The 269,517-nt window shown below is 32.7% G+C and overlaps 3 protein-coding genes across 5 annotated transcripts; 2 read left to right on the forward strand and 1 right to left on the reverse strand.

Annotated features, from left to right (window-relative positions):
- The first annotated feature begins 2,751 nt into the window (after positions 1–2,751).
- LOC126890308 (uncharacterized) lies at positions 2,752–3,936 on the forward strand. Its single transcript, XM_050659167.1, has one exon. It carries the CDS (start codon positions 2,752–2,754, stop codon positions 3,934–3,936), a length of 1,185 nt encoding a protein of 394 aa, XP_050515124.1.
- Positions 3,937–5,176: 1,240 nt separating this feature from the next.
- Positions 5,177–199,756, reverse strand: LOC126889739 (uncharacterized). Of its 3 annotated transcripts, XM_050658290.1 has the most exons (24): positions 199,473–199,756; positions 198,975–199,370; positions 182,785–183,108; positions 133,237–133,532; positions 126,022–126,102; positions 114,447–114,775; positions 104,072–104,241; positions 102,010–102,072; positions 97,944–98,105; positions 95,074–95,215; positions 89,972–90,097; positions 89,683–89,851; positions 84,331–84,447; positions 83,804–83,894; positions 81,062–81,240; positions 77,363–77,592; positions 65,085–65,196; positions 64,555–64,973; positions 61,355–61,582; positions 52,406–52,470; positions 47,490–47,724; positions 42,100–42,328; positions 23,744–24,103; positions 5,177–5,976 (listed from the first exon to the last, which is right to left on the reverse strand). In XM_050658290.1, exons 1-24 carry the CDS (start codon positions 199,519–199,521, stop codon positions 5,380–5,382), a joined length of 5,169 nt encoding a protein of 1,722 aa, XP_050514247.1. In that variant the 5' UTR covers positions 199,522–199,756; the 3' UTR covers positions 5,177–5,379. The 3 variants fall into 3 exon arrangements, with proteins under 3 accessions (XP_050514247.1, XP_050514246.1, XP_050514245.1); XM_050658289.1 differs by having other exon boundaries at positions 97,944–98,102; positions 198,975–199,736; XM_050658288.1 differs by having other exon boundaries at positions 198,975–199,736.
- Positions 199,757–224,280: 24,524 nt separating this feature from the next.
- On the forward strand, positions 224,281–257,060 carry LOC114338399 (probable pseudouridine-5'-phosphatase). Its single transcript, XM_028288991.2, has 4 exons — positions 224,281–224,605; positions 233,098–233,325; positions 251,237–251,460; positions 256,708–257,060. Exons 1-4 carry the CDS (start codon positions 224,551–224,553, stop codon positions 256,882–256,884), a joined length of 684 nt encoding a protein of 227 aa, XP_028144792.1. The 5' UTR covers positions 224,281–224,550; the 3' UTR covers positions 256,885–257,060.
- The last annotated feature ends 12,457 nt before the right edge of the window (positions 257,061–269,517 follow it).

Consider the following 269,517-nt stretch of genomic DNA (forward strand, 5'->3'; position numbering starts at 1 on the left):
AAAAAATGATATAACTTGCATTGGGCTTGAACCTACTTCCCGTGTATCTCGCCGTACGAGAGTCGAAGCGATTTCAATCTGCACCGCCTTCGCGTATACGTCATGTGGGAATATACACAAACTGAACAACTTTTTGACATTTTGTTTATATGAATTTTTATTAGTTTGATTTTTGTCGAATTAAAATACAACAATATATAGAGTAAGAAAACGATACAGTAGGTGAAAATTTGTAGAAAGTTTGTTCGTAATCAGATTATGTGAATTAAAGCATTGCCTACTAGGGGTATAGCATAGCAAGTACTAGGTAAGTACATTATTTTTTTACATTTTCCAAATAGGTATGAAGATAATTTTTTATTGGAATACATCTGAAACGTTTAGAATTACGTACCTGTGGCTTTTCAAAACTATTTAAAAAGTCACTATAATTATAAATTTGATTTTATTTCTGTCCTCACAACAATAAGAACTAATATATTATACATTTTTGTTTACCGATAACCTCCATATTGAACAATTATTGACAGATCATTTCAACACCCAATCAGAGCCCGTATAAAGACTAATACCAAACTGTCGGTGTGCACATGCGCGCAGATCAATATAAATTCACCCTCAATCTCAATCGCGCCTAAAGAAGTATAACTTCAAAAAATTATACCTTTTACAAAGGATTTTTTCCAATTTTGATTTTGTGTTTATCGTTTATTTGATATCGTCGTATCCCTGCGAAAAGTCACTAACTGACATTTTGTGTGAAATTTACTTAACTACATCTAGTGGTCTACTGTGGGCAGTTTGTTCATCTGTAGAAGTCACTAACTGCAAAACTGAACGGAACATAGTAATTTAAAATTGGTATTAATCATTATATGACATGTAACAAAAATATAAAACTGGTAAAATTCGCTAACGGAGTTAACGACTTTTTCCAATAAGATCAATGTGTTATAATATATTATAGGGAATATTGTATGTTCAAAAATCACTAATGGCAGTTAGTGACTTTTGCCACAATAGTGTTCTCTACAAAACGATAAAACCAAAGTCTCTGATATTGATTTTGTCAAAGAACATATTAATATGTGTCCTTCAATGGAGTCGCACTACTGTAGGAAAAGTACAAAGAGACACTACTTTGACTCAAAGTTATCTATTCGCAAAATGTACTCACTCTAGACTACATTATGAAGAAAAAAATAAAGTTCCAGTGGGTCATTCAGTATACCGAAAAGTTTTTTGTGAATCGTACAATTTGCCATTTTTTGTACCAAAGAAAGACCAGTGCCCTTTGTGTAATAAAGTTTCTGAGGCAAAATTAGCAGGAGAACTAACAGAAGAGCAGGAACAGCGCTTTAATGAGCATATTCAACGAAAAGAAGCAGCCTATGAGGCAAAAACCAATGACAAAATTAGGTCACAAGAAGATGCTACATTTATGTCAGCAACATTTAATATGCAAGCTGTTCTTCAGATACCCTCAGGAAATGTATCTTTATTATATTACTGCCGTAAACTGTGTATTTATAATTTATGCATTTACACTTTATGCAGTTATAAAGTTTAGATATGGGTACACTGGACCTTACGTCAAACTCAATGTAAGTGGGAAAAGGTCGCCAACCCTATGTTACCGAAATTAAGAAAGCATATCAGCACCCTATTCCGATCAGTTCATTAAAAAAAAAGGATTTGTTACAACTTTGCAAGAAAGAAGTAATACCTCAGGAACTTCATGCCTGGTATGCTTCCTTACCAACAGCGAATGTACCGGATTTAACACAGGAACCAGCCGTTGATGAAGAAGCATTCTCAGAATAACAACTCATTTTAACTTGTTATAACTATAATAAATATAATAATAATATTGTCTTTATTTTTAATAAATCATTACTAGCATATGAGCTCTGTTTAGTATTTGGAAAAAATCACTAACTGCTTTTTTTGCCAAAAATCAGACGTATTACTAACTACTCTCGGATTATACATAACACTCATTATTCACTTATTGCAGTGTCACTAGAAACAATAAATATGGAAAATATTTTGTCAACGGTTAATTTATAAATTTAAATTATTACTTCAAATTAATGTATCTCGAAAACAGTAAAATGTCAGTTATAGGGTATTCCACGAACATACGTCTGTTTTGGATTATTGCGACAACGAATATTTTACTGTGCAACTAGAAGTATGAAAGTAAATTGGTCTAATATGTATTCCAATAAAAAGGATCTATTGTTAGTTAATTATTTCAGTTAATAGATGATACACGCAAAAATTTATTGTGAAATTTAATCCAAAAATAGCAAAAATTTTTACGAAAGCTGATACAAATAAATGTGTATTGATGAACTAAAAAGAGTTGAACCTAGTGGAGGTGTTAAATATAGCGATAGTAACTTATAGATTGACGTTATATTGATTGTTTCCCACCTTTAGACGAATCGGACGAGTTTGAGAAATGCCACTGTCACAGTGACAGTTTTAGTTGACATACTTCTCTGATACGTCTAAAGGTGGGCAACAATCAATATAATGTCAATTTATATGTTACTTTCGCTAAATTTAACAACTCTACTAGTTTTATTTCTTTTGATTCCACAATTTAATGTTTCCATCTTTTGCACTATTTTGCTAGTTATTAGCGCGCTCATCACTGTATATCGCTGACTGATTTTTGTTTTAAGGCTGTTCGTTAAGAGAGAGTTTAGTGTAGTCTAGTGTGTTTGTTTATTGAATCCAAATATGCCGAGACGTGTTTTAGATGTAGATAACTTTATATTTAATGTACATGCTTATTTTACTGCTGAGAAAATTAACGGGGGCCCCTTGCGACCAGTTCAATCCGTACATAAACGTGTTTGTGATGCACTCTGTATTAGTGAAAAAAAACTACAGTCAGTTTTGCAAAAAGAAAAACGTGGACAAAGTGAACAAAATGCCGCACAATGTAAATCTCGCCGGCATCTAAAGACTGTAGATCTTCCCGAAGGTTGCAAATTTGAAATCCGTGAGACAATATATAAAATGCGTGAAAGGAAAGAACATGTCTCTTTAGATTCAGTACTAGAGAAATTAAAAGAAAGAAAAACATTTGAAATTTCCAGAACAAGTCTCTGGAGAGTTTTGAGACAGATTAGCTTTAAGTTCAAAAAGGAAGACAATAGAAAGGCTTTGTGTGAAAGAGCTAGTGTCGTTCACAAAAGAATAGAATTTTTTAGGAATTATAAGAAATTTAAAAAAGAATTTTCTTCCTTTGTTTATTTAGACGAAACATGGATTTTTTCTAAAGGTGGTATCAAACGAATTTGGCAGGACGAGAGTACAAAATCCATAAAACATACCGATACCGAGGGAAAGAGATATATTATAGTTCATGCAGGTGGAAAACATGGTTTTATTGAGGGAGCCGATCTAGTGTTTTCATCAAAATCAAAATCAGCCGATTACCATGACAATATGAATACCGAGATATTTTTGAAATGGTTGAAAGAAAAACTGTTGCCAAGTTTACATGAACCATCCGTTATAGTACTGGATAATGCTTCGTACCATTCGGAAATTTTAAATAAACAACCAACAAACTCCTGGACCGTAGATAAAATAAAAGAATGGTTAACGAATAAAAATATTACATTTCCTCAATATTGCTTTAAGCCTCAACTACTAACGTTAGCTAAAAGTCATGCACAACCAAACATATATATGGTAGACGAAATTATACATAGCTTTGGACATCGTGTGTTAAGACTACCGCCCTATCATTGCCAATTCAATCCCATTGAATATATTTGGGGGATATGCAAAACATATTTTGATAACCATATTGGATACAAGGGTTACAGTGAGGAGGCAGTCTTGGAAACATGGCAAGAAGCATTGGATACTGCCACTCCTGAAATATGGGAAAAAAAGTGTAAAAAAATGTGAAAATTTAATTGAAGAATGGTGGATCCGCGAAGGTCGCATCGAAGCAGTTAATCCTGTTATAATTTACCATCCGAATGAGGATAGCGACGACAGTGATTCTGATTATTGCTGTGAATCTGATGGTTGATGATAGTTTTAGAAGGTTAGGAGAATAAGAGAGTAGTTAAGTCTTTTTGTTTTTATACTACTGATTGAATATTCGATTAAATAAAATAAACCCTTAGAAACCTTGTTACACTTCGTTTAAATCACTTTATTCAAAAACCGATTTGTTTACAAAACTAAACCTAATGATAGTAATTATATACCAGGTGCTCACATATTTTTCCCCCATTTTAACAGCCTATAACTTTTAAACGGCTCAAGATAGAAATATGCGGTTTTCGCTGAAATGTTTTATTTTAGTAAAAGTTTTGTTTAATGTATTGAATCTTTTATATCCCTTTTCAATTACGAAAAGAATAGCGGATTTGAAAAAACGTTAACTTTTTTTAATGGAACACCCAGTATATTTTTTGGAAATTGAAAAAATAACGGTCATTCGCCTATCCAGCGATATAAAGTTTTTTAAAATCGGTTCTCAAATGACTGAGTAATTAATTTTTAAAGATGCAACGTGGAAATCACACTAACCAAATTGATATTCTGTTATGCGATTTCCACATGCGATTTCTCATTATAAAAATTAATTACTCAGTCATTCGACAACCGATTTTAAGAAACAGGATAGGTGAATGACCGTTCTCTTAATTTACAAAAAAAAACCTACTGGGTGTTTCATTAAGAAAAGTCAACAACGTTTTTTTTAAACTCCGCCATTTTTTAAGCGATATAAAAAATTAAATTCTTTCAAACAAAATGTTTACTACAATAAAACATTTCAGTGAAAACCGCATATTTATGTCTTAAGCCGTTTCGAAGTTATAGCCAGTTAAAATGGGAGAAAATATAAGAGAACACCCGGTACATACTTCAAAATCTGAATTACAAGTGTTCTATAAACTATCAACTCCACGTTTATATCATGATTTCGTATTTATGTCAATGGTTTATATCTGTCGTGTTTTAAAAACTGGGAGAATTTACTATTGTACAATTCAGCATATTCGACCATTTAAATTGATACCTTCATAACGAATCCAAGACAGGCGTATGTTCGTGGAATGAACCATAGTGACTTTTCGCAGGGATCCGACGATATGATGTATTTATCATTATAGGTGAAATAAAACACTCAGAATATATTTTAATACGTTTATTAATATTATGAAAAGAACAGTAATGTTTCAAATAAACCTAACACTTTTTTTATAAAAATAAGGAAAAAATAAACAAATTTCGAACGAACATGCCTCTTACATTATATAATTGAGGCACTATAGATAATTAAACATCAGATCCGATACAGATCATGAAAACATAAGAAAATAAAACGGTATAAACTTAAACAATTTCGACCAGTTTTTTCTCTATCAAACTGTCGTAACTGAGAGCTCCATCTTTTTTATGGAGGCTCACGCAAAGAGGATCTTTGGTAATAATTTTAGCAAATTCATCACGGAGAGTTTTCATGACGTTTGTGACGTGTTCAATATGTTTATCCTCGACTATTTTAATGTTTAAACGCGCGATATGGCAAGTGACTGGTGTAGCAAACCATTCTGGGCGCATCATTTTAATTTCATTTGCAGTCACAAGTTGAACGTTACCAAAATCAACGAAGATTACTGAGACATATCCACAATCCAAATCTTCCATATGGTAAACTTCACCTCGATACCAAAGCTTATCTTCAGGGAACTGGCACACGCACGGCATTCCAGTTTCCAGATTTTCTATCACAGGTTGCAAATGTACAGTTTTTTGAATTTCATTGTTCAGAAACTGCAGCTCTTCTGAAAGTGTCGATATTTCTTTTAAAACTACTTTATTGTATTTGAGTACTGACAATATGGAGACTGGTACATTTTCTATACCGTCAGGAAGAGGACGAATAGTGTATTTATACTTCGTTGTATCTACTGATTGATTACCAGCAACCTAAAAAATGAACATCGTTAAAATAAGCAAAAATAGAAAACACAAATATCGACAAGAAAAATATACAAATAAAGTAAACTCTAATAACGAACACGGAAGTAATGCAAGAAATGGGCAGAGAATACGAAGTAATAAACACAATTAACTAGTTTTGATGGGAAATACGCCACAATTTTAATGAAAAATAATTTTATTAACGTTTCGACGTCCAAATCGGATGCCGTTGTCAAAATACAAAAAATATTAATGAATTAAACAAAAAACTTGTTGCTTAGTAAAAAAATCTTCTAATAATTTATTTAATCTGACTCATTTATATCGGCAATTCAGACATATATTATACATTTTATTTAAAGTAGAAGACTTTAAAATGATATTGCCAAATTTTATGAGTTACGTTCCTGGGACGACTTTACTGAAAGATAGTTCATTCGACTACATGAAATCAACCCCAACTCAAGAATATCCGTCACAAAAAAAATCATAACATGTGATCTGTCTTTAAAAAGACAACCACATGCAAAGGTGACAGTAAAATTCTCGCGTTGGAGATTCCATATAAATGACGAGGGAAAATCAGGAAAAAACCTCGTGATACTATCCCGACATCGTAAGTATGTATTAGGTCTTACTTTAGTTTACTCTCAAAACAATAGCCTAATAAAATAAAAAAAAGTCAAAATGTAAATTCGTACAGGTTAAAACAAATTTTATATCAAAGTTTAGGTGGGTACAAAAGATATTTTCAAGAAAGTATCCAAATCATACAAGGGGATCATTGTTTAAATAATTAAAAAGGGGTCATTTTTGCAAAAAAATTACGTTTTTAACAGCTGAGATAATTCACTTATTAATGAAGGCCTATGGGATTTTTTTCTGCAAAGTTGAAGGGTAAATCTTTCACATTGGTGTTACTAATTTAAATTTGACCGACCCCCTATTTATTTAAATAATTGTATATAAAACTTTAAAAACAAATTTGCAAAAAAATATTTTTAGCGTTTTAAATAAGCGCTATAAAATATTTTATTTTACAGACTAAGTTGCGCTATATTACCAGTATTAAGCAAAAAAAATTGGTCGAAAAATATTTAATATTTTTTGAGATGTTGAATTTGTTTATTAAATGTTACTATATTTTCAATTCCAAAAACGCGGTTGTTGCCAAAGAAATATTCACCTGCTTAAGATCTCATTATTTTTATTTTTATGTATATTTTCGATAACTGTATTGATAAATTCAAATTTCAATTAAACTTCCCCCTAAAATGGCATTTGAAAATTATTCAAATTTGTTTATAATTTGTTTTTTTAATAACGTCGCGGGGACTAAGTATTTTGAAATGCCGTTTCGATAATTGGGTTCCTGGGAATTTTTTACTAATTAACAAAATTTTTCTGTCGTTTTTCTTCTTCTTTTTTTTTTCTTGGAGTTATATTACTACGGGCCCTTTTAGGGTTAAATTTTATTAATAATGTCGAATCTCTGTTTTATTTAAAAATTTAAAAATTATTGTTACCAAGTACTTTAAAACTATTTGACGTATCCTTATCATACTTGCCAGAAAGTGTGGCTATTATACACCCTACTAAATTGTGATTAATAAACGTTTCTAGCTAGTGCCAGAGGCGTACGACAGGGGATAGTGAATGATTGACCCTTCCCAAATTCTACGCCACTGAGTGAATTACTATTTTAGCGAAATTTTTCCATTCTCCAATACTTTATATGTAAATAACTTTATTGGTATCGATTAAGTCATCAGTTTGAGAGATATTGGAAGTTTAAAATTAATGAATGAATGAATCAAAATAAATATGCCGTTTCATTTTTAACGTCCAATATCTCGAAAACTAATGACTTAATCGTTACCAGTAAAGAGTATATTATTTACATAGAAAGTATTGGAGAATCTAAAAATTTCGCTAAAATAGTAATTCCCTCAGTGGCGTAGAATTTGGGAAGGGTCAACCATTATCTATCCCCTGTCGTACGCCTCTGGTAGTAGCTAGAAACATTTATTGATCGCAGTTTAGTAGACTGTATAGTACCCATACTTTCTGCCAAGTATGATAAGGATACGTCAAATAGTTTGAAAGTACTTGGTAAAAATAATTTTTAAATTTTTAAATAAAACACCCTGTAACTCAGTAAGTAGCCACATTTTATTTAAGTGATTTTAGTTAAATCTTAATATTTTTAGGTCTAGAATCTACAATTCAACATTCTTAATGAAACTTAACCCTAAAAGGGTCCGTAGTAATATAACTCCAAGAAAAAAAAAGAAGAGGAAAAAAAGAAAAAAAAATTGTTAATTAGTGAAAAATTCCCAGGAACGTAATTAACGAAAATGCATTTCAAAATATTTAATCTCCGCGACGTTATTAAAAAAACAAATTATAAACAAATTTGAATAATTTTTAAATGCTATTTTAGGGGGAAGTTTAATTGAAATTTGAATTTATCAATACATTTATCGAAAACATATATAAAAATAAAAATAATAAGATTTAATACAGGTGAATATTTCTTTGGCAACAACCGCGTTTTTGCAATTGAAAATAGAGTAACATTTAATAAACAAATTCAATATCTCAAAACATATTAAATATTTTTGGACCATTTTTTTTTTTACTTAATACTGATAACATAGCGCAATTTGTCCTGTAAAATAGGATATTTTATAGTGCTTATTTAAAACGCTAAAAATATTTTTTTGCAAATTTGTTTTTAAAGTTTTATGTATAATTATTTAAGTAAATAGGGGGTCAAATTTAATTTAGTAAGTCTTATGTGAAAGATTTATCCTTCAACTTTGCAGAAAACAATCCTATAGACCTTCATTAGTAATTGAACGACCTCAGCCGTTAAAAAAGTAATTTTTTTGCAAAAATGACCCCTTTTTAATTATTTAAACAATGATCCCCTTGTATGATTTGGATACTTTCTTGAAAATACCTTTTGTACCCACCTAAACTTTGATATAAAATTAGTTTCAACCTGTACGAATTTACATTTTGATTTACATGTAGTGTAATTTTATTTTACTACACTATAATACCAAATAGGGAACTCGCATAAAATTTTAAATTCGAAAAAAATGGTATAAATCACAACAGAACATAATTTAGAACCTGTATCTAAGATAAAAAAGTTTTGTTTGTCTTTCGTTTGGCCCCTAAAGACGACTAAAAATTCAACTTATACCAGCCACCCCAAAAAGCGTCGTGACGTCACGGGGTTGTATGTTTACATTCTACACCAATTGTATATATAATTTTAAATTAGACATTATAAATGTCAGTAAAAAATACAGTCATGTGACGTTAAAAGTGTTTTTGATCGTTTGAACTATTCATGGAAAATTTTTACTTTTACAAAATGGTTTTATTTTCAATAGTAAACCTTCTTTCCTTTCCTTCAATAACTGTATCAAACTCCAATCTCAACAAACTGGTATATATTATTACAACGACATACGATAAATGTCATAAAAATATAAATATTTTTCCTTTATTCCCCAACGACGAGCTGGGCAAATACCCAAGTAGGTGGAGGCCAATAAACTAAAGAAGAAGAAGAAGAATATACGTAAATATAACCATAAACGGAACCACATAGTTAAACTCTGTGACGTCACGGGTAGTTTGAACTATTTTAAAATAAAGAAGACTTTAAATTTGTACTTCTAAGTTTTTATGAGTTTTTGAAGCGTGAAATTTTGGAAATCTCATTTTTATACAAAACTGAACATATTATTATGTAATAAAAAAAAATGTGCAAGTTCCCTATTCTGGCCTTAATATGTACATATGTTATAAGGTCGCTAACGACGAATATGACATCAGAAGCGATCTCTAAGTACCTTATGCCCAGGGTACCTACTGTTTACCTCGTCTTGTGGAGTTTTCGGCAAAAAATTGATTAAAAAATTGGTCAAAAATCATTACTCCGGGGGTTTTGGGGTCGCTAACGACGAATATGACATCGGAAGTGATCTCCGGAGTACCTGGTGCCCAGAGTACCTACTGTTTACCTCGTTTTCTGGAGTTTTCGGCAAATTCATTAAAAAATTACTCAAAAATCATTACTCGGGTGGTTTTTGGGGTCGCTGACGACGAATATGACATTGAAAGCGATCTGGAGTACCTGGTACCCAGGGTACCTACTGTTTACCTCTATTTCTGGAGTTTTCGGCATGAATTAGTCAAAATTCATTACTCGGGGTCTCTGACGACGAATATGACATCGGAAGTGATCTCCGGAGTGCCTGGTGCCCAGGGTACCTACTGTTTACCTCGTCTTCTGGAGTTTTCGGTAAATTCATTAAAAAATTAGTCAAAAATCATTAGTCGCGAGATAAACAGTAGGTACCCTGGGCACCAGGTACTCTGAAGATCACTTCCGATATCATATTCGTCGTCAGAGACCCCAAGAACCCAGGAGTAATGAATTTTGACTAACTGTTTAATGAATTTGCCGAAAACTCCAGAAGACGAGGTAAACAGTAGGTACCCTGGGTACCAGGTACTCCGTAGATCACTTCCGATGTACATATTCGTCGTTAGCGACCCCAAAAAACCCCAAGTAATGATTTTTTACTAATTTTTTAATAAATTTTTTGCCGAAAACTCTACAAGACGAGGTAAACACTAGGTACCCTGAGCAGTGGCGTAGCTAGGGTGGGGCGGAGGGGGCGGTACGCCCCGGGTGTCACCCTTTCGGGGGTGACACCCAAGAGACCCGATCACAAAAGAACGAATCGTTAATTTGTAACTTTACTCACTTTACAATCAAAACACAATTGGATATTATTTTATGAACACACGATATCGAGAAAAGTCGAGGTCAAATAGGTATTTCTTGGATTTTTTACGTTAAAAGGAAAAGCAGTTGATCTAAGTAACGAAATTCTCAAGAAGCTTGAAATTGATGGTTTAGATATTATAAAGTGCTATTCACAGAGATACGATAATGCAGCTGTTATGACTATGAGCGGCGTAGGTACATGGGGGACTACAAACTATTATTAAAGCAAAAAACAAAATTGCCATTTTCGTTGGATATATTGATCATTTAATTAATTTATGTTGCCAACACTGTTTTGCACAAAATTCATCTAGGGTAACATTTTTCGGAACCGTAGAGGCAATTTTTAATTTTTTTTCTGCTTCCACTAGCTCCTGGGAAGTGCTTATTAAACACAGCAAAGAATCTGTTAAACAACTTTCCACAACGCGTTGGAGTGCTCACTATGCTGCAGTTAAAGTACTGACAGAATATTTTGATTGTGTTGTTGCTTCAAATTAGAAATTATGTCATCATTTCTTTTGGAATAATGTACTAAGAGAAATACATTTTTGTCAGATTGAATTGCAAAGTAAAGACATAACCTTTGATCAATCAGCGACCAGAATAGGGTCACTTCGTCTTTATAAAGCAATAGATTTGGCCACGAAAACATATGAGGACGACGACATTCCCACGAAAAACTAATTCGACGTAAACAATGAATGGATGGTGAGTTAACTACTGATACAAGACTCACATTTCAAGCCTAACTTCAAAAGGATATGCTAGAATGTTTTGACCTATTCAATGTTCAATGTCCATTCATGGACTTTGATCTTTTCTCTTGCTTTGCTTTTCACGAACAGTTGAATTTAGCTATTTCAACATTTTGTAACTTTTACCATGAAGAAGTATCAGATGCAGACCTCCTGCTATAAATACCAAGGCTCAGAAGACAAGCGGCCAATATTATAATCTCTAAATGGTTAGCTGTAGACTTTATAAAATTCATTGTGGAATGGGATTTCATGGAATCCCTCTCAAACTTATTGGTCGCATTAAAATTGTTTATGACCATTTGTGTATCGGTTGCTTCATATTAGAGAAGTTTTAGTAAGCTAAAATTAATCAAGAAGCGAGCAACAATGAAGCAAACAAGGCTAAATAACCTCGGTTTATTAACTTACTATGGAACATGAAGCAACACAAAACATAAATAATATTTATAGAAAATGTTATTTCAGATTTTGCCGCTAGTAAAGTTGGAAAAATAAAATATTTGAATGTCTTCCCCACCGTACTACATAATATATCTTGTATGTTACAGAGATCTCTTATTCTGTCGTTCGGTATTATGTCTCTCAGTGTTTTCCCAGTTATTGACCTCAACGTTCTCATTTCTGATGTTCTCAGTATCCTCTGGGTTTCTGCTGTGTCACATCTTGTTTCTATCGCGTACGTCATGGTCGGTCTTACACATGATATGTATATGTATGCGTACTTTCCCTTCCAGCCTAATATCTTTGTTTCTCCAGATGACATCCCTTAGACATCCTGACACGTAATTGGCTTTATTTGCTTGCTTTCGGACGCTCTCTTTAACATCTCCATAAACATATGTCGACTCCCAGATATTGGAATCTCGAGACTTGTTGAATTAGTTCGTTGTTAATTACGAATTTGCATCTTATTTATTCCCTTGACACTACCAGGAAGTTTCTCTTAGCTGTCGATATTTTCATGTTGTAGTTCTTCGCCACTATATTGAAAGTTTGTGCCATTCGCTGTAGGTTATCCTCGTTATCGTTATAGCCAATGCTCATAGAACCGATTACCAAGCCTCGGATACCGGACAGAAACATTTTCCAAGACTCTTTACTACAATTTCATTAACTATAATTCTTAATTTTTTCATTATTCAAAACATACGTTTATCGGATTTTCGTCGATTTTAACAATCTTTATTTTTAATATTTGGGGTGACACCATGCATTACCGCCCCGGGTGTCACCCATGCTAGCTACGCCACTGACCCTGAGCACCAGGTACTCCGGAGATCGCTTCGGATGTCATATTCGTCGTTATCGACCCCAAAAACCCCCCGAGTAATGATTATTGACTAATTTTTTAATGAATTTGCCGAAAACTCCACAAGACGCGGTAAACAGTAGGTACCCTGGGCACCAGGTACTCTGGAGAACTTACGACGTCATATTCGTTTACAGCGACCCCAAAAATCCCCGAGTAACAAAATTAAACTCATTTCCGCCGATAATTGACGAGTTATGAATTTTTTTTACTGTCTGTTTGAGATGCACTTAAAGAATGCATTTTTGTATGCAGTTTTTCAATATTATCTCATGGCTAGGGGTCACAAATTTTCCTGGCGCATTCACGAATCGAACGCAAAAAGAATTATTAAGATCCGTCTTGTCGTTTTTTTTTTCGGATGTTCAGTGCTTTATTGCTTCCACTATATGTATGTACTGTGTGTAAAACTAATCACATCAAATTATTTTTATTCATATGAAATAGAGTATAAACTTATACCGTTGACTGATAAATATACTGGAAGATACGAAACTAAATGAGCGTTTATGTACGACACCAGTGGTTTTAGAAATAGATGGCGTTAGCAGCTTTCTAGGTGCGAGATTGAATTTACCTGAGACAACGATGAGACGTATTCAGGTAGCTTTGTTTATCGGAATTTGGGGTCGGTCGGGTCGATCGGATTATAATAAAAATTATTTAATTCTTTTGATGCATTTGAATTTGAGTTTTCATTCAACGATAACAATGGCAATCTTTAAAATAATTATTGGAGTGTACCTATGTATTACTTTCTAAACTCGTTTTTACATTAGCAAGAATAATTTTGTAGTTGTAATTTGTCTTCTAATTTGAATTCTTGAAACAAATCATTAAATATTATAAAGTTTATTTAATAATTTTATATAATATATATAATAATATAATTTATTTAATAAAAAATTTATTTAACGAGAAAAATACTCACTGGGTGATTTTAGATATTGTACGTTTCTTATTTGCCTCATAATCTCGATAAAAAATAGGTAGTTATTTTCGTTAATTTCAGTCTCTTCTGATAATTGTATATTTCGTTTGGAGATATTGCAAACGTATTTACTTAAATGAAATTGACTTAGTAACCCGCTCGGCCACTTTAGTAAGGGCTCATGAATTGTTGCAATCGCGATTTTCAACAATTTCTTCCAAGTTTTTTCGTGCCGTCGATATTTTCCGAGTTAGGGGGAAAATAGTGACTAAGTATTGAATTATTTATTATTAACTTTACTTCTTAAAGGTGCCGTGTATTTCTGCGTAGGCGTCCACTGTGCATTGTATTGTCAGGTGAGATATTAGATAGTCACGATTACATTATTCTATTACGAGTAATTTCATTAATATCATTTGGCGAATATTACCCAGCCATGACATCTTTTTCTAGACCTCTCTTACCCTCTATATTTCCTTCGAGTTCCAGTTGCCGACAACTATATCGTTCTCCTCGCAATATGTCCCTAAGTATGTCCATGATATTTTAAGCATTCGGTGCAGGCACCTTATTTCAAAGACTTCAAGTTTGTTAGTGGAGCTGGTCTTTATTATCCATGCTTTCATTACACACAAGAGAACAAGCCAAACGTAACACTTTAGCGTATTGTACAGTAGAAAAATAAAAGAATACCCATGAACGAACATATAAAACACGCTGTATTTTCCTGTCACCGTGTCACACAAAAAATTGGCCAGCACAGGTACATGTAATAATTATTATTACATGTACTTGCGCTGGGCAATTTTCTTTGCGACATGTTGACAGGAAAATACAGCGTGTTTTATATGTTCGTTCATGGGTATTCTTTGAATTTTCCGACTGTATCTCAGGTTGAAACCCAAATTTCAGTGAACAGTCATAAGAGTCTGGACGTCGACATCCCATTGTTTATGAGAGATATTTTTCATTAAGTTAAGCCCGCTTGAGCTGACAGTCGGAGTGAGTGTATATTGTCTTACCAAGATAGACGATTATCCAGTTTTATTCCCAAGAAGTTAATCAATTCTGAATAATTTATTGTAAACTCTTTAGGAACTACTTATTAACTTTTGCTCTCAGAACGAATTTCGAATAAACAATACGTTCTTCAGACACAAAGATCAAGAAAAATATACATTCAAAAATACAAGAGCACACATATCCGATATTGATTATATGTATATTGACAAACAGAAACATCCATCATTCTCAAGTACTAGACATAAGATGTTTAAGTGCAGCTAATATCGGAAGTGATCACAACCTAGTACTTGGAAAAATCAGAACACATCTACAAAAAACAGGAAAAAAGACCCTATTGAATGTGAGACAAGAATAAAAGTAGAACAGCTACAAGACTTGTCAACACGAGATCTATACCAGACAAGACTGCAAAAAGTACTGAACGAATACTACATAACACCAGATGAAGACATAGAAGAAAGTTGGAGGAAGATTAGAGATAATATCAAAATGGCAGCAACGGACGCACTTGGAGAACTTAAGATAAGTAAACATATACGAAAGAAAAGGAGAACACCCCATGGATCTGTGAAGAAATAAAAATAAAATGCCAAGAAAAAAAGAAAATCTAGCTAGAATACAAATTCAAAAGAACGAGACAAACATATGTGAAGAATCTAAAAGAGTTTGAAATGAGTTAAACTCAATAGTAAGAAGGAAGAAAACAGAACACTGGTAAGCATTTTCAAGAGAGATGGATCACGACTTATACGGGATGCAAAAGGAAATGTGGAAAATGATAAGAGGTCAAACAGCAGAGATGAAGGAATTGATAGAAGTAAAACATATTGATGCAAATACATGGACAACTTACCTAGAAAACCTGTATCAAACAGCTAATCATGAAGAACTGGAAAACCAGGATTAGAATCGGATGAGCAAACAGAAATTAAAGAGGAAGATATAACGAACGCCTTAAAACAGATGAAAAATCGAAAAGCACCAGGAAAAGATGGAATAGCTAATGAACTTTTAAAATACGGAGGAGAGAGACGTCACAAAGAACTGAATATCCTGATAAGTAAAATAATAAATACAGGAAGAATTCCAGAAGAATGGAGTACCACTCAGATGATAGCGTTATTAAGAAAAGTGATAGGGCAGACCCCAGTAATTATAGAGGGATAAAGTTACGGAGCACTATACTGAAACTCCCAACAAAAATACTGATGCAGAAAATAATGGCGTGCATAAATTTATCGGTTAAACAACAAGGATTTAGAAGGGGAAGATCATAACGATGCAGTTTTTGTGATAAGACAAATAGCGGAGAAATCATTAGAGTATAACAAGCGAGGGTTTTTCTGTTTTATATACCTAGAGAAAGCGTTTGATAGAATACAATTAAAAGACGTGATACACCTACTATATGACAAAAATTTACCACTGGATATTATAAAACTGATAGAAAACATTTATGTACGAAATAAAATAGAAATGAAAGTCAACGGAATAATAACAGAACCCATATTATAGAAGCAAACACAGGAATCAAGCAAGGAGATTCACTAAGCCCTCTACTTTTTAACATAACACTGGATGCAATAATAAAACAAGTGAAGAAAAAAAGAGGGTAAAAAATGGGCGATAAAGAGATAAAAATACTCTGTTACGCTGATGACACCGTGTTAGTAGCAGAGTGCGAAGACGACCTACAAAGATTACTGCACGAATTCAACATTAACGCAAAAGAAATGAATATGAAAATATCAGCCCAAAGAAACAAAAAACTTAGTAATATCCAAAGAACCAATAAGATGCAAATTGGACTTAGACAATAAAAGTAAATACCTGGGAATTAATCTATCAGCCGACAATAATATCGAAGAAGAGGTTAAAGACTAATAATTAAAGCCAGTAGAACGGCCGGATGCCTAAACGACACAATTTGGAAAAACAAATACCTTAGAGTGGAAACAAAGGACCGAATATACATATAAGTCATTTGACTGAAGTTATTAGACCAGTTATGACTTACACTGCCTAAACAAGATCAGATGCAATCAAAATACAAAGACGTCTGGATACCAACAAAATGAAGATCTTAAGAAGGATTGCTGGAAAAGGACTACGGGACAGGGTAAGAAGTGAGGAAATCAGATGCATATGTGGGGTAGACAATATAAATACCTGGGTAAAGAATAGAAAAGAAGAGTGGAATCAACATAAGCAGGATGTCTGAATCAAGGATAGTAAGAATAGCCAGGGACAAGTCACCATTAGGCCGAAGAAGTATAGGACACCCAAGGAAAAGATGGAATGACAATTTAGGGACAGAATGAAAGGCACCGTTGAAGAAAAACAGGCAGTACTGCCTATATAAAAGAAAAAGTAGAAGAAGAAATTCTTTAGGTAGATTTTTGGTAGTATGTGCTTCTTTGGAGTTTTACTGAAGATTATTGTTTTCGTTTTAGTGGGAGAAAATTCTAGGCCAGTAGTGTTTGACCAATTCTCTAATTTCTAAATGACTAGTGGGTTAAGTGATTTAGCGATGTCATTGATGGCAATAAGGAAAAGTGCAACGAGTAGAGTGCATGTCGTTTAATTGGATTTTTGAGTCTAACAGAACGTTATTTATTCGAATAAGTTTCGTCTATATAGGAAATTATTAATAAATTTTATATTTCCTGGAATTGACCAACTTAATAGAATTCTTATATCTAATCCCCAAAAACACGCGTTATAAAATATAATAAAAGATAGCCATAAGCCAAACATACTTTATCACATCCAAATGACCCATGAATTACAGATTCAATATCCACTAGGTTGTCTAATGTAGATGTGGACTTTCTAAATCCACTTTGTATAAGGCTAGGTAGCTATAATATCAATAAGTCTAATACTATCTAGTATCTATCAAGTGGATAAACTGATTAATTGTAGCAAGTTTTGTTCCATTGAGTTTTTTCACTAAGCTAATACTTTTTGAGTTATTTGAGAGTGAATATGTTCGTTTTTTAGCAAAACAAAAACACGTTTTTAGACGGTTTTACGCAAATAACACAATAAGTAAGTATTTTATCGAAAAGAGTATTCAATAAAAATATACTTTATAAAAAATTTAAAAAAAATGTCTGTATAGTCTTTATACTCAGTAGAAGCAGAGTTGTAGCTAAAAAAGTAAGTTCTTATTCGTCAAATTTCAAATTGAATATTTCAACGTGAAATAACCAAAAAATAAAGCACATTTCTGGGAAAACTCATCGCAACTTTTTTAAAGTGTTTAAAAAAGCAACTCTTCGCAACTTTTTTAAAGTGTTTAAAAAGCTTTGTTTTTGTTTTTAAAAATGTTTCTAGCATTAAAGTAAGCACGTTACGCTGAAAATAAAGTTGGTCCTTTTTTGTAAAAATAGTTTTAAAAAAGCGTGAAAATCACCCTCTAAAAGGGAACTTGCATAAAATTTTTATTTCGAAAGATATGCTATAAATTTGCTATAAATCACAACAGAACACGATTTAAAAAGAAAAAAAGTAGTTTGTGTTTTTCGTTTGGCCCCTCAAGACGAATAAAATCAAATTATTGTTACCGCTTCACAAGTGACTTTACTTATGTATTGTTTATAATACATATGATCTGTAAGTTTAATCGTAAATTTAGTTTTACAGTATTTTTTTTATTTTGAAAAAATGCCTTTTTTTAAATAATTTTTTAATTATCAGTGATACGAAATATCCCAAAGTGTAAAGGTTTTGGTTTTCTAAATATTTTGTTGTTCTGAAGCTATTTTCTTGTGGCATTTTTACAATTTTAACTATTTAGAATGGGAAATAAGCCACAATATTATTAAAAAATGATTTTTATTAACGTTTCGACGCCCAAATCGGGTGCCGTTGTCAAAATACAAAATACTATTAATATAAACAAAAATGTTGTTGCTTAGTAAAAAAATTCTTGTAATAATTTAATTAATTTGACTCATTTATATCGGCAATTCAGATACATATGATACATTTTAAAGTAGAAGACTTTAAAATGATATTGCCAATATTTATGAGTTGCTTTCCTGGGACGACTTTATTGAAAGATAGTTCATTCGATTACATGAAATCAACCCCAACTCAAGAATATCCGTCACAAAAAAAAAAAAAAAAAAAAATTATAGCATGTGATCTGTCTTTAAAAAGACAACGACATGCAACGGTGACATTAAAATTCTCGCGTTAGAGATCTCATAGTAAATCACGAGGGAAAACTAAACTAAAACTAAACCTAACAATGAACAAGAAAGGACAAAGAATTGTATTTATAAAATACCTTGTGAATGCGAACAGTTTTATATAGGTGAAACATCAAGACCATTAAACGTTAGAATAAGTGAACATCAATCTTATATTAAAAATAGAGAATTTGATAGATCTCAAATATGTCAACACGCATGGGATAATGAACATAGAGTTCAGTGGAGAGATTCAAGTATAGTCCTGAAAGAAACAGATAGTAAAAAGAGAAAAATCAAAGAAGCGGCTCTAATTATGCTAAACGAAACCAATTGTGTCGCAAATTCCTCGGTGGAATGCAGTAGGATGTGGATACCCATACTGAAAGAGGAAGTCAATAGAAAGAAAATACCACAATTAGTAAGTCAATAGTCGAGTTAGTACATATTTTATATTTTAGTATTACTTATATACCCATGTATTATTGATATTATTTATAATTTTAAACAAAATTATAGTAAAATCAGAATTTGGTATTAATTTTGAGAGTAAATTAAATGTAAGACCAAATACTTACGATGTCGGGATAGTATCACGAGGTTTTTCCTGGTTTTCCCTCGTGATTTACTATGAGATCTCTAACGCGAGAATTTTAATGTCACCGTTGCATGTGGTTGTCTTTTTAAAGACAGATCACATGCTATAATTTTTTTTTTGTGACGGATATTCTTGAGTTGGGGTTGATTTCATGTAATCGAATGAACTATCTTTCAGTAAAGTCGTCCCAGGAACGCAACTCATAAATATTGGCAATATCATTTTAAAGTCTTCTACTTTAAAATGTATCATATGTATCTGAATTGCCGATATAAATGAGTCAAATTAAATAAATTATTAGAAGAATTTTTTTACTAAGCAACAACATTTTTGTTTATATTAATAGTATTTTGTATTTTGACAACGGCACCCGATTTGGGCGTCGAAACGTTAATAAAAATCATTTTTTAATAATATTGTGGCTTATTTCCCATTCTAAATAGTTAAAATTCTAAATATTTTGTTTTACTGTAATACAAAAATTGGTTACGATATGGCTGTTCCGAATTTGCATATACTCGTGATTAGTGACTCATTGAAGCCCTTTCAACTACAGCCTTTCAAAAATATGCACTTTGAACCGATGAAACTTACAGATCCTCTATAATAAGCATACATACGTAAAGTAACTTATGAAGCGCTACTGATTAATTTCATTTGAGATGCTAATTAGGAGGTGATTTTTAGATTTTTTTACAAAAAAAGGGATCAACTTTATTTTGTGCGCAACTTGTTTACTTTTGATACTAGAAACTCAAAAAAAATAAAGCTGTTTTTAAACTTTTTAAAAAAGTTATGATGAGTTTTCCCCGAAAAGTTCTTAATTTTTTGGTTATTTCATGTAGAAATATTCAATTTTGAATTTGACAAATAATAAGAACCTACTTTTCATTAGCTACAACTCTGCTTTTACTGGGTCTACGACTTCATAATATTTCATATTTATATAAAACATTTTTTTCACTTTTTGATAAGCTGTATTTTTGCTATGAATGTTTTTTTGGTGAAATACTTCCTTTTTTAGTTATTTGCGAAAATCCGTCTAAAAACGTACTATTTTTTGAGAAATGAATATATTCACTCGCAAATAACTCGAAAAGTATTTACTTGTGAGGTCAAGACTAGTGAAAAATCTCTACAGTCAATTTATATTTCCAACATTTTTGCAGAAACAAAAACAAAAAAAATTAATTCAGATTAATATGATAGTGACTGCTGCGTTAAAATTTTGAATACGGGCCATGTAAAATAACCGCGTGTTCTTGGCTAGTTCCTTGAGTAGGGGGAATTTTACACTTCCCTCTAAGGCTAGTTCCAACAAATTTAAGCTAGGCGCGCCACTATACGGGCAGGTTTTAAAGACAACAAAATAATGCATAGGCTTTCGTATCTTTCCGTATTTATCAATCAACGCTTATACATTATGCTCATACTCATGAGAACATAATCGTAGTTTATAGTCCGTTTTTATTCATACCAACTATAGTGATATTGAGGATACAACTTAGGGAAAGCACAACAAGGGAAGATTCGTATTTTTACTTTATCATACTATATACGTAGTATAGTATAATAGATAAAGTTATAGGATCGTGCAAAAATTTTTTTTTTCAGATTTCACATTTTTTCGACGTTTTGAGTCCCCCTGAGTCTAAAAAGCAAATAAAAAAAACATGTCGGAAGTATGTACGTACGTATGTACGTACGTACGTATGTCACCACTGCCCAGCAAAAACTACCGGACCGATTTCGATGAAATTCGGTATGAATAAGAGAATTTGGTCGAGAAACTAAGCTTTAAAAAAAAACCTCTCAAAGGGGGGCCGAAATAGGGGGGTTATTTAGGGCCCATTTTTGCAAATTTTTACCGAAACGAATGGAATTTAACTCAAGGTTAGCTCATCGATAGGTAAATACAAATACGGAATTTGACATTTCCAAATTCAAAATGGCGGCCAACATGGCCGACCGCCAACCCGACACATTTCCCTACCTATCTAAAAACTTGTTTAAGATAAGTTTAATTTGAAAAAGTCGTTATATAGCCTAAAGATGGGGCTATAAGAAGAATATTATCTTTTTCAGAAAAAGTTATGGGTTGCCTATATTTAAGGGGTCAAAATTTGACATAACTTTGAACCAGATTTTCTCAAAAATGGCTCCAAGGAATTTTTTTATTTTTTGATATATTTTTGATATCCTATCGGTAAATTGAATGACATTAGTCAGATTTCTTAACTCCCCATAGGAGGGTAGGTATGAATTTTCTATTAAAAAATATTGGAGTGCCCGTAACTTCCTTTGTAATAGAAACTAAAATTTGAAATTTTTCAGATATATATATGGTACTTTATTATCTATTATCACAATAAATTTTACCCAAAATGTGGCTTCCGGTTGAACCGGAAATGAAACAAAATCTTTTTACATATTTTGAAAGAATGCAAAATTACCTTTCAAATGATATAAAACTCGTTGCTATAGCTCAAAAACTCGAAAAGGTACAGTAAATAGAAATTTTGCTATAATCTTGTGTGTGTCCTCTCTCACGAGATCATAGCAGAACATTATTATAGGGCAGTCAATGAGGGTATTTGGCTCCGAATTCCATCCTACTACATCGATGTACTTGATATTTTCACAGTAAGTAGGGAATAGCTCAAGAAACAAAATCTACCCTATATACTATGGCGTTTTTATCTTAGGGCGGTTCCCACCCCTTCAAGGGGGTGGAAAATTTGTTGGTCAAAATAAGCACGGAAGTGGCTAGAGAACCTATTTCTAAACAAAAACTGGTCCATACTTTTTTTTGAGAACTCAATACTTTTTGAGTTATGCGTAGTTGAAAATTGGCATTTTCATTGAAAAGTGACACCTCTTCGGACAGTTTTTTGTGAATACCTTAAAAACTATGCATCGAACTAAAAACACTATATAAAACATTTTTTAGATTATAAATAACAAAGAAATTCGTTCCTTCGTAAATGTATTTATAATACTAAAAGAGATATGGTAGGTGAAAAGAGTTTGTTTTTTGGTGCATGTTCAAATTGGTGTATTCAACTTGAAATAACAAAGTATCGGTAGGTTTAGGTGTATAATGCTACCAACGCCTTTTGTAGTGTTTGAAAAGGCCTTTAAAACGAGCACCATTAAATGCCGGTTACATTCAAACTAAGCGAGATATGGTGCAAAAAAATATATGACTAATGTACTTAAAGGAAAAATGATAAGTACATACATTTAACCCCTCATCCACCAGAATTTAAATGCATTGTTTTTCTTCTGCAATACCTTTTAATATAGTGTTATTTCTACTTTCAAAAAGTTGAACGGGTTTAAAATGAATGGTTTTTGTAAAAAATGTGATTAAATTATAGAATGCATTTTTAAATTTTCTTAAAAATCTTCTTTTTCTCCATGTAATTCGAAAATAAAAATGTTCCACCCCCGAGAAGTAGTTGGAACTGCCCCCATGATAAAAGCGCTATAGTATATAGGATAGACTTTGAATCAAGAGATTGGGTTGCTCCCAAAATTTCATTAAAATCCATGCAGTAGGATAGAATTCGGAGGTAATATCTTGTTCTTAATCTCGCGCATTGACTGGCGTAATAGAAATAGAGTGAAATGCAAATATTGTAAACTATTAATTTCTCAGAAAATTAACTAATTCTATTGATTTATGCAATAATCTATACATCTATAGTGTGTCCCCGAAATATGGCATCGAACATTTTCTCAAATGTAGGAATTAATGATGCGTAGAACCATAAAATATTTTCAAGTATACAAGGTGTTTCTAAAATATCAAAATATCGAGTAACTTTGCTATTTTTATAGAATTCCAGTATCTAGTACGATAACGATAATAGATGGGTACGATAAAGTTCTCGGGCGGCCCTTCCGTCCAGCGTTTTTTGATGATGACTAAAGTTCAATCAAGTCCGTTATTTTTGAATAAGACATCCATTACGTTTTTTAAAATGTTTTTAGTGGTCAGACATTTTTTGTAGAAGTTTGCCGTAAGTATTTTAGTACAAAACTCATAAAAATATTGAAGTCTTAGCGAAAATTGTATATAATATTTCGAGAAGAAAATTATTCCCCCTTTATGGATACGTATGACTTACCAGTACATTTTCTGCTCCTTTGTCTAACCCATCTTCATCTTCAATGATAGGTTCATCATCTTCAATCAATATGTCGTCATCCTCGGACTGGTTTTGATTATTCGGGAGTTTTCTAGTCAAATTGGCACAAAGCTGTACCAAAAGTTGATTAAGGTTTATTTCCTTATCAGTAAAAACTTCAGCTGTGGGAATTTCGTCATCCAGAGAACTTTTGATAATGATTTTGCTATATTCTGTCACATTATCCATGAGCGTCTGGTAATCTGAATCGAGCCATTCTCCAGTTTTAGCATATATCTTGTCTAGTTTAATCTTAGAAGCAAAAGCGGGAATCTCGGGATAGAGAATTTCTTGTCTTAGCTAAAATAGCATCAATATTAAAATTGGATTAAAATTTTAGAATGTTTATGATATACAGGGTGTATGGTAATTGCATTAGTAATTGACACTGTACCAGTAGTTGACACTTTCCATTTTAATTATAAATATAGTTGTTCCATTTTATTTTTGCCCATGCGTCATGACTCATTTTCAAGCAAGTTAAATCAAAACATTAAGTGAAAAGTACGTCGATACGTAAATCATTGATACAGTCGGAAAAAAGAAAGATTACCCATGAACGATCACATCAATCACTTATTTTGTATTTGCTGTCTTTTTCTACGCTCACCGGCACAAAATTCCGCCACCCAAAATGTTTGATTAAGTTTGACAATCTATAACTTTATTATTTGTACTCCGATTTTCAAGATTCTTGCATCATTTTGTAGGTACAGTTACGATCACTGAATAGTTTACACCTTAATTTTTATATTGTAATACTGTAAAATTGCAGTGTCGTACGGATCTGATAAATGCCATCAAAAAATTTCAAAAAGTCAATACTTGTCAAAAATTTCGAGTGCTGAAAAATAAAATAAAACGATATCAAACTCCTCCAAAAAAACTTCTTTGTATACCTCCCATTTTGTTAATTTTTTTTTATTTAGCTTAATGCCTCAGCAACTAATGGCCCTTGGCATTTTTGTTAAATTTTGTAAAATATATTTATATTGTTTTGATTTTTTAATTTAAATCAACCTATTCTAGGTACACCACTGGTAACGTCACTTTGGCGTAAAAGGTGCGTTTAAACGAGGTGAAATTTTAAAAAATCGGCTCCTAGATACGTAAGCCTGTAAACTATTCAATGATCATAACTGTACATGTATTGATGTCGTTTGTTATTATTCAGGTAACAAAATTTTTTTGCTTAGATGGCATTATACGGGGATGAATGGAAGCGTTGTTTTTTCTCCTAATTTAAAAAAATCTGTGGAAAAATTGGAGGGCTGATTTTGTTTCACACTTCTTTTGTATTTGGAACAACTGCAACACAGGCACTCACAGTTTTAACTGGAGTAAGGCCAATGCATTTAGAAACACAAAAAAGAGCATGTAATTATTGGCTAAATAAAGAAAAATATGAAAAAATAATACAAATAATAGGATTAGATATAAAAAATAAAAGAGAATTAAAAGAAATAATAAATAGAAAAAGACAAAATGAATGGGAAAATTCAACAAAATCTAGACGTTTATACAATTTTATACCAATATTAGAAAACATTCCATATTATTTTAATCCAAAACAAGGTTTAGTACACTTTTTAACATAGACCGTACCCAACATAGATGATGCATATTGTGAATGTGGAGAACTAGGTACACCAGAACATATAGTGTTACATTGTGAAAATACTATAGAAAATGAAGAACATAGAGAAATGAGAAAAAGATTAGAAAGAATTGAAATAAGAGATATATTACAAAATGAAGAATATTTTGGAATATTAAACAATCTAACAGAAATAATATATAAAAAACAACAAGAAATTTATAATAATAGAAGAAGACAACAAATAATCCAACCCTGATGAAGTTGAGTAAGATAAAGTTAAAATAAATAAAATAAAATATAAATTCAAAAATAGATATTCACAATTATAATACTAATAATTCAATATAAAATAAATAAATAAAAATAATAATTCAATAAATAATTCATTAAATTAAAAAAAAACTACCAACTCTCTTCTGAAAACAGAGGGACTGTCTTTATAACTTAGAAGGGAGTTGATAGTACCAAAAATATTTTAACAAATATATATTGTTTCTTTAAATTTTTTTTTCTTACCGCGTCAACCATGAAAGGTTATTGGCGGGGAAGAGTTGTACATAAAATCAGATGTTTGCTTATAACAACTAATTACAATTGAGAACTTAAGCTTATTTTTATATTAGATTGTACAATTTAGTTAGTTTTAGAAACTTAGTCACTTTATCACATTTACTATAGTTCAGAGCACTTTTCAGATCACTTGGTAAATTACTTTGAAGTCGTTCCAGATGATAGAGTGGGCAACTAACAATAATGTGTTCGATTGTCAGAGGAATATCACAAACATAGCACAGTTTTTGTTGTTCTTTCTTCATTAGGTACTGGTGGGTTAACCTGGTATGTCCTATTCTCAAGCGGTGTTGTATGACTTGATCTCGTCGTTTTTGTGGCATTATCCCTATTGGTGACAAATTTGGGTTGATGCGTTGTAGTTTGTTGTCGTCAAGTTTTTTCCATCTTTCGAGCCATATTCTCATTGAAAATTCTTTGATGGTGATTTTAATGTCGGAATGAGGAATTTCTATGAGCTCTTTATCTGGTCTATTCGTATAGCAGGCTTCTTTAGCTTCCCGATCAGCTTTTTCATTACCTATTATGTCTACATGAGATGGGATCCAAACAAATTCTACCCGTTTATTCCTACTGTAAAGTTCTTCTAGATCAATTTTAATTTGACATAGTATTGGGTGGTTTGGGTAAACCCTTAATATTCCTTGTACTGCGCTTAAAGAATCTGTGAAAATGACTGCTTCCAATTTGGGCTGGTTTGATATATGTTGTAGGGCTTTAGATATGGCATATAATTCGGCGGAATATATGGAGTACTCCTTAGGTAGCTGGAACTGATGTTTAGTTGTTTCGTCAACGAAAGCTGCGCCTACCGTTTCCATTTCAGAAGTTTTTGACGCATCTGTATATATTTGGTAATATCTTTTGTACTTGTCTTTAATCTCTTGAAACCGTTGTAGAATTATATGTGATGAAGTATCAGATTTAGGATACAGTAGAAGATTGGTATTACATTTGGGGAGTTTTATGGTCCAAGGAGGAGGGTAGTTTATTTCATTGGAAATAACTTTCGGAAAATTGAAACCTGTAATTCTTTTACTAAATGATGCAGAAAGAAAGGGTTTTTGTTCAAAAATTAAATGAAAATTGTTAGAAAATGTGTAGGAGTAAGCAGGGTTATTAGAGTTTGCTCCAATTTTCGCTGCATATTGTAGGCTTAACCTGTGTCTTCTAATTGAAAGAGGAGGTTCTTCAGCTTCTACATACAGACTCTCTACTGGACTGGTCCTGTAGGCTCCAAGTGCAAGCCTTAATGCGGTATTTTGTATGATGTCCAATTGCTTTAATAAACTATCTTTAGCTGAACTGTAGACTATTGATCCATAATCTAGCTTGCTACGAATCTGTGTTTTATATATATTTAGTAATTGTGTGGTATCAGATCCCCAATTTTGATTGGCTAATACTTTGAGAATGTTCATATTTTGCATGCAAGATTTTTTAAGTTGTTGAATGTGGGTATTCCAAGTGAGTTTTGTATCTAATATCATTCCCAAAAATCGATGTTCTTCTACATACTGCAAATTTTGATTATATAGTGTTAATTTTGGCCAACTTGTTTGTTTGTTTCTTGAAAAACATATTGCTTTTGTTTTGTTTGTAGAAAAACGAAGACCTGTTCTCTCTGACCACTTTTCTAAAGATTTGATGGACTCTTGCAAAATAGTTGCAGCTATCTGGCTATTTTTATTGCTTACATAAAGAACAAGGTCATCTGCATATAAACCAATTTGGACAGGAGTAATAATGTTATCCACAACTTCATTCATTGCAATCAAGAAAAGTGTTACACTAAGTGTTGATCCTTGGGGAGTTCCGTTATCTTGGGTATACGAACTTGAAAAATGATTAGTGAGTTTAACTCTAAAATTTCTATCATAAACAAAATTTTTGATAAAAGCTAGAAGATTTCCGTCCACACCCCATTGTTTTAATCTTTTTAGGACATCATACTTCCACACAGTATCGTAGGCTTTTACTATATCAAAGAAGACGGCCAGTACTTGACGATTACTTGCAAATGCCTCGTGTATGACCGATTCTAGTTTAATCAAGTTGTCCGTTGTACATCTGTTTTTCCTAAATCCGCTTTGTTGTTTGCATATTAAATTATTGGATTCCAGAAAGTATTGCAGACGTTTGTTAAGTATTTTTTCTATTAGTTTGCACAAGGTGGATGTTAAAGATATAGGTCGATACGAATTTGGATCCGTCTTTATTTTATTAGGTTTTAAAATAGGAATTACAATTGCTGATTTCCAAGATTTTGGGAATTGTTTCGTATAGAATAACAGATTATAGATATCCAAAAGGTATTGTTTAGCATTTGCTGGAAGATTTATAAGGAATGCATAAGGTATTTCGTCAGGTCCTGGGCTAGAATTTTTAACGTCCTGAAGTGCTTCATTTAGTTCATTTATACTTAGTGATGAGTTTAGTGGATGATTGTTATTGGTAATGATTATTTCTTGTTCTGAGTTTCTTTTATGTTCAATAAATATAGGGTCATACATAGAGTCATTGCTGTATGTCTGAAACGAAACTGCTAAGGCATTTGTTATTTGTGCTTCATCAGTTATTTGATTTCCGTTTATATTCAGAGAGTTTATCTTGTAAGTATATGGAATACCTTTAATTCTGCGGATCTTGTTCCACACTTCAGATGTGGGGGTATCTTCGGTAATTGAGGATACATATTGTTTCCATGACTCACGCTTGTTCTTTTTGATTATATATCTCGCCTTAGCTCTATGTTTTTTAAAATTAACTAAGTTCTCTTCTGTATGGTGTTTTTTTAATACGTTGAAGGCATGTTTACTAAGTTTCAGTGCATCTTGACATTCGGCATTCCACCAAGGGACCGTCTGTTTACGTTTTGGCCTGCTTGTTTTACCTATAGTTTCTTCTGCAGCTTTTATAATCATTCTAGTGAATTTTTCAACGATTGAATCAATATCAGTTTCCAATGGTCCTAAGTGGGGTATAGAGTTTATGATAAAATTTTGATAACTTTCCCAATCTGCATTATTGATTTTCCACTTTTCTGGAAAGGATATTTCAGTATTTTGATCTGATGCGTAGTTTGTTATTAATATAGGCCAGTGATCGCTATCATAAGTATGATGTAGTACTTCCCAGTTTAAATTTGGAGCTAGCGAGCTTTCGCATATAGAGAGATCGATAGCGGAATGCTTACCAGTAATTGAGTTAAAGCGAGTTTTTTCCCCTGAGTTAAGCAAGACAAAGTCGGTTAAGCTTAAAAATCTTTCTATAGTATCACCTCTTTTATCTGTAGATAGACATCCCCATGTTGTACTATGTGCATTAAAGTCTCCTACTATTATTCTGGGTTTTGGAATTTGTTCTATTAACATTTCGAGTTGTTTGGCAGTGATTTCGGTATCTGATGGAATATATACATTACATATAGAATATTGTGTTGAAGATTTTATTTTAACTGCTACAACCTCTAATTCTGATTGTATGGGGATTTCCTCTGATTCCAAATGTGAATTAACATAAATGGATACGCCGCCACTAGCTTTACCAGCGTTTGTTCTAATTTTATGGTAGGCCTCATATTGTTTTAATGAGTATTTTTTATTTGTTGTGAAATTTGTCTCTTGTAAGCAGATAACTTGTGGGTGTGTTTCTTTAATTAAAAGCATCTTGGTTTATTTTACTAAGTAGTTTTTTCTTGATTCTTGTAATTCTAGATTTAATTGCTCTTTCGTTCAACATGGGATATATTTCAGTTAGCATATGTCCCAACCCGTTTATATCCTGTGTGTATTCTAGGGCCAGTTCTACTGGGGTGGAAGAACCGTGAACGTCTTCTAAGAATGCTAGTAATTGGGTGTAATTTAGTACATATGGTGGTGATGCATCCTGGATAAATTGTTGGACTGGTTGTAATAATGACTCAATATTGGTAGTTTCTGAAGTGGATTTGTCTAATTTGATAATTTTTTTCTTCTTTTTAATTTGCACTGGTTTTGGTTTCGTGAATTCTGTTGGTATAGTTTCTGTAGGAGTGGAGCAAGTTGGGGATGACACTTCCGAGTGAGATCGTTTATTTTTATTATCGGTATCAGTGCTGACTTGAGCATCCATTTCTTCTCGAGATTCGTCATTTACATGTGTAATTTGATTTTGTTCGGGGCTAGTAGATGGTATTTGTGAAAGAAAATTTTCCTCCGTTTGGGGCTTTTGAGTATTTTGTGGATAAGAATGATTTGAGGTACAGTCCGAGGAAACGTGACCAGTTTGGTGGCATTTGTAACAAGTTAGTTTATCGGAAAGAAAAATTCGGTAAGAAATATTTTCAAAATCAATTAGGACGGAGTCGGGTACAGTAAAATTGTCTGTAGGTGCAAAGTAAACTTGTCTTCGAAAACTAAGAACATGGCTGTATTGCGGGTCTTGTATTCCAGCTCTAAGAAACGAAATCGGAGACATTAATTTAAAACCAAGATTGATTAAAGACTGTTCGATTATGTTATGGGGTATAGATGGACATACTTGGGATAGAACTAGTCTATTAGCGGGTGTAATTAGTTTACGTGCTTTGATTGTATGTTCTCCAATTTTAATTTCACCATGTTGACTTAGAAAATCATCTACGACTTGTATGCTTGAAAGGTAGATGTATATTCTTCCGTTTGACATTTTGGATGAAAACAGTACATTTTTTGGATGGATTATAGTTCCTACTGCAATGGTGTACTCTTCTGTTCTTATTCCATCTACTGCCGGTAAAATTATGGCCTGGTTTTTTGTTGGGAATTTTGTTAATGGTTGTTGTTTAGTAATGGTAGAATAAGTAATTTTTTGCTGATCGGGATTAATTGATGGACCCCTGTAGTCAGAAGTACCACCTTCTTTAAATTTGTTAAATGTAATTAATAGATTATGGCAAATTATTAATTGTAAAAATAGATTTAGTAGTTTAGTAAAAATATAAAAAAAAAATATATATCTGTAATCCCATCAGGAAAATTAGTCACTAGAGGCCAGGTCATATGTATGAACAATAAAAGAAACTTCTTTTGTATCATTCTGAAGGTATTACTAAGGTTTTGTTTTTTGAAGTATCCAAATATCTCTTTTCTTGTAAGAGCTGTAATAAAAACACTGCTTTGAAGGTTTATTTAATAAAAAATATCAAACGCACTAAAATTAACAAAACAAAATGACAACAAAACAAAGCAATTCAACCTCTTGCAGTTCTCAGCGTGATTGCAACCTCAACGTCCACCTCTTGCAGCAAAGACTGCTAGCAATCTGTTTAGCATCGAATAAAGACGTGTTATCCTTGCCTGGGGAATAGCCCGATATTCCTCTACCAGGACCATAACGGTACCAAATTTTCTGGAGGTCTAGGATGACAGCAAATAGCTTTTTTTTAATTCATCCCATAAATGCTCAATAGGATTTGGGCTGCATGCGGGCCATTCTAATCTTATCAATCCAACCTCTATTTTATGAGTCAGTGTTTTTATTTACAAAAAATGGTGCAGCTTTTACAAGAAAAGAGATATTCGGATAATTCAAAAAACAAAATTTTAGTGATGCCTCCGGGATAATATGACAGGACCATGACACCAAATCAGCTATTCCATTTTTCCACAGAATTTTTTAAAGTTAAGAGAAAATACAACGCTTTCATTCACCCCTGTATAATGCCATGCAAGCAAAATTTTTTTGTTACCGGAACAATACCAAATGATATCAATACATGTACCTACAAACTGATGCAAGAATCTTGAAAATCGGAGCACAAATAATAAAGTTATAAATTGTCAAACTTAATCAAAAATTTTGGGTGGCGGAATTTTGTGCCGGTGAGTGTATAACAAACGTTTGTTATTTATAGAAAAAGACAGCAAATATAAAATAAGTGATTGATATGATCGTTCATGGGTAATCTTTCATTTTTCCGACTGTACATACTGTCAATGTAATAATTAGGAACTGGCTATTATCCCGGTGGACGTATTTTATTTTATTGAAATGTTTAATCTTTTTTCACTATTGAGAATATTAATGGACTCAACATTAAATAGCTTGAACATCATACCGACTATTACTAGTATAAAGATAAAAAATAAACAGTAATGCATAAATTAAAAGAAAACAAAAAGTTAAACACTAATCTCGAAAATAAATAAGTTTCGATTCGACAGAACTATAGCCAGACTTATGTAGTACAATGACAATTTGTAGGTAAAAAAAAATTACTTGTCACATTTGAGTAAAAAATAAATAGGTACTTTTTATAAGCAATTCTGCTTGTTCATTGGTGGATTGATACCTCTATGGAAGGTTGTCACTCCATCTTTTGCGCGGTCGGTCGATACTTCTTCTACCGATTGGTGATTTATCTCTTGCCATTTTGACCACACGTGTCTCCTCCATTCTTCTTATGTGGTTATTCCATCCTTTTTTTCTATTTAGTGTCCATTCGTTGTTACATTGTTTTCTAATGTATTCACTTCTTTCGATCTCTCAGCTTATTTCCTGTAATTCTTCTCAGTACTCTCATCTCTGCCGTTTCCAGCAGTCTTTGTGTTGTGGCGGTATCAGGTCTTGTTTTTGATGCATGTCATTATTGGCCTTACACTGGCTTTATAAATTCTTGACCTTATCTCAGTGTTAATATCTCGGTTTCGCCATATAGTGTTATTAAGGCAACTTGCCAGTTGGTTTTTGTACTTGATTTCTCACTCTTTGTCCAGGTCTCCATAACTTGACAGTGTAATTCCACGGTATTTTACTTCCATTACTTGTTCAATACTGATACCATCAATTTCTTTTTTACATCTGATTGGTTCTTTACTGATTACTTTTGTTTTAGTTTTGCGAGATGAAATTGTCATATTGAATTTTTTTGCTGTTATGTTAAATCTGTGGACTAATGTATGCAGACTATCTTCATCTTGAGCTATCAATATTGCGTCGTCTGCGTGGCAGCGTATTTTTACTTCTTTGTTTTCAATTTTATATCCTCTTCCTTATTAAGTACTTACCTAATAGATACTTACCGGAAGTAATCAAATTAAGAAAGCAAGATTTAGTCGTTGTAACAATTATGCTTGAAAATTAAAATTAGAATGACATACACAAAGACTAAAAGTTAAATAATTAGAAAAACGAAATAAACAATAAATTCAAATAAACACAACAAATGCGCTAATCATGCCTATTCTGTAACTCATTTCGATGATAGAAGTCAGTAAAATCGAATAGAAGTGGCCAAGTCGAATAGAAATAGTCTAAATCGGTATTCCATAACTACTCCGGAATCTCTACAATCGTAATAGTGAATAGAAATCACTTCGACAGCATTTACCCTGTCGAGATGAGATTTCGATTATCGGAATTGTGCTTGACGGCTTGACGCAAGCGCATTTTGTTTTGTTTTGACGTTTATATTTTTAATATCTACTAAAAATAGTTGATTACTACTTATTTATAATTATTTATAGTATTTGTACCTTTTTGAAGTTATACTTCTTTAGGCGCGATTGAGAGTAAAATTTCATAATACTGCGCGCATGCGCACACAGACAGTATGACGTTTAGTTGCTAAATCTTTCAAGTTATGTATAAATATATCAGTGCAAGAAAAGGTGCGAAAAGAATATAATTAGTGTTTTTAGTTAATAGTTTTATTATAATTTTTGTGTCTTTGGATTTGTCTTCCTCGGGAGTAAGATGAGTATTATTAAAACATTTTATTGTATATTTATTATACTTCACCTTGTCTGCTTGTTACCGTGAATTGTCATTAGGTACGTCCGAACCGATACAGGCACAGTCCTCGTAGCGTATTTGGTATAGGATTCGGCCAGAGATCGAGAGGTCTTGAGTTCGAATCCGGATCAATCTTATACTTTTTTTTTTTATTTTTTTGAAAGCGGTAAGCACAAAATTAGTTTGGTGTTTAAAAAAAATTAAAACAAACTGTTTAAAGTATGTTTATTTTTAAGAAATGATATAATAGAAGTATAACTTCTTACGTGCGTACAAAGTACACACACATTCTTTTTTTTTTAACTGCTTAGTCTGTGGTGTTATTTGTATAGAGAATTATATATTTAATTTAGACATGTACGAGTATGAATTGAACCTAACCTTATTTATTTGCTATTTTACTTGGCATCCGAAATCTGAATGTTTGCCAGCCACAGTGTTGCCATAATTTTTTCGCTTATTCCTTATACAATTTCAATCAATGGTATAGTACAAGAATATCATACGCATACGATAGACTTCTTAAGCAGGAAACCCATTATGAACGCCCGGCACGGCACAGCACAGGCCGGCACGTCCAAAAACCCATTTGTAACAACGGCCGGCACGGCACGGCACCGGAAAAATGATCATTTGCCATGGAGAAGAGTGGTCAAGAGTGGAATTTGGTCAGAAGAGTAAAGTTAGATTTACAGTTTGACGTAGCATAGACGTAGACGCAACGGAGACGGAAGAAACGGACTGGAGACGTAAGAAAATAATGTGCCAATTTATAAATCGACGTAGCGGAATTTTTGAGCATGAGTAGAAAGAGTAAACAATGGCTTAATTCTAATTCAACAACATAGCCTATAAATTATACGAACAGTAAACAAACTTTGTGTTTATTTATTTATACTTATACTATTATTTATTATATAATTTATCTGTTTTGTGTGTTACATGGATTTGGAAATAAACGAAGGTATGCTCCTTGGTGCCGCATGCCGTGGGATTTCCAACTATTTTGTTTCATTTCCTGGTCTTTAAAATGTTTATTGGATTTACCTATCGTATAATATGTGTGGATAACCCCGAATTAGGCTAATAAACAACTGATATTTATCTGAAATATTAAAATGACTCTATGATATATTTTTATTAAATTAATAACTTAACATCCATTGTAATAACAAATAATTAACAAAATTCGAATAGGTTGATAAACAACTTCTTTACAAAATTGATGAGGGCGTGTCCACTTTGGGTGACAGAATCAAATTTTTCCTTTTAATTGGCCAGACGTAAGAAACGCACTGTAAAAGATAAAAGTTGGTGAACTCTTCCGTTCTGTTACGTTTCTCTTACGTTCCGTCAGGCGCTTGCGTTCATTTATAAACACGAGTACACAAAATTCGGTGTTGATCTTTTCCAGTGCGTCTCCGTTGCGTCTACGTCTACGCTACGTCAAACTATAAATCCAACTTAGTGAAATTTGTGCTGAGATTGAAACAGACGAAAATACAAAATTACGACGGAAACATCGGATTTGGGTTCACGAAATATTAAAAAAAGAAGAGAATATGGCGATTTTCATCATCTTTTCCCGCATAAAGATGATCCAAAATTATTCAAATATTTTCGAACGTCTCAAACCAAATTTTATATTTCCATATTTCAAAAGAAACAACGCGTTTTCAATTAAAAAATCAACAATATATCTGCTTACTACCAACAATTATGACGCACTGGCGCCGACTGGCCGTTCAGGCCGTTCGACTTCAACGGATTTTATTCTCCTCGGAGAATTTTGGCCGTTCCGTTTGCGTGCTGGACTGTGCCGGGTCGAGCTGGCCGCTCATAATGGGTTACGTTGCATTTAAAACTATACAAATGAATTTGAACTGTCCTGTGCCGTGCCGGGCGTTCATAATGGGTTTCCTGCTTTATGCGTTGATTGATAAATATATTATACCAGTATAATACTTGTATGTTTATCAATCAACGCTCATAGTCTGAACAAATTATAGAAAAGAAGCCATTTTTGGGAAAAGTTGTTTAGCAGTTATTTCGGCTGCATTCAAATCTTAAAGATTGCATATTATTAGTAATACATATCGATTTTAAATAATTTATTAATAATAATTAATAACATCAATTTAAATTATCTTTAATTTAAAAGCATTTATACGTCTTATCTTCATTTGGCTTTTTATATTATATCAATTTATCTTCTTTTTTATAACAATTTTAATTAACTTTGATTTAAAACCATTTATCCTCTTTTGAGCTTTTTGTGTCAGTATTTATATTAATATTTTATTATTTTTAAATGTAACTTTATGTAATGTGATAGCATGAAAAAATTGAGGATATGGCAACGGTGTCATATCTCAAAGTTTAGATCCCTGCAACAAGCAGTTCACGGAATACTCATTTCGCTTGTCAATGCGGGGTTGCCACCACCTCCTGACCGTGTGGAATAGAGGTTACCGATTTCGATTACGATGTGAGTTACAGAATGCCAATCCAAACACAAAAATGACGCGATAGATATCAAACATTCCGATTTCGGGTAATTACGATTCGACTTGGTCATTTCTATTCGATTTGTTAAAAGTTGCAGAATAGGGCTGAATGTTACTGTCGCTTGGTAAACTAGGTAACAAAGACCCGTATTGTTTATCCTTGTTTAAGTTATTGTGGTTTCTATAAACAAGCGGCTTAATTTTGCGATACTAGTTTCTGTGAGTAAAAAAGAGATCTAGTATAAAAAGTAATTCGTGAATAATTTTATGCATGGGCAAAGCTAGAGTGGAAGAACTCTAATTGAAATTAGCATTTTTAAGAGGTTACAGTAGCGCGTCATCAAAAACGGAAAACGCAGTCTAAGATTGCGACTTTAATTTTGAATATTTTGTCGAGATATTTGGCACACATATTCATAATACTAATCCGGTCAACTTAGACATCAAAATAGTTGACAAATAACAAAAATTGCCGGAGAGCCAAATTTTGGTGGAGAGCCAGAGTTTACCATAACAAATAAAGTTTTAAAAGTCCCCATCGATCCCATGTGTGCAACAAAAGTTATTCGGGGTCAAAGGTCAAAATTTGAGATTTTTTGGATTTTTCTCGAAAACGGTAAGTTTTATCAAAAAAAAAACATCAAACCAAAGTTGTAGATCTTAACATTCTCTATAAAAATAGTCCTTACAATTCTTTTCTTAAGAGTTACCATTCCTGAGATATCGCGATTTTAAAAGTTACCTTATACATTATATGCACATAATATAAGCCACGTATTGGCGAGGAACCGCAAAGTGGGCGAGGCCTGGTGGCGAATTTGAAACGCATCAACTCAAGGAAAACATTGACTTTGCCATTATTTGTGTACATATTTGCGGTCAGTTTATGTTGTAATTAACAATAATTTCGACTTAAAAAAACTATTGCAGTGTTCATCAGTATTCATTCCTATTATACTCTACGTAATGACCTAAATTAACCAATGCCAAATCACACATTTTGTTAATTTAACGTTTGTATTAAACGTAGTATTTTTTAATGTTTAAGCGACTGCAAAATTAAATAAATAAATAAAATGTAGTATATATTCTGTACATTGAATGTACGTTGTTATGCAAAATATCCCGACCACTTCGTAATTTCCAGAATACAATTATTATAAAATAAATTCACCTATACTTAGTTTCCAGGTTTCCAGTTTTTATTTAATTAAAAATTGTTATCTGTTGGTGTAAAATAAATTGTACTGTGCCTATTAATTAAATTAAAAACAAAATTAGAAATCCTAAGATAGATTAATAATTTTTAGAACGCTGTGTGATTATCGGGGAGCCAGTTATGAAAAAAAGATAAAAACAAATCAGTAGTTAGCATCAAATTTTAATGAATGCATACAGATTAAACATAATTTTGAGTCGTCTTTAACTTATAAGATGTCTTAGTTGCAAAACTTAGTGGTTACTTTGGCAAAACACTCCTGTAAATGATTTTAATTTAACGTTTTAGAACTGTGAATTCAAATGACAAAATTAATTGTTTTCCTAGAGTTGTCGTCCATCTTTGAAATTTTGAGCGCCCTCTGTTGGAATTTAATTTTGCAAATATATATAATGTGGCACTTACGACAAATAAAAATGCCTATTTCTGTCTCTTTTATATAATATATTATACTATTCTGAAAATATTTCTTCAAAAGATAATCAGTGCCAAACTGAATTTCTTCTATCCACGTGGCCTTGAAAAACATTTGGCTATATCATTGTTTAAAAAAGAACAGATTGTCTATTGTAAACAATGGCTACAGTATTGTCCGTAGGTCTTGTTCATATTATCTGTTTCTTTTAGTGCGGAAGGTTCAGTTCAAGTGAATATAAGTACTTATTACAAGCGTCTACCATTTAGCAGACATTACGGGCTTACAGTGACAGTGGTATTTGACGGCTACAGTGACTCTACAAAGAATATTAAAGCTGCAGAACAACGTCGTCGAACTACAAAAACATCATCGGGTTCCGAGATTATCTTTGATGAAAATATAACAGTTCCAGCGAATCAACAACAATAATTTTTCTCTAACATTAATAATAAATCTCGTTTCATTTCCATGTTAACTGACAAATTAACAGCTGCGAATATTGAAGTGAAACAAGCTAAAAATGACGCATATGTCCTTATAATTGAGACAGCTATTGAAACATTTAAGGCAACAAACACAACAATTGTAGTTGGTGAATATGTTGATTTGTTAGTACTGCTTACTGCAAGGACTCCAGTAGATAAAGTTATTTATTTTCTGAAACCTGGAAGGGCTCAACAGCGAACAGAGATATATTCTTTGAAAAGTTTATCGGCTTATCCCAAATGCCAAAAGTACATTTTATTTTTACATGCGATAACCGGCTGCGACACCACGTCAGCAATGTACAGAAGGGGCAAAACGTCAGTACTTATATTATTCGAAAAAAAAAAAGATTTGACTGACTGCTGTAAAGTTTTTATAGAACTTGATTCTACATCGCAAACAATAATTATGGAAGGAATTCGCTTTCTCCTTGCGGTTTATGGAGGTCCAAAAAAATTAGTTGTCTTGATAAATACAGATACTTTACTTTTGTAAAAAATACGCGAAACAAGAAACAAGTACAACTATCATGTCCAACATCAGCATCTGTTTTTCAACATTTGTATCGGGTATATTATCAAGTTCAAACATGGCTAGGCAATGAACTGAATCCAGAAGACTGGGGTTGGAAATTAATAGATAATACTCTGAAACCGATTAAAACCTTACTCCCACCTGCTCCAGAAAAACTCCTGCAACTGCAAAAAAGGTTGTAGTGCCAAATGTGGATGTAAAAAAGTCGGGTTGCTATGTTCTCTAGCGTGTACCAACTGCCAAGGTCAATCTTGCTCAAATGTCCAGTTTAGTACAACAGAGGAAGACTCCTGTGATTTTAATGAAGAGACCAATGACTCAGTCACATTTGAACAATGTTTGACCATCCAGCAAGAGGAAGAAGATGAAATCGAAAGAAGACTTGACTGTTGAAGTAGACTTTCAAGAATATGAATCTGATTAAAATATCTAAAATCAAAACAATAGTTAACCTAATAATCAATAGCAATATCAATAATAAGGTAATATCTAGAACTTGACCGGTATTGTTTCCTTAAATTATCCTAAAATTGTCAAAAAAGTTAGTGGAGTAGGCCTACAGGGGAAACCACGGTAAAAAAAAACGCGCCGAGTACACTACCTCATAGGTGGTGTGGAAACGTGTGCATATCATATGTATAATGTGACTCTTAGAATCTCGATATCTCAGGAATGGCAACTCTTAGGAAAAAAATAGTAAGGACTATTTTTGTAGAGAATTTTAAGATCTACAACTTTGGTTTAAGGTTCTTTTTTGATAAAACTTACCGTTTTCGAAAAAAATTCAAAAAATCTCAAATTTTGACCTTTGACCCCGAATAACTTTTGTTGCACACATGGGATCGATGGGGACTTTTAAAACTTTATTTGTTATGATATACCCTAGCTCTCCACCAAAATTTGGCTCTCCGGCAATTTTTGTTTTTTCAAATGTCTATATAGACCGAGTTATACAGTAAAGAATGGCGGTACAAAGCCCAAATTGAGAAATATGTTAGAATGTGGAAATGACTCTATAATTAAATACAATATTAAAAAACAAGCCTGCACCGCCATTAAGAAGAACAAAAAAATACACTTTCTTCAAATAAACTTTTTTATCTATAACAAGAAATCGAACATATAACTAATAACTGATTAGGCAACATACAGATAACAGTCACTGTCATTTTGACAAACCTGCGTCAGATTTCTTAGTATAATAGCACGATTCTCTTATCTGTTCTGTTGTTTGTATCGATATCTGTTCAGTCCAGAAGTGTATATTTTAAGAATTCGTTAGTGTTTATTTAATGAATTTATTATATTTTTGTGTAATTTGTTGGACTATTTGAAAAAATAGGTTATTGTTAATTGTGAGTATTCCTTATAGGTAAGTATATTTTACGTAAAAATATTTCGAATTCTAATGCGAGTATATAATGTTTTAGGAGGATTTTTTAGTCTAGAAGTATCATCAATAGTTTAAAAGTTAAATTTTAAATTTAAATAAAAAAAAGCCAAAATGCACGGTTTTAATAAATTTTTCACCTATTTTGGTTTATTTGTATAAATATTTATTTACTAATAATAAAATTGTTTTCTATTACTTCCATTTATCATGCCTATGAGTAAATGTCACAATATTCAAGTTATGTCAAATAATCCCGACGCACTGTTGCCAAAGTTTCGCAGAACTTTCGAAAAAAGGTGGGCTACTATCTCCCGAAGTTGTATTGATGACGCACTACTAGACCAGGGTAATAAGACAAAAATATACCCTGTTCGTGACACTTCAGCAGCCAGGGTACTGAAGCGTTTTTTCGACAAGTAATACCTATAGGAACAAATTGTAACTATTTCCTGCGTAGGATCTGGCGGCCATTTTTATTTATAAATAATAACTGTCAAAAAATGGCATTTTCCCCTTTTTTTTCAAATCGATTGAAAACAATGAAACTTATGATTTCTTTAGTACAAATATCTTTGAGATTATGGAAAAAGCTTTAAAATGACATATTGCAAAGTTTGATATACTCATTTATTGTTAATATAATTGAGAAAAAAGGTCGGAATTGCAAAAAAAATTATTTTCGCAATAACTGCTGTAAAAATTACTGTACAGGTTTGAAATTTTTGTCAAGTGAGGGTTCTTTGGTGCTTAATATGTGATAAAAATTTCAAAGCGATTCATTCAATTGTTTAAATTTTATTCGAATTGTTTATCTCAGAGAGCATTTTTTTTGCAATAACATAAGACAGAAAAAAATGACGTTAGGACCATTCCACAGGTGTCAAATGGAAGAGCATGAGCTATATTTTCAACTTGGTTTAGAGAAAGCGAATAAAAAATGCATTTATTAGTAATAAATAATTATGCAAAAGTATGTAAATCTTCCCTTATAAAATTTTTGAATAACTTTTTCCAAAAAAATAACTTTTTTTACCCTGTTTTAAGTGCACAACTACCAAGTAATGTTATTTATATCATACTTGATTAAAAATTGTAATAAATATATATAATTTCTTATATAACAAAATAAAAAGTTTATAAGGAAAGATTTACGATACTTTTGCATAATTATTTATTACTAATAAATGCATTTTTTATTTATTTTTTTAAACCAAGTTGAAAATATAGCTCATGCTCTTTCATTTGACATCTGTGGAATGGTTCTAACTTAATTTTTTTCTGACTTATGTTATTGCAAAAAAATGCTCTCTGGGATAAACAATTTGAATAAAATTTAAACAATTGAATGAATCGCTTTGAAATTTTTATCACATATTAAGCACCGAAGAACCCTTATATGACAAAAATTTCAAAGCTGTACACTAATTTTTATAATAGATATTGCGAAATTAATTTTTTTTGCAATTCCGACCTTTTTTCTCAATTATATTAAGAATAAATGAGTATATCAAACTTTGTAATACGTCATTTTAAAGCTTTTTCCATAATCTCAAAGATATTTGTACTAAAAAAACCATTAGTTTCACCATTTTCCATTGATTTGAAAAAATAGGGGAAAATGCCATTTTTTGACAGTTAATTATTTATAAATAAAAATGGCCGCCAGATCCTACGCAGGAAATAGTTACAATTTGTTCTTATAGGTATTACCTGTCGAAAAAACGCTTCAGTACCTTGGCTGCTCGAGTGTCATGGAAAAAACCTTATTATCCTGGACTATACTATTGGCTCTTAAATTCGAAATATTTACTTACATCTTTTGAAGTAACTGTGTGATCACTTCCAAAATCGATCATCACAACTGAAATATCGTCTTGACTCTTTACTGTCACAATCTTTCCTCTATAATACATATCGTTGTAGTAAATCGTACACAAGTCTCCAGCATCCCAATCGTTATCTGTAGAAGCTGAAGGGGTCTTATCAAAATACTCCTTCATTTTAGTCTCCATTTCTTTGTAAGCCGATTGCAATTTACCTTCCCTGGGAAGAAACACTGGATTAAAATACAGAGCTATTTTTTAAAAATATGAAAAAAAAATTTAAGAAACGCTTTTCTTTAGTTACGAGTGACTAAAATTAAAAACATTATAAAAAAAATCAACTAAAAAGCAAAAAGATAAAAAAAAAATTAAAAAATCTAACTCATTCATCAAAGAAAAGCGTGGCGCGCGTCTTCATCGAATAAACGGTTTTCACCTCACGCTTTTCTTTAACAAATGTGTTAAGTTTTTTTCAATTTTTTTTATGTTTTGCTTTTTAGTTGATTTTTTTATAATATTTTTAATTTTAGTCACTCGTAACTAGAGAAAAGCGTTTCTTAAAAATTTTTTTTTCATATTTTTTTTATTTTTTACTTTTTAGTCTTACACTTTTCAAACATTAAAATATATCGTCATGTTTCTTAAAACATTTATAAAACATATGATGTACTAACATGAAAAGTAGTCGGAATCGGCAAAAAATTTGAAACTTTATTGTTTATTTATGAAGCATAACGTACAGTTCACCAAATATAGCTGAAAGTGTGAAATTCCCATTGCCTGCGCTAACAATGAAGTGAGAACGCACATACAAACGGTCTGGACCGTCAGTGCGAGTGCGAGGTCCGTCGTTTGACGAATGAGCATCATGATCGTCACGCGTTTTCACACTTTCAGCTATATTTGGTGAACTGTAAACAATTAACGTAAAAAGTGAAATTATGTATAGTTCATATCATTAGCTACAATCCGTAAAAGTTTCAAGTTTTTACATTGTAGAAAACAAGAGAATTGAAACATGTTCCATTAAAATCTTTTTTTTTTTTTTCATTTAAACAATTAATAAACATAAAAATTTTTTTATTGATTATTCGTGTATTGTTCCCGCGAATGCATATATCTGCAAATTTTCATTCATTTGCATTGGAGAAAGGGCACTCAAATTAACGTCTAAAAATTTGACGCCAACTATTGAACTAAATAAAAGCGTAATTAAGCAAGCTTTCCATGCTTGATACCACTAGACACATGGCAGCAGACTGGACTGAATACCATGGTGGTTCTAGTAACAATAATATATATATATATATATATATATATATATATATATATATATATATATATATATATATATAAACTGGTCATTTTTGGAACGTGACAAATGCAAAAATCAAGTTGAGTGAATACTCATCACAACATATTTGAAAATATGTTGTGATGAGTATTAAAATATGATTATATTTTAACACTACTTTTCATCTTGATACCTGTTTTGTAATTTGAATATACTGGGTGGTAAAGAATGGGCCATAGCTTAACCTTCGATTCCTGAGCTTAAAATAGGTCGATTTAAGCTAACTTACCTTAGTACGAAAGTTGATAATAACCGAAATACAGAGTGTCAAAGTTAAACTTTTATTTTATATATTCTTCAATATATCCTTACAGACATGGGATAACAACACGAAATTTGGTAAGCGGTCGTTTTTTGGGATGAGAAATCTAAATAAGCCATCAAAAATGTTGTATTGCCCAGAGGGCGCCACATACGTCTTTCAGCGCTGTTTAATAAGTTGTTTTTATCCCCCACTACATACTTTTTGAATCAAAACTTTTATTCTCTTATAATTTTTACTTAAAAAAGGTATACTACATTCATCTCGCTAAACTCAACTGTTTTCGAGATAAACCTGCGATACAACATAATGTTTTGCATATCATTGTAGTTACACCCGAAAAATAAACTTGAAACCATAATAATTGTGCCATTCTCAGATTTATGTCATTGCATCGCAAATTCCACTTGAAGAAATTTGCGATACATTTTTGGAAATTTTTATGATTTTAAGTTATTTTTCGGGTGTAACTACAATGATATTATGCAAAAAATATGTTGCCTCGCAGATTTAGAATGCGTTTATTTGGAAAACGGTTGAGTTTAGCCAGATGAATGTAGTATACCTTTTTTAAGAAAAAATATTAAGAGAATAAAAGTTTTGATTCAAATAGTATGTAGAGTGGGTAATAAAAAAAATGAACCTACTAAATGAGCGCTGAAAGGCGTATGTGGCGCTCTCTGGGTAATACATCATTTTTGGTGGCGAATTTAGATCTCTTGTCCCAAAAAACCCCCGCTTATCAAATTTCATGTTATTATAGTATGCCTGTTAGGAAATATTAAAAAATAAATAAAATAAAGGTTTAACTTTGACACCCTACCCTGTGTACGGTTAAGCTATGGCCCATTCTTTACCAAACACCCTGTACGCAATAAAAATTGTTTTATTTATTAGTTGATGTTAATTTCAAATGTTATAACCCAAAGATAATACGCAAAAGGAGAAACAAATAATTATTTAATAATAAGATTATAATATAATAATCATGTAATGCATATTACGGAAACTGTACATAATGCTACAAAGTTATTGAAATTGTTATCAACTCAAATCTAAATTGAAAGTAAAGGTGACTCAGATTTCGTAGGGCTTTACCGTATTTCATAGGGCTCCTCGGAGCACTTGTATCCGCTCTGAGCTCGTAGGTAGAGGGGATAATTAAAAATTCGCGAGCGCCAGTAGTGACAAGTCAGTGAACTTATATTGGAAATTTGACGTACTGCATTAAGAGTTGCATATAATTTTTACCAAATGTCTCATTTAAAAGACCGAAAGTTCCTTAGAATAAACAAAAAGTTTCTTTTGAACGAGAGATTTAAAATTAAAAATCACACTAAATTTTATCTTTTTTTCACCACTGTAACTGTTTAAATTAAACAGAAATTTTCAGGGACTTTTGACCCTCGATAATAATGTAGTCTTTCTTTCTGCGTTTTAATTTTTCAAATATACTTATTGGTTCTCTCAGGATTCGAAAAAAAGTAATGCATTTAAAAAGAGTTTGCCCGAAGTTTTACGTTTGCGCTCTTAATTAATTATTTAATTGCAATAAATGCATAATTTAATATTTATGAAGTACATATTATACTATAATTATATTAAATTATTATACTTTTTTGCAGGATAAATTGTTGGAATATATTCAACTATAAGATATTATTTTTGTTAGTGTTAGAATGGACACACGCAGTCTTCGTGGGCGTGACAATTCGTAGAACCATTAGGCCGATACACTCATACGTAAAATTGAATAAAAGTATCATGTTACAACACATGTGAATGTGGGAACTGTATTTTGGTTTTGCGTTCGATATTTAGTCTGTAAGAATATTTTGTAGAAGAAACACATATCTTAATTTCTTTGTTTGTATTATTATAGTAATCTAATAATACGGTTCGGTTAAAATAAAAATAGTTTGTTTACTTTTATTTGTACCTTTTATTATCTTATATTTCTAATATAAATTTTTTCTAATATCTGTCAACATAAACTTCAAAACGATAAGCAAAATCTTAAAAATATAATCATAATGAATAATAAATTCTGTACTTCTTCTTCTTCTTCTTTTATATAGGCAGTACTGCCTGTTTTTCTTCAACGGTGCCTTTCATTCTGCCCCTAAGTTGTCATTCCATCTTTTCCTTGGGCGTCCTATACTTCTCCTGCCTAACGGTGACTTGTCCCTGGCTATTCTTACTATCCTTGATTCAGACATCCTGCTTATGTGCTCATTCCACTCTTCTTTTCTGTTCTTTACCCAGGTATTTATATTGTCTACTCCACATATGCGTCTGATTTCCTCACTTCTTACCCTATCCTGTAGTCCTTTTCCAGCAATCCTTCTTAAGATCTTCATTTCGTTGGTTTCCAGATGTCTTCGTGTTTTGCTTGTATCTGGTCTTGTTTCGGCCGTGTAAGTCATAACTGGCCTAATAACTGCCATATATTCGGGCCTTTGTTTCCAATCTTAGGTGTTTGTTTTTCCAAATTGTGTCGTTTAGGCATCCGGCCGTTCTACTGGCTTTAATTATTTGGTCTTTTACCTCTTCTTCGATATTGTTGTCGGCTGATAGATTAATTCCCAGATATTTGAAAGTCATTACTTGTTGTATAATTTGATTGTCTAACTCCAATTTGCATCTTATTGGTTCTTTGGCAATTACTAAGCTTTTTGTTTTTTGGACTGATATTTTCATATTCATTTCTTTTGCGTTAATGTTGAACTCGTGCAATAATCTTTGTAGGTCGTCTTCGCACTCTGCTACTAACACGGTGTCATCAGCGTAACAGAGTACTTACTGATATTAATTATCGATTACAATCCAATTACTTCTTTACGTTGTAAATATTACACGAAAAAAATTAAATAATAAGTTTGAAACAATTATTTTCTCCTTTTCTCTTTAAATTTCCGGCCGAAACAGTAAGTCATCCGCTAGATGGCGATACCAGCCATACCAGCGAAACTCACAGAGGATAGGCAACACTTTTCTCTTTCCAGCGAAATTTCCAACGAAAGTTGTACTAGTAATCCGCTAGGTAGGTGGCGATACCAGCGAAGCTCAGGGCGTATAGAGGCACTGAACTGGAATCAAATATTTTCATCTCTTCGATGTAATTATTAAAATAATTACCAAAGATGCTACGAGCACCATCTATGAATATTAAGTCAAATGAGTCAGGAACTAAAATTCGAATTGTTATCAGGTGATGTCCTTTAAGGTGTAAATATAAAGCAGTACAGTGATGAATTAGTCGACAAGGGGATCTATAATTGCATGCACGACCTGTCGTTCATTGTGATAACATTCTTTAGCTAACTAGTTCATTTTATACTCACAAAGATGGATACAAATAAAATGAAAGTAAGGATAATGCATCTACTATGTGCTTATACGTATTTAGATTTTACCATAGCCTCCTCGGAGCCCCTGTGTAGAGGCACTGAACTGGAAATTAAACATTTTCATCTCTTCGGTGTAATTATTAAAATAATTAATAAAGTAAATAGCAAAGATGCTACTAGCACCATCTATGAATCGTAAGTCAAATGAGTCAGGAACTAAAATTCGAAATGTTATCCTCTGATGCCTTTTAAGATGTAAATATAAAGCAATACAGAGGATGAATTATTTATTGCAATCAATTCTGGGTTTTCTAAAAACGTTTTGTAGTGTTGAAATAACTATTGTGAATTTTAATTACTTTATGTAATATCCCTTGACATATAGATATGAGTGCATATTGTGAAAACACCTTACCTTAAATAAAGAATTCCACCTGGGTCCGCACATGTTACCCAAGCATAGAATTCTTTTTGTTTGATCCGAAAAGCAGGCAACCAATCGTCCATATCTACTTCTTGGGGTGTTTCTAATGAGTCAGAGGCATTTTTGACCGCTTTGAGAGTTTCTTCTTCTTCCTCTACCGCATCACTCCAAGCCTTATTTTTCGGGATAGCGAGGGATTCTACTGACGTAACAGATTCTTTACCAACTGAAAATATAAGTCCGTTATTGCAGAGTAATACATCAAACACATATGAAATTATTTCTATACACACGTAAGTCAAATTATGTAAATATACTTAACCCGCCATTACACGCGCTATGAGGGAATCCCTCACCATATTTGTTTATAACCAATGAAATTGTGTAAACTAATACGATAACCTTAAGCACCCAGGAATGCCTTTAGCATGGTTCATGAGAGGGTATGAAAAAGTTATAGAACATTTCAGGCGGTCAGTGTGCTGTGTGATAGTTGAAAGAAGAGACATCCCTCTTCAAGTGAGGGAATTCCTCACTGCGCGTGCAGTCACGGTGAAATCACGTTTCTGTTATCTCAAAGAAACTTTTAGGTTTTTATTTAATATTTAGGTAGGTTTAATTAAAATATTATTGTTGGGATTAGGTTAGGAACAGTGGCACACCGAGCAGGGAGTTTGGGGGTTAAAATCCCACCCAGAGAATATAGAAATATATATAAAAGAAAGTAGGAAAATGTAACTTGTCTTTCACAAATAATACAAAAAACTTTCGGTGCCCAAGCTAACCCCCCTCCCTCCAGAGGAAAATTCTAGGTGCGCCACTGGTTAAGAACCCATTTTTAAATTTACCTATTCTAATTGGGAAATAAGCCACAATTTAACTTGAAAAATTGATTTTATTGACGTTTCGAATTCCAACTCGGACATCGTTATCAAAATACAAAATATTAATAGTTAATTACATAAATACCACAAAGAAATAGCTTCAGAACAGTTGTTAATTTTAATTTGTATTTTTAGTAAAATGAATTCGCGTAAAGAACGTTAATTTCTTTAGTGGCTTGCTGAAATTGAAAATTAAGAAAACTTGCTTTTGATCTATGTATATTATTTTTACTTTTGTTTTGTTAAATTAATAAAAAAAAAATTGGTTTACGAGACTTTCTATAATATGTGAGTACAACCCATTTTATATTTATACATGTTGACATTCATTCTTCCTCGAAATAAGTCGAACTTATGTAGGTGAGGGCGACGCTCATACGCGTGCAACCACGTCACAATAGAAGACGCGTGTAACGGCGGGTTAAAAAGTATCTATTAGTCACAATATAAATTGTGTTCGCGCATTGTGCGGAGATAAAACTGACTGCTACTTATATAAATACCTTTTTCTTTTTATTGGCTTACATACTTAAATATTTAAAATTCTAGCAACTGTCAGATTTCTGTACAGTTCTGTATAGAACCTTGATTAGTCCCGTAGTAACCCATGGTTGTGAAACCTGGGTAATGACGAAAAAAGATGAAGCACAAGTCAGGGGCCTGATTCTAATTTATTTCGACAGTCGCAATTTCATTTCGACACCGCCATGACAGCCGCAGAGTATAGCGATTCTTATTCATTTCGATATTAGTTACAACTGGGGATATTAACCTTATCATGTTGACACTGCTCAGAATTTGTTTTGGCGCTCCGGTTTATTGGAATTTGTTGATAGTCTGGGAAAATTATCGAAAAAATGCCATTTTTGGGAAAAATTATTTACCAGCTATTTTATTGCTAAAATCGAATCTTAAGATTGCATATATTAGTAATATGGGGTATGACAAGTCCGCAGAAAGTGTGTTATTTTATTTATAAACAAATTAGCACTCCTAAATCTTCTTTTTTTTTCAATTAGTGCATGCTCTGTAACTCCTAAGATTTTTCCTTTGAGCCAAAAACACTCAAATAAAAATTCACCGTAATTTAGTTCTGCACAAAGTTATTTTTTTTCCGATTTCCTTCAACAAAAATTTTACTCAGAAAATCCGAGGTTTCCCAAAAAATCTGCAATTTTCAATTAAAATTTTAGGGAAGTAATTATTTATTTATCAATAATTAAATAATTGATGACATGAAAGATTTATTATAGTAGATTATACAGAGGGGCTAAATTATGGAATAAATTCATTTCTTTAAAACGGACGATTTTGGAGAAAAATCTCGATAGAGGTCGATTTTTATTTTTAAATTACAATTTTTTGGCATATATTTCATACTAGTGACGTCATCCATCTGAGCGTGATGACGTAATCGATAATTTTGTTAATGGGAATAGGGGTCGTGTGGTAGGTCATTTGAAAGGGCGTTCAATTCTCTATTCAGTAATATAAACATTAATATCATTAGGTATTTATACAGGGTTGCCAAAAAATAATTTTTGAATTAAATTAATTGGCGCAAAAAGAAGAATGTATGTAATTTATTTAACTCAAAGTACATTGTACTGCTGTCAGAAAATAGAAAAAAAGGTTTATTTCACAAATAAACATTTCTTTTCGCTTAAATTAAATCACAAACAGCCTCCCTCCTACTTATTGGCAGTTTGAACATTTAATTTAAGCTAAAAGCAATGTTTATTTGCAAAATAAACATTTTTTTCTATTTTCTGACAGCAGTAGAATGTATTTTGAGTTAAATAAATTACATGCATTGTTCTTCTTGCGTCAATTAATTTAATTCAAAAATTTTTTTGGCCTCCCTGTATAAATAATGATATTAATGTTTATAATAGGGCTTTTCATCGATTGTCATTTGTTTCGAGCTCCTGTCATATGTTGAATGATGTGTATATAATATTAATATTTACGGATTATACGAAATATGACAGAAGCTCGAAATAAATGACTGTGAATGAAAAGCCCTATACTGAATAGAGAATTGAACGCCTTTGTAAATGAGCTACAACACGAACCCCTATTCCTATTTAAAAAATAATCGATTACGTCATCACGCTCGGATGGATGACATCACTAGTTTGAAATATATGCCAAAAAAATTTAATTTAAAAATAAAAATCGACCTGTTTTAAAATCGTCCATTTTAGAGAAAATGAATTTATTCCATAATTTAGCCCCTCTCTGTATATCAGGAGACTGGCGACAATCTAACCAATAGTTTCGCAATAATTAAAATGTTAATTAAAAAATTTCGGTCGAAATAATAACCAGAAAGATTATGATACACCAGAATAACTATGATTTTCGTATAAAAAGCACTATACCTATTCAATGTACCTTACAGGATTGAAATTGGATCATTTGAGCGGTCTCAGGAATGTTATAAAGAAACATTTTTTTGGCTTATAAACAAATAGAACCCCTCAGAAAATATTAGATTAAATTAAATTAAGTTAACGCTGTTGAAAAGGGCACGGCTTCTGTGCCCTTTTCGAAAAAAAAAAAATTGAATTGCGAGGAGTGATTCCAGGTATAACCGGTCAAATTTGACCGGCATTTGCGACAGAGTTATAAACAACAGGATTTTAATCTTTGAACCATTAGATACCTTTTAATTCCGGTCCTCTTTGTACATAAAAATTTTCATATCTTCAAGACACTCATAACAAAAAAGATTTATGTCACTGTCACCAAATTATTTAATTATTGATAAATAGTTACTTCTCTCAAATTTTAGTTGAAAATTAAAGATTTTGTTTGGAAAACCCGAATTTTCCGAGGAAAATTTCCGTCGAAGGAAATTGGAATAAATTATCAATGTGCAGAATTAAATTACTGTCAATTTTTATGCGAGTGTTTTGGTTTAAAGTTAAAATTTTCGGAGTTATAGAGCAATAATTAAAAAAAAGATTTCGGAGCGCTAATTTGTTTATAAACAAAATAGCACACTTTCTGTGGACTTTGCACAGCTATATTATTAATATAGGAAATCTTAAGATTTGATTTCAGCATGTCCAGCAATAAAATAGCTGGTAATTAATTTTCCTTGTTTTTTACTAATTTTCCCAGATTATTACCTTACATCTTTCATTGAGTTGATGATTCATGTTGTGGACATTCTCAATTATTTCTAATTTAATACTATTCTATCTAATTCCTCAAAACAAGCAAATTTCAATTAAACCCAGCCATATTAATACCTTTTGCTTTAGTTTTCCTTGCAAGAAATAAACAAAACACATCTAAACTAAACCTAACCTCGCTTTTGGCCATTCATTCATCTCCGTGTCAAATAATTTCGACATCGAAATTATAATATCAACCACTTTTTTGGGAGTCGCTATTAATTTCGATAGTCGCTATTTCGTGACGTCATTTCGTTAGTTCAACTAAAATCCACAAGGCTCGCACAGTCGCATTTCGACGTCGCCATATTGAAAGCGACTTGTTTAGTGTCGAAATTTGATTTAGAATCAGGGCCCAGGACATTCGAGAGAAAGATACTGAGAAAAGTATATGGCCCGTTGCAAGAGGAAGACGGCACATGGAGAATCAGGAGAAACGACGAGGTTAATGAACTCAATGAAGGGTATGATTTGTAAGATTCGTGAAAAGTCAAAGACTGCATGGCTGGGACATGTTCAGCGACAAGAAGATACGAAAACGACAAAGAAGGATATTAAAGTGGAAGCCGGTAGGAAGGCGAAAAAAGGAAGGTCCAGGACGAGATGGTTGGATGACGTGGAAGACGACCTGAAAACCAAGAATATAAGACAATAGAGGAGAAGGGCACAAGAGAGAACTGAATGGAAGGACATAGCCAGACAGGTAAAGACCCATCCAGGGTTATGATGCCAAAAGAAGAAGGAGTTAACAATTTTATGGATTGACCTCATGTAAGTTTTTATTTCTCGTTTTATACATTTTATAATAGTGATTTTAACACAAGGCAAAAAAACTTACCTGGCACTTCATCATTTTCTAAGCCGGATAAATTACCATTTGATATCTTTGAAGAAACTGCTGACCTGGTTGAAAAACAAGAAACTTTTAATAAAAACAAATAATTGTACATATTTATATACAGAGTGTTTGGTAAAGAATGGGCCATAGCTTGACCTCAGATTGCTGAGGTTAAAATAGGTCGATTTAAGCTAACTTACCTTAGTACAAAAGTTGATAATAACCGAAATACAGGGTGTCAAAGTTAAACTTTTATTTTATTTATTTTTGAATATTTCCTGACAAGCATGAGCTAACAAAACGAAATTTGTGGTGCTGGTGCTGTATACTAAATTATGTTAAACAAACGTTTCTGGCTACTACCAGAGGCGTACGACGGAGGAACGTGAATGGTTGACCCTTTCCAAATTCTACGCCACTGGCGGAATTTCTATTTTAGTGCAATTTTTTGATTTTCCAATACTTTCTATGTAAAAAACACTCTTCATTCATAACGATTAAGCCATTAGTTTTCGAGATATTTGAAGCTAAAAACGAAGGAACATAATACATTAATCAAAATAAGTATGCCTTTTCATTTTTAACTTCAAATATCTCGAAAACTAATGAGTTTATCGTTACAAATGAAAGTATTTTAGAATCTAAAACTTATGCTAAAATAGCAGTTTCATCAGTGGCGTAGAATTTGGGAAGGGTCAACCATTCACTTTCCCCTGTCGTACGCCTCTGGTATTAACCACAAACGATTATTTAACATAATTTAGTAGGGTATACAGTAGGGTGCATCGAAAAAATAAAAGTTGGAAATGTTATATCTAATAGCGTGAAAAAGTTGCTATTAGTGTTGTTTTTCAGCATATTAGTATTTTTAATTTTTTTTCTAAGCTAATTTTCTGCTCCCCCAAAGACCTTGAATTTTATTAAATATCTGATTTTTATGGAAATTTCAATTTATATTATTTGGAATAAAATATGTGCTAACTCGATGTAAGATCAATTAAAGAAAACTTAAAATTTTGTCAATTACAAATTTAAACGATATTTAAAGTTTTATTCGTTTTTTTCAGTGTCTCCAACCTCATTGAAATGTCCCGCTTCGTGAGTCCGTGCGTGTAATTTTCACTTATGTTTGGTGGGATGCCTTACGTTGTTATTATTGTTGTTTGTAAATTAAAGATTTTTAAAATAGATAAACCAGGACAATGTGGGAATAAAAGCAAGATGTGCTGTGGATCGCCCCATTTTTTGGGCAACCACCAAATATACCTGAAAATGTTTTGTGGTTGCAAGAGGATAAAAAACTCAGCAAGAAAGCCAGAATTTTCTGGTATTACCGAACAGATTGCAATTAAATTGGAGGAAATATGGAAAAAGGCTTTAATTCCAATAATTTAACATACAAGAATTATTCAGCTTTTAAAAGCCTACCATGACAAATACAGTCGAACCCGCTTATTAGAATATCTGTTAAAAGAATATCGCGCTTTAAGGAATAGAAATTTGAGGTACCGAAAAGTTTCTGCTAGCCACTAATGATCGTTTATTAGAATATCCCGCTTATAGGAATACTTTTGCTTGGCGCGAAGGCTATTCCAATAAGTGGGTTCGACTGTATATGAAACTTATGAATGAATGAATTTTACAAAAATAAAATTCAATGCTTTAAGAACAAAAGTAAAACTACACGTTTCGATCTTGCAGCACGCAAATGTGACACTCTGTTTAATTGTCTTTGTAGCAAATCTCAAAAAGTGCCTCTGGCTGAGCGCGAATTTCTATTAAATCAAAGAGGTCCCAGAAAATGATGATAAGCTCGATTGATAGGAAAAACAAAAACAAATATAATCAGAGAGAACAATGGTAAAAGAAGAAAGTTACCGACGCAAAAACAAAACTTTAGCTTAAGTAAAAAACAGTACCAAGTTTTATGGTGAATCGATCGTGGAAGAACACATAACACTTGTGCATGAGCCAGGGTGCAAATATTTCGGATATGAATATCCGCTGTCTGGTATATCAGAAAGTATCAAATCCAGCTATTGCATGTGACGAAACAGTCGTAAATACTGGCGTTAAGGGTGATGTAATACGGCTGTTAGAAGAACATCTTAAGAAACCGCTTCAGAGGTTTGTATGACTGCGACATTCAAATGATCTATCCCTTGGACATCAAAAGAAGTTTGCCAGTGACCAAATCAAAAAACGTGAGGGTCTTCAAACTTTCTCCTAATAAGAGCCGTTATAGGTGAAATTTCTTAATCATTTTAGGCACGATGGGACCCTGTAACTTAAATAGTAGAACCTAAAAGAAAAGGTTTGAACACTGTGCCGTCACTTTTCAGTGGCACATGCGTCGACAGTGGCACATCAAACTTTCCACTTATGGGCGGGATAAATAAATTAAAAGTTACCCTCCCTTACTAACAGAATTCAATTTTTTTATTTTTTAAGTTCTATGTGATTAACACATAAGATTCAGCGTAATTCTAACCCACCACCCCCTTCCCCCACCATCAAAAATTTAATTTTTCGTTTTTATTTTTTTTTGCTGGGATGCAATCAATTTTAAAATTTCAAAAAATTCACACGCATAGCTGAAGCTTTTATAAAACATGTCTACTTTTTATAGACCCGTAGGTAGAGTGTACATAACCTCAAAAAATTTAATTTTTTTTTTTTTTTTTTTTCAAAAAAGCGTTTAACTTTTTTTGAGGAATAGCTGCAGGCCTAATTTTTTCTTAATCTTGTGTGTTTTATCAAACACTATATTTCTAATTTTTTTCAGATTTTTCCGTAAGGCTCGCCACCTTCAAGAATACCAAAAACCGTTTTTTGGGGATTTTCCCTATTTTATAGACTTCATAATATATCAAATCAATTTCGATTTTATAGGTTATATGTAACTTAAAGTAACCGAGTCCTTTAGAATATTTAAAAATGGGAGAAACGCGTTCAAACCCTCCAAAACCCCCTTAAAAAACAGTTTTTTGGATTTTTGAAGGTGACCGGCGAAAAAATTAGATCTGAAATTCATATTTTTTGACATACCTCGTATAATATTGAGAAAATTTGATATCTGATAATTGAATCTTAGGTTTTGGGGCATGCAGAACTTTTTATAAAGAATAACTTTTTTTCGTAAAATTAATAATAAAAAAGTTTCCCATATGTTTCCAACTCAAGTAGACACGCTGTATACTTTTTTCCAAAATTTTTTTTTTAATTTTATGAGGTTATGTAAAAACCTTAACTATGCGTGTGAATTTTTTGAAATTTTAAAATTGATTGCATCCGACCAAAAAAAAAATAAAATCGAAAAATAAAGTTTTTGAAGGTGGGGGCAGGGAGAAGGGGGTGGTGGGTTAAAATTACGCTGAATCTTATGTGTTAATCACATAGAACTTAAAAATATAAAAAAAATTGAATTGTTAGTAAGGGATGGTAACTTTTAATTTATTTATCCCATCCATAAGTGGAGAGTTTGATGCGCCACTGTCGACGCATGTGCCACTGAAAAGTAACGGCACAGTGTTCAAACCTTTTCTTTTAGGTTCTACTACTTAAGTTATAGGGCCCCATCGTGCTTAAAATGATTAAGAAATTTCACCTATAGCGGCTCTTAGTATATAACAATGTTGATTCAAACGACTACTTTCGAGTTAATTAACTAACAAGAATATCACCTTACAGAAACCTATATTCTCTAGATTGTCGAGTGACAATCTGCGAGATTTTATTAAGAATCCTAACTTGGACCCTTTTAACATTGAGATTGAGAAATATCACTGCCACAAACAATGTGTAGAACGATGTGTCAAGCTTGTGACACAAGCTTCTCTAGCAGTTTGTGGAGCGTATTCTAGGGATGGATTTATAAAATCTCGAACTGATTCCAGAAAAACTATGCCTCACGTTAATGCTAAATCGGAAGACATCTTCGAATATAATGCTTTTACCATATTTTTTTTATAATATTTTTATACCTAATTTTGTACTTTGCTCTATATTTATTTTAGTATTAAAAAACTTGGGTGACGCCAGGGTGACGGATAAGTTAGGCTATTTTGTTATAAAAAGAATGTTTTAGTATATTTTTCTTAGTAAAATTTTTAATTGCCTTGTGAAACCAGAAAATATGTTCCAATTTAAACCGAATTTATTTATTCAAGTTCTATAAGGTATATATTACATTTACCTTACAAAAGAAATTCGCATATTAATGTATTTTTTCTAATTCTTAGTTGCAGTGGGGGGGGGGGCGAGCAGAAAATATTTTTTATTTCAACGCAATTTTACTAAAATAGTAAATAATGTGTTAAGGTAGACTTCCGCACCAAGCGGCCGAGACAGGAGACCGCGACAGGCGACACATAGGTCGCGATAGACGATAGTTGGTCGCTGGTCTCGGTCGCGGGCTGCAGAACTACCCTGATATAATTGCATTGAGAGCAGTCGTGGGGAGACCTTGCCTATCTGTCGCCTGTCGCGGTCTCCTGTCTCGGTCGCTTGGTGCGGAATTCTACCTTTAGGCAACTTTTCTGGGCTATTACATTTTCGTTTCGAAATAAAAATTTTTTTCGTCTGTTAACATTTTTTCAAAATTTTTAATTGTCTTGGGGGGGGGGGGGCAGAAGATATTTTCCAGTTTCGAAAAAATTTTACCAAAATACTTAACAGTTGATTGGGCAACTTTTGTGAGGTATCACTTTTTCATCGCAAAAAAAAATTTTTTTTTCGCTTTTTTCGATGCACCCTAGTGTACAGTACCTAAACTTTCTGCCAAGTACCATAAGGATATGTCAAATAGTTTTATAGTACCGGGCACACATAGTTCTTGAAGTTTTAAATAAAAAATAAATTATTAAAAAAAAAGAATACTTTAAAATAATTTGACATATCCGTGTGATACTTGGCAGAAAGTGTAGGTACTGTACACTCTACTAAATTAAGATAAGTAATCGTTTCATGCTAGTACCAGAGGCGTACGACAGGGGAAAGTGAATGGTTGACCCTTCCCAAATTCTACGCCACTGATGAAATTGCTATTTTAGCATAATTTTTAGATTCTCCAATACTTTCTATGCAAATAATATACTCTTCATTGGTAACGATAAAGTCATTAGTTTTCGAGATATTTGAAGTTAAAAATGAAAAGGCACACTTATTTTGATTAATGTATTATGCTCCTTCGTTTTTAGCTTCAAATATCTCGAAAAAACTAATGGCTTAATCGTTACGAATGAAGAGTACGTTTTTTACATAGAAAGTATTGGATAATCAAAAAATTGCACTAAAATAGTAATTCCGGCAGTGGCGTAGAATTTGGGAAGGGTCAACCGTTCACGTTCCCCCGTCCTACGCCTCTGATAGTAGCCAGAAACGTTTGTTTAACATAATTTAGTAGATTGTATAATATCAGCACCACTTACCAAATTTTGTGTTATTGTTCCAGGCCTGTCAGGAAATACTCAAAATAAAATAAAAGTTTAACTTTGACACCCTGTATTTCGGTTATTATCAACTTTTGTACTAAGGTAAGTTAGCCTAAATCGACCTATTTTAACCTCAGGAATTTAAGGTTAAGCTATGGCCCATTCTTTATCAAACGCCCTGTATAAACATCTAAACAGTCCTATAATACAATAAAATTAGAGAAGAAAAAGACGGTTTATGCTTGCCTTCAATTCAGAGGGATGCACAATCCCTGTACAGCTGTTTCTGTCTTACATACTTCCTCAGCAGAGTCCCAAAGTGGATTTTAAATGATCTTTGAAATTCCACATAAGTAGATGGGTTGGCTTGGTTTTGCTTTAATGAGTGCACGCTAGCTCTGCTGAGGAAGTCTGTAAGACAGAAACAGCTGTACAGGGATTGTGCATCCCTCTGAATCAAACGCAAGCATAAACCGTCTTTTTCTTTTCCATCTTTTAGCCCGATCAAAGAACAATCTGACCCCAAAAAAAAAATAAACGAAAGATGAAAATTTGGGAATAGGTAGTTGAAATTGTCTATTATTATATAAGAAAAAGTTGACAATTCTACACCCCGTCCATTTTACAAAAATGGAGGGGAATAGCCCCCTCTCTAAGGTGAAAAATATACATTCAAAATAAGACCGGAATTAGATAAAATGACTAATTCTAAACAACTTTTGTTCTATAGAGTTTTTTCACAAAGTCAATACTTTTCCAGTTATTTGCGAGTGAATATGTTCAGGTTTAACAAAATAAAACGTATTTTTGGACGGCTTTCGGAGATAACTCAAAAAGTAAGTATTTTAGCGAAAAAACTATTATTAGTAAAAATATAGCTTATAAAAAATTGAAAAAAATGGTGTATACATGAGGTCTGTTGACCCATAAGAAGCAGAGTTGTAGCTAATGAAAAGTAGGTTCTTCTTCGTTAAATTCCAAATCGAATATTTCAATGTGCAATAACCCAAAAACGGAGCAGTTTTCGGGGAAAATGTATTTTAACATTCTTAAAGTGTTTAGAAAAAGGTTTATTTTTGTTTTTTAAAAAAACTTGTAACATTAAAAGTAAGTGAGTCACGCTCAAATTATTGTTGGTCCCTTTTATTTTTTGGTAAAAATATTATTTATATGGTATGTAAGTTTCATCGGTTCAAAGTGCAAAAAGCTGTGGTTAAAATGGCCCGAACGAGTAACTAATCACGAGTTTAGGCAAATTTTGAACAGCCATAGCATAACCAATTTTTGTCTAACAACAAAACAAAAAATCAGAAATATTCAGAAAAGTAAAACGTACATTTTATTACTCTTTTAGATTTTAGGTATTACTAATAATTTTGAAGTTAATTCCACAAACAATTTCATTTTTTTTTTTCAAAATAAAAAAAATGTTTTATTTTAAACCCATTTTTTTTTAAACCTGAGCACTTTGAACCAATGAAACTTTTAGATAATATAAACAATACATAAGTAAAGTAACTTGTGAAGCGATAACGATTAATTTTATTTGAGAAGCTAAAATTACGGGGTGATTTTCGCCATTTTTCTACCAAAAAAAAAAAAAAAAAAAGAATGCGTGTGTACTTTGTACGCACGTAAAAAGTTATACTTCTATTATAATATAATTTCAACGAAATAAATATACCTACTTAACAGTTACAATACAAAAAATTAACAATAATTACCAAAAATGAACCAAAACTTAACAATGCCAAATATTAAAAAAAAGAAAACAGTATGAATCGTCCGGGATTTGAACCCGCAATCTCGCGATTTTTTGATCTCTGGTCCAATGCTCTACCAACAAGGCCATCAAGCCGCATGCTACTTACCTTTCAGATATACATAATTATACATCACGGTGACAAGTGAAATATAAAAATAGATGTTTTATTATTTTACGCCCAAGGAAGACAAATCCAAAGACACAAAATTATAATAAAAAACCTTTTAAACCACCTTTTTCAAATTGAGCAAGTTGTATTATTAATATTGATGTTAATAAATGAAATATAAATATTTTGACGTTTCACAATTTGACAATTCACTTTTAACTGCAGTGCCTTAAAAATTTTAAAGCACTAGTGCCTTAAAGTTGCATTTTTAACGCTCCTATGGAGTCCTAAAAATTGCATTTTTAACACGTTTGTAGAAAAATATATTTAAAAACACTAATATATTCTTTCCACACCTTTTCTGGACTGATACATACATAAATTAAAACATTTGGAAGTATAACTTCTAAAATATAATATGAAAACTATTTAAAAAGGCAGTATAACTATTAACTAACCTTTGTTTGTTGTTTCTCTTCCCACAAATTTTAAAACGCAACAACCATACATAACCAAACCGTCAACCGTCCAAACTACAGCTGCGCTACAGCTGCCATATTGGATCATTTTTGACATGTCATTTGAACATCCAATCAGAACAAAGTTATAATGCGCATGCGCCCGGATCGTAGGTTTTAACATATAAAAATTCACCCTCATATCGCGCGTAAAGAAGTATAACTTCAATAAAAGGCACCAACAATATTTTAAGCGTAACTCACTTACTTTAATCTTAGAAGGGTTTAAAAAAAACAAAAATAAACCTCTATACACTTTAAAAAAAGTTGTAATGAATTTTCCCCGAAAAGTGATCCTTTTTTTGGTTATTTCACATTGAAAAATTCGATTTGGAATTTGAAGAAGAACCTACTTTTCATTAGCTACAACTTTGCTTCTGCTGGGTCAACACACCTGTTGACATGTTTTTTTTTTGTTAAAAATGAACATATTCCCTCTCAAATAACTCGAAAAGTATTGACTTAGTAAAAAACTCTATAGAACAAAATGTGCTTAGAATTGGTCATTTTATCCTATTTCGGACTTATTTTGAACGTATATTTTTTCACCCCCGACAAAATATTTTTCACCCCGTATTTTCCAATTTTTGTAAAATGGAGGGGATGTAGAATTATAAACTTTTTCTTATATAATAATAGACAATATCAACTACCTATTCCCAAATTTTCATCCTTCCTTTATTTTTTTGGAGTTTTTCGTAAAATTTTGTGTTCCCTGATCGGGCTATTTACTCAAATTTGAGTACTAGGAGATTTCTTTCTGTCCTTTTCGATTTCTATATTCGTCTTCTGTTGTCTTATAAATTGTAAAAGTCACAGATTAAGGATGTATCAGAAAGAATTTCCAACAAGAGAAGTTTTCAGATTTAAATAATTATTTACCATTTTAATTTAATTATAATGGTGGATTCTGTATCTGAGACTTTTCAGTTTATATTAACAATAAAATTATTTAAACTTCTAAATATTTTCTTTGATGAAGCTTCGTGCATTGACGATTCACCACCCGGTATATATGTTAGGAAAACCCTTAGTAATTGTAAGGAAAAATTAAATCGTTCAGCCCTAAGCCTTCAGTGCCTGTTGAGCTTAATAAATAAATAAATACAAAAATATATAATTTACCTTTCACTTTTGACGCTACCACTTTCACTTTTTACGGAAGGCGAAGAAATTTTATATGCAACTCCCATTTTAACCAACAAATTACTAAGAGAAATAAATTTCATTATGGAGGGTTCCAAGGCGCCAGCAATTTTGACCTTCGTGTACCACATGTTCATAGGTATGGATTTTCCTGATATATCACCTGGCACTTTGGCACCACAAATCTCCTTGTACTTGGTAAACACACTACAAAATAAAAAAAAAATAGAAGTTTCAATAACATTCATATTCATTCATAATATGATTTTAAAATATACAGGGTAGCGAGAAAGAATGGAAACACGGTAATTTCTCGGAAACCGCTAAAACGATTAACTTTGGTGGGCAAAGATCTTCTAATGCGGCCGATATTATAGTGGTATTTACATTGTTCTCACATTTTCCGTTTTCTGGAAATCGAATGAACTTTTTTATTTCAAATGGAACACCCTGTATATTTTTTGCGTTTTGAAGTCCTTAAGAAATACTGATTATTTTTCATGTTATATTCACTATACCTTAATGCCATAATTTCGGAGTTATTGCTACATTTAAAAAAAAATTTAAACAAATTATAAAAATCAATTAGGCCCGGATAGATATTTTAGGTTCGTAGATCAATGGAAAGAAAAAAGATCTTTTGTAATTTTTCTTTTAAGTTAATCGTTTCCGAGTTATAAACAATTTAAAACTGAAAAAAATCGAAAAATTACGATTTTCAAGGTTCAAAAACACACGAAATAAAAATAATTTTTGAAATTACGAAGTACCTATACAAATTCAAGTTCAAACCTTCTTCTTTACTATAAGAATTTTTGGCACGTTTTATTCTAAAACATTGTTTTTTTTTTCAATTGTTAATGAAGCGCATATGAGACGACGGACGATCGGGCTTAACAATAGGAAACTTGCATAAAATTTTAAATTCGAAAAAAATGTTATAAATCACAACAGAACATAATTTAGAACCTGTATCAAAGATAAAAAAAGTTTTGTTTGTTTTTCGTTTGGCCCCTAAAGACGACTTCAACTTATACCAGCCACCCTAAAACGCGTCGTGACGTCGCAACGTTGTATGTTTACATTCTACACCAATTGTATATATAATTTTAAATTAGATATTATAAACGTCCGTAGAAAATACAGTTGTGACGTTAAAAGTGTTTTTGATCGTTTGAACTATTCATAGAAAATTTGTACTTTTACAAAATGGTTTTATTTTCAATAGTAGACCTTTTTTCCTTTCCTTCAAAAATTGTATCAAACTGTATCTCAACAAAAACGACATACGATAAATGTCATTAGAATATAAATATTTTTCCTTTATTCCCCGATGACGAGCTGGCCAAATACCCAAGTAGGTGGAGGCCAATAAACTAAAGAAGGAGAAGAAGAATATACCTAAATATAACGCTGTGTCTAGGTACACGCTATCGTGTACGCAAATAAAAAAGTTAGAGTGTCAGAGTGTTGGAATTTGTTTAATCGCGTTGTGTTTACACTTTTAATTTTAATATTGATTAGTAAAGAGATTTCTTATTTTTTATTTGTTTAGTGTTTGTCTTTAAATTAACTGTGCAGTGTGGACAATTATTTAGTTGTTTTAATGAGTTTAACAACATTTTAAAACAGTATGAAAAAGTTAAGAGACTATAAATTAATATATATTTTTTTAGTTATAAGTGAAATAGTATTACCGTCCAAAATTAAAATAAAAGGAAGACCTAAAGCTTTCACAATAATAATTAATTTGTTCTGAAGCTATTTCCTTGTGGCATTTTTGTAATCAACTATTCTAAATGGGAACTAAGCCACAATTTACCTAAAAAAATGATTTTATTAACGTTTCGACATCTAAATCGGACGTCGTTGTCAAAATACAAAATATTATTAAATTAAACAAAAATGTTGTTGCTTAGTAAAAAATTTTTTCTAATAATTTATTTAATCTGACTAATTTTTGTATTTTGACAATGACATCCGATTTTACGCCGAAACGTTAATAAAATCATTTTTTTAGTTAAATGGTGGCTTATTTCCCATTTAGAATAGTTGATTATAATAATTAACTTACGTATAAAAATTATTTTAACAATATTTTGTACGTGTCATGTCAACTAAATGCATATATTTATTTTTCTAACCTAAATATATACTTTTATATATACATTGATTTATTACAATTAAGTTTGAAAGACGACGAAGTAGTTTTCAATCCTAATAGTAAATTATTAATATTGAAAATATTAAAAATATTACTAAAAGATTTTTAAATTGAAAACTTATTGGTACACTTTCCTGGTGACACCTCCAAGACTTCTACAATTTGCAAGTCAAATGGATGCTGCAGTGAAGACGAGAGGGAAGGAATTCTACACTATGCAATTCACATCCCCCGTCTGCAGCTGGTAAAGTTCCAACGGAAAAATGCACCTAGTTACTCTACGGAGTAATACGACTATAAAATAAAAATGTATACCATTTTTATTCAGTTGCAATGCGAAGGCAAAACAATCTTACTTTTCAATTAGAATACGGAGTGTAGTCCAGTCCCTTGAATCGCGATTTTCGGCTCTTATTGGAGCCTTCATCGGAAGGAACGTAGGCACTGTTCTCCATATTTTAACTGATTCGTATCGAGAGGTTTTCCCACCCATTGCAACTGAAGTGATGATAGTAGGTGGCTAGCGCCATCTGGCATTGAAAGACGAAGTAGTTTTCAATCCTAATAGTAAATTATTAATATTGAAAATATTAAAAATATTCAGCTAATTCAACCTGGGGCCTACAGACATTTCTAAAAATGTCTAGTAGTTCTTGCCGGCGGTGGGATTTGAACTCCGGCCTACCAGCCCTCGAGCCAAGTATACTACCGCCTGAGCTACGCCGGCCCACGATATGGCATTTAGTTATAGGGAATATAACATGAAAATAATCAGTATTTCTTAAGGAGTTGAAAACGTAAAAAATACACAGTGTGTTCCGTTTGAAATAAGAAAGTTCATAAAATTTCCAGAAAAACGGAAGATTTGTCAACAATGTAATTACCACTATAATATCGGCCGCATTAGAATACCCCTACCCACCAAAATCTATAAAAATCGTTCCAGCGGTTTCCAAGAAATTACCGTGTTTCCATACTTTTTCGCTACCCTGTATACTGTAATGTTATATCATACCATTCTAGTGCTTCAATCGCTGACAAACTCCACTTATCTCCGCCCGCAGGTTTAATATTAGCCAAATGTGATTTGAAGACGACATTGGGAAATTTGGTGAAATATTTATCAAATTCATACATTTTGTCCACGTTTATCACATCTTCAGTAGCTCTGTCAAAAATATTCACTCTATACTTTCTGTCATCAAGTTTTTCTAAAACTTTCGCTCTTGCGAAAGAGAGATTATGAAAAACAACACACTGCTCGTCGGCATTCCACGATGATCTTGTTTTATGTTCCTTGGTGTAATGTATTTGTAATTCCTCATGTAGCTTCATTGCTTGTGATTCGAATGCGGGGAACTTAATATAGATTAAACCGGGATTAACTAATTTAACAACTTCGATTTTCTGTTTTTTGATTTTGTCAGCTTGTTCCTGAAATATTAAATACGGAATAATTATATACATTGGCCAGACGAAACCTTTTCATGTATTTAAAAAAAAAAACAAGTTAAAGTTTTATGAAATTTAAAGCTGCTACATTACCTCATCTGATTCATCATCTGACTCGATTTGTTTCAACCGTTGGGCGAGAATTCCATCGTCTTCTCTAAACCCTCTGACAGCATCATTCTTTGGCCATTCCAATGTTTGGGAACTAAAAAAAGAACGAAAAGTGTAATTAAAATACAGCATATTTAAATACCAGATTTGTAAAAATTTTGTACAAATCTGTATACGTTATCGGATATGCAGATGATATCGACATCATAGCTAGGCCCACAGAGTCTTTGGCATTCCTATCATTCCTATCATTCAGGAAATCTGCACAGAAAATGGTGCTAAACATAAATGCCCAAAAGATCAAATATATGTGATGTACGAAGTCAAACAGCCAGACACTTAGCGCAAGAATATACTGAACATGGACGTATAAGTAAAGATGGACTAGGCATGCTCTACTCTCGGTTCGCCTAAATTTGAAGCCAAACAGTTTATAGGCGCGGGGAAAGAGACGAGATGATAGACTGTTACACTTCCCGTTTAGTCAGCGGCGTACCTTCCAATAATTGAAAAGTATTTGAAATAATTTTTTTAATTTAATCATGATGACTATTGGTATTTTTAGTATCGTAAATATATACAAATATTTGAAAGAAGTGAGAAACAACGAAAGATGAATAATTTTAATTTTCAATGCATAGAATATATTTACAAACATTGATTTAAACGAAAGAATAAAGATGAACGAGTATAAAAAATCACAACTTACTATATTATATATTATTTTATTTAAATTTATACACAAGCAATAAAAAAAACTTAAACAACTCCTCCCTAAACATTAATCTGTTCAGGGTATTCAGTATGTTCTTCTCTTATCTAGTCAAAGATACTTAAAAATATAAAAAATGGGTGCATGATGTTGTGAAACTCCCGCTTAATTGTTAATTGGCAACATTGGCATGTCAGGTTAGACATAACAGTAGACAGAAGAAATATAGAAGTTAAAGGGATAGTCGCAAACTTTCGGCTTCAATGCTGTTTAAATGCATTAATTTTTTTCGAATCCTGTGAAAACTATAAAGTATTTTTGAAAAATTTAAACACAGAATGAAAGATTACATCACTTCCCAGGATAGAAAGTCTCTGACATTTTCTGTAATGTTTATTCTAATAAGTTACAGGGCTGAAGAAGAGAAAATTGAGTGTGATTTTTAATTTCAAACTTCTCATTCAAAAGAAACCTTTCGCTTATTCTAAGGGACCTTATACTCTCTGCAATGATGCAATCTTTCATTCGGCGTTTCAATTTTTCAAAAATTTTATTAGTTTTTCCAGAATTTGAAAAAAATTAACACCATGTCCGTGCTTTCTGAAATGTTCTGAGCAGACCATAGCAGTTTTGGTTATTTGTTCTTTATTTAAGCTAAATATAGACAACCACATATCCAGCTGTTGATTCTTTACTGTGAACCTGCATTTATTTTGTTGAATCAATTTACAGGGTGGGTCAAAGAAAAAAGCCCACCTCGATATTTGGCAGTAGTTATTAAGTGGCTGATACACACGCAATCTTTAAGTACGCGGGTTTAAAGATTGCGGACTTACTCGGCTCGCCGTCGGTGATACACGGCAGACTTAAAGTACGCGGTTTTAAAGATCGCGGTCGCCGACACGGCAGACTAATAATCCATATTGTCGGGATTTTCAGTACCAACGTTTCATAAAAATGAACCTTTAGGTACATTTTCATGTTATATACATTTACATATCATGTTATCAAAATAAATCAATACTTTTTTAGTTATTAAAGATCAAATATTTGTCTGTTTAAGAGCACATGCGTGAAATTACGGATGATAAAAAGAACATGTTAATTAATTGTATGTTACTAAAATATTATTTTTATATTATTTCGATATTATAAATTTAGCAAAAGTGTATTCGAATATGTCAAATGTACCCATTATTGGACACCCCCAGTTTCTGGACATATTCAGTTTATATTGATAGAAAAAATTCAAATAAATATCGAAATAATATAAAAATAATATTTTACTAACATACAATTAATTAATATGTTCTATTTATCATCCGTAACTTCACGCATATGCTCTTAAATAGACAAATCTTTGATCTTTAATAACTCAAAAAGTATTGATTTATTTTAATAACGTGATATAACAAATTTTACTTAAAATTTGTCCCTCTATCGATTTGTGGGGTTATTTTTAATAAAATTGTTTTCACCCGCGGGAAGGGGTGGTATTCACCAAGAGGGTAAAAGTGCAAGTTGGCACCAAATCAGTTTTATTTCTTGAGGTATGCTCTAACTAGTCACCAATTTTCATGCAAATCGATGGAGGTTTAACAAAATAGGAGGTGAAAACCTTTAATGATTGCACTAACTTTCCCCTTTCATCCCTTATTGCTACTTCCTGTATCCACTGAGGTGTCAGCCTGAAAGGGGTCATAATTGTCAATATACAATGGACACATTTCACAGGAAAAACTCCATATTACTTATGACGATGATTTTTCGTCTCTAGCTCTCCGTCTATATCGTAGCCTGCTGTGAGAAGTGTGTTTAGCAAAAAATTTAGAAACTGTCCTCGTGGTTAAATTTTTTATTTTCTGTATACCTAATTTTGCTGAATGATGTTTTTTAGTAGAGTTTGATTATTTTTTTGATCAGGTTTTGTTAAATAGAAGAATAATTTATTTTTTATAAGTGTGGTAAGCTGTCAAAATCATGATGTGAAGTAGTATAGCACTTGTTTTTTATCAATTTTAATTTAATACAAGGTAGGCATAAACAAACAAAATATCATAGATAAGATGGTAATATTTTCATCAGGAGGATAAAACAGCCTATAAATAATTAGGTTTATTCAAAAACAAATAATCAAAAATAATTTAGTATAGCTTAAAATAGTGTTTTACGGTTTTCTCAGAACTTATAAAATGTAACTTGTCTCCTTTCAACAATCAACGATTGCATTTCTAGGCAATTTGCTTAATTAGTGAAAATATAAGTGTAATTTTAAACGCAATAACATGATGGCTCGAGGCTCGTGGCTCGCGGCCGTGATACACGTAGGTACGGGTTACGAGTAAGATTTCAAACTTGTTGGATCGACGACGTACTTACTCGGCGGACTTAAAGTACGCGTACTTGCAGTGATACACGCGCGAAAAAGGTCGCGAGCCATAAGTTCGCGTACTTTATCGCGTGTGTATCACCCACTTTAGACTTTAAGGAAATGCCGAAACAGGTCGATTTCTATTTTGAAATTACAATTTTTTGATATATATTTCATACTATTGACGTCATCCATCTGGGCGTGAAGACGTAATCTATGATTTTTTTAAATAGGAATAGGGGTCGTGTGGTGGCTCATTTGAAAGGGTGTTCAATTCTCTATTCAGTAATATAAACAATAATATCATTATTTATACAGGGTGGCCAAAAAATAATTTTTGAATTAAATTAATTGACGTAAAAAAGAATGTATGTAATAAATTTCACTCAAAATACATTCTATTGCTGTTTATTTTCTGTAAAAAAAATGTTTATTTCGCAAATAAACATTGCGTTTCGCTTAAATTAATTGTTCAAACTGTCAGGAGGTAAGTGGGAGGCTGTTTGTGATTTAATTTAAGCGAAAAAAATGTTTATCTGTGAAATAAACATAAAAGCAGTACAATGTATTTTGAGTTAAATAAATTACATACATTTTTCTTTTTGCGTCAATTAATTTAATTCAAAAACTATTTTTTTGGTCACCCTGTATAAATAATGATATTACTGTTTATATTACTGAATAGAGAATTGAACACCCTTTCAAATGAGCTACCACACGGCCCCTATTCCCATTTAAAAAACTTAACGATTACGTCATCACGCTCTGGTAGACGACGTCACTTGTATGAATTATATGCCAAAACATTGTAATATAAAAATAAAAATCAACCTGTTTCGGCATTTCCTTAAAATCTAATAATTACTCTCGAAGTAAGTAAATAAATTTCGAAGTGGACTCTTTTCTTTGGCTCACCCTGTAATTATAGAAATTATATTGTAGATTAGAAGAATAAATAAATGTATTTATAATACTACAAAATTTACTTTATTTCATAAAATTAAATTTTAATAATTATTTATTTTATTTAATTCATTTCAAGGATTAAGTAATATCACATCCCTGTGATACGTCCCACACAAGAAGACTCTCATTCACACTTACAAGACCTTTATTCGACCCGTCATGGAGTACAAATCATGTATCTACTCTCTTTGCTCAAGACAAAAACAAGAGAGGTTGTTGAGGACGGAGCGTAGAGTCTTGCGTAGATGTAACTATGAGCACTGGCGATATCCCTCAAACGAAATCCATAACATCTCGAACACCCCCAAAATCACCGAGAGAATAAACTCTCTGAACAGGAACTTCACAATCAAAGTAATCAACGGCCCCCCTTCCGACACACAAGAATCTCTCAAATGTTCCTGTTCATCTTCCGGCCACGTACTCCACCGAAAGCCCAAACGCAAAAAGATTCATGTACCGTCCGCTCTAATGCAAACATGCATTGACGAACTCCCGGTGGAGTACGAAAACATCCTTGAGGCTACCCCGTTAGCCTACCGTACCCACCTCTAACATTTCCTCTTCCCTACCCCGAACAGGGAGAAGTTGGTTTTTTGCGGTTTCCCAACTTCATTGCACAATTATACCTGTTCGTCCCAAGAAAATAGCCGCAACTATTTTCTCCACTCGAACTCACACTGTCCACGCTGCGCTCAAAGCCACCTCCTGACCGCCGACGAGGGACGCAGGTTCGCCTGTCGTTGTACAATGGTTTCTAGGGAGACTGGTCGAGAGCAAAGCACGGACAGTACACGTAAATGTCTATGGAACCAACAACAATCCATCAAACTTTCTTCTCTGTTGACTTCTTAGCCTTCTGGACACCACCGTCCGGCATAACCCAGGATCCAAGAACACCAGGACACGGCGCTTGCCCCAGTGTGTTTTTCGGACTGTTTGCTTTTGCTGCCAACACTAAACATTCACCTCAAACCCTGAAGAGGACAAAATCCTAAACGGGGAAGCACATTGTACGCATTTCTTCTAAAGCATTTTCTAGACAAGCAAATCAAACAATGAGATGATGATGATACGTCCATGGACGATGAACGAATGTTTATAATACTTGATAATATATTTACAAATGAAATGATAGTAGTTCTGGATGTAAATAACTGTAAATATGCAGTTTTCCTGCATACAACACAGTTCAGAACCATTAGGACACTTTAACAATTATTACGATTCTTCAATTCAAACTCAAAATATGTTAGCAAATTCACTAAAATATTATACAGTGAGCACGTAAAGGTTGGAATAAATTCATTTTCTCGAAAATGGACGATTTTGGAGAAAAATCCCGAAACAGGTCAATTTTTATTTTTAAATTGCGACTTGCTGGCATATGTATCATACTAGTGACGTCACCCATCTGGGCGTGACGACATCATCTATAATTTTTTTTAAATGAGAATAGGGGTCGTGTGATAGCTCATTTGAAAGGTAATTCAATTCTCTATTCAGTAATATAAACAATAACATATTTATTTATACAGAGTGCCCAAAAAAATTTTTTGAATTAAATTTATTTACATAAAAAGAAGAATGTGTGTAATTTATTTAACTCAAAATACTTTTTTATTGCTATCAGAAAACAGGAAATAATGTTTATTTGACAAATAAATATTGTTTTTGCTTAAATTCAATATTAAAGCCGCCACCCACCTTCCTCTTGACAGTTTCAACATTTAATTTAAGCGAAAAGCAATGATTATTTTTCAAATAAATATTTTTTTTGTTTTCTGAGAGCAGGAAAATGTATTTTGGACTAAATAATTTACATGCATTCTTCTTTTTATTTCAATAAGTTTAATTAAAAAAATGTTTTTTTGTACATCCTGTATAAATAATTATGTAAATGTTGTTCTGAAGCTATTTCCTTGTGGCATTTTTATAATTACGTATTTTTTTTATGGGAAATAAGCCACAATTTTACTAAAAAATGAATTTATTAACTTAGCAACAACATGTTTGTTTTATTTTAATAGTATTTTGTATTTTGACAACGAAACCCGATTTGGGCTTCGAAACGTTAATAAATTCATTTTTTAGTAAAATTGTGGCTTATTTCCCATAAAAAAAATACGTAATTATGTAAATGTTTATATTACTGAATAGACAATTAAATTACCTTGCAAATGAGCTATCACACGATCCCTATTCCCATTTAAAAAAATCATCGATGACGTCATCACGCCTAGATGGGTGACGCCACTAGTATGATATATATGCAAAAAAGTCGTAATTTAAAAATAAAAATTGACCTGTTTCGGGATTTTTTCCAAATTGGTCCTTTCTTGAGAAAATGAATTTATTCCAACCTTTACGTGCTCTCTGTATAAGGAAACCATCAACACAAAATGTAAACAAAACAATACGACGCCATGTTCCTTCTCCTCGAAAGCCCTATGATTGGTTGATATTACCAATGATGCCAAGTTTCACAAAGAGTTAAGATTATCAGAATATATTTTCATTTAAATAATTAAAAAATTAATGTTTTTCTTTTAATTGCTTGGTTGCGGAATGAGTATATTTAGAAATAGTTTATAATAACTAAGTAATATATTTTGATTTATAAATTAAAAATAAATTATACTAATAATTGAAAATTATTTCGAATATCGACTTGAAAACAAAATAATATGACAACGTCAAATTAGGGATTTGTGCCTATGACCAAAGAATACTCCATCCAACCATTCAACCGTTGGATGGAGTATTCTTTGCTATGACTGTGACAATCTCATAACTTCACATAAAGATGTAAATAGCCCGGTCCATCTTTATTTATAGGTCCATGATACTGAAGACTTTCATCTCATCAGGACTCTGTGTATCTGTTCTCAAAACATTCAACCACTAACTGTTTTATAGATGCATATACATACATAATATGATAGAACCTTTTTGGAGAACTATTTTTTTCAGGGGAGACAAAAATAGATTTTTTAGATCTTAATTTAACTGTAAGTTTTAAACAGTAACTGTTCAAATTTATAAATTAAAAACGAAGAATATGGATAAACGAATGTTTCAATATGTGTAAGAGGCAAAACCAAAAAAAATATGGTATCTCATTAAATAACGAAAAAGGATCAAAATGTTGAGTTATTTCACTTTTCTTTTAAAACATTGGCCACTTTTTTTAAATTAATGAAAAATACTTAAGACACTTCTCGAAATACAACGATTTTTCTGATAAATAACGATAAGTTCACATCGGATGTCAGAGCATAACTGAAAATTGTCATTGTTCCGAAATAAAGGTACTTATTTTACCATCAATGGAATAATGACACTACCACCATCTTTCGAAGTTGGAAGTAAACATACATATGAAACATTTTGTCTGATAAAAGCATAGGATATTTGGAGTCAATTTAACAAGATAATTCGATTTATGACTTTTTTTAGTTGTGTCACTTTTCTTCCGGATGAGCGAAATATTTTTGAGATGTGTCATTATATTATATTAATATTGGCTCGTATGAATAAAAATAAGCATGTAGTTTATACTCCAAATGTTGGACTACGTAAGTACTCCACGTGGTATGGTAAGAATAATTGGAAGTAGATACTTGGGTTGAATAGGTACAGTTATATTCAAAAGAAAAGGGTACAAGTATTAGAAAGAGAAGTTAACGTCATCCTATTTGTGTAAAACCGGCTGGGATTTTTGGAGGTTATCAAATGTCACAGGTTATTAAAAATATAAATCATTGGCGTTGAGCATTAATTAGACGAAACCATTTATTCAACAATTATATAAAGAATAATTTTAATGACTGTTACAAATAGAATTTAGTATTTGGTGATAGAACCGTCTGCTTCTATAACTTTATTTAGTCTATTTGGCATACTTTGAATTATATTAGATATCATATTTGGATCAAGATCTTCCCAGCACTCTAAGATTGTATCCCACAATTGATCTGAATTTTGTGGCATAAAATTTCTTTTATATATTTTTTTAACAATTATGCCCCAAATGTTTTCAATTAGATTTATATCTGGACTGTGCACAGGCCATGGCAATACTTCCAGGTTTTGCGTTTGAAACCAATTCCTTACGGCATGGGCAGTGTGGACTGAACAATTATCTTGTTGATATATAAAAGTATTATTAGGATACAATTGCTCAATAGAAGGGAGCATTACGTGTTCCAAAACGTTAATGTAATTGTCGGCAGTAAATCTTCCCTCTAATCGCCAACAAACACCAGGTCCATGTATACTAATCCAACCCCATACATTTACAGAAAAACGTCCAGATTTATTATGAGAGTGAATATATCGTTCTTCAAACCTAGTATTGGCTGGACGATAAACACGGATTTGACCGTTATAGGTCGACTGAAAAGTCTTTTCATCAGTAAAAATGACGTTGTTCCAAAATTGTGGGTTGCGGTAAATATAGTTTAGTGCAAATATTACTCTTGCTTGCCGATGTTCAACAGTTACTAATGGTTTTTTAGCAGCTGGTCGGTTTTTTAATTCAGATTCATTGATCCTTCTGCTTACAGTAGGTTGGGCACCAGGAAATCCCGTATGAATCCTTGAATCCTTCGACGTCGCAAATGGATTATCTCTTAAGAATTGAACTAAAACAGCATCTTGTTGAGGAGTGGATACTTTGGAACGCCCTGAACCAACTTTTCTTTTTAATGATTGTTGTTGGACCCATCGTTGCTTAATTCTGAAGATTGTTTTCAAATTTCTATTATAGAAATTTGCTAGCGCACGAATTGACCATCCTTCTTCCATTTTCGTAATTATTTGAGCCTTTTCAATCTCACTTAAATGACGAGGCATATTAATTTTTTATTGTACGTAACGTTAAACCTTCTATCAAATTAAACGTCTTTGACGTCTATGAGTTGCATTTTTGATCACTTATGACATTTGATAACCTCCAAAAATCCCAGCCGGTTGTACACAAATAGGATGACGTTAACTTCCCTTTCTAATACTTGTACCCTTTTTTTTTAATATAACTGTACCTACTCTTATGTACAAGCCCAGTATCTACTTCTGCACAGTATCTGTAGATATATACTGTTGTTTTATTGACTTCCAAAAAGCATTTGATCGTGTTAAGCACTCAATATTATTCGAAGTTCTAAAAGACATTGGCTTGGAAGGCAGAGACGTTCGCATAATAATTGCAAATTTGTATTGGAATCAAACATCAGTTTTAGTAGACGGTTTGGAATCACAGGCTCTTAATATTAAAAGAGGAGTACGGCAGGGATGCCTCTTATCGCCCCCGCTTTTCAACGTTTACTCCGAAAGAATTTTCAAAAATACACTTTCTGAAAAACAAGGAGTCATTGTTAACGGTGAAGTCATCAATAATTTGCGATATGCGGACGACACAGTACTCCTGGCTTCTACTCAAGAAGATCTGTAAACATTACTTAATAGTGTCGTTGAGAGTTGTGTGGAAGCAGATCTAGATGTGAACATATGGAAAACCAAAATACTCGTAATAAGTAAACAACAGAATATAAAATCGTCTATATATGCAAATAATACCAAACTTGAGCAAGATGAACAAATTGTTTACCTTGGATATCAACTAAATTGTAATGCTGAGACTCACAGCGAAATTAGATCTATGATAGAGCAGACGAGAGCCGTATTTAGAAGCATGTCCAAGGTATTATGTAACAGAGACCTAAAATTGGCATTGAGGATGTGCCTACTTCGCTGCTACGTATTCTCGGTCTTACTTTATGGCGTCGAGTTCTGGACTGTGAATAAAATTAAACTAAATCGCCTTGAAGCTTTCGAAATGTGGTGCTATAGAAGAGTTTTAAAAGTTTCTTGGATGGAGAAGATTCGAAACTCCGCAATACTAGAATGTATCAGCAAAACCACTGAGGTTATAAAAAGCATCAATAAGAGAAAGCTGGAGTATTTAGGACATGTAATGAGAGGTCCCAAACATAGGTTGATACAAAATATTATGCAAGGGAAAATAGCAAGCAAACGCAGTCCAGGACGAAGAAGAATCTCATGGTTGAAGAACTTGCGAGGTTATTATGAGGTTGATACAAGCATGATATTTATGGTGTCAATGAATAAAATTAAGATAGCAATGATGGTAACCAGCGTTCTGAAGGTCATGGTACATGAAGAAAAAGAAGTCCAAGGCGTCCAGCATCCACTATTACGCCAGTCAATGGGAGCAAGAATAGGATATTACCTCCGAATTCTATCCTACTGCATGGATTTTAATGAAATTTTGGGCCTAGCCTCTACTTATCTCCTAATTCAGTCTACCCTATGCCGATGTGTGCTTTTATCTTGGGGGTGGTTCCCACCCCTTCTTAGGGGTGGAAAATTTTTTGGTTAAAATTACCACGGAATTCGCTAGAGAACCTAATTATAAGCAAAAACTGCTCTATAATTTTTTTTGAAAACTCAATACTTTTTGAGATATTCGTGGATGAAAATTGGCCATATTCATTGAAACAAAACTTTTTCGAACGGTTTTTTGCAAATACCTTAAAAACTATGCATCTAACTAAAAAAACTAAATTAAACATTTTTGTAGGTTATAAAAAAACAAAGAGACACATGCCTTCATAAATCTTCTAGTTATAATACAAAACGAGATATGGTAGGTGAAAATAGTTTGTTTTTTGGTACATTCTCAAATTGGTGCATTCAATTTGAAATAACAGAGAAACGGTCGATTTTAGGTGCATAATGCTACTAATACATTTTGTAGTGCTTGAAAATACCTTTAAAATGAGCTATATTAAAGGCCCATTACATTAAAACTAAGCGAGATATGCTGCAAACAAAATTGATAACTAATGTATTTTAAGAAAAAATGAGAAGTAATTTTAACCCCCATCCACCAAAATGTAAATGCATGGTTTTCCTTCTACAATACCTTTTATTATAGTGTTATTTCTATGTTTAAAAAGCTGGACGGGTTTAAAATGAGTGGTTTTTGAAAAAAAAAAAGATCAAATTATAGAGCGCATTTTTAAATTTTCTTAAAAATCTTCCATTTTCTCCATGTAACTTGAATATGATAAGAGATACAGTAATGAAAAATAAAAAGAAAATGTTTATCTGAAAAAGCCATACTTTTTAGTATGGTATCTTTTTTTCGTATCTCTTATCTTTTTCGAGTTATATGGAGGAAAAGGAAGATTTTTAAGAAAATTTAAAAATGCGCTCTATAATTTGATCTTATTTTTTTTTAAAACCATTCATTTTAATCCAGCCCAACTTTTTGAACATAGAAATAACACTATAATAAAAAGTATTGTAGAAGGAAAACGATGTATTTAAATTGTGATGGATGAGGGGTTAAATATACTTCCCATTTCTTCTTAAAATACATTAGTCATTAACTTTTTTGCAGAATATCTCGCTTAGTTTGCATGTAATCGACAATTAGTATTGCTCATTTTAAAGGCCTTTTAAAGCACTACAAAAGTTATTAGAATCATTATACACCTAAAATCGACAGTTTCTCTGTTATTTCAAGTAGAATACATCGATTTGAGCATGCAGCAAAAAAACAAACTTTTCTTACCTACCATATCCCTCTTTGTATTTTAACTAGAAGATTTATTAAGGAACGAATCTCTTTGTTTTTTTAAAACATACAGAAAAATTTTATATAGTTTTTTTGTTAGATGCATAGTTTTTAAGGTATTCGCAAAAATCCGTCTGAAAAGGTGTCATCTTTCAATTGAAAATGGCCAATTTTCAACCACGAATAACTCAAAAAGTATTGAGTTTTCAAAAAATAATCATAGAACAGTTTTTGCTTAAAATTAGGTTCTCTAGCCTTTTCCGTGGCTATTTTAACCAAAACATTTTTCACCCCCGAGAAGGGGTGGGAACCACCCCCAAGATAAAAGCGCACATCGGCATAGGGTAGACTTTGTTTCTTGAGCTATTCCCTACTTACTGTGAAAATATCAAGTAGATCGATGTAGTAGGATGGAATTCGGAGCCAAATACCCTCATTGACTGCCCTATATGTGGAATAAATGTTTAAACATACTCTTCTTTGAATCTTAAAGTGACATTTGAATTTAAGATAACTACAACTAGAAGTTAAGGGTTTTCTCAAGTTTTTACTTCCCAAAATTGCTTATAATTAAACTTTTGAAATAAAAAACATAATATGCTTACATTTTACCAGTTGAATCGGCCAAATTTTGCTTTACTAATTGCGCATTTATGCAAATATCAACATCTCCAACCATTTCGAACATACCAACTTCTAATGGTTCTACGTTATGAACGACTATTTTCAGTGTGTCTTGGGATAGGAAAAAGTTTTCTAGAAATACTGTTGCCGCCTCAGTCCATGTTGTATGTTTACCAAGTGGTTCTACTTGCGCCAGCTTCACAGAAATGCTCTGAAAATTAAATGATGATTTGTATGTGATACAACACAAGTGTCAAGTGGTGTACGGACAAATAATCCCCTCAAGTACTTCCCTGACAGAAAATCCCCACAAGAATTGCGGTCAAATAATTCACACACATGTTTTTGGATAAAAGATCCTCACAAAATATTCCGGACAAAAAATCACTAAGTTTATTGCTAATAAACCTAAGCCACCTAAGTTATTTGCTGTCGAATAGTTCTCCCAAAAAGTAATCGTTTTTCAGCATAGGTGCATGACAGTATAGCAATCGCTCTGAAACCGCTATTCGGCACGAAAATGATGATTAGCAATTAACATTAGGCAAGAATTGTAATTCTAATTCCCTATTTCAACTAGTTTTCACATGCCATAAATTCAAATATATTGCATGACAAAAAAGTGAGTTTTTTCAAAAATCGTGGCAAATATGGAGAATGAACTAATAGTCATTGGGCCAACATATAAAATTATTATATATGAGCACACCGTCGAAACTTTTTGTACTTGTTTTGGCGCATTATGGTAGTGGGGCGTTTGTCTGTCAAGCTGTCACGAAGTTGTCAATTTTATGCAAGAAAATAATTTATAACCACATTGGTCATTTTATTTTAATCAATGATTTTTATCATATAAACAGCGAAAACAATTTTGTCGGACAAAAATATTGGGCAATATGACGCATCGGACACGCCAAATATGTCAAAGTTATGAAAATAATAAATTTATTACCACATGGCTAATTTTAACAGAATCTACCATAAAACATTTTTACACTAATGTGGTAACCTTGTAGGACAATTTTCATGGGGCATATTCGCAATCGGATGCGCCGAAGATGTCAATTTCCTGGAATTTTTGAAGTTATACTTCTTTAGGCCCGATTGAGATTGCGGGTGAATTTATATTGATCTGCGCGCATGCGCATACCGACAGTTTGGTATTAGTCTTTATACGGGCTCTGATTGGGTGTTGAAATGATCTGTCAATAATTGTTCAATATGGAGGTTATCGGTAAACAAAAGTGTTGTATATTAGTTTTTATTGTTGTGAGGACAGAAATAAAATCAAATTTATAATTATAGTGACTTTTTAAATAGTTTTGAAAAGCCACAGGTACGTAATTCTAAATGTTTCAGTTGTATTCCAATAAAAAATTATCTTCATACCTATTTGGAAAATGTAAAAAAATAATGTACTTACCTAGTACTTGCTATGCTATACCCCTAGTAGGCAATGCTTTAATTTACATAATCTGATTACGAACAAACTTTCTACAAATTTTCATCTAATGTATCGTTTTCTTACTCTATATATTGTTGTATTTTAATTCGACAAAAATCAAACTAATAAAAATTCATATAAACAAAATGTCAAAAAGTTGTTCAGTTTGTGTATATTCCCACATGACGTATACGCGAAGGTGGTGCAGTTTGAAATCGCTTCGACTCTCGTACGGCGGGATACACGGGAAGTAGGTTCAAGCCCAATGCAAGTTATATCATTTTTTTTTATAGATTTTATGATTGTAAGTAATTATATAATTTTTTTCAGAAAATACGTATTTAATTAAAATTTTTGGCAACAATTATTGTTCAGAAATCATTTGTGGCATTTTTCAATGTGTTTGTGTGTGTTTTATTCTTTTATTTTTTTAATTTTTGGTATTGTTTTAATAAAAATTTTTGGAAAGTAGTAGAGAAACTGTTTAAAGTACATATATTGATTTCGTTGAAATCATATAATAAAAGTATAACTTCTTACGTGCGTACAAAGTACACACACATTCTTTTTTTATTTACAACCATTTTTCCGACAAAAATAGGAGGTTATAAGTAATTATATTCTAAATCAAAAAATCTAAGTGACAGACAAAAATATTGGGGCAAATCGACAGTCGGACAAAAAATATAATTTTTATTAGTAGGTAAATACTTTTAAACTATACTGGGTTCGTGCATCCCTTATCTTCACAACCATTTTCCGACAAAAATAGTAGGTTACAAGTAATTGTATTCTTAAACAAAACATGTAGGTAATTGCCTGACAAAAATGTTGGGGCAAACGAAGAGAAAACGTAATTCTATTGTCAAAAGGCATTGTCAAAAAAAATTTTAAAACAGTTTTTCTCGGTTACTTTTACATCGATTTAGCTGAAAATTGGTACACACACTCAGTACAACATTTAAAAGGGCGTGACGTAGAGTTGTACCCAAAATTTTCCAAAAAAATTTCCGACAAGAGGAAAAATTTTGGAAAATTTTTGATCTGAAAATTTGTGTACATACTCCTTGAACAATGACAAACATTGTTCTGTAGTTTCTTTTCTCCAATTTTCAAAAAAATTCCAACAAAAGGGAAAATTTTGGAAACATTTTTGAAAATTTTGGACCCATTATTTTTGTCCGACAAGTGATCCAATATGCATTACATATGTAAAAAAACAGTACAAAATAAAAATGACATCTGTGGTACTAGATAAAAAAGATCCAGGAAATTGACATCTTCGGCGCATCTGATTGCGCATATTGCCCGTGAAAATTGGCCGACAAGGTTACCACATTATTATAAAAATGTTTTATGGTAGATTCTGTTAAAATTAGCCATGTGGTAAGAAATTTATTATTTTCATAAATTTGACATATTTAGCGTGTGCGACGCGTCGTATGACCCAATATTTTTGTCCGACAAAATTGTTTTCACTGTTTATATGATAAAAACCATTGATTAAAATAAAATGACCAATATGGTTATAAATTTTTTTCTTGCATAAAATTGACAACTTCGTGACAGCTTGACAGACAAACGCCCCACTACCATAATGTGCCAATCTCCAAATTTGTCCGACTCCACCCAAATAACAAGTACAAAAAGTTTCGAAGGTGTGGTCATAAATAATAATTTTATATGTGGGACCAAGGACTATAAGCTGTGGGAATCATGTTTTAATTATTCGCTTAAATATTTTTCTCGCTCTGCTTTGAATAACTCTGTTCAAAACATTGCTTATTCGTGATGATAACTGCTGGTCCTGAAAACGATAATTTTTTTAATTAATAAATTACAATTCATGCTGAATCTTACTTGGTTGCTAATCATTATTTTCGTGCCAAAAAGCTGTTTCATGACTATTATTGCTATACTCTCGTGCACTGAGGCTGAAAAACATTTGCGTCGATTGCGTTCGCGGGAAAACTTTTGAGGCCTATTCGGCAATAAATATTTCTTGGGGATTTCTTGTCCGGAATTCTTTGTGGGGATATTTTGTAAAAAAAAAATTGTGGGGATTATTTGACCGGAATTTTGTGTACGGAATTTTCGTCGAGGGATTTTTTGTGGGGATTATTTGTAACAATTTTTGTCTGGGGAGTTTTTGTCCAGGAAAAACTAGTGCGCATTTTTTTGTCCGGGATTTTTTTTCCTAGGTTCTGTCAAGTAGCTTATTAAACTAATGTTTTACCTGAATTTCTAATCTTGTAAACTCCTCTTTCAACATTCGTATATCGCGCCAAGGAACAGTCAATTCTAAACCCCAATCAACAAGTAAGACTTGACAGTTATCGGTATTGACTTTCAACACCAATCCTCTATGCCAATTGCCTCTGATTAGATCTTTGTAATTTACTACAACGTAAGTTCCTAAAATGTAAAAATAACATCAGTATTCAGCGGGCGCGCCCTTTAATTTCTGTTTAGCGGCATTTGCCATATACAGGGTGATTCAATAAGAATGTCCAATTTCTGAGTTGTAGATTCTAGACCTCAAAATATTAAGATTGAACAGAAACCACTTACAATAAAATGTGGTTTAATAAAAAATTCAATAACTATTTTTATCCAGTACTTTAAAACTATTTGACATATCCTTATCATACTTGGCAGAAAGTGTAGGTCCTGTATACTTTACTAAATTTTGATAAGTAAACGTTTCTGGCTATTATCAGAGGCGTGCGACAGGGGACAGTGAATGGTTTACCCTTCTCAAATTCTCGGCCACTGGCGGAATTGATATGTTAGCCCAATATTTCGATTCTTCGGTACTTTCTATGTAAATAATATAGTCTTCATTCGTAACGATAGTTATTCGTTTTCGAGATATCGTGAAGTTGAAAATGAAATGACACAGCTATTTTGATTAAAAATCTAATGATTTTATAGTTACGAATGAAGAGCATATTATTAATTACTTCGAAAGTATCGGAGAATCGAAATATTACGCTAAAATAGCAATTCCGTCAGTGGCGTAGGATTTGGGAGGGGTCAACCAATCATTTTATTCTGTCGGACATCTCTCGTAATAGCCAGAAACATTTATTTAGTATAATTGAGTAACGTGTACCGTTTACAGTACCTACACTTTTTGGCAAGTATGATAAGGATATGTCAAATACTTTTTAAGTACTGGGTCCAAATAATTTTTAAATCAAACAATTTGTAACTCATTAAAGAACACATTTTATTTAAATGATTTGGGTTAAATATTAAAAATTTTATCCAGTATTTGACATATCCTTATCATACTTGTCAGAAAGTGGAGGTACTGTACATTCTACTAAATTATGTTAAATAAACGTTTCTGGCTACTACCAGAGGCGTACGACAGGGGAAATTTAGTGGTTGAGCCTTCCCGCATTCTACGACACTGGCAGAATTACTATTTTGGCGCAATTTTTTGATTCTCCAATAAGTAAATAATATACAATTCATTCTTAACGATGAAATCATTAGTTTTCGACATGTTCGAAGTTAAAAATGAAGGGGTACAATTCATTAAAAGCATTGGAGAATCGAAATATTGCGCTAAAATAGCAATTCTGTCAGTAGCGTAGAATTTGGGAAGGGTCAATCATTCACTGTCCCTTGTTGTACGCCTCTGGTAGTAACCAGAACAGTTTGTTTTTCATGTGTACAGTACCTACACTCTCTGCCAAGTATGACAACGATATGTCAAATTGTTTTAAAGTAATAGGTAAAAATAATTATTAAATTGTTATATAAAACACCCTGGAACTCAATAACGAGCTACATTTTATTTCTCATTTGGGTTAAATCTTAATATTTTGAGGTCTAGAATTTACAAATCAGAGATTACGACATTCTTGATGAATCACCCTGTATATGTATAATTGTAAATAAACAATTGGATTATGTTTATTCTCTTTCAAAGATCTAAAACACAATTCAAAATGTTAAACAAAAATCTTAGAAATTTTTATGATATGCAGAATGGACAAAGAAATGCTACAATGCCTACTACTATACCTACAATATGTCCCACTAAGTTGGAACCATTTGGAAAACTTTTTTATTATTAATTTTACGAAAAAAAGTTATTTTTCATGAAATGCTCTGCATGGTCTAAAATCTAAGATGAAACCATCAGATATCAAATTCAATCCATTTTATACGAGGTATGTCAAAAAATATGAATTTTGTCGCAGTAAAGTTCCTTTATTTTTCACAATATTGAAAATTGCTATTATAAGAAGTTGTTCAGAATTAAAAATTATGTTTCGATATGCAATTATATCCTTCTAATTGAAATATTGTGAACTATAAAGGTACTTCACTCTTGAGCGAAATTCATATTTTTACATACCTCGTATACTATTGATAAAATCTGATGATTGTATTCTAGATTCTACAACATGCAGAGCTTCTTATGAAGAATAATTTCTTTTTCTTAAAATTAATAGGTAATAAAAAAGTTTTCCATATGGTTCCAACTTAGTGGGACATATTGTATAATATGATATACAGTGATGAGCGCGCTAATAACCGGCAAAATAGCACAAAAGATGGAAAACGTATTAAGTTGTGAGATAAAAAGAAATGAAACTAGTCGAGCTGGGAAATTTAGCGATATTAACCGATAACTTTACATTATATTGTGTCCCCCTTTACACGTATCAGAGGAGATGTCAACTAAAACTGTCACTGTGACAGTGGTAATTGCCAAACTCGTCCGATACGTCTAAAGGTGGGAAACAATCAATATAATGTAAAGTTATAGGTGTTAATGTCGCTAAATTTCCCAGCTCGACTAGTTTCATTTCTTTTTATCTCACAACTTGATACGTTTTCCATCTTGTGTGCTATTTTGCCGGATATTAGCGCGCTCATCACTGTAGATTGAGTACTAAATACTTTTATTGTTAGTACTTATTATTTTAGAGTTTTATTGGTAGAAAACTAGCATTACCTTCAACGGGCACACATGTGTCTTCTCTTGAATTCTTGTAACTATTCTTCAACGATTCATTCATCTTTTCTAGGAACTTTATATGCGAAGCCTAAGGAATCCAAAAATTAGCAAGTAATAAAATATTTATTTAACTTAACGTGAAGTAAACACTCCCTGGTGTAGTTTGTATAAAAATTTAATCAAGAATTAAAATTCTAAAAATCCAAAAGGATTACACTGATTATTCACAAGGAACGTTTTCGGACTTATCAGTCCATCATCAGTGAACTCAGTGTCCTTGCAAAATAGCCAAAATGCCAAATACTGGTTAAATATACAGTATTACAAAATAAACCGAGTTTACTCGAATGGGAAGTCGATGGCAATGGATTGCCTCCAGGAACATGTGAGTACTCTACTTTTACATAGTTTTTAGATCTGCATAGTTTTTACTTCACGTTAAGTTATTTAACTAGATGGTACATATCCAACTTTCGGGAACTATCCCGTTTTATTTTTAAAAATATTTATTAGTAATTGTTTACCATATGAAGAAAGATATGGTGTGGATCAATAACACTCGCTAGCCTGACATTAGCCTCCTGGGATTTTTTAAACTTGACACTGTTAGGGAAAAGTTTGTATTGTCCGCTAAGGGTTAACTAAAAAATAAAACGAATATTACACTACTCAAAATTATAAAAACGAATAATGATTTTAGTATTTTTATTAGGAATAAGTCACAATCTTACTTTAAAATTACGTTTATTGACGTTTTGATTTCCAAATGGGAAATCGTTCTCAAAATAGAAAATAATAATAAATTAATCAAAGTTTGTTTTTGTTGCTTGGTAAAAAATTCTTCTAATAATTTAGTTGTATTTGACTCATTCATAATAACAATTCGGACATATATTATACATTTTAAAGTAGACGGCTTTAAAATAATATTGAAAATATTTATGAGTGGCATTCCTGGGACGACTTTAATGGAAGGTGGTAGTTCATTCAATTACTTACTTGAAATCAACTTTATATCAAGAATTTCCGTCAGAGAAGATCATAACAAGTGATTGGTCTTCAAAAAGATAACCACATGAAATGATAACATGAATGTAAAATTCTCGTGTTAGTGATTGCATAGTAAATAACTAGGAAAAAAAAGGAAAAAACTCATTATACTATCCCGACATGGTAAGTATTTGATCCTACATTTAGAGTACTCTCAAAATTAATACCAAACTCTGATTTGATATGTACGTAAACCGCAATAAGGACAGAATTATGGCAGAGAGCACTCAGTTTATAGACAACTGCTTAGGTGTAAACGAGGATAGATTAATTATAGTTTAAATAAATACAAAAGTTTTGAACAATTGGAAAAAAAATAATTCGAAGTTGAATCGTTAGTTTTAGTAAATACAATAGAATTGTTGTAAAATTTCACAGAATGGGCTCAGTTGAAATATTCAAATTGAAATAATTTTATTGGCTATTGCAGTAATTGGCAAATACATAGTAAAGACGGGTTATGAGTCAAAAGCAAAACCACCACCAGGTAAAGGCAAAGAACACCGAAAATAGCAAAAAATGTCGGATCTGAAGATATATCAGATATAAAAGAGGACAAAATAAGAAACGCAATTAGTACAATGGGTCATTCCATATCAACTCAACACACCTTATTTCCAGCCCTCTTCAGATTTGGTTATAATTTGCAATGCTCATAGTGGCTAATAAGCGAAACAAAAATACAAAATTTTAAATTTTTATCTCAAGCCGCTTCCATAAATATGGTTATGCAAAGTTTTCCAAAAAAATCTAAAACACTGCAACCATACTTTTTTGAAATGGTTGTAGAAGCTGTCCTAATTGGGCTAGAATGCTGGGAGATGTGTCATTTTGCAGCATTTTTTAAGCTCTTTACAGTGATATATACAGCATGATGCTACGATAAACAAGTTTTTCTCCAAGAAATATAATATATCATACTGGTGACGTCATCCATCTGGGCGTGATGACGTAATCGAATTTTTTAAATAAGACTATAGGTCGTGTGTTAGCTCATTTGAAAGGTTATTTAATTATCTGTTCAGTAATATAAACAATAACATAATTATTTATACAGGGTGGCAAAAAAAGTTTTTTAATTAAATTAATTGACAAAAAAAAAGAATGTATGTAATTTATTTAATTTAAAATAGATTTTACTGTTGATAGAAACAGATAAATTACATACATTCTTCTTTGTTGTCAATTAATTTAATTTAAAAAAACTTTTTTTGCCACCCTGTATAAATAATTATATTATTGTTTATATTACCGAAGAATTGAGTAACTTTTCAAATGAGCTAGCACACGACCCCTAGTCTCATTTGAAAAAATATAGATTACGTCATCACGCCCAGATGGATGACGTCACTAGTATGATATATAGGCCAAAAAATTACAATTTAAAATTAAAAATCGACCTGTTTCGGGATTTTTCCTTAAAGTCGCCAGCTTGCGACATTACGAATTTATTCCTTTCATTTGCACCATACTGTGTGAAATTTATTTTTTTATGTTGAACCCATTACCATACCATGATAAAAATTTTATGTTATTAACAACAGTACTATGTATTTGTAGGGATGTTATGAAAATTTTAAATTATGTACTTTTTGGAAAACAACTTAATCAAAATATTTTTTTGTTGGAGAAAAACTTGTTTATCATGGCATCATGCTGTATATTATATCAGTGTAAAGAGCTTTAAAAATGCTGCAAATTGACACCTCTCCCAGCATTCTAGCTCAATCAGGTCAGCTTCTACAACCATTCCAATAAAGTATGATCGCGGTGTTTTGTATTTTTTTGGAAAACTTTACATAAACATATTTTGGAAACGGCTTGAGATACAAATTAAAAATTTTGTATTTTTCTTCACCTAATCATCCACTATGATTACTCTAAATTTTAACAAAATCTAAATAGGTCAGGAAAAAAATTAATTCAAAGTGTGTTGATTTGACCTGGAATAGCTCCAATGCGAAATAAAAGAGCTCCAGGTGAAGACGGAAGAGTATTGGAAATGATATGTATGGAGGACAACACATCACAAAAATGCTAAAAATTATATTTAACAACTGTATTGAAATATGTGAAGTATCCACAGCATATTTAAAAAGGACAATAAATATAAATTAGAAAACTATAGATCCTCTTATCAGTCTTGTATAAGCTGTTTGTGAAGATAATTATATTGCGACTAACAACAAAACTGGATAGTTATCATCCTCGGGAACAGGCAGGATTTAGGAAAGGGTATAACACCATAGATCATATATTATACAAGTAATTACGAGAAGGCATTTGACTCAATAGAAATTTGGGCAATATTTAATGCCTTAAGCAATAATAGAGTTGATGACCGATTTACAAATATTATTAAGTATGTATATGACATAGTATGTCATATACAAAATTATTAAGCATGTATCAAATCAAATATGGGATCACTAAAACGAGAATTTTAATGTCATAATTAGCTAATTTGACTTTTGTCTTTGAAAAATAAGTAGTATCTTTATTAGATATTACAAGAAGTCCGATAGTTCTTGCTATAACTTGTTTGAACAAATCTTAGTACAGTTGAATGCAGGGTTCTTTACCCGTGCGTCATCATTTAAAGCATACGAAATAAGTCGGAAATTTACGAAACGCAACAGCAAGTGACAGAAAGTGGCTACTGTTCTGATCACGGGTTATATAGTATAAAATTTGACCTTATCAAAGAAATAGAATGTCAAATGTAGGTATTGCTTTAAAATTTTGGTGCATAATTTTACAGCTGCATTTGAAGTAACTTAATAAATTCTTTTAAAAGATAGATAGATAGATAGATAGATAGATAGATAGATAGAATTTATTCATCCACAAAGTTTACACAATTCTTACAAAAAAAAATGTATAAATCTTAACGGGCTAGTCAAAATTTTAGTACAATAGAGTACAATGTGAGGTCTCGTTTTATGCGGTGGATACGTTCTTCAGAAAACCGCATATAAAAAAATCGCATAAAAAAGACTTTACTTGCATTAAAAAAGTAGGGATACGTTCCATGATTTTCTAAAATCACACGTGATTTTCTAAAATCACATAAAATGGTGGAAGTTTGTCCACCAAAAATTGTGTCTTTGATGGTTTTTTTCTTCATTGGGCCAAATAAAATCTTAAAGAAGAAATTAAAAACGCAGACTAACGATATTGAGATTGCAAAAACCTCTTCTAATGGAACATAAAACTTTACGACACTTAATTAAATGTTTCAATCCAGAAATCAAAATGTGCTGTTTATTATACTGCAACTTGAAATCAGTAACATTTAAATTTAATTTCAAAACAATTACAGGTTATATAGGTCTGGATCCCGCGTATGAAAAAAAAGTTGATTAATAGCAAGCTGAAAATTTGTTAATAGCTTAAGGGTGTCTAGTCAAACAAACTTTGATATATGGGAACACTGAAACAGGGGAAGTTTTAATTGTGGAACAGGTTAAGAATTTGGAACGGTCAGACCACGAAAACGTCACATGTATTTTGTCCGACAGAACTTCCAATTGACTTGTTACCCTTTCATTAAACTCTCATGTAAAAATCAGACTGCTATTTATCACCTGTCATAATTCCTGTCATTTGACATGTTCTACGTGTTCCACTCATTAAAATGCCCATTTGGCGATAAATAGCAGTCTGATTTTTGTATTAGAGTTTAATGAAAAGGTAACACATTAATTGGAAGTTCTGTCGACAAAATACATGTGACGTTTTCGTGGTATGACCGTTCCAAATTTTTAACCTGTTCCGCAATTAAAACTTCCCCTGTTCCAGTGTTCCCATATATCAAAGTTTGTCCGACTAGACACCCTTAAGCTATTAACAAATTTTCAGCTTTTACTATTAATCAACTTTTTTTTACACGCGGGATCCAGACCTAATACCTTTCAATACGAAATTCAGATTGATATAATAGCTGCATGATACATCATGTACCAAGGGGAATACCCGAATTGCAAAACTCTCAGACTACTGGATGGGAATAGTTAATATTAATTATACTAATTATTGTTAATAGTAGACATTTTTGAATGAAATACCAACCGCATAACTTCAAAATCGCATAAAAATAATCCGCATAAAAAGAAACCTTACTGTATATAGTAAAAATACACATGATTAAAATAAAACAGTGATTACAATAAAATAAATAAGAAATAAAAGTTGCAAATAAAAATTTTTAGAACTATTGTTGCAAAAATGTTAAAAATTTAATATCACTGATTAATAAATAATGATATATAAATAATGATAAATATCATTGATTAATAAATAAATAAACAATTTATAAAAAAATTCAATAATATATTTTCTTTTTGTCATTTTATTAACTTTGGCGGAAACTTAAACACTTCCTTAACTGAGTGAATGAGGTTATCTTTGTATGTTGTAAAATAAATGTAACAAATGTTGTAAATACACTTACCATAAAATTTCAAACTTCAATATAAAATTAGTTGTGAAAAAAATTCGACAAAATTCAACAGACTGACAGCCACAAACGTCTTTTTTTGTACCTATCTCTTTTGAATGTACTGAGTCTACAGCGTTCATAAAAAATAACATGTGTTTTTACTTAATAACAGGCGGTAGCTGGTTTGTCATTAATTTCATGCGTGGAAGTGAATGATGCTATATAAAACGTATGTGTTTTATCTCGCCAGATATTAACGACGCACGGGTAAAGAATCGTGGACTCAAGTGTATTCTTGTTACAATAAACAGTTTGATAAAAATATATTTTGTCGTAAATTTACCGATTTCGAATTATTATTAATGAAAATGATTAATTTACTTACTTTTTGAGGAGTGACAACTTCAGTGTCTTCGGTTTGATCGAGCGCGTCTGGACATGCATGTATGAGGAGGTCTATTACTGAAGTTTGGCTTCTATCAGATGTTAAAATCATGAGATCCACTTCCTGTACACCATTGTGCTCGTTTCTAACTGTCATCGTAACTTTTCTCCTAAAAAATAGTAAGATATTTAAAAAAACTTTTAATGAAGTATAAAAACTTATCTTTATGTAATTCGTTTATTTAATATGTAATAAAAATGTCCAAAAGGATTATCAAACCCATACTTACCCATTAAGGATTTTTGCCATATGGACATGAGCGTTCTTAGCCCAGGTTCGCATGGATGGGTTGGACAGTTCACACTGAATTGCAAAAGGCTTCTTTAATGCTAAAGAAACATGCATTTGCCTTAACCTAAAAACGACATAATGGGTGATTAAATTACAATTAAATTATAACCTTATAAGTGAAGCGAAGGACTAGTAGATACAAAAAAATGTAAAAACATTGTTTTCATGTTTTCAAACGATATAAATATAGATGGAAGCACCCTTCAGAAGGTAGAGTTACATATCTGGAAAAAGAGATAAAAATACAGTATTAAACGACTGCAAAGAAAATTATTGTCAAAATAGCAAGATCTGGCTGTATAAACATGCGTAAAACGCTCTGTAAAATTCATCAAGCTCAGGACAGATAGAAATTTGCCATATTGATGTCCAACCTTAGCCATGAAGGCACTGGAGGAGGAGATAAAGTGGCACTCTGTATTCTTTCAAACATAGCATATATTATATCAATATTAGCCCAGTAAATGAGCGGGAAATACGGCGATACCGTATAATTTTCAGGGGCAACTCCGAATTGCATGAACATTTGGATATAGGTTCTACTTACCCTCCACTTCAAAGTTGAAATTGTGCCGTTGGTTGCTTTCACTTGGGGGGTGACAGTCACCCCTTCTCGGGGGTGAAAAAACATGCATTCAAGATAAGACCGGAAATGGATAAATTGACTAATTTTAAGCAACTATTGTTCTATAGAGTTTTTTATGTAAGTCAATACTTTTCGAGTTATTTTCGATTGAAAATGTTTATTTTTCGGCAAAAAAAACTACGTTTTCAGACGGTTTTTCGCAAATAACTCAAAAAGTAAATACTTGATCGAAAAAAATATCATTAGCAAAAGTGTAGCTTATAAAAAACTGAAAAAAAATGTGTAGCAGTAAAGTCTATCAATCGAGTAAAAACAAAGTTGTAGCTCATGAAAAATACGTTCTTGTGCGTCTAATTCCAAATCGAATATTTCAAGGTGAAATCACCGAAAAATTAAGCACTTTTCGAAAAAAAACCATTTAAACTTTTTTAAAGTGTTTATAAGAAGCTTAATTAGAATTATTCATAAAAGTTTCTAGCATTAAAAATAAGCGAGTTACGCTCAAAATAAAGTTGGCCCTCTTTTTTTGTAAAAAAATCATGCAAATATGCCCGTGTTTAGCTCCTCAAATGAAATTAATCGCTACCACTTTACAAACAATTTACTTACTTATCTATTTGTTATATATGTCAGTCTTACCGGTTTAAAGTGCTTATTTTTGAAAGGGTTATAGTTAAAAAAGCTTGAACGGGTCACTAATCACGAGTGTATGCAAATTTTGAACAGCCCTATCTTAACCAATTTTTGTCTTGCGGAAAAACAAAATGAAACTAGCATATTTATAATAGCAAAACCTATATTTTTTTACTCTTTAAGATTGTTCTTATCACTAATACTTTTTAAGTTATTTTGAAAAAAGAAATTTTTCAAAAATTTTTAGAAAATTTTGTTTTACTATAAAACCAATTTTTTTCAAAACTAAGCACTTCAAGCCAATCCAACTTACAGATCATATAAACAATATACATACAGTTAAAATAAATGAAAAGCGGTAACGATTAATTTTATTTAGGGTGCTAAATAGAGGGAGGTTTTCACAATTTTTTTAACAAAAAAAGGGGCCAACTTTTTTTTTTTCAGTGTAACTCGTTTATTTTTGGTGCTAGAAACTTTTGTGAAAACAAATATAAATCTTTTTTTAGGTACTTTAAAAATGTTAATAAGCTTTTCCCGAAAAGTGCTTAATTTTTCAGTGATTTCGCATTGACTTATTCGATTTGGAATTAGACGAATAAGAAAGTATTTTTCATGAGCTACAACTTTGTTTTTTCTCAATTTATATACTTTACTGATACACCTTTTTTTTTTTTGTTTTTCTATAAGCTACACTTTGGCTTAAAATATTTTTTTCGATAAAATATTTACTTTTTGAGTTATTTGCGAAAAACGGTATGAAAACGTAGTTTTTTTGTCGAAAAATCAACATTTTCAATTGCGAATAACGCGAAAAGTATTAATTTACTTAAAATATTTTTTTCAATAAAATATTTACTTTTTGAGTTATTTGCGAAAAACGGTATGAAAACGTAGTTTTTTTTGTCGAAAAATCAACATTTTCAATTGCGAATAACGCGAAAAGTATTGACTTAAAAAACTTTATAGAACTAAAGTTGCTTATAATCGGTCAATTTTTCCATTTCCGGGCTTATTTTAAACACGCGTTTTTCACCCCCTGAGAAAGGGTGACTGTCAACCCCAAGTAAAAGCAACCAATGGGACAAATTCAACTTTGAAGTGGAGGGTAAGTAGAACCTAAATCCAAATTTTCATGCAATTCGGAGTTGCCCCTGAAAATTACACTCCAAAACGGTCATTTATTGGGCTATATATCAAGTTGAGCTATATATCAACTTTCAGTAAATTGGAGGTAGAGGCAAAGAAAACTGGTTTAACCAAGTACATGTGCATCAACAGATAGATAGATAGATAGATAGATAGATAGATAGATAGATAGATAGATAGATAGATAGATAGATAGATAGATAGATAGATAGATATGTTTATTGTTTCTAATGAAAAATCATATAACAAGAGGTTTAGTACAAATTATTACACATAAATAGTCGACGCTTAATGGAGATTTAGTTACAATTATTCATTTAATATAAATGAACGCAATCTGAGTGCATTAATAAAAAATGTACACAGTTCCTTAATCTCAGTGGGAGAATGGGTTGTATTTAAAAACAGAAAAAAGCTCTCGGTATACTCTACAAATGATCGAATAAGGGGTGATCTAAAACACAAGTATAATGGACATTCCAACAAAATGTGGGAAAGAGTCTCTAATTTGTGTAAATTACATATTGAACAATTTTCAGTTTGGTCGATGTGATACGAAATCCCTTTATAATAAAATTTTATGTAAAGTTTAGAGCAAAGTCTGATTTGTGAATAAAGTCTTGTAATATATATGGGAGTTTTTATTTGTAAATAGCTTTGCGGTTGCCTATTGTGTGAGAAATGTTTATAGTACAAAGAATAGCGAGAACTTGTTAATGCTGATAAGTCATCTTGGAAGAGTTTTTCTTTCATTTTTAATAACAAACCGTTTCTTTGATGCCTCAGTAACCCCCATGATAAATTTTCCCAAGTTTCTTTTGCATCAATTTCAGAAAAATAATTTTTTAGCTGAACTACCCAGTTATAATGCTCATTATTGTCATTATTGTTACATAGCTGACGAAGACGGTTATAACAACATGTGCATCAACAGACAAAAGGGACGAGATCGAATAGGGCAAAATGTTACAATAGACCCATTAAAGTTTGAAAGAGTGGAGAGTTGTAAATATCTCGGAGCAACAATCACTGCAGATAATGATATTACGGAAGAGATTAAAGGAAAAATTCAGGCAGCAAACAGATATATGTATAGCTTCCACAATACTATTAAATCTAAGAGCCTAACACGAACGTCAAATATCAGAATATATAAAGGTACGTATACATACAAGGGTGAACCGCGCTCCGTGTAGCAGCTCGAATGGATACGGTATGAGCTCCCCTACATAAAAACCCAAACCGGTTCAATCGAAGAGGGTGATCGCCGAACGGGGTTCAACCGACGTATCCACTATGTGGAGCTGCTACACGGAGCGGGGTACACCCTTGTATGGATACGTACCTTAAAACAGTGTTAGACCGTTGCTCATGTATGGGTGTGAGACGTGAACTCTGACCAAAGCAATTAAAAGGAAACTTTTAATTGCTTTGGTCAGAGAGAAACTGTTTTGAGAGAAAAATCTTCAGAAGAATCTTTGGACCTTATTACGACCCTAATAGCAACTAATACCGAATAATAACCAATGCTGAGGTCAAGCAGATGTATAGGACGGGTGACGTAGTCCAAAAAATTTAATCCCAACGTCCAAGATGGGGCTGGCCATATCCCATAAACTCCCTAATAACCGCCTTGCCCAGTTAATCTGGGAGAAAGCCACCAGAGGAAATGACACTTAGGATGCCCACGAATGCCATGGAGAGACAATCAGCCCTGTGATGGATGACCGAAGTTATCTTTAACGTAAAGTTATCCTGTAGTTAAGTTATAACCTTATAATCCTCGAATTGGTGTGATGTATCATATTTAACTTAACTACTTGCGTTATTTCTTGACAGTTCTTAAGTTATCTGATATATCAACTGTCACTTTATAACGCTATAATGTCAAGGATTGTAAGGTTAGGTTTATGTTTTGATTTGTTTTTAGATATTAATCAAATGAATATTTAACATAGACCGCTGCTTCAGATTGTCCCAGGATCTTGTGCGGCATTTTATTAATTTAATAAATCAAATTTAATATCGAATATAAAGCAGAACAAAATTATCAAAAACATAGACCTAAGATCAATTAAAAACACGTAGATAAAATTAAAAGAATAATATAAATGAAAAAGAAAGCTAATAATTTAAAAATATAAGGGTAATGCAATTTTAAAAATTATACAAAAATCAAATCGAGAGATACAAGTTGAAATTTTTATTTATAAACATCCAAGGATTTTAAGTACTGTTCTTTGTTCTTTCTACTTTTACGATTCACCACCGAACGACACCGAACATCGAACAGCTGTTCGGTCATCAGTAGGCGTGGGTAGGTATACCAACTTCTCGTGATTCTCTTTCTCGCTCAAACTTGTACTGATTCTACAAAAGGTTCTCTTTTTAGACAACTTAATATTTTCTTTCGTCTATAACGTCTAATAAATAACTCATCTCATAACGGTGGATGATCCATCACACCGAATTTACGGTTTATAGTTATGAAGATAGTTATATGTTATAGTTATGTTAACTTTAACGCAAACGTTAAAAATAACTTCGGTAATTCATCACACTAGATAATAATTCGGTAATAATAAGACCCACCCCTGGGTTGCAGTGCTATGAGAAGAAGAAGATATATCAAAACTTAAGATAATTTAATCTATGTACTGCTCAAAACTTACTTGGATTTATCTAAAGTATAATGACTGCCATAATCAATGAGGAAAACGTTGTACAAAATTCCATCTTCGCCATTTTCAATATCGGTAATTCTGCCTCGACACCAGATCTTCTCTTTTAAAACTTTAACCAAATACAATTGGTCTAAAATGAATAATAAATAACATTCAACACTATTTTGATCAAAAATATATAAAAAACTATTATTGGTTACAATTATTTTAATTACGTAATTACGTAATTTCACGTAAATTTTGAAGTCAAAAAGTTGTTATTTTTAAGTATAGAATAGAAATATGCTTTGTTGTCATGAAAAATTGTACGATTTTATCGACAAAGCTTACAAAAAGTCAAGAAAACAAAACAATAACAATTCAATTCACTAAAATTACATAAATCGTCAGTATAATTAAAAATAATAATAATAATAATAATGAAGTTAATCAGAAAGAATCAATTGCAAAATTTAAAAATTTAAATAAATTGCAAATTGCATAGTCTACCTAGTGGTACCCCGTCAAAATAGCCCCGTCAAAAAGGCTCCGACAAAATAGCCCCGACATAATATCCCGCACACAAAATAGCTCCGACAAAAAAGCCTGCAGACAAAATAGCCGCGGAATAATAGCCCGCCGACAAAATAGCCCCGACAAAATAGCCCCGAAAAAAAGCTCCCTTCAGAATTCATCATGAAATAATTCCTTAAAAATACATTTTTTCGGAAATGGTAATTATCGTCTATTCAGATGTTTATCTTAACCACTTTAAATAAAAATTGTCTTTTCGGAGAACTCGAGTCCTGTCTTTCCTGCCTCTTGGAAGATTGAACATTTAAGTTAAGCGAAAATCAATGTTAATTTATGATATAAACAATTTTTTCCGTTTTCGGGCAACAGTAAAATGCATTTTAAATTAAATAAATTAAATACATTTTTCCTTTTTGTCAAATAATTTAAATTAAAAAAAGTTTTTGGACACCTTGTATAAATAATTATGTAATTGTTTATAAGAGGCTGTTTTAGCCGGGGCTATTTTAGCCGAGGCTGTTTTGACCGGGGCTATTTTGTGTGCGATCTATTTTGTCGGGGCTATTTTGTTTGCGGGCTATTTTGTCGAGGCTATTTTGTGTTGGGGCTATTTTGACGGGGCTTTTTTGACGGGGCTGTTTTGACCGGGCTATTTTGACGGGTCACGCTACCTAGTAATTAAGTTTAAAAGTTCTGCTACATATGACATCCAAATATAGATAAAAAAATAATAAAAATACTACTAGCAAAGGGTACTGTAATTTCTTAGTTATTGGTTGAGATTAAGAAAATCTTCTACTGCATAATATGGTCTTTCAGATAGGTAGGCTTTTGTCAGTTTACGGAATTTGGGGAAAGATGCTGCAGATTTAAGTTGTAGAGGAAGATGGTTGTAAAGTTTTTTGCGGAATATAATACAGATTTCTTTACTAACTCAGATGACGGGGTCGGTAAATAGACGTCAAAGGCAGAATTTCTCGTGAAGTAGTCATGATTAGGTCTTGGTTGATTAGGTCATGATAAGATCTACTACGCACTAAATAAAACAATATTTGGAAAGGAAGAAATAGATAAAGAAATAAAACTGAAGGTATACAATATAATATCTGTACCAACTTTAATATATGCAAGTGAGACATGAGTAAACAATGCAAAAATAGACAGTACAATAAACGCAGCGGGGATGAAGCAGCTGAGAAAAATAGCAGGAAAAACGAAATTGGACAGAATAAGAAATGAAGATATTAGACAAAGACTGAAACGGGAATCGATAATAACCAAAATCCAAAAAAGAAAATTAAAATGGTATGGACACATTAACATAATGGACCAAGGAAGACTACCAAAGCAGGTGATGGAATCAAAAAGATATGGTAAAAGAAGGAAAGGGAGGCCAAGGAAAAGATGGATCGATCAAATTATAGAAAATGGACAGGAAAAAGGAAAAACACTTCAACAAATGAAAGAGTTAGCAAAGGACCGCAAGAAATGGAAGATATGGATAGAGGATGAATAAAACCTCCGACGCCCCTGAGGGGCTTAAGGAGTTTCGAGAAAGAAGAAGAAGAAGAAGAGAGATAATGGGTGTGTTCGGACGACCATAGCGGCTGACTGTCAGCAGAAATCGGCTGAGTGGTTGTAAGCAGCCGTGATAAGGAAAGCTTAGTAAATATCTCAGCGGCAGACTTCCAGCGGTGACGTCTGACAGCTATTGCTGTCTCAGCTGTCCAGCCGCTGTGGTCGTCCGAACGCACCCAATGTGTGTTTGTGTAATTTGAACTATACGATAGTAAAAATGACTCATGGCACACGCCGCCGGCAGCAGAACGACGTTATTATCGGAAACAACAAGCACCTGTTATTCCTTATTTATTTCAAACTGTCTTAGCATTGTTTAAAAAAGACTAAAAGCCTATTTAAAAAATTGTTTTTTAAACAATGATCTTATGTTTTCACTGTTCTTAAATAACATATCATCGTTCCGATTTTGACTGTATTGTGTGTAGTACAGGCTTGTATTGTTCGCTTCCGTTTGCTTAGGTTTGTGTTTGCGTGTTTTTAGTAATTTAGATGTGTAGGTACTGTGCATATATTTCATGTTATTTCAATTATAACGGAGTTTATCTATAAGTATACCGTATTTTATTAATTTTTACCATATTCTCCGACTAACCCGCATTTTCGATAACCCGGATCGGCCGCGGTCCCGATTAATCCGAGTTATCGAGGTTCCACTTTACTTAAGTAATGATCTAGAGATTAACATTAATTGAGTCAACCAAATGCAATAGTTTTTAAAAAACTACAGTCAAAACAATTACGAGTATTAGTGAAATGAATCTTACTTATTTCTGGTTCGTCCACCACTCCAGGGTTAAGTCTGATAAATTCCTTAATTTCAGCATTCATCTGGGAAAACTGTTTCTGATTCTTTTTTAACTGAACATAGAAACACTCCAAACTTTCTATATGTGTTACTTCCACAGATTCTTGTTCCAACACTCCTACTAAAATATAAAAATATGTATAAAATAGTTAGTAAATAGTATAGGCGTCAAATAGGGCTTTTCATCGATGGTCATTTGTTTCGAGCTTCTGTCATATGTTGTATAATCTGTGTATAATATTAATATACACGGATTATACGACATTTGACAGAAGCTCAAAACAAATGACTGTGAATGAAAAGCCCTATAGAGGTTACCTTTTGAATTCTGATGGGTCCACCAAAATTCTTTTTGAGTATTTTTGGCTGCTTATTAATTTCGAATGTGGATTTCAGAGTGGTCAAAAAATTGTCCCAAACAATTTAAGTGTTTATAAATTGTTTATAATTTTTTCAAATAAAATTTCTTCCGTAATAAAAAACAAATAAAATGACGTTTACTAAACTTAAATCCAATAATTGGAAATCAAGATATTGTAAAATAGATCTTTTCACCGCTTTTCATTTGTTTCAGGCACTTGTCTCAGATCGTGTATTGATATTATACACAGATTATACAACATAATGACAAGTTCCTAAAACAAACGAGAAGCGTTGAAAAGTCCTATCAGTGCATAATGCAAATTGCAGAATATGTATTTTTATCGAAGCCTTTTCAATCGTAACTCGGCTTTTACACATGCAAATGAAAATATGTAATCGGTTTTGATTTGATTCAAATCGAATCTCTTGTCATCCTCCGACACCGTGTTTCGGGGTCTACCCTTTATCAAAGAGGCTTTGCAAGAAGACTGATTTGAATCAAAACGCACCGAGGAGATAAACTGAGGTATAAACGAGGAGCTTGGTATCAAAGACGGACAACTCCATTTTTTTCAAAATTGAGTTAATGGTACAGTCTTATAGGATTTTTCACACTTAATTCAAATCTGAATTGCTTTAGTTTCAAAAGCGGGTAGAACATGAAAGAAATTACATTTTAAAACGAACATCAGTTTCAGAAACGGATAGCTCCAACTTAATTTTGTAGCAGAATCGGACTACTCCGATTCAAATGTATTAAGAGACGTTAAAAGTATATTCATAAAAAAAACACAATTGGATGTAGATAATATAACGCGTTGCAGTTTTCAGCTTTCCTGAAAAAAAGTACAAAATGGAGTAGTTTGTCTTTGATACTCAGCTCCTCAAATATTCGAATATGACGTTGACCGGAGTATGGTTAGACTGACCTCTACGGGGAATGATGAAATCAGTGAAATGAATGTCAACAATGAATCAAGTAATCTGTTAACCCAGGTACTGTTAAATACTAAACGGGCGACGCTAGGAAAATATTCCAACAATGCATCGCAGATTATCCATATGAAACGCTATCATTTTGTGCTCTAATAAATACAGAGTATGGTATAAAACAAAAATGAAAATAATCGGTTTTGTTTTGATTCAAATCGAGTTTGCTCATTTGCATATGTAGAAACCGAGTTACGGTCGAAAAAGCTTCAAAAAGGTCTTATTTTGAAATTTCGCAGTATGGTAGTGATGTTGAAAAAGTAACTATTCGTTACAAAGTACTCGTTACTTACGAATACCGAAAGTAACGATTACTATACAGAGAGGCAAATCATTACTTTAATTACTCTGATTACTTCGTTACTTCGTACCAATCGTATCAGAGCTAATAACGACTATTGTATCTACTTTGATTACTCTGATTACTTCGTACCAATCGTATCAGAGCGAGTAACGACTATTATATCTACTTTCATTACTTTGATTACTCTGATTACTTCGTACCAATCGTAACAGAGCGAGTAAGGACTATTGTATCTACTTTGATTACTCTGATTACTTCGTACTTCCTGAAAGTCGTTATTATATCGGAATAGCTATACAAAATACCTACCTACTGAGAAATACGATTCTAGATATGATTACCGGTACTCAAATGCAAAAGTAACAAAAGTAATCATAGTAATCAAATCATTTTTATCCCTTAAACAGATGGGTGAAGGTCGTTGTTATATCGGAATACCTATACAAAATAGCTACCTACTTAGAAATACGATTCTAGATATGATTACCGGTACTCAAATACAAAAATAACAAAAGTAATCATAGTAATAAAGTAACGAATACTGTAAATGATTATACAAAATAACTACCTACTGAGAAATACGATTCACGATAAATATGATTACCGGTACTCAAATACAAAATTAACAAAAGTAATAATAGTAATCAAAGTAACGAATACTGTAAATGATTACTTTATACAAAATACCTACCTACTGAGAAATATGATTCTAGTATGATTACCGGTACTCAAATACAAAAGTAACAAAAGTAATCATAGTAATCAAAGTAACGAATACTGTAACTGTAAATGATTACTTTATACAAAAGTAACGATTTGTAACGAATACTCAAAAGTAACTATAATCAACATCACTACATTATGAACCAATTTTACAATATCTTGAGTTCTAATTATTGGATTTAAGTTTAGTAAACGCCATTTTATGAACACATTTTATTTGAAAATTTTGTTATATATTACACAGGCCTACAGAAAAAAAAATTTGTTTTGGTGCCGTGAATCTTTAAGCTGATTTTTACTATATTAGTAGCGATAAATGGAAATATGGATTTTGTTTTTTTGTATCAGCTCTAGTTTTATGGATATGGCACATTCCGAAATTAGTAGTTTTAATATTAGAGATAATGAAGAATATGCTATTCAAGGGAATATACATTGTTAATTAAATTTCTTCCTCAGTATATTTGTTGTTATCACTGTATTCTGCCTTATTTATGCAAGAAATGATGTCGTTACATTACTATTTTATAAGGAAATAAAACAGCTTGAGAAGTATTTTTAAACTTTTAAAACTCCTCCGTATTAAGCTAGGTCTAATGAAGCAATTCGTTAAGGCACTTGCTTCTAATGTTTTGCCTACATAGGAAGGAAAGGAAGCCGCCCCAGATAAGTACGGAAAAACTCAAAGCTGGAATCTTTGATATACCACAGATCTGACTTCTTACAGAGGAGCTGGCTTTTGTGTGGTCAATTAATGCGGTAGAGAAAAAAGCTTGGCTTTCATTTGTGGACATTATAAAAAATTTTCTGGGAAAGCTCAAAAGTAAAACTATGCCGAGCTGGTAAACCGTTTGCTGAATAACTTCCAATTACTTGGATGTAATATGAGCATCAAAGTCCAATATCTTCACGGCCACCTGGACCGTTTCCCTGAAAACTCAAGTGACACAAGTGAGGTACAAAATGAGAAATTTCACCAAGACATAAAAACCATGGAGGACCGCTACCAAGGAAGATGGGACACCCATATGATGGCTGATTTTTAAAGAAAGACTGTTTAAAAGTTCACTCCAGGAAATCACGCAAGCGAAGCTTTCGTTACGTCAAGTTTTTTTTCTATTTTGTTAGTTTTTTCTCAAAACTAATTGTATATCTGTTTCATTGTACAAAGAGTTTTATTGTATATAGTTAAATGGCTTAAAATATACGTATTTTCTAATTGTGTGATATTCATTTCAATTTAGTATATCCATATCGGCATATTCGTATTTTAATGCATAAGAGCTGGCATGGCCTACGTTATCTTGAAAACTAGAGCTGATTTGGCAAAACTAAAGCCATATTCGGAATAAGCACCCCAAATATACCTAAAATCAGCTCTAAACACTTTGGCACCAAAAACACTGTAGGCCTGTGTTATAGTTCATGAGCCTTAGCCTTATAAATAGTTATAAACAATTACATTGTTTATAACAATTTTTTGGCCACTAGGATCTAAATCCACCCTCGAAATTCGTAATCAGCAGCCAAAAATACATAAAAATTATTTGAGTTTGCCCATCAGAATTGAAAAGGCTACGGTGGCCTAGCTGTACTAGACTAAAATGAATATTGTGGAAAACAAAGATAGATTAATTATGTTTACCTGTTGAACTTTTTGAAGAACCCTTCTTTGATTTATCCTTGTTGGATGTTATTGTACTTTTACCTAGAATTAAACAAATATTCAGATGAACTAAATGAATTTTGAACTTTTGAAAAAAGCATAAAACGATATAATTGTGATATATTATTTTAATGTTTGTATACAGTGCGCCAATAACCGGCAAAATAATGGAAACGGCGGAAACAAAATACGTTGGGAAATAAAAAAACATGAAACTAGCAGAGGTGGGAAATTATCAATAGAAACCTATAAAGAACCCCGCACAAACCTTATGGAAATTAGGTCCCAGTGGATTTCGTCCATACTTTGGGAAAATATTTTTTGAAGCATCCTGATAAAAAGTTCTCATGGGCACAACTCAATCGTATAAAGAATTTTCAAGATATAGAGGCACAAACTCGGAAAATTATAAGATTTACTGGGTATTCCAATTCCCTAAGTTACTGGTTATCTGGCAACATGTAGAAGTTTTGATCAAGAAAAAGTACTAGTATTCTAGGATTTTTTCCTGGCTATCCAATGGCGACCTTTACCTTGACCTTCAACGGACGTCATCTTCTAGAGTTTCGAGGGTTTTCGGCATTAAATTGATATAAACAGATTACTCATGGGTTTTTGGGATCGCTAAACACGAATATGCCATCAGAATTTACCTCCAGAGGACGTGGTGTCCAGGGCCATTGCAAGGGACGTCATCTTCTAGAGTTTCGATGGTTTTTGGCATTTAATTGATGCAAATGAATTATTGGAGGGTTTTTTGAGGTCACTAAACACGAATATACCACCAGAACCGACTCCCGAAGCACCTGGTTTCCAAGGTCAATGAAAGGCGCTCCTGGAGTTTCGAGGGTCTTTGCTACTACATTAATGCAAACGGATTAGTTATAGGTTTTTGTGATTGCTGAACACAAATACATGATCAATACAGACACAGGAGCACTTGGTGCCTAAGACAGGATATCTTCTGGAGTTTCGGAGGAATCAAATGGATTACTCTTAGGTTTTTAACTCCAGAAGATAACCCGTCTTAGGCACCAGGTGCTCCTGCGTCTGTGCTGATCACGTATTCGTGTTCAGCAACCACAAAACCCTATAACTAATCCGTTTGCATTATTGTAGTACCAAAGACCCTTGAAACTCCAGGAGCCCCTTTTATTGACCTTGGAAACCCGGTGCTCCGGGAGTCGGTTCTGGTGGCATATTCGTGTTTAGCGACCTCAAAAAACCCTCCAGTAATTCATTTCCATAAATTAAATGCCGAAAACCATCGAAACTCTAGAAGATGACGTCCTTTGCAGTAGCCCTGGCCACCACACCTCCGGAGGTCAATTCTGATGGCATATTCGTGTTTGGCGATCCCAAAAACCCATGAGTAATCTGTTTATATCAATTTAATGCAGAAAACCCTCGAAACTCTAGAAGATGACGTCCGTTAAAGGTCAAGGTCAAAGTAAAGGTCGCCATTGGATAGCCAGGAAAAAATCCTAGACTACTAGTACTTTTCCTTGATCCAAACTTTTACATGTTGACAGATAACCAGTAACTCAGGAAATTGGAATACCCAGCAAATCTTATAATTTTCCGAGTTTGTGCCTCTATATCTTTAAAATCCTTCATACGATTTAGTTGTATCCATGAGAACTTTTTATCAGGAAGCTTCAAAGAGTATTTTCCCAAAGTATGAACGAAATCCACCGGGACCTAATTTCCATAAGGTTTGTGCTGGGTACTTTACATTATATTGATAGTTTCCCATCTTTAGACGTATCGGAGTCAAACTGCAACAGGAGAATTTTAGAAATGTTTATAAAATTCTCCGGTCACAGTGACAGTTGCGAAACGCCTTCGATACATCTAAAATTGGGAAACTATCAATATAATGTTTTATAGGTTTCTCTTGATAATTTCCCACCTCTACAAGCTTCATCTCTTTTTATTTAACAAAATATTATATTTCCCGTCTTTTCCGTTATTTTGCCGGTTCTTAGTGCACTCATCACTGTATACTTATGATATCCTATACAAAAATGTATTTGTTTACCTAATGAATCAATGATGTTTTCAATGTCATTTTGGTACAGGCCGTCTGTTTCGTCTTTTTCATAATCTGGTGGAAGATCCTCTTCAGAAACGAGTTTAATTTGGAATGCTTCATTTTTATCTACGGAAAAATAGTTTTCCAATCCATCAACCAAGGGGTTAACAACGAACCTAAAAATTATTAAATAAGTTATGGATACGACCACTGCTTGATAGAAGTTCATTTTATCTAAGAATAAAGCAGTGAAAACTTTCTACATCTACACAAAATTTATTACAACTTATGTTCACACAGCTGTTTCGGCAGAGTGCCTTTCTCAAATCATTCTTTTAGTCCAAGAGGAAGCGCTGAAAAATCTCTTTGAATTTACCAAAGCTAGATTTTTCACAGTTGATTAATGTGATTGTGTAGAGAAACATACTGCGGTCGGTCAAGCGAAACATAGAACAGGGGTTAATGAGAGGGTATCAAAGTTGCTTTCCTACGAAGGTAATTAAATCCATTTACTAAGGCTGAAAATCAGTACACACATTCTAAATTAAATATAAATAAAATTTATTATAGTCGGTCAGCTGTATGACGGGACAGAGCCGGTCGGTCGGCCCCAGTGAATGTACAGGTTTATTCACTATATTTTGACCCCCTTGTAAGCTGCTTTATTTACAGAATTAGAAAAAAATGTAAAATACAAAAGTTATTCGATTTTTAAATTATGATTTTTGACATATATACCGTACTAGTGACGTCATCCATTTGGGCGTGATGACGTAATCGACTATTTTTTTAATGGGAATAGGGGTCGAGTGCCAGCTCATTTGAAATGTTATGCAATTCCCTATTTAGTAATATAAACATTAACATGATTAATTATACAGGGTGTCCAAAAAATTTTTTAAATTCATTATTTAATTATTAATATTCAAAAAAAAAAAATTTGGACACCCTGTATAAATAATGATCTTAATGTTTACAGTACTGTATAGAGAATTGAATAACCTTTCAAATGAGCTAGCACACGACCCCTATTCTCATTTAAAAAAATAGTCGATTACGTCATCACCCCAGATGGATGACGTCACTAGTACGATATATACGTCAAAAAATCATAATTAAAAAATCGAATAACTTTTGTATTTTACATTTTTTTTTTCTAATTCTGTAAATAAAGCAGTTTACAAGGAGGTCAAAACATAGTGAATAAACCTGTACATTCAATGGGGCCGACCGACCGGCTCTGTCCCGTCATACAGCTGACCGACTATAATAACTTTTATTTATATTCAATTTAGAATGTGTGTACTGATTTTCAGCCTTAGTAAATGGATTTAATTACTTTCGTAGGAAAGCAACTTTGATATACTCTCAGTAACACCTGTTCTACGTTTCCGTTTCCCTTGACCGACCGCAGTATGTTTCTCTACACAATCACAGTAATCAACTGTGAAAAATCTAGCTTTAGTAAATTCAAAGAGATTTTTCAGCGCTGCCTCTCCGTCTATTTCGAGAGAATGATTATGATTTAGAAGTGAAGTGCGATGCAGAATCTGTTTTTCTATTATTGGAAGCCCTTTTGTGTTCTGCTATACCTTTGTTAAAGGTTCTATCAGTTTGACTGATGTAAGTTTTTGGGCAGTTACCACATGTAAGTTCCTATACACCACTGTGTAAGTGCTTTTTCTTTTGGCTTTTGGTTGTTATTAATATATTTGCTTCAGTTATTAGTCCATTCTTTCACGGTTTTGCTCTAAATTTTAAATAACCACTTGGATTGACATGCAATTTGGCATACGTATAGCTTACATGTCAAAGAAAAAAAGTGATATTGTGCCGATGTGTGCTTTTACCCTGGGGGTGACTTTCACCCCCTCTTGGGGGTGAAAAAATATATGTCCAAAATAAGTCCGGAAATGGGTAAAATGACTAATTTTAAGTAACTTTTGTTCTATAGAGCTTTTTCGCCAAGTCAACACTTTTCGAGTTATTTGCGAGTGAATATGTTCATTTTTCAACAAACTAACCACATTTTTAGACGGATTTTCGCAAATAACTCAAAAAGTAAGTATTTTGTCGAAAAAACGTTCTTAGCAAAAATATAGCCTATAAAAAAGTAAAAAAAATGGTGTACGCGTTAGGTCTCTGGATCTCGTAGAACCAGAGTTATAGCCAATGAAAAATAGATTCATAATCACCAAATTTCAAATAGAATATTTCGACGTGAAATATCCAAAAAATTTAGCACTTTTTGGGGAAAACCCATAATAACATTTTTAAAGTGTTTAAAAAAAAGCTTTATTTCTGTTTTTACAAAAAGTTTCTAGCATTATTACATTTAAGCACGTTACGCTCAAAATAAAGTTGGTCCCTTTTGTTTTTGAAAAAAAAAATCGGGAAGACCACCCCCTAATTAGCAACTTAAATGAAATTAATCGTTACCGCTCCACAAATTATTTTACTTATGTTGTGTTTATATGATCTGTAAGTTTCATCGATACAAAGTGCTTATTTTTGAAAAAATTTGGTTTCAAAGTAAAATTTTTAAAAATTTAAATTTTGAAAAATATGCTTTTTTTCAAAATAACTTAAAAATTGTTAGAGATATCAAAAATCTCGAAAAACAAAAAAAGTCGGGATTTGCTTTTCTAAATATCATTTATTTTTTTATTTTTCTGTTAGACAAGAACTGATTAAGATTTGGTGTTTCTAAATTTGCATACATTCGTTATCAGTGACTCGTTCAACCCCTTTTAACTACAGCCCTTTCAATAATAAGGACTTTGAACCGATTAAACTTACAGATCATATAAACAATATATACACGAGTCAAGAAACTTGTGAAGTCGTACCACGACTTCAACAAACAAGTGTGAAAACTTGTGAAATGGTAACAATTAAGTTCATTTAAGATACTAATTAGGGGGTGATTTTCTCGATTTTTTTACCAAAACGAAAAGGGACTAACTTTATTTTGAGCGTAACTTGTTTAATTTTGATGCTAGAAATTTTTTTTATAAAACAAAAATGAAGCTTTTTTAAACACTTTAAATAAGTTGTAATGAGTTTTCCCCGAAATGTGCTTCATTTTTGGTTATTTCACGTTAAAGTGTTCCATTTGGAATTTGACGAATATGAACCTATTTTTCGTTAGCTATAACTCTGCTTCTACTAGGTATAGAGACGTGATATATACACCATTTTTTTTTTTAATTTTACAGGCTATATTTTTGCTAAGAATGTTTTTTCGACAAAATACTTACTATTTGAGTTATTTGGGAAAAACCGTCTAAAAGCGTAGTTATTTTGTTGAAAAAATGAACATATTCACTGCCAAATAACTCGAAAAGTATTGACTTAGTGGAAAAACTCTATAGAACAAAAGTTACTTAAAATTAGCCAGTTTATCCATTTCCTGACTTTCTTTGGACGAATATTTTTTCACCCCCAAGAGGGGGTGAAAACCACCCCCAGGGAAAAAGCTCATATCGGCACAATATCACTTTTTTCTTTGACTTGTTAGCTATGTGTATGCCAAATTTCATGTCAATCCAAGCGGTTCTTTAAAATTTAGAGGTTTTGCAATATTTTACCGTTAAAGAACGGACTATATTGCTTGTTCTGAAAGCTGGTGTTATTCCTTTCTTTTGTATGTGTTTGACTATTTTTGTTAATACCTTGCCAGTATATCGAGGGCTGAAAACGTTCCAAGCCACATTCACAATATAAACTTACGTGCATAGAAATCGGCCCACTTAAAAATTTGGTCATTTTTGATGTCTCATATTTCCTAAACCTGTCGGCCGATTTAAGTGATTTTTTGAACATGTTATAGACTGATTCTTAGCAATACCACTGTAATAATATTGTTGCTAAACAGGTAAATTTTCATTGTATACCGGGTGTACCAATCAACCTGTGTTTTTTTCTCAAAGTTCGCATCACCCTGTGGAATTATGTAGCATTTATAAAATACTAAAATTAAAACCAAACTATAGCCTCAGGTTTTCTTAACATTCTGTTTTTTGATTCATTCGTTTATGTTGGATAATAAAAAAAATTGGTACTTTAACAACTAGACATGTTCTTCATCAATACATGGTGTTTCTAAATAAGTGCGACAGGCTTTAAGGAATAAATTCTGCATAAAAAAAATAATGAGTTGGCTTTATAAACTTATGTCCGCAAATGTTTCGTTTCCGATATACGGGATGTTGAATTATTTCTTACAAACTGACGATTTATTTTATTGCTTTAAAACGGGTTGAGATATGCCAATGAAATTTGGTGGGTTTTAATAGTCATTGCACATTTTTTGACATACAATTAAGAATTTAATATTCACCATTAGCGCGCATACGTGTAATATGACCGATCATATTAACCATATGCACGCTAATGGTGAATATAAAATTCTTAATTGTATGTCAAAAAATCCGCTAAATATAACTATCTCTTAAAAACTACCAAATTGCATTTGCATATCTCAACTGGTTTTAAAGCAATAAATAAATCGTCAGTTTGTAAGAAAAAAAATCAACATCCTGTATCTCGGAAACGAAACATTTACGGACATACGTTTATAAAGCCAACTGACATTATTTTTTCATGCAGAATTACCCCTTTAAGTTTGTCGCACTTATTTAAAAACACCGTGTATTGATGAAGAACATGTCTAGTTCTTAAAGTACCTAACTTTTTTATTATCCAACATAAGCGAATGAATAAAAAACAGAATGTTAAGAAAATCTGAGGCTATAGTTAGGTTTTAATTTCAGTATTTTACAAATGGTAGAATATCCCACAGGGTGATGCGAACTTTGAGAAAAAACACAGTTTGATTGGTACGCCTGGTATACAATGAAAATTTACCTGTTTAGAAACAATATTATTACAGTGGTATTGTTAAAAAATCAGGCTATATGTTCAAAAAATCACTTAAATTGGCCAACAGGTTTAGGAAATATGAGACATCAAAAATGACCAAATTTTTAAATGGGCCGATTTCTATGTACGTAAGTTTATTTCAGGAAACGAATTTTAAAGTTTGCTGTCAAATAAAACGGTTCTGACAAAATTATAGTTTTCCATATATTTGTTATATATTATTGTTTAAGGATTTGGTAATACTGTGATTCTTAAATCAATGCTGTCGTTGAGGTATAAAATGCAAATATCGTGGTTTTTTCAAAATTTTACACTTGTACCTGGAACCTTAGGGCACTGTAACCGCTGTATTTGGAACTTTGTGTCCCTAAATAAATTTGGTTTTAAAAATGTCATATTATGACATATTATATCATTATTGAAGACTTTATTGCCTTTGTAGTACTGATAACAATAATAGTCTATAGTTTATAGTCTATACCATGATGTTGGAAGAATTTTTAAAATCAAAGGAAGAAGAGAATTAACGAAGAGTAGAAATTTACTCAAATTAATTATTTTAATTAATTTATTTATTAATTATATTTATTTTCCTAAAATTAATTATTTTCCTAATTTTCCACTGCTATTATCTGATTATACGTGAACAAGAAGTAGAACTAGTGGAAAAGTACATTTACTTGGGTCATGAAATTAGAATTGGCAGAGATAACCAAACATGCGAAATAAAAAGACGATTCACTCTTGCTTTGGGCAGCCTACGGAGCTCTGAGAGACATATTTAGGAGCACTATACCGATCGGTTTAAAAAGACAAATGTTTGATCAATGTGTGCTGCCGGTAATGACATATGGAGCAGAGATACTGACTCTAACCAAGGCAACAGCGTCGAAACTGCGGGTTGCTCAAAGGCGTATGGAAAGATCCATGCTGGGTGTAACCCTACGGGATAAAATAAGAAATGAAGATCTCAGACAAAGAACCGGTATCGCAGATGTTATAGAAGGTATCACCAGGCTCAAATGGAACTGAGCAGGACACGTCGCCAGGCTGAAAGATTCAAGATGAACACGAAAGCTGATGGAATGGATACCGAGGGAAGATAAACGCAGTAGAGGAAGGGCGCCTACACGATGGATAGATGATATCAGGCGGATTAATAAAAACTGGCAACAAATCAGCACAAAACCGTGAAGTGTAGAAACAACTGGGGGAGACCTATGTCCAGCAGTGGACGTGAATTGGTTGGATGATGATGATTTTCTGGTAGATATTCGGAATCGGAGCTAAGATACTCGGAATCTGAGCTACAATAATCCTTCCAAGATTCATTTTCAGACACAGAGGACATTGCAAAACAAGAAAATGGTAATTATAACTGATAAAACTGACATTTAGCTTTCACTAATACTCTCACTGTAGCACATGGAACCATATGGTTCGAAGTTTAAAGCATTTCGTGTGCTGGGAACTAGATTTCACTGTTGACTGTGGCGCTATCTGTCAACGAATGGCAGAACTTTCAATACCATTCGATGCAGAATTCAAAGAACAAAGTTTTGTACAAACTGTCGCTTGAAACCCTATGGTTCTCAGCCCTTGATATGTAATCGAACAAAAGGTATTGGGTTTTATCACTGGTTGTGAAAAGCCTAATTTTTGGACTTTCTTATGCAGTTCTTGGTTTAAAATTTTGTTTATTTAATTTATACAGTGATGAGCGCGCGAATAACCGACAAAATAGCATAAAAGATGGAAATCGTATGAAGTTGTGAGATAAAAAGAAATGAAACTAGCCGAGCTGGGAAATTCAGCGATATTAATCTATAAATTTACATTATATTGATTGTTTCCCACTTTTAGATGTATCGGACGAGTTTGGCAACTACCCCCAGTTTGTCACTGTCACAGTTTTAGTTGACATACTCCTCTGATATGTGTAAAGGTGGGAAACAATCAATATAGTGTAAATTTATAGATTAATATCGCTAAATTTCCCAGCTCAACTAGTTTCATTTCTTTTTATCTCACAACTTAATACGTTTTTCATATTTTGCGCTATTTTGCCGGTTATTAGCGCGCTCATCACTGTCTTATGTACAAAGAACAAACGCCAGCCATAACTTTAACCCTTTCAGACCTGAATTTTTTTGGCTACAAAAAATTATTTTGTAATATATTTGTAGAGGAGGGTCAAATTAAAAGCCAAAAGTGACATGTATGGATAAGTATATTTTTTATGTATGTCTATATGACATTTGTACAGTTGCTTAAATTAGCAAATATGCTGATTTATACAATTTTTAATACACTCCTGGCCAAAAAAATCGGGACACCTTAAAAATGGGTAATTTTTGATGTCTCGAATCTCCTAAACCTGTTGTCCAATTTTAGTGATTTTTTTAATATGTTAGCCTTATTCTCTAAGAATATGGATGTAGTAATAATGTTGCTGAACAGGTAAATGTCATTGTATACCGGGTGTAACAATAATACTGTGTTTTTTCCTAAAAGTTCGTAACACCCTGTGGAATATTCTAGTTTTTAAAAAATATTGAAATTAAAACTTAATTGTAGCCTTAGCCTTTCTTAACATTCTGCTTTTTGGCTCATTCACTTATGTTGGATAATGAAAAAGTTAGGTACTTTGACAACGAGCCATGTTCTTTATCAATACAGGGTGTTTCTAAATAAGTGCGACAAACTGTAAGGGGTAATTCTGCATGAAAAAATAATGACCGTTTGATTTATAAACATATTATGTCTGCAAATACTTCGTTTCCGAGATACCGGATGTTGAATTTTTTCTTACACACTGACGATTTATTTATTGCTCTACACCGGTTGAGATATGCAAATGAAATTTGGTGGGTTTTAAGAGGCAGTTATTGCGCATTTTTTGACATCAATTAGGTATTTTATATTCACCATTGGCGTGCATACGGGTCATATTACCCGGTCATATTACCTGTATGCACGCCAATGGCGAATATAAAATTTTTAGTTGTATGTCAAAACTATAACACCTCTTAAAACCTACCAAATTTCATTTGTATATCTCAACCGGTTTTAAAGTAATAAATAAATCGTCAGTTTGTAAGAAAAAAATCAACATCCCGTATCTCGGAAACAAAGCATTTGCGGAGATATGTTTATAAAGCAAACTGTCATTATTTTTTCATGCAGAATTAACCCTTAAAGTTTGTCGCACTTATTAAGAAACATGGCTATGGTATTGATGGTATTGATGAAGAACATGGCTAGTTGTCAAAGTACCTAATTTTTTCATTATCCAACATAAGTGAATGAGTCAAAAAGCAGAATGTTAAGAAAGACTACAATTGAGTTTTAATTTCAATATTTTTTAAATGCTAGAATATTCCACAGGGCATTATAAACTTTTAGGAAAAAACACAGTATTATTGTTACACCCGGTATACAATGACATTTACCTGTTCAGCAACAATGTTACTACATCCATATTCTCAGAATAACATATTAAAAAAATCACTAAAATCGGACAACAGGTTTAGGAGATTCGAGACATCAAAAATGACCCATTTTTAAGGTGTCCCGATTTTTTTGGCCAGGAGTGTATATATTTTGGTCGATAGGATTACCTAAATTTAATATACATTGCAATGTACACCAGGTCTGAAAGGGTTCAATAAAAAACTGCATAATAAACCCCCAAAATTAGTCTTTCCACCACTAGAGGAAAAATCCAGTAGGTACCTCTTGCTCGATTATACAGATAAGATATCAACAAAAATGTCCAAAGACGTAAGAAAGAAAGTGATAACTAACACCAGCTTTCAGAATAAACATAAGTAAAGCAACTATATTAAGAACAACAACAGCCAAAAGAAAAAGCACTTACATATTGGTGTATACAAAACTTACACGTCTGTCCAAAACTTACATCGGTCAAACTGATAATATGTTTAACAAAGGTATAGAAGAACACAAAAGGGCTTTCAATAATAAAAAAACAAATTATGCGTGAGCACTTTACCTTCTTGATCATAATCATCCTTTTAATGACCAATTTCAAATTCTCCGCATTCAAAATAAAGGCCTTAAGCTCTCTTTATTAAAATCTATGGAAATTAATACAAAAAAATACATATATAGTATTTTTACTACAAAAACGTTATTACGTAGGTCAAAATTTTTGACGTAAGAGAACTGTCAAAACATTAGAATGTGACTCATGTTTTTATAAAAGTCACATTCTAATGTTTTGACAGTTCTCTTACGTCAAAAATTTTGACCTACGTAATAACGTTTTTGTAGTAAAAATACTATATAATGTTGGAAATCCCATAAAATTGATTTGGTTGTCTAAATAGTTCGAAATCATATCCCTTTTTTACCCTTGTCGGCGCCTGTGTTGTTCCTTGTTATCGAAATTCACTTGTGTCGCGAAGAAGAGGACGGGACGCTTACCACTTGATCCAAAAATTCTTCCCCTATAATATAAGGAATGAGATGCCTTCAAAACTCGAATGTGAACAGACATGTAGTAGTTAGCGAATTCGTTCGTTTGTTTTTCAATCGTTGTGCCTCCAGCCAGACGGGGTAAGCTTAACCTAAATTTAATTACAGTAGAGTCTCGGTTATCCGCCATAAACGGGCCGACGGAAGGGCGGATAAGCAAAAAATGGCGGATAATAGGGAGCGTTAAATGAAACACAAGTTGAGGCCTTGATGATTTCCTGTCTCCGATAGGAGTGGCACAAGAAGAAGAGAATCAGTTTAATTTTGACTGACATTGGACATTGTACACAGAATGATTTAGGATGAACGAAAAAAACTAGCGATTTTCATCTGCCTTGCCGATGTATCTCGTTTTGTTGCTGCCAATACTCGCCATCTTGTAGCATCATAATATCGACAGCTCTGGCTTCTTGTTGCTCGGCATATTTTATCTCATCTTGAAAAATTTTTACTCATTCTTTAATATTTTTAAATTTATATAAATTTGAAAAAAAAATTTTGCTTAAATGGTGCGGCGGATAACAGAAGGGCGGATAACCGAGACTCTACTGTACCTGTATTTCCATTGTTTCGTTTTTGAATTATTTAGCAACAAACCAATTTGAATTTGTGTATTATTATTGTATTGCGCTTATGGAGAAATTCCGCTTTCTCTCAATATTAGAGCTATCAGAAGGGATACACTTTATAAGCAGGTGTTGTAATTAGTGTTTATTGCTTATTTTTGATGTTTCGTTCAATACCTGCTAGTAATCACACATATAATTCTGAACAAACTTCTGAACTTGAGACAAACAGCTCTACCCTCCTCAACTTATTCAGCTAAAAGTGTAGATACATAGTAAAAAACATTACTTGGGAAAGGCACTCTACTGAAACAGGTGTAGTGTAAATAAATTGTAATTAAGTTTGAAGTGAAGAAAACCGTCATTTAACTCTCAAAAATATAATAAAAATGTTAAACAACCAGTAATACTACTCTAGTGAAATAACTTACTCAAAAGTATCCAACTTCTTATCCGATAATAAGTAGCAAGGAGTATTCTTTGCTTCCTTTAATTTGTTGTAAATAGCCCTCATGTTCATTTTTCTCATCTCCACTTTATCACAAGCAATAATGATGTCTTTTAAATTTTCTATTGAATGAACAATTTCCGTATAAGTCTCTTTGATATCTTGTTTGACAGATCCAAGTGTAGTAGACCTGATTATATCGTCTTTGAGATTATTCTGAATATACTGTAGCTTGGCGTGTAAGTTCAAAAAGTAACTGGTCACTTCTGCCTCGATAGAAGCAGTGCTAGATGTAGACAGATCTTCAAGTTTCTACAAATTTTATTAATTATTATGGTTATTAAAGTTGCTATAAAATAAATATCGCAAAATGTTATACATCAATTATATTCGCGATGTTAAGTCACAATGACGAGTTCTCATGGATTTCGGTGGAACTAGCTTTAAGGGTAAAGATATAAGCTCATGATTACTGCTCTTCAGGAGACAAGATGGCTGGGGAAAGGTGTCAGGGACACTAAAACGCACACAATTCTATATAGTGGGAAGGAACAAGGAAACAAAGAATGTGGAGTCGCATTTGTGGTGGATAATGATTTTAAGTCAAAAATCATCGACTTCCAGGCAGTCAGTGAAAGGATATGCAAGTTGAGAATTTGCACCCACTTCTTCAACCTAACAATGATAAACATTCACTGTCCAACAGAAGATCAAGAGCAACATACAAAGGAAAGCTTTTACCAACAGCTGGAGATAGTATATGATAATGCGCCAAAAAATGACATCAAGATTATAATGGGTGATATGAATGCTAAAATAGGCAAGGAACCGCAGTTCTATGGCACAATAGGAAAACACTCTCTGCACAATAAAACAAGCGAGAATGGGGAGTTTTTGATAAATAAATTTTGCCACCAGTAAAAACATGGTTATAATTTGACATGGATTTCACCAGATGGAACCACAACCAATCAAATTGACCATGTGCTGATAGACAAAAGGGCAGCCAGTACTATCTCCGATGCGAGAACACGACGAGGAGCATGCTGTGGATCAGACCATTTTTTAGTACAAACCAAATTTAGATGCAGAATTAACAGGGAAAGAAACGAAAGACAACAAAGAACAAACAAACTGGACCTGGAAAAACTGAAGATTCAGGAATGTAAAGAGAAGTTCGAACAAGAAGTCGCAAATGAGTTAAGGACGCTAAAACTGCACTCCATAGAGGGCAAATGGACTAATATCAAAACAGCAGTACTGACAGCAGCAGCGTCCACCCTGGGAAACAAGAAAAAGGAGAGAAGAGCAGCATGGTTTGATGACGAGTGCAGACAAGCAATAGAGGAAAGAAATGAAGCACACAAAATGTACATAACAAGAAGAATACGGGAAAGACGAACATTATTTGAAGTCGCAAGACGGAAAGCAGACAAGACATGTAGAAATAAAAAGAGAGCCTATGAAAATGGACAAATAGAAAAAAATGGAAGAAAATTTCAAAAGCAACGAAATTAGAGGGGCTTACGAATACCTAAAAAAGATAAAAAGTGGGTATAAACCTCAAACAAGTCTATGTAAAGATGAAAGTGGGCAAATAATCAGTGACTAACAGAATGTCACAGAAACCACGAAGCATTATTTTCAGACACTACTTGAAACTCAAGTAGACATGGAAGATGAAATGGGTATGATCTACATAGAAGAGAATGGAGTAGAAGCTCCAACCATAGAGGAAGTTCTCGAAGCCATTAAGGCCCAGAAAAACAATAAAGCTCCGGGAGTTGACGAAATACCAGCAGAACTATATAGGGTGTCAATTTAAAAAGTTGCCACCCTTATAATTTGGTCCCTATAGAAAATCTAAAAATATGCAAAAACACGTCAAATTTATTTGTGAGGGGGACATTTTATAGACCAGTTTTCAACTAAATTACACTAACCCTCTAGCGGGGGCGGACACAACCCCCAAAATCTTTAATGGAAAGGGGGGTTGAGTGATACCTTATTTTAAAGGTCGTTCGATTACCTTTTCAAAAATACCACATACATTATATTTCTTTTCAGTAATTTTAATTTTTTATAATTAATTTTAATAATTAAATATCGAGCTCAGAACTCAAAAAATTTTTTTGGGGTATTGAACTCCAAATTGAATTTTTTTTGTAGTGCAGTCACTGAAGGTTTTCACCTCCGATTTCGTTGAACCTCCATCGATTTTCATGAAAATTGGTGAGTAATTAGAGGATACCTCAAGGAACAAAGGTGACATGATGCCAACTTGCGCTTTTACCCTGGGGATGGATGCCACCCCTTCTCATGGGTGAAAATTATTTTATTAAAAATAATGCCATAAGTCCATAGAGGGACAAATTATAAGCAAAATTTGTTATATAAAGTTATTAAAATAAATCAACAGTTTTTGAGTTATTAAAGACCAAAGATTTTATTTTTTCGTAAAAAAATGCATGTTTTAAATCGGTTTTTCACGTATAAATCAAAAACTATAAGCTTTTATAAAAAAGTTATTATTAATGAAATTGAAGATAATAAAAAATTGAATACATTTCTCACATAAAGAACTAAACTAATGTAAGTTCAAAGTGAGTTATTGGCAATTGAATGTGTATTTTTTCGACGAGTACTCAAATCTACGTATTCAAGCTTAAATAACTGGAAAACCATGCAATGTATAAAATATTCCTGCTAAACATTTGTGAAAGTACTTCGGAATACCTATTAAATGAGCTTCAGAACAAGGTAATCGCGTCAAAATTAATCAAGTTATAATGAAAATAAAAGAACCGTTTCGAATTTTTTAGGAAAAAATGAAAAATAAAACATACGCCATTTCCACAAAAATTAAAATTTATAGTAATCCTTACAAGAGCTTCTTAATATTAGCATAAGTAATGTTTTCGATAATTTTGACCGGTTTAAAATGCATATTTTTGAAAAAAAAGATATTTTAAAAAATCATAATTTTTAAAATAATTGTAATTCTCATATTCTTTTGATAATAACTCCAAAAATACTCAATATACGTAAAAAATTATATATAATCAAATTTAAGTTTTTTCTGTGCCAAATATTTTTTCTGTTTTACTATTTCTATAGGGTAAAAAATAACCTGAGATAAAAACGTTTAAATCTTAAATTTTGATGTGGGAACCATGCAACCGGGGTCATTTAACTTTTTATTTTTTAAAAAAGTAAGGAGTTTAGAAGATCAAGTTTAACGTGCTTAAATAGCACTTGGAATTTGCTTTCAAACAGTTTTTAGATGAACCTGATATCGTAAATACGAACGGAGTTATTAAAAAAAAACAATAACATTTTTTGGAAAAATTTTATAAAAATAAATTTTGAAAAAATTTTGGAGCATAAATTTTAACGCTAGCAACATGTTCGGGGGCTCATTTGATAGATATTTTTAAGTACTTTGACAAAAGTTAAATAAGTTTATGTTATAAAATGCATCAATTTCCCGTTATTTCAGCTTGAATACTTATGAGTTTTTTACTCGCCGAAAAAAATATACATTCAATTACCTATAACTCACTTTTAGTTAACATTAAAAGGTTTTTCTAGTAAGGGATTTATTTCATTTTTTATTAGCTTTAATTTTGATAATTATAACTTTTTTGAAAAAACTTACACTTTTTAAGTTATTGATGAAAAGTTCGTTAAAAACATGCATTTTTCTCAAGAAAAATTAAAATCTTTGATCTTTAATAACTCAAAAAGTTTTGATTTATTTTAATAACTTTATATAACAAATTTTGCTTAAAATTTGTCCCTCTATCGAATTATGGGTTATTTTTAATAAAATAATTTTCACCCCCGAGAAGGGGTGGCATCCACCCCCAGGGTAAAAGCGCAAGTTGTCACCATGTCACCTTTGTTCCTTGAGATATCCTCTAACCATTCACCAATTTTCATGCAAATCGATGGAGGTTCAACGAAATCGGAGTTAATAGCTCATATCCACCTTCAGTGACTCCACTATTGGGGATGTTGAAGTATTTAGAGTATTTTTTTGAAGTATTTTTGGAAAAACCAAGCAAAACCGTAAAGGTATTAAGTATAGAGTTAAGAACTCCAAAATTTTTTAGAGTGGTGAGTCCAAGATTTTTCCAAAACTACTGAAAAGAAATATAAGGCATGTGGTATTTTTGGAAAGGTAATTTAATGACCTTCAAAATGAGGTATCACTCAACCCCCCTTTCCATTAAAGATTTTGGGGGTTGTGTACGCCCCCGCTATAGGGTTGATGTAATTTAGTTGAAAACTAGTCTACAAAATGTCCCCCTCACAAATAAATTTGACGTGTTTTTGCATATTTTTAGATTTTCTATAGGGACCAAATTATAGGGGGTGGCAACTTTTCAAATTGACACACTGTATAAGGTAGGTGGCGACCACCTAGCAAGTCACATCCACGCGCTCATCAAAGATGTATCGCAAGAAGAGAAAATACCCGACGACTGGAAGAAAAGGTATAGTATGCCCGATCTATAAAAAAGGAGACAAACTCCAATGCAAAAACTACCGTGGAATCTCTCTACTATGTACAGCGTATATAAAGTCCTCACGTATATTATAAACCAGCGGCTCCAACCACTAGCAGAAAATATTATTGGAGAGTATCAGACGGGCTTCCGACGGGGAAGATCGACACTGGATCAAATATTTACAGTCAAACAGATCTTGAGCAAAGCATGGGAACACGATGTTGATGTTCACAACGTGTTTGTAGACTTCAAACAGGCATACGACTCAAAAGGAACAAACTATACTATATGTTGGCTGAATTGGCAATACCACACAAGCTAATAAGACTCATTAAAGCCACAATGGATGAAACTCAGGCATGTGTACGAATACAAAACCACCGGACAGATTTTTTCAACATTTCGCATGGACTAAAGCAGGGAGATGGGCTGGCCCCAACTAGTCCAGAGAAATAAGATTTTTCTCGTGACACATCCCCCTCCAGGCCGAAACCAAATTTTTTGAGTAGTATGGACATCTATATTATTAGCCTATATGTTTCCTGCAGCCGATTTTGATGATATACATAGTTATAAACAAATGAAGATCAAAAAACGCTAAATTTTCGCTTTTTTCGTCTATTACCAAAAAGTTAAGCACTTTAAACAAATTTGAGTGTAAGAAACTCATAAATCGTATAAAAAAATTCAATATGGCCTTCGCTGAATATGTCCATCCTTATTGGTTGCTTAGAAAATTGCAAAATAAATCATAAATTTAGAGTTTTTAAAAATATTCATAACTTATGTAAAAATTAACTTAGAACCTTCTTATTACACGGAATGCTGATACTTCTTGTACTTAAATTATATTTTAAATTTCAAAGCAATTGGTCACATAGTTTAAAAGTTATTTAATTTGTTTATCCCAAATTCATTTTTTTGCAACACTACAAGTCAGAAAATTATGAGGCTACAATCATACTTCGGACAGTTTATAAAAGAAGAACATTTATACTATTACCATTATTAAAAATAAATGACAAAAAATAATTTTAAACAGTGTAAAATTATTTTGAAAAAACATGTCGATTTTTTGCTTACTTATAAACAATTGGAATAACTTTTTAACCGTTACCTGTAGAAAAATTATTTTTTCATATTTAGAAAGACTGAATTTTTATACACATTTAGAAAGAAAAACAACTGTCCTAGGACAATTAGGGACAAAGTTAGCCCCCCCCCCCCCCCCCCCATTTATTTAATTCACATGTTTTTGCAAAATAATTTTGCAATATTTAATTATTTTTTGTAATTTTTTTTAATTAAATTAATACTGTAAATTTCCTTCTTCCATAAACTATCCAAAGTATTACTGTAGCTTCTTCATTTGCTGACTTACAGTGTTGCAAAAAAAATAAATTTGGGATAATCAAATTAAATAACTTTTAAACTATTTGACCAATTTCTTCGAAATTTAGGGTATGAATTAAGCACCATAAGTCTCAGCATTCTGTGTAATAAGAAGGTTCTAAGTTAATTTTTACATAAGTTATAAATATTTATAAAAACTCAAAATTTATGATTTATTTTGCAATTTTCTAAGCAACCAATAAGGATAGACATATTAAGCAAACGCCATATTGAAGTTTTTTTATACCGTTTATGAGTTTCTTACTCTCAAATTTGTTTAAAATGACTATTTTCTTAGTAATAGACGAAAAAAGCGAAAATTTACCGTTTTTTGATCTTCATTTTTTTATAACTATGTATATCATCAAAATCGGCTGCAGGAAATATATAGGTTATTATTATAGATGTCCATATTACTCAAAAAATTTGGTTTCGGCCTGGAGGGGGTTGTGTCACCAACAGGCTATTTTTTTTCCTTATTTCTCTGAACTAAACATTGTTTAACCTGGCACTGGAGTATGTGGTTAGGCAAATGCAAACTGGACGAGGAAATCTACTGACCAACCGAACGGTTCAACTGGCCACTTATGCTGATGATATTAATATTATGAGTAAAACATCAACAGGAGCACAGGAAACATATGCAGAATTAAAAACACAAATAAAAATGCTAGGTCTGGAAATTAACACAGAAAAAAACAAAGATAATGACTCAGACGAGAAGAAATATAGTCCCAGAAAACAGTATACATGAAGATGACATTGAAACGGTTGAAAAGTTTACATACCTGGGAGTAGAAATATATGCCGACGGATCAGAAGATGGAGAAATGCGGAAGAGAATAACGCAGGCAAACAGAGCTTATTTTGCCCTCTCCCATATATTTCGGTCTAAAACTGTCCACCGAAATACAAAGATGAGAATCTATAAAACCTTAATTCGACCAATAACATGCTATGGCAGTGAAGCCTGGGTCCTGAAAGAAACATCCAAAAACAAACTCGACACATTCGAAAGGAAAGTACTTAGGAGAATACTAGGACCTGTGAGGGAAAACGGAATCTTCAGAAGTCGATACAACAACGAGCTTTACCAATTTTATAAGGAAACGCCCCTGTCAGACTTCATTAGAATACAAAGATTGCAGTGGGCCGGACATGTGATAAGAATGGGAGAGAAGCTACCAAAACGAGCACTGAATGCTAGAATGCAAGGAAAGAGACCGGTTGGGAAGCCACGAAAGCGCTGGGAAGACACAGTAAACAGCGACGCACGGCTTCAATTATAATATATACAGTAGATCCCCGCAAATCTGAACTAATTGGGGGGACAGCCTGTTCGGATTATCCGAAAGTTAACTTATAATTCAAAGCTTTCGTTGTCATTGATTCTGAGTCGCTGCACCTGTCTTACTCTTTCCCTCTCCCACATATCTCAGATTGATGTCACTGTTAACGGTCATTGGCAAATCTAAAAAAAACCACTAGTAGTCCAGGATCCGAAGCTTTTCACCTCGCAATTTTTACAGAATGGATCGATTTGTCCAAGGATCAAAATCTATATGATGCCGAAAGGCGCTTTCACCATGGGGGTGGTTGCCACCCCATCCCTGGGGTGGAAATTTTTCATTATATTTTGAACGCAAAAGTTGATAAAAACGTTCATTCTAAGCAAAAGTTGTTCTATGCATCTTTTTGATAAAATTAATAGTTTTCAATTTATTCGCTATCGAATGTGTTAGTTTTATATCTAAAAAATTCATGTTTTTCGATGGTATACTCATTTACGATTCACTATAACCTACAATTTCATATTTAAATATTTTTTCGTACAGTTCACCAAATATAGCTGAAAGTGTGAAATTCCCATTGCCTGCGCTAAAAATGAAGTGAGAACGCACATACAAACGGTCTGGACCGTCATTCGAGTGCGAGGTCTGTCGTTTGACGAATGAGCATTATGATCGTCACGCGTTTTCACACTTTCAGCTATATTTGGTGAACTGTGTCTCTGATGCTAATCTTACTATTCTGAAGAGAATGGCATTTTTTACCAAATTACAAAAATTCGTTATTCACTTTAAACTCCAGTTTTTTAAAAACTAATTATTTTAAGCCAGTGAAACTTTTAGAATCTATTAATAATACATAAATAAATAAGAATAAAAAATAAGGCCAATGACTAAAAACACCGCCAACTTACATTAATGTGCTTCCAATTGAATATCTCCTTTTTTTTTAAATATATTGATTTTTTAACCGTAACTTTTTTATTTTTTATCTTAGAAAGTTTGGTAAAAAAAAATTTTGTAGGTTTTTATAAGGTCTATAAGGCTATTAATATTAAATTCTTTTAAAATCCTCAGTCACAAAAACAGATGACATTGAAGGGGTTGGTAAAGGTGGTTTTTGCATGTTATTACAAGTTTTAATTGTCAATAGCTCACTCAATTTTTGCCGTAGAAACAATTTTTGCAAATCAATTTTTTGGGAATTAAATAAGCTACAATTTCATATTAAAATATTTTTTCGTATCTCTGATGCTAATCTTTCTATTCTGAAAAAAGGGCATTTTTTACCAAACTACAAAAACTCGTTATTCTCTTTTAACTCAATGTCTTAAAAAGCTAATCGTTATAAGCCGTTCAAACTTCTAGAACCTATTAATAATACATAAATAAAGAAGACCAAATCAGATCAATGACTAATTTTAATTAGGGTGGTGAATAGGGGGTTGTTTTCCGACCACTTTTTGCTGAAAAAAATAGGGACTGACATTCTTTTCATTATAAGTCACTTAATTTTTGAGTTACAGACTTTTTTTCATTTCTGAAGATAGATATTTTTAAATACTTTAAATTAGTTTAAACAAGTTATCCTCGAAAAATGCATAGTTTTCCCATCTATTGCTTTTGAAACTACAATATTTAGCATTTGATGAAGAAGAGCTAACATATAATAAAGTATAGCTCGATTACTGTTGGTCTTAAAGAAAATTGAAAAAAAAAACGGCTTTGTTTATTTTTTCAAAAGGTACATTTTTGTTAAGTAAAGTTGTTTTGATAAAACGAAAACTTTTTGAGTTATTAGCAGAAAACTTATTAAAAACATTGATTTTTTCGATATAAAACTAACACCTCCGATAACGAATAAATCGAGAACTATTAATTTTATCAAAAAAGTATATAGAATGTTTTTTGCTTATAATGAACGTTTTTACCAACTTTTGCGGTCAAAATGTAATAAAAAATTTTCACCCACGAGATGGGGTGGCAACCACCCCCATGGTAAAAGCGCCTTTTGGCATCATATAGATTTTGATCCTTGGACTATCCACTACTTATTCTCAAATTTTCAAGCAAATCGATTCATTCTGTAAAAATTGGGAGGTTTTGTCCTATTTTAAGCTTCATTACTTGGACTATAGCTTTGAATAACATGAACGCTTTGCCTGTTTATTATAGGGCCCAAAGGAAAGCATGGATGAATACTGCACTTTTTATGGAATTATTTGAAAAACAAGTTGAACCATCCGTTTCGAAATTCAATAAGGAAGTGGGGCTTCCCAAAAGAGCTCTATTTTTCTTAGGCAATACTACTTTACCCCTGAAGTAATGGAGCTTACATGTGATGAAATTAAAGCTGTTTTCCTACCACCAAATGTGACCTCTTTAGTGCAACCCATGGACCAGAGTGTTCTGCAGTTTATAAAACTGTACTATACAAAAAGTTTGGTACAGACTGTATTAGAAGGCGAGGAAAGTTTCATTACTGACAACCTGAAAAAAAAAATCACTATAAAAGATGTCATTTATTGGGTGGCTGAGGCCTGGGACAACTGCTCTGCTAGTTTAATTAGAAAATCGTGAAAGAAGTTGTGGCCAGATTTACAATTGAAAGAAGGTCCCTTTTTCCAAACTCCATTACAAGATGATCTAGAAGTCGTACAACAACTTCCAGGATGTGAAAACGAAGAAGATAGTGCAATTACAGAATGGACTGAAGCTGCCGACAACGGGCACCAAGAATTTACTGATGAAGACATTGTAGACTTGGTTCAACCTCAAGGCGAACCTATTGAAGACGAAGAAAGCGAGGAAGATGTTTCCCTGCCAGGTCGAGTGACACACGCAGATGCCACTAAAGCTCTGGATATGGCTCTACGTTACGTGGAGCAGAACTCTGCTACGTTACCGATCGATGTAATGTTTTAAATGGTTTAACATCACTGCGTCAAGTCGCTAAACCTCCATGCTCATACATCAGAAAAAAGTGACCGACTTCTTTAAGAATGCACCTTAGGGCTGCAAATGTTCTCGTAAGAATGTGGGCAATATTTTTGGACATAAGTTGACTACAAGAGAACCGACGTAAGTTTATGTTTAACCTTTATAAGCACTATGTATAAAGTACACATTTATTTTGAAGACATTTTAAAAGTCAAAGTTCTAGTAATCCTACATTGTTCAATGATCTGGTTTTACTCTGTATAATAAACATGTTGTTTAAGTTTTTGTCTTGAATTTTTCAATTTTTTTAAGTTATACTTCTTTAGGCGCGTTGGGAATAAATTTATATGTCCGCGAATTCATCAAAAGTCTTGTTCCTGAGCGCAGCTCAAACGTTATATGGGCTCTGATTGAGTAACTACAATGACCTGTCAACAATTGTTCAATATGTCGGTTATGGGTAAACAAATGTTGTGTATATTAGTTTTTATTGTTGTGAGGTCAGAAAACAAAGTAAGTTTATAATTGTAGTGACTTTTTAAATAGTTTTTAAAAGCAACAGGTACGTAATTATTGTAAATGTTTCAGTATTGTAATAAAAAATTACATAGGTGTTTACCTATTTGAAAAATTTATGTACCTTTCTAGTAGGTAATGCTTTGATTTACATAAATTGATTACCAACAAAATTTCTACCAATCTTCATCTAATATATTGTTTTCTTACTCTGTTTTGTTGTATTTTAATATTTTAATTCCACAAAAATCAAACTAATTTGATTAAATTCAGAACTGTCAAACAGTAAAACGTTCAGTTGGCCTATCTTCGCACATGACAGGTAACTGTAAGTGGCTATACGAGTAGAGGCTTCGACTTCAAATCCTAAGCACCCGAATAAACGCGCGGGTTCGAATCCCAATGCCAAGTCCCAAGTTTTTATTTTTTTTTTATACATTTTATGATTGTAAGTATATTTGTTATATAATTTTTTTTTTCAGAAAATGCGTATTTAGTTAAAATTTTTGCCAACAATTATTGTTCAGAAATCATTTCTTTGTGGCATTTTTCAATGTGTTTGTGTGTGTTTTATTCTTATTTGTTTAATTTTTGGTATTGTTTTAATAAAAATTTTTGGAAAGTAGTAAGTATTAAAATTAGTTTAATATTTAAATAAAATATAAATAAACTGTTTAAAGTACATATTAATTTCGTTGGAATCATATAAGTATAACTTCTTACGTGCGTACAAAGTACACACACATTCTTTTTTTTTTTTTTTTTTTCACTTTCCGTTGGTTTGAATGTGACGAACGTTCGGATTAGCAGGGTTCTACTCTATTAGTTTATCTTCTAGGTGCCTCCAATTACCACTAAATAAAAGAAAGCTAGAAATAGTTCTAATGTTGAATAATAATTGACTTACCTTCTGAGAGAAAATAAGCTGCTTTAATATTTTTCGTGCACTTTCTTTATTTACTTTAAATTCGTCCATTTCTTCTTCTTCCTAAAATAAAAATAGAAAAGAACTAGAGATTAACAAATCTTGCCACTGTTTCAAGTTCAAGTTTGAAACGTGTTAAAACGTTATATTTTAATTTTTTTGTGAGACATCCGGTATATATGTATTCTTTAAAAAGCAACGCCGGCGCCGACAATACCGTTATGTACCGATGCTTCAGTAATTCGGTCTTTATTGGAAGAAATTTGTTTTCGGTCAACTAAAAAGATATTTGTATCGCACATATAAATAGTCATTTTCCAGTTCAGTCTAAGGTAGGTCAAGTGTTCCCTGTTCCCATTTTTGTTTGCGCAATTTTAACACGTTCGGTGCCCATCTTGACCAAGCGCCTCTTGGCTGGTACCACATACTTAAATGATGCATTTAGTAACGCAGTACTACCGCCGACAGTCGTGCGTTACCTGCACCCTTGATGGAACCCTCGTGTCGACACACTGTCGTCGTGGGCTCGTCGGCACCGACGAGTTAATAATAGGAAACTTGTATAAAATGTTAAATTCGGAAAAAATAAGGCTATAAATCACAACAGAACATAATTTAAAATATATATCAAAGAAAAAAAGTTGTTTTGTCGTTTATTTGGCTCTAAAAACAATTAAAATCGAGAGAAAATTCAAATTATAGCAGTTATGCCCTATTCCACGAATATAAGATTGTGTTGGATTATTTCGACAATGAATATTTTATTGTGCAAAATATGAAGAACAAAATAAATAAATTGAAAATTACATTGCTGTTTATTGGAATAATTATATTAGAGACATTTACTTTCGTACTTCTTATGTTGCACACTGAAATATTCGTTGTCGCGATAATCCAAAACAGTCGTATGTTGGTGGAATGAACCATAGTACAAATCGCGCCCTCATTGGTCGTATCGCAAGAATGTTTAAGGTCCGCGCCATTAATTCATTTCGTTTGGCATTCGGTCTTATAAATCTTTAGATAGTTGCTGTGAACTATATATTTCATATTTGAGTGTTTTTGTTAAGACAATTTCTTACTAATATCTACACTGCGGTGCAAAAAAATCGATCCACTAAAAATTTGGTCATTTTTGATGTTTTGAATTTCCTAAACCTGTTGTCCGATTTAAGTGATTTTTTACCATGTTATAACCTTATCCATTGACAATATCTATATAATAATATTGTTGCTACACAGTTAAACTGTCATTGTATACCGGGTGTACGAATCAAACTGTGTTTTTTTCTCAAAGTTCGCATCACCCTGTGGACTATTCTAGCATTTATAAAATACTGAAATTAAAACCCAACTATAGCCTCAGGTTTTCTTAACATTTTGTCTTTCACTTCATTCGCTTATGTTGGATAATAAAAAAGTTAGGGACTTTAACAACTAGCCATGTTCTTTATCAATACAGGGTGTTTCTAAATAAGTGCGACAAACTTTAAGGGGTAATTTTACATGAGAAAATAATGACAATTTGTTTTATGACCATATGTCCGCAAACGATTCGTTTCCGAGATACGGGATGTTCAATTTTTTTTACAAATTGACGATTTATTTATTGCTTTAAAACCAGTTGAGATATGCAGATCAAATTCGGTGGGTTTTAAAACGTAGTTATTGCACCTTTTTTTGACATACAATCAAGAATTTTATATTCACCATTGGCGTGCGTACGGGTAATATTATCGGTCATAATACCCGTTTGCGCGCCACTGATGAATATTAAATTCTTAATTGTATATCAGAAAATGTGCAATAACTACGTCTTAAACCCCACCAAATTTGATTTGCACATCTCAACTGGTTTTAAAGCAATAAGTAAATCATCAGTTTGTAAAAAAAAATTGAACATCCCGTATCTCGGAGACGAAGCGTTTGCGGACATATGATTATAAAGAAAATTGTCATTATTTTCTCATGTACAATAACCCCTTAAGAGGATCGGTACGTATTTTCGGCTGCAATGCTATCCAAATGGGGATTCATTTTTTTCGAATCCTGAGAAAACTAATAAGTATTTTTGAAAAATTTAAACGCAGAATGAAAGATTACGTTATTGGCGAGGGCCGAAAGTCCCTGAGAACGTCTATAATGTTTATTTTAATAAGTTACAGGGGTGAAAAACTAAGAGAAAATTTAGTGTGATTTTTAATTTCAAATATCTCATTCAAAATAAACTTTTTATTTATTCTAAGGGACTTTCGGCCCTCGGTAATAATTTAGTCTTTCATTTTGCGTTTAAATTTTTCAAAAATATTTATTGGTTTTTTCAGGATTCGAAAAAAATGAACACAATGCCGTGGTAATATTTTCCAAATCTATCTTTGTCTTACAACGCACTCAGCCGAATATAATATTGTCAGCATATATTGTCAGTCAGACACTGACAATCAGTGACAATTTTAAATATTTGACATTGCATCGGGAATATTTTGAGTTATTGATTAAATATTATTGAAATATAGTGTATTTGATAAATAATTGATTTAAGACGTGAACTTAATAAAACGTTATTTATTGTGTATTATTTGTGGAAGATCCAAGCAGAGAATACATCAGGATATTTTATTCTGTGATTCAAGTATTTTGTTGTTAAAGATGTTCAAAGTTGTAAGCGTTCCATAACAATATATTATTAAAAAATCACTTTAACACTTTTCCTCTTTTCTCGATTGAGTATTAGTTTTTGTTGTACAAATAAATTATTACAATCACTGAATACGTAGTTAGTGAAAAAATTATCACATTTATTAACTGAATTAATAATTTGCAATTATAAAAATAACAGTTATCCAAGAACATTCAAAACCCATCTCTTTAAATTAATGATGACATTTTCAAGTAGAATGACATTCTAGTAATGTTTACATATCCATACCAGTGTGAATTTTACTACACGTAATTTGCCGTGTAAAGACAGAAAAAGTAGGAATACACGTAAAATATTTGCGAATTATGTACCCATAGCCTTAAAGTTTTGTGCAAATATTTTAGAAACACCCTCTACTGACGACGAACATGGCCAGTTATTAAAGTACCTAACTTTTTTATTATACAACATAAGCGAATGAATCGAAAGCCAAAATGTTAAGAAAACCTGAGGCTATAGTTGGGTTTTAATTTCAGTATTTTATAAATGCCAGAATAGTCCACAGGGTAATGGGAACTTTGAGAAAAAAACACAGTTTGATTCGTACACAATGACTGTCTAGCAACAATATTATTACAAGGATATTGCCAATGAATAAGGCTATAGCGTGGTAAAAAATCACTTAAATCGGACAACAGGTTTAGGAAATTCAAAACATCAAAAATGACCAAATTTTTAGTGAATCGATTGTTCTGCATCGCAGTGTATTTGAGCGTTTTTATTCAAAAAAATTGTGGTAAGTTTTTCTAAAAAAAGTCTACAACTGGAAAAATATGTAGTTTTATTTTGTTATAAATATTAGTTATTTATGTACCAAGTCAGTAAAGTTACTCTTTATCGAACAAGTCTGATATTATGAGCAGAGCGAGCCTAGCGAGCGAGGCGAATAACAGACGAATTCGATAAAGAGTCTTTACTGACGTGGTGTATACAAAATTTTATTGCCAACACTTCGATATTGGTTTTAACACTTACTTAAAATTTACAATTTAAGAATTTTTTAAATTTTAGACCTAATAAGAATTTCATGACAGTGAAGACAGATGACTTTTGCATGATGGCCGCTTTCGATTTTTAATCGATAGTTATCAATATTGAATAATAATTACTAAATCGGTTTTGATTTATTTTATATGAATATAATTACAAAATACTACAGAATTTCACTTTCTTACATAAATTTAATTAACAATGCAAATTTTGTACAATATTTTTAATAATTAAAATAAATAAATTGTAAGTTAACTCAAATAAATAATCAATTACTGCCATTGACCACTTACATTCAATCTCGATTAATCGCGGCAGGCGGCAGGTAAAGTATAATTCTTTTTTCAGTACAATAAAGTGTTACTTTATAATGTTAATAATCGTACTTATCGTTTTTATTATTATAAACTACTTTATGAGCCTCTTAAAGATATGAAAATTTGAATGGAAAAAGAGGACCGAAATAAAAAAGGTAATGGTTCAAAAATTACCATCCTACTGTTTATAACTTCGTCGCATATGCCGGTCAACTTTGACAAGTTTTATCTCAGGAGCCGCTGATAACAATTAAACATTTTTTAAGAAGCGTCCCCGCGTTCTTTTCAATACCGTCTTGATAATTTAATAGTTGCCGAGATATTATATTTCTCTATAAGCCAAAAAATTGTTTATAATTTTAAAATATTCCTGAGGCCGCTTAAATAGTCCAATTTCAATTCTGTAAAGTATATTAGATAGGTATAGTGTCTTTTTATACAAAAATCATAACTATTCTTATGTATCATAATTATTATGGTTATTATAGCGACCGTAAATTAATAGCGACCGTAAATTATTAATTAACAATTTAATTGTTGCTAAACTGTTCATTCAATTTCCATCTGCTTCTGGAAATATAATCTATACCAAAAGGGCTTTTATGTCACCAAGTTATTTTATTATGGATAAATAACTACTTACCTAAAATTTTAGTTGAAAATTAAAGATTTTGTTGGAAAACCCCGCATTTTCCGGGGAAAATTTTTGTTGAAGTAAATCGGGAAAAACATGTTTCATGCAGAATTTAATTACGGTGAATTTTTATTGGGGTGTTTTTGGTGTAAACTTAAAATTTTTGGAGTTATAGAGCAATAAAGCAAAGTAGCACACTATCTGCGGACTTTGCATACCTATACTATTAATATACAGGGTGTCCCGAAAAGATTGGTCATAAATTATACCACACATTCTGGGGTCAAAAATAGTTCGATTGAACCTAACTTACCTTTGTACAAATGTGCTCATAAAAAAAGTTACAGCCCTTTGAAGTTACAAAATTAAAAACGATTTTTTTAATATATCGAAAACTATTAGAGATTTTTTATTGAAAATGGACACGTATCATTCTTAGACAGGAACATTTTAAAACAAAATTATAGTGAAATTTGTCCACCCCATAAAAATTTTATGGGGGTTTTGTTCCCTTAAACCCCCCAAACTTTTGTGTACGTTCCAATTAATTCATAATTGTGGTTCCATTAGTTAAACACAACGTTTTTAAAACTTTTTTGCCTCTTAGTATTTTTTCGATAAGCCAGTTTTTAATATATTTACATAAAAATTTTAAGTGGGTTTTGTTCCTTTAAACCCCCCAAATGTTTGTGTACGTTACAATTAAACTATCATTGTGGTACCATTAGTTAAACACAGTGTTTTTAAAACTTATTTGCCCCCTAGTCTTTTTTTGGTAAGTCTCCTTTTTCAAAATATACCTAAAAATGTAAATTATAAATAAATTTTCAGATTATTAACAGGTTTCTATAATCGTACTTAAGGGGGGGGGGTATGGTTTGAAATATTAAAATTTTTTTTTGTTATTTCAAATAAAAGTGCATACTTTCAAGAATACTCTCTGAAATTTTCAAAATAATCGGAGTAAAATTACCAGAGATACAGCGTGTTGAATATCCCCTACCTTCGACTCGCTTTGCCGCGACTTCGCGCCAGCACGCTTGAGCGTAGTGAGAAATGTTAAACAACTGTTCGCCTTCTCTTTTGTAGATTACCCCTCGATTCAAAAAACATATTTCAATGTGCATCACTTTACTATTTGGCAGACAAATAAGAAGATGAAGATGCAGTTGTCAAAACTTTAAACGCATTTTTCTCAAAACTACTTCTTCAAATGCGGTGGACATTGTAACTGAAAAACTACTCGGCCGATCTACCTGATATTTTGTACATATTTTCTTGAGACATTTCATGAGGTAACAACGTCGAGATATTTTTCTTTTTTGCTTATTTTTTGTTCAACAATAATAAATCTGTTGATTTTCATAAAATTTTTACCAAAAATTTCAATTTTTTGATTTCTGAGTGATGCCAAAAATTCAAAAATCATTAAAAATAAAAAAACTCAACGTTGTGACCTCGTAAAACTCATAAGCTAATTAAATCTTTTTGAATTTTTTGTTTCGTATGATCTAGTGACGAGTTCTGATGTCCACCGCAAAATCCATTTTTTTGTGAGCTGCCTGTCGAAATTTGTCACCAATGGCTTACTTTTCAATATCTTGGATTGAATTTTTTTCTAAATATTCTTTGAATTGTACTTAATATGTTTATTTAATTTAAAAATAAAATAATTGTACCATAGCTTCGAAAAAAATTCAAAAAAATTTGCTTGATATGTTGATTTCAAACCATACCCCCCTTAACCGCATACAAATATGTGGTGGATTTGACAAATATTCAAAATATCTCGATAAACACGGGCTTATCGAAAAAGTACTAAGAGGCAAAAAAGTTTTAAAAACATTGCGTTTAACTAACGGTGCCACAATAATAATTTAGTTGGAACGTATACAAAAGTTTGGGGGGGTTTAAGGGAACAAAACCCCCATAAAATTTTGATGGGGTTCACAAATTGCACTTTAATTTTTTTTAAGTTGTTGCTGCCATAAGAATGCCACATGTCCATTTTCAATAAAAAATCGTTAAAAGTTTTCGATATATAGATAGGTAAGTGAGGTTCAATCAACCTATTTTTGACCCCACAATCTGTGGTATAATTTATGACCAATCTTTTCGGGACACCCTGTATATAATCGTAAGATTCGATTCCAGCAATAAAGTTGCTGGCTAATAACTTTTTATTGTATTTTGCTAATTTGCCATAGTACTGTTTTGGATTATCGCGACAAAGAATATTATAGTGTGCAACATAAGAATTACGAAAGTAAATGGCTCTAACAATTATTCCAATAAACAACAATCTAATTTGCAATTTACTTTCGTTCTTAATATTTTGCACAGTAAAATATTCGTTGTTGAGATAATCCAAAACAGTCATATATTCGTGGAGTGGGGTATACATATCAATGATATTACATATCGGCATAAGTTTCACTTAATGTTTTGATTTAACTTGCTTGCAAATGAATCATGACATTTGTGCATGGCATCATGGCATTTGTGGAACAACTACTATAGGCACCTTCCAATAATGACTTACATAAAATACTCACCAATCTCAACAAATTATCTTTTTTGTGTCCGTCATGTTGTTCAATATAACAGTAGCAGCATACTTCCATGCTACAGGTAGTGCAGTAAAATTCAAAATGCATGTTGTGATTTTCACATCTTTCTAGCTCCAAAGTTTCTTTCTTTGTCGCACTGCCTTCAAGAGGAACTCGGTTATGTGACCACATGGACTTGGCACTTTTGTGGATAGTATTACAGCATGGTTCGCAGTAGAAATCATTACACTCTGTACATTGTATAGTTGCGTTTTTCTTGCAAGTTAAAAAGCAGCAGGTTTCTGAAATTAAAAAAAAAATGAGAGTGTAAAGCTGAAAGGGTTCAACTAAAAATTAAATGCTTTACAAACTTTTAAAGACAATTTTTTTAGGTTTTTTGGATCATTCTGAACAAAAAAGATTTCTTGTAATTTTTCTCTAATGATCGTTTTCGAGTTATACACAATTTCAAATTGAAAAAAACACGAGATTATTTTTGAATTCACCAGTTTTCTCAAATTTAAGTTCACCTTGTTCTATCAGTTTCCTTGTTCTATCTGTTCTATCAGTTATATCAAGTATTTTGGGCTTATTTGATTTTGGGGCAATTTTTCGATTCTCTTTCTATGTTAATAATATACTCCTCATTCGTAACGATATCATTAGTTTTCGAGATATTTGAAGTTAAAAATGAAAGAGCGCAATACATTAATCAAAATAGCTGTGCCGTTTCATTTTCAACTTCAAATATCTAGAAAACTAATGACTGTATCGTTATGAATAACGAGTATATTTACATGAAAAGAATTGGAGATTCGAAACATTGAGCTAATAAAGCAATTCCGCCAGTAGCGTAGAATTTGGTAAGGGTAAACCATTCACTGTTCCCTGTCATACGTCTCTGGTAGTAGCCAGAAACGTTTGTTTATCATAATTTAGTAGATTTAACAGTAAATACACTTTCTACGAAGTATGACAAGGATATGTCAAATGGTTTTAAAGTACTGGGTAAAAATGGTTATTAGTTTTTTAAATAATACACCCTTCTTCTTCTTCCTCTTCTTCTTTCACAGTTCGAACTTCATTGTACTCACCAGAGGCCTGCGTAGCTGATTCGAACTTGAGGGCCGCAGACAATACATCGATCAGCGTCTTGTGACAAGCTAATCGCAGTGTTCTCTGCATTTTAAAATCACGAAGATCGTCGACAAATGTTTGAACAGCCAACATTTCCATCATGTCTTCGGGAGCTGTTGGATAAGCAAATCGTAATAGCCTGGCAATATCTAGCTCATAGTCTTGAACAGCTTCATCTTTTGTCGTCGGTTTTTAAGCCGCGCCCGATATACATATTCCGAATGTTCGTGCCCATATCGCATGTTTAGTCTCTTCATAAGTTGTTCATTGTTGTTCAGATTGTTTATTCGTCTCCTCTACAGCTATGGTCTGGAGTACATCGAAAGCCTCTCCTCGAAGAGCAATAACCAGATTTACAGATGTCTTTTTCAGACCATCCGTTCGCTCTGGCCGCCGATTCGAACTGTTTCATATAATTGTTCCATGATGACTTTCCGTCGCAATTTGGCACCTTAACACGAGCAGGACTACTCTCTTCAACTATCAGCTATGGCCCATGACTCCAATTTGTATTTGGGTTTATCGTCTTTAATGTCTGTAAATATGGGTTCCATCCCTCTGTCTACTTTTTCCGTTTCCTCCATTTTCTTTACCATTTCTTTGATCTCTTCTTCAAAAGCAGAGACTTGGATTTTTGGAGACGATATCTTGTCCTCAAAATCAGAAGTGACTTTAGAGATACTAGCAGAGATCTCGTTAGTCATCTTGTTTTCAAGGGATGAAATATCACCAGAAACTTTCGAAATCTTGTTCTCTAACGAAGTAATGTCTGTCAAAACTTTCGAAACATCGGTGGAAACTTTCGAAATCTCGCCAGAAATTTGGGAGATTGCACCAGAAACTTTGTTCTCTAGTTTCAAAATTGACGAAATCAAAGTAGCATGCTTGTCCTCAAACAAGTAGGTTTCTGGATCTTGACCCTCTTCTTGCAGAGCGTTCTTTAGACGTTCAACTAGATCAGCCTTTTTCCCAGTAGTGTCCAGGTCTCTCTCTTCTAATTCGTTTCTTAGCTCCTTAACGAGCAGGTCAGTAATTTTCTGCTTATACTGTGAAGACATGGTCACACACTTTATTTATTACGATTTATCTTTATTTATTTTTAAAGATTCCACACTGTATTTAATGCGAATTTATATTCTTTATTATTATCCCACTTCTGAACCAATGTTACAAGGCTTGAATTTATTATTTTTAAATAAAGAGAGACTTACTTTATACTATTTTATTTACACTTATAGTTTATTGTTTAAAACAAACACTACAAAGTCTAATTTATATACTAACATTATAATTATTTATTCACAATTTTAAATACCGCGCGCGAGCTCATAACACAAACCAAAATAAATTGCTTCCTTAAATAATAAAATAATCTTTCTGGAACATTCATGAATAAAAATAATATTGACACACAATAGGAAATGGATCGAACATCATAAATCTTAAAAGCTTTCTTGTAATTGGCTGTAGGTATACCATATATTACAAAAAAAACCCAGGGAATAATACATGTGATATTTTGTGCATCCATGTTTAATTTCATAATAATTATAGTCAATGTTTCCAAGACTGATCAATTTTAAAGGGTTTTTACCCTAAAGCGGACTTTACATCAAGGCGATGCAAGTCCCATGCTATGCAAGTCCGTCTTGATTGGCACATATCTTGCCTAGCCTGGCCTTTTTACAGCGGAGCTATTTCTGTGCAATTTTAGATACGACTTTCATTGTTGCCAACAGAAGAAATATTTCAATATTTGAGGTTATTTTATTGTATATAAATACTGATGTAAACTTAAAAAAAAACAATATAATTATACTATTATACTATTTATAAAAAACAAAGGTAAAATATGTCAACAGAAGTAAAGAAAACATTGTTGTTACTAAATGTTGCTGTTGTAGCCACAACTATGAAAAATAAAAACAACAGAAAACCTCGAAAGTACTGGGTCAAACCTTGGTTGAATGCAGGACTGGGAAATTTGAGGTTACCCCAAGAGTTCTTGGATGCTAGCGACCGGCGACCTGCAAAGTTTTAAAAACTTTCTTAGATAAAGTCTAAGATAAAGTAAAGATGAGGTTGTTTTTCTTTTAGTGTCTGTAACTGTAATAAATTTTATTAGGTTCGCAACATGAATTTTGACAACTGCATCAAAATAGCATGAAAAATAGAACATGTTTTAATTTTTCGTCTAGCACATGAATTGCGTGGAAATAGCGCAAGGGGCATGCGCAGTGGCGTGATCTGTCTTGCGTGGCTCTTGCCTAGCATGAAAATAGCATAATGTAAAACTGCCATAATATTTTTGTATTTTGGCGGTTAGCATGTCAGCATCTTGTCAGCACTGATGATGATCTGTTATCAGATTGAAAACTAGTTCTGCTTGTGATGTAGCCCTTTTTTAGGGAATTTTAATAAATATACCTTTTATAAAGGATTTTACTTGTTTATTGAGAGAAAATTTTTTTTCCAGTGTTTTGTTTTTGTTTGTCTTTCGTTTGGCCCTTAAAGACGACTAAAAATTCAACTTATACCAGCCACCCCAAAACGCGTCGTGACGTCACGGGGTGATATGTTTACACTCTACACCAATTGTATATATAATTTTAAATTAGACATTATAAACGTCAGTAGAAAATACAGTTATATGACGTTAAAAGTGTTTTTGATCGTTTGAACTATTCATAGAAAATTTGTACTTTTACAAAATGGTTTTATTTTCAATAGTAAACCTTCTTTCCTTTCCTTCAAAAACTGTATCAAACTCCAATCTCAACAAACTGGTATATATTATTACAACGACATATATGATAAATGTCATTAGAATATAAATATTTTTCCTTTATTCCCCGATGACGAGCTGGGCAAATACCCAAGTAGGTGGAGGCCAATAAACTAAAGAAGAAGAATATACGTAAATATAACCATACACGGAACCACATAGTTAAACTCTGTGACGTCACGGGTCGTTTGAACTATTTTAAAATAAAGAAGACTTTAAATTTGTACTTCTAAGTTATTATGAGTTTTTGAAGCGTGAAATTTTGGAAATCTCATTTTTATACAAAATTGAACATTATTATGTAATAAAAAAAATGTGCAACTTCCCTATTCACCCCTGTCTCTGGCAACTCTTCTCCATGATCTAATTCCAATAGATTTCAAATCATTTTCTAGGTTGTCTTGGTACCTAAGTCTCGGTCTTCCTCCTGCTCGTTGTCCTATCGACCCTCTTCGGTCAAAAACTTTTCTGACTATTGCATCTTCTTCTCGCCTGATTACATGACCTATCCATCTAAGGCGTGCTACCTTAATGAATTTTACTTCAGGTTCTCCAAAACTTCTATACAACTCCTGTTACAACTCCAAGTTGTAACGCCTGTGCCACAAGCCTTGTTCTTTTATGCCCCCATATATTCGTCTTAGGATTTTTCGCTCAAAACGTTTGAGCAGGTCTTGGTCATTCTATGTGAGTGACCAAGTTTCTGAACCATATGTTAGCACTGGTCTTATTAGTGTTTTGTAGATAGTCAATTTAATTTTTCTAGGTATTTTTGAGACCATCTGTCTTCTTATTAAGCCATAGTAACACCGTTGAAGCATTCAATCTAATTCAAACACCAATGTTGCTTCTATTATAAGCTCAAATATTGCTTTCGCATCAAACAGACATAAATATAATCAACGGATTTATTCAACTTTTGATTTCTCAGCTAGTGGTGATGAAGATTCTTAAGATTCAGTTCTACTTAGAACCAGATTATTCTTAGTTAGTGACTAAAGCTTCGAAAAAAAAATTTTACAAGTTTTTATATTAGGTAGGTACATATTTTTGTATAATTCTTTAATTTTTTTGTTTTAAGACCATCGGTACATAATTCGCAAATAGTTTACGGGTATCCCTACTTTTTCTGTCCTTACACGGCAAATTACGTGTAGTAAAATTCACACTGGTATGGATATGTAAACATTACTAGAATGTCATTTTACTTGAAAATGTCATCATTAATTTAAAGAGATGGCTTTTGAATGTTCTTGGATAACTGTTATTTTTATAATTGCAAATTATTAATTCAGTTAATAAATGTGATAATTTTTTCACTAACTATGTATTCAGTGACTGTAATAATTTATATGTACAACAAAAACTAATACTCAATCGAGAAAAGAGGAAAAGTGTTAAAGTGATTTTTTAATAATATATTGTTATGGAACGCTTACAGTTTTGAACATCTTTAACAACAAAATACTTGGATCACAGAATCTATTATTATCCTGATGTATTCTCTGCTTGGATCTTCCACAAATAATACACAATAAATAACTTTTTATTAAGTTCAATTCGATTAAATATTATTTAATCAACAACTCAAAATATTCCCGATGCCATGTCAAATATTAAAAATTGTCACTGATTGTCACTCCCTGACTGACAGTATGCTGACAATATTCTATTCGACTGAGTGCGTTGTATGACAAAGATAGATTTGGAAATATTACCACGGACATTGTGTTCATTTTTTTCGAATCCTGAAAAAACCAATAAATATTTTTGAGAAATTTAAACGCAGAATGAAAGACTATATTATTACCGAGGGCCGAAGTCCCTTAGAATAAATGGAAAGTTTATTTTGAATGAGATATTTTAAATTAAATACCACACTCAATTTTCTCTTAGTTTTTCACCCCTGTAACTTATTAAAATAAACATTATAGAAGTTCTCAGGGACTTTCGGCCCTCGCCAATAACGTAATCTTTCATTCTGCGTTTAAATTTTTCAAAAATACTTATTAGTTTTTTTAGGATTAAAAAAAAATGAATCCCCATTTGAATAGCATTGCCGCCGAAAATACGTACCCATCCTCTTAAGGGTAAAAATAGATAAGTTCTAGGGTGTAGTTTCAATATTTAATCGATATTCGGTAAAAAAAATAATATTGAAAAAAGTTAACAAAAAACCTGAAATCTCAGCTACCAATGTTACCTGAGTTATTTTAATAATAAGCCTTGGGAATCACAATATTGCAATATTTACTGTTATGTGATATTATTTCTAAATGGTTGTCTAACTGTGTCATGTCAATAAAATTTGAATTATTGCTTACAATAAAATTTTATGATACCTCATTATGAATGTTTTGTTTTGGATACCTACTTTGACATGATTCATACAGTGAATGCAACAGATAAGTTTTTGCTTCTTATCAGATTTTTTTATCAAACATAAAAAATAGACCAGCCTTTATCGTCGCCCCCGTTAGGTAAATTATTCCGATTCGTTTTTTTTTTTGCACAAACTTACTCAAAAAGAGGTCCTGATAACAAATCCATAGGAAGCCGGGAGGTGCCGCGGTCGGAAAATTGTTTAAACAATTTTTTAAACAAATTCAAGAAATCAATTTTTCACTTGGTACAATTTTTTTTAAATTCTTTGGGTCATTATGAGCAAAAAAGGTATCTTATGATTTTTGTCTAAAATTGATTGTTGTCGAGTTATACGCGATTTAAAGTTTGAAGGTTTAATAACTCGGTTAAAAATTATTATTATGAAAGTCAGAAAGTGATTAAATAAAAATTTAAAGTCCCCGCTACAGGATCGTGAAGAAATTTGTGTCATTAATTTATTACTAAGCTGTTATTTTTAATTATCATCAATGAGCGCTATACCCTATTCCACGAACATACGCCTGTTTTGGATTATTTCGACAACGAATATTTTACTGTGCAAAATAAGAAGAACGAAAGTAAATTGCAAATTACATTGTTGTTTATTGGAATAATTATTAGCGCCATTTACTTTCGTACTTCTTATGTTGCACAGTAAAATATTCGTTGTCGAAGTAATCCAAAACAGGCGTATGTTCGTGGAATGGCCCATAACAGCGTATTGAGGCGGCCCACAGTGGTCCAAAATCCATAAAAGCTGGCCAAAAGTAAAAAAAAAATGAACGTTTCGAGAATATTATTACATTTTCTAAAAGAGAATTAAATTTCCTATTCAGTGTTGGCAACCCCAGAGTTATATCTCCTATATCTGAATTTCCAGTTCAGTCAGTGTTCCCAAACCTACCGAAAATTCGGTAAATCTAACGATTTCGACGCATTGCTACCGATCTAACGAAATATACTAAAATTCTACCTAATTTTATATTCAGATAGAAATCTTTACTTATTCCTAAATCTGAGAAGAAATAAGACACAAACAATTTTTACTAGTGTAAAATGAACATGACAAAACGAATCCTGACCATAATATGCACTAAAAGAAAATCTGGCAATAGAGTAATCTTGTATTTTCTCACTTCATTACTGTTACTTGTCAATTTGTCAACAAGCCAGCAATGCCAACTTCTCATTTTCAGCATTACTAATTATAGCTTTGTTCGTGAAGAGAATCCATGATTGGTTTCTGACTGAAGCGCATGCGCATTTCCGTTTTCGAACGCTTGAAAACGGACTGCGCATGCGCACAAGTCGAAAACCTGTCATGGATTGTGCGAACAAAGCTACTACCGATTTGGCTCCACAATCTAACGAATTTTTGACAGCATTTTACCGATTTTATTTTTTTTCGTTTGGGAACACTGAGTTCAGTTCAAAGTTGACCTTCGTACGGAACTGAAGCGCAGTTAAGAATAACGAATATTTTATACGCACAATATTGTGCGTGTATCTCAAAAACGAAGTGCGCAAATTCAATTCTGCAAAATGAAGGATATTCGTGGAGCCATCTTTAATAAAAACCGATAATAAAATATTTGTATGTGTTATATTTAGTAGATTTTAAGTTGAAGTTAAGTAATAAGAAAGTATATATTTTGAAAAAATTAAATTTTCAGATAGCCAAATAGTTATGTATTCCATCGAATCCAAGATGTTACTTCAATCATCTTTTAGCTTATATTTCTCTCTTTAAGATTAAAAAAAATTAGCGGCTACTATCTGCCCCTTTGGTTTTGCGAGAATTTAATACAAGCGCTCTGCGCTGTGAGTTTCAATATGAATCGTTAACAACGCAGAATAAACAGATCATGCCGCAGCATTCAGGTAGTTGTTATGACTGTAGATCTTTAGTTATTTCAGTATCGTAGGATAAAATCGTAGATAAAAGGGTCAGGTACAGTATTGTTGAAAAAGAAAATAAAAATTAGTTTTGACTTTCATATGATTAATAATCGAATTTAACGTTGGAATAAAAAATATCCGCCATTTTGTTTTTTGAAATTTCTATTTCGGATTCGTAATCAACAACCTCAAAAACCCCCGGATATCAAATTTCGACGGTATTACATATATTTAAAATACATAAACCCGCCATATTACATCCGCCATTTTGTTTTTTGCAATTTAGATTTCGGATTCGTAATTAGCGACCTCAAAAACCCCTGGATGCCTAATTTCATGCCAATCAAAAACCGCTTTCATATTTTGGCCATCTTTTCGGGTTTTTGGACAACTGTGCGGCCGTCAATGTGAGTACGAAAGAGATGCATAATTCCGGCAGTCCAATGGCGCATCTTACTAGCACTCACATTGACAGTCGCCTCTATTAACCCTGGAAGATTACACCTACTTTTTTAACATAAACTGCACACATGGGTATCAGATATACAATGATTTTTTGTGAAGAAATAAAAAAAGTAAATATTTTATGATTTCCAGAGACTGTCTACTGACTATTGAATACACAAGAATAATTAAATCAATCATTTTATTTTCTTACTCTTAATTGTAGTAATATAAAAGAAAAAAATATTAAAAATATTTAAAAATAATTACCAACCATTTTCTAAAAAACCAGAAACATAATTCAAAATATTTTACGTTAATTTAACAACAAAATGGTCTTTATAACTAAAACGTAACACCTTTTGATTATAGAACTCATATTATATTCATTTTTAGCCATGTATTTCAATTTCCCTCGTTTTGGTGACTATATTCACAACACAGTTCAACACCGTTTAGCTCTATGTTCCATGCGGTATGCTTTATGGCAAGCCGAATATACATGCTTCGTTTTTTTATATTTTCCTTTGCAGAAATAACACCTAGTTTGCCTTACTAAACTTGTTGGATGTTGTGTTAGTGGTAGGTCTTTAACTTAGTACACAACTGATCACAAACCTCACACATGGCTGCTACATACCCTAGCGTGTATTCAATAAATTTTCGTAATTGGAATTATTGCTCAAGTGAGACCGCAATTACACACCCGTGCTTGACGGACTACAGACTGAAATTACACATTACCATTGAAATGCGGCTCTTCATGTTTACCCCAGGCTGTGGGTGAAAAAACGTGATATAATTCAGGAATTTTTGAAACCCATCAGGTGTTGTAAAGGACGATGCCAGGAATAACATACTAAAATGTAACCAAAAATTTTGTGCGGTTTTTTATTTATGACGATTTTCATTTGTTAAATTTACAATTTTTAAAGATTTTTAATATTGCAGCTTAGGATATTCATTTTAGAGAAAAACTTTTAAATAGAAAATTGTAGTAAATTAAAAAACCTACAATTTGAGCTATGGCAAGTTTAATTTCGTTAATACGTTATTGCAAAACAGCCTGCGAAAGGTCCAAAATGGCCGTTTTTTGCAATCGCTTTATTTATTGTAAAAATAACTTTTATGTATTTTTTAATGCTTTAAAATGAAGATCTTTCAATACTAAACATAAAAAAAAATTCGTAGTGCCCGATTGGTGAACTTATTGTTTAGATATTAAACTTTGTTTATCCCAAGAGGTCAAATGTCCAAGGCTATAACTTTTTGAAAAAAAAATCGTACAGAGTTAATCCAAGATCCACTCTCCTTCTAAAGACTTATATTTTCATATTCTGATGAAAATAAATACGTATAACATTTTTCAACCTATTATTTCGGGTTTGAAAATAAGGGGGCAAATTTCGTTATAAACATTTAGAATTGAAGCCGCCCCTGTACATCCTATGAATTTTTCACTTGCAGGTTATTGTTGCTGAAGACAAAATAAAGATTCAAAACTAAATAAAAATTTTCTACGACCAACTGAAGCCGAGATAATTGTTTTTGTTTTCTTAAATCGTAGTGACTTTATTTATAACAATTAAGAAATTACTTCACAGTCATTGACTAAAGAAAGACTTGTATTATCTTAAAATAAAAATTATTTTAACCGAAAATTACATTTAATTATTAAAAATGATTTTTAAAGTGTAATGGAGATTTATTTTTCGTTACGACGATGATTTATTATGTCGGTTGCCCTTAGCAACGGCTAGCAACTTATAATACATTGTATCACGGTTTTTGCTTTAAATTTTAAAGCACCTCTTGGATTGACATGAAATTTGGCAAACACATAGATAACATGTTAAAGAATAAAAATGATATTGGGCCTCTGTGTGCTTTTGTCCTGGGAGTGAGTTTCACCCCTTATGAGGTGTGAAAACATATATGTTCAAAATAAGTTCGGAAATGGATAAAACGTCTAATTTTAAGCACTTTTCGTTCTATAGCATTTTTTCACAAAGTTAATACCTTTCGAGTTATTTTCGAGTAAATACCTTAATTTTTCAACAACAAAAAAAAACACGTTTTTAGGCGGTTTTTGACAAGTAACTCAAAAAATAAGTGTTTTATTGAAAAAATGGGTTTTAACAAAAATAAAGAAAATTAAAAATTGAAAAAAATGATGTATGCATGAAATCTCTAGACCCAGTATAAACAAAGTTCTAGCTAATCACAAATAGGTTCATATCCGTCAAATTTCAAAGTGAATTATGTCAACGTGAAATAATCAAAAAATCATGCACTTTTTGGAGAAAAATAATTTTTTAAAGTATTTAAAAATTATGTATATCTGTTTTTAAAAAATGTTTATAGCATCAAAAGTAAGCAAGTTACTCTGAAAATAAAGTTGATCTCTTTTTTTTGGTCAAAAAACTCGAAAGTCAACCCCCAATTAGCATCTTAAATCAAATTAATCATTAACGCTTCACAAGTTATTTTGCTCATGTAGTATTTATATGATCTGTAAGTATCATCGATTCAAAGGACTTATTTAAAAAAAAAATGGTTTTTTACTTTTTTGTAAAAAAAAGTAAATCTGTTTTAATTTTTAATTTAAAAAAAATGTTTTTTTTTTTCTAAATAACTTAAAATTTATTAATCTGACCAAAACTCACAGAGTAAAAACATTTAGTTTTTGCTGTTACGAATACTTTTGGATTTTTTGCTTTTTTTGGAAGGCAAAAATTTGTTAAGATATGGCTGTCCTAATTTTGCATACACTCGTGATTATTGACTAGTTCAGGTCCTTTTAACTACTGCTCCTTCAAAAATAAGCACTTTGAACCGATGAAACTTACAGACATAAACGACACATACACGAGTAACACAACATTGAAGTAAAATTGATTAATTTCATTTTTGATCCTAATTAGGGGGTGACTTTCCCCAGTTCTTTGACAAAAAAAAGAGATTAACTTTATTTTCAGCGTAACTTGCTTACTTTTGATGCTATAAACTTTTTTTTAAAACAGATATACATATTTTTTTAAACACTTTAAAAAAGTTGTAATGATTTTTCTCCAAAACGTGCATGATTTTTCGGTTATTTCACGTTGAAATAATTCACTTTGAAATTTGACGGATATGAACCTCTTTTTCATTAGTTAGAACTTTGTTTCTACTGGGTCTAGAGATTTCACGCCTACACCGGTTTTTTCAATTTTTAATTTGCTATATTTTTGTTAAAACTCTTTTTCAATAAAATACTTTTTGAGTTACTTGTCAAAAACCGCTTAAAAACGTGTCTTTTTTGTTGTTGAAAAATGAAGGTATTTACTCGAAAATAACTCGAAAGGTATTAACTTGGTGAAAAAATGTAAAAGAACAAAAGGTGCTTAGAATTAGACGTTTTATCCATTTCCGAACTTATTTAAACATATATTTTTTCACCCCTATAAGGGGTGAAACTCACTCCTAGGACAAAAGCACACAGAGGCCCAATATCATTTTTATTCTTTAACATATTATCTACGTGTTTGCCAAATTTCATGTCAATCCAAGCGGTGCTTTAAAATTTAAAGCGAAAACCGTGATTCAATGTATTATAAGTTGCTAGCCGTTGCTAAGGGCAACCGACACAATAAATCACAGTCGAAACGAAAAATAAACCTCCACTACATTAATGTAACTTTCGGTCAAAATAATTTTTATTTTAAGATAATATCAGTCTTTCTTTAGTCAATGACTGCGAAATAATTTCTTAATTGTTATAAATAAAGTCACTACGATTTAAGAAAACAAAAACAATTATCTCGGCTTCAGTTGGTCGTAGAATATTTTTATTTGGTTTTGAATCTTTATTTTGGCTTCAGCAACAATAATCTTCAAGTTAGAAACTCATAGGATGTACAGGGGCGGCTTCAGTTCTAAATGTTTATAACGAAATTTGCCTCCTTATTTTCAAACCCGAAATAAGAGGTTAAAAAATGTTATTCTCATTTATTTACATCAGAATATGAAAATATAAGTCTTTAGAAGGAGAGTGGATCTTGGATTAACTCTGTACGATTTTTTTTCAAAAAGTTATAGCCTTGGACATTTGACCTCTTGGGATAAACAAATTATAATATCTAAGCAACAAGTTCACAAATCGGGCAATACAATTTTTTTTATGTTAAGTATTGAAAGATCTTCATTTTAAAGCCTTAAGAAATATATAAAAAAAATTTTTACAATAAATAACGCAATTGCAAAAAACGGCCATTTTGCACCTTTCGCAGGCTGTTTTGCAATAACGTATTAACGAAATTAAACTTGCAATAACTCAAATTGAAGGTTTTTTTAATTCACTACAATTTTCTATTTAAAACTTTTTCTCTAAAATGAATATCCTAAGCTGCAAAATGAAAAATCTTTAAAAATTGCCAATTTAACAAATGAAAATCGTCATAAATAAAAAACTGCACAAAATTTTTGGTTATATTTTAGTATAAGTTATTCCGGGCATCGTCCTTTACAACACCTGATAGGTTTCAAAAATTCCTGAATTATATCCTGAAATCGACCTACAGCTTGGACTAGTTACAGTCAGTTAAGTGTCTCGATGGGTATCTCACACTCAAGTGTGAGCTTCCAGGGTTAATAATTAAAAGAACAGCTTATTAGTATTAAATTAATGATACAAATTTCTTTAGGATCATGTAGGGGGGGCTTTTAACTTTAATTTAGTCACTTTCTGACTTTCATAGTCGTCGTTAAAACTTGACCGAGAACATCGTCGTAAAACCGAGTCGTCTGTAAAACATTTATCTGTGCTAAATAATTGCTGCTATCAATTTTCGATTAAAACCTAATTACACCTTAATGGATTTAGAGTGTTAAAAATAAATCTGATTTAGTGATGGGAACAGTTAATTATATTATATTAGATTTCAAATTAAACTGATTAATATTATAAAACAAACAAATTAATTGGGTTGTTAAGAAGTCTCCCTCCGCACGGTTGAAGTGGGGAGACTTCTTAAGCGGAATTTCAAAAATACTGTAGTTTAAGTGCGGTACATTAAAAACTCATTAAGTGATATCAAACATCTGAACACAAACTTCTTTTTGTTAGCTACTCATTTAGGTCGGTAAGTGATAACAATAGTAATTTAAACAATAGGTATAATTTAATTTAATCCTAATATTAAAAATGGAAATACGAGTAGAACCATATACAGGGTGACCTCAGGAACAAAATGAGTAATAATGATAATGGAATACAACCAAACCAAATGGTTTACTATGATCAAAATGAACAAATGATAACAAACCAAGCCATGATGCCGCAACAGCAACAGCTTATGCCCACAAATATTTCACCAAACACAATGATAATGCATGATCAACAACAAACAAATATCGTGCTACCAATGGATCAAACTACATCCCAAATCAATCCGTATCCTTCAATATCATCATCCGCAAGTGGATCCCAACAACAGTCTCATATAAACTACGAATGGCAAACAGTCAGCAGAAAAAGGTTATGCAGCCCTGAAGAAAACCCAAGAGTTAAAAGACAAACCTCTATTAAAGACTACTGGCTGAGCTCGAATAGAAAAGATGGAAATATATTTAATAATCTCGAAAACGAAGATGATGCCCCTCCCACAGAAGGTAATTTAGAAAAAACAAATGAGCCCAAGCCTCCTCCAATATTCATAGATAAGGTAGAAGATATCAATCCATTAACCGATCTATTAACAAAATTATGTCCCAATCAGTATACATTAAAAGCCTTGGGAGAAAAACAAATAAAACTACAACCTAATACAGGAGAAGTGTATAGTAAAATCACAAAAGCACTACAAGAGAAGAAAACAGAATTTCATACATACAAACCAAAACAGGACAAAAGTTTTAGAGTGGTATTAAAGAACCTCCACCATTCAACAAACATTGAGCATATTAAAAACAACGTAGAAGACCTCGGCCATGAAGTTGTCCAGATATGGAATGTGAAACAAATCAAGACAAAAAAACCACTACCAATGTTCTTCGTCGACTTAAAGGTCAAAGAAAATAACAAAGATATATACAACACCAAACTGTTCATGAATACAAGCGTAATATTCGAACCGCCAATCTCTAGAAGAACAATACCACAATGTATGCGATGTCAAAGGTACGGACATACAAAAAACTTCTGTCAAAGAGAATAAAGATGCGTCAAATGTACAGAATTTCACCAAACATCTGAATGTCCTAGAAATATAAAAGACAACACAGTCAAATGCGTAAACTGCCTGGAAAACCATCCAGCAAACTATAGAGGATGCATAATACACAAAGAATTACAACAAAAGTTATACCCCAGACTGCGACAGAAAAACACAGCGACCACAACTAATAGTGCACGCACAGTAACCGCTGATAATACATATGCACAAGTTGTTACAATGCAAAACGTAACAAATAATCCTAACGGAGCAACCAATATCCAACAATCACAATCAAATGATCTCACGGAACTAAAAAATATGATGAGAGATCTAATAACCCAAATGGGAACGATCATGAATCTAATCACAACGCTTGTTTCAAAACTTTCTTAATGGATACTCAATTGTTAAAGATAGTACAGTGGAACGCCAATGGTCTGAGTCTACATGCTCATGAAATTAAAGCTTACATCATCGGCAATAACATTGATGTATTTCTAGTCTCAGAAACACATTTTACCAATAAAAACTATTTCAAAATACCTAAATATAACATCTACCACACAAACCATCCAGATAATAAAGCTCATGGAGGAACAGCAGTTATAATTCGTAGCAGTATACAACATTATGAATTAGAAAGTTATCAAAAAGAATACCTACAAGCAACCAGTGTAGCAATAGAAAGTAGCACTGGTACTCTGGTTCTATCAGCAGCATATTGCCCACCTAAACACAACAACAAAAAAGAACAATATACTAACTACATAGGAACACTCGGAAACAAATTTATAAGTGGAGGTGATTACAATGCCAAGAATACACATTGGGGATCTCGACTTACAAACACTAAGGGCAGAGAATTATTGACCACAATCACAGGTAACAATTTAAGCATCAAAGCAACAGGAGAGCCCACCTACTGGCCGTCCGATACTGCGAAAATACCAGACGCTATCGACTTCTTCATCGTAAAAGGTATTATAGTAGGGGAGCGAAGTATGCTAAATGTGCAGTCACTCGAGCGCTTTGGAGACCCATCGGGTTGTGAAGAGTAGGTCCTAAAACCAAAAAAAGTTAAGTAAAGTTTTCCATTTTAGTGGGCGCTTGCCATTTTTTAATTTAATTTTTCATTTCCAACAATGGTTTTTTCCGATTATAACGCCATCTATCCATAATTCGAAAAACTGTTTCAAATAAAAGTTACTTATTTTTACATAAGGAATCCAAATCTGCACTAAAAAATGGGAGCTCCTATTTAAGATTTTAAAGTAACCCCCCACCCCACCTCCGTGGGGGGTCGTGTTTGGTGCCATTCGATAGATTTTTCAAAAATATTGAATAAGTGTATTTTACAGTTTTTCGATCTGATGTTCATTTCGCGAAATATCGCCGGATTCGTATTTAAAATATTAAATTTACCCCCCACCCCTCTCCGTGGGAAGTCTTGTTTGATATCGTTCGATAGATTTTTAAAAAATATTGAGCACATATTTTTTAGTTTTTCGATCTGTCGTTCATTTCGCGAAATATTCGCTTTTTTCTTGTGAAACTTTGGGACTCACCCATTTCCTTATGCCCGGCTCAAATCATCAGATTTTTGAAATATACACTCTTTTGCATGTACTTAACTTACCTTATCTTAATCTGACAATTTCGAGTTTTTTTAAGGATAGATTTTGTTTTTCGGGCCCCCCTTAACGAACTCCCCTGTGTTAAGAGCCAATATATGGTAGAGGTACATCTACAGGGTACCAGGTTTCTCCCCATATGCTAATCTGACGCGCTCGAGTAACTGCAAAAATCCCCGCTTGGGCTCCCCTACCATTAACCCAAACTACCTAAAAATTGAAAGCAGCTATGATCTTTCATCAGATCATTCTCCTATAATATTGACGTTACATGCAAAAGTAATAAGAAAATACCAAGAACCTCAATTATGCAACCTAAAGACCAACTGGGAGCTATTCCGACAAAAACTTGATGAGAACATTGAACTAAACGTTCCACTCAAGACACCACAGAACATTGATGAAGCCGTCGCAAATCTAACAAAAGGAATTCAAACAGCAGCCTGGCACGCAACTCCCAATGTTGCCGATAATAAATCCAAAGGTGATAATCCAATTATTGTAAAAGAAAAAATCATAGAGAAACGAAGACTTCGTAAAAAGTGGCAAAACAATAGAACTGAAATCAATAAAAGGAATTATAACAGAGCAGCATCTGAATTAAAAAGACTACTACACACAATAAGAAATCAGAACGTGCAATAGTACCTCGAAAAACTAACACCTACGGAAGCAACAGATTCTCTATGGCATGCTACACGAAAAATGAAAAGACCAATACAACAAATACCTCCGCTTAGAGACTCTGCAGGAACATGGGCCAGAAGTAATAATGAAAAAGCAAAGGCCTTTGCTGAACACCTAAGCAACGTCTTTAAACCTTACAACATGGACCAAAACGACGAAGATAATAATGAAATCTTAAATTTTCTTGATATACCTTTTCAAATGGATCTCCCAATAAAAAAATTTAAACCTAAAGAAATCCGAATGGTAATTATGGATGAAATCAATCCAAAAAAGGCTCCTGGATATGACCTCGTCACTGGAAAAATCCTGCAAAACGTAACTAAGAAAACAATCATGGCAATAACACATATATTTAATGCAATACTTACGTATGCACATTTTCCCAATCAGTGGAAAGTAGCAGAGATCATAATGTTACAAAAACCAGGAAAAGACCCCAAAGAACTGAACTCATATAGACCCATTAGTCTCTTACCTATATTATCTAAGCTATTTGAAAAAATGTTTCTACGTCGATTAGAACCAATAATATAGAAGAAATAAGATTAATTCCAAAACACCAATTTGGTTTTCGTAGCAAACATGGAACAATAGAGCAAACACATCGTATAGTCAAACAAATCAGCAATGATCTAGAAAACAAGAGATACTGTATTGCAGCTTTTCTAGATATCAGCCAAGCATTCGACAAAGTGTGGCATACAGGACTCCTCCATAAGCTGAAGAAAAATCTTCCGTATCAATATTATTTAATTATAAAATCGTATCTGACAGATCGCTTTTCATTAGTAAAACAACAAGATGCTCGCTCAGAACTATTTAAAATAAAATCCGGCGTCCCACAAGGTAGTGTACTTGGTCCCTTACTATACCTGTTATTTACTGCTGACCTACCTACAACTAGATTGACAACATTCGCGGATGACACAGGTATTATCGCATCTCACACAGACCCCCAAAGAGCTTCGCATAACTTACAAGCCCACTTAAATAAAATAGAAAAATGGTTAAAAAAATGGAAACTAAGAGCTAATGAAACATAATCGACCCACATGACATTTACCATGCGAAGAGAGAGCTGTCCACCAGTATACATAAACAACAAACAATTATTACAAGTAGATACAACCAAATACCTGGGCATACATCTAGATAAAAGACTAACATGGAGAAAACACATATTCACAAAAAGAAAGCAACTTGGACTCAAACTTCAACAAATGTACTGGATTCTGGGTAGACATTCAAGACTGTCAATTGAAAATAAATTAGTGGTATACAAAGCCATACTTAAACCCATATGGACCTATGGCATACAGCTATGGGGCTCAGCCAGCAACTCTAACTTGGAAATTATACAACGTTTTCAAAATAAGGCATTAAGAACCATAGTAAACGCTCCATGGTGCGTCCCCAACGCAATAATAGAGAGAGACCTGAAAGTTCCCAGCATCAAAGAAGAAATCAGCAAATACAGTGAAAAGTATGAAGAAAGACTTAGTGCGCATCCAAATGATTTCGCGAGTGAATTATTAAACACGGAGGGTGAAGTTCGCAGACTTAAGCGTTATAAACCAACTGACTTACCAAATAGATTTTAGATAAATTAGAACTATTTTAAGTTTTACTTTATTTTACTAGTAGTACTATCTATACATTTGTTGATAATTTAGAAAGGAAAGTTTTCATTGGAATTCTTACCTACATGTCATACCCTAAGAAAGTCATAACTTTAACTGATTGTTCCTAACGGAACAGATTGTTAAATAAATTGGAGTAAAAAAAAAAGTTTCTGACTTTCATAATAATAATTATTAACTGAGTTATTAAGCCAGTTTCGCGTTTTTCAAATTTTAAATCGCGTATAACAATTAATTTTTGAGAAAAATCACAAGAAACCTTTTTTGATCATAATGACCTAAACTTAAGATACTAAAAAAATTTGAACGAAGTAAAAAAGTAATTTTTTGGATTTGTTTAAAGAACATTGTTTAAACAATTTTCCGACCGCGGCACCTCCCGGTACCCTGTGGATTTTTAATAAGGACCTTTTGTTGAGTAAGTTTGTGCAAAAAAATCGAATCGGAATAATTTACCTGACGGGTGCGACGATACAGCCTGGTCTAAAAGAAATTTAGATATTGGTGGAAGCTTTTTATAAATGAAATTAGATATGCTGATGATACAATACTAATAGCAAAAAATATTACAGATCTACAAAGAATTTTAGATAAGCTTGTTGCAAGGAGTGAAGAATGTCGTCTGTCACTAAACATAAAGAAAACAAAATTCATGGTTATATCAAAAAAATATTAGAAACATCAATCTACACGTAAATAATAAGGAGATACGAGTTCAGAATTATAACTATTTAGGGACAAACATTAATGAAACAAACAATTATAGGTACCAAAGAAATCAGAGTTAGAATAGAAAAAGCTAGAAGTGCATTCAATATGAAACAAATATTATGTAGTAGAGATTTCAGCCTAAATCTTAGAAAACGAGTAATAAAGTGTTATGTATTTTCTGTTCTTTTGTAAGGTGTGGAGACGTGGACTTTTAATAAACAATGTCTGAATAAAGACGAAGCAAGTTTTCAATCCTAATAGCAAATAATTAATATTGAAAAATATCAAAAATTACTAAAAGATTTTTAAATTGAAAACTTACTGGTACATCCCCATGTAAACGCCTCCAAGACTTCTACAATTTGCAAGTCATATGGATGCTGCAGTAAAGACGATAGGGAAGGAATTCTAAACTTTGCAATTCAAATCCCCCGTCTGCAGCTGGCTAGGAACTGAAAGATGCACCATAGTTACTCTACTGAGTAATAAGAAAATAAAATAAAAATGTGTGTACCATTTTTATTTATTCGGCTGCAATACGAAGGAAAAACAATCTTACTTTTTAATTAGAATAAGGAGTGCAGCCAGTCCCTTTAACTGCAGTTTTCTGCTCTTATTGGAGCGTCATCAGAAGGAACGTAGGCACTGTTCTCCTTAATCCAATTAAATTGCATCGAAATGTTTTCCCAAATATTGCAGCCAAAATAATGGTATTGGGTGGCTAGCGCCATCTGGCCGTACAAAGACGAAGCAAGTTTTCAATCCTAATAGCAAATAATTAATATTGAAAAATATCAAAAATTACTAAAAGATTTTTAAATTGAAAACTTACTGGTACATCCCCATGTAAACGCCTCCAAGACTTCTACAATTTGCAAGTCATATGGATGCTGCAGTAAAGACGATAGGGAAGGAATTCTAAACTTTGCAATTCAAATCCCCCGTCTGCAGCTGGCTAGGAACTGAAAGATGCACCATAGTTACTCTACTGAGTAATAAGAAAATAAAATAAAAATGTGTGTACCATTTTTATTTATTCGGCTGCAATACGAAGGAAAAACAATCTTACTTTTTAATTAGAATAAGGAGTGCAGCCAGTCCCTTTAACTGCAGTTTTCTGCTCTTATTGGAGCGTCATCAGAAGGAACGTAGGCACTGTTCTCCTTAATCCAATTAAATTGCATCGAAATGTTTTCCCAAATATTGCAGCCAAAATAATGGTATTGGGTGGCTAGCGCCATCTGGCCGTACAAAGACGAAGCAAGTTTTCAATCCTAATAGCAAATAATTAATATTGAAAAATATCAAAAATTACTAAAAGATTTTTAAATTGAAAACTTACTGGTACATCCCCATGTAAACGCCTCCAAGACTTCTACAATTTGCAAGTCATATGGATGCTGCAGTAAAGACGATAGGGAAGGAATTCTAAACTTTGCAATTCAAATCCCCCGTCTGCAGCTGGCTAGGAACTGAAAGATGCACCATAGTTACTCTACTGAGTAATAAGAAAATAAAATAAAAATGTGCGTACCATTTTTATTTATTCGGCTGCAATACGAAGGAAAAACAATCTTACTTTTTAATTAGAATAAGGAGTGCAGCCAGTCCCTTTAACTGCAGTTTTCTGCTCTTATTGGAGCGTCATCAGAAGGAACGTAGGCACTGTTCTCCTTAATCCAATTAAATTGCATCGAAATGTTTTCCCAAATATTGCAGCCAAAATAATGGTATTGGGTGGCTAGCGCCATCTGGCCGTGCAAAGACGAAGCAAGTTTTCAATCCTAATAGCAAATAATTAATATTGAAAAATATCAAAAATTACTAAAAGATTTTTAAATTGAAAACTTACTGGTACATCCCCATGTAAACGCCTCCAAGACTTCTACAATTTGCAAGTCATATGGATGCTGCAGTAAAGACGATAGGGAAGGAATTCTAAACTTTGCAATTCAAATCCCCCGTCTGCAGCTGGCTAGGAACTGAAAGATGCACCATAGTTACTCTACTGAGTAATAAGAAAATAAAATAAAAATGTGTGTACCATTTTTATTTATTCGGCTGCAATACGAAGGAAAAACAATCTTACTTTTTAATTAGAATAAGGAGTGCAGCCAGTCCCTTTAACTGCAGTTTTCTGCTCTTATTGGAGCGTCATCAGAAGGAACGTAGGCACTGTTCTCCTTAATCCAATTAAATTGCATCGAAATGTTTTCCCAAATATTGCAGCCAAAATAATGGTATTGGGTGGCTAGCGCCATCTGGCCGTACAAAGACGAAGCAAGTTTTCAATCCTAATAGCAAATAATTAATATTGAAAAATATCAAAAATTACTAAAAGATTTTTAAATTGAAAACTTACTGGTACATCCCCATGTAAACGCCTCCAAGACTTCTACAATTTGCAAGTCATATGGATGCTGCAGTAAAGACGATAGGGAAGGAATTCTAAACTTTGCAATTCAAATCCCCCGTCTGCAGCTGGCTAGGAACTGAAAGATGCACCATAGTTACTCTACTGAGTAATAAGAAAATAAAATAAAAATGTGTGTACCATTTTTATTTATTCGGCTGCAATACGAAGGAAAAACAATCTTACTTTTTAATTAGAATAAGGAGTGCAGCCAGTCCCTTTAACTGCAGTTTTCTGCTCTTATTGGAGCGTCATCAGAAGGAACGTAGGCACTGTTCTCCTTAATCCAATTAAATTGCATCGAAATGTTTTCCCAAATATTGCAGCCAAAATAATGGTATTGGGTGGCTAGCGCCATCTGGCCGTACAAAGACGAAGCAAGTTTTCAATCCTAATAGCAAATAATTAATATTGAAAAATATCAAAAATTACTAAAAGATTTTTAAATTGAAAACTTACTGGTACATCCCCATGTAAACGCCTCCAAGACTTCTACAATTTGCAAGTCATATGGATGCTGCAGTAAAGACGATAGGGAAGGAATTCTAAACTTTGCAATTCAAATCCCCCGTCTGCAGCTGGCTAGGAACTGAAAGATGCACCATAGTTACTCTACTGAGTAATAAGAAAATAAAATAAAAATGTGTGTACCATTTTTATTTATTCGGCTGCAATACGAAGGAAAAACAATCTTACTTTTTAATTAGAATAAGGAGTGCAGCCAGTCCCTTTAACTGCAGTTTTCTGCTCTTATTGGAGCGTCATCAGAAGGAACGTAGGCACTGTTCTCCTTAATCCAATTAAATTGCATCGAAATGTTTTCCCAAATATTGCAGCCAAAATAATGGTATTGGGTGGCTAGCGCCATCTGGCCGTACAAAGACGAAGCAAGTTTTCAATCCTAATAGCAAATAATTAATATTGAAAAATATCAAAAATTACTAAAAGATTTTTAAATTGAAAACTTACTGGTACATCCCCATGTAAACGCCTCCAAGACTTCTACAATTTGCAAGTCATATGGATGCTGCAGTAAAGACGATAGGGAAGGAATTCTAAACTTTGCAATTCAAATCCCCCGTCTGCAGCTGGCTAGGAACTGAAAGATGCACCATAGTTACTCTACTGAGTAATAAGAAAATAAAATAAAAATGTGTGTACCATTTTTATTTATTCGGCTGCAATACGAAGGAAAAACAATCTTACTTTTTAATTAGAATAAGGAGTGCAGCCAGTCCCTTTAACTGCAGTTTTCTGCTCTTATTGGAGCGTCATCAGAAGGAACGTAGGCACTGTTCTCCTTAATCCAATTAAATTGCATCGAAATGTTTTCCCAAATATTGCAGCCAAAATAATGGTATTGGGTGGCTAGCGCCATCTGGCCGTACAAAGACGAAGCAAGTTTTCAATCCTAATAGCAAATAATTAATATTGAAAAATATCAAAAATTACTAAAAGATTTTTAAATTGAAAACTTACTGGTACATCCCCATGTAAACGCCTCCAAGACTTCTACAATTTGCAAGTCATATGGATGCTGCAGTAAAGACGATAGGGAAGGAATTCTAAACTTTGCAATTCAAATCCCCCGTCTGCAGCTGGCTAGGAACTGAAAGATGCACCATAGTTACTCTTCTGAGTAATAAGAAAATAAAATAAAAATGTGTGTACCATTTTTATTTATTCGGCTGCAATACGAAGGAAAAACAATCTTACTTTTTAATTAGAATAAGGAGTGCAGCCAGTCCCTTTAACTGCAGTTTTCTGCTCTTATTGGAGCGTCATCAGAAGGAACGTAGGCACTGTTCTCCTTAATCCAATTAAATTGCATCGAAATGTTTTCCCAAATATTGCAGCCAAAATAATGGTATTGGGTGGCTAGCGCCATCTGGCCGTACAAAGACGAAGCAAGTTTTCAATCCTAATAGCAAATAATTAATATTGAAAAATATCAAAAATTACTAAAAGATTTTTAAATTGAAAACTTACTGGTACATCCCCATGTAAACGCCTCCAAGACTTCTACAATTTGCAAGTCATATGGATGCTGCAGTAAAGACGATAGGGAAGGAATTCTAAACTTTGCAATTCAAATCCCCCGTCTGCAGCTGGCTAGGAACTGAAAGATGCACCATAGTTACTCTACTGAGTAATAAGAAAATAAAATAAAAATGTGTGTACCATTTTTATTTATTCGGCTGCAATACGAAGGAAAAACAATCTTACTTTTTAATTAGAATAAGGAGTGCAGCCAGTCCCTTTAACTGCAGTTTTCTGCTCTTATTGGAGCGTCATCAGAAGGAACGTAGGCACTGTTCTCCTTAATCCAATTAAATTGCATCGAAATGTTTTCCCAAATATTGCAGCCAAAATAATGGTATTGGGTGGCTAGCGCCATCTGGCCGTACAAAGACGAAGCAAGTTTTCAATCCTAATAGCAAATAATTAATATTGAAAAATATCAAAAATTACTAAAAGATTTTTAAATTGAAAACTTACTGGTACATCCCCATGTAAACGCCTCCAAGACTTCTACAATTTGCAAGTCATATGGATGCTGCAGTAAAGACGATAGGGAAGGAATTCTAAACTTTGCAATTCAAATCCCCCGTCTGCAGCTGGCTAGGAACTGAAAGATGCACCATAGTTACTCTACTGAGTAATAAGAAAATAAAATAAAAATGTGTGTACCATTTTTATTTATTCGGCTGCAATACGAAGGAAAAACAATCTTACTTTTTAATTAGAATAAGGAGTGCAGCCAGTCCCTTTAACTGCAGTTTTCTGCTCTTATTGGAGCGTCATCAGAAGGAACGTAGGCACTGTTCTCCTTAATCCAATTAAATTGCATCGAAATGTTTTCCCAAATATTGCAGCCAAAATAATGGTATTGGGTGGCTAGCGCCATCTGGCCGTACAAAGACGAAGCAAGTTTTCAATCCTAATAGCAAATAATTAATATTGAAAAATATCAAAAATTACTAAAAGATTTTTAAATTGAAAACTTACTGGTACATCCCCATGTAAACGCCTCCAAGACTTCTACAATTTGCAAGTCATATGGATGCTGCAGTAAAGACGATAGGGAAGGAATTCTAAACTTTGCAATTCAAATCCCCCGTCTGCAGCTGGCTAGGAACTGAAAGATGCACCATAGTTACTCTACTGAGTAATAAGAAAATAAAATAAAAATGTGTGTACCATTTTTATTTATTCGGCTGCAATACGAAGGAAAAACAATCTTAAGAGCAGAAAACTGCAGTTAAAGGGACTGGCTGCACTCCTTATTCTAATTAAAAAGTAAGATTGTTTTTCCTTCGTATTGCAGCCGAATAAATAAAAATGGTACACACATTTTTATTTTATTTTCTTATTACTCAGTAGAGTAACTATGGTGCATCTTTCAGTTCCTAGCCAGCTGCAGACGGGGGATTTGAATTGCAAAGTTTAGAATTCCTTCCCTATCGTCTTTACTGCAGCATCCATATGACTTGCAAATTGTAGAAGTCTTGGAGGCGTTTACATGGGGATGTACCAGTAAGTTTTCAATTTAAAAATCTTTTAGTAATTTTTGATATTTTTCAATATTAATTATTTGCTATTAGGATTGAAAACTTGCTTCGTCTTTGTACGGCCAGATGGCGCTAGCCACCCAATACCATTATTTTGGCTGCAATATTTGGGAAAACATTTCGATGCAATTTAATTGGATTAAGGAGAACAGTGCCTACGTTCCTTCTGATGACGCTCCAATAAGAGCAGAAAACTGCAGTTAAAGGGACTGGCTGCACTCCTTATTCTAATTAAAAAGTAAGATTGTTTTTCCTTCGTATTGCAGCCGAATAAATAAAAATGGTACACACATTTTTATTTTATTTTCTTATTACTCAGTAGAGTAACTATGGTGCATCTTTCAGTTCCTAGCCAGCTGCAGACGGGGGATTTGAATTGCAAAGTTTAGAATTCCTTCCCTATCGTCTTTACTGCAGCATCCATATGACTTGCAAATTGTAGAAGTCTTGGAGGCGTTTACATGGGGATGTACCAGTAAGTTTTCAATTTAAAAATCTTTTAGTAATTTTTGATATTTTTCAATATTAATTATTTGCTATTAGGATTGAAAACTTGCTTCGTCTTTGTACGGCCAGATGGCGCTAGCCACCCAATACCATTATTTTGGCTGCAATATTTGGGAAAACATTTCGATGCAATTTAATTGGATTAAGGAGAACAGTGCCTACGTTCCTTCTGATGACGCTCCAATAAGAGCAGAAAACTGCAGTTAAAGGGACTGGCTGCACTCCTTATTCTAATTAAAAAGTAAGATTGTTTTTCCTTCGTATTGCAGCCGAATAAATAAAAATGGTACACACATTTTTATTTTATTTTCTTATTACTCAGTAGAGTAACTATGGTGCATCTTTCAGTTCCTAGCCAGCTGCAGACGGGGGATTTGAATTGCAAAGTTTAGAATTCCTTCCCTATCGTCTTTACTGCAGCATCCATATGACTTGCAAATTGTAGAAGTCTTGGAGGCGTTTACACGGGGATGTACCAGTAAGTTTTCAATTTAAAAATCTTTTAGTAATTTTTGATATTTTTCAATATTAATTATTTGCTATTAGGATTGAAAACTTGCTTCGTCTTTGTACGGCCAGATGGCGCTAGCCACCCAATACCATTATTTTGGCTGCAATATTTGGGAAAACATTTCGATGCAATTTAATTGGATTAAGGAGAACAGTGCCTACGTTCCTTCTGATGACGCTCCAATAAGAGCAGAAAACTGCAGTTAAAGGGACTGGCTGCACTCCTTATTCTAATTAAAAAGTAAGATTGTTTTTCCTTCGTATTGCAGCCGAATAAATAAAAATGGTACACACATTTTTATTTTATTTTCTTATTACTCAGTAGAGTAACTATGGTGCATCTTTCAGTTCCTAGCCAGCTGCAGACGGGGGATTTGAATTGCAAAGTTTAGAATTCCTTCCCTATCGTCTTTACTGCAGCATCCATATGACTTGCAAATTGTAGAAGTCTTGGAGGCGTTTACATGGGGATGTACCAGTAAGTTTTCAATTTAAAAATCTTTTAGTAATTTTTGATATTTTTCAATATTAATTATTTGCTATTAGGATTGAAAACTTGCTTCGTCTTTGTACGGCCAGATGGCGCTAGCCACCCAATACCATTATTTTGGCTGCAATATTTGGGAAAACATTTCGATGCAATTTAATTGGATTAAGGAGAACAGTGCCTACGTTCCTTCTGATGACGCTCCAATAAGAGCAGAAAACTGCAGTTAAAGGGACTGGCTGCACTCCTTATTCTAATTAAAAAGTAAGATTGTTTTTCCTTCGTATTGCAGCCGAATAAATAAAAATGGTACACACATTTTTATTTTATTTTCTTATTACTCAGTAGAGTAACTATGGTGCATCTTTCAGTTCCTAGCCAGCTGCAGACGGGGGATTTGAATTGCAAAGTTTAGAATTCCTTCCCTATCGTCTTTACTGCAGCATCCATATGACTTGCAAATTGTAGAAGTCTTGGAGGCGTTTACATGGGGATGTACCAGTAAGTTTTCAATTTAAAAATCTTTTAGTAATTTTTGATATTTTTCAATATTAATTATTTGCTATTAGGATTGAAAACTTGCTTCGTCTTTGTACGGCCAGATGGCGCTAGCCACCCAATACCATTATTTTGGCTGCAATATTTGGGAAAACATTTCGATGCAATTTAATTGGATTAAGGAGAACAGTGCCTACGTTCCTTCTGATGACGCTCCAATAAGAGCAGAAAACTGCAGTTAAAGGGACTGGCTGCACTCCTTATTCTAATTAAAAAGTAAGATTGTTTTTCCTTCGTATTGCAGCCGAATAAATAAAAATGGTACACACATTTTTATTTTATTTTCTTATTACTCAGTAGAGTAACTATGGTGCATCTTTCAGTTCCTAGCCAGCTGCAGACGGGGGATTTGAATTGCAAAGTTTAGAATTCCTTCCCTATCGTCTTTACTGCAGCATCCATATGACTTGCAAATTGTAGAAGTCTTGGAGGCGTTTACATGGGGATGTACCAGTAAGTTTTCAATTTAAAAATCTTTTAGTAATTTTTGATATTTTTCAATATTAATTATTTGCTATTAGGATTGAAAACTTGCTTCGTCTTTGTACGGCCAGATGGCGCTAGCCACCCAATACCATTATTTTGGCTGCAATATTTGGGAAAACATTTCGATGCAATTTAATTGGATTAAGGAGAACAGTGCCTACGTTCCTTCTGATGACGCTCCAATAAGAGCAGAAAACTGCAGTTAAAGGGACTGGCTGCACTCCTTATTCTAATTAAAAAGTAAGATTGTTTTTCCTTCGTATTGCAGCCGAATAAATAAAAATGGTACACACATTTTTATTTTATTTTCTTATTACTCAGTAGAGTAACTATGGTGCATCTTTCAGTTCCTAGCCAGCTGCAGACGGGGGATTTGAATTGCAAAGTTTAGAATTCCTTCCCTATCGTCTTTACTGCAGCATCCATATGACTTGCAAATTGTAGAAGTCTTGGAGGCGTTTACATGGGGATGTACCAGTAAGTTTTCAATTTAAAAATCTTTTAGTAATTTTTGATATTTTTCAATATTAATTATTTGCTATTAGGATTGAAAACTTGCTTCGTCTTTGTACGGCCAGATGGCGCTAGCCACCCAATACCATTATTTTGGCTGCAATATTTGGGAAAACATTTCGATGCAATTTAATTGGATTAAGGAGAACAGTGCCTACGTTCCTTCTGATGACGCTCCAATAAGAGCAGAAAACTGCAGTTAAAGGGACTGGCTGCACTCCTTATTCTAATTAAAAAGTAAGATTGTTTTTCCTTCGTATTGCAGCCGAATAAATAAAAATGGTACACACATTTTTATTTTATTTTCTTATTACTCAGTAGAGTAACTATGGTGCATCTTTCAGTTCCTAGCCAGCTGCAGACGGGGGATTTGAATTGCAAAGTTTAGAATTCCTTCCCTATCGTCTTTACTGCAGCATCCATATGACTTGCAAATTGTAGAAGTCTTGGAGGCGTTTACATGGGGATGTACCAGTAAGTTTTCAATTTAAAAATCTTTTAGTAATTTTTGATATTTTTCAATATTAATTATTTGCTATTAGGATTGAAAACTTGCTTCGTCTTTGTACGGCCAGATGGCGCTAGCCACCCAATACCATTATTTTGGCTGCAATATTTGGGAAAACATTTCGATGCAATTTAATTGGATTAAGGAGAACAGTGCCTACGTTCCTTCTGATGACGCTCCAATAAGAGCAGAAAACTGCAGTTAAAGGGACTGGCTGCACTCCTTATTCTAATTAAAAAGTAAGATTGTTTTTCCTTCGTATTGCAGCCGAATAAATAAAAATGGTACACACATTTTTATTTTATTTTCTTATTACTCAGTAGAGTAACTATGGTGCATCTTTCAGTTCCTAGCCAGCTGCAGACGGGGGATTTGAATTGCAAAGTTTAGAATTCCTTCCCTATCGTCTTTACTGCAGCATCCATATGACTTGCAAATTGTAGAAGTCTTGGAGGCGTTTACATGGGGATGTACCAGTAAGTTTTCAATTTAAAAATCTTTTAGTAATTTTTGATATTTTTCAATATTAATTATTTGCTATTAGGATTGAAAACTTGCTTCGTCTTTGTACGGCCAGATGGCGCTAGCCACCCAATACCATTATTTTGGCTGCAATATTTGGGAAAACATTTCGATGCAATTTAATTGGATTAAGGAGAACAGTGCCTACGTTCCTTCTGATGACGCTCCAATAAGAGCAGAAAACTGCAGTTAAAGGGACTGGCTGCACTCCTTATTCTAATTAAAAAGTAAGATTGTTTTTCCTTCGTATTGCAGCCGAATAAATAAAAATGGTACACACATTTTTATTTTATTTTCTTATTACTCAGTAGAGTAACTATGGTGCATCTTTCAGTTCCTAGCCAGCTGCAGACGGGGGATTTGAATTGCAAAGTTTAGAATTCCTTCCCTATCGTCTTTACTGCAGCATCCATATGACTTGCAAATTGTAGAAGTCTTGGAGGCGTTTACATGGGGATGTACCAGTAAGTTTTCAATTTAAAAAATCTTTTAGTAATTTTTGATATTTTTCAATATTAATTATTTGCTATTAGGATTGAAAACTTGCTTCGTCTTTGTACGGCCAGATGGCGCTAGCCACCCAATACCATTATTTTGGCTGCAATATTTGGGAAAACATTTCGATGCAATTTAATTGGATTAAGGAGAACAGTGCCTACGTTCCTTCTGATGACGCTCCAATAAGAGCAGAAAACTGCAGTTAAAGGGACTGGCTGCACTCCTTATTCTAATTAAAAAGTAAGATTGTTTTTCCTTCGTATTGCAGCCGAATAAATAAAAATGGTACACACATTTTTATTTTAATGTCTGAATAGATTGGAAGCTTTTTAGTCCAGTCGAGTTAGACGAATAACAGACCTAACCTTGCATTAGGAGCTGCCCCAAATTTTATTTTTCTAATCTTTAGGGAGGGTCAATATTAGTATAAATTTAAAATCTCGACTGAATTCCACTGTTGCGTTAGCCGCCATCTTGATTTTAAACGAGAACCGTTTTTGCTCAATATCTCAGCCATTTTCAATTTTTTGACAAAAAGTGTAGAAACTGAAATTGTTGAAAATGCGATTTTCTATAATTTCATTTATTATCATTTTTTTCGTGCGGTCGATATTTTCCGAGTTATGAGGGGAAAATAGTGAGAGTTGGAGCATAATTATTGAATTATCTCGTTTATTATTAGTTTTACAACAAATATGTACCTATAAAAAAATGAACAGAATTAAATTCTACACAATTTTAATCTCTTTCCTTTTTTTGCTAAAATTAATATTTAAGGTAGTACGTATGCGGTAATGGCGCGAGCGTAAGACCGGATTGATTTTATAGCAATTGTTTTTGTTCAATATCTACGCCATTTTCAACTAAAATTGTTCAAAATAAAATTTCCTACAGTTTCTTTTTAACAATTTTTTTTTCATGCGGTTGATATTTTCCGAGTTACATGGGAAAATAATAAAAAGTGGTGGGGGAAGCATAATTATTGAATTGAATTTTGTTTCCAAGCTGCCCCAAATTTAATAATTCTATCCTTTAGGAGAGATCAATAGTAGTGTAAATTTAAAATCTCGACTGAATTCCGCGGTTGCATTAGCCGGCATATTGATTTTAAATGAGAACTGTTGTTGCTTAATATCTCCGCCATTTTCAACTTTTCAACATAAATGGTGGGAAAGAAAATTGTTGGAAATGCAATTTCCTACAATTTCTTTGGCACAATTTTTTTATACGATGAATATTCTCCGAGTTAAGGGGGAAAATAATGGAAGCGGACGGGAAGCATAATTATTGAATTGTCTCATTTATTATTAATTTTACGACATAATTGTACATAAACAAAAATAAAGAGAATTATATTTTATACAATTTTTGAAACTTCCAATGAAACATCAACCAAACTAAGTATATAAAAGACATAAAAAGACATTATATGCATTAAGTTCACTTAATTTTATTAACTAGCGGGTTTGATTGGTTGAATTTGTCTGCCGATATTTTAAGTTTTATGTCAGCTAATATATCGTGATGTTTCAACAATTTTGTTTTAAATTTTGGACCCTGTTGGGTCCAAAAAATTCCCATTTCCCCCCCTTGTAGACCCGCCACTGGTTCTCTCGAAAAATTGTAGTAAATCGTAATTGCAACAATTTCAGTTCTTACACTTTTTGTCGAAAAGTTGAAAATGGCGGAGATATTGAACAAAAACAATTGCTACAAAATCAATCAGGTCTTACGCTCGCACCTTTACCACATACGTACTACCTTAAATATTGATTTTATCAAAAAAAGTACGGCATCAAAATTGTACAAAATTTAATTCTCTTCATTTTTGTATAGGTATATATTTGTTGTAGAACTAATAATAAACGAGATAATTCAATAATTCAATAATTATGCTACAATTGTCACTATTTTCCCCTCATAACACGGAAAATGTCGACCGCACGAAAAAAATTATAATAAATGAAACTATAGAAAATCGCATTTTAAACAATTTCAGTTTCTACACTTGTTGTCAAAAAATTGAAAATGGCGGAGATATTGAGCAAAAACCGTTCTCGTTTTAAATCAAGATGGCGGATAACGCAACAGCGGAATTCAGTCGAGATTTTAAATTTTTACTAATATTGACCCTCCCTAAAGATTAGAAAAATAAAATTTTCGAAAGGAAATATTATATTTAGTTATGACATTATTTATGAAATATTTAATAATGCTTGTCTATACTTAATGAATTGGAGCATTTTTTAAATTAAATAAACCTTACGAAACAAAAACCGTTATTCCGAACACAGATAGGGATAGAAAAGCACAGTATTCTGAAAAATTTTGTACTTAATCTGCATTTAACAAAATAAGCCTTCCAAAAACACAGGAAAAAGTCTAGTCATATTTATTATTATACTCAAATATACTTATTTACTATAGGTAATTGCACAATAAATCGTGGTAACCTAACAGTTGAATTCAGTTTAACCTTTAACTACACGCGCTGGCGTATTTTGTACGCCAGATATAACAATTCTACTGCAAATATATTTAAAAATTTAATTTTTGACCTTGTTTATGTCTCTAACCTATCACTGGAATGTGCTTTACAATTTGGTTTTAGTTTCGTTATAATCGGCGTTCTGGGAAGATCCTAATTTACAGTTTATTATTTGTCGTTTCGGGTGGTGGACAATATGCGCCACGATTATATTAATATAAGTAGTAATATAAGTACATATTTCAATTGTTTTTTAGTCATTATGACACAAAATATATTTTTCCTTATAAACAATACTTTTTCTCCCGTAAAAAATCTCATTTCAAAAAATTTTTTATTAGCAGTTTTATTTATCATGGAATCCAGTTATTCCATGATTCCAGTTATAAATCCTAATTGGCTTACTGAGAAGGAACTCCAAGTATTCACTGATGCCGAATAAGGTTTATAACAAACAATTAAGTGTATTTTTTCACAAAAAAAATAAACAAATCCGCTGTTATTGTGTATTTTCTTGTGGCGTATAAAGTACGCCACGCGTGTAGTTACGTCATAACTTGATGCGCGGGTAGTTAAAGGTTAAATCAGTCTAAAAATCAAATATACAGATCAAAACAATTAAATAGATTAGAATAAAGATTAGAAAAATAAAATTTGGGGCAGCTCCTAATGCAAGGTCAAATGCTATCCCGACTGGGCTATTTGACATGTGGACTAGAGTGGGCCGTTGAGTAATGTGTTTTTATTTTGTTTTTTTTTTTTTTAATTAAGTTCCCTGACCTCAGAAAAGATGTATGATAAGATAACTTACTTCACAGTGTTTTGTTTTATAATTAATTTTATTTTTTTCCACTGCCACAGAGCTGTATAAGAATGAGATTGTTACGAAAAAATCAAATCATCTAATAAATGTCAAATTCGTTTTTTTTTTTTTTAAATTTATTATGGTCGCCTGAGCCAAAAAACGTGTTTGATAAGATAACTGCCATCATAGTATGTATTTTGGCCGATAAATAATTTTTTTCCACTACCACAGAGCTATATAAAACTAGGGATTTTTCAAAAAAAAACTATATTTTTTTGTATGAATGTTTTTTATGCATACAAAAAAATTAAATTGAGCTAAAGCTGACCTTGGTTTGAACACAAAAAGTAAACGAAAATACGCCCTCTCAACCGCTTGTGTGCTACAAGTGTATGCTGTTACATATGCCAAAAGACTGGTGTCGGGATTTTCAACAACTTCCCTTAATTGGTCTTTGGATAGTTTCATAGCTACACGAGGCTCTATTCAGAAAACTTTCTGACAGTCGATAATCTCAAAGTATTCCTTAGCGCAAAAAAAATAATTCTGTTACTACGAAATATCGCTTATCTTTGTAATTTAATTATTTCCTCTTAAAAATTGTTTAAAATCCCAAATTGTCTTATGTTTTACGTTCACCAATTAGCATAATCAAAATAATATTCTCTGGTTACATATATATTCTCCTTGAATATTTTTGTAGACTAAATCTTTTAATTCTGGTAGTAAGAAGAGGTCTGCTCGCAGAGTCTTATTGTCTTCAATAGATGTCTTGCACCATCAAGTCATGATGGTTGAGTCTTAATGCAAAACCACATGGGCGCATACACTTTTATTATAAAATGGCTTAGTATTTGTAAATTTTCCGAGGGGTTTCCGATTGCTACATATAACCGAAAGATACGGGAAGCAGTGGTAAGCCAGCGAGAATGAACCATTTTCCCAAGCTGTCTCTTAGAAAGTTGTTCTGAACAAACACTACTTTCTGTTTTGACAAATATCGTACAGGAATTCTTGATCTGCACTAAGATCGTCACCAGTGGCGGCTCGTGACCTCAGTATGCGGGTAGGCTACACATATACTTCGGGTAGGCGACAAAAAATATCCTACAGTATGTAATACATTTTGAGCCGTCTTGCAATACTAAATGTAATCTATGAGCGCAACAATGTGTAAAAATTGCTTTTGGAGCATCTACTTTAATTTTTGATTGTAATCCGTTTAAAGAGCCAGCCATTACACTTGCACCATCGTAAAATTGAGCAATTAATTTATTTTTGTAATCATATGGCTCAAGCACGTTTGAAATTAAACTATATAGAGCGTCTGCAGATCTATTATCGCTAACATCAAAAAACCCTAAAAATCTTTCTGTTACCTGACCAACTTTGTTAACAAAACGGATTGTTAAAGTACACTGTGATTTTTCGGTTATATCAGTAGTATCGTCAGCTAGTATAGAAAAAAATTGACTTTCATTAATTTCTGTTGAAATTTCATTTTTTACGTAATCGGCAAGACAATCTATTAAATCATTTTGTATTGTTTTTGACAAACCCGTGAACACCCCTTCTATTTTTTAACATGATCCTGGATTTCCTGATCGCGCTTAACTACTAAATTAAAAATTTCTTTAAAATTACCCATGTTTGAAGAATTATGGCTCTCATCACGACCGCGAAATGTAAGTTCTTGTTTTGCTAAAAGAATTGTAACATCAATGTCTTCAACTTCTTCAATCTTTTTCAACTTCTTCATTATATATCTTATTAGATAGAGAAATATGTCCAGCGAAAGCACTGTCAGTAGTTTGTTTATTTTTTTCTAACCGTTTTAAATCTAAGCAATTGTTTAAACGTTCTTTCGAAGATTCATGTTTTTTTACACTAGCTGATAAATTTTTCAAATCTGAATATCCCTGACTCACCCAAACATTTTGCTTCAAATTTGAGAGCAACAGACAAGGCCAACAGAAAAATGAATTTTTAAAATAACTTCCGCTTAGCCATTTATGATTTTCATACCACATTGTTTTAAACGATCTCGAAAATGGTTGATTGTCTTTTGTCTTATCTGTGGATAAAATTGTTAAATTTTGTAAAGGCCGGCCCATTGAAATAATTACTAATCTTTCTTGATTTTGGCGCCTTGAAAAAGGCATCTCGATCAAACTGCATATTACATCGTTTAAAATATTCATATTCGATGACTAAAGTTTCTCCGCCAATAAAACTAACACACCTACGTTTCAACAACGTCAAATATTACTTATTTTATTTATGTATCAAATAATAATTTACTATTCGAATAAATTGATAAGTTAACAATTAACCTCGCTTTAAATTTTTAATTATCTATATAATCTAATAACACATTATTCAGTTTTCATAAACAAATTTAAATTGTCCTACCTAGTTTTATTCAATACTTAACCTACTAATAACAGCCAAAATCAAAAAACAATTATTTTAAAACAGTTTCACAAGACACAAGAGAAGCAACTGATAAAATTTTGTAGGTCCGGCTATAAGACTCTGTGCCTATCCGCCCGTTCAAAATCGTAGAATACGGTCGCTACGAGCAGACCTGCAGCAGGCCTGCTCGCGTAAACAGAGAGAGATCGCACGTCAATTCGGTGTTGGCGTCGTTCTATTTCAGGCTACGTTCCCGAGTGCCTGACCAAGGAGAATATAGAATCTATACAGTACTACTGATACTACAAGGAGCGTACAATAATTATAACTACGGAGAAAATTTTTTGGATATTTTTAAAAATAATTTGGATAATTTTTGCTATTTTATTGTAGATATTGTGTCAAAATTTATAAATTACAATTTTGACATAAGTAATTTATATTAATAATTTATATTATTGTATTACATTTGAAGAGGGTAGGCGGCGCCTACCTTGCCTACCCCGACGGGCCGCCCCTGATCGTCACTGCGGAAATCGCCAGCTATTCTATTTTTGAAAATGAAGCTAAGATAGAGTTTCCCAAACATGCAGTCGTTCTCCAAAATACCCGAAAATGCACGTGATCCACTGGTAGAATACTGCTATCCAGTTGTTCAAATAGATGAATTATAGGCCACTTGTTGACAGACAAATCACTGCAGGGACCTTTCAATTTTTAGGTAACAATATAACGTCTCCTTTACGCCTGTATTTATGACAGTACCGTTCAGTACAGAAGCGTTGACGTCCAAGGTTACGTTATTTTAGAAGTGAAATAACGATTGGTAATGTTAACTTTTTTACACTATCGTATATTTCATTTAAGTAGTTCATCCCATTTGTTGAAGTAGGTTTCTAAATTAATTTTTGTCTATTTATTATTTAGTGGCGACATACATGAACCAGCCACAACAATACATATTTTATTTCAACTTTTTTTGGGGTACAAAATAAACCCTGATGTTTCAAAAATTAGACAATAAAAAAATATGAAGATCTGTGTTTGAAAGAGTTATTTTTTTAAATTTTCTCCACTGCCACAATGACGTTTTATATTAAAAATATATAGAGCCTTTGTGGCAGTGGAGAAAAATATTTTTAGCTACTCATTTTGGGCTTAAAATTTGTGTTTTAGTACAAAGCAACTTTTTTGACCTCAGGTGTTGTTATTTTACAGAAAAAGTTTTTTCGGCCCACCCTAATGTGGACATACCGAAAAATGCTGAGAATCTCCTGGACAGACAGAATAAGCAATGAAGAAGTACTAAGAAAAATAGAGAACAGCAGGGAGATACTGGATTCCATCAAAATAAGAAAACTACAATATTTGGGTCAAATAACACATGGTGACAGATATGAACTGAACATAAATGATACATTTTCCACGCTACGTCCAATATTTCCACCCATGAATGAACGATATTTACCACCCGAAATTTTTGCTCACTTTCTCAGTAGACGAAAAAAAATGGTTCCTTATTTTTGGCAATATTCTGCACAGATGTTCATGAAGAGAAAACCAGTGAGGTTTGGTTTTAAACCATGGTGTTTGTGCAGTTACGAGGCATCTTTTTCAATTCATACCATATGGTGGCGACAAATTTGAGGGACAGAAAAATGAATTTACCCTAGATATACAAGTACATAATTATAGGCCTACTCTCTGTAGTACCTAGACTTTCAGAACATCGGGTGTCTTTTGATCATATTTCTTCACCACTTATGCTCTGTTTAACATTCTTAAAAAAATCAGTAAGGTAATTGGGAAGAAAAACAGGGGCGAAAAATAACTTTTCAAGTTACACAAAGAAAATGGATGATTTTTAAGAAAATTTAAAAATGCGCTTTATAAATTGATCTTATTATTTATTATTTTCAAAAACCATTCATTCTAAACCCGTCCAACTTTTTGAACTTAAAAATAACACTATAATAAAAGGTATCATAGAAGGAAAACGATGCATTTAAATTCTGGTGGATGAGGGGTTAAATATACTTCTCGTTATTTCAGTACATTAGTCATCAATTTGTTTTGCAGCATATATCGCGCTTAATTTGAATCTAATCGACATTTAATATTGCTCATTTTAAAGGTCTATTAAAGCACTACAAAAGGTTATTTCAAGTTGAATACAGCGATTTGAGCATGCACCAAAAAAACAAACTATTTTCACCTACCACATCTCTTTTTGTATTATAACTAGAAGATTTATTAATGAATGAATCTCTTTGTTTTTTTATAAGCTACAAAAATGTTTTATATAGTTTTTTTAGTTAGATGCATAGTTTTTACGGTATTCGCAAAAAACTTCAAAAAGGTGTTGTTTCAATGAAAATGGCCAAGTTTCAAACCCGAATAACTCAAAAAGAACTGTTTTCAAAAAAAAAATTATAGAACAGTTTTTGCTTAGAATTAGGTTCTCTAGCCACTTCCGTGGTTATTTTAACCAAAAAAATTTCCACCCCCGAGAAGGGGGTGAGAACCGCCGCCAACATAAACGCGCCATAGTATATAGGGTAAGTATCTAGTAAGTAGCAGGTTTGGGCTTGATTTTAACACCAAAAAATCCAAATACATGGTTATAAGCAAAAATAGGATACCACCTGGTCAATTACTACTTAACCAACAACCTATAACACAAATCACCAACTTTTGTTATTTGGGTGCAAACTTAAATAAACAGTGGGACCAATCGACGGAAATTAAGATAAGGATCGAGAAGGCAAGATCAGCTTTCGTCAAAATGAAAAAAATCTTTAACAGCCACGATATAAAATTGGAAATAAAAGTTCGTTTACTAAAATGCTACGTATTCTCCGTTCTTTTATATGGCGTGGAGTCATGGACCTTAACTGAAGCATCACTGAAGAGAGTCAAAGCATTTGAGATGTGGTGCTATAGACGCATGTTGAGGATTTCCTGGATAGACAGAGTTACCAACGAAGAAGTTCTACATAGAATGGGTAAAGAGCGCGAACTAGTCGTAACCATAAAACGTCGCAAACTGGAATACCTGGGCCATATAACGCGCAATGAACAACGATATGACCTACTTCGGACCATACTTCAAGGTAAAGTGCATGGGAAAAGAGGTCCAGGACGAAGAAGAATATCCTGGCTGCATAACCTGCGAAAATGGTTTAACTTAACCACTACCGGACTTTTCAGGGCAGCAGTCAACAAAGTCAGAATAGCCACGTTAGTGTCCAACATCCGTAACGGATAGGCACCATAAGAAGAGTATATAGGGTGGACTTTGAATCAGGAGATAAATAGATTCTATTTCCAAAATTTCATTAAAATCCATGCAGTGGGATAGAATTCGGAAAACATTTGCTTCAAAACTTGCTTTCTTCAAACATAATTATTTAATTATTAACGAAATCTGGATTTCATTCACTATGCGATACCAATTTCTGTTGTTACATTGTATAATATGAAACTTCCTTTCGGCCCCCTCGGGATACATATGTCCCACTAAAGTTTAAAAATATTTACTGGCTCAAATACGTCCCGATTTAAACGTAGTTTTTCTTTAGTGGTATTATTAGTGCAAAAGCAAGAAAATAATACTGAATTGAAATCACTGGGTCTGGGTGACTTCCGGAGTCAGCTACAGATTTATTTTCACAAGTTCTCGACGTTTTAATGCGTTTATATTTCTCTTTTTACCATTTTCATTGAGATTTTTAAACAGTACGTGAATATTTTTCAGCGTTTATATCAGTGATACACCATATTTTAAATATGGTATACGTTGTGAGCTGCTCGTACGTAGAGGGGATATTTATAAATTCGCGAGCGCTAGTAGTGGCAAGTCTGTAAACGTTTACCAGAAATTTGACATAAATGTCAAAGTGATTAATTTAAAATTAAAATTAAAAACATTCATTATAAAAAATATTAGTTGGTCAAAGCTGTGGTATATATTTTAACCTTAAATATACTTACGTTTTAAATACTGAATTTACGTTTTTTTAATGTTCCGGAATATGTAATTATAAATTAATCTATTAATCTTACCGCCATCTACACGATAATTGTGAAAGTATCCGAAGTAAGAAATTAATATTTCATCAATAGAACGTCAAAATGATTAGCAAAATCTTAAAAAATCTATTACAATTTAATTACTTTTTAGCGTTGTAAATATTAAGCGATAACAATTAAATAATAAATTTAAAAATTACCGGTGAAAGTTGAATTAGTAATTCGCCAGGAGCGACACCAGCGAAGCTCAGAGCGTATAGTATTTTGATAGAAATATTCCTGATTTTCTAGGAATAACCCTAGTAGTCGAGGAAATGAGGCATTTTGACTCGCAATTTTTTCGTCCAGCATGGATTTACTTGAAATTTTCACAGAAGGTAGGGAATAGTACAAGGATCATTTTCTATATCATGCCGCTGTACGCTAAAACCTTGGAGGTAGTTGCCACCCCATCTCGGGGATGGGAATTTTTTATTACATTTTAACCATGTAAGTAGATGTAAAAAGCAATTCTAAGAAAAAAATGTTTTTTACATTTTCTTCGCAAAACTGATATTTTTCGAGTTATTCGTGGCTGAAAGTAAGTTTTTCGACGGAAAAATCGCCTTTTTAGATGGTTTTCTTGAGAATAACTCGAAAAATATGCATTTAATCAAAAAAACTGTTGACATCAAAATTGTATGTTTTAGTACTTAACATAAACGTTTTTCTATAATATTTTTACGACCAATATAAACCGAGATACGGCATGTTAAAGGTTAGCTTTTTGCGTCAAATGCATAATTTGAAATAATCAAAGCCAAATAACGGGAAAACTTTGCATTTTTCCAGAAAAACTTAGATGATGTTTTTTCAAGCATACAATAGGATCTTTTAAAAAATAATAATAAAAAGTTTCTAGCATAAAAATTGAGCAGCTTATGACCAAAAAAAAAAGTCGGTACCTGTTTTTCTCTACGAAAAAAACAGTGAAAACAACCCCCTAACTACCCTTGAAATTAAAAATTGGTCTTTGCCTTTCTGTAATTCCTATTATAATTATGTTATCAACACACCCAAGAAATTTGACCTACATAATATTTAAAAGGCCTAATTTTAGAAAAATTGGAGTTTAAAGAAAAAAATTTTTTTGCAATTTCGCATTTTTTATCATTTTCTTCAAAATATCTCAGAAAATCTGGAGATACGAAAAAAATGATAGACTGCTAAATTGTAGCTTTTTTAATAACTAAAATTTTCTTATGCATAGATTTTCATTACAATTAATAGTTAGCGAGATATAGCTGTTTAAAACATCTATTTACGAGCAAACACCCCCTTATTCGAGCTCTTTAAACCCACCTCAATTAAAAATTAAGGGATTTTACGGGATTTAATCTACACAGTTTTATAACTCTTTAAAAATCCTACAAAACCGTTATTGAAAAAACTTTTTATCGACAAAAATGAAGGAGCTATGTTTATAAAACTATTTTTTTTTTCGAAAAATTCGAATAGTCCCCTTATAGAGCATTTGAATGTATAATACCACAGAACCGGTTCGTATACTGGATGATGACTAAAAAACTATTTGTATGTGTATTTTTACATAGGTGTATTTGTAAATTCGTATTTTTGTGTAAATAAATGTTTTTGTAATTCTTTAATTCTACCTTTTTTCTGTGATCTATTAAATTATCTACTTATAAAAATTGCAATGTTATTATAGTTGGTTTTTAAGGGTTGGAATATTATATTATATCCTAAAGCATAAAACAATCATTATTTAACCAGTCAAAACCAAATTTTACCTATATTAAAGTTTACAATATTTTTATATAATTTTTGACAATAATGGGTAGTTTACACCCCTAAAAATAATCAATGCCCTTAAGCATGATATAGAATATGAAGTACAGGGTAAGATGATCCTAACCCCGCATTTTTATGTAAATTGATGCAAGCCGAAATTCTTTTAGGATAAGTAAACTTTTTATATATAGCTCCAAGGGTGGTTTTAATTAAAGATTGAAATATTATGATATTATATCTTAAAGCATAAAATAATCATTATGTAACTAATAAGAAGCAAATTTTGACAATATTAAAGTTTAAAATGTTATAATTTTTTACAATTAGGGGTGGTTTTTACCCTTAAAAAACCAAAAGAGTACAACGGCTCAATATAGAAAATGAACTAGAGGGTGAAATAAGGCTAATCCCAAATTTTTGTACAAATCGATGCTGGACGAAAAAATTGTGAGGTTTTGCCATTTTTCCATCTTCATTTCCTCGACTATAGTGGGACAATGATGTTCCAATGGTATTTTTAAGCGGGGCATATTCAACCCATTGGGTTTTTTGCAGTATGTCGAAACGAGGGTTTTCTGAAAAGGAACTTTAATTTTTAGCCGATAAGCTTTCAGATATTGAAAGTGAACTGGACCGTTTTGAGACTGATGACGACAGCGACAAAAACTATGAAACAGAGACAACACTTGGTCCATTTTTTCATAGGCTACCACTGCGACATATATGTACCAGTTAACAATACCAATGGGACACATATGTCCCAGGGCCGTGTCGTGCTATGATGCGTCAAGGCAGTCGCATCAGGCGGCATCACTAGGGGGGCGGCATAATCAGTAAAATAAAAAATTGTCAGATTGTGTAAAAATGTTGTCAGAGAAACTATAGAAAAGATGAAAAGTTGCAGACAATATGGCTAATGAACTAATGAAAATTTAATGAAATTGCAGAAAATTTTGATGTAAGTTCCGAATTTCCAGCTGAAAATTAAATTTGAGCCAGGAGAAAAAAGCTTTTATTTGATTGCGAAAAATCTGTGGACGAGATAACAGATAAAGCTAAATTTAAAATAAATTTGTTCACCTATATTTGAGACATTGTCTTTAAGTGGGTAGGCGCAAAATAAAAGATTGCATTATTACCGAGGGCCAAAAGTCCCTAAAAACCTCTATAATGTTTATTTGAATAAGTTAGAGGGGTGGTAAAAAAAGAGAAAATTTAGTTTAATTTTTAATTTCAAGTATCTTATTTAAAAGAAACCTTTTATTTATTTTAAGGGACTTTCCGCCCTCGGTATTAATGTAATCTTTTAATCTGCGTTTAAATTTTTCAAAAATATTTATTATTTTTTTCGGGATTCGAAAAAAAATTAATGCATTCAAAACAAATTGTAAGCAAATTTTAATCCTATGCTCTTAATTCTTTGATTGATCGATTTTCGCTTCTAGAAACTCATAATAAAAATTTTAAATTTGTATAGGTATGATACTTTTAAACTGACAGAAATATATGATAAAACACTAGAAAAATATTGTATGAATCTTCATTCAATACTTTCAATAGAAACAGAAAAAGAATCTGATATAGAGGCAAATTCTGGCAAATAATCTTCTAGAAGAATTTATTGTACTTATAAGTACTTATGTATTGTTTTCAAAATCAAATGTTTTGTTAATTTTGTGCAGTTTCATTTAATAAAAATAAAAGTTAAGTTTCAATAATATATTTAAGGGGCGGCATTTCGAAGACTTGCATCATATTGAAAGGATATACCGCACGGCTCTGATATGTCCCATCTGTCAATGTCGAATCTAAGAAAAAAATCTTATGAAAACCTGTTTGCATAACCTAATTACATACAAAAAAGCGCAGAAATTATGATTTCAACTCCGTTTATTTAAGTAAAAAAGTTGGGCTGAAAGGGTTAAACCAGTGTGATAACTGTAATGACTTGTTTTTAACCAGTTTTTCACGTTTTGTGATAAACGACAAGTTTGGAGAAAGCAAATTTTAATTCTGAGTTTTGATTCTCAGAGTCTAAGATGGGTGTCCATAGACTCCTTAATAACCGCCTTATCAAGCTGATCTGGGAGGAAGCTCCCACAGGAAGAAGGTCCTTAAGACGCCCACAAATGCGATGTAGAGACAATACACGGTCAGATCTAAGAATAATGAGGCTACCCACTGACCCAACTATCATGGACAACCGTTCGAGATGGAAGCGAGTTGTGCAGTCAGCCAAGACCCGCCTTGGGTTGTAGTGGTACCAGAAGAAGAAGAAGTAGAAGAAGAATTTTGATTCTACACCCCCTCAATTGTAACAATTAAATGAATTATACATTTATGAAAAAGTAAATGATTTTATAATTAATATAAATGAATAAGTAAAAATAGTCCATTCTTTTACGGTTTTTGCTGTAAATTTTGAAGAACCGCTTGGATTGACATGAAATTTGGCATACGCATAGACAACATGTCATAGAAAAAAAGTGATATGGTGCCGATGTGTGCTTTTGTCCTGGGGGTGACTTTCACCCCATCTTAGGGGTGAAAAAATATATGTTCAAGATAAGTTCCGAAATGGATAAAGTGACTAATTTTAAGCAACTTTTGTTCTATAGAGATTTTTCACCAAATCAATACTTTTCGAGTTATTTGCAAGTGAATACGTTCATTTTTCAACAAAATAACCACGTTCTTAGACGGCTTTTCGCAAATAACTCAAAACGTAAGCATTTTGTCGAAAAAAATATTCTTAGCAAAACTATAGCCTATAAAAAAGTGAAAAAAATGGTGTATATATTAGGTCCCTATACCTAGCAAAAGCAGAGTTATAGCTAATGAAAAATAGGTTCATATTCGAAAAATTCCAAATATAATAATTCAATGTGAAATATCCAAATAATGAAGCATTCTTGGGGAAAACACATGACAACTTTTTTAAAGAGTTTAAAAAAAAATTTATTTCTGTTTTTATAAAAAAAATTTCTAGCATCAAATGTAAGCAAGTTACGCTCAAAATAAAGTTGGTCCCTTTTTTTTTGGCAAAAAAAATCAGCAAGATCACCCCCCAATTAGCAACTTAAATGAAATTAATCGTTACCGCTTCACAAGTTACTTTACTTATGTTGTGTTTATATGATCTGTAAGTTTCATCGATTCAAAGTGTTATTTTAAAAAAAAATTGGTTTTAAAGTAAAATTTTAAAAAATTTTAATTTTGAAAAAAATGCTTTTTCTTCAAAATAGCTTAAAAATTGTTAGAAATACCAAAAGTCTTAAACAATAAAAAAAGGATTTACTTTTCTGAATATTTTGTATTTTTTGTTTTTCTGTAAGACAAAAATTGGTCAAGATTCGGTGTTTCCAAATTTGCATACACTCGTGATAAGTGACTCGTTCAAGCCCTTTTAACTGCAGTTCTTTCAAAAATAAGGACTTTGAACCTATCAAACTTACAGATCGTATGATCAATACATACGCGAGTAAAAAACTTGTGAAGTGATAACAGTTAAGTTCATTTGAAATGCTAATTAGGGGGTGATTTTCCCGATTTATTACCAAAAAAAAAGGGACCAACTTTATTTTGAGCGTAACTTGTTTACTCTTGATGCTAAAAATTTTTTTAAAAAACAAAAATAAGCATTTTTTAAACACTTTAAAAAAGTTAAAATGAGTTTTCCCCAAAAAAGTGCTTCGTTTTTTGGTTATGGCACGTTAAAATATAACCTATTTTTCATTAGCTATAACTCTGCTTCTACTAGGTATAGTGACCTAATATATACACCATGTTTTTCACTTTTTTACGTGCTATATTTGTGATAAGAATTTTTTTTCCACCAAATACTTACTTTTTGAGTTATTTGCGAAAAAACCGTTTGAAAACGTAGTTATTTTGTAGAAAAAATAACATATTCACCCGCAAATAACTCAAAAAGTATTAACTTGGTGAAAAAATTTTATAGAACAAAAGTTGCTTAGAATTAGACATTTTATCCATTTCCGGACTTATTTCGAACATACATTTTTCACCCCCAAAAGGGGGTGAAACTCACCCCTAGGGCAAAAGCACAGATCGGTACAATATCACTTTTTTTCTTTGACTTATTAGCTATGTGTATTCCAAATTTCATGTCAATCCAAGCAGTTCTTTAAAATTTAGAGGTTTTGCAATATTTTACCTTCAAAGAACGAACTAAAAGATTAAAATTAAATTAACCCGTTGTCCTAGGTGAGCGACGGAAAACGACGCGATGCGATGCGACCAGTAATTCACGCGACGTGTGGCTTATGTAGCGTCGCATCGCGTCGCTTTCCATCACTCAAACCAGGACAAACGTGACGATGTCAATTATTCATTCCTATTCTTAAGTGTGGGGAAGTATACGGCAGTGTTACTAGAAAATTCATATTTTAAATACTTAGCTAAAAAATTCCATAAACGAAAAAGAAAAACAACAAATGTCATATATTTAGAACGAGTAAATTTGGAGAGTTTAATCATTTATATCCGAAATTAATGAAATAATCCACGTTGGTTTAAAGAGTATTGTGGCTTATTCACTTTCGATTATATCATTGCAGCTGTTAAACTCAGTATTAATAACTGAGCTATCAATAACTATCAATAAGTAATTTTTAAAAACCAAATTCTATTGAGGAGAGGCGGTTACTGACTTTAAGGTATGTTAATGAAAAAACACTGGTACTATATAGTTATTATTAGTTTTTATTTATTTAATAAACTATTGCGTAGCATAATTTGAATTGAAAAAAGCAATGGGGCGTCACACTGTGTCGTGTCTCGTCGCGAACAAATCAAGTTCGCACTTCGTCGCGTCTTGTCGTAGACTGATTAGCCCGAAAACGTAGGCCATACACAAATACAACCATTACTTGATATTTTCGCGTCGCGTCGTGCCGCGTTTGTCGTTCACCTAGGACAACGGATAGGAGGCAACATCAGCGCGCGGAAAACATGTTCCAAGACTGCAGCTTTAATTTTGAATATTTTGTTGAGATATTTGGCACACATATTCGTAATATAGTAAAGAATGGCGGTACAGAGCCCAATTTGAGAAATATGTTAGTAGGTGGAAATTACTCTATAATTAAATAAAATATTACAAAAACGAGCCTGTACCGCTATTAAGAAGAACAAAAAAATACACTTTCTTCAAATAAACTTTTTTATCCGATGCCTAGATTTTGTGTCACATTGGAATTACTAAAAATCGAGTATCTATAACAAGAAATCGAACTTAACTGACTTAACAACATTTAGCGCGCCTATGAGTATAATAATTATTGGTTTCACAATAGCGTGCCTTTGTTTTTGTGTAGTGTCACTGTCTAACTGCCGACGCACTGTTGAAAGTTCGCAGAACTTTCGAAAAAAAATATTGATGACGCGCTGATGTAGCCTCTTAAAGTATTAAAATAGTAGATATACAGGGTGAGTCACCACCAACGTGACGGAAGATTACAGCGAAATGGTAAAAGATTTGAAAACATTTTTTAATTAGTGGTTTTTAAGTTGATAAAATCTACATTTTAAAATTATTTTGAAATATACTGGGTGTCCCAATAAATGGCGGCGTATCAAAGTTATATTTTTTCTTATGGAACACCCTGTATTTTATTGCATTTTTTAATTGTCCGCAAAAAATAAGGTATAGTTTCATCAGGCTTCCCTATACCTATGTACAGAGTGTTCTGAGTTATGTTGACTTTTCTTAAAATGTAAAGTTTTAAAAGAAGGCTTATTCTCAAGTTATTTAAGAAATTATGAAAAAATACTTTTACATCTAAATAGTTGGATATTGGTTGAACGTATTCCATGATTGATTATTACACATTTATTTACAGGGTGTTCAACATTTACAGTTCCATTATTGGATTATTCAATGTGTCATATGATGCTTATTTTAAATGGAACACCAGGTATATTAATTATTAATTATATTAAACGAAGTCACCTCTTTCGAATGGTATATGGATGTCCTATATCTAGGTCTAATAATTTTTGCGTAATTTACAATTATTTAAATTATTAATCTGTAAATCGATTTTAAAACAAAAGATGTATCTCATTGTATGACATCGTCATTTTATGACAGTACGGTCTGGTAATTATCAAAAATATCAACATCCAAGTATAATATTCAAATTTAATTGTTCCTAAAAATGAATATCCACGTAATCTACGAAAGAGTAGACATGGTACTTTGCATTAGGGAGTGTTTGCAAAATTGTATCTTACTTTCTAAAGTTTACGCTCAAAAGTAGGTATCCTGATAGAAGACACCCAAAAAAGGACGCTTTTGAGAAATTTCGGAAAGTTAAATAAAAATAAACCAGTTATTTGTGATCACGTCAAGGAACTTGATGTCCTACTTTCTGTTACGGAAAACCCAAATACTAGTAAAGAAAAAATTTCGGGTAAATCAGTCAAACGACTGTTAGAATACATAAGAGAAACCACTATTATCCGTATAAAACTTTTTAACTTATCGTTTATGGACTTTAGACTTTGCAGCAGATCCTGATTTTATTTTAAATGTATTGTATACAGACCAATCTACCTACTTTTCATAATAATGGTCTAGAAAATAGACATAATTTTCATTTCATTATGATACAGTAAACAAACATTTATTTCGTACAGTTTAAAAATCGAGAGTGCATAAATATTATTTTTAAAATCAATTTACCGTTTAAGAAAATTGTAAATTACGCAAAAACTATGACTCCTAGTTATGGAACATCCCTATACCATTCGAAAGAGGAACCTGTGTTTAGTATAATAATTTATTAACATACATGGTGTTTTATTTAAAATAAGCATCATATGACACATTAAATAATCCAATAATGAAACTGTAAATTTTGAGCACCCTGTAAATAAATGTGTAATAATCAATCATGGAATACATTAATTATAAAATAATTACCAGACCGTACTGTCATAAAAGACAATGTCATACAATGCCATTAATTAAGTACATCTTTTGTTTTAAAATCGATTTACAGATTAAGAATTTAAATAATTGTAAATTAAGCAAAAACTATGACACCTAGGTATAGGACATCCATATAACATTTGAAAGAGGTAGATTTGTCTAGTATAATTATTTATTAATATACATGGTGTTCCATTTAAAATAAGAATCATATGACACATTGAATAATTAAATAATAAAACTGTAAATTTTGAACACCCTGTAAATAAATGTGTAACAATTAATCATGAAATACATTCAACCAATATCCAAATATTTAGATGTAAAAGTATTTTTTTTTATAATTTCTTAAATAACTTGAGAATAAGACTTCTTTTAAAACTTTACATTTTAAGAAAAGTCACCATAACTCAGAACACTCTGTACATAGGTATAGGAAAGACTTATGAAACTATACCTCAATTTTTGCGAACAATTAAAAAATGCAATAAAATATAGGGTGTTCCATAAGAAAAAATATAACTTTGATATGCTGCCATTTATTGGGACACCCTGTATATTTCAAAATAATTTTAAAATGTAGATTTTATCAACTTACAAACCACTAATTAAAAAATTTTTTCAAATCTTTTACCATTTCGTTGTAATCTTCCGTCGCGTTAGTGGTGACTCACCCTGTATTATCAGTAAAAGGGCTAGGACAGTTCGGCGTATTTTCCCATGTAAAATCCCATAAGAAATCGCTAAGGTCCATTCTGCTCATTTTGTCTCATTCTGCGCAAAGCTGGACCTGGAGTAAAGTCAGCCTGTAGTCAGGTCGAGTCAGCCTGTAGTCAGTTTTGCACAATGGACCTTAGCGATTTATTATGGGATTTTACATGGGAAAATACGCTGAACTGTCCTAGCCCTTTTACTGATGTCAGTACATATCACATTTTTATCACATAAACCCTATAAAAAATGTATACTTACTGTCTGAATTGTGCTTTGAAACAGATGACGATATAGGAGAGATAAGTTCACTTCTCAAATCTGTGTCAGTTACAGGTGCTAGTGATATACTTCTGTTGTTTTCATGAGATTTAAGCCACAAGATGGTTCCAACCAAAAAAAAATTTGGAGAAAATATCTCTTGTAGATTGCTGTGCTTATATCCTGTCGGTAACTTTGAGGAATCTTTGCAAATTGGACACACAATTGCATTGTCCTTTGCCATTTTTTGAATACATTCTTGACAAACAGTATGCTGGCATGTTAATACGAGTGGTATCCTTCCATAATATGAATTTAGTCGTGCTAAAAATTATATAGCTTATTAATTATAGGTATTCTTTTTCTCATGATCAACTTTCAGTGCGTCACAGTTTTTCGATTTCTTTCTAACGCATTAAATTGTATGTGACAGAAAAAAGGCACGTCCGTGATTACAGACATTTACAACATTTATTCTAGTTATTCTAGTTGTCGATAGATGGCGCCATAATAAAAAAAATTATTTTTTTTTTAATTAGATAATAATATTACAGAGATATAATCTGTATAATTCATAAGACTATACAAATCAAAGAAAATACCATTTTATAAATGCAAGAAACACATTTGATTTGTTTTTATTCCAAATTGAAAATAAAATGTGACAACTGTCAGATTTAACTAAAATGTCATGTTAAAATAAATGTCATAAATGTGTATTATCACGGACTTACCCTTTTTCCTATCATTTGTTACGCACTGAAAAATGCTCATGAAAAGGACAATAACAATTAATTATAAATGGTTAATAAGCAAATACATCAAGGTAGAAAGGGGAATACACGATAAAAACTAGTATATTTACGTAAATTACATTCAACATACTTTAATCTCTAAGCTAATTTATTCTGTAGATGCATTAGCAAAAGACTGTAAAATTACAGTATTGTGAATAAACTAGAAGTCAAACAATTAGCAATGCACGTCATAGATTTAATGACATCATAACCCACCGGGGCAAACGAATTCAACAAATTTTCAACGAAAACATTTCGTTTATACACACACCGGCAAAATTAGCCGAACACGTTAAAAATGGGACATGTTTGATGTCTCGTATTTCATAAACCAGTGGTCCGATTTGAGTGATTCTTTTAGTATGTTATAGCCTTATTATTTAAGAATATCGGTGTAATAATATTGTATCTAGACAGGTAAATGTCATTTTATACCGGGTGTAACAAACATACTGTGTTTTTTTCTTAAAGTTTGGAACACCCTGTGGAATATTCCAGCATATATAAAATATTAAAATTAAAACTCGATTGCAGAATTATGCTTTCTTATGTGCTTTAACAACTAGCCATGTTTTTTATCAATAAATCCTCATAGTAGGGGAGAAAAGTATGCTAAATTTGCAATTACTCGACCGTTCTTGGGACCTGGAGTGGATTGTGAAGAGTGGGTGCTACAACCAAAAAAAGTTAAGTTAAGTTTTCCATAGAGTGTGGGACTCTCCATTTTTCAATTTAATTGTCCATTTCCACCAATCGTTTTTTCCAATTATAGCGCCATTTATCCATAATAGGAAAACATGTTGCGAATAAAAGTTGCTTATTTTTACGTCAAGGATCCAAATCTGCAATAAAAATTGAGGGCTCCTATTTAATATTTTAATGTAACCCCCCACCTCACCTCCGTGGGGGGTCGTGTTTGGTGCCATTCGGTAGATTTTTGAAAAATATTGAATAGGTGTATTTTGCAGTTTTACGATCTGATGTTAATTTCGCAAAATATCGCAGGGTTCGTATTTATAATTTTTAATTTACCCCCCACCCCCCTCCGTGGGGTGTCACGAGCCCCCACGGTGGTGGGGTGGGGGATTTAATTTAAAATCTTAAATAGGAGCCCCAATTTTTTTTGCAGATTTGGATTCTTTACGTAAAAATAAGCAACTTTTATTCGACATATTTTTTCGAATTATGGATAGATAGCGCTATAATCGGAGAAAAATGATTGTTTCAAATGGAAAATTAAATTAAAAAATGAAAAGTCCCCCACTTTATGGAAAACTTAACTCAACCTTTTTCTGATTTTAGCAGATACTCTTCACAATCCAATAGGTCCCCATAACGCTCGAGTAACTGCAAATTTAGTATACTTTCCTCCCCTACTATGAGGATTTATTGATGAAAAACATGGATAGATTTTAACGCACATAACTTTTTTATTATCTCACGTAAGTAAATGAATCGAAAAGGAAAATGTTAATCAAGCCTAAATCTACAATCGAGTATTAATTCTAATATTTTACATATGCTAGAATATTCCACACGGTGTTCCAAACTTTCAGAAAAAAACACAGTATGATTGGTACACCCGGTATAAAATGGTATTTACCTTTCTAGCAACAATATTATTACAACGATATTCTTAAATAATAAGGCTATAATATACTAAAAGAATTACTCAAATCGGACCACTGGTTTATGAAATACGAGACATCAAACATGTCCCATTTTTAACGTGTTCGGCTAATTTTGCCGGTGTGTGTAAATTCGCAAAAGTCTGTGTGTTATTGCGTTGCCGCTCCTGCAATACACAGATCAGATTTATCGATGGATTCGTATGTAGTTTTTTCTTCTGAATTCAAATCTGAAAACGGCATTTCGATATTTCTAACCGTTTTCGAGATAATCGACGTCAAAGTCTAAAATGTGACGTCACAATCGTTTTATTTTCTGCCGACACACTACACGTCCAGCTGAAATTGTTGCTATTAAGTAGGCTACTTTTTTAATTTCGATTTGTTAAGCAAAGCATAGGTTATTTAGATAGTGAATTTAATTATTATATAAAATAAATAAGATGTTGAAAAATACAATTTGAGTATATTTTAAAAGCAATAATTTATTAACAGCTTTAAAAAGGTTTATATGAGTATACGGCCTACCCTTTATGATAAATGGACTGTTCCATTTGCTATGAAATTAAAATATAGTCGGTTCGCTAAACTCGACCAAACTGGCTAGTGATTTTAGTACGTAATTTTTTTGTTTTTTGCGAATTTTGCCAAAATTGGCAAAATTACTAATTACTTAGTAATTATTAACTAATTAGTAATAATTTTTTTTGCCAAATTGGCAAAATTATTGACTAAAATCACTAGCCAGTTGTGTCTGAGATTAGCGAACCGACATGCGACAGTATATGAAATAATATTGTTTGATATAAAAAATTATGGTCTGATATGTGCAATTACATCCTTCTAACGGAAAAAAAATTTGAAGATTTTTCTCAAATTATGGATACCAACAACAGTTTCATTTATAACTCTTTTATTTTTAATTTGACGAAGAAAAGTTATTCTTCATGAAAAGCTCTTCATGTTTTAAGATTTATGATGCAACCATCATATATAAAATTTTATTAATTTTATATGAGGTACATAAAAAATATGAATTTCGATCAAGAGTATAATACTACCTTTATAGTTCATAACATTTAAATTAGAATGATATAATTTCACATTAAAACATAATTATTAATTCTAAACTACTTTTCATAATAGCAATTTTCCATATTATGAATTAAAATACGTATATAAAGAAAGTTTTCGTTATGATAATGCTCGCATTTTCAGCTTGTTCCTCATATATTAGTTCTTTTGCTACCATCAAGTTTGGCAGGACAGCACTGTTGCCAAATAAAAACACATATTTATTTACCAAAGCTGCTACAGCCTTGGCTACAGTTTGTCTTTGTCTTTAAGAGTGTAAAACAAAGATAGCTACTATAAGTATCAAACTGACATTGTCCAATAGGGCTTTTCATCGATTGTCATTTGTTTCGAGCTTCTGTCATATGTTATATAATCTGTGTATATTAACATTAGACACGGATTATACAAAATATGACAGAAGCTCGAAACAAATGACTGTGAATGAAAAGCCCTATATAAGGTTATGTAAGATGTTTGTTTGTTTATTTGTTTTTCTTCTTCTTTTATGGCCTTTGTGAGCTGTGCCCATTTAGCCAGCAAAATTTCTTACAATGAATGCCTAATTAGACCTACCATACAACAAGACCAATCAAGCATAGGGCAGGGAAAGTTAAGTTGGTGAAACAATAAACTGTTGTTAAAATATAAACTAAATAAATAAAATATAATTTGAAAACAATAATTTGACATTACATTTAACCTACAATATTATGACAGACGTCAGTTACCATTTACCAGCTGACCAAATATAATAATGACGTCATGTATAATCGTCACTTCTTCTAATAAACAAGATGCTCGATGTAATAGGAATGGTATGTAAAAAAAATCTTATTAATCCCTATATATGTTTTCAAATTTAGAATATGGCAACAAGGGGAAAATTATGTGCATTCCTTATTGTTTGACTTCGAATTTACCACCTTATTGCGAACTAAACCCAAACTAATCTGGCCTAAACAAAGGTCATTACCAAATAATTCCATCAAAAATTACATTTGACAATATTTTTATTGACAAAAAGTTAAAAGGCATGTCATAAGCATAGAAAGAAAAATTCCTGAAAAATATGCTGAATTAGCCAATTATAATTTGTGTAGTTGGCGGACAGAAGTAAACAAGTCAATTTTTGAGAATTTTTCTATTTATTAAAATCACCTAAGAAAATTATCTACCGCTGGAATAAAACAGACAAGTCAAATGTTGTACCTGTGGTTCCATATCAAATAGTGATCTTTTTCATACTCACAATTTTGTTCATTTTGAAGATGAACCATGGTTGTTTCGCTTTAAACAACCGTTTTAAACATTTCGCACCCTCAGTGCAAAACTGTTGTAAGTCCAAATAAGTAAGTTTCGAGATAACAGCGATTTTGTTTATTTTGGTGCTATTATCCCAGTGGCATGGGACCACTTCTTTTTGTTTTCTACATTAAAAATCTTGGTAGCGAAATACTGAGCAGTGAGTCTCACCTTGTAAATTTTGCAGATGATGAAAACTTATTAACATTAGCATCAATGTTTAAGGATCTTTTGAGTATTTCTTCAGATCACTTAAAAACAGCTCAGCATTGGTTCTTAAAAAATAAATTGGTTTTAAATACCGAGAAGACTAACTGTGTTTGTTTTCACACAAAGCAAAATAATGAGATAATTCCAGAGGAGATTGAGTTGGATGATCAAACTGTTTTATTATCAACAAATACAAAATTCTTGGGTATTAGATAGATCAACATCTGAATTGGTCAGAGCATCTGTGTGTTGTTCGCAAAAGAATCAACACGGCATGTTATTCATTACGAGTAATGTCTAAGTATTTGAATTTACAACACCTTAAGACAGTTTATTTTGCAAACATCTACTCAGTGCTCAGATATGGTATTATTTTCTGGGGGCGGAGGAACTGATGTTGATAGAGTATTCATTGCTCAGAAGAGAGCAATAAGAACAATGCTCAAGATAAAAGCTCGAAGGGCCTGTAGGGGAAAATTTAAGGAGTTAGGATTATTAACGGCGGCAGGGCTTTATATATATGAGTGTTTACTGTTCCTGTCCAAGAATAGGAATAAGTTTACACATTCTGAGCCAAAACACAGCATACCCACTAGGTATGTAGGGCTCAATTTTCCTATACATAGGCTAGTCGCAACAGAGAGAGGACCTACATATTCGTGTATAAAAATTTTTAACAAATTACCTGTTAGAATTAAATTGCAACAGAATTTTAATATATTTAGAACTGAAATAAAAAGCATTTTATTGGATTTAGAACCATATTCTGGGTATGAGTTTTTAAATCACACATTTTAACTTTTAACTCATAGTAGTTGTAATTGTAATTGTGTATGTACAGGGTGAGGCAAATAAAGGGCCTATTAGAAATATCTCGAGAACTAAAGGCAACAGCATCATGAAAATTGGTATAAAGGGGTTTTGAAGGATGATCTATTAAATGAAAATATTTTCATCTCTTTGCAACTTCCGGTTATACCGGAAGTTGCTTATAACTTCGTTTTTTTAAATGGGACACCCTGTATATTTTTACATTTTTGGATTCTCTTCGATGTCTTCTTTCTTAAAATATGAGGTTTTGTAATATTCTACAGGGTATTTTAAAAGATAATTAAGTTTTTTTTATTAATTTCGTAGCAAAATTAACACCCTGTAGAATTGTAGTAGTTTGACATCTAAAACTCTACTTACGTTCAAATAATTTTTAATATACTCTACTATTGTAAAGAATCATTAGTATAGCGAAATTTTTAATTTTAGTATACAGGGTTGGTCGAAACTCGGAATGAGTATTTTCTGAGTTTTCTTAAATGGAAAAAAGTATTTTAGTATTGTAATGAAATGATATTTTATGGTACTTTTTTATTTGTTAAGTATTCCCTATTGGGACCGTGCAAGTTCGGAAAAGCGACACCTATTTCTACGCTCTGAACTTTTATTCGCACTTTTAATTATATTGGCCAATCATATGGTCCTGGTTACTGGATAATTGTCAAGGCCATAGTCCAAAAAAATAATAAGAAGAAAAAATAAGATTTAGGTTGTGTTATTCAAACATAAACAATTGTATGTAGTAAATAAAATTAGTTATTAAAATGCAGTATTGCAAGCAAAATACAATTAATTAAATTTACCTTTATATAATAATAGCATATCATATCAGTATTGTGAAGCAATATATATTTTTTCTTCCTAAATGACAATAGGTATGAAATGTACGTCAATTTGACAATTTCAGTTGACAATATGAATTATTTAAGAAAGTTGCAATATTTCTCCGCTATTCGCGCACGATCGTTTCGCGTATCCCTTCCAAGTACTTGCACACCGCGAATACCTAACTGCTTTAATTTGTGCTTAATTGTTAATCGCACCAACAATCTTAACTACGTAGGTATTTTGATAGCTAAACCATTATTGGTAATTTTAAGGGCCAGTCTGGATTAATATGTATTTATTTCTGAAAAATTATTTGGGATTGACTATTTTCACGGCCAACCTAATAAAATTTTACGTATTTTTTGTTGCAATTAATGTTTAGCTTGAATCACCAATAACTCACAAATTAAAGCAGTTAGGTATAGGGAATGCTTAAGAAATAAAAAAGTACCATAAAATATCAATTCACTACAATACAAAAATACAGGGTGTTCCATTTAAGAAAACTCAGAAAATACTCATTCCGAGTTTCGACCAACCCTGTATACTAAAATTAAAAATTTAGCTATACTAATGATTCTTAACAATAGTAGAGTATATTAAAAATCATTTGAACGTGAGTAGCGTTTTAGATGTCAAACTACTACAATTCTACAGGGTGTGAATGTTGCTACGAAATTAATAAAAAAACGTAATTTTCTTTTAAAATACCCTGTATAATATTACAAAACCTCATATTTTAAGAAAGAAGACATCGAAGAGAATCCAAAAATGTAAAAATATACAGGGTGTCCCATTTTAAAAAACGAAGTTATAAGCAACTTCCGGTATAACCGGAAGTTGCAGAGATGAAAATATTTTCATTTAATAGATCATCCTTCAAAACCCCTTCATTCCAATTTTCATGATTCTGTTGCCTTTAGTTCTCGAGATATTTCTAATAGGCCAGTTATCTGCCTCACCCTATATATTAGACACTTATTATTCAATTGTGACAATTTGCTATAAGTGTGTTGTTTACAATTTTTTTAATAAAAGATATTTTGAATTTGAATGTAATGCATATTGTAAAACACTTAAATTAAACAAGCGCTTTTTTCATTTTCTTTATTAAAATAATAAATAAATATGAAAATAATTATCAAATACATTATACAAACTTTTTAACATAATATTACGTATTTATTAATAACCGAAACTTATCAAAAATTGGAAAACTTAAAACATTTTGCATACAAGAGTTAATAAATTTCTCAAAACTGTTCCAGTCTCATAGTAATCTTGTAATCTAAAATTATCAATCTGATATCTGATCAGTCATGTGATCACTGATGCAATAGGGAACTTGCATAAAATTTTAAATTCGAAAAAAATGTTATAAATCACAACAGAACATAATAATTTAAAACATGTATCAAATATTAAAAAGTTTTGTTTGGCTTTCGTTTGGCCCCTAAAGATGATTAAAAATTCAAATTAAAACAGGTGGCCCAAAACACGTCGTGACGTCATTCGTTTAAATTATGTTTACATACTTCCAAAAAAGTAAACAGAATTTAAAATTAGACATTATAAATGTCAGTAAAAAATACAGTTATGTAACCTCACAAGTGTTTTTGATCGTTTGAACTATTTTAAATATCATTTAATAGTGTCAGTGTCAAAACTAATGCCAAACCTAATAGGGAACTTGCACATTTTTCTATTGCATAATAATATTCAGTTTCCTTTAAAAATAAGATTTCCAAAATTTCACACCTTAAAACCTCATAACAGAAGTACATATTTAAAATCTATATATTTTTTTTTTGTTTTCTGGCCTTGGTTTAGAGAACCTTTAGTCAATTTAAAATAGTTCAAACGATCAAAAACACTTGAGAGGTTACATAACTGTATTTTCTACTGACGTTTATAATGTCTAATTTTAAATTCTGTTTACTTTTTTGGAAGAATGTAAACATAATTTAAACGAATGACGTCAAGACACGTTTTGGGCCACCTGTTTTAATTTGAATTTTTAATCATCTTTAGGGGCCAAACGAAAGCCAAACAAAACTTTTTAATCTTTGATACATGTTTTAAATTATGTTCTGTTGTGATTTATAACATTTTTTTCGAATTTAAAATTTTATGCAAGTTCCCTATTAAGCTCTTTAAAAATTGAAACCAACTTAGCAGCTTTGACATTGTCTAGCCGATTACATAGTTTGCAATGGTAAACCGAATGTTGAGGAGAAGAGTCTTTCTATGTTGGCTGACAATGCATTAGCTGTGTGTAGCAGTTGAGCAAGTTCCAATGCTGTAGTATTTATATTTTTCATAGAACGCCACCATGTCTACAGTATTATATTCTCAATTAAATGTTTAGAAAACATATATGGTTTAAAGGGTACCTGGTAATTAATAATAATTGGCAATGCTTCTGGATGATAATTTATAATGAATGGATGGTAAGTTTATTTCCAGTATAGCACTTATCAAGCAAATTTGCCAAAAAATAAGCTGGGGTCAAAGCCATTTATATACGCTCCTTGAAGTTTCTTATACAGTAGAACCTCGATTATCCGTCAGGGCACCGGACCAAGGGTATGATGGATAATCGAAAAGACTGTTAACAGAACATTAAAAAAAATAAAAACTCATAGTAAATTCATAGTACAACTCTCAAATTTCATTTGTAAGGTTTGTTTGACAATATAAGAGGGATTTGTTTTCATACAGTCGAATCAATTTAAAATATTCTGAAATCTTTGTTTGTTTTACTGTTGCTTCACATTTTGCGACAGCTGAATTTCTTAATCGGCATAAGATCATGCAATCTACTTTTAGTATAGTATAGTTGATCCAAAAGATGGCATAACCCAGACATCCAAAGTGAAAGTTATCCTTCAACACCAAATTGTTCTATATGGTCCACACAATGTCCAGAAAAAAGTCACACCATTTTGAGCGTCGGGTTTGGGGGGCAGAGGGGGGAGAAATCGGTAATTTCGTAGTTGTTTTAGTTTTTCGCCAATATTTCTAAAACTATGCGGTTTAGCATGAACAACCCTCTATACATAATTGTTCTACATTAAATTTGAAATAAAAAAGGCCCTATGCATCTTTCTAAAATGAATGGTTTCAAAGTTACAGAGGTAGTATTGTACAACTGGTCCAAAAAAAGGCCTAACCCAAACATTTAAAGTAAAAGTTTTCCTCCAACACCAAAATGTTCTATATGGTCCACATATTGTTCTGTAAAAGTTACACCATTTTGAGCGTCCGGTTTGGGAGGGAGATGGGAGAGAAGCCGGTAAATTAGTAGTTTTTTTACGTTTTTCGTCAATATTTCTAAAACTATGCTTTAGCGTAAACAATGTTATATACAGAAATGTTCTACATGAAATTTAAAACAAAAAATATTCTATACATAATTGTTATAAAATCAACAGTTCCAGAGTTACGGAGGGTGAAAAGTCGAGATTTTCGAAACTTTTTATATTTTTTGGGCAATATTTATGATATAACTATACCAAAAACTCAGACATCCAAAGTGAAAGTTATCCTCCAACACCAAATTGTTCTATATGGTCCACATAATGTTCAGAAAAAAGTCATACCATTTTTAGCGTCGGGTTTGGGGGGGAGAAATCGGTAAATATAAAAAGTACCGAAAACCTCCACTTTTCACCCTCCGTAACTCTGGAACCGTTGATTTTATAACAATTATGTATAAAACCTTTTTTGTTTTAAATTTTATGTAGAACATTTTTCTATAATACATTCCTTACGCTAAAGCTAAAGCATAGTTTTAGAAATATTGACGAAAAACATAAAAAAACTACTAATTTACCAACTTCTCCCCCATCTCCCTACCAAACCGGACTCTCAATATGGTATAACTTTTTACTGAACAATATGTGGACCATATAGAACAATTTGGTGTTGAAGGAAAACTTTTACTTTGGATGTCTGGGTTAAGCCTTTTTTTGGACCAATTATACTATACTACCTCCGTAACTTTGGAACCGTACATTTTAGAAGGGTTATGTATAGGGCCTTTTTTATTTCAAATTTAATGTAGAACAATTTTGTGTAGAGGGTTGTTCATGCTAAACCGCTTAGTTTTAGAAATATTGACGAAAAACCTAAAAAACTACGAATTTGCAGATTTCTCTCCCCTCTCCCGCCCCCCCAAACCCGACGCTCAAAATGGTGTGACTTTTTTCTGAACATTATGTGGACCATATAGAACAATTTGGTGTTGGAGGATAACTTTCACTTTGGATGTCTGGGTTTGGGTCTAACTATACCATACTATTTATTGGCTTTTTTTTGTTGAGAATGCCACTTGATGAATTATTGCATATGCGATGCAGCTTCTCTAGATTATTTACGCAAACCTTTGTCAGTTAAAATAGGTCCATCAACACAGCTACAGTCAAATTCCAAGTCTGTGTCAGCTTCTGAATCTGTCTGGTCCGCCTTTGTTGCCATTTCAACGATTTCTTTATCTGTCAGCAATGGGTAGCCGTTTGTGTCCTCATCACAAATCAAATTAACTTTTTTTATTTTTTTACATTAAAATTTTTGATTATGTGGTCAATACAACTTCTGTATGTACCTACCCTGATGGTTAACAGAGGTGACGGTTAATGGAGAGACAGATAATCGAGGTTCCACTGTATCATGTACAAAAATTCGCCATTTGCATGTTTCAAAAAAACAATAAACACCACCAAATAACTTACAGTAGGTGTTATTACAATAGCCAACTTGCAATGCGAATTTATAAATAGTAACTAGTCTGGGGTTCCCCCAGGTAATAGCTCCGAAGTGCAATTGGCTTTCTTATCTATTATGTTTAAGAAAAGTTAAAATCCAAAGTTATTAATATTATGTTTGAGAAAATATGATTTAAACCAGCGGTTCTCAATCTTTTTGAGTCATGTACCACCAAATACTTTTTATTATTTTTGGTACCACCCAACTGAAATACCTATTTAGCTAGGTGATCTAATTAACTATAATAGTGGTGCTTATTTTGGCTGTTTTGCATTTTGTGTACCACCTCAAATAATGAAATGTACCACCAGTGGTACATGTACCACAGATTGAGAACCGCTGATTTAAACAATGTTTTCTAAGTTTTATTTGTTTAAAACATAAAATTTAAAATAAAAAAACCCATGTTCAAAACAAAATAAAACATGTTTAAAACAAAAAAAAACGTTTAAAACAAAAAAACATGTGTTTTGTATAGAATTTAAAAAACATGTTTTTTTCAACAGGGAGATGAACTCAACCAATCAAGTGCTTTTATATGGTTTAGATCAGCCTTTATCTACAACTAACTGTAGGTAACTGCTTTGCTTTGTGATTAGGTACATTTTTTGGCCAGTTATCAGTAAAATACTTACTAGGGAAAAGATGAGTCATAAAAAGAATATTATGTAAATGAATCATTTAATTTGTAATTTGGGTATTGATTACATTGTGTTTCTCAGATTTCTTATCTCTTTATTTTTGCTTAGTGAAATGTGTAGTATGCACATTCCATTAAAATCTTCATTCAAAGCTAAATATTATGTACATACAGTGGGAAAAATGAAAGATTACCTATGAAGGATCACATCAATCACTTATTTTGTATTTGCTGCCTTTTTCTATAAATAACAAATGTTTGTTATAGAAAAAGACAGCAAATAAAAAATAAGTGATTGATGTGATTGTTCATGGATAATCTTTCATTTTTCCGACTGTACATAAAATGAAATCATGCAGGGATAAACATGTCTATAGTCAGTCCCACCTTGACTTTACAGTATAAGGAACATAGACAATGCTTAGTCCTTAATTATGAGAGTTTTTAGAGCGATGATGCCGATTTTACAAAAAGAATTTGTAATCAAACATTAGAGATTAAATTAAAACTGTTTTAGAAAGACAATCTACAATTTTAGTATTCATATGTGTTTTAGTTTATTTGATATAGGTACTAGAGTTATTACGCATATGAATTCTAAAATTGTAGATTGCCTTTCTAAAACAGTTTTAATTTAATATATCTTAATGTTCCATTACAAATTTTAAAAGGTAGACACTTTGCCTGGTAATTAATAATAATTGGCAATGCTTCTGGATGATAATTTATAATGGATGGATGATAAGTTTATTTCCAGTAAAGCACTTATCAAGCAAATTTGCCAAAAAATGAGCTGGGGTCAAAGCCATTTATATACCCTGCTTGAAGTTTCTTCATATTACATACAAAAATTCGCCATTTGCATGTTTCAAAAAATCAATAAAAACCACAAAATAACTTACAGTAGGCTTTATTGCAATAGCCAACTTGCAATGCGAATTTATAAATAGTAACTAGTCTGGGGTTCCCCCAGGTAATAGCTTCTAAGTGCAATTGGCTTTCTTATCTATTATGTTAAAGAAAAGTAAAATCAAAGTTATTAATATTATGTTGAGAAAATATGATTTAAACAATGTTTTTTTTCATGATTTAAACAAGTTTCATTTGTTTAAAACATAAAATTTAAAATAAAAAACGCAAGTTTAAAACAAAAAAAAAAAGTTTTAAATAAAAAAACATGTGTTTTGAACATGTTTTATTAGTTTAAAACATGACATTTAAAAACAAAATAAAACATGTTTAAAGCAAAAAAAAAAACTTTAAAACAAAAAAACATGTGTTTTGTATAGAATTTAAAAAAAGTTTTTTTTCAACACTGACATGAACTCAACCAATCAAGTGCTTTTATCTGGTTTAGATCAGCCTGTATCTACAACTAACTGTAGGTATTGTACCCTCTGAGATCCCTGGAAAAAATTTACACCCAAAATAACAAAATTCAGTTGGGCAACACTGTGTGAATGTTGATAGTAACAAGATAAACAGAACTGTAATTTAGTCCAGACAAATTAATATATTTTTGTGCCAACAAAAATGAGATTTTTCAACCAAATAATGTTTCACATATGATGTGCAAAATAATTTTGAATTGGTTTCTGCTAATGAGCTTGCTTTTTTTGTCATTAAAATAGAAAAAACTTTAAAATTTATTCTTTATAATCATTATTATCCTGTTCTCCTCTTATTATTTTCACTGTACTAATATCCGCCCAGTAATTTACAATGATTAATGGGATGTTAAAACATTTTATCCTTAGCAGCTTCTAGAGTGTCTGAGACATATATCTTATTTCATTGATAAAATGCACAGTCCCAGGGATTTCCACTTGAACCATACATAACTGCTTAGTGATTAGGTACATTTTTTGGCCAGTTATCAGTAAAATACTTGCTAGGGAAAAGATGAGTCATAAAAAGGATATTATGTAAATGAATCATTTAATTTGTAATTTGGGTATGATTACATTGTGTTTCTGAGATTTCTTATCTCTTTATTTTTGCTTAGTGAAATGTGTAGTATGCACATTCCATTAAAATCTTCATTCAAAGCTAAATATGTACATACAGTGGGAAAAATGAAAGATTACTGGTGAAGAATCACATCAATCACTTATTTTGTCTTTGCTGTCTTTTTCTATAAATAACAAAGGTTTGTTATAGAAAAAGACAGTATAGAAAAAGACAGCAAATACAAAATAAGTGATCGATGTGATTGTTCATGGATAATCTTTCATTTTTCCGACTGTACATAAAATGAAATGGTGCAGGGATAAACATGTCTACAGTATGTTCCACCTTGACTTTACAGTATAAGGAACATAGGCAATGGGACAGTCTATACAAATAAACAAATTAAGACAAGTTGAATGTTAGGAGTAGTACTCCCGAATCACGATTTACAATGTATAAACTTTGTAAAACATGATTTGGGATTTACAATGTATTATTGTGTTTCAATCAAAGATAGAATAAAAATTTTTATTTTTTTTAATAGAACGCGGGCACATAAATGTGATACACCCTGTATATTGATTTGTAAATATTTATTAGAAGTTAGCTTTCACGCAAGGTGGTTTCTCCTAAATGAATTTTTCCATGAAGACTAAAGACATTTGTAAATAAAAGTGAAGTGAAAGTTATTTAGGATTATTATTTTAAACCCATTGTTTATTACGGGAAAGGTAGAAGCCATAGGAAATTAGTTCTTAGAAAATTAAGGTAAAGAAAGTTTGGAATTTTAATCTCTTTTTGTTTAACTGTTTGTAAATTTTGTAGAATTTCCTGAAAGTAATTATTATGATGGCAGGAATATTTTTTACAGTATGAGTGGGTTTTTCGAATGAAAAAAAGAGTGGGGAAGAAGAAATGTCTCTGATTGGTTTGGCAATTTGGAATGGGAAGGAGAGAAGGTTGAATTTTCAGATAGTTTTGGAAAGAGGGATTATTGTGTCACCAGCATTCGAGAAGAGCAGTCAAAAGTTTTCGTGAGTAGTTCAGAAGCAAGTACTAGTGGTTGTTTTGATAGTGAGAGTAGCTGAAAAGTGGAACGAGAGACAAATCAAATCGAGAAGAAATACCTTTTTGATTCCGTAAAGTCCAAGAGAGTAAGTTATAAGAATTATCGTTATTAAAATTATTTGTGACACCAAGTAAAAAAGATACTTGGGTCTCAGGAGATTATTGTTGAGAGAAAGAGAGGAGAGAGTTTTGGAGTTTATTGAACGAGTACTGGCAAAAAGAGGCCTGGTTTGTGTTTTGGAGAAATAGTTGCTGGTATCCTGCTGGATTGTTTGCTGAGAACGGAGAGGGCTTTGATTGGTAGCCTAACATAATCAACAAGGAGGAGCTGTTTGGGTCAAGAGGAGACATCATTGTGTGTGAATCAAAAAGGTCAGTCAATAACCTATGTGATAGATTTTCTTTATAATCAGAAGTTAAATTTTTTACGTAAAAGCATATGCATTTAAGATTCCAACATTTCAAAAATTTAATAGGAAGTATAAGTAATTTGCGAATACCAAATTTGTTTGTTTAGCTTGTTTTTTATTAAGGTATCAAGAACAAAGCGATAAATATTTGTTTGAATTAGATTAATTTATATGGTAAAAGTTTCTTTTGGACAGTTATGCCCACAGGATTTAATTGATAAATTTATAGAGCATTGCTTTTGATAATAAAGGTATTTGTATGTGTTTATTTATGATTTTTCTATTTATTTCCTTTTCCTATTTTATCCCGATAAGGATCAACTAAGAGATACTGAAGCCACGAGAAAGGATAAGTATAACCTAAGAGAATTTAATTAAATTTTTCTTTGACAAAAAGCACCCAGAGATTTTTTCTTAATATTTTTATGTATGATTTGCATTAATGAAATAATTGATCAAATAAATAATAATTAATATAAAAGTAATAGAAAGCAGATCATAACAGTATATACATTGTAAATTACGATTTGGGAGTGCTCCTCATAACATTAAACTTGTCTTGGTTTGTTTATTTCTAGAGCATCTTGATTGTGATTGTAGTATAGTACCTATAAAAAGTAATTTTCATGAATAATTTGATACGTGTGCAAAGATCCATTGGAACAACTGTAGGTATACTTACTTGTACAATCAAAGTGGCGTAAACATTTAGGGCACTTGTACAATTTGCAAGGGGCACCTTCAGAGGACATATTTTCTGGAGACTGAAAATTCAGAGTCACAGGAACGTCTGCAATATCATTCTTTTCTCTAAGTGTAGGTCCTTGATGAGGTACATCTTGTCTGTCTGTTCTTCTTGCTGTTGGATTGTCTGCTCTCTTTTCTGTCCTGTGTGGAGGTTTGCTTTTGTGATAATCACGTTTACCTCTATATCTATTATTCGATTGTTCATTTTGCTTTCCCTGATTGGGATTGAAGTTAAAGGGAGGAGGGATAGGGAAAGTCCCACCGCTTGGATAAATAGGGTTATAATTTTGTGCACCTCTGTGGTTGTTGAAAACCCTATTCATATCACCTCCTGAAAACGATTGTTGATTTTGATAATCATAGTCACTAGCAAAGCCACGATTAGGACGAAGACGAAGTCTTGCCCTTGTAGGAGGATTGGTAGAATTGGTACCTGATTGAGAAGACCGGCTTGGGCCTGGTTGACTGAGGAAACTATTCATTTTCAACGTTTCAATCCCGTTTTTCTTCGTATTTAGAACTAGTATATATTTATCAATAATCTAATTCGTCAAAAAGCACCGTAATATCTATTTTCATGCTGAACAAGTAAAAAAACATCTATAAAACAAGGCTTGGGCCGCTATCTAATAAACAAATTACTGTTTTACCGACACCGACCAAAGAAAAACGAAAAGACCAACAACGAATGAAAATGAAAACGAACGCAACCACTTGACTGACAATTGACAAGACCGAGTATATTTTAGATCAGCGGTTCTCAACCTGTGGTACATGTATGACTGGTGGTCTATGCTAGGGGTATAGTATGCGGCAGGCAAAATAAACAGTAAAGTGTGGCCACGTGTGACCAACTATCTAAGAGAGTCATTAATATTCAGCTGAGCGGGGTGCTATTGTTAGAGTTGAGAAATTCTGTAAACGATGGATTTACCTGGTTTATAAAATTAAACCTTTTTAATGTAATTTCACAACTCGGACAATGGCACTCAGAAGAACTATATAAAGGGTGATTCATTTAGAGGTACTTTTTTAAAAAAGAAGAAACTATGAAAAAAATGAATTTTATTTGAAGATCTTTATTGCCGTAAAAAAGGACTATTCTTTACAATTACTTCTTAAAGATAATTTTATTTCAGATGTTGACCATGACTGCGGTTAAGACGACTCGAGTCTAGATCCTGACCCGAGGATTAGCGGCGTGTAATTTGTGTTGCCTATATAAACTTGAATTGCGAAACGGACCTGTTTAATAATCAGAAAATATTACAACTGTACAAAGCAATGTAACTAATACTACCTACTACTAACTTTGAAACTTGTCTGTGCCTGAAATTACATCTCTCACTTCATCTAAAACCGCTTCAAATGGAATTTTTGCAGCTAGTTTTCGCACTTATAGACGTTGCCTTTAGGGCAGATTGCAATTGCGCGCAGCGGTCAGAAAGGAGAGAGACCTAACCCTTCGGTCCAAACCTAACTTGCGGGTATTAGAGTGAGAGAACCGCAGGAGGTATTTGACCGCTGCGCGCAATCACAACCCACCCTGCCTTTAAGCACTTTTGGGGTAATTTCATCCAATTTGTCGGGATGCGAACTTTTTACATGTCTGTTTAAATCATGTTTACGTTTATACAGCTTTCCGCATTCCACGCACTTATTAATTCTTTCCACACCGAACATTTTCGTTGTCAAGAAAATGAAATACCTACTCAAAAGCAAACACAAACACAGAACTGTGAACAGTAGAAATGATTGAATCCGAAAATTGATCTAACAGCTTCACTGTTCAATTGGTAATTATACAAAGAGTCTACATTCTACCACATCCAATACTATTTTAATATTAAATATCATGCAACCGCAGTAAATATCGGTTTTTATTATCACTAAATGGTCTTTTCAGCGTTTTAAATAACTCAAAAGGCCCATTTCGTTGATTCAAGTTTATATAGGCAACCCAAATTACACGCCGCTAATCCTCGGGTCGGGATTTAGACAGAATAGTTAAGACGGTCCATTCTGAAGGTGTAATTCTCGATGACGCGTTCGAGCTTTTCGATGGATATTTGACCAGTGACTGCAGTGACTCGAGTACTACTGGCGTCCAACGCCTCAATCGTAGTCGGTTTATTCATGTAGACTTTAAACTTGAGGTAGCCCCAGAGGAAAACGACTAGACGTGTGATGTCACAGGGTATAGGCGGTCAAGTCACTAGTCCGAAGCGTGAAATAAATTGCTCACCGAACCGTTTTCTCAGTAAAGCCATGCTTTCACGGGATGTATGCCAGTTGGCGCCATATTTTTGGAACCAAGTGTCACTTAAACTACGAACTTCAATTTCTGGTACCAAATAATCCGTTATCATGGCATCATGGCGCGATAATGGTCTCCATTCACAGTAACATTCTGGCCGGTCCAAGACATGGACCCACGATGACACCGGCCCATAAACCACACCAAACAGTGGTTTTTTCTGAATGTATTGGCAACTCTTTAACCGTTTTGGGTTGCTCATCAACCCAAGTACGGGCATTTTGTTTATTCACATCCTCATTAAGCCAAAAACGGGCCTCATCGGAAAACATTCTTTTGCTCTAAGCGCACGAAACACATTCCTCATTGAACGCCTATTTTCGTAATACAGCTAAATAATTTCTAGACGTTGTGCCGAGTTAAGAGAGTCATTAATATTCAGCTCAGTCCTCAGCAGGATGCTATTCTTCAAGGTGTGAAATTTTGTCAACAAAGATCTACCTGTTTTATGGAATAATCCTTTGTTTATTTAAGTACACATTTCCATCAATAGTAGCCCGCCGAGCTGAATATTATTGACTCTCTTAGTTTGCTAGCACAATGATACTAAAATGAATATTGAAATGTTTATTATCATTAATATATTTGGTATACATGATTTAGCCATATAGCTTTGCAAACATTCATCACGACGACGCGACGTTCCCGATAGAACAGATGTTAAAGATGCCCTCTCACGAAAGAAATTCTAGTCCGCAATTCCGGAATGTCAGACCACGTCGGACGGTGGATCGATCTGCCTCCTTCTCCATTCCCCATAATAGGGCTTTTCGTCGATTGTCATTTGTTTTGAGCTTATCAACATATGACAGAAGCTCGAAACAAAATGACTGTGAATGAAAAGCCCTATATGTACGCGTCAGGTGCCGTTAGGTCCAGAGACATGTAAAGAAAATAGACTTGGCTAGGGATATGCCACTCAATGCATCGGGGTGTAACGTCGATATCAAGTACGGTGGTTTAGCTATCTTTGTCTGTCGTGCGAGCGTATCTACCAAGAGGTGGGAGTAACGGAACGACAGTGACACACAGGCGGCGGCCATCATATGCTAGAGAGAGAAAGCTAAGCGCCGGTAGAGGGAGATAGATAGACCACCGACCCGAACTGCTCCGCGTTACGCTATTTTTCCGAGTTGGCCAAATCTATGTGTATAAGATCTTTGGTTAGGTCTGGTGAGTGCGATAGCTATGGAAAATCACTGCAACGCGAAATAAGGTGATCCCCAAAATGATCGCGCAGTATTCAAAGAGACTCCCCGGCCCCCCCCCTGGCCGTGTAAAAGATGTCCTGATGAAACCATTGTTGACTGTAAGCTTGGTTGGACAGTTTTAGCGACTTTTTCCGTATGACTATGCTCTGTTTTTAAACCAGGAGTAATTCAAATTTACCGCGACGTAATGCTTGTTCGTTATTAATGTAAAGACTGAAAAAGTTTTGTACACACTTATGACTACAGATAAACAGGGAGAAGTGTACTTTTGAAGTGTGTAAGTGTGATGTATCGGTAGGTATATCATGCAACTGGCTCTCGCTCTATAATCATGCATGATACTCTGGGCTAATTAGCAAAATTCATGGAAAAGTTATTTACCAGCAATTTTATTGCTGGAATCGAATTATAAGATCCTATATTCTATATATTAATAATATAGGTATGCAAAGTCCGCAGATAGTGTGCTACTATTTTTATAAACAAAATGGCGCCGACAAATCGTATTTTTTTCAATTATTGCTCTATAACTCCGAATATTTTAACTTTACAACAAAAACACCCAAATAAAAATTCACCGCAATTAAATTCTATATAGAAATATGTTTTCCCCGATTTGCTCCGACGAAAATTTTCCTCGGAAATGCGGGTTTTCCCAACAAAAACTCTAATTTTCAAATAAAGTTTTAGGTAAGTAATTATTAATCAATAATTAAATAACTTAGTGACATCAAAGCTTTCTTGGTATAGATTGTAATTCCAGAAGCCTGTGAAAATGAAACGAATATTTTAGCAACAATTCAATTGTTAATTAACAATTTACGATCGCAATAATAACCAAAATAGTCATGATACATTGATTAAACTTACAAAGATTATAAAGATGAGATGCTTATTTAATATTTTATCGACAAAATATAAATTTTTCGTTTTTTTGCATAATCTTTAAATTTTGAAAAAAAAATAGTTATAAATACGCTGGTCTAATTAGTAAATCGAATATTATGATCCTATATATTAATAATCTAGGTATGCAAAGTCCGCAGATAGTGTGCTACTTTTTTTATTAACAAAATGGCCCCCCCCCCAAATCGTGTTTTTTTCAATTATTGGTCTATAACTCCGAAGATTTTACCTTTACACCAAAAACACTCAAATAGAAATTCACCCCAAATTAATTCTACATAGAGGCATGTTTTACCCGATTTGCTCCGATGAAAATTTTCCTCGAAAAATGTGGGTTTTCCCAACAAAATCTCGAATTTTCAAATAAATTTTTTGGGCAAGTAATTATTTATCGATAATTGGCTAAAAGCTTTCTTGGTATAGATTATAACTGCAGAAGCCGGTGAAAATTAAACGAATATTTTAGCAACAATTCAATTGTTAATTAACAATTTACAGTCGCAATAACAACCAAAATAATCATGAGACATTTATCAAACTTAGAAAGATTATAAAGATATGATGCCTATTTAATATTTTGTCGACAAAATATAAATTTTTCATTTTTTTGCATAATCTTTACAAACAAATTAACATTTCTCAGAAATTCTTTATTATATTCTAATTTTAAAAATACTTAAAATGCGTATTTCAAAGTTCTTGAAAATGAATACTTTAAAAAAAATTTCCAACCATTTGCAAAAAAGTTATGAAACAGCAAAGTAAATATACGATCTCTCCGTTGTTTATAATTGGTTTTAATTGTTTCAAAGCTTAAAAGTGAGTCTATGGTACAATCTAATTACTCACAAAGAATATTAAATATTAGTTCAATGGTTATATTTTAATCGAAGATTAAAAATACTTTTTTTGTAATTTTTCGCGCGAAAGTAGGCTTGCTACAGAGCCGGAGCTAAAATGTTCACTCGAAGCGACTGACACGCAGCATACATAATAATATAATTTTATTTATTAAGTGTACGTCGCGCGGCGGTCAGTGAAAATTTTAGCTGCAGTACTGTATGAGTCTACTTTCGCGCGTGTAAATTACAAAAAAATATATTTATAATCTTTAATTAAAATATAACCATTAAACCAATAATCTAAACCAATAATTTAAACTCACTTTTACGCTTTGAAAGAATTAAAAAAATTATAAACAACGTAATAATCGTATGTTTACTTTGCTGTTTCATAACTTTTTTGCAAATGGTTGCAAAAAAGTTTTAAAGCATTCATTTTCAAGATATTTGAAATACGCATTATAACTATTTTTTAAAATTAAAATATAATAAAAACTTTTTGAGAAACGTTAATTTGTTTATAACTATTTTTTTTAACATTTAATGATTATGCAAAAAAATAAAAAATTTATATTTTGTCGACAAAATGTTAAATAGGCTTTATAACATTTCAAAGATTGATTAGTATATCATAATTATTTTGGTTATTATTGCGACCGTAAATTATTAATTAACAATTGAATTGTTGCTAAAATATTCGTTCAATTTTCACCAGCTTCTGGAACTCTAATCTAAACCAAGAAGGCTTTTAAGTCACCAAATTATTTAATTATTGATAGATAATTACTTATCTAAAACTTTATTTGAAAATTAAAGATTTTGTTGGGAAAACCCGCATTTTCCGAGGAAAATTTTCGTCGGAGCAGATCGGGAAAAACATATTTCTATGCAGAATTTAATTGCGGTGAATTTTTATTTTAGTGTTTTTGTTGTAAAGTTAATCTTCGGAGAGTAAAATCTTCGGAGTTATAGAGCAATAATTGAAAAAAACACGATTTTCGGGCGTAATTTTGTTTATAAAAAAAGTAGCACACTATCTGCGGACTTTGCATACTATATTAATATACACAGAGAGAGTCTGTAAAGTGGAATAAATTCAATATCTCAAATACTAATTGTTTTTTTGGAAAATGCTCAGACCCGTCGATTAGTATTTCAAATTGTCCTTTTTGACATTCAATAAAAATGTATACAGGGTGTCCCAATTTAGAGATATGACGTCATCGTCGATTTTGTTAAATGGCAACACTGTCATTTTGATAGCTAATTTGATAGGGTTTGTAAAGTTATACATAACTGCAAAATATCAAATTTTTATTCTCTACCATTTACAAGATAATAGAAAATAACAAAGTTATATCTGTAATTTGGAATATATTCAATAATTAAAATACTAACTGTTTTTTTGAAAAATGCTCAGACCCGTCGATTAGTATATCAAATTGTCATTTTTGATATATAATAATAATGTATACAGGGTGTCCCAATTTAGAGATATGACGTCATCGTTGATTTTCTTAATCGTTTAATCGTTTAATTGTATTCCCTACCATTTACAAGATAATAAAAAATAACAAAGTTATGAAGAACAAGAAGTAATCAAATAATAATTGAATTTATTTATTTCAATTAAGCAAATGCTCATAACGTTGCCCATTGACAATTTGACAATAATTGAGGGCAACATTATGAGTTTTTGCTTAATTTATTGAAACAATTAAATTCAATTATTAGTTGATTACTTCTTTTTCATAACTTTGTTATTTTTTATTATCATCTAAATGGTAGAGAATACAAATTTGAAATTTTGCAGTTGTGTATAACTTTACACACCCTATCAAAATAGCTATCAAAATGACAGTGTTGCCATTTAAGAAAATCAACGATGACGTCATATCTCTAAATTGGGACACCCTGTATACATTATTATTATATGTCAAAAAGGACAATTTGATATACTAATCGACGGGTCTGAGCATTTTTCAAAAAAACAGTTAGTATTTTAATTATTGAATATATTCCAAATTACAGATATAACTTTGTTATTTTCTATTATCTTGTAAATGGTAGAAAATAAAAATTTGTAGAGAATATGGTAGAGAATAAAGAAAATCGACGATGACGTCATATCTCTAAATTGGGACACCCTGTATACTGTTATATTTCTATTTGATATGAAAATTAAAATTTGATAATTATAAACAAAATTCAATTTAATATAGGTAAAATATTTTCAATTTTCTCAACCACGGGCATATAAATTTAGAACAACCTGTATACAACAAATTGTTATATTTAATTTTAAGAAGTGATTAGAAAAAGCTTACGGAACTCGGGACAATGCGCTTAGAAAAAACAAAGTGAATGGCGCGTACCATTATCGTTGTTCGCGGAAGGTTCGATCATTAGCCTATGCTAAATAAAACTCAAGTGAAATCGATAATAGGTCATTATCGTTGTTCGCGGAAGGTTCGATCATTAGCCTATGCTAAATAAAACTCAAGTGAAATCGATAATAGGTCATTATCGTTGTTCGCGGAAGGTTCGATCATTAGCCTATGCTAAAAATGACTCAGTTGAAGTAGATAATAGGTCATTAAATTTTGTAAATAGTAGAAAGTAATTTTAGAATGGGAATTAACTATTTTTCTTTTGAAATCCATTAAGCATATTTAGAAAGATTAAAAATTGGTTTTGAGGAATACTGCGAATGAGAATTGGTGGTGGAAGGTTGATTTGTGAATCTGGAAGGGATATTTAGAAAGTAGGGGAATGAATGAAAAATAGAGAGCAGAATGTTTTGAGCTGTCGAGAAGTGAATTCCAGTAGTAGACGGTAGTGTACGGAGAGTGAGAAAGCCGGTGTAGTTCCGTGAGTGTGGAGTATCTATCGTGGAACGAGAGGTAGGCCAGGTTGAGAGTAAAAGAACCTCCTTGAGCCAAGAGTGTCCCGGTAGCTGATTGCAGTTTCGAAAAAGGTAGAATACAGCATCACGACAGAAGCAGGTACGAGAGCTATACGAGCTAGTTTTCAAAGGAGAACATTACTGAAAGCCAGGACGAGGTTTTGATCGCAGCCAAGGATAGCAGGAAACGGGTCTTGTGTGAAGACATTCTCAGTTCACCAGAAAAAGGTCAGTCTCATTTGTTTGGACATGAATGTATGGGTTTTTCGTATTAAATACCACATTATAAATTGAAGAACATAATAAATAATATCAGAAAAGCTTCATCAAACTTAAATAGAATTGTTGCTAATAAATCCTAATAGTTAAATGTTAATAAAAACTTTCAATTGGAAACCAAAAGGAAATAAGATTCCCATTTGTAAATGTTATGTTTAAGAAAAATAAGATCTAGCAAATATTAAGCAGTGATTGCCATTTAAATAAAATAAACAATATTTTGATTATAATTGTAACCCATATGTGTGTATTATTTTACTCTTTTCTTTCCTATCCCGATTAGGAACCATTGAGAAATACTTAGAAGCCACGAGAGTAAGTAATTAATTTTATAATTCGCCCTGAGATTGAAAACATATTGATATGTGATCTGGTAAATTAATTAGATTATTATTAATACATTGATTAAATTAAATGACATATAAGAATATTATCTCATATCAATAATCAAGATCTCATCAATACATTATTATTGAATGTCAAAAAGGACAATTTGAAATACTAATCGACGGGTCTGAGCATTTTCCAAAAAAACAATTAGTATTTGAGATATTGAATTTATTCCACTTTACAGACTCTCTCTGTATATAATCATAAGCTTCGATTCCAGGAATAAAATTGCTGGTAAATTAATTTTCCCAAAAATGGCCTATTCTCCGATAATCAGCCCAGACTAATGAGGAGATGAAACGCAGATGAATGACACGGACACGAGTGCGTTCGCCGGAGAATTTATTACACACATGCGCGAAGTGACCTTTCATATGAGATATTCATCCTCGCTATTATTGTTAACGTGTACTTAATTATTGCATGTAAGCTAAATAAACGAGTAGGTAGTATTTCCAACATACTGTTGTATTATTATGTCAACCCAGGCTCAATAATACTTAAAAGTAAGATATATACCTAACTCCTAGCTGAGCGCTTTCGGCTTATAAAGCCATCTTTAGAGCTATAGTCAAAAAGTTCAAAATACCACTATGAAGAGAGATGGATTCCATGTACGATATAAAAAGAATTCTATTTCTTATGCAGTTTTTATTGATGGAAAAAAACCTTGTCTGTCTGTTGAAAAAAATTGCCTCAATGTTAATGTTGGATTTTTGTAGCCGGGAAAGTTAAAACATCAAAAACGAGCACAAAGGACTTTCACACAAAAAATTACATTACAGATAACGAATATTTGATCATGCTAAGGTCAAGAAACCCTACCATCTGAAGAGTACCGTGTCAGCATTTGAAATGCGTCTTCTTCCTGGTAATCTTTTACCATTTACCTTCCCGTGGAGAATTAGCTGAAGAAGGCCGTAGCGTTCTTGATTTCTCATTACATGTTCTGGATATTCTAATTTTTTAGTTTTGATGGTTATGAGAACTTCACACTCTTTCCCCATTCTAAGCAGGACTTCCACATTAGTAATTCTCGGTCAACCTAGGATATACGTAAGACGCACCTATAACACCACATTTCGAAAGCTTCGAGCAGATTTATAGATGCAACAGTAAGTATCCACGCTTTCATTCCGTAAAGCAGAACTGTGAATATATTATGTAGCATACGGAACTTGCAACAGAGGGTATTTTGTTTTTAATGATATGTCTCGACTATTGAAAATGGGTCTCATTCTAACGAATGCTGCTTTTGATACGCTGTTTAATTTCTGTGGAGTGGCACCATTGGCTATTTCAATTTTAAATTGGTGCCCAGATATGTATATCGCTCGACTCTTTCGATATTCTCTTGGTTGATTGTAAGTTGAGCGTTCAGTATTGTTTTTTTACTAATTGTCATAATATATAAATTTGGTCTTCTTTATGTTAAGAGCTAGTCCGTATCTGTTGCTGACTTCTGTTATCCGAATTATTAATATCTGTAAATAATTCAGATTATCGGCAAGAACTATGGTGTCATCTGCATATTTAATGTTATTCAACCATTCACCGTTTATTAAAATTCCTTAAAACACCCACTCAGAATAAATATTAAATAGTAGTGTAGATAAAATACAGCCCTGTCGTACAGCCCTGGTCTTCTATTTGGATTTTGGCCGTTAGATTGTAATCAATGTTTCTGATAATAGGGCTCTTCATAGAATATCATTTGTTTCGAGCTTCTGTCATAATACATAATACCTATGTTGTATAATCTGTGTAGGTATAATATTAATATACACGGATTATATGACATTTAACAGAAGCTCGAAACAAATGACTGTGAATGAAAAGCCCTATTCTCAGATCTTTGTTGTCAATTTCAATTTCTTGCATTAAAGTTATTAATTTGTTATGTTTCACTCTGCCAAATGCTTTCTGGTAATCTATAAAGCATAGGTATATCTCATAATTTACATCCCTGAATATCTGAAATAGCACTTGTACGGCAAAAAGGGCCTACCGTGTTCCCAGAGCATCACGAAATCCGAATTGTGTTTTTGTTAGTTGTTCCTCGCACTTTGTATATATTCTTTTGTGAATGACCTTTAGAAACGTTTTAAATAAAAGACTCCACGATAAAAAAAATTTCTGCAAAACTGAGAACCATCCTTATGCACCTAATATTATAGTTCTTCCATTCTAACTTTTCCCATGCGTCAGGATTCATTTTCAAACAAATTAAGTCAAAACATAAAGCACACATAAAGTGAAACGAACGTATATACATTTTGTTCTTTTCATTTAATTTTTTGAAGTTATACTTCTTTACCGGCGATATGAGGGTGAATTTTTATATGTTAAAACCTACGATCCCGGCGCATGCGCATTATAACTTTGTTCTGTTTGGATGTTCAAATGACATGTCAAAAATTATTCAATATGGCGGCTGTGGCACAGCTGTACGTAGTTTGATTATTTATGGTTGTTGCGTTTTGAAATTTGTGGGAAAAGAAATAAAATTAGTTAATAGTTATACTGCCTTTTTAAATAGTTTTCATATACCTATATTTTTGGACTTTTGGACTATTTTTTTACAAGGAAAACTGATTCTAATTTGGTAAGTAGATTTTATTATAATCATATTGTAATTATACATTTGGATGAGGTTGGAATACATACATTTATTTTCTCAAGAATGGGGATTTTAGAGAGAAATCCCAAATTAGGTCCGATTTTTATTTTTAAATTATGATTTTTTGGCGTAGATTTATTTATCTAGTAGGTATGTAATGCTTTGATTTACATACTTAATTTGATTACCAACAAAAGTTCTACCAATCTTCATCTAATATATTGTTTTCTTACTGTTTTGTTATATTTTAATATTTTCTTCCACAAAATTTAAACTACATAATTTAATTATATTCAAAACAACTGTCAAACAGTAAAACGTTCAGTTACCCTATTTTTCCACATGACAAATAATGTGGAATTGGACGAGTGAGTCTAGGCTTCGATTACGAATCAAAACGCCCCGAAATTCACGGGTTCGATTCCCGATGCAAGTTTTTATTTTTTTATTTTTTTATGCATTTTATGATTGTAAGTATATTTGTTATATAATTTTTTTTTCAGAAAATGCGTATTTAAAATTTTTGCCAACAATTATTATCGTTCAGAAATAAATTTTTTTGTGGCATTTTTCAATGTGTTTGTGTGCGTTTTATTCTTTTATTTTTTTAAATTTTTGGTATTGTCTTAAAAATCACATAATTTGTAGTAGAAGTATAACTTCTTACGTGCGTACAAAGTACACACACATTCTTTTTTGAAAATAAATCGGGTCACATGGGCAAAGATAAAATGGAACTAATATAACACGACATTTACATACGTTAAAAAAAGAATGTGTGTGTACTTTGTACGCACTTGAGAAGTTATCAATATACTTTAAACAGTTTATTTATATTTTATTTAAATATAAAACTAATTTTAATACTTACTACTTTCCAAAAATGTTTATTAAAACAATACCGAAAATTAAAAAAAATAAAAGAATAAAACACACGCAAATACATTGAAAAATGAAAGAAATGATTTCTAAACAATAATAATTGTTGACAAAATTTTAAACTAAATACGTATTTTCTGAAAAAATAATATAATAAATATACTTACAATCATAAAATGTACAAAAAAAAATAAAAGAAATAAAAAAATTTTAAATTTGCATTGGGGATTAAACCTGCGTCTATCAGGTTGTTAGATTTTGAACTCACCGCACGCAGAATTTAGCTACCGAGACGTATGAATGATGTGGGAAGATATAGCAACTAAACGTTTTAAACTTTTTTGACAGTTGCTTATTCTCTTAGTTTATTCAAATAAGTTTGATTCTTGTGGAATTAAAATATGTTAATGTTCCAAAATAAGACTTTTCATTTAGATATTTAGTTGAAGAAACGTGTTAATTAAGAGATGTTTATGCGTTTTTGCTCAGTGAGTTAGTTTAATGCAGTAATTCTTCTTGACAACTATTTGAGGTTATGTTTATTTGTTTTTAATTAAGCGTTAAATGAAGATATTAAGACAGCGTTAAATTAAGATATTAAGTATGCTGGATAATTTGTTAATAAATTATTTATTAGTTTCATATATATGTTGTTTCAGTTTTGACACAGTAAGTAGGTATATATAACTAGTGAAAGTTCTATATATAATGTGAGGGCTGGTACAATCATTCAGAATCAATGTTGCTTCTAGCGCACAAGCGATCTTAAACAAGTGGTAGTATATCTTCGACACATGCGAAGTAGGCCTATAGGTTTCTTGTTACCTATTTTTTATACTATTTTGAAACATCTGAAAGAGGTCACTTTTTGAAAGTATTAAAGACGTGATTTTATCGACGTATAAAGGTCGTCATCTTTTTGACGTTGGAAAATCGTCACGATCTCGACGTGAAAAAAACGTAGATACGATTACGTTTTAAAATCGTCACCATTATGACGTCAAATCGATGAGACAAATACACGTGATTTTCAACGTCAGTACTACGTCATAGAAACACGTCAATTGGTCATTTTTATGACGTGTTATCTACGTTATAAAAACTTCGTTTGGTTGCTTGGGGTGCTTCCAGATTTCTGTGTGAGTTGGATGTATTACATATACATTTACTCCCAACGCGCATAAAGAAGTATAACTTCAAAAATACCAAATTTCGTGTCGTTATTCCTTTTCTGTCAGGAAATATTCAAAAATAAATAAAAGTTTCAATTTGGCACCCTGTATTTCGGTTATTATCAACACTCGTACTAAGGTAAATTAGCTTAAATCGCCCTATTTTAAGCTCAGAAATTTAGGGTTAAGCTATGGCCAATTCATTACTCCTGCATATAAACACCCTGTACATAAAATCTAAAAATATAATCTAAAAAAAATTAGTCTTTTTGAATTTTATTTTATCCATTCCTTAAAAATCCAGAAAATAAATGATAGTTAAGGCCATCGGTACATAATTCGCAAATATTTTACGGGTATCCCTACTTTTTCTGTCTTTACACGGAAAATTACGTGCAGTAAAATTCACACTGGTATGGATATGTAAACATTACTACTTGAAAATGTCATCATTAATTTAAAGATATGTCTTTTGAATGTTCTTGGATAACTGTTATTTTTATAATTGCAACTTATTAATTCAGTTAATAAATGTGATAATTTTTTCACTAACTATGTATTCAGTGATTGTAATAATTTATATGTACAACAAAAACTAATACTCAATCGAGAAAATATGAAAAGTGTTAAAGTGATTTTTTAATAATATATTGTTACTATGGAACGCTTATAATTTTTAACATCTTTAACAACAAAATACTTGGATCAGAGAATATATTAACCTGATGTATTCTCTGCTTGGATCTTCCACAAATAATACACAATAAATAACTTTTTATTAAGTGCACGTCTTAAATCAATTATTTATCAAATACACTATATATCAATATTATTTAATCAACAACTCAAAATATTCCCGATGCCACGTCAAATATTTAAAATTGTCACTGATTGTCACTGTCTGACTGACAGCATGCTGACAATGTTCTATTCGACTGAGTGCGTTGTATGACAAAGATAGATTTGGAAATATTACCACGGACATTGTGTTCATTTTTTTCGAATCCTGAAAAAACCAATAAATATTTTTGAAAAATTTAAACGCAGAATGAAAGACTATATTATTATCGAGGGCCGAAAATCCCTTAGAATAAATAAAAAGTTTATTTTGAATGAGATATTTTAAATTAAATATCACACTAAATTTTCTCTTAGTTTTTCACCCCTGTAATGTATTAAAATAAACATTATAGAAGTTATCAGGGACTTTCGGCACTCGCCAATAACGTAATCTTTTATTCTGCGTTTAAATTTTTCAAAAATACTTTATTAGTTTTCTCAGGATTCGAAAAAAATGAATCCCCATTTGAATAGCATTGCAGTCGAAAATACGTACCCATCCTCTTAATTAGGTTACCTACCTGGAAAGGTTTTTTTTGTTAGGTTTAAGTTTAAGTGGTAGCAAAAATAATAATAAAAATAATTTTGTGGTACATGACTCAAAAAGGTTGAGAGCCACTGCTTTAGGTTACAAAACCTAAGCACCTAAGGAACATAAAAATTAGTGTAAACGTCTAATAGATGGCACTAGTAAAGATATTTAAAAATCTCGTTTGTAAAAAAAATTATATTTTTGTTTCTTATTTTGTATAATGTGTGTTTGTTTTGTGTTTTATGGGCACTGGTTTTCACAACCTACTGGCCAGTCAACTTCATAATGATTTTTTAGACTATAACTTTTCACATTAAATTTTCACATTTTCACGTTAAAATGTCTTTACGAATATGTAACGTCCTGTAAATTTAAATTTTAAATAGGCTTAGATAATAAAATTAAAAATTGTAAAAATATCACACAAAATTGAAAAATGTATTCATTAATATATTATAACACCCTGTAAATTTAGATAATAAGTAGGCTTAGATATTAACTTAAAATTGTTATTGTAATACCATACAAAAAAAAACAAATAGTCTGGCTAATTGGCTATGTCAAAGCCATTAATAAAAAAAAAAACTTTTCACAACTCATCAGTGGAGTAATGTGTGTAGGGGTCATCCATAAACTACGTCGTTGTGAAGAGGGAGGGGGGCTTGCTTATTACGACCATTACGACGGAGTACGACAGAGGGAGGGGGGTAATGAGTGCCCATTCGACGTCGTCAAATACTATGGACTATACGTCGTTTAATATATTAGTAAATTTAAATTTGTTGCTATTGTGTCTATAAAAATAATTTTTTACTAGCTTCTACCAGCATTAAAGTATCAGATATTCATATAAAAACGTATAGTTTTTGATATGAAATTGAAAATAAAACAAAACGTTTACATATAAATATACAATAAAATCAATGGAAAAATCCCAATAGTTGGCTGTATACCATAGTTTAAAAACCTATACAGAAGTAAAAACTTCAAATTGTATTTTGGTATAAAATAGTTTATTTAAAACTTCTAAAAGTCATCCACATGGATTGCAAAACGTTTTCGTTCTGAACAGAACATCTTCAGTGCATTCCGCAAAGTAGTTGTAACTAGCACACCAATGAAGGTGGTAACTTCAAAATATATGGCTTACATTGTACCTTATGATAAAATATTATGACTACAAGTCGATGTTACTAGATTAAAATATGTATGTGCCTAAAGAGCAACATGCTTCCCTGCTCGAAAAAACTAGGTACTTGCCATTTGAATTAGCACAGACCAACTGTTGGTCTGTGCTAATTCAAATGGCAAGTACCTAGTTTTTTTGAGCAGGGAAGCATGTTGCTCTTTAGGCACATACATATTTTAATCTAGTAACATCGACTCGTAGTCATAATATTTTATCATAAGGTACAATGTAAGCCATATATTTTGAAGTTACCACCTTCATTGGTGTGCTAGTTATAACTACTTTGCGGAATGCACTGAAGATGTTCTGTTCAGAACGAAAACGTTTTGCAATCCATGTGGATGACTTTTAGAAGTTTTAAATAAACTATTTTATACCAAAATACAATTTGAAGTTTTTACTTCTGTATAGGTTTTTAAATAAATATACCTTTGTTAAAATTAAAAAGAATAATTCTATTATAGCTCCTTTTATCGCATACTTTTCATTTCGTTTTTATCAATCACGGCCTTAAAATAATATTAGGGAGCACTTTTGTACAGGACAACAAACAATAAGACACTGTTCTTTGGGTTTAAACAATCGCTTCTATATACAGAACAACGTCTGGAAGCAAAAAAATATTAAATTGTTAGTTCATTTATGTGCTGCATGTGCATACTGTGTGTGAAACAACAGTTCTGAAAGAACCAACAGAAATAAAATATTGTTTTCTATTTACTTAGTAAGTCGTATTTATACTTTAGAAGAAATGGCATCGAAATCAAAACAAAATAAATATAAAGATTAATATGATGCAGTTAAGAAAGCATACCCCGCAAAATCTTGGTCCAATGCTATTTAAATGCATTCATTTTTTTCGACTACTAAGAAAACTAATAAAGATTTTTGAAAAATTTAAACGCAGATTGAAAGACTGCATTATTGCCGAGGGCCAAAAGTTCCTGAAAACATCTATATAATTTTTATTTTAATAAGTTACAGGGGTGAAAAAAAAGAGAAAATGTCTGATTTTTCATTTCAAATATTTCATTCAAAAGAAACATTTTGTTTATTCTAAGGGACTTTCAATCCTCGGTAATAATGTAATCTTTTATTCTGCGTTTAAATTTTTCAAATATATTTATTAGTTTTCTCAGGATTCGAAAAAAATTAATGCTTTTAAATAGCATTGGACCAAGATTTTACGTCTACCCCCTCATATTTGATTAAAGAAAAAACAGAAATAATATTGATCTTTTTTTAAATCAATGAAAGGGGGTCGTGAGTTGCAACGACGACGTCGACATGGAGGGGTCGTCTCTAAACGACGAATTACGACGGAGGGGGGGGGGTATTAAAAAGTTCAAATTTTTTACGACGTAGTTTATGGAGTAGTGTGTGTTGAGTAAGTGTCTTGTTACTTTGCAAAGTCGACGTCATTGTCTTTGCAAAGAGAAGCTAATTGTATCCGAACGTCTGCGGTCCCTCCTGTGAGTACCGATCCCACAAGGACAGAAACTATTTTTATTTATTAATTTATAATAAACGAAAAATTTCTAACCCCGGCGAGATTCGAACTCACGACCATTCGGACCTTTCGATCGAAAGGTAGGCGCTCTTACCACTGAGCCACAGAGGGGGGTAATTTTGTATAATAATGTTCAATGTTCATTTTAATGAACGTTCGCCGTTGAATAGGAGAGTATATCAGTATATGGTAATTGATGAAACAATATGACCACCCGTCAGTTCTGTTGCCAGGTCTACCGTTTTTATGTTATAAATCACAAAGCACAATAAATATGTAGACTACCGACATACATAACATACATACTACAATACCAATAAGAATACACCAACGAAGTTGGTGTATTCTTTGACAATACAAAAGATAGATAAGTAGATAGATAAGAAGATTGTAGAAATATTAAACAATTTGAGTTACTGTTAACATGAGTACGCGACATCTCCATTGCAGCAGTCATACTTTCAGTTATTCAGTTCCATTCGTTGTTTCTGTTAGTGCTCTGGAAATTCCATAGATAACATTGGAGTTAGGTGAATCTGGATTGGTGAATGAGTGAATAGGTATCGGAAACTTGACACACAACTTTAAAATTGTTTCGTTTTTCGTTTGTAGTTCAGATTTCATGGTTCTGGTCGTGGGCTAGCTCTTCCTACATACCCAGGAAGAACTAGGTTAAATCTGGACAAATTATGCTTCGTCTCTCTTTGCAGACAATAGACCGAATCTGCCAACTACTAACCTACCCGCAGAAACTTTGTCCGGCCCTCCCATTATTCGCGCCGAGGTGGAGTACGCTATAAAATAGAAAAACTGGGCAAGGCCTCTGGAAGGCACTACTAAGGATAAGCCCTAAAACTGTAAGAGGATGACAACATCGACATGCTGGTAACAATTGTCAAAGCCATGTATACCTATAGCATTCACATTCCAACAAAGAAATTACAAAATGCGGCAAGGTGCAAGAACCACAGACTGATTATAGTTTAACGAGTCATTTGCTTAAAGTATTTCTTCGCCTTTTCCACATAAGAATGTTCAGAAAGCTAGAAAAGCTAAGCGACGAGACACAATTTGGTTTCAAGAACGGACTCGGGACACGCGAACGCGAAGCAGCATTCTGCTTGAATACGCTTGTACGAAACTTCTTGGACCAACGAAAGGATATACTTACTTATTCATCATATTCCTCGATTATTAAAAAGCCCTTGACAAAAACACGGTGCAATGATAAAAATGCTACACAATGCTAATATCGATGAGAAAGATAAGAAAATTAATAACCATTTTCAATTTCGTTGCAACACGAAACACAGCCGCATCATTATTCCAGTTCAATCAGAGAGTGCAACAAGCACCTCTACCGGTTTCGAAACTTATTAGTCTCTCATCAGGAGGCACATATGCTGCTCTCTCTGACCCAACTAGGACAAACCCCGTCGTGTAGTCACGGATTGCAACGAACGAAATGGCAGGGATGCCCTAGCGGCAATTGCTAGCAAAAAACTAAGTTTTCAATCTAATAGCACATAAAACAACATCCAAAAATGTTATTCTACATCCTACCAGACTGAAAACAATGGGAACCTTCTCTGGTAACACCTCCGAGGCTTCTACAATTTGCAAGCCATAACGGATGTTGAGACTAAAGAAGATGAGGGAATTTTACAATATGTGCTATTAGATTGAAAACTTAGTTTTTTTAGAGAATCTCTATTGGAGTCAAAAAGCACGAGTGAGGCTGAACAAATCAATAACGACCACAGAGGAATTTGAAATTTTAAGAGGGGTATATGTGTCTTCTGTGCTATTCAACAGCTACGTGGAGAATCTTTTTTGCAAAGGCACTTGAGGCTCTGACTGTGGTATAAAGGTCAACGGGTACGCGATAAATAACATTCGCACCGCCGACGACACCGCGATAATCACAGATAACGAACGTGATATGCAGTTGTGTGTGCTTATCGAATTTCCTGACTGTGGACATAATCCATTAGCCGAATAATACGCAGTTGATACTAAATAAAATAAATACCTACTGAAGGAAAAACATGTGACTTGAAGATAACTGCTGGAAAAACTAAATGCATGGCGTTGGCAATAAGAAAGAGCGCACTTTTAAGAGTACAACCACTCAGCAGCAACACTTCCGACTAAGGGGGTAGGCGCAAAATCTTGGTCAAATGCTCTTTAAATGCATTCATTTTTTTCGAATCCTCAGGAAACTCAGATATATTACATTATTACCGATGACCGAAAGTCCCCGAAAATTTCTATAATGTTTTTTCTAATAGGTTACAGGGGTAAAAAAAAGAAAATTTAGTGTGATTTTTAATTTCAAATATATCATTCAAAAGAAACTTTTTGTTTATTCTAAGGAATTTTCGACTTTTAGGTGTAGGCATTAAATAATGTCGGTGACATAACACGTCCCTGTCTGACAACAAGCTTAATAGAAACTTAAGCTGAAACTTCTTGATCAACCTTAATACAAGCGGTCTGATTGTATTTAGTAAAGATTTTAGAGCACGCTAATATCGTATCAGTGTCCAGATCAACTAAGTCCAATCTCTGGTCCAATCATTGAAATAGTATATCTAATGTTTGTGATACATCAACAGCTTTTTCGAAATCTATAAAGCATACTTAAATATTTTTCCCAAACTCAGTGCTCTTTTGTATGTGCAAAAAAGGGCTTCCCTCCCGATTACCCATACCGTTTCTGCGGAAAAAATGGAAGCGAACGATTGAACTTAATTTTTTGTGCTCTCTTCAAATCTGCAAACGGATTTTGACAATTTCAATATAGGTAAAGGGTGTTGTTTCAAGGTCACAATAAGAATTTATATTTTTTGTTAATCCGGACCTGGATTTTTCTTGTGTTTAGTAGTTGGGTGTTTTGGATTCTAAATTAGACATAGGTACCTACCTATATTATGTGATGTGTACCAAATATCTAAAAAATCTACAAGGTAGTTCTAAAATTATGGATCCAGAAAGAAATAGGCAAAATTAATGAAACACCCCTGTAACTCGGTTATAAAAATCGGCGGGGAAATAAATGTAATACCTAGTAAGTTCAAGTTGATTATCCTGTTGGAGTTGACTATTCCTAGTTTGAGTCAACCGAAACGTCTGAGTAAAAGTTGATCATATATATAAAATGAAGATTTTTATTCAATATTTACTAGTAAAAGTAGACTCCAACTAGAAAAAGTATACTCTTTCCAATACCATTTAGTAAGAGTTGATTCACACAAACAATCGATTCTAGGAATTAAATACTGGATGTGTTCAAATCGTGATAAGTAGCTGAAACGGTCAAAACGAAGAGATGCACACTCATCAAAAAAGCAGTTGAGATTATACTCGTATAATCTACATTTAATGAATCAATCCAGGACTAGTCAACTCAAACTAGTAAGAGTTGATTCTATTTTTCCCGCCATCTACTTTTACTAACAAGGGTTGGGAAGAGTCTACTTCAACTATAAATTTTTCAAATCAACTCTTGCTGCTCCTTTTAGTTAGAGTTGACTCGAGCTAGGAATAGTCAACTCTAACTGAGAATCAACTTGAACTGTAACACATATACAGGGTGTTTGGTAAATAATGGGCCATACCTTATCCTTATATTCCTGAGCTTAAAATAGATCGATTTAAGCGAACTTACCTTAGTCCGAGAGTTGATAATAACCGAAATACAGGTTGTCAAAGTTAAACTTTTATTTTATTTATTCTTGAATATTTCCTAACAGGCATGGGATAATAACACGAAATTTGGTAGACAGGGGTTTTCTGGGACGAGAAATCTAAATTTGCCACCAAAAATAATGTATTACCCAGAGGGCGCTACATTCGCCTTTCAGCACTCATTTAATATGTTCAGTTTTTTTTATTACCCATTCTATATACTTTTTGAATCAAAACTTTTATTCTCGTAACATTTTTACTTAAAAAAGATATACTACATTCATTTCGCTAAACTTAACCGTTTTCGAGATAAACGCCATTTTAAATCTGCGAGGCAAAATTATTTTTTGCATAATACCTATCATTGTATATAATACACCCGAAAAATAACTTAAAACCATAAAATTTCCAAAAATGTATTGCAAATTTCTTCAAAGGGAATCTGCGATGCAATGGGTGGAATGCATAAAACGTAGTAGATGCTATTGCTTCACCAAATAGTATCTAATTTGTAGCATTTTCTTTTACATAAAAGTAGGTGCTTTGTTGAGAAGACCGTACTACACAACCGAAGTACCTGCTACTGACCTGAAGGATCTACTACTAAACATAGCGTCAGCCTAGTGCCCTATTGTTTGTTAATCTTCTTGAAAATTATCAAATTTTATTTGATAAAAGAATGATCCCAAAAATTAAAAATGAAAAAGAAGCTGCATTGAATAAATGAACTGCTGCCGTTAATAAAATAATCGAAAAAACCTAGATTCAAAATAGATTTTGAAGAAATTCAACAACATGAAAACAAAAGTTAAAAAAATTGTTGACGTAAAAAAACTGGTACCAAAAAAATCGGACTAACTGACTGACAAATAAAATTATGAGTTATGGAACATTGGAGAAAATCCAGTCTTGTACAGGGTACCAGGTGCTTGTCAATCCGTGTAAAAGAGGAGATTGGGGTTTCATCACAAAAAGAATAATGATGAAAACGTTCTTTTTAGCTCCAATTCTGGTTGTCAAAAACTAACAGGCAGAGCTCCCAAATATCCTAGTGCGAAGGAGGAGTCGCTGATTGAACTACAGAAGATATGCTTACGAAAACAAATTGAAGCAGCCGAAGCTCAAATTTCTTGTGCTCGAGCTCAACAGTCTTCGGCAGAAGCTTCGGCGTAATCAAAACGCTTGGACATGTCGATTTTTAAAATAATTATAGTATATTATAGCATCAATGTTTCGAACTTTACGCGATTCCTCTTCAGGTGACAGTCATAACTTTGATTTTTTTAAATGGGAAAGTAGGTACATCATGTGACACCTCATTTAAAAGCTTTTTAAATACGTGATTACAAAAATTTATAATACTTGTGCAAAATTTCGGTCCACTGATTTTTAAATGCTTTCATTTTTTTAATCCTGAGAAAACTAATAAAATTTTTTAAAATGTTACACGCAGAATGAAAGATTACATTATTACCGAGGGCCGAAAGTCCCTAAAAACTTCTATATTGTTTATTTAAATAAGTTACAGGGGGGGGGGAACGAAGAGAAAATTTAGTATGATTTTTAATTTCAAATATATCATTCAAAAGAAACTTTTTGTTTATTCTAAGTCTAAGGGACTTTTGGCCCTCGGTAATAATGTAATCTTTCATTCTGCGTTTAAATTTTTCAAAAATACTAAATTAGTTTTCTCAGGATTTGAAAAAAATTAATACATTTAAAAAGCATTTGACCGAAATTTTGCCCAAGTATTATACATTTTAGTAATCAGTATTTCAGAAGCTTTTAAATGGGGTGTCACATGATGTACTTTCCCATTTAAAAAATCATAGTTATGACTGTCACCTGAAGAGGGATTGCGTAAAGTTCGAAACATTGATGCTATAATATACTATGATATATTATTTTAAAAATTGACCTCTACGAGCGTTTTGCTTATATACTAAAAATAAATGATTTAATATGGGAAGTAATAGTTAATATTCTAGAACACTGTATGAATAAAACTGCACGATTCATGATAATTACCTAAATACATTCATAAATGCTGCAATTTTTTAACAAAAAACACATACGCCGAAGTCGTTCATCCACCAACTTCACCTAAACTGAAGCAAATTCTACTAAACTAGCAAATACTTCAGAAGCGTAGTACATCCTTCTATGTATCTGGTAAATAGTAGCAGATGCTACGGAGGAAAGCAAATGCTTTGTAAGTGTAGCAAATTCTTCAAAAATGTAGTACGTACTTGAAGCATTAGCAGCTACTACGTTTTATGCATTCCACCCAATGACATAAATATGAGAACTGGCACAACTATAATTTTAATAGACCTGGATCCCGCGTACCAAAAAAAGGTTGATTAATAGCAAGCTGAAAATTTATTAATAGCTTAACGGTGTCTAGTCGGACAAACTTTGATGTACGGGAACACTGGAACAGGGGAAGTTTTAATTGTGGAGCAGTTTAAAAATTTGGAACGTCTGATTACGAAAACGTCCCATGTATTTTGTCGGACAGAACTTCCAATTGATTTGTTACCATTTCATTAAACTCTCATGCAAAAATCAGACTGCTATTAATTACTAACCAACACGATTCTTGTCATTTGACATGTTCTTCGTGTTCCACTCATTAAAATGTCCAGTTTATGATAAACACCAAATACCTGATAAAACCTGATTTTTGCACGAGAGCTTAATGAAATGGTAACAAATCAATTGGAAGTTATGTCCGACAAAATACACGGAACGTTTTCGTAGTCTGACGTTCCAAATTTTTAACCTGCTCCACAATTAAGACTTCCCCTGTTCCAGTGTTCCCATACATCAAAGTTTGTCCGACTAGACACCGTTAAGCTATTAACAAATTTTCAGCTTGCTATTAATCAACTTTTTTTTTGTTATGCGGGATCCAGGACTATACAAACTTCTTCAAATGGAATTTGCGATGCAATGACATAAATATGAGAACTGGTACAATTATTATGGTTTCAAGTTTATTTTTCGGGTGTAACTACAAACTACAATGATATTATGCAAAAAATTATGTTGCTTCGCAGATTTAAAATGCGTTTATCTCGAAAATGGTTAAGTTTAGCGAGATGAATGTAGTATATCTTTTTTAAGTAAAAATGTTAAGAGAATAAAAGTTTTGATTCAAAAAGTATATAGAGTGGGTAATAAAAAAAATTGAACATATTTAATGAGCGCTGAAAGGCGCACGTGGCGCCCTCTGGGTAATACTTCATTTCTGGTGGCAAATTTACATTTCTCGTCCCAAAAAACCCCCGTTTACCAAATTCCGTGTTATTAGCCCATGCCTCTTAGGAAATATTCAAGAATAAATAAAATAAAAGTTTAATTTTGACACCCTGCATTTCGGTTATTATCAACTTTCGTACTAAGGTAAGTTCGCTTAAATCGATCTATTTTAAGCTCAGGAATATAAGGAAAAGGTATGGCCCATTATTTACCAATCACCCTGTATATCTAGAACCGCCTCAGTCACCTTTATTCACCATTCAAGTAGGTATTTACATATTTACGTTTCCCAATGACACACCCTGTATATAAATACGCTTTGTGTTATATGTGTTTGAACGTGGAAATAAAAAAATTCAAAATAGTGCCTGTAAAAGCAAAGTTTCGCTTCTACCAGTTGGCCGAACGTGATTGGCCACTGAAAAATTCTGCGCAAGTTACCCGTACCCTCGTCAGTATTTCAAATATTAAAATCAAAACTGTTTTTATGATAAGATTAATAAGCAACCAACATTAAATATAGGAATTAGGGATTCAAACAAAAAATACCATTTGCCAATTTCGATCATTATTGCTGTTTCAGACCCTAATTATAGTAATTAAACTATAAATATTAAATCAATATGATGAGACCGTGCACCGTGCACGTGTATTACGTAAATCGGGCACGCATGTGCATGTGCCTGACCTAGACTATTTAGCAAGGCTAGGCAGGCGACAGGAGCAAGGTTAAGAAAGTGGATTCATTTTGTTACATGTTTTTTTATCGTTTTTGTGATCTTAACTTCAGATTTGAATATTATTCTTTTATTCTGATATCACAGTTGTCAGCCAGTGAGTTACTGAATTGCATATTCTGAATTATCAACAAGGTCGTGGAGGGGACAAGCGCAGATTTCCCTTATCAGACACCGGAATATCCTATTTCACTTGCGTTATTCGTGAGAAGTGAGAACTAGCTAAAAATGCAATTTAAAAAAGTGACACATGTTATCTTCGACATGGATGGAACCTTAATAGGTGAGAGAATATAATTATTTAATATTTTAGATTTATGTATCTATTATTCAGTTGTTTGTTTCATGTTTCAAGTATTAGGTACCTAGTTGACTTTTGACTTGTCTATAGGGCTTTTCATTCACAGTCATTTGTTTCGAGCTTCTGTCATATTTCGTATAATCCGCGTATATTAATGTTATACACGGATTATACGACATTTGACAGAGGCTCGAAACAAATGACAATCGATGAAAAGCCCTATATACAGTCCATTTACTCACGGTTTTTGCTCTAAATTTTAAAGAACCGCTTTGTAGTGTAGGAAACAGAGGTTGAACCTCGCAAAATGGACACAAGTCCGGTTTTATTTTTTTTTTTCTGGTATATCAAGGGGGTGCTCATTATAAGACTAACATTTTCTTAAACAATTTCGCCCCGGAAACCCCCTTTTCATCCCTTTAAAGGGGGTAATTTGAATTTGTGGTTTTTGCGAAACGTAGCCCTTCCTATACATTTTGCAAAAAATTTACTTAATAGTAAAATGAAGAGGACTATATTTCCTACTATTTATTTCCAAACAGCATATGTCTATTACCCACCGTTTAGCGGGGGTGGCGCTCCAAAGTTGACAAATTTTTAAAAAAGATGTTTTAAAAAAATTATTTTTCCTTAACTGTAATGAAAATTAAGAAGAAACCCTGGAGAGATTAATCACAAATAAGTGGCTGATTTTTTGGTATAGGTTTCATTTAAGGACAATTGCCCGTTTTTTAATTACAGAGTTTTACATTTTAAAAAACCCCGTTTTATAGCATCTGAACCGCCTATGTTAGAGTAAAAAAAACTTTCAGCGATTATCCATGTACTGGTGTTATTTACATATTTCTATAATCCACCTCCACTTTTTTTCCGGAACCACCCCAAAAAACAGAGAAGTAATAAAGAAAGTGATTTTCTTGGAATCCTTCACACACCATGCCCTTTATTAAAATTATTCATATATAATTTTGTGCATGTTCTTGTTACCCATGCATGGACACCAAAAGCGATTTCTTAATGCGACCCCTGTAGCAAAAAAAATAAATAAAGGGGAGGTGGAAAAAATTTTTTTTTTGCTTTTTGACCCATAGGGACATATGCTCCATCAATAGGGTTTTTCATAAATATATATGATTATTGAAACATCCCTGCGGAAACTACCCCTATGCCAAAAAATAAACTGCAGAAACTACCCCTATCCCTTGGAGATCATGTTTTGAACGATTTTCTCACTACCTATGCATTTTTTTAAAACAAAACTTACACAGAATTAAAGAAAACTATTTTCTCTACAAATAAGGTCCTATGCATTTTTTTTCGTATAAGGAACCGTTACGGCACAATGGCGCCGTAAACCTCAGAAATGCTTTGGCGGGCTCAAGTTTTTGTTTTTTTTTTCGCCACCTATTCATTTTATGGATAACGTACTTATGGAAAATAAAAGAATACACTGTGTGCTACACATTATTACCTATACAGATTTTATTTTCTTTGCACCCTAAAGCCACAATGGTGGCACAAAATCAATTTTAGATTATTTTCTTTATTAATTCTCCTTTTTTTGGGTGGTTCCGGGGATAATATGGGGGTGCATTATACAAATTTGTAAATAACACTAGTACATGGACAATCGCTGAAAGTTTTTTACTCTAGCATAGGCGGTTCAGATGGTATAAAAAGGGGTTTTTTAAAATGTAACACCCTGTAATTAAACCTATACCAAAAAATCAGCCACTTATTTGTGATTAATGGCCGCAGGGCTTCTTAATATTCATTACAGTTAGGGAAAAATATTTTTTTTAAACATCTTTTTTTAAAACTTGTCAACTTTGGGGCGCCACCCCCGCTAAACGGTGGGTGATAGACATATGCTGTCGGGAAATAAATAGTAGGAAAATATAGTCCCCTTCATTTTACTATCAAGTAAATTTTTTGCAAAACGTACAGGAAGGGCTACGTTTCAGCTCCGTGAAGTTAGCCCAAAAAAGTAGGGAAAAAAATGTGATCGATGCCATTCGATTGTCCATTGATTGTCCACGTTTGTCCAACATGTTATTTCGTTAGTCCGCCCATCAATTTTTTTTATAAATAAAAATTTTTTTTCGGGATAGTTAGCCCGAATTAAGAAAGGATTAGTCCCCTGGAGATAGAAAGGGTTAGTCCCCTGGAGATTGCAATTATTTTTTTAAATTTTCAATTCGGGCTAACTTCACGTCCGCTTAAATGCGTGTTTAAACGTTAATTCGGGAACAGAATCCCAACTACCCGTTTGTCCACCCCTTCGCAACGTTTGTCCAACCCCTTAAAGTGCGAAACCACCCTCCTGCAGATTGTAATTATTTTTTTATTTATTAATTCGGGCTAACTTCACGTCACGTTAATTCGGGGACAAAACCCCAAATACACGTTTGTCCACCCCTTCACAGCGTGTGCCCAACCGCTTAAAGTGCGAAACGACCCCCCTGGAGATTGGAATTATTTTTTTATTTCTTAATTCGGGCTAACTTCACGTCCGCTTAAATGCATGTTTAAACGTTAATTCGGGAACAGAATCCCAACTACTCGTTTGTCCACCCCTTCGCAACGTTTGTCCAACCCCTTAAAGTGCGAAACCACCCTCCTGCAGATTGTAATTATTTTTTTATTTCTTAATTCGGGCTAACTTCACGTCCGCTTAAATGCGTATTTTAACCTTAATTCGGGGACAAAATCCCAACTACACGTTTGTCCACCCCTTCACAGCGTTTGTCCAACCCCTTAAAGTGCGAAACGACCCCCATGGAGATTGTAAATATTTTTATTTCTTAATTCGGGCTAACTTCACGTCCGTTTAAACGCGTATTTTAATATTAATTCGGGTGCCGAATCACAACTACCCGTTTGTCCACCCCTTCGCAGCGTTTGTCCAACCTCTTAAAGTGCGAAACAACCCCCCTGTTAATTGTAATTATTTTTTTATTTTCTTAATTCGGGCTAACTTCACGTTCTCTTAAATGGGTATTTAAACGTTAATTCGGGGGCAGAATCCCAACTACACGTTTGTCCACCCCTTCACAGCGTTTGTCCAACCCCTTAAAGTGCGAAACGACCCCCATGGAGATTGCAATTATTTTTTATTTCTTAATTCGGGCTAACTTCACGTCCGCTTAAATGCGTATTTAAACGTTAATTCGGGGTAAGTGCGAAATAACCCCCCTGTTAATTGTAATTATTTTTTTCTTAATTCTTGCTAACTTCACGTTCTTTTAAATGGGTATTTAAACGTAAATTCGGGGGCAGAATCCCAACTACACGTTTGTCCACCCCTTCACAGCGTTTGTCCAACCCCTTAAAGTGCGAAACGACCCCCATGGAGATTGTAAATATTTTTTTATTTCTTAATTCGGGCTAACTTCATGTCCGTTTAAACGCGTATTTTAACGTTAATTCGGGTGCAGAATCACAACTACCCGTTTGTCCACCCCTTCGCAGCGTTTGTCCAACCCCTTAAAGTGCGAAACAACCCCCCTGTTAATTGTAATTATTTTTTTATTTCTTAATTCGGGCTAACTTCACGTTCTCTTAAATGGGTATTTAAACGTTAATTCGGGGGCAGAATCCCAGCTACACGTTTGTCCAACCCCTTAAAGTTCGAAACGAGCCCCCTGTAGATTGTAATTCTTTTTATTTCTTGATTCGGGCTAACTTCACGTCCGTTTAAACGCGTATTTTAACGTTAATTCGGGTGCAGAATCACAACTACCAGTTTGTCGACCCCTTCACAGCGTTTGTCCGACCCCTTAAAGTGCGAAACAACGCCCCTGTTAATTGTAATTATTTTTTTATTTCTTAATTCGGGCTAACTTCACGTTCTCTTAAATGGGTATTTAAACGTTAATTCGGGGGCAGAATCCCAACTACACCTTTTTCCACCCCTTCATAGCGTTTGTCCAACCCCTTAAAGTGCGAAACGAGCCCCCCTGGAGATTGTAATTCTTTTTATTTCTGGATTCGGGCTAACTCCACGTCCGCTTAAACGCGTATTTTAACGTTAATTCGGGTGCAGAATCACAACTACCTGTTTGTCCACCCCTTCGCAGCGTTTGTCCGACCCCTTAAAGTGCGAAACAACCCCCCTGTTAGTTGTAATCATTTTTTTATTTCTTAATTCGGGCTAACTTTACGTTCTCTTAAATGGGTATTTAAACGTTAATTCCGGGGCAGAATCCCAACTACACGTTTGTCCACCTCTTCATTGCATTTTTCCAACCCCTTAAAAGTGCGAACGAGCCCCCTGGAGATTGTAATTATTTTTTATTTCTTAATTCGGGCTAACTTCACGTCCGTTTAAACACGTATTTTAACATTAATCGGGTGCAGAATCACAACTACCCGGTTGTCCACCCCTGCGCAGCGTTTGTCCAACCCCTTAAAGTGCGAAACAACCCCCCTGTTAATTGTAATTATTTTTTTATTTCTTAATTCGGGCTAACTTCACGTTCTCTAAAATGGGTATTTAAACGTTAATTCGGGGGCAGAATCCCAACTACACGTTTGTCCACCCCTTCACAGCGTTTGTCCAACCCCTTAAAGTGCGAAACTACCCCCATGGAGATTGAAAATATTTTTTTATTTCTTAATTCGGGCTAATTTCACTTCCGTTTAAACGCGTATTTTAACATTAATTCGGGTGCAGAATCACAACTACCCGTTTGTCCACCCAATAATTACAAATAACAGGGGGTTGGTTTCGCACTTTAAGGGGTTGGACAAACGCTGCGGAGGAGTGGACAAACGCTGCGGAGGAGTGGACAAACGGATAGTTGGGATTCTGAACCAGAAATAACATGTAAATGTGTTTTTAAGCGGACGTGAAGTTAGCCCGTATTGAGAAATAAAAAAAAAAATAATTACAATCTGTGGGGGGGGGGTCATTTTGCACTTTAAGGGGTTGGACAAACGCTGCGAAGGGGTGGACAAACGTGTAGTTGGGATTCTGTCCCAGAATTAACGTTTAAATACGCATTAAAGCGGACGTGAAATGCGTTTTTAAGCGGACGTGAATTTGGCCCGGGTTGAGAATTAAAAAAAATAAATTATAGTCTTCAGGGAGGTTGTTTTGCACATTAAGGGGTTGGACAAACGCTGCGAGGGTGTAGACAAATGGGTAGTTGAGATTCTGCTCCCGCATAAACATTCATTCTAATGTCTGAAGTACTTTTTCGGCGGTACTGTCCTATTATCCGTCAGCAATATATTATATATAAAAATAAAATTATTTTAAAAATATCAGAGGGTGGACAAAAAAATTATGTGGTGGACAAACATGGACAAACGATAAACAAACAATATAGCAAGAGTTTTTTTAAATTTTCGAAAATTTGTGGATTTGTGAAGTTAGACCGAAAAAAAATTTTTGTTTATAAAAAATAATTGATGGGTGGACTAACGAAATAACATGGTGGACAAACGTGGACAATCAATGGACAATCAAATGGCATCGATCACATTTTTTTCCCGACTTTTTCGGGCTAAGTTCACGGACCTCTACGTTTCGCAAAAACCACAAATTACCCCCTTTATAGGGATGAAAAGGGGGTTCCGGGGCGAAATTTTTTAAGAAAAAATTAGTCTCATAATAAGCACTCCTTGATATACCAGAAAAAAAAATAAAACCGGACTTGTGTCCATTTTGCGAGGTTCAACCTCTGTTTCCTACACTATTGATTGACATGAAAGGCATAGGTAAGTATACATAGCTAACATGTCAAAGAAAAAGTTAATATTGTGCCGGTGCGTGCTTTGCCCTGGGGGTAAGTTTCATCCCTTCTTGGGGACGAAAAAATTGTAGAAGCCTCGGAGGTGTAACCAGAGACGATTCCCATTGTTTTCAGTCTGGTGGGATGTAGAGTAACATTATGTTGTTTTATATGCCATTAGATTGAAAACTTAGTCTTTTGGTAGCAGTTGCCGCTAGGGCATCTATGCCATTTCGTTCGTTGCAATTCGTGACTGCACGCCGGGGTTTGTTTTGGTTGGATCAGGGAGAGCAGCATATGTGCCTCCTGATGAGAGAAGTTTCGAAACAGGTAGAGGTGCTTGCTGCACTCTCTGATTGGACTCGAATATGGTGCGGCTGTATTTTCGTTTTGCAACAAAATTGAAGATGGTTATTCATTTTTGATTTACATGTTTACTCTGATTGGAGTACGAAGGGAACCATTCTCGTTGGAACTTTACCGCGCTGAGCAAATGGGACGTGAATTATAAATTGTAAAATTCCCTCATCTTCCTTAGTCTCAGCATCCGTTATGGCTTGCAAATTGTAGGGTGTAACCAGAGAAGGTTCCCATTGTTTTCAGTCTGGTGGGATGTAGAGTAACATTATGTTGTTTTATATGCCATTAGATTGAAAACTTAGTCTTTTGAAAAAAATATACGTTTAAAATATGCCCGAAAATGGATAAACTGCCTGATTCTAAGCAATTTTTGCTCTATAGCGTTTTTTCACTAAATCAATACTTTTTGAGTTATTTGCGAGTGAATATGATCATTTTTCAACAAAAAAGTCACGTCATTAGACGTTTTTTCAAAAATAACTCAAAAAGTACGTATTATATCGAAAAAAGCATTCTTAGGAAAAATATAGCTTATAAAACAGTAAAAAAAATGATGTATACATGAGGTCTCGAGACGCAGTAGAAGCAGAGTTGTAGCTAATAAAAAATAAGTCCATATTCGTCAAATAGCAAATCGAATATTTCAACGTGAAATAACCAAAAAATAAAGGGCGTTTATTTTTTAAAGCGTTTAAACATTTTAAAAGCGTTTATTTTTTTAAAAAATTTCTAGTGTCAAATGTTAGCACGCTCAAAATAAAGTTGGTCCTTTTTTGTTATAAAAATAAAAATCAGGAAAATCACCCCCTAATTAGCATTTCTAATGAAATTAATCGTTACCGCTTCACAAGTTGCTTTACTTTAATATTCTATTTAAATGATCTCAAGTTTCATCAGTTCAAAGTGCTTATTTTTGAAAAAAATATATTTTAAAGAAAAATTTTTTTTAATTTTGAAGAAAACGCTTTTTTTTTAATTAATTTAAAAATTATTAGTGATATGTACCTACCAAAAATCTCAAAGAGTAAAACAATGTAGGTTCTGCTTTTATGAAGTATTTTGGATTTTTGTTTTTCTGTAAGACAAAAATTAGTTAAGATATGGCTGTTCAAAATTTGCATACACTCATGATTAGTGACTCATTGCAAACCCTTTCAAAAATAAGCACTTTGAACCGATGAAACTTACAGATCATATAAACAATACATACACGAGTAAAACAACTGGTGAAGCAGTAAAGATTAATTTCATTTGGGATGCTAATTAGGGGTTGATTTTCACGATCTTTTACCAAAACATTCACGAATTTTTTACTCTATTTTGAGCGCAACTTCGTAACTTACTTACTTTTGTTGCTAAAAACTTTTTTAACCCGGGAGCAGTCACGCCGACGTTAAAGAAAATCTCACATTTTATCCTTTTCCGTGATAACTTGATAAAAAATTTTGCAACATTGCTTTTCACTCGTAAGTGCCTCGAGGCCGAGGAGGATCGTAGTAATGCGTGGAATTTTTTTTAATTTTTAATTTTTTTTTGTGGAATTTATGGCTTTGGTGAGAACCAATTAGCTTTAAAATTGTTGCAAATATATATTTTCAATATAACACGTAAATAAAAATATTATAAAAATAAAAATGTGTTTTAAATTCGTATTTAAATTTGTATTGTGAGATTTTTTTCTCTATGCGCGACTACTTACGCGACAGAAGTGAGCGCGACTGCTCCCGGGTTAAGAAACAAAAAATCTTTTTTAAAGACTTCAAAAAAGTTGTAATAGGTTTTCCCCAAAAAGTGCTTCATTTTTTGGTTATTTCAAGTTGAATTGTTATTGAAAAGTCATTTATTGTTTATTATTTATGGAAGATCCAAGCAGAGAATAGGTACAGTAGGATATAATATTCTGTGATCCAAGTATTTTGTTGTTAAAGAAGTTTGTGTATTCAAATGATTGTAATCATTGAATACATATTTAGTGAAAAAATAATCATACTAATATTAACTGAATTAATAATTTAAGCGATTATACAAGTAACGGTTATCCAAGAACGTTCAAAACCATCTCTATGTTAATGATGACAATGTCATTGTCAACTAATGTGTACATCTCGATACCAGTGGAAATTTTTTACCAGTGTAAAGAAAAAAAGTAGGGATAGCCGTAAAATACTTGCGCCTACGCTGTTAATAAAAATTTAACATACCTATTCGATAATGTTTCTTAAATACCTATATATCCTTTTTGATACAATATTTCTGTGTTTTTCTTTGTTTATTAGTATTATTTACCTATATCTTTGGATACATATTCATATATACTGACTCTTAACCATAGATTATATCACAATAGTAGGTACCTACATCACTATATCTTTGCAGAGACTGAATCCATTTATGAAAAAATTATTGGAGGTATTACCAAATTATATGGTAAAAGATATACCGAAGAATGTCAACATAAAGTATTAGGTACCTGTGAAGCAGATACAGCTAGAATAGTTGTGCAAGAATTAGGATTGCCTATTACCCCTGAAGAATTTCTGGTATTATTCAAGAAAAAGCACGAAACAGAACTTGCACAAGCAGAGCTGTTACCTGGTGCTGAAAGTAAGTAAATATTATGCAGATTATTTTTTTTTCTTACTTAATTATGTGCTTTGTCAACTGATATATTATTATCACCAGACTAGATAAACATTAAGATAACGTTTATGTTTAAAAATGCGATATGTAAGCAATAAGGCTCTGATATTGTATTTATATGGGATCAGACACAGTTGATTGTAATGTAATGAAATTTGGTGGGTTTTAAGAGGTAGATATTGTGCATTTTTTGACATACAATTATGAATTTTATATTCAACATTACTGAGATAGGGGAACATGGGTAACAATGAGACACGGGGAACAATGATGAGACGCCTGTATTTCTGGCTACCTATGCGACTTTTTCGTCAAAATTTTGGCATGCGCGCTTTAGCTTTTATGTAAGAACCACGAGGTTTCTGTTTGTAGGCATACCATATGCACATACCACGTGTTTAGTTTCGTTCCGACCGGCAGTGAGTGTTAATATTTGACCAATTCTTTTTTTGTTAAAGGTAGGTACGTATTTTTGAATTTTTAACGAAAAACCTGTTTTCTTTCATTTTTTGGCCAATGGATAATATGCAGGGCCTTATTATTTATTGATTAGAGATATTTTTTCATTGAATCGATTAAAGATTAGGTTGAAATTAATTGTTTTTGTTGTAAAGGTCGTTTGGGTAACAATGAGACATTGCTTGTTGAGTAACAATGAGACATGTCTCATTGTACCCCATAATGTAGATTATTTTATATTGTTTTCACCCAATTTTGAAAAAATGTGAAAACTTTGAATTATCCACGTCCGTCTGTCCGTCTTTCTGTCTGTCTGTGATCACAACTCGTCCGTCCATATACCAGCTAGAATGACAAATGAGGTGACAAATGAAAGCTTATAATCTAAGGATGGTACTAAAGGTGATAAATTTTACCGAGGCTGTCTGTCCGTCGGTCTGTCCGACCGTGAATATAACTCCTCCGTCCTTATACCAGCTAGAATGACAAATGAGGTGTCAAATGAAAGCTTATAATCCAAGGATGGTACTAAAGGTAAGAAATTTTACCGAGGCTGCCTGTCCGACCGCGAATATAACTCCTGCGTCCTTATACCAGCTAGAATGACAAATGAGGTGTCAAATGAAAGCTTATAATGCAAGGATGGTACTAAAGGTGAGACATTTTACCGAGGCTGTCTGTCCGTCGGTCTGTCCGACCGCGAATATAACTCCTCCGTCCTTATACCAGCTAGAATGACAAATGAGGTGTCAAATGAAAGCTTATAATCCAAGGATGGTACTTAAAGTGATAAATTTTACCGAGGCTGCCTGTCCGACCGCAAATATAACTCCTCCGTCCTTATACCAGCTAGAATGACAAATGAGGTGTCAAATGAAAGCTTATAATCCAAGGATGATACTAAAGGTGATAAATTTTACCGAGGCTGTCTGTCCGACCGCGAATATAACTCCTCCGTCCTTATACCAGCTAGAATGACAAATGAGGTGTCAAATGAAAGCTTATAATCCAAGGATGGTACTAAAGGTGAGACATTTTACCTAGGCTGTTTGCCCGTCGGTCTGTCCGACCGCGAATATAACTCCTCCGTCCTTCTACCAGGTAGAATGACAAATGAGGTGTCAAATGAAAGCTTATAATCCAAGGATGGTAATAAAGATGAGAAATTTGGCTTAGGATGTCTGTCCGTCCGACAGATATTATAACTCCTCCGTCATTTTACCAGGTAGAATGACAAATGTGGTGTCAAATGAAAGCTTATAATCCAAGGATGGTACTAAAGGTGAGAAATTTTAACTAGGCTGTCTGTCCGTCTGACCGCGAATATAACTCCTTCGTCATTTTACCAGGTAGAATAACAAATGAGGTGTCAAATGAAAGCTTATAGTTCAAGGATGGTAATAAAGGTGAGAAATTTGACCTAGGCTGTCTGTCCATCTGTCCGTCCGACCGAGAATATAACTCCTCCGTCATTTTACCAGGTAGAATGACAAATGAGGTGTCAAATGAAAGCTTATAATCCAAGGATGATAATAAAGGTGAGAAATTTTAACTAGGCGTCTGTCCGTCTGACCGCGAATATAACTCCTTCGTCATTTTACCAGGTAGAATGACAAATGAGATGTTAAATGAAAATTTATAATCCAATGATGGTGCTAAAGGTGAGAGATTTGACCTAGGCTGTCTGTCCGTCCGACCGCGACTATAAGTCCTCCACTATACCAGGCAGAATGACAAATTGAGGTGTCGAAAGAAAGCTTAGAATTCAAGAATGGTACTAAATGTGAGAAACTTGACCTAGGACTTCCGGTTTTAGAAATGCGACCAGAAGTACTGTTTTAAAGTCACCGGAATAGTACAAGTGATATATTATTTAACGCGACTTCGCAAGAAGAGAACAAATATATACTTCCGGTTTCATGACTGTCTGGTAGGATGGTATTAAAGATGAGAAATTTGACATCGGACTTCCGCTTTTAGAGTTGCAACCGTAAGTACTGTTTTAAGTCACGGAAATAGTATAAGCGATATATCATTCGACGTGCCTTAGCAAGATGAGAACAAATGTAAAATTTTGGTTTTTATATCATTTCCGGTTAAAAAGTTCTAACCAGATGTGCAGAAATATTACATGTAACACATCAATCGAAGCGTATTGAAAAGTCGAGTTTGAATCTTTGGTTTCGGTTTTGAAGTCATTTCTGTTTAAACAATGATGACCCAAAGTTTAGTAAAAATGACTCAAAATTAGTAAAATCGTTTATCAATCGGCGCAAAGTTACACGAAGCATTCAAATATCGACTTCCAGTTCTACTTTCGATTATTTTGGGTGAAAACCTAGGACTTACGAAGTCCAATTACTTGTCTTAATTTTAAATTTATTTTTTATTTTTTTTTTAAATGCCGCGAGATCCTCCTAGGAAATCGGACCAAAGGAGCTTTTTAGAGGAACGCAATTGCGTACAGCTGTAGATGCCGAATCCAGCATCAGAAGAGTAGCTAAGGAAAATAACTTGGAAGTTTTAGGCATTGGCAAGAGAATTGAGTTACAATTATAACTTTTCCTCCGCATTCAACGAACAAGTTGCAACCTCTGGATTTAGGAGTCTTTAAGCCATTTAGTTTGGCTTACAACGCTGCCAAAAAGACATAAAAAATGATTTTTCCACCTACCTCTACCGAAAGTATACTTTTCCGGACCTGATTGTAGGGAGCAAAGTTGTACTTTTCCTCCCTAGGGAGGAAAATATTTTTCCTCCCTAGGGAGGAAAAGTAAAAGTGACGTCATGGTATTTCATTCATGGAATGTAACTTATTGACGCCCTGTACAATATCTATTTTCTATTACGTAAGTTTCTATACATTTTAACGTTTATTTATAAACACTCTGTATTTTGCAGAATGGTAAAAAACAGTAAATTGTTATTTTGATTTAACAATGTTTACATTATTAATTTGACTTATATTTGACAGTTGACAGTTATATTGTACATACTTGTTAGTTTTAGTTCTAATAAATTTTGTTGGTTAGTTACATAAATAAATTAAGTAAAAATGAAAACATGACTTGTTATTTGAGGAAGGTGGAAAAACCATATGTATAACATGGGAGTAAAGTGCCTTTTCCTCCCTTGAATGATTACTGCCCTCCGCTACGCGTCGGGCAGTAAACTTCATTCTCGGGAGGAAAAGAAGCACTTTCCTCCCTTGTTATACAAATAGCTATTTCCACCTACCTCTATCGACAGTATACTTTTCCGGACCTGATTGTAGGGAGCAAAGTTGTACTTTTCCTCCCTAGGGAGGAAAAGTAAAAGTGACGTCATATGGTATTTCATTTATGAAATATAACTTATTGACGCCCTGTATAATATCTATTTTCTATTACGTAAGTATCTATACATTTTAACGTTTATTTATAAAACACCCTGTATTTTGCAGAATGGTAAAAAACAGTAAATTGTTATTTTGATTTAACAATGTTTACATTAATAATTTGACTTATATATTTGACAGTTGACAGTTATATTGTACCTACTGGTTAGTTTCATAGAGGTATATATTAACATAGAGGGAGCCTACCTTCCGCGCTTCCTGACGACAAGATCTCATGGACTGGTTTGCTGCATCTCTTTCTAACACATTGTATCGAAAATCTATGATGACATTCAGTGTGAATATAGGCACGGAAGAGGAGGACAACTGTAGCAGCTTTGCTATGCGTAAGAGTGGAACAGCACTAATCCAAATAAAAAAGATGGTGTCGTCACTTCGCTCTGAATGACACTCTCTCTATGCTAATATATAACTCTATGGTTAGTTTTAGTTCTAATAAATTTTGTTGGTTAGTTACATAAAATAAATTAAGTAAAAATGAAAAATGAGTTGTTATTAATTTGAGGAAGGTGGAAAAACCATATGTATAACATGGGAGTAAAGTGCTTTTTCCTCCCTTGAATGATTACTGCCCTCCGCTACGCGTCGGGCAGTAAACTTCATTCTCGGGAGGAAAAGTAGCACTTTCCTCCCTTGTTATACAAATAGCTATTGCCATGTCCTGTTAACTATGGCATAACAAAACGACAAAACGCTTTTTATTCATTTGAAATTAAGTTCAATTTAAATATTCAGTAAAATTATTGTTTATGATTTTCTTATTATATTACAATAAGGTTTAGTTTGTTTTTTTTTTCTGAAAGGCAGAAAAATTACTGTTTTTGTTTTTCTTATTTTATTATTATTGGATCACGCATTGTTCAGTTCTAATATTCAGTAAAATGAATGTTTACCTACGTTTTTCTTATATTATTATTAGTTTTAGCTCATGCTAAACATTTGATATATTGTTTCATTATTTTTCTAATGTTTTGCATAAAAAATTGCACTTTTCAAATAGTGTCTCATTGTACTTCCGCTATGGGTAACAATGAGACAAGTGACATTTTGATAGCATATTTTCTGTATTTACATTATTTATCATTTGTTGCATTATATTATATTCAAAATTATTTGGAAATACTTATACCATCGTGTAACACTCAAAAAATAAATATTATTTAGCTAAGTTTTTAAAATACTAAGCTCCAAAAAAAGTGTCTCATTGTTACCCATGTTCCCCTACGCCACTGAGATATTTCAAATTTGAAATAATTTTTGAAGTCCTCGTTCAATTTGTGACAAAAAATCTATTTCCTTTTTTCATACGATGCGCCGTTTCCATGCAAAACATAAAATATCTTAACTCTTCCAAAGTATTCTTAAGTTTCTATATACAGTGAGGATGTTTAGGTTGGAATACATTGATTTTCTCGAGAACAGGCGATTTTGGAGAGAAACCCCGAAACAGGTCGATTTTTTGGCATATATATCATACTAGTGACGTCATCCATCTGGGTGTGATGTCGTAATATATTATTTTTTGAAATCAGAGTGGTTGTCCTGTGATAGCTCATTTGAAAGGTTATTTAATTCTCTAATCAATAATATAAACGTCAACATTATTATTTATACAGGGTGTCCAAAATTAATTAAGACAAAAAGAAGAATGTATGTAATTCACTTAATTCAAAATACATTTTAGTGCTGTTAGAAAACAGAAAGAAATGTTTATTTGACAAATATTGTTTTTTACTTAAATTCAATGTTAAAGCTGCCACCCACCCAGAGGTGTAACCAAGATGATCCTAAAAGGGGGGTTACAACTACACTAGATCGTCTCTAAAGGATATGGAATAGTAATGGTGTTAAGCGTATAGAGCTCAAAGTACATCCAAATGGGGGGGTTATAACCCCCAAACCCCCCCTCCCCCGGTTACGCCCACACACCCACCTGTCTCTTAGCAGTTTGAACAGAAAAGCAATGTTTATTTGGAAAATAAACATTTTTACCTGCTTTATGACCGCAGTAAAATCTATTTTGAATTAAATAAATTGCTTATACATATTCTTCTTTTTGTGTCAATTAATCTAATAAAAAAAAAATTTTGGACACCCTATATAAATAATTATGTTATTGTTTATATTACTGAATAGAGAATTGAATACTCCTTTAAATGAGCTAGCTTCACTGTATATGAATGTATATCGATACAATCGTAAAAAATGTGTAGTTTCTTCAATGCCTTGTTTCTTGAAAACGGTTGGCGTTACAAACATTTTTTACTAAACAGGCCCCAATTATTTTTTTTGAAGATAGATTTTTGTCACAAATTGAACGAGCAATTCAAAAATCATTTCTAATTTAAAATGTCTCAGTGGCGTACTATTTTTTTCTTTAAAGAATTCAGACCATTTCCCGTTTGCGCGCCAATGATAAATATTAAATTCTTGATTGTATGTCAAAAAATGCACGATAACCACCTATTAAAACCCACCAAATTTCATTTCAACGTTGCCAGTAGTTTTGGCAAAATCGTAAAAAATGAGTAAACTTTTTTTTATTCAACGCCCTGTATCTTGAAAACGGATGGCGTTACAAAAAATTTTTAATAAACAAACCCCGATTATTTTTCAGTTTTTAACCTATCCTAGACGCTGTACCTAAATTTTTTTGAAACACCAATATTTTTAATGAAGCAATTTTCTTACCACTCTTTATTAGTTTTCCCTTCTACTCCACCTGCTCTCTTTCCTGTAGCCCGATTAGGGAACACAAAATTTTACGAAAACCTCCAAAAAAAATAGGGTGAGGAAGGATGAAAATTTGGAAATAGGTAGTTGAAATTGTCTATTACACTGATAAACACACAGTTTGCTGCCGGAAATTTTTTTACTGTTTCTAGGTAATTTGGGTCTGCTCAATCCAAAAATGCCACCAGATTTGCTCCATCAGATCGTTTTCAGAAAATACGACAACAGATCACATTTCTAACATATAGGGTAATTTACGCAGCACTTCCTACATATATGTAGTGCTGCTACCATGATGAAATAAACAAAACACGAATAAAAAGTAAGATATTTATTGTACAACAAAAATCATCACACATATCTGCCAAAAAAACTTAACTTTTCATCTAACCGAACCAGCGTCGCAGTAAAAATGTGTTATTCGGCTTCACCTAAAAACTTGCTTTTATATGATTTTCTTGCAAAGGCTTTAAAAGGACGGTCCCTTTGAAGACTCCAGCAGTAATCCGCCATCATGTGATTACCCCATCTCCCCCGATACCTCTCTTCCATCATTTTGATATCTTGGTGGAAGCGTTCCCCTTGTTCCTCACTAAGGTCACCAAGATTTTCTGGGAAACGGTCTAAGTGGCTGTAAAGGTATTTTAATTCTCATATGACAACCGTATTTGTTAAAATTGTTGAGCATTTCTTCCACTCTAATGCCCAATTGGTATACTTCCATATTTATTGCCATTATGTAGAAGGACACACTTTTTTCGTTTAACTCTGATACACCCATTTCTTCTAACAGTCCTTTAATATTGATATAAAAAACCGTATCGTCTTGCTGAGAAAAAAAGGCAAAATATCTTTTTCTCTATTACGGTAGTATGTAATTTTGGTGTCTGGGTGAAGAACATTCTTTTCTTTTAGTCTGGAGGCAAGCATCTCGGAAGAATCCTCTGGAAGGTTCAAATCTTTGATAAGATCGCTTCAAAATCACTATCGTCTTCCTCAAATCTATTAGTCTGTAGTTCGTCAGATAATATTTCGACATTATCCTCTGGTAACGTAGGTAGACTGCTAAATATTGGAATGGTTACCTATCTGCTTAAGCTGATGTGGAATTGGTCTTATTGCTGAATTCAGGTTAGGATGGTATTTGCTGAATCGTCAAAATGATTTTTGGTTCCCTCCATACCATTAGAACACCAAAATTTAAACATTTTCGTTGTCTTTTCGTCCACTGTCGCAAGTTTTCAAGACAAGTTTTGCACACTACATGTGGAGCCAGGCACGGATCTAGAAATTCTTAATAGGGGGGTCAGACGTACTGCAAATATTTTATTGTACATATTTAGCCATACGACTCACGCTTACTTTAAGGATAAAATACAGTGATCTCAGATACCTACGGTATCAAAAGAATTGAGCTCTGGTTGACAGAAAAAAATATTAAATAATAAAAAAATACTTATAGACTAAATACAATAGGGGGGTCCATGGACCCGTTGACCCCCCTCTGTATCCGCGCCTGTGTGGAGCACAGGATTTATCTTGATCTCCTAAATGAATACCAAAATAGGCTTGATATGCTCTTTTGTCCATTTGTATTAGAATTTGTTATGTTTGTTTATAAACATATTGCAATTATAGTGGTGGAAAACAGAAATGTAAGAATATTTAAGTATTTGATGAGTATGTTATATCTCGAAAACTAGAGCTGATACAAAGAAAAGGTTTGTATTTTTGGAATCAGCACAGATGAATTAACTAAAATCAGTGAATTTTCTTTCGGCAGCAGGACAAAAATTTTTTTGTTGGGCTGTGTTATTATATAAGAAAAACATTACAATTCTACATCCCTTCCATTTTCCAAAAATTGGGAAATACGGAGTGAAAAATAATTTCTCGTGAGTGAAAAAATATACGTTCAAAATAGGCCCGGAATTGGATAAAATGACTAATTCTAAGCAACTTTTGGTCAATAGAGTTTTTTCACTAAGTCGATACTTTTCGAGTTATGTGCGAGTGAATATGTTCATTTTTAACAAAAAAAAACATGTTTATGGACGGTTTTTCGTAGATAACTCAAAAAGTAAGTACTCTAGCGAAAAAAATATTATTAGTAAAAATATAGCTTATAAAAAATTGAAAAAAAATGGTGTACGCGTGAGGTCTGCGGACCCAGCAGAAGCAGAGTTGCAGCTAATGAAAAGTAGGTTCTTCTTCGTCAAATTCCAAATCGAATATTTCAATGTGCAATAACCCAAAAACGGAGCACTTTTCGGGGAAAATTAATTTTAACTTTTTTAAAGTGTTAAGAAAAAGGTTTATTTTTGTTTTTTTAAAAAAATTTCTAACATTAAAAATAAGTGAGTTACGCTCAAAATATTGTCGGTCACTTTTATTTCTTGGTACAAAAATCGCGAAAATCACCCCCTAATTAGCTTTCCAAATAAAATTAATCGTAACCGCTTCAAAAGTTACTTTACTTATGTATTGCTTATATTATCTATAAGTTTCATTGGTTCAAAGTGCTCAGTTTTGAAAAAAATTCGGTTTAAAATAAAACATTTTTTTAATTTTGAAAAAAAAATGGAATTGTTCATGGAATTAACTTAAAAATTATTAGTAATACCAAAAATCTTAAAGAGTAATAAAATATACGTTTGACTTTTCTGAATATTTTTCCTTTTTTGTTTTCTTGTTATACTAAAATTGATTATGCTATGGCTGTTCAAAATTTGCCTAAACTCGTGATTAGTTACTCGTTCAAGCCATTTTAACTACAGCTTTTTCAAAAATAAGCACTTTGAACCGATGAAACTTACAGATCATATAAGTAATACATAAGCAAAGTAACTTGTGAAGTGGTAATGATAAAATTTATTTGTGATGCTAATTAGGGGGTGATTTTCGCGATTTTTTTATCAAAAAATAAAAGGGACCAACAATATTTTGAGCGTAACTCACTTACTTTTAATGTTACTAGTTTTTTTTTAAACAAAAATAATCCTTTTTTTAAATACTTTAAAAAAGTTAAAATGGATTTCCCCGAAAAGTGCTCCGTTTTTGGGTTATTTCACATTGAAATATTAAATTTGGAATTTTATGAAGAAGAACCTACTTTTCATTAGCTACAACTCTGCTTCTACTGGGTCTACAGACCTCAAGCATACACCATTTTTTTCAGTTTTTTATAAGCTATATTTTTGGCAAGAATATTTTTTTCGCGGAAATACTTACTTTTGAGTTATCTCCGAAAAACCATCCAAAAACATGTTTTTTTCTGTTAAAAATGAACACATTCACTTGCAAATAACTCGAAAAGTATTGACTTAGGGAAAAAACTCTATGGAACAAAAGTTGCTTAGAATTAGTCATTTTATCCAATTCCGGACTTATTTTGAATGTATATTTTTCACCTTCGAGAGGGGGTTATTCTCCTCTATTTTTGAAAAATGGAGGGGATGTAGAATTGTAAACTTTTTCTTATATAATAATAGACAATTTCAACTACCTATTCCCAAATTTTCATCCTTCCTTTATTTTTTTTGGGGTCAGATTGTTCTTTGATCGGGCTACTGAGGCTTTTTAAAGTATTTCAATTGCAATATCTCTAGGTAAATAATACTAACTATATTTTTCCAAATTTCATAAAGATCTTTCGTGATCCAGCTTATTTTTATAACGGATTTTTTTACACTGCCGCTATCTCTCCTTCCCCAGTTTCTATTTTTTTCTATTTAATATTCCTATAATTGTCTGTTCTTCTTCTTCTTCAGCCTTAAGTAATCCAACAATGGACATAGGCCTCAATTCAATCCGGTGTTTTCTATTTTGCGCCACTTGCTTCCTAGGGCAGTCAATGAGGGTATTTGGCTCCGAATTCCATCCAACTACATCGATTTACTTGATATTTTCACAGTAAGTAGGGAATAGCTCAAAAACAAAGTCTACCCTATGCTAATGTGCGCTTTTATCTTGGGGGTGTTTCCCACCCCTTCTCAGGGGTGAAAAATGTTTTGGTTAAAATAGCCACGGAAGGCTAGAGAACCTAATTCTAAGCAAAAACTGTTCTATATATTTTTTTTGAAAACTCAATACTTTTTGAGATATTCGTGGTTGAAAATTGGCCATTTTCATTGAAACATAATACCTTTTCGAACGGTATTTGCGAATACCTTAAAAACTATGCATCTAACAAAAAAATTTATAAAATATTTCTGTTGGTTATAAAAAAAAAAGAGATTCGTTCCTTCCTAAATCTTCTAGTTAACATACAAAGAGGGATATGGTAGATAAGAAGAGTTTGTTTTGCTGCTGCATGCTCAAATCGGTGTATTCAACTTGAAATAACAGAGAAACTGTCAATTTTAGGTGTATAATGATACTAATAACTTTTGTAGTGTTTGAAAAGACCTTTAAAATGAGCAATACTAAATGTCGATTACATTCAAACTAAGCGAGATATTCTGCAAAAAAGTTGATGACTAGTGTATTTCAGGGCCGGACTGGCTCATCAAAAAGGCGCCAACCCAAATTCCTAAAAAGGCGCCAACCTAATCTCAGAAAAAAGGCGCCAGACACCCCACCCCCCACCCTTCAATTTTTTACATCAACCTTTTTTAAGATCCTAATGCATGTAAAGTAAATCAATATAGCTTGTGAATTTTTTTAAGTTATATTAAGTTTACTTTGGAATAAATTTATTACGTTGCGTTGCCACAAAAATAAAATATAGCTTCAGTTTCCCAGTAGGTACCTATCCCGTTTAATCCGTTACACTCTTTGATACTATCTGGAGGCTCCAAACAAATTTTTGAAAACTTTGAGTAATTTTCAACTACTGCTACAGAATAATATAAGTACTACTACTATATCAGTTTACAGAGTTCTCCGACGCCTTCCGACTCTTAACCGCCATTCTTCTCTATTTAACTATATACGTGGGGGGATTTCTCTTTCCTCTAGTTCTTTTTCAATTCCCTTCCTCCAGCTTTTTCTCGGCCTTCCTCTTTTCCTTCTCCCTTAAGCTATCCACGCCAAAATCTGTTTAGGGATCCTGTCATCTGGCATTATCTATACATGGCCGTACCAAATTAGTTATGTTTTTATGTATCAACTATTGTATGTCTGACTTCCATCATTTCTCGTATTCTCTCATTTGGTATCCGATCTCTTCTTGATTTTCCTGCTGCTCTTCTCCAGAAGTCCACTTCTGTTACTAGTAACATTTTCTTTGTTCTTTATTTCAGTGACTTCACTGCCATATGTGATTACAATTTTAAGTATTGTATTGTATATGAGCTGTTTGTTCGCTTTAGATATTGTTTGGTCCCACAGAATGCCGTTCATCATGGTTAATATGGCTTTTCTATCCTGTATGTTTCTTTTTTTTATAGCAACATTGAGTGTTCCGTCTTGAGTGACCTTCATGCCCAGGTACTTGTATTCATCACAGTGTTTAATTTCTACCCCATCGTTTAATGTAATAAACTGCTTACCCCTCCAATAAACATGGCTTCAGTTTTCTTAATGTTGACTGCGAGGTCCCATTTGTTATATTTTTCCAAGTTATGTAACTCAAGTCGTCATGTTCCTGATCAATCAGAATTTGGCCATCAGTGAAACATAAAGTGTATAATGTTGTCTCGTCATTGAGAGCGATTCCCATGCCATTACAATTTCTATTCCACAGCTTGGATGCTTGTTCCAGATAAATTTTGAAAAGGGTAGGCCAAATACAGCAACCCTGCTTCAATCCCTTCAATTAAAAATATAATATTAAACATAGCAAAATTCATGATATATATACACAAGGTCTTAAGCTAGCAAATTTAATTAAAATAAAGGATTGCAAATTTAATTAAAATTTAGTTAAAATGTTTAGTTAATCTATTATGATTTAAACATGTTGAAAATAGAGACCGCACAAAAATATTAATTAACATCAATTAATAATAAAAATGAAAGGTGTACGATTTATAAAATGAGTTTAAAGATTATATTCTGTAATACAATTAAATTTAATCTCTTAGATTGTTAAATAAACTTGCTTAAGGGGTAGGCGCAAAATCTTGGTCTAATGCTATTCGAATGCATTCATTTTTTTCAAATCCTGAGAAAACTAATAAGTACATATTTTTGAAAAATTTAAACGCAGAATGAAAAATTACATTATTGCCGAGGGCCGAAAGTCCCTGAAAACTTCTATAATGTTTATTTTAATAAGTTACAGAGGTGAAAAACAAGAGAAAATTTAGTGTGGTGTTTAATTTTAAATATTTCATTCAAAAGAAAGTTTTTGTTTATTACTTTCATTTTTTTGGAATTTAAAAATCATAAGTGGCCAAAATAATGTTCGATATATTTCTGCGAAAATTTAGGGGTCCAAACATAATACCTAAGTATTAAATTATATTCATATATCCAATTGCTGCAAAAAAATCGAGAATAGTAACTTAAAACCATATACACAACGGCTTTGAATTTGGTGGCCCAAAACTATACCTTCTAAATTAAACTCAAGTGTTAAACTAGAAAACTGGAATATTTGGGTCACATTACCAGAGGAGAAATATGAGTTGCTGAGAATTATTATGCAAGGAAGGATCCAAGGAAGAAGAAGCATAGGAAGAAGACGCATCTCCTGGCTGAGGAACCTTAGAGAATGGTTTAACTGTAGTTCATTACAACTGTTCAGACCAGCAGCCAACAAAGTGACCATATCCATTATGATATCCAATCTCCGATAGGAGAGGGAACTTTAAGAAGAGAAGTTAAACTGTAAAATTCGTAGCTATTGGGTATATTTGATTGGGCGCAAAAAACAGCATGCGAGAAAGACATTGTTAGGATTTGGGTGCCATTTACGTAGACTACAGTTTTGGTTATATAGTAATTGGCGGTTACTATTTTATCGCAAAACCTAAAGTGTAAGGGCGCTGTTTGTTGTATCCACTGACTTCGGTATGTAGGACTCTGGAGTGCGAAAAGCTTAATGTTGTTAAGGAGCGCAGAAAACTACATCTCTATATGTTAGGCCAACTGTAGGGTATACAATTCTTATATTATAACATAAACAGCGGATATTGATACCTACAAAAGGTTCCCGAAGGTCGAGTACGTCGCGCGTCGTATCTAAGCTATTAACATAAAACTCTGGGTGCCATTTTCGAGCTATGTATGGTGGTCTTTGATTATCTGATATCTGATACCTGATACGAGTTGTATTTTATTGCATCCACTGGCTTCGTTATGTATGATTCTGGGGCGCAACAAACCTGTATATATAATGTAGTTAGGGAGCACAGAAAACTACACCTGTATATTTTAAGCCAATTATGGGATAGAACACTCTTATATTATAACAGAAACGGCGGATATTGATACCTATGAAAGGCGCCTAGACCGTAAAAATGGTCTTCTAGGGCGCCGAGCGTCACATCTAAGCTATTTGATTATCTGATACCTGATAAAAGTTGTATTTTGTTGTACTCACTGGCTTCGATATGTGATTCCGGGGCGCAGCAATCCTGTATGTATAATGTAGTCAGGCAAAAGGCGCCCGAAGATCTTCGAGGGCGCCGCGTGTCGCATCTAAGCTATTAACACAAAACCCTGGATGCCATTTTCGAGCTATGTATGCAGAAAACTGTACCTGTATATTTTAAGTCAATTGTGGGATGTAACACTCTTATATTGTAATGATATGATGTCCACAGCTGGCGATCGGCGGATATCGATACCTACAAAAGGCGCCCGAAGGTCTTCGAGGGCGCCCCGCGTCGCATCTTAGCTAATAACTTAATCAACTATTTCCAATGGAAAATAAGCCACAATTTTAACAAAAAAAATATTTTATTAACGTTTATTAATTGTGGTTTATTTCCCATTAAAAATAGTTGATTATAAAAATGTCACAAGGAAATATAGCTTCAGAACAACATTAATAACTTAATACACAGGGTGCCATTTTCGATATGTGTGCTGGCCTTTGATTGTCTGATACTTGATACGATGAGTTGTATTTTATTGTATCCACTGGCTTTGTTATTATATGATTCTGGAGCGCAATAATCCTGTACCTATGTATAATGTAGTCAGGCAAAAGGCGCCCGAAGGTTTTCGAGGGCGCCGCGCGTTGCATCTAAGCTATTAACACAAAACCGTGGATGCAATTTTCAAGCTATGTGTGCTAGACTTTGATTATAATTATCTGATACCTCATAAGAGTTCTCTTTTACAACCAGATTATGATCAATTGATCTTTGCTTCAACGAATCTTTGTGCAAAGTTTTAAAAAAAAATTCAGCTTTTAATTTTTTAATGGCATATGAACGAAAGCTAAAGGCGCACCGGCCCACGGGCCGGTGGGCCGGCGGCCCAGTCCGGGCCTGGTGTATTTTAAGAAGAAATGAGAAGTATATTTAACCCCTTATCCATAAGAATTTAAATACATCGTTTTCCTTCTACAATACTTTTTATTATAGTGTTATTTCTATGTTCAAAAAGTTGGACTGGATTAAAATAAATGGTTTTTGTAAAAAATAAGATCAAATTATAAAGCGCATTTTTAAATTTTCTTAAAAATCTTTATTTTCCTTCATGTAACTCGAAAAAGATAAGAGATACGAAAAAAAATACCACACAAAAATGTAGGGCTTTTTTAGATTAGAAAAATTTCCTTTTAATTTTTCATTACTGTATCTCTTCATTATCAAGTTACATGGAGAAAAAGGAAGATTTTTAAGAAAATTTAAAAATGCTCTCTATAATTTGATCTTTTTTTTCAAAAACCATTCATTCTAAACCCGTACGACTTTTTGAACATAGAAATAACATATAATAAAAGGTATATTGGAAGGAAAACGATGCATTTACATTTTGGTGGATGGGGGTTAAAATTACTTCTCATTTTTTCTTAAAATACATTAGTTATCAATTTTGTTTGCAGCATATCTTGCTTAGTTTTAATGTAATGTACCTTTAATATAGCTCATTTTAAAGGTCTTTTCAAGTACTACAAAAGGTATTAGAAGCAGTATACACCTAAAATCGACCAATTCTCTGTTATTTCAAGTTGAATACACCAATTTGAGAATGTACCGAAAAACAAACTATTTTCACCTACCATATCTCTTTTTGTATTATAACTAGAAGATTTATGAAGGTAAGTGTCTCTGTTTTTTTATAACCTACAAAAATGTTTAATGTAGTTTTTTTAGTTAGATGCATAGATTTTAAGGTATTCGCAAAAACCGTTCGAAAAGTTCGTTCGTCAAGGTTCTCTAGCGAATTCCGTGGTAATTTTAACCAAAAAATTTTCCATCCCTAAGAAGGGATGGGAACCACCCCCCAAGATAAAAGCACACATCGGCATAGGGTAGACTTTCAGTTAGGAGATAAGTAGAGGCTAGGCCCAAAATTTCATTAAAATCCATGCAGTAGGATAGAATTCAGAGATAATATCCTCCATTCTTCTTAATGTCATCTCATTTGTGGCCTTCTTCTGCTTCTCCTTCCTAACCATGGTCTTCATTGTTGTATTTCGTGGTTCCATCTTTTATCCTTCAGTCGGGCATTGTGTCCTGTGAAGCTCTACTTTAATTTGGCAGCATGTTCTCCCGCGTCTTTTACTTTAGTTTCGCTTCTAATCCATTTGTTTTTTTTGTCTATAAGTCTCACTCCGAGCAATGATTTTTCAATCGCTCTTTGTGGCTTTACTATTTTATCCATATTGGCCTTGGTGAATGTCCACGTCTGCAAGGGCGAATCCAGGGAGGTTGCCATGGCCCCCTCCGAGAATTAAAAAAAATATAAATTTAAATAGGTATGTCTTCTGGACTAGAATTGAACAAAAGCAGTAACGGAAGCTTTAAGAATGACATAGGATGTTTTATAAACCAAAATTTAGATAATTTTACAAAGTGCCAATTGTTAGAACGACCTTGGCAGCCATCAAAATCTTATCAATTCCCTTATTCTATACACACAAAGAATAAAAAAGAAATGAAGGGTTACTTGGATCACAAGAAATTAGAACAAAGGAGTTGGTGGGTGTTTTCGCACAGTTAAAAGGGATTGTTTTACAAGTATTGGGTTTTAATTTTTCTAATGAAAAATATGCTCATAATAAAGGGATGGCAGCCCAAAGCCTTGTCACGAAACCTTCAATATCTTTCGCCAAATTCATGGGCAAAGACAAAGCCATACAATCTCATGAAAAAATATAATATCACAATGTTATGAGTGCGTTGAAGTTTAGGTGGGTTTTCTACAAAGTTATCGCAACCCGCAAAAGTCAGTCATTAGCCAAATAGACTCTCAAAGGTCTAAACAGATATAAGAAAATAAAGAAAGACTACGACTAATAGTAGAGCCTATAGTATTCTTACGTCGACAAAATATTCCTCTAAGAGGCCATCATGATGATGGCCTTCTGCTTCTGGACGAAGATGCTGGACCTAGCAATGAGGAGTCCAGGGGCAATTGTCAAGGTTTAAAATCGCATCAGGAGATAAGACTCTTAAACGACACCTATCCGCAGCAATATGCATTAGTAACATCAGTCAATCAATTGATAACACGTTGTGGTGAAGAAATAATTGAAAAATAATGAATCAGGTTCAAAGTGCAAATTATTACTCTGTGATATTTGACGAAACGACCGACGTATCCCACATAGAATAGCTTTCTCTAAATTAGAAATACACAATAACAAAATTCGTGAAAACTTTGTAAGTTCATTGACGCTTGGGCTTGACATAAAAACAATGAGTGAAAATCAAGAAAGAGGGGAAGAACATGGCCTGACAGGGGAAGCATTGGGAAAAATAGTATTAATCTTGTTGAAAGAACTGCACTTATGGATCCGAAGAAATGTGGAGGGATCGCGTACTGACTTTAATAATGACAACTTTTTGTGAGCGGCCGTGGAGTAACGGCATATACGCTGGCCTCATACGCCAGTGCACGTGGGTTCGATCGCTGCCAAAGACAAACCATTTTCATTTCCAATAATGACACGAGTCGTCTCACCGTGCCTCGGAGAGCACGTAAAGCCGTCGGTCCCCCTGGGCTAGTGTACATCGGCAACTTGAAACAGGGTTAAAGATGTAAATGGCGCCGGAACTGTCCGAAAGGATCTCCCCGGCAAAAATGCCATACGATATTATTATTAACGATAACTTTTGAATGTCTGTATTTTGAAAATTGATCTAACGGTGAAAAACGTTTAGCTTGGGATTAAAGAGGATTATCATTTTTAAAAATGGAATAATTTTTTTACTATTTTAGAACTTATAAAACATCTCCACGAGAAAGGCATTCTCATTGCCGTGGCCACATCGGCATCTCAAGAAGCGACACAGATAAAAAGCAAAAACCATCAAGATGTTTTTAAATTGTTCCATCATATCGTATGTGGTAGCTCGGATCCAGCAGTTAAAAATGGAAAACCAGCTCCAGATATATTTTTAGTATGTGCTTCTAGATTTCCAGATAATCCTAATCCTTCCGATGTAAGTATCTGATGAACGTTTTATTTTGATTATATTTCAATCACATACCTAGGCAGTTACGAAAGCGTTATGGGGACCTATTGGGTTGTGAAGATTAGGATCTCAAACCAAAAAAGTTAAGTTTTCCATTTTAGTGGGGACTTTCCATATTTATTTAATTTAATTTTCCAACAATAGTTTTTTCCCAAAAATAGCGCCATCTATCCATAATTCGAAAAATGTCTGGACTAAATGTTACTTATTACTTATTTTCCCTAAATATCCCTTAAAATGAGAATATCCACCAATACCCTACACCTTGTCCAGGTATACGCTCCTACAACAACTGCACAAGAAGAAGACATCAACAGGTTCTATGGTCGTCTAGAAGAAACTGCGTTCACGCTATTCCGAATCGTGAACTCGGCATAATTTTAGGAGATTTTAACGCCAAAGTGGGGTCATCTAATGAAAATATTGAAGAAGTGCTGGGCAAAAATGGACTGGGACAGAGAAATGAGAATGGCGACCGTCTAGTGGAGTTCTGTGTAGAACAACATCTTACAATTACAAACACGTTATATCAACATCATCCACGGAGATTATACACATGGCGCAGCCCAGATGGACGAACAAGGAATCAAATAGACTGCATCCTAGTAAGATCAAGATGGAAGTCGTCGTCCATCAACTGTAAAACATATCCTGGCGCAGACTGTGGAAGCGATCATCAACTCTTGGTATTGAACGTTCGACTTCGTTTTAAAGTCCCCAAAAGAAGACCCCCAGAGAAAAGTCATGTCTCTAAATCCATCAAAAATCAATGACTTCCAACAAAACCTAGAAGAAGCTCTTTCTTTAGACCAAGTAGATAGTGACCCTGAGAGCACTTGGATCTATCTCAAAGATAAGGTAATCGAGGCTGCAAAGGACTACTCCTTACCAGAGAATTTAAACCTCAAACGTGGTCTGTAATAGATAAGGAAGGTAATTTAAAGATCGATACTGATGAAATATTGGAAACATGGCGAAACTACTGTGGCGAGCTATATAAAAATAATGAGGTATCAGCAGAAAATAAGTGGCCTTCTGACTACCCTAGAGAACCTTCTGTCTTACTCGCTGAAGTCAAAGATGCAATTAAATCACTAAAGAGAAATAAATCCCCAGGCAATGATTCAATACCATGTGAAATACTACAGTTACTAACAGTTACAAATACAAAGGATTACATATCATCCATTCTATCTGTCGCTGTTTGGAATTCAGGAAAATGGCCATCTGATTGGTGTACCTCAATTTATATCCCACTACACAAAAAAGGAACTACTACCAGATGTGAAAACTACCGCACACTGTCACTAATAACACATGCTAGTAAAATCTTGTTGCATATCATCAAAAACAGATTAAAAACCTATCTACATTACCAAATACCTCAGGAACAAGCGGGGTTTGTAAAGGGTAAATGTACAAGGGAACAAATCCTGAACCTGAGACAACTCATTGAAAAGTCTAGAGAATTACTAGGGCGCACCAATGCACCTGGTGACACTTATTAAAAATCTGTACCAGTCTAATATAGTGACAGTACGACTAGATCAGAAGTTCTCAAACCAATTCAAGACCGAGAGAGGTGTTAGACAAGGATGCGTGTTGTCACCTGACTTATTTAACATTTATGGTGAACATGTCATGAGGATGGTTTTAGAAGGATGGGCCGGTGGAGTAACAGTAGCTGGTAGGAAAATCTTCAATTTAAGATTTGCTGATGACACTACACTTATACCAGCAAATGAGCAAGAAATGTTTGATCTTCTGCGAAGAGTTGAGTACGAAAGCAATAAAGTTGGTCTGAAAATCAATAAAGCTAAGACAAAAATAATGGTGGTCGACAGATTAGACACTATTCAACTGACTAACATGTTACAGGAATACCAGATAGTAATAGCTATTTGTATAACAAGGGAGGAAAGTGCTACTTTTCCTCCCGAGAATGAAGTTTACCGCCCGAAGCGTAGCGGAGGGCAGTAATCATTCAAGGGAGGAAAAGGCACTTTACTCCCATGTTATACATATGGTTTTTCCACCTTCCTCAAATAACAAGTAATTTTTTCATTTTTACTTAATTTATTTATGTAACTAACCAACAAAATTTATTAGAACTAAAACTAACAAGTAGGTACAATATAACTGTCAACTGTCAAATATAAGTCAAATTATTAACGTAAACATTGTTAAATCAGAATAACATTTTACTGTTTTTTACCGTACTGCAAAATACAGAGTGTTTTTAAATAAACGGAAAAATGTATAGATACTTCCGTAATAGAAAATAGATATTGTACAGGGCGTCAATAAGTTATATTTAATGAATGAAATGCCATGACGTCAAAATCCACTCGTCCATGACGAGTGGATTACCAAATTGGAACGGTCAAAATTCGAAAGTGAATCAACTACTTCTTTAGACAAATGAGAAGTCCCAGATCTAAACAATAAATCTGAAAATTCTCTTGGAACCACTTTCAAATTTTGGCATAACGTTATAAAATGAGTAATTGCATTATGAAAGCTCTCTTTGATTTCATCAATATCTTTTTTATATATCTCGTATAAAATATTGATTCACATCTTAACTTCTTCTTTATTTAGCGTAAAAAGAACATCTAACAGCTGATGTAACATCTTTGTAGCATTATATTCTCTTTAAAAGATCTTGAGTAATATCGTCGCATATTATAACATTAAATAGGTATTTTAATAAAATTATGAATCTTTCTTGCCCTTTTAAAATTGTTTCACTTTCAAATACTTCATTGAAAAATGTTTTTCTTTAATTTGTTCTTTGAAGGTCAATTCTATTAAATATGTTTGAGACACCCTCGCCTTCCCAAAAAAATATTTTTGGCTTCTAATGCAATTTCGCTTAATTTATTCCTTACGTCTCCAACAAAGCTCAAATGTCATTAATTCTGCTCCAATTAACACGTTAAAGTCCACAGTTTCTAACGATTTGCTTGTTGCATTCACCCTTTTTAAAATTTGTGCCCAAATCAGTGTCAATAGAGCTGTCTCAAAGGTATCCATTTTATTCTGCAGTGCCTTAGCATTACTGCTAACTGTTGATTTTTTGTCTCTATTATTGTTTAACTGGAAAAAACATGTTTGATGGATCCGTAGTTTTTAAATAAAGCATTTACAGCGTCAAAAGTTTCTACAAGTTTTGTTTTCATCACAGGAATTCATTGCTAACTGGAAACTTTGGTAAGACTATAACAACTCTTCTTAGGACCTTTACCAAATAGTCAGCTTCGCGTTCTACTTGCTCTTTCAAGCCAGCGTCTATAAGTCCAATTTAACTGATGATCCATCTAACTCCATCTAACTGATGATCTTGTTATTAATGCAACCATAGAGTTCAGATGAAATTTGCTTTCTTCATGAGATTTGAGTAAACTATACAAATGTTTCCAGTGGGTTTCTATCCAAATCCTCTTTTTTTATTGACAATAATTTGCACGGGTAACAATAAACAGCTTTAACACTTATCTTTGCTTCCACTGGGTTTTACTCTATAAGAGTTGCTTTCATTTAATCTTCTATAATAAGCTTTGTCTCCAGCTTCATGCATTTTTTTACAATTTTCTAAGGAATCGCTCTTTGGTTTAATTAAAAGTTGTCACAGTTCTTATTTATCAGTCTTAAAATCAAACCATATCGAAATCGCAGGTATTTTGTAGTCTTTTTCTCTATTTAAAAAAATATGGTCATCCATTATTTAGCGGACTTTAATTTGTTATTAATAAAAGGAAGGGTCTCTACGGGCCCCTGGGCGCCCGCACCAAGCGCCCAATGGATAAACCGGCACTGCAATTTTTCATAAAAGTGTCTTATTGTTACGCGTTTTCTTGTTAGGACGTTGAACACTTTGAGTTAATCATTAACGAAAGTCAAAATCTTGATGTTATACAGGGTGTTTCATTAATAATTGTCCATATAGTAACTGGAGAAACCTTAGCACAAAATACGAAGATTTAACCTAAAACACTTAAATAAAATGTGGTTCCTTACAGAGTTACAGGGTGTTTTATATAAAAATTTAAAAACTATTTTTGCTCAGCATTTTAAAACTATTCTATGTATCCTTTTCATACTTGGCAGAAAGTGCGACTACTATATACCCTACTAAATTATGATAAACAAAAGTTTCTAGCTACTACCAGAGGCGTACGACAGGGGATAGTGAATGGTTGACCCTTCTCAAATTCTACGCCACTGGTGGAATTACTATTTTAGTGCCATTTTTAGATTCTCCAATGCTTTCTACGTAAATAATATACTTCACATTGGTAACGATAAAGTCATTAGTTTTCGAGATATTTGAAGTTAAATATGAAACGGCACAGTTATTTTGATTAATTTATGATATGATTCAATATGATTAAAATTTAAAAATTATTTGTACCCAGTACTTTAAAACTATTTGCAGGATCCTTATCATACTTGGCAAAAAGTGTAGGTACTGTACACCCTACCAAATTAAGATAAATAAACGTTTCTAGCTACTACCAGAGGCGTACGATAGGGGATAGTGGCTGATTGACCCTTCTCAAATTCTACGCCACTGACGAAATTGCTAATTTATTGTAATTTTTTGATTTTGCAATACTTTTTATGTAAATAATATACTCTTCATTCATAACGATAAAATGATTAATTTTCGAGATATTTGAAATTAAAAATGAAGCGACACAATACATTAATCAAAATAACCGTGTCGTTTCATTTTTAACTTCAAAGATCTCGAAAACTAATGACTTTATCTTTACGAATACAGAGTATATTATTTTCATAGAAAGTATTGGAGAATCCAAAAATTGAACTAAAATAGCAATTCCGCCAGTGGCGTAGAATTTGGAAAGGGTCAACCCATCACTTTCCCCCGTCGTACGCCTCTGGTAATAGGCACAAACGCTTGTTTAACATAATTTAGTAGTTTGTATAGTACCTATACGTTCTGCCAAGTATGAAAAGGATACGTCGAATAGTTTTAAAATGCTGAGCAAAAATAATTTTTAAATTGTTAGATAAAACACCCTGTACCTTAGTAAGGAACCACATTTTATTTAAGTGTTTTAGGTTAAATCTTCGTATTTTGTGCTAAGGTTTCTCCAGTTACTATATGGACAATTATTAATGAAACACCCTGTATAAAATTATAAGAATTTGTTTAATTAGTGTTTGCTCTAATATTTTGATTTTTAGTGCCTCGTTTTTGAAGATGCCCCGAATGGGATCCAAGGAGCTATCAGTGCTGGTATGCAAGCTGTGATGGTACCAGAACCCTACATTTCCGAAGAACTTAGAAAACCTGCTACTCTCGTTTTGGATTCTCTGACGCAGTTTAAACCAGAACTATTTGGTCTACCAGCCATGGAATGAGCAAGAACTTTGAAAAGCTGTTACTCTAGTCTTCTAGAATTCTCAGATGCAGTTCAAGGCAAAACTGTTGGGTGTATCTGCCATAGAATGAGCGAATATCTTTTAACAGTGTTGATGGAAACATTTATTTATTTATTAATAGATATTTTTTTAATAAAGGGCGTAATTCAATGTGATCACAATTTTTTTAATAACACAAGATATTTTTTCGTCAATTATTATGCAGGATTTATGTTGACCTAGAACAGAAAGCGATGAAGAAGAACAAAATAGTAAAGCGGAACAGAGCCGGATTTAAGGCAGTGGGGGCCCCTGGGCAAAATTGGTGTGGGGCCCTACCTCCTACCATTAAAAAAATGTTGATCTACTTTTATAAATATAATTTTAAATAATAAAAAGTACAAGAGCTGTAACTTGTTACAGTAAAATATTAAAAATGATAGTAAGATGTATTGTTTTAAAGTCCGGGAACTTTTCGAGATATTTTAATTGAAAATTTCTTGATTATGTGGGACATATATTATCTAGTTGCATTAAGACATCGTGGCCAATACTCATTGTAGGGAGATCATTCAAACACTCTTGGCCCATCATAGGCGGAAGTCGATTTTTAATTAACTTAAATTTTGAGAATGATCTCTAACAACTGCAGTCTGCAGTTAGTTAGCATCACAACTAAATATAAACAAAGTGTCACCTCAACATTTGGAAAAGCATCATTCATATTCTTTTCTTTTTTTTTCATTTTCATTTGAAGTTCTTTGCTTATATTTGATGAGCTGATTTCCTCTTTAAATGAATTGAAGAATCTTACAAACTGTACCAGAAAGACACATAAGTTTTCATCTAAATCATTGCTATAGATGTTGGTAAGTTGATGATAATGTTGGTGAGTGAGCTTCAATTTCATTGAGAGTTAAATTTTCCAATTTTCCCAAATGATGTAAAAATCCAAAATTGGAATGAATGGATTCACATGCAGAAAGCCTATGACTAAAGGTAATGAAGTGACTGAAATTTTGAGTTCTAAACTTCTCTGATATTCTCATATCTTTCGAAATTGTCACGTCTTGACTGTATAATTTATTTAAGTGTTCTAAGTGCTGCCACTCCTGAATTAAGGTCAATATTTGGACCTTGAAGAATACGACTTTTGCTGTTTGTCCTCCCTAATATCTTCTCTGTTTCCAGTAAACACATTCGATTATAGGTACATACAAACTATTTGCAATGCTACGAGTTTTAAATTGTTGCTCATAGTCTTCCGAAATTTTGGATAATGCTCCTTTAATCTGATTATAAACTTTAACTAGTCCTTTTGCGGCATTATCTCCATGACCATCTAGTAGTATTTGCTCTTTTAGAAAGCAGAGAAACAATAATATTTTTGCCACGGTCTGCGTTGCTGTCGCTTAAAGATGCAGCTTTTAAACATTCTGTTAAGTTGTATCTATATGTAGAGGAAGTGAAAAATACAAGAAATTCTAAGAAATGATTCTAAGAAATTGATTGTTCATTGAGTGATATGAACTGAATAATATTTTGACTTCTTAATCCTTGAAACTATTTCATTTAATACGTTTTGACTCATCGGATGTACCTACAATTTCCTCACATATAGTTGATGAAAGATAGTTGACATGTCCGCTTCCAGGATTTGAATATTTATTAATAAATACAGTCCCTGCTCAGTTTATTAGACTCACCACAGAAATATCAGTTTTTTTAATTTGAAACACCTTAAAAGTATGTTCAAATTCATACAGAACTGGTGAATAGGTTAAATAACAATTACTTAATATTCGTGCTACATAATTAAATTAAAAATAGTGAAACTTTTGATTGAATTGTGAAAAATTGACAGATGGCAATAGAATGGGGTAAAAGTGTCCAATGACTCGACTTTTTTCAACTTTAGTTTTTTAGCTAAATTAGTGACTGGTGATCAATTTTCGTAAAATTTGCAGTGGTGAGTGTTAATATTGCTCTATTTGAATGTTAGTTTTTAATTTGTTTAATTTATTTTAAGATATTAATAGAAATATGTTAATTTCTAAAAGATCAACATCTTGGATTGGAATTTTTTCATATGGGTGATTGCTTTCTGTTGAGCAAATCTCTTCTGTAACTACTCTATTAGACAATATCACATGTTGTCAAAGAGAAATAGCAAAAAAAATGTGATGGATATTACTCGTCAGTTTAAAGGTTGGGTCAAAAACCTAAAGAGAAACATCCTGTTACATCGATTTGGAGAGGTTGGTATGGCAGAAAGATTTCAGTCACCTCCAGAGGGCAACGAATTTTAAATAATTCAGTTGTAAAATACAGAAGAGTCACCCATAGCGATAAAAGGAATAAATTGGAAGAAGCTGAGTGTTCAGTATCGGAGTCCACTGTACGCCGAAATCTGTACAGTATGGGATTCAAACATCAGAGGCCAGTTAAGGAACCAACTCAGTCGACTATCACCATAAATGCTCAAAAAACGCTTAGTTTTGCCAATTTGGATAAAAACTCTCTAAGTCATATAATATTTATGCAAACTGGCCGAAACTAAGCGTTTCTTGAACATCTGTGGTGATTGTTTTGGTTCCTTAACTAGCCTAAGCCATTTTAATCCGATACTGTACAGATTTCGGCGTACAGTGGACTCCGATACTGAACACTCAGCTTCTTCCAATGTATTCCTTATATCGCTATGTGTGACTCTTCTGTATTTTACAACTGAATTCTTTAAAATTCGTTGCCCTCTGGAGGTGACTGAAATCCTTCTGCCATACCAACCCCTCCAAATCGATGTAACAGGATGTTTCTCTTTAGGTTTTTGACCCAACCTTTGAACTGACGAGTAAGATTTATCACATTTTTTTGCTATTTCTCTTTGACAATATGTGATATTGTCTAATAGAGCAGTTACAGAAGAGATTTGCTCAACAGAAAGATCTTTACAATCACCCATATGAAAAAATTCCAATCCAAGATATTGATCTTTTAGAAATTAACATATTTCTATTAATATCTTAAAATAAATTAAACAAATTAAAAACTAACATTAAAATAGAGCAATATTAACACTCACCACTGCAAATTTTACGAACATTGATCAAAAATCACTAATTTAGCTAAAAACCGTAAGTTGAAAAAAGTCGAGTCATTGCACACTTTTACCCTATTCTATTGACATCTGTCAATTTTTCACAATTCAATCAAAAGTTTCACTATTTTTAACTTAATTATGTAGTACGATTATTAAGTAATTGTTATTTAACCCATTCACCAGTTCTGTATGACTTTGAACATACTTTTAAGGCGCTTCAAATTAAAAAACTGATATTTCTAGGGTGTCTAATAAATTGAGCAGGGACCGCATAGTGCTTCAAAAATTAATCATATTCAACTAATAACAGGAGTATTCCCAAATAATTTTCATTTTGTGATGAATTCGGCAACTCATTTTTAGCTGCGAAATGCTAAATCTTGTTCACAAATAAACTTTATAACACTAAAATTAATCTTTGAGTTACCATTTTCCAATAATTCTTTATTTCTTCGGCCTGTTTTGCTATTTCAGTATCAATACGCCCAATTCTTTCGTGTGCTTTAGACATTTCGTGATCTATAAGCATACTATCTGCATGCTTCCAATCACAAAATCCTCTGTGGCTAAAATGTGTACGAACACTAGATAAGAATTTACAAACGAAGCAATACACTCACCCGGTGGAAGGTGAAAAACATAACCATGAACAATGTATTATATTATCACTCCTACGCTCCTTAATTTTATACTTGTCATACATTGTCGAGTTCCTGTATCTTCTGCCAATGTCTGTTTAAATGAACCTCTTATGTTTGGGGCTTTGTGGGGGGCCCCGGGCAGCTGCCCAGCCTGCCACCCCTTAAATCCGGCCCTGAAGCGGAATACAAAAAGATGAAGAAATCCAGAAGAAAGAGACGAGTTTAGAAACTACATAAAAACGGTAGATGAGGTGCAAGAAGCAGAAAACGTAAATGTTCTAAATACAGCCGCACTTGAAACAATAAAGCATATAAAACATTTTGTCCCAAAAACAAGCTAGAGAAAATCATTTAAGATACTAGAAAAGACACTTACTCAACACACACACTACACATGACACTAGGTACCTAACTGCAAAAATGTACCGTACCTACCATGCCAATGGCCATTAGTTGTCGAGGCATTAGCTAAATAAATAAAAAAGATACTAGAAAAGAAATAGAAGAGCAGAGAAAATTAAACATTTACTAAACGAACTAAATAAAATAGCGAGGGCAATGAAAAATATGTACTGAAACACAACTATGAGGCGGTAATCCGAACAACAGAGCAAAAAATTATGGAATTACCAAAAACACAGCAGGTAAATATAAAAATAACATAGGTACCTAAAATATCTCATAAAGGAAAAAAATACACTTCTCCAAGAAATTAACGCACCACCTTAAAAATGGGCCACTTTTGATTTCTCGAATTTCCTAAACCGTTCGATTTAAGTGATTTTTTGAACATGTTATAGCCTTATTCTTTAACAATATCTCTGTATTGTTGCTAGACAGGTAAATGGTGTTTTTTTCTCAAAGTTCACCACACCCTGTGGAATATTCTAGCATTTACAAAATACTAAAATTAAAACCCAACTGTATATGTTATGTTTTCATGTGCCTCATGTTTTCTTAACTTTTTGTTTTTTGATTAATTCGCTTATATTGGATAATAAAAAAGTTAGGTACTTTAACAACTAGCCTTGTTTTTCGTCAATACAGGGTGTTTTTAAATAAGTATGGCAAACTTTAAGGGGTAATTCTGCATCAAAAATTAGGACAGTTTGCTTTATAAGCGTATGTCCGTAAATACTTTTTTTTCGAGATAGGGGGTGTTGGAATTTTTCTTACAAACTGACGATTTATTTATTGTTCTAAGACCGGTCGAGATATGAAAATGAAATTTGATGGGTTTAAAGAGGTAGTATTGCGCTTTTTTGATATACAACTTGGAATTTAATATTAACCATTGGAGCGCATACGGGTAATATTACCCTTATGTGCGCCAGTGGTGAACATAAAATTCTTCATTGTATGTCAAAAAATGCACAATAACTACCTCTTAAAACCCACCAAATTTCATATGCATATCTCAACTGGTTTTAGAGCAATTAATAAATCGTCAGTTTGTAAGAAAAATTTCCCAACAATGTCAACATCCCGTATCTCATTATGTTTATAAAGCAAACTTTCATTATTTTTTCATGCAGAATTACGAATTACCCCTTAAACTTTGCCGCACTTATTTAGAAACACTCTGTAGTGATAAAGAACATGGCTAGTTGTTAAAATACCTAACTTTTTTATTATCCAACATAAGCGAATGAATAAAAAAAACAGTACCTATATTAATAAAACCTGAGGCTATAGTTGGGTTTTAATTTCAGTATTTTATAAATGCTAGAATATTCCACAGGGTGTGGTGAACTTTGAGAAAAAAACACACTTTGATTGGTACACCTGGTATACAGTGACAATTTACCTGTCTAGCAACAATTTTATTACAGTGATATTGTTAAAGAATAAGGCATTTAAAAAATCACTTAAATCGGACAACAGATTTAGGAAATTCGAAACAGCAAAAATGACCAATTTTTAAGGTGATGCGTTAATTTCTTGGAGTAGTGTATAATGATCGAATTTCTCTCCAGTCTTGACCTCATGGGTGAGTGTAAAAGGAGTTGTTGGATATCTTCCTGGTCGTGATCGAGATCGTTGGCCGCAAAAATTCGCAACATTTTTCTCAATCAGAACATTTCAGTGACGTCTATCTTTCTAATTGCCTTTTGTCATTGCCGAGTTTTGAACTCATCAATGGTACTACAGCCCTATAGAAGAGCGTCGACCTTTCCAAGTTTATTACGCCAGTCAGTTCTATCTATTGCCAACTGTTGTCAGTTTGCTGCGCCTATTTTTCTACCATACTCATCCACACCATCCTTCCATCCGAGTTTTGGCCTACCCCTATTTCTACTTCCCACAGGTTGTGACATAAGGATTCTTCTAGGAGGGTTGTTCTGCTATGATCTTGCTAGATGCCTTGCCCATCTTAGTCTTCATATTTTTATAAGAAATACTACGTCTTTCACGCCAAATATATGTTTATATCTGTGGTATAAGTATCTCGTAGTTATACCTCCTCCTCCAAACAGCATTTTCACAGATGCCACCAAATATTGATCTTATTTAGGACCCTTCGTTTTAATATAAGCAGAAGTTTTTCATCTTCCTTGGATATGGTCCATGTCTCCGATCCATGTTTTATATAAAATATGGTTATTTTTGTTTTTGGGCTTAAGTTTCTGCTTCTCATATGTCTACTTAATCCAAAATAGCATTTGTTTGCTAGGATTATCCTTCGCTTGATTTCTTCCGCCATGACGTTCTTCTTGGTGATCAGAGAGCCTAAGTAGGTGAATTTGTCCACCACGTCAAAGGTAGAGTTATCAACCGTGAATTGGTGACGATGTTTCTGGCTCTATTGTTGGGTGTTGATACCATCATCTTAGTTTTCTCCTGATTTACTTGAAGGCCCATTTTTTTGAGACATTTGAGAAGGTGGTATACATTTCTTCTAGCTTGCGTGTTGTGCGGGCAACTATAGGTCCACAACATCTGCATATGCCAAAATTTGGGATGATGTATTAAAAATATTTCCTCTGTTGTGTATTCGGGCATCTCTGACCGCCTTTTCCAAAGCTATGTTGAAAAGGAGACACGCCAGCGCATCTCCCTAACGCAGCTCAACATGCGTTTCAAACGCCTTTTGATTGTTCGCCCTGTAGCCTTAATCAATCTTATCAGTTTATCGGGGATGTGGATCTACTAGCCTTAAAACCATTTTGATATTCGCTAAGAAGCTCCTCTGAATATGCATTTAGGCGATCATATAAGATATTCGAAAATATTTTGTATGCTGTATTAAGGAGGGTTATTCCCCTATAGTTTCTACATTCCAATTGATCACCTAGTTTTGAACTTAGGTCTTAATAACGTGTGTGAAAGGATAGATGGGTTGATGTAGGCACTTACTAGTCATTGCTTGTTACTATAATTATGCACATCAGTATAATTATAGCAGTGATTAATTAAATAAAAACGTTCAGTCATGGGAGAAAATAGGGAAAAAAATTGTAAGAGGCATTAACCCATCTAGTCCTAAGTATAATATTAAACCCGCTAGATACGTAACTTTTTTGTAATTATTTTGGTATAAAACAATCGTTTTGCTTTCTTACAAGTTAAAGTAAGTTTCAAGCTTCAATATTCCATGATAAAAATCTCTTCAAAATTTTCGTGTATTTAAGTTCAATTTTTAAATTCTTGCACCCTTATTTTTTCCGCCGAAAAACAGCGCCCTATATTAAGAGTAGGATATAGGTATAGTCTGATACGACATAAGGTCGATCGGGATTGAGCTGTTTAATGTATAAAAATTATGTAAATGAACGGGAAATACGGCGATACCATGTAATTTTCAGGGGCAACTCCAAATTGCATGAAAATTTGGATTTAGGTTCTACTTACCCTCCACTTCAAAGTTGAATTTGTACTGTTGGTTGCTTTTACTTGGAACGCGACAGTCACCCCTTCTCGGGGTGAAAAAACATGCGTTCAAGATAAGCCCCGAAGTGGATAAATTGCTTGATTATAAGCAACTTTCGTTCTATAAAGTTTTTTATGTAAGTCAATACTTTTCGAGTTATTTGCGATTGAAAATGTTTATTTTTCGACAAAAAAAACTACGTTTTCAGACGGTTTTTCGCAAATTACTCGAAAAGTTAATATTTTATTGAAAAAAAAATATTTTTAACAAAAATGTAGCTTAGAAAAAAAAAAACGAAAAGAGTTGTGTATTCGTGAAGTCTATAGATCCAGCAAAAGCAAATTTGTAGCTCATGAAAAATACTTTTTTATTCGTCCAATTCCAAATCGAATATTTCATCGTGAAATAACCAAAAAATGATGCACTTTTCGGGAAAAACCCATTTAAACCTTTTTGAAGTGTTTAAAAAAGCTTTATTTTAATTGATTGAAATCATGAAAAATCATGAAAATCTCCCCGTGTTTAGCTCCCCAAATGAAATTATTAATCTTTACCGCTTTACAAACAGTTAACTTTACTTTTATCTATTTTTTTATATAATCTGACAGTTTCACCGGTTGAAAGTACTTATTTTTGAAAGGGTTAAAGTTGAAAGGGCTTGAACGACTCACTCATCACGAGTGGATGCAAACTTTGAACAGCCATATCTTAACCAATTTTTGTCTTACAGAAAAACAAAATGAAACCAGCATTTATAACAGCAAAACTTACATTTTTTTACTCTTTGAGATTTTCGTATCACTAATACTTTTTAAGTTACTTTGAAAAAAGGAAATTTTTCCAAAATTTTTAGAAAAATTTTTTTACTATAAAGCCAAATTTTTTTTAAAATAACCACTTCAAACCGGTCAAACTTCCAGATCATATAAACAAGTAAAAACAACCAACGGCACAAATTCAACTTTGAACTGGAGGGTAAGTAGAATCTAAATCCAAATTTTCATGCATTTCGGAGTTGCCCCTGAAAATTACACTCCAAAACGGTTATTCACTGGGCTATTATTGGATATGTAATTTAGTATGATAACAATTACAAAAAACAAGGGGTGCCCGATCTAATTTTTCGACCCGGGCAGATATTATTTCAAATTTTTTGGATTATTCTAAACGAAAAAGATCTTTTGTGTAATTTTTCTCTTAAGTTGATCGTTTTCAAGTTATAAACAATTTAAACCTGAAAAAAGAACGAAAGATGATGATTTTAAGGTTCAAAAACATGGATTAAAAAATATCTTGTTTGAAATTACCAAGTACCTAAATTCAAATTCAAACCTTATTCTATCAGTTCTTGATAAATATTTTGGATTTTCGGGACCTGGTAGAAGAAGGTTTAATCTTAAATTTAAGTACATACTGGATGATTACAAAAATAATATTTTTTACTTGTGTTTTTGAGCCTTGAAAATCGTCATCTATCGTTCTTTTTTCAGTTTAAAATTGTTTATAACTCCAAAAAGCTCAACTTAATGGAAACATTACAAAATATCTGTTGGGTTTAGAATGATCGAACATATCTAAAATAATATCTGCAGGGTCAATTTTTATTAAATAAAAAAAAAACAATTTTTAATTATTTATATAGTACAAAGAACAAAATAGTACTTTAGAACAATAGATTACATACATCCAATAATTTTTATCCATTAGAACTCTGTGGATTAGCGTCTCTTTGCAAAGACAATGACGTCGACTTTGCAAAGTAACAAGACACTTACTCAACACACACACACTACACATTACTCCCCTGACTTAGTGATAAGTTATACAATTACGTGGCTAAAGGTTCTAGTTCTAAACCAAAGCCAGAATCAGAGAAAAAAAAAACTCTGTGGATGGCCTTTAAGGTAAAATAGTGATTTAATTATATGAACAAAATATGTTTTTAATATCTTGTTAAAACATGGAATAAAACAAAACGTCTAAACTTAAAACGGCAAATTTATTTTCTATATTCTTTTAGAATAAGCCATAAAGTAAATAATACTGACACTTAAAGCGTTAAGAAAGCTCTTCCATATTAACAAAAATAAAATCACAACTATATATAAAAATATATTTATATTTTTAAAGTATCTTTACTAGAGGGACAAAAGTAAGTACAGGATTTATAGTAAATAATACAATCGTTTCGCATGTGTTTGCTATACAGGGTGGTGAATTGGAAAACGGGCCATAGGAAACTCAATGTAAAATTCTAAACTGTTGAATTCCTGCTTCCCTAATTATTTTACATATAAAGAGATTAGAAACTATTTGTAGAGGATTGAAATCTGTATTGAAAACAACTGTTAAAATTGTTCTACGAATTAAACATACAGTACCTGGCCAAATTATTAGGCCAAGCAAGGAAAAATTTACTATATGAAGTTATTTCTCTCATGATTATGAATATATTTGAAAAAATATTGTTTTCTGGTACTGTATTCCAAAATATTGTAAAAATGTAATACATTTTTCAGTTTTTCAGCCCAAAATTAGGCCACACACAGTGCAATAATGTGTCACAATGAAGTTATTATTTTCACATTTTTGAAATGTCAATATTTTTATTTTATCATTTATTTTTTAAAAACAATACAATTGATAAGATACCCTCAGTTGCGGAGAAAGTATTAATAATAAAGATTTTTTAATCAGTCAATGGTCTGAGCACTGTCAGTTAAATAGTAACGTGTGGCCTAACTTTTACACACATACCTACTGTGGCAAATGTATTGTATTTTTCAAAATTTTGGAATACGTTTAAATCGTAGAACAATAATTTTAACTTTTGATTTTAATACAGATTTAAATTCTCTACAAATATTCTCTCATGACTTTTGATGTAAAATAATTAGGGAAGCAGGATATCAACAGTTTAGAATTTTACATTGAGTTTCCTATGGCCCATTTTACGATTCACCACCCGGTATATGTTGTCATTTCCGTATTATAAATATTATAAAGCAATTCAATGATCAATCAACATTGGATGTCACATAAAAAAGACATATACCATATTACTCTCTTCTTTCCTAGAGTCTTACTATTAAAATATAAGAGGAACTAGTGAATTTGAAATTATATGTGCAAGTATAAAAGTATTTTGTTCGTATACAATTTTATATTAAACAACAGATTACTTTAAGGGGCTATCCTAGTATAAAAGTACGAAATTCATATACTTTTTTGGGAATTTCTATAATAAAAAGTACTGTACCAATTGTTTTGAAAATTTGCATGAGCATTAATTTTAAAAAGAAGTACATGCCAAAAAAATGTTCATAAAAAAATATTGAAAATTAAACGATTTATGCGCCATCTACTGGAACCGTGAAAATAAAAACATGGCCCCACTGCTGCCAGTGATTGGGACTAATAGAGATCCTGAAACATTAAATTTCAAAGTGATTATTGAAATATAAGATATTTCCTATACCATCAACTAGGATTTTTGAAAAATATTAAAATTTGGAAAAATGAAGTGCCGAAAAAGTTTTTTTCTTAATTAGCTAAAACATTTTCAGTTTCAAAAACCGCCAAATTGACATTTTTTATCCGATCAATAAACCCCTAGTTGATAGTATACAAAATAACTTATTTATATATTTATTTATTTATTTATTTAAGAAACAAACAGGCAAATCCTAATTACATGTTTCTATACATTATTACAACGATTATATTGAAATCAAATAACAAAAAAAAAAGAAAAAACGTAAAGAACTTAAATATTATAAGGTGTAAACGTATACATATAAAAACAAAACAAAAAAAAACGTTTAATAATAAAAAAAAAAGAAAAAAAAAAGGGCATTTATATCAAGAACAGAAATAACCTGCGTATACCTATTCGTGCATAGGGAGCTCACCAAGACAGCAAGTATTTACCCACATATTTGGTTGGTTTTTGATGTTTTGTTTTTGAAAGTATATATACATGTTAACACAAACTTAAAATAAAATATTCAACATAAGCATGTGATAATATTAAGAGTGAGGTACTAATGCGACAACATTTAATCATTAGTGTATATCCCTTTGATTTCACGCTTAAATTTTGGTAGATTTGTGTCAAATATATTTACAGAAAAAAAGAAGTCATTGTGTATATGACATAGTCGAGTTATCGGTCTATCATCATTTACAAAAAAAGGCTGTTGACGAGGGCGTATTATACTACGTGGTTTTACATAAAGGTTTATTTGAGACATAAGATAGGAGCTATCGATTAAATAATTCAATATTTAAAAAGTAACGTAATGGCAAAAACTCTTCTTCTATACTCAAGTTTTATTATACCAAATTCTTTTCTGATAGGATCATATGAAGCATATTCGGGATTGGTTCTATGTTTTTTAAAGTACAAATATTTTAAAAATTTGTTTTGGACTACTTCTATAGAACGGTTTAAATTTAGCTGTGTAGGATTCCATATTACATTATCAAATTCAAGTTTACTACGCACTAGAGAAAAATATAAATATTGTATTATTTCAGTGTTTGTAAATGCATATGTTGTCCTCTTTAAAAAACCTAGTAACTGGTGTGATTTTTTAGCAATATTATTTATGTGCTGATTAAATTTCAAATCATTTTGAAAACAAATGCCGAGGTCACATACAGAAGTCACTCTTTCTAACTGTGAATTTTGCATAAAATATATATAATGATAAGGGTTTTTATTTGTGTTAAATGTTAATACTTTACATTTTGACAAGTTAAATAACAACTTATTCCATAAGGACCACTCACAAATATTATCTATATCATTTTGAAGCTCTAAGTAATCATTTTACGAAATAGTTTGAAGTCGTCTGCGTATAACAAGCAATCGGATGTTACTTGTGAAGGTAAATCGTTTATAAATATTGAAAAAAGGAGTGGTTCCAAATTAGATCCCTGAGGAACTCCTGAGCCACTTAAAAATATGTGTGACAATTCACTTTATATGATACTACCTGAGTTCGTAATCTTAGATA

Source organism: Diabrotica virgifera, chromosome 8 (genome assembly GCF_917563875.1).
Source record: "Diabrotica virgifera virgifera chromosome 8, PGI_DIABVI_V3a".
Classification (NCBI taxonomy): domain Eukaryota; kingdom Metazoa; phylum Arthropoda; class Insecta; order Coleoptera; family Chrysomelidae; genus Diabrotica; species Diabrotica virgifera.

What these genes read in the sequence shown, in the direction of transcription:
- LOC126890308 (XM_050659167.1), top strand. Translation starts at nt 2,752, where the DNA reads ATGCCGAGACGTGTTTTAGATGTAGATAACTTTATATTTAATGTACAT.
- LOC126889739 (XM_050658288.1), bottom strand. Translation starts at nt 199,521, where the DNA reads ATGAATAGTTTCCTCAGTCAACCAGGCCCAAGCCGGTCTTCTCAATCA. An exon ending in AGCTTATTTTCTCTCAGAAG is followed by an intron (nt 114,776 to 126,021) that starts GTAAGTCAATTA and finishes TAAAATTTGTAG; the next exon opens with AAACTTGAAGATCTGTCTAC. An exon ending in GGTAGCGTCAAAAGTGAAAG is followed by an intron (nt 52,471 to 61,354) that starts GTAAATTATATA and finishes TTTTTCAACCAG; the next exon opens with GTCAGCAGTTTCTTCAAAGA.
- LOC114338399 (XM_028288991.2), top strand. Translation starts at nt 224,551, where the DNA reads ATGCAATTTAAAAAAGTGACACATGTTATCTTCGACATGGATGGAACC. An exon ending in CATGGATGGAACCTTAATAG is followed by an intron (nt 224,606 to 233,097) that starts GTGAGAGAATAT and finishes ATATCTTTGCAG; the next exon opens with AGACTGAATCCATTTATGAA. An exon ending in GCTGTTACCTGGTGCTGAAA is followed by an intron (nt 233,326 to 251,236) that starts GTAAGTAAATAT and finishes TTACTATTTTAG; the next exon opens with AACTTATAAAACATCTCCAC.